At 47.7% G+C, this 288,358-nt stretch overlaps 2 protein-coding genes across 2 annotated transcripts; one reads left to right on the plus strand and one right to left on the minus strand.

Annotated features, from left to right (window-relative positions):
• Nucleotides 1-52,135: 52,135 nt before the first annotated feature.
• RUVBL1 (RuvB like AAA ATPase 1) lies at nucleotides 52,136-68,423 on the minus strand. The gene is made up of 11 exons (XM_069736307.1): nucleotides 68,148-68,423; nucleotides 63,924-64,010; nucleotides 63,249-63,381; nucleotides 56,934-57,085; nucleotides 56,394-56,483; nucleotides 56,055-56,204; nucleotides 54,955-55,018; nucleotides 54,636-54,834; nucleotides 54,454-54,556; nucleotides 53,130-53,221; nucleotides 52,136-52,474 (listed from the first exon to the last, which is right to left on the minus strand). The coding sequence occupies exons 1-11, from the start codon at nucleotides 68,286-68,288 to the stop codon at nucleotides 52,315-52,317; spliced, it is 1,371 nt and encodes a 456-aa protein (XP_069592408.1). The 5' UTR covers nucleotides 68,289-68,423; the 3' UTR covers nucleotides 52,136-52,314.
• Nucleotides 68,424-82,866: 14,443 nt separating this feature from the next.
• Nucleotides 82,867-200,048, plus strand: EEFSEC (eukaryotic elongation factor, selenocysteine-tRNA specific). The gene is made up of 7 exons (XM_069736308.1): nucleotides 82,867-83,187; nucleotides 101,629-101,836; nucleotides 107,395-107,491; nucleotides 111,487-111,651; nucleotides 140,359-140,991; nucleotides 149,086-149,242; nucleotides 198,973-200,048. The coding sequence occupies exons 1-7, from the start codon at nucleotides 82,908-82,910 to the stop codon at nucleotides 199,155-199,157; spliced, it is 1,725 nt and encodes a 574-aa protein (XP_069592409.1). The 5' UTR covers nucleotides 82,867-82,907; the 3' UTR covers nucleotides 199,158-200,048.
• The last annotated feature ends 88,310 nt before the right edge of the window (nucleotides 200,049-288,358 follow it).

Here is a 288,358-nt window from a genome sequence, read left to right on the forward strand (position 1 = left end):
GTTTGCCTTGGCAGCTGCTGCCTGGCACTGGCTGCTCCAGGTAAGTTTATCATTAACTAGGATCCCCAAGTCCTTCTCCCTGTCAGATTTACCCAGTGGTTTCCCATTCAGTGTGTAATGGTGATATTGATTCCCTCTTCCCATGTGTATAACCTTACATTTATCATTGTTAAACCTCATCTGCCACCTTTCAGCCCAAGTTTCCAACTTATCCAGATCCATCTGTAGCAGAATACTATCTTCTCTTGTATTAACTGCTTTACATAGTTTTGTATCATCTGCAAATATCGATATTTTACTGTGTAAACCTTCTACCAGATCATTAATGAATATGTTGAAGAGAACAGGTCCCAATACCGACCCCTGCGGTACCCCACTGGTCACAGCGACCCAGTTAGAGACTATACCATTTATAACCACCCTCTGCTTTCTATCACTAAGCCAGTTACTAACCCATTTACACACATTTTCCCCCAGACCAAGCATTCTCATTTTGTGTACCAACCTCTTGTGCGGCACGGTATCAAACGCTTTGGAAAAATCTGCTCCTATGTACAAGAATATAACTACTACTAGCTATTGATTCTACGCCCGGGTGGTGAGCATTTATATTGGTATACATTCTCCATCCTGGTATGTGCTGTTCCCATCCTGCGCCCCCATTTTGTCATGTGGTGCTCTCATCCTCAGCCCCCATTCTGTCATGTGCTGCTCTCATCCTGTGCCCCCATTCTGTCATGTGCTGCTCCCATCCTGCACCACCATTCTGTCATGCTGCTCTCATCCTGAGCCCCCATTCTGTCATTTGCTACTCTTATCTTGTGCCCCCATTCTGTTGTGTGCTGCTCCCATCCTGCGCCCCCATTCTGTCATGTGCTGCTCTTATCCTGAGCCCCCATTCTGTCATGTACTGCTCTCATCCTGAGCCCCCTCTCTGTCATGTGCTGCTCCCATCCTGAGCCCCCATTCTGTCATGTGCTGCTCCCATCCTGCGCCCCCATTCTGTCATGTGTTGCTCCCATCCTGCGCCCCCATTCTGTCATGTGCTGCTCCCATCCTGCGCCCCCATTCTGTCATGTGCTGCTCCCATCCAGCACCCCGTTTGTCATGTGTTGCTCCCATCCTGCGTCCCTATTCTGTCATGTGCTGCTCCCATCCTGCACCCCTATTCTGTCATATGCTGCTCCCATCCTGCGCCCCCATTCTGTCATGTGCTGCTCTCATCCTGTGTCACCATTCTGTCATGTGCTGCTTTCATCCTGCGCCCCCATTCTGTCATGTGCTGCTCCCATCCTGCGCCCCCATTCTGTCATGTGCTGCTCCCATCCTGCGCCCCCATTCTGTCATGTGCTGCTCCCATCCTGTCATGTGCTGCTCTCATCCTGCGCCCCCATTCTGTCATGTGCTGCTCCCATCCTGCGCCCCCATTCTGTCATGTGCTGCTCCCATCCTGCGCCCCCATTCTCTCATGTGCTGCTCCCATCCTGCGCCCCCATTCTGTCATGTGCTGCTCTCATCCTGAGCCCCCATTCTGTCATTTGCTGCTCTCATCCTGCTCCCCCATTCTGTCATGTGCTGCTCTCATCCTGCGCCCCAATTCTGTCATGTGCTGCTCCCATCCTGCGCCGCCATTCTGTCATGTGCTGCTTTCATCCTGAGCCCCCCTTCTGTCATGTGCTGCTCTCATCTTGCACCTCCATTCGGTCGTGTGCAGCTCCCATCCTGCGCCCCCATTCTGTCATGTGCTACTCTTATCCTGAGCCCCCATTCTCTCATGTGCTGCTCTCATCTTGAGCCTCCTTTCTGTCATGTGCTGCTCCCATCCTGAGCCCCCATTCTGTCATGTGCTGCTCCCATCCTGCGCCCCCATTCTGTTATGTGTTGCTCCCAACCAGCGCCCCAATTCTGTCATGTGCTACTCTCATCCTGCACCCCCATTCTGTCATGTGCTGCTCCCATCCTGCGCCCCTATTCTGTCATGTGCTGCTCCCATCCTGCGCCCCCATTCTGTCATGTGCTGCTCCCATCCTGGCATGTGCTGCTCCCATCCTGCGCCCCCATTCTGTCATGTGCTGCTCTCATCCTGAGCCCCCATTCTGTCATTTGCTGCTCTCATCCTGCGCCCCATTCTGTCATGTGCTGCTCTCATCCTGCGCCCCAATTCTGTCATGTGCTGCTTCCATCCTGCGCCCCCATTCTGTCATGTGCTGCTCTCATCCTGAGCCCCCATTCTGTCATGTGCTGCTCTCATCTTGCGCCCCCATTCGGTCGTGTGCTGCTCCCATCCTGCGCCTCCATTCTGTCATGTGCTACTCTTATCCTGAGCCCCCATTCTCTCATGTGCTGCTCTCATCTTGAGCCTCCTTTCTGTCATGTGCTGCTCCCATCCTGAGCCCCCATTCTGTCATGTGCTGCTCCCATCCTGCGCCCCCATTCTGTCATGTGTTGCTCCCAACCAGCGCCCCCATTCTGTCATGTGCTACTCTCATCCTGCACCCCCATTCTGTCATGTGCTGCTCCTATCCTGCTCCCCCATTCTGTCATGTGCTGCTCTCATCCTGAGCCCCCATTCTGTTATGTGCTGCTCCCATCCCGCGCCCCCATTCTGTCATGTGCTGCTCCCATCCTGCGCCCCCATTCTGTCATGTGCTGCTCTCATCCTGCGCCCCCATTCTGTCATGTGCTGCTCCCATCCTGAGCCCCCATTCTGTCATGTGCTGCTCTCATCCTGAGCCCCCATTCTGTCATGTGCTGCTCTCATGCTGCGCCCCCCCATTCTGTCATGTGCTGCTCTCATCGTGCGCCCCCATTCTGTCATGTGCTGCTCCCATCCTGCGCCCCCATTCTCTCATGTGCTGCTCTCATCCTGAGCCCCCATCTGTCGTGTGCTGCTCTCATCTTGCGCCCACATTCTGTTGTGTGCTGCTCCCATCCTGCACCTCCATTCTGTCATGTGCTGCTCTTATCCTGAGCCCCCATTCTGTCATGTGCTGCTCTCATCCTGAGCCCCCTTTCTGTCATGTGCTGCTCCCATCCTGAGCCCCCATTCTGTCATGTGCTGCTCCCATCCTGCGCCCCCATTCTGTCATGTGTTGCTCCCAACCTGCGCCCCCATTCTGTCATGTGCTGCTCTTATCCTGCGCCCCCATTCTGTCATGTGCTGCTCCTATCCTGCGCCCTTTCTGTCATGTACTGCTCCTATCCTGTGCCCCCATTCTGTCATGTACTGCTCCCATCCAGCACCCCATTCTGTCATGTGTTGCTCCCATCCTGCTCCCCCATTCTGTCATGTGCTGCTCTCATTCTGCACCCCAATTCTGTCATGTGCTGCTCTCATCCTGCGCCCCCATTCTGTCATGTGGTGCTCCCATACTGCACCCCGTCTGTCATGTGTTGCTCCCATCCTGCGTCCCTATTCTGTCATGTGCTGCTCCCATCCTGCGCCCCCCATCCTGTCATGTGCTGCTCCCATCCTGCGCCCCTATTCTGTCATGTGCTGCTCCCATCCTGCGCCCCCATTCTGTCATGTGTTGCTCCCATCCTGCACCCCATTCTGTCATGTGCTGCGCTCATCCTGCGTCCCCATTCTGTCATGTGCTGCTCTCATCCTGCGCCCCCATTGTGTCATGTGCTGCTCCCATCCTGCGCCCCCATTCTGTCATGTGCTGCTCTCATCCTGAGCCCCCATTCTGTCATGTGCTGCTCTCATCCTGCGCCCCCATTGTCATGTGCTGCTCTCATCCTGCGCCCCCATTCTGTCATGTGCTGCTCCCGTCCTGCGCCCCCATTCTGTCATGTGCTGCTCTCATCCTGAGCCCCCATTCTGTCATGTGCTGCTCTCATCCGGCGCCCCCATTCTGTCGTGTGCTGCTCTCATCCTGCGCCCCTATTGTCGTGTGCTGCTCTCATCTTGCGCCCCCATTCTGTCGTGTGCTGCTCTAATTTTGCGCCTCCATTCTGTCGTGTGCTGCTCCCATCCTGCGCCCTTATTCTATCATGTGTTCCTCCCAACCTGTGCCTCCATTCTGTTATGTGCTGCTCTCATCCTGCGCCCCCATTCTGTCGTGTGCTGCTCTAATTTTGCGCCTCCATTCTGTCGTGTGCTGCTCCCATCCTGCGCCCTTATTCTATCATGTGTTCCTCCCAACCTGTGCCTCCATTCTGTCGTGTGCTGCTCTCATCCTGCGCCCCCATTCTATCATGTGCTGCTCCCATCCTGCACACCGTTTTTGTCATGTGCTGCTCCCATCCTGTGCCCCCATTCTGTCATGTGCTGCTCCCATCCAGCACCCCATTCTGTCATGTGTTGCTCCCATCTTGCGCCCCCAATCTTTCATGTGCTACTCTCATCCTGCACCCCCATTCTATCATGTGTTGCTCCCATACTGCACCGCGTCTGTCATGTGTTGCTCCCATCCTGCGTCCCTATTCTGTCATGTGCTGCTCTCATCCTGCACCCCCATTCTGTCATGTTGCTCCCATCCTGCGCCCCATTCTGTCATGTGCTGCTCCCATCCTGCGCCCCCCTTCTGTCATGTGTTGCTCCCATCCTGCGCCCCCATTCTGTCATGTGCTGCTCTCATCCTGCGCCACCATTCTGTCGTGTTGCTCCCATCTTGCGCCCCCATTCTGTCATGTGTTGCTCCCATCCTGCGCCCCCATTCTGTAATGTGCTGCTCCCATCCTGCGCCCCCCTTTCTGTCATGTGTTGCTCCCATCCTGCCATTTGTTGCTCCCATCCTGCGCCCCCATTCTGCCATGTGCTGCTCCCATCCTGCGCCCCCATTCTGTCATGTGCTGCTCTCATCCTGCGCCCCCATTCTGTCATGTGCTGCCCCCATCCTGCACCCCCCCATTCTGTCATGTGCTGCTCCTATCCTGCGCCCCTCCATTTTGTCATGTGCTGCTCCCATCCTGTGTCCCCATTCTGTCTTGTGCTGCTCCCATCCTGCGCCCCCATTCTGTCATGTTGCTCCCATCCTGCGCCCCATTCTGTCGTGTTGCTCCCATCCTGCGCCCCCATTCTGTCATGTGCTGCTCCCATCCTGCGCCCCCCTTCTGTCATGTGTTGCTCCCATCCTGCGCCCCCATTCTGTCATGTGCTGGTCTCATCCTGCGCCACCATTCTGTCGTGTTGCTTCCATCTTGCGCCCCCATTCTGTCACGTGTTGCTCCCATCCTGCGCCCCCATTCTGTCATGTGCTGCTCCCATCCTGCACCCCCCCTTCTGTCATGTGTTGCTCCCATCCTGCCATTTGTTGCTCCCATCCTGCGCCCCCATTCTGCCATGTGCTGCTCCCATCCTGCGCCCCCATTCTGTCATGTGCTGCTCTCATCCTGCGCCCCCATTCTGTCATGTGCTGCCCCCATCCTGCACCCCCCATTCTGTCATGTGCTGCTCCTATCCTGCGCCCCTCCATTTTGTCATGTGCTGCTCCCATCCTGTGTCCCCATTCTGTCTTGTGCTGCTCCCATCCTGCGCTCCCATTCTGTCATGTGCTGCCCCCATCCTGCACCCCCCCATTCTGTCATGTGCTGCTACTATCCTGCGCCCCTCCATTTTGTCATGTGCTGCTCCCATCCTGTGTCCCCATTCTGTCTTGTGCTGCTCCCATCCTGCGCCCCCATTCTGTCATGTGCTGCTCCCATCCTGTGCCCCCATTCTGTCATGTGCTGCCCCCATCCTGCACCCCCCATTCTGTCATGTGCTGCTCTCATCCTGCGCCCCCATTCTGTCATGTGCTGCTCCCATCCTGCGCCCCCATTCTGTCATGTGTTGCTCCCATCCTGCGCCCCAATTCTGTCATGTGCTGCTCCCATCCTGCGCCGCCATTCTGTCATGTGCTGCTTTCATCCTGAGCCCCCCTTCTGTCATGTGCTGCTCTCATCTTGCACCTCCATTCGGTCGTGTGCAGCTCCCATCCTGCGCCCCCATTCTGTCATGTGCTACTCTTATCCTGAGCCCCCATTCTCTCATGTGCTGCTCTCATCTTGAGCCTCCTTTCTGTCATGTGCTGCTCCCATCCTGAGCCCCCATTCTGTCATGTGCTGCTCCCATCCTGCGCCCCCATTCTGTTATGTGTTGCTCCCAACCAGCGCCCCAATTCTGTCATGTGCTACTCTCATCCTGCACCCCCATTCTGTCATGTGCTGCTCCCATCCTGCGCCCCTATTCTGTCATGTGCTGCTCCCATCCTGCGCCCCCATTCTGTCATGTGCTGCTCCCATCCTGGCATGTGCTGCTCCCATCCTGCGCCCCCATTCTGTCATGTGCTGCTCTCATCCTGAGCCCCCATTCTGTCATTTGCTGCTCTCATCCTGCGCCCCATTCTGTCATGTGCTGCTCTCATCCTGCGCCCCAATTCTGTCATGTGCTGCTTCCATCCTGCGCCCCCATTCTGTCATGTGCTGCTCTCATCCTGAGCCCCCATTCTGTCATGTGCTGCTCTCATCTTGCGCCCCCATTCGGTCGTGTGCTGCTCCCATCCTGCGCCTCCATTCTGTCATGTGCTACTCTTATCCTGAGCCCCCATTCTCTCATGTGCTGCTCTCATCTTGAGCCTCCTTTCTGTCATGTGCTGCTCCCATCCTGAGCCCCCATTCTGTCATGTGCTGCTCCCATCCTGCGCCCCCATTCTGTCATGTGTTGCTCCCAACCAGCGCCCCCATTCTGTCATGTGCTACTCTCATCCTGCACCCCCATTCTGTCATGTGCTGCTCCTATCCTGCTCCCCCATTCTGTCATGTGCTGCTCTCATCCTGCGCCCCCATTCTGTCATGTGCTGCTCTCATCTTGCGCCCACATTCTGTTGTGTGCTGCTCCCATCCTGCACCTCCATTCTGTCATGTGCTGCTCTTATCCTGAGCCCCCATTCTGTCATGTGCTGCTCTCATCCTGAGCCCCCTTTCTGTCATGTGCTGCTCCCATCCTGAGCCCCCATTCTGTCATGTGCTGCTCCCATCCTGCGCCCCCATTCTGTCATGTGTTGCTCCCAACCTGCGCCCCCATTCTGTCATGTGCTGCTCTTATCCTGCGCCCCCATTCTGTCATGTGCTGCTCCTATCCTGCGCCCTTTCTGTCATGTGCTGCTCCTATCCTGTGCCCCCATTCTGTCATGTACTGCTCCCATCCAGCACCCCATTCTGTCATGTGTTGCTCCCATCCTGCTCCCCCATTCTGTCATGTGCTGCTCTCATTCTGCACCCCAATTCTGTCATGTGCTGCTCTCATCCTGCGCCCCCATTCTGTCATGTGGTGCTCCCATACTGCACCCCGTCTGTCATGTGTTGCTCCCATCCTGCGTCCCTATTCTGTCATGTGCTGCTCCCATCCTGCGCCCCCCATCCTGTCATGTGCTGCTCCCATCCTGCGCCCCTATTCTGTCATGTGCTGCTCCCATCCTGCGCCCCCATTCTGTCATGTGTTGCTCCCATCCTGCACCCCATTCTGTCATGTGCTGCGCTCATCCTGCGTCCCCATTCTGTCATGTGCTGCTCTCATCCTGCGCCCCCATTGTGTCATGTGCTGCTCCCATCCTGCGCCCCCATTCTGTCATGTGCTGCTCTCATCCTGAGCCCCCATTCTGTCATGTGCTGCTCTCATCCTGCGCCCCCATTGTCATGTGCTGCTCTCATCCTGCGCCCCCATTCTGTCATGTGCTGCTCCCGTCCTGCGCCCCCATTCTGTCATGTGCTGCTCTCATCCTGAGCCCCCATTCTGTCATGTGCTGCTCTCATCCGGCGCCCCCATTCTGTCGTGTGCTGCTCTCATCCTGCGCCCCTATTGTCGTGTGCTGCTCTCATCTTGCGCCCCCATTCTGTCGTGTGCTGCTCTAATTTTGCGCCTCCATTCTGTCGTGTGCTGCTCCCATCCTGCGCCCTTATTCTATCATGTGTTCCTCCCAACCTGTGCCTCCATTCTGTTATGTGCTGCTCTCATCCTGCGCCCCCATTCTATCATGTGCTGCTCCCATCCTGCACACCGTTTTTGTCATGTGCTGCTCCCATCCTGTGCCCCCATTCTGTCATGTGCTGCTCCCATCCAGCACCCCATTCTGTCATGTGTTGCTCCCATCTTGCGCCCCCAATCTTTCATGTGCTACTCTCATCCTGCACCCCCATTCTATCATGTGTTGCTCCCATACTGCACCGCGTCTGTCATGTGTTGCTCCCATCCTGCGTCCCTATTCTGTCATGTGCTGCTCTCATCCTGCACCCCCATTCTGTCATGTTGCTCCCATCCTGCGCCCCATTCTGTCATGTGCTGCTCCCATCCTGCGCCCCCCTTCTGTCATGTGTTGCTCCCATCCTGCGCCCCCATTCTGTCATGTGCTGCTCTCATCCTGCGCCACCATTCTGTCGTGTTGCTCCCATCTTGCGCCCCCATTCTGTCATGTGTTGCTCCCATCCTGCGCCCCCATTCTGTCATGTGCTGCTCCCATCCTGCGCCCCCCTTTCTGTCATGTGTTGCTCCCATCCTGCCATTTGTTGCTCCCATCCTGCGCCCCCATTCTGCCATGTGCTGCTCCCATCCTGCGCCCCCATTCTGTCATGTGCTGCTCTCATCCTGCGCCCCCATTCTGTCATGTGCTGCCCCCATCCTGCACCCCCCCATTCTGTCATGTGCTGCTCCTATCCTGCGCCCCTCCATTTTGTCATGTGCTGCTCCCATCCTGTGTCCCCATTCTGTCTTGTGCTGCTCCCATCCTGCGCCCCCATTCTGTCATGTTGCTCCCATCCTGCGCCCCATTCTGTCGTGTTGCTCCCATCCTGCGCCCCCATTCTGTCATGTGCTGCTCCCATCCTGCGCCCCCCTTCTGTCATGTGTTGCTCCCATCCTGCGCCCCCATTCTGTCATGTGCTGGTCTCATCCTGCGCCACCATTCTGTCGTGTTGCTTCCATCTTGCGCCCCCATTCTGTCATGTGTTGCTCCCATCCTGCGCCCCCATTCTGTCATGTGCTGCTCCCATCCTGCACCCCCCCTTCTGTCATGTGTTGCTCCCATCCTGCCATTTGTTGCTCCCATCCTGCGCCCCCATTCTGCCATGTGCTGCTCCCATCCTGCGCCCCCATTCTGTCATGTGCTGCTCTCATCCTGCGCCCCCATTCTGTCATGTGCTGCCCCCATCCTGCACCCCCCATTCTGTCATGTGCTGCTCCTATCCTGCGCCCCTCCATTTTGTCATGTGCTGCTCCCATCCTGTGTCCCCATTCTGTCTTGTGCTGCTCCCATCCTGCGCTCCCATTCTGTCATGTGCTGCCCCCATCCTGCACCCCCCCATTCTGTCATGTGCTGCTACTATCCTGCGCCCCTCCATTTTGTCATGTGCTGCTCCCATCCTGTGTCCCCATTCTGTCTTGTGCTGCTCCCATCCTGCGCCCCCATTCTGTCATGTGCTGCTCCCATCCTGTGCCCCCATTCTGTCATGTGCTGCCCCCATCCTGCACCCCCCATTCTGTCATGTGCTGCTCTCATCCTGCGCCCCCATTCTGTCATGTGCTGCTCCCATCCTGCGCCCCCATTCTGTCATGTGTTGCTCCCATCCTGCGCCCCCATTCTGTCATGTGCTGCTCCGATCCTGCGCCCCCATTCTGTCATGTGCTGCTCCCATCCAGCACCCCGTCTGTCATGTGTTGCTCCCATCCTGCGTCCCTATTCTGTCATGTGCTGCTCCCATCTTGCACCCCTATTCTGTCATATGCTGCTCCCATCCTGCGCCCCCATTCTGTCATGTGCTGCTCTCATCCTGTGTCACCATTCTGTCATGTGCTGCTCTCATCCTGCGCCCCCATTCTGTCATGTGCTGCTCCCATCCTGCGCCCCCATTCTGTCATGTGCTGCTCCCATCCTGCGCCCCCATTCTGTCATGTGCTGCTCCCATCCTGTCATGTGCTGCTCTCATCCTGCGCCCCCATTCTGTCATGTGCTGCTCCCATCCTGCGCCCCCATTCTGTCATGTGCTGCTCCCATCCTGCGCCCCCATTCTCTCATGTGCTGCTCCCATCCTGCGCCCCCATTCTGTCATGTGCTGCTCTCATCCTGAGCCCCCATTCTGTCATTTGCTGCTCTCATCCTGCGCCCCCATTCTGTCATGTGCTGCTCTCATCCTGCGCCCCAATTCTGTCATGTGCTGCTCTCATCCTGCGCCCCCATTCTGTCATGTGCTGCTCTCATCCTGCGCCCCCATTCTGTCATGTGCTGCTCTCATCTTGCACCTCCATTCGGTTGTGTGCAGCTCCCATCCTGCGCCCCCATTCTGTCATGTGCTACTCTTATCCTGAGCCCCCATTCTCTCATGTGCTGCTCTCATCTTGAGCCTCCTTTCTGTCATGTGCTGCTCCCATCCTGAGCCCCCATTCTGTCATGTTCTGCTCCCATCCTGCGCCCCCATTCTGTCATGTGCTGCTCCCATCCTGCGCCCCCATTCTGTCATGTGCTGCTCCCATCCTGGCATGTGCTGCTCCCATCCTGCGCCCCCATTCTGTCATGTGCTGCTCTCATCCTGAGCCCCCATTCTGTCATTTGCTGCTCTCATCCTGCGCCCCCATTCTGTCATGTGCTGCTCTCATCCTGCGCCCCAATTCTGTCATGTGCTGCTCCCATCCTGCGCCCCCATTCTGTCATGTGCTGCTCTCATCCTGAGCCCCCATTCTGTCATGTTCTGCTCTCATCTTACGCCCCCATTCGGTCGTGTGCTGCTCCCATCCTGCGCCTCCATTCTGTCATGTGCTACTCTTATCCTGAGCCCCCATTCTCTCATGTGCTGCTCTCATCTTGAGCCTCCTTTCTGTCATGTGCTGCTCCCATCCTGAGCCCCCATTCTGTCATGTGCTGCTCCCATCCTGCGCCCCCATTCTGTCATGTGTTGCTCCCAACCAGCGCCCCCATTCTGTCATGTGCTACTCTCATCCTGCACCCCCATTCTGTCATGTGCTGCTCCTATCCTGCGCCCCCATTCTGTCATGTGCTGCTCTCATCCTGAGCCCCCATTCTGTCATGTGCTGCTCCCATCCTGCCATGTGCTGCTCCCATCCTGCGCCCCCATTCTGTCATGTGTTGCTCTCATCCTGCGCCCCCATTCTGTCATGTGCTGCTCCCATCCTGAGCCCCCATTCTGTCATGTGCTGCTCTCATCCTGAGCCCCCATTCTGTCATGTGCTGCTCTCATGCTGCGCCCCCCATTCTGTCATGTGCTGCTCTCATCGTGCGCCCCCATTCTGTCATGTGCTGCTCCCATCCTGCGCCCCCATTCTCTCATGTGCTGCTCTCATCCTGAGCCCCCATCTGTCGTGTGCTGCTCTCATCTTGCGCCCACATTCTGTTGTGTGCTGCTCCCATCCTGCGCCTCCATTCTGTCATGTGCTGCTCTTATCCTGAGCCCCCATTCTGTCATGTGCTGCTCTCATCATGAGCCCCCTTTCTGTCATATGCTGCTCCCATCCTGAGCCCCCATTCTGTCATGTGCTGCTCCCATCCTGCGCCCCCATTCTGTCATGTGCTGCTCCCATCCTGCGCCCCCATTCTGTCATGTGTTGCTCCCAACCTGCGCCCCCATTCTGTCATGTGCTGCTCTTATCCTGCGCCCCCATTCTGTCATGTGCTGCTCCCATCCTGCGCCCTTTCTGTCATGTGCTGCTCCTATCCTGTGCCCCCATTCTGTCATGTACTGCTCCCATCCAGCACCCCATTCTGTCATGTGTTGCTCCCATCCTGCTCCCCCATTCTGTCATGTGCTGCTCTCATTCTGCACCCCAATTCTGTCATGTGCTGCTCTCATCCTGCGCCCCCATTCTGTCATGTGGTGCTCCCATACTGCACCCCGTCTGTCATGTGTTGCTCCCATCCTGCGTCCCTATTCTGTCATGTGCTGCTCCCATCCTGCGCCCCCCCTTCTGTCATGTGTTGCTTCCATCCTGCCATTTGTTGCTCCCATCCTGCGCCCCCATTCTGCCATGTGCTGCTCCCATCCTGCGCCCCCATTCTGTCATGTGCTGCTCTCATCCTGCGCCCCCATTCTGTCATGTGCTGCCCCCATCCTGCACCCCCCCATTCTGTCATGTGCTGCTCCTATCCTGCGCCCCTCCATTTTGTCATGTGCTGCTCCCATCCTGTGTCCCCATTCTGTCTTGTGCTGCTCCCATCCTGCGCTCCCATTCTGTCATGTGCTGCCCCCATCCTGCACCCCCCCATTCTGTCATGTGCTGCTCCTATCCTGCGCCCCTCCATTTTGTCATGTGCTGCTCCCATCCTGTGTCCCCATTCTGTCTTGTGCTGCTCCCATCCTGCGCCCCCATTCTGTCATGTGCTGCTCCCATCCTGCGCCCCCATTCTGTCATGTGCTGCCCCCATCCTGCACCCCCCATTCTGTCATGTGCTGCTCTCATCCTGCGCCCCCATTCTGTCATGTGCTGCTCCCATCCTGCGCCCCCATTCTGTCATGTGTTGCTCCCATCCTGCGCCCCCATTCTGTCATGTGCTGCTCCCATCCTGCGCCCCCATTCTGTCATGTGCTGCTCCCATCCAGCACCCCGTCTGTCATGTGTTGCTCCCATCCTGCGTCCGTATTCTGTCATGTGCTGCTCCCATCCTGCACCCCTATTCTGTCATATGCTGCTCCCATCCTGCGCCCCCATTCTGTCATGTGCTGCTCTCATCCTGTGTCACCATTCTGTCATGTGCTGCTCTCATCCTGCGCCCCCATTCTGTCATGTGCTGCTCCCATCCTGCGCCCCCATTCTGTCATGTGCTGCTCCCATCCTGCGCCCCCATTCTGTCATGTGCTGCTCCCATCCTGCGCCCCCATTCTGTCATGTGCTGCTCCCATCCTGCGCCCCCATTCTCTCATGTGCTGCTCCCATCCTGCGCCCCCATTCTGTCATGTGCTGCTCTCATCCTGAGCCCCCATTCTGTCATTTGCTGCTCTCATCCTGCGCCATTCTGTCATGTGCTGCTCTCATCCTGCGCCCCAATTCTGTCATGTGCTGCTCCCATCCTGCGCCGCCATTCTGTCATGTGCTGCTTTCATCCTGAGCCCCCATTCTGTCATGTGCTGCTCTCATCTTGCACCTCCATTCGGTCGTGTGCAGCTCCCATCCTGCGCCCCCATTCTGTCATGTGCTACTCTTATCCTGAGCCCCCATTCTCTCATGTGCTGCTCTCATCTTGAGCCTCCTTTCTGTCATGTGCTGCTCCCATCCTGAGCCCCCATTCTGTCATGTGCTGCTCCCATCCTGCGCCCCTATTCTGTCATGTTCTGCTCCCATCCTGCGCCCCCATTCTGTCATGTGCTGCTCCCATCCTGGCATGTGCTGCTCCCATCCTGCGCCCCCATTCTGCCATGTGCTGCTCTCATCCTGAGCCCCCATTCTGTCATTTGCTGCTCTCATCCTGCGCCCCCATTCTGTCATGTGCTGCTCTCATCCTGCGCCCCAATTCTGTCATGTGCTGCTCCCATCCTGCGCCCCCATTCTGTCATGTGCTGCTCCCATCCTGCGCCCCCATTCTGTCATGTGCTGCCCCCATCCTGCACCCCCCATTCTGTGATGTGCTGCTCTCATCCTGCGCCCCCATTCTGTCATGTGCTGCTCCCATCCTGCGCCCCCATTCTGTCATGTGTTGCTCCCATCCTGCGCCCCCATTCTGTCATGTGCTGCTCCGATCCTGCGCCCCCATTCTGTCATGTGCTGCTCCCATCCAGCACCCCGTCTGTCATGTGTTGCTCCCATCCTGCGTCCCTATTCTGTCATATGCTGCTCCCATCCTGCACCCCTATTCTGTCATATGCTGCTCCCATCCTGCGCCCCCATTCTGTCATGTGCTGCTCTCATCCTGTGTCACCATTCTGTCATGTGCTGCTCTCATCCTGCGCCCCCATTCTGTCATGTGCTGCTCCCATCCTGCGCCCCCATTCTGTCATGTGCTGCTCCCATCCTGCGCCCCCATTCTGTCATGTGTTGCTCCCATCCTGCGCCCCCATTCTGTCATGTGCTGCTCTCATCCTGAGCCCCCATTCTGTCATTTGCTGCTCTCATCCCGAGCCCCCATTCTGTCATGTGCTGCTCTCATCCTGCGCCCCAATTCTGTCATGTGCTGCTCCCATCCTGCGCTGCCATTCTGTCATGTGCTGCTTTCATCCTGAGCCCCCATTCTGTCATGTGCTGCTCTCATCTTGCACCTCCATTCGGTCGTGTGCAGCTCCCATCCTGCGCCCCCATTCTGTCATGTGCTACTCTTATCCTGAGCCCCCATTCTCTCATGTGCTGCTCTCATCTTGAGCCTCCTTTCTGTCATGTGCTGCTCCCATCCTGAGCCCCCATTCTGTCATGTGCTGCTCCCATCCTGCGCCCCCATTCTGTCATGTGCTGCTCCCATCCTGCGCCCCCATTCTGTCATGTGCTGCTTCCATCCTGGCATGTGCTGCTCCCATCCTGCGCCCCCATTCTGTCATGTGCTGCTCTCATCCTGAGCCCCCATTCTGTCATTTGCTGCTCTCATCCTGCGCCCCCATTCTGTCATGTGCTGCTCTCATCCTGCGCCCCAATTCTGTCATGTGCTGCTCCCATCCTGCGCCCCCATTCTGTCATGTGCTGCTCTCATCCTGAGCCCCCATTCTGTCATGTTCTGCTCTCATCTTGCGCCCCCATTCGGTCGTGTGCTGCTCCCATCCTGCGCCCCCATTCTCTCATGTGCTGCTCCCATCCTGCGCCCCCATTCTGTCATGTGCTGCTCTCATCCTGAGCCCCCATTCTGTCATTTGCTGCTCTCATCCTGCGCCATTCTGTCATGTGCTGCTCTCATCCTGCGCCCCAATTCTGTCATGTGCTGCTCCCATCCTGCGCCGCCATTCTGTCATGTGCTGCTTTCATCCTGAGCCCCCATTCTGTCATGTGCTGCTCTCATCTTGCACCTCCATTCGGTCGTGTGCAGCTCCCATCCTGCGCCCCCATTCTGTCATGTGCTACTCTTATCCTGAGCCCCCATTCTCTCATGTGCTGCTCTCATCTTGAGCCTCCTTTCTGTCATGTGCTGCTCCCATCCTGAGCCCCCATTCTGTCATGTGCTGCTCCCATCCTGCGCCCCTATTCTGTCATGTTCTGCTCCCATCCTGCGCCCCCATTCTGTCATGTGCTGCTCCCATCCTGGCATGTGCTGCTCCCATCCTGCGCCCCCATTCTGCCATGTGCTGCTCTCATCCTGAGCCCCCATTCTGTCATTTGCTGCTCTCATCCTGCGCCCCCATTCTGTCATGTGCTGCTCTCATCCTGCGCCCCAATTCTGTCATGTGCTGCTCCCATCCTGCGCCCCCATTCTGTCATGTGCTGCTCCCATCCTGCGCCCCCATTCTGTCATGTGCTGCCCCCATCCTGCACCCCCCATTCTGTGATGTGCTGCTTTCATCCTGCGCCCCCATTCTGTCATGTGCTGCTCCCATCCTGCGCCCCCATTCTGTCATGTGTTGCTCCCATCCTGCGCCCCCATTCTGTCATGTGCTGCTCCGATCCTGCGCCCCCATTCTGTCATGTGCTGCTCCCATCCAGCACCCCGTCTGTCATGTGTTGCTCCCATCCTGCGTCCCTATTCTGTCATATGCTGGTCCCATCCTGCACCCCTATTCTGTCATATGCTGCTCCCATCCTGCGCCCCCATTCTGTCATGTGCTGCTCTCATCCTGTGTCACCATTCTGTCATGTGCTGCTCTCATCCTGCGCCCCCATTCTGTCATGTGCTGCTCCCATCCTGCGCCCCCATTCTGTCATGTGCTGCTCCCATCCTGCGCCCCCATTCTGTCATGTGTTGCTCCCATCCTGCGCCCCCATTCTGTCATGTGCTGCTCTCATCCTGAGCCCCCATTCTGTCATTTGCTGCTCTCATCCCGAGCCCCCATTCTGTCATGTGCTGCTCTCATCCTGCGCCCCAATTCTGTCATGTGCTGCTCCCATCCTGCGCCGCCATTCTGTCATGTGCTGCTTTCATCCTGAGCCCCCATTCTGTCATGTGCTGCTCTCATCTTGCACCTCCATTCGGTCGTGTGCAGCTCCCATCCTGCGCCCCCATTCTGTCATGTGCTACTCTTATCCTGAGCCCCCATTCTCTCATGTGCTGCTCTCATCTTGAGCCTCCTTTCTGTCATGTGCTGCTCCCATCCTGAGCCCCCATTCTGTCATGTGCTGCTCCCATCCTGCGCCCCCATTCTGTCATGTGCTGCTCTCATCCTGCGCCCCCATTCTGTCATGTGCTGCTTCCATCCTAGCATGTGCTGCTCCCATCCTGCGCCCCCATTCTGTCATGTGCTGCTCTCATCCTGAGCCCCCATTCTGTCATTTGCTGCTCTCATCCTGCGCCCCCATTCTGTCATGTGCTGCTCTCATCCTGCGCCCCAATTCTGTCATGTGCTGCTCCCATCCTGCGCCCCCATTCTGTCATGTGCTGCTCTCATCCTGAGCCCCCATTCTGTCATGTTCTGCTCTCATCTTGCGCCCCCATTCGGTCGTGTGCTGCTCCCATCCTGCGCCTCTATTCTGTCATGTGCTACTCTTATCCTGAGCCCCCATTCTCTCATGTGCTGCTCTCATCGAGCCTCCTTTCTGTCATGTGCTGCTCCCATCCTGAGCCCCCATTCTGTCATGTGCTGCTCCCATCCTGCGCCCCCATTCTGTCATGTGTTGCTCCCAACCAGCGCCCCCATTCTGTCATGTGCTACTCTCATCCTGCACCCCCATTCTGTCATGTGCTGCTCCTATCCTGCGCCCCCATTCTGTCATGTGCTGCTCTCATCCTGAGCCCCCATTCTGTCATGTGCTGCTCCCATCCTGCGCCCCCATTCTGTCATGTGCTGCTCCCATCCTGCGCCCCCATTCTGTCATGTGCTGCTCTCATCCTGCGCCCCCATTCTGTCATGTGCTGCTCCCATCCTGAGCCCCCATTCTGTCATGTGCTGCTCTCATCCTGAGCCCCCATTCTGTCATGTGCTGCTCTCATGCTGCGCCCCCCCATTCTGTCATGTGCTGCTCTCATCGTGCGCCCCCATTCTGTCATGTGATGCTCCCATCCTGCGCCCCCATTCTCTCATGTGCTGCTCTCATCCTGAGCCCCCATCTGTCGTGCGCTGCTCTCATCTTGCGCCCACATTCTGTTGTGTGCTGCTCCCATCCTGCGCCTCCATTCTGTCATGTGCTGCTCTTATCCTGAGCCCCCATTCTGTCATGTGCTGCTCTCATCCTGAGCCCCCTTTCTGTCATGTGCTGCTCCCATCCTGAGCCCCCATTCTGTCATGTGCTGCTCCCATCCTGCGCCCCCATTCTGTCATGTGCTGCTCCCATCCTGCGCCCCCATTCTGTCATGTGTTGCTCCCAACCTGCGCCCCCATTCTGTCATGTGCTGCTCTTATCCTGCGCCCCCATTCTGTCATGTGCTGCTCCCATCCTGCGCCCTTTCTGTCATGTGCTGCTCCTATCCTGTGCCCCCATTCTGTCATGTACTGCTCCCATCCAGCACCCCATTCTGTCATGTGTTGCTCCCATCCTGCTCCCCCATTCTGTCATGTGCTGCTCTCATTCTGCACCCCAATTCTGTCATGTGCTGCTCTCATCCTGCGCCCCCATTCTGTCATGTGGTGCTCCCATACTGCACCCCGTCTGTCATGTGTTGCTCCCATCCTGCGTCCCTATTCTGTCATGTGCTGCTCCCATCCTGCGCCCCCCCTTCTGTCATGTGTTGCTTCCATCCTGCCATTTGTTGCTCCCATCCTGCGCCCCCATTCTGCCATGTACTGCTCCCATCCTGCGCCCCCATTCTGTCATGTGCTGCTCTCATCCTGCGCCCCCATTCTGTCATGTGCTGCCCCCATCCTGCACCCCCCCATTCTGTCATGTTCTGCTCCTATCCTGCGCCCCTCCATTTTGTCATGTGCTGCTCCCATCCTGTGTCCCCATTCTGTCTTGTGCTGCTCCCATCCTGCGCTCCCATTCTGTCATGTGCTGCCCCCATCCTGCACCCCCCCATTCTGTCATGTGCTGCTCCTATCCTGCGCCCCTCCATTTTGTCATGTGCTGCTCCCATCCTGCGCCCCCATTCTGTCATGTGCTACTCTTATCCTGAGCCCCCATTCTCTCATGTGCTGCTCTCATCTTGAGCCTCCTTTCTGTCATGTGCTGCTCCCATCCTGCGCCCCCATTCTGTCATGTGCTGCTCCCATCCTGCGCCCCCATTCTGTCATGTGCTGCCCCCATCCTGCACCCCCCATTCTGTCATGTGCTGCTCTCATCCTGCGCCCCCATTCTGTCATGTGCTGCTCCCATCCTGCGCCCCCATTCTGTCATGTGTTGCTCCCATCCTGCGCCCCCATTCTGTCATGTGCCGCTCCCATCCTGCGCCCCCATTCTGTCATGTGCTGCTCCCATCCTGCACCCCTATTCTGTCATATGCTGCTCCCATCCTGCGCCCCCATTCTGTCATGTGCTGCTCTCATCCTGTGTCACCATTCTGTCATGTGCTGCTCTCATCCTGCGCCCCCATTCTGTCATGTGCTGCTCCCATCCTGCGCCCCCATTCTGTCATGTGCTGCTCCCATCCTGCGCCCCCATTCTGTCATGTGCTGCTCCCATCCTGTCATGTGCTGCTCTCATCCTGCGCCCCCATTCTGTCATGTGCTGCTCCCATCCTGCGCCCCCATTCTGTCATGTGCTGCTCCCATCCTGCGCCCCCATTCTCTCATGTGCTGCTCCCATCCTGCGCCCCCATTCTGTCATGTGCTGCTCTCATCCTGAGCCCCCATTCTGTCATTTGCTGCTCTCATCCTGCGCCATTCTGTCATGTGCTGCTCTCATCCTGCGCCCCAATTCTGTCATGTGCTGCTCCCATCCTGCGCCGCCATTCTGTCATGTGCTGCTTTCATCCTGAGCCCCCATTCTGTCATGTGCTGCTCTCATCTTGCACCTCCATTCGGTCGTGTGCAGCTCCCATCCTGCGCCCCCATTCTGTCATGTGCTACTCTTATCCTGAGCCCCCATTCTCTCATGTGCTGCTCTCATCTTGAGCCTCCTTTCTGTCATGTGCTGCTCCCATCCTGAGCCCCCATTCTGTCATGTGCTGCTCCCATCCTGCGCCCCCATTCTGTCATGTGCTGCTCCCATCCTGCGCCCCCATTCTGTCATGTGCTGCTCCCATCCTGCGCCCCCATTCTCTCATGTGCTGCTCCCATCCTGCGCCCCCATTCTGTCATGTGCTGCTCTCATCCTGAGCCCCCATTCTGTCATTTGCTGCTCTCATCCTGCGCCCCCATTCTGTCATGTGCTGCTCTCATCCTGCGCCCCAATTCTGTCATGTGCTGCTCTCATCCTGCGCCCCCATTCTGTCATGTGCTGCTCTCATCCTGCGCCCCCATTCTGTCATGTGCTGCTCTCATCTTGCACCTCCATTCGGTTGTGTGCAGCTCCCATCCTGCGCCCCCATTCTGTCATGTGCTACTCTTATCCTGAGCCCCCATTCTCTCATGTGCTGCTCTCATCTTGAGCCTCCTTTCTGTCATGTGCTGCTCCCATCCTGAGCCCCCATTCTGTCATGTGCTGCTCCCATCCTGCGCCCCCATTCTGTCATGTGCTGCTCCCATCCTGCGCCCCCATTCTGTCATGTGCTGCTCCCATCCTGGCATGTGCTGCTCCCATCCTGCGCCCCCATTCTGTCATGTGCTGCTCTCATCCTGAGCCCCCATTCTGTCATTTGCTGCTCTCATCCTGCGCCCCCATTCTGTCATGTGCTGCTCTCATCCTGCGCCCCAATTCTGTCATGTGCTGCTCCCATCCTGCGCCCCCATTCTGTCATGTGCTGCTCTCATCCTGAGCCCCCATTCTGTCATGTTCTGCTCTCATCTTACGCCCCCATTCGGTCGTGTGCTGCTCCCATCCTGCGCCTCCATTCTGTCATGTGCTACTCTTATCCTGAGCCCCCATTCTCTCATGTGCTGCTCTCATCTTGAGCCTCCTTTCTGTCATGTGCTGCTCCCATCCTGAGCCCCCATTCTGTCATGTGCTGCTCCCATCCTGCGCCCCCATTCTGTCATGTGTTGCTCCCAACCAGCGCCCCCATTCTGTCATGTGCTACTCTCATCCTGCACCCCCATTCTGTCATGTGCTGCTCCTATCCTGCGCCCCCATTCTGTCATGTGCTGCTCTCATCCTGAGCCCCCATTCTGTCATGTGCTGCTCCCATCCTGCCATGTGCTGCTCCCATCCTGCGCCCCCATTCTGTCATGTGCTGCTCTCATCCTGCGCCCCCATTCTGTCATGTGCTGCTCCCATCCTGAGCCCCCATTCTGTCATGTGCTGCTCTCATCCTGAGCCCCCATTCTGTCATGTGCTGCTCTCATGCTGCGCCCCCCCATTCTGTCATGTGCTGCTCTCATCGTGCGCCCCCATTCTGTCATGTGCTGCTCCCATCCTGCGCCCCCATTCTCTCATGTGCTGCTCTCATCCTGAGCCCCCATCTGTCGTGTGCTGCTCTCATCTTGCGCCCACATTCTGTTGTGTGCTGCTCCCATCCTGCGCCTCCATTCTGTCATGTGCTGCTCTTATCCTGAGCCCCCATTCTGTCATGTGCTGCTCTCATCATGAGCCCCCTTTCTGTCATGTGCTGCTCCCATCCTGAGCCCCCATTCTGTCATGTGCTGCTCCCATCCTGCGCCCCCATTCTGTCATGTGCTGCTCCCATCCTGCGCCCCCATTCTGTCATGTGTTGCTCCCAACCTGCGCCCCCATTCTGTCATGTGCTGCTCTTATCCTGCGCCCCCATTCTGTCATGTGCTGCTCCCATCCTGCGCCCTTTCTGTCATGTGCTGCTCCTATCCTGTGCCCCCATTCTGTCATGTACTGCTCCCATCCAGCACCCCATTCTGTCATGTGTTGCTCCCATCCTGCTCCCCCATTCTGTCATGTGCTGCTCTCATTCTGCACCCCAATTCTGTCATGTGCTGCTCTCATCCTGCGCCCCCATTCTGTCATGTGGTGCTCCCATACTGCACCCCGTCTGTCATGTGTTGCTCCCATCCTGCGTCCCTATTCTGTCATGTGCTGCTCCCATCCTGCGCCCCCCCTTCTGTCATGTGTTGCTTCCATCCTGCCATTTGTTGCTCCCATCCTGCGCCCCCATTCTGCCATGTGCTGCTCCCATCCTGCGCCCCCATTCTGTCATGTGCTGCTCTCATCCTGCGCCCCCATTCTGTCATGTGCTGTCCCCATCCTGCACCCCCCCATTCTGTCATGTGCTGCTCCTATCCTGCGCCCCTCCATTTTGTCATGTGCTGCTCCCATCCTGTGTCCCCATTCTGTCTTGTGCTGCTCCCATCCTGCGCTCCCATTCTGTCATGTGCTGCCCCCATCCTGCACCCCCCCATTCTGTCATGTGCTGCTCCTATCCTGCGCCCCTCCATTTTGTCATGTGCTGCTCCCATCCTGTGTCCCCATTCTGTCTTGTGCTGCTCCCATCCTGCGCCCCCATTCTGTCATGTGCTGCTCCCATCCTGCGCCCCCATTCTGTCATGTGCTGCCCCCATCCTGCACCCCCCATTCTGTCATGTGCTGCTCTCATCCTGCGCCCCCATTCTGTCATGTGCTGCTCCCATCCTGCGCCCCCATTCTGTCATGTGTTGCTCCCATCCTGCGCCCCCATTCTGTCATGTGCTGCTCCCATCCTGCGCCCCCATTCTGTCATGTGCTGCTCCCATCCAGCACCCCGTCTGTCATGTGTTGCTCCCATCCTGCGTCCCTATTCTGTCATGTGCTGCTCCCATCCTGCACCCCTATTCTGTCATATGCTGCTCCCATCCTGCGCCCCCATTCTGTCATGTGCTGCTCTCATCCTGTGTCACCATTCTGTCATGTGCTGCTCTCATCCTGCGCCCCCATTCTGTCATGTGCTGCTCCCATCCTGCGCCCCCATTCTGTCATGTGCTGCTCCCATCCTGCGCCCCCATTCTGTCATGTGCTGCTCCCATCCTGCGCCCCCATTCTGTCATGTGCTGCTCCCATCCTGCGCCCCCATTCTCTCATGTGCTGCTCCCATCCTGCGCCCCCATTCTGTCATGTGCTGCTCTCATCCTGAGCCCCCATTCTGTCATTTGCTGCTCTCATCCTGCGCCATTCTGTCATGTGCTGCTCTCATCCTGCGCCCCAATTCTGTCATGTGCTGCTCCCATCCTGCGCCGCCATTCTGTCATGTGCTGCTTTCATCCTGAGCCCCCATTCTGTCATGTGCTGCTCTCATCTTGCACCTCCATTCGGTCGTGTGCAGCTCCCATCCTGCGCCCCCATTCTGTCATGTGCTACTCTTATCCTGAGCCCCCATTCTCTCATGTGCTGCTCTCATCTTGAGCCTCCTTTCTGTGATGTGCTGCTCCCATCCTGAGCCCCCATTCTGTCATGTGCTGCTCCCATCCTGCGCCCCTATTCTGTCATGTTCTGCTCCCATCCTGCGCCCCCATTCTGTCATGTGCTGCTCCCATCCTGGCATGTGCTGCTCCCATCCTGCGCCCCCATTCTGCCATGTGCTGCTCTCATCCTGAGCCCCCATTCTGTCATTTGCTGCTCTCATCCTGCGCCCCCATTCTGTCATGTGCTGCTCTCATCCTGCGCCCCAATTCTGTCATGTGCTGCTCCCATCCTGCGCCCCCATTCTGTCATGTGCTGCTCCCATCCTGCGCCCCCATTCTGTCATGTGCTGCCCCCATCCTGCACCCCCCATTCTGTGATGTGCTGCTCTCATCCTGCACCCCCATTCTGTCATGTGCTGCTCCCATCCTGCGCCCCCATTCTGTCATGTGTTGCTCCCATCCTGCGCCCCCATTCTGTCATGTGCTGCTCCGATCCTGCGCCCCCATTCTGTCATGTGCTGCTCCCATCCAGCACCCCGTCTGTCATGTGTTGCTCCCATCCTGCGTCCCTATTCTGTCATGTGCTGCTCCCATCCTGCACCCCTATTCTGTCATATGCTGCTCCCATCCTGCGCCCCCATTCTGTCATGTGCTGCTCTCATCCTGTGTCACCATTCTGTCATGTGCTGCTCTCATCCTGCGCCCCCATTCTGTCATGTGCTGCTCCCATCCTGCGCCCCCATTCTGTCATGTGCTGCTCCCATCCTGCGCCCCCATTCTGTCATGTGTTGCTCCCATCCTGCGCCCCCATTCTGTCATGTGCTGCTCTCATCCTGAGCCCCCATTCTGTCATTTGCTGCTCTCATCCCGAGCCCCCATTCTGTCATGTGCTGCTCTCATCCTGCGCCCCAATTCTGTCATGTGCTGCTCCCATCCTGCGCCGCCATTCTGTCATGTGCTGCTTTCATCCTGAGCCCCCATTCTGTCATGTGCTGCTCTCATCTTGCACCTCCATTCGGTCGTGTGCAGCTCCCATCCTGCGCCCCCATTCTGTCATGTGCTACTCTTATCCTGAGCCCCCATTCTCTCATGTGCTGCTATCATCTTGAGCCTCCTTTCTGTCATGTGCTGCTCCCATCCTGAGCCCCCATTCTGTCATGTGCTGCTCCCATCCTGCGCCCCCATTCTGTCATGTGCTGCTCCCATCCTGCGCCCCCATTCTGTCATGTGCTGCTCCCATCCTGGCATGTGCTGCTCCCATCCTGCGCCCCCATTCTGTCATGTGCTGCTCTCATCCTGAGCCCCCATTCTGTCATTTGCTGCTCTCATCCTGCGCCCCCATTCTGTCATGTGCTGCTCTCATCCTGCGCCCCAATTCTGTCATGTGCTGCTCCCATCCTGCGCCCCCATTCTGTCATGTGCTGCTCTCATCCTGAGCCCCCATTCTGTCATGTTCTGCTCTCATCTTGCGCCCCCATTCGGTCGTGTGCTGCTCCCATCCTGCGCCTCCATTCTGTCATGTGCTACTCTTATCCTGAGCCCCCATTCTCTCATGTGCTGCTCTCATCGAGCCTCCTTTCTGTCATGTGCTGCTCCCATCCTGAGCCCCCATTCAGTCATGTGCTGCTCCCATCCTGCGCCCCCATTCTGTCATGTGTTGCTCCCAACCAGCGCCCCCATTCTGTCATGTGCTACTCTCATCCTGCACCCCCATTCTGTCATGTGCTGCTCCTATCCTGCGCCCCCATTCTGTCATGTGCTGCTCTCATCCTGAGCCCCCATTCTGTCATGTGCTGCTCCCATCCTGCGCCCCCATTCTGTCATGTGCTGCTCCCATCCTGCGCCCCCATTCTGTCATGTGCTGCTCTCATCCTGCGCCCCCATTCTGTCATGTGCTGCTCCCATCCTGAGCCCCCATTCTGTCATGTGCTGCTCTCATCCTGAGCCCCCATTCTGTCATGTGCTGCTCTCATGCTGCGCCCCCCCATTCTGTCATGTGCTGCTCTCATCGTGCGCCCCCATTCTGTCATGTGATGCTCCCATCCTGCGCCCCCATTCTCTCATGTGCTGCTCTCATCCTGAGCCCCCATCTGTCGTGTGCTGCTCTCATCTTGCGCCCACATTCTGTTGTGTGCTGCTCCCATCCTGCGCCTCCATTCTGTCATGTGCTGCTCTTATCCTGAGCCCCCATTCTGTCATGTGCTGCTCTCATCCTGAGCCCCCTTTCTGTCATGTGCTGCTCCCATCCTGAGCCCCCATTCTGTCATGTGCTGCTCCCATCCTGCGCCCCCATTCTGTCATGTGCTGCTCCCATCCTGCGCCCCCATTCTGTCATGTGTTGCTCCCAACCTGCGCCCCCATTCTGTCATGTGCTGCTCTTATCCTGCGCCCCCATTCTGTCATGTGCTGCTCCCATCCTGCGCCCTTTCTGTCATGTGCTGCTCCTATCCTGTGCCCCCATTCTGTCATGTACTGCTCCCATCCAGCACCCCATTCTGTCATGTGTTGCTCCCATCCTGCTCCCCCATTCTGTCATGTGCTGCTCTCATTCTGCACCCCAATTCTGTCATGTGCTGCTCTCATCCTGCGCCCCCATTCTGTCATGTGGTGCTCCCATACTGCACCCCGTCTGTCATGTGTTGCTCCCATCCTGCGTCCCTATTCTGTCATGTGCTGCTCCCATCCTGCGCCCCCCCTTCTGTCATGTGTTGCTTCCATCCTGCCATTTGTTGCTCCCATCCTGCGCCCCCATTCTGCCATGTACTGCTCCCATCCTGCGCCCCCATTCTGTCATGTGCTGCTCTCATCCTGCGCCCCCATTCTGTCATGTGCTGCCCCCATCCTGCACCCCCCCATTCTGTCATGTTCTGCTCCTATCCTGCGCCCCTCCATTTTGTCATGTGCTGCTCCCATCCTGTGTCCCCATTCTGTCTTGTGCTGCTCCCATCCTGCGCTCCCATTCTGTCATGTGCTGCCCCCATCCTGCACCCCCCCATTCTGTCATGTGCTGCTCCTATCCTGCGCCCCTCCATTTTGTCATGTGCTGCTCCCATCCTGTGTCCCCATTCTGTCTTGTGCTGCTCCCATCCTGCGCCCCCATTCTGTCATGTGCTGCTCCCATCCTGCGCCCCCATTCTGTCATGTGCTGCCCCCATCCTGCACCCCCCATTCTGTCATGTGCTGCTCTCATCCTGCGCCCCCATTCTGTCATGTGCTGCTCCCATCCTGCGCCCCCATTCTGTCATGTGTTGCTCCCATCCTGCGCCCCCATTCTGTCATGTGCTGCTCCCATCCTGCGCCCCCATTCTGTCATGTGCTGCTCCCATCCAGCACCCCGTCTGTCATGTGTTGCTCCCATCCTGCGTCCCTATTCTGTCATGTGCTGCTCCCATCCTGCACCCCTATTCTGTCATATGCTGCTCCCATCCTGCGCCCCCATTCTGTCATGTGCTGCTCTCATCCTGTGTCACCATTCTGTCATGTGCTGCTCTCATCCTGCGCCCCCATTCTGTCATGTGCTGCTCCCATCCTGCGCCCCCATTCTGTCATGTGCTGCTCCCATCCTGCGCCCCCATTCTGTCATGTGCTGCTCCCATCCTGTCATGTGCTGCTCTCATCCTGCGCCCCCATTCTGTCATGTGCTGCTCCCATCCTGCGCCCCCATTCTGTCATGTGCTGCTCCCATCCTGCGCCCCCATTCTCTCATGTGCTGCTCCCATCCTGCGCCCCCATTCTGTCATGTGCTGCTCTCATCCTGAGCCCCCATTCTGTCATTTGCTGCTCTCATCCTGCGCCATTCTGTCATGTGCTGCTCTCATCCTGCGCCCCAATTCTGTCATGTGCTGCTCCCATCCTGCGCCGCCATTCTGTCATGTGCTGCTTTCATCCTGAGCCCCCATTCTGTCATGTGCTGCTCTCATCTTGCACCTCCATTCGGTCGTGTGCAGCTCCCATCCTGCGCCCCCATTCTGTCATGTGCTACTCTTATCCTGAGCCCCCATTCTCTCATGTGCTGCTCTCATCTTGAGCCTCCTTTCTGTCATGTGCTGCTCCCATCCTGAGCCCCCATTCTGTCATGTGCTGCTCCCATCCTGCGCCCCCATTCTGTCATGTGCTGCTCCCATCCTGCGCCCCCATTCTGTCATGTGCTGCTCCCATCCTGGCATGTGCTGCTCCCATCCTGCGCCCCCATTCTGCCATGTGCTGCTCTCATCCTGAGCCCCCATTCTGTCATTTGCTGCTCTCATCCTGCGCCCCCATTCTGTCATGTGCTGCTCTCATCCTGCGTCCTAATTCTGTCATGTGCTGCTCCCATCCTGCGCCCCCATTCTGTCATGTGCTGCTCTCATCCTGAGCCCCCATTCTGTCATGTGCTGCTCTCATCTTGCGCCCCCATTCGGTCGTGTGCTGCTCCCATCCTGCGCCTCCATTCTGTCATGTGCTACTCTTATCCTGAGCCCCCATTCTCTCATGTGCTGCTCTCATCTTGAGCCTCCTTTCTGTTATGTGCTGCTCCCATCCTGAGCCCCCATTCTGTCATGTGCTGCTCCCATCCTGCGCCCCCATTCTGTCATGTGTTGCTCCCAACCAGCGCCCCCATTCTGTCATGTGCTACTCTCATCCTGCACCCCCATTCTGTCATGTGCTGCTCCTATCCTGCGCCCCCATTCTGTCATGTGCTGCTCTCATCCTGAGCCCCCATTCTGTCATGTGCTGCTCCCATCCTGCGCCCCCATTCTGTCATGTGCTGCTCCCATCCTGCGCCCCCATTCTGTCATGTGCTGCTCTCATCCTGCGCCCCCATTCTGTCATGTGCTGCTCCCATCCTGAGCCCCCATTCTGTCATGTGCTGCTCTCATCCTGAGCCCCCATTCTGTCATGTGCTGCTCTCATGCTGCGCCCCCCCATTCTGTCATGTGCTGCTCCCATCCTGCGCCCCCATTCTCTCATGTGCTGCTCTCATCCTGAGCCCCCATCTGTCGTGTGCTGCTCTCATCTTGCGCCCACATTCTGTTGTGTGCTGCTCCCATCCTGCGCCTCCATTCTGTCATGTGCTGCTCTTATCCTGAGCCCCCATTCTGTCATGTGCTGCTCTCATCCTGAGCCCCCTTTTTGTCATGTGCTGCTCCCATCCTGAGCCCCCATTCTGTCATGTGCTGCTCCCATCCTGCGCCCCCATTCTGTCATGTGCTGCTCCCATCCTGCGCCCCCATTCTGTCATGTGTTGCTCCCAACCTGCGCCCCCATTCTGTCATGTGCTGCTCTTATCCTGCGCCCCCATTCTGTCATGTGCTGCTCCCATCCTGCGCCCTTTCTGTCATGTGCTGCTCCTATCCTGTGCCCCCATTCTGCCATGTACTGCTCCCATCCAGCACCCCATTCTGTCATGTGTTGCTCCCATCCTGCTCCCCCATTCTGTCATGTGCTGCTCTCATTCTGCACCCCAATTCTGTCATGTGCTGCTCTCATCCTGCGCCCCCATTCTGTCATGTGGTGCTCCCATACTGCACCCCGTCTGTCATGTGTTGCTCCCATCCTGCGTCCCTATTCTGTCATGTGCTGCTCCCATCCTGCGCCCCCCATCCTGTCATGTGCTGCTCCCATCCTGCGCCCCTATTCTGTCATGTGCTGCTCCCATCCTGCGCCCCCATTCTGTCATGTGTTGCTCCCATCCTGCGCCCCATTCTGTCATGTGCTGCGCTCATCCTGCGTCCCCATTCTGTCATGTGCTGCTCTCATCCTGAGCCCCCATTCTGTCATGTGCTGCTCTCATCCTGCGCCCCCATTGTCATGTGCTGCTCTCATCCTGCGCCCCATTCTGTCATGTGCTGCTCCCATCCTGCGCCCCCATTCTGTCATGTGCTGCTCTCATCCGGCGCCCCCATTCTGTCATGTGCTGCTCTCATCCGGCGCCCCCATTCTGTCGTGTGCTGCTCACATCCTGCGCCCCTATTGTCGTGTGCTGCTCTCATCTTGCGCCCCCATTCTGTCGTGTGCTGCTCTCATTTTGCGCCTCCATTCTGTCGTGTGCTGCTCCCATCCTGCGCCCCCATTCTGTCATGTGCCGCTCCCATCTTGAGCCCCCATTCTGTCATGTGCTGCTCCCATCCTGCGCCCTTATTCTATCATGTGTTCCTCCCAACCTGTGCCCCCATTCTGTCATGTGCTGCTCCCATCCTGCGCCCCCATTCTGTCATGTGCTGCTCCCATCCTGCGCCCCCATTCTGTCATGTGCTGCTCCCATCCTGCGCCCCCATTCTGTCATGTGCTGCTCTCATCCTGAGCCCCCATTCTGTCATTTGCTGCTCTCATCCTGCGCCCCCATTCTGTCATGTGCTGCTCTCATCCTGCGCCCCAATTCTGTCATGTGCTGCTCCCATCCTGCGCCCCCATTCTGTCATGTGCTGCTCTCATCCTGAGCCCCCATTCTGTCATGTTCTGCTCTCATCTTACGCCCCCATTCGGTCGTGTGCTGCTCCCATCCTGCGCCTCCATTCTGTCATGTGCTACTCTTATCCTGAGCCCCCATTCTCTCATGTGCTGCTCTCATCTTGAGCCTCCTTTCTGTCATGTGCTGCTCCCATCCTGAGCCCCCATTCTGTCATGTGCTGCTCCCATCCTGCGCCCCCATTCTGTCATGTGTTGCTCCCAACCAGCGCCCCCATTCTGTCATGTGCTACTCTCATCCTGCACCCCCATTCTGTCATGTGCTGCTCCTATCCTGCGCCCCCATTCTGTCATGTGCTGCTCTCATCCTGAGCCCCCATTCTGTCATGTGCTGCTCCCATCCTGCCATGTGCTGCTACCATCCTGCGCCCCCATTCTGTCATGTGCTGCTCTCATCCTGCGCCCCCATTCTGTCATGTGCTGCTCCCATCCTGAGCCCCCATTCTGTCATGTGCTGCTCTCATCCTGAGCCCCCATTCTGTCATGTGCTGCTCTCATGCTGCGCCCCCCCATTCTGTCATGTGCTGCTCTCATCGTGCGCCCCCATTCTGTCATGTGCTGCTCCCATCCTGCGCCCCCATTCTCTCATGTGCTGCTCCCATCCTGCGCCCCCATTCTGTCATGTGCTGCTCTCATCCTGCGCCCCCATTCTGTCATGTGCTGCTCCCATCCTGAGCCCCCATTCTGTCATGTGCTGCTCTCATCCTGAGCCCCCATTCTGTCATGTGCTGCTCTCATGCTGCGCCCCCCCATTCTGTCATGTGCTGCTCCCATCCTGCGCCCCCATTCTCTCATGTGCTGCTCTCATCCTGAGCCCCCATCTGTCGTGTGCTGCTCTCATCTTGCGCCCACATTCTGTTGTGTGCTGCTCCCATCCTGCGCCTCCATTCTGTCATGTGCTGCTCTTATCCTGAGCCCCCATTCTGTCATGTGCTGCTCTCATCCTGAGCCCCCTTTTTGTCATGTGCTGCTCCCATCCTGAGCCCCCATTCTGTCATGTGCTGCTCCCATCCTGCGCCCCCATTCTGTCATGTGCTGCTCCCATCCTGCGCCCCCATTCTGTCATGTGTTGCTCCCAACCTGCGCCCCCATTCTGTCATGTGCTGCTCTTATCCTGCGCCCCCATTCTGTCATGTGCTGCTCCCATCCTGCGCCCTTTCTGTCATGTGCTGCTCCTATCCTGTGCCCCCATTCTGCCATGTACTGCTCCCATCCAGCACCCCATTCTGTCATGTGTTGCTCCCATCCTGCTCCCCCATTCTGTCATGTGCTGCTCTCATTCTGCACCCCAATTCTGTCATGTGCTGCTCTCATCCTGCGCCCCCATTCTGTCATGTGGTGCTCCCATACTGCACCCCGTCTGTCATGTGTTGCTCCCATCCTGCGTCCCTATTCTGTCATGTGGTGCTCCCATACTGCACCCCGTCTGTCATGTGCTGCTCCCATCCTGAGCCCCCATTCTGTCATGTGCTGCTCTCATCCTGAGCCCCCATTCTGTCATGTGCTGCTCTCATGCTGCGCCCCCCCATTCTGTCATGTGCTGCTCCCATCCTGTGCCCCCATTCTCTCATGTGCTGCTCTCATCCTGAGCCCCCATCTGTCGTGTGCTGCTCTCATCTTGCGCCCACATTCTGTTGTGTGCTGCTCCCATCCTGCGCCTCCATTCTGTCATGTGCTGCTCTTATCCTGAGCCCCCATTCTGTCATGTGCTGCTCTCATCCTGAGCCCCCTTTTTGTCATGTGCTGCTCCCATCCTGAGCCCCGATTCTGTCATGTGCTGCTCACATCCTGCGCCCCCATTCTGTCATGTGCTGCTCCCATCCTGCGCCCCCATTCTGTCATGTGTTGCTCCCAACCTGCGCCCCCATTCTGTCATGTGCTGCTCTTATCCTGCGCCCCCATTCTGTCATGTGCTGCTCCCATCCTGCGCCCTTTCTGTCATGTGCTGCTCCTATCCTGTGCCCCCATTCTGCCATGTACTGCTCCCATCCAGCACCCCATTCTGTCATGTGTTGCTCCCATCCTGCTCCCCCATTCTGTCATGTGCTGCTCTCATTCTGCACCCCAATTCTGTCATGTGCTGCTCTCATCCTGCGCCCCCATTCTGTCATGTGGTGCTCCCATACTGCACCCCGTCTGTCATGTGTTGCTCCCATCCTGCGTCCCTATTCTGTCATGTGCTGCTCCCATCCTGCGCCCCCCATCCTGTCATGTGCTGCTCCCATCCTGCGCCCCTATTCTGTCATGTGCTGCTCCCATCCTGCGCCCCCATTCTGTCATGTGTTGCTCCCATCCTGCGCCCCATTCTGTCATGTGCTGCGCTCATCCTGCGTCCCCATTCTGTCATGTGCTGCTCTCATCCTGAGCCCCCATTCTGTCATGTGCTGCTCTCATCCTGCGCCCCCATTGTCATGTGCTGCTCTCATCCTGCGCCCCATTCTGTCATGTGCTGCTCCCATCCTGCGCCCCCATTCTGTCATGTGCTGCTCTCATCCGGCGCCCCCATTCTGTCATGTGCTGCTCTCATCCGGCGCCCCCATTCTGTCGTGTGCTGCTCACATCCTGCGCCCCTATTGTCGTGTGCTGCTCTCATCTTGCGCCCCCATTCTGTCGTGTGCTGCTCTCATTTTGCGCCTCCATTCTGTCGTGTGCTGCTCCCATCCTGCGCCCCCATTCTGTCATGTGCCGCTCCCATCTTGAGCCCCCATTCTGTCATGTGCTGCTCCCATCCTGCGCCCTTATTCTATCATGTGTTCCTCCCAACCTGTGCCCCCATTCTGTCATGTGCTGCTCCCATCCTGCGCCCCCATTCTGTCATGTGCTGCTCCCATCCTGCGCCCCCATTCTGTCATGTGCTGCTCCCATCCTGGCATGTGCTGCTCCCATCCTGCGCCCCCATTCTGTCATGTGCTGCTCTCATCCTGAGCCCCCATTCTGTCATTTGCTGCTCTCATCCTGCGCCCCCATTCTGTCATGTGCTGCTCTCATCCTGCGCCCCAATTCTGTCATGTGCTGCTCCCATCCTGCGCCCCCATTCTGTCATGTGCTGCTCTCATCCTGAGCCCCCATTCTGTCATGTTCTGCTCTCATCTTACGCCCCCATTCGGTCGTGTGCTGCTCCCATCCTGCGCCTCCATTCTGTCATGTGCTACTCTTATCCTGAGCCCCCATTCTCTCATGTGCTGCTCTCATCTTGAGCCTCCTTTCTGTCATGTGCTGCTCCCATCCTGAGCCCCCATTCTGTCATGTGCTGCTCCCATCCTGCGCCCCCATTCTGTCATGTGTTGCTCCCAACCAGCGCCCCCATTCTGTCATGTGCTACTCTCATCCTGCACCCCCATTCTGTCATGTGCTGCTCCTATCCTGTGCCCCCATTCTGTCATGTGCTGCTCTCATCCTGAGCCCCCATTCTGTCATGTGCTGCTCCCATCCTGCCATGTGCTGCTCCCATCCTGCGCCCCCATTCTGTCATGTGCTGCTCTCATCCTGCGCCCCCATTCTGTCATGTGCTGCTCCCATCCTGAGCCCCCATTCTGTCATGTGCTGCTCTCATCCTGAGCCCCCATTCTGTCATGTGCTGCTCCCATCCTGCCATGTGCTGCTCACATCCTGCGCCCCCATTCTGTCATGTGCTGCTCTCATCCTGCGCCCCCATTCTGTCATGTGTTGCTCCCATCCTGCTCCCCCATTCTGTCATGTGCTGCTCTCATTCTGCACCCCAATTCTGTCATGTGCTGCTCTCATCCTGCGCCCCCATTCTGTCATGTGGTGCTCCCATACTGCACCCCGTCTGTCATGTGTTGCTCCCATCCTGCGTCCCTATTCTGTCATGTGGTGGTCCCATACTGCACCCCGTCTGTCATGTGCTGCTCCCATCCTGAGCCCCCATTCTGTCATGTGCTGCTCTCATCCTGAGCCCCCATTCTGTCATGTGCTGCTCTCATGCTGCGCCCCCCCATTCTGTCATGTGCTGCTCCCATCCTGCGCCCCCATTCTCTCATGTGCTGCTCTCATCCTGAGCCCCCATCTGTCGTGTGCTGCTCTCATCTTGCGCCCACATTCTGTTGTGTGCTGCTCCCATCCTGCGCCTCCATTCTGTCATGTGCTGCTCTTATCCTGAGCCCCCATTCTGTCATGTGCTGCTCTCATCCTGAGCCCCCTTTTTGTCATGTGCTGCTCCCATCCTGAGCCCCCATTCTGTCATGTGCTGCTCCCATCCTGCGCCCCCATTCTGTCATGTGCTGCTCCCATCCTGCGCCCCCATTCTGTCATGTGTTGCTCCCAACCTGCGCCCCCATTCTGTCATGTGCTGCTCTTATCCTGCGCCCCCATTCTGTCATGTGCTGCTCCCATCCTGCGCCCTTTCTGTCATGTGCTGCTCCTATCCTGTGCCCCCATTCTGCCATGTACTGCTCCCATCCAGCACCCCATTCTGTCATGTGTTGCTCCCATCCTGCTCCCCCATTCTGTCATGTGCTGCTCTCATTCTGCACCCCAATTCTGTCATGTGCTGCTCTCATCCTGCGCCCCCATTCTGTCATGTGGTGCTCCTATACTGCACCCCGTCTGTCATGTGTTGCTCCCATCCTGCGTCCCTATTCTGTCATGTGCTGCTCCCATCCTGCGCCCCTATTCTGTCATGTGCTGCTCCCATCCTGCGCCCCCATTCTGTCATGTGTTGCTCCCATCCTGCGCCCCATTCTGTCATGTGCTGCGCTCATCCTGCGTCCCCATTCTGTCATGTGCTGCTCTCATCCTGAGCCCCCATTCTGTCATGTGCTGCTCTCATCCTGCGCCCCCATTGTCATGTGCTGCTCTCATCCTGCGCCCCATTCTGTCATGTGCTGCTCCCATCCTGCGCCCCCATTCTGTCATGTGCTGCTCTCATCCGGCGCCCCCATTCTGTCATGTGCTGCTCTCATCCGGCGCCCCCATTCTGTCGTGTGCTGCTCACATCCTGCGCCCCTATTGTCGTGTGCTGCTCTCATCTTGCGCCCCCATTCTGTCGTGTGCTGCTCTCATTTTGCGCCTCCATTCTGTCGTGTGCTGCTCCCATCCTGCGCCCCCATTCTGTCATGTGCCGCTCCCATCTTGAGCCCCCATTCTGTCATGTGCTGCTCCCATCCTGCGCCCTTATTCTATCATGTGTTCCTCCCAACCTGTGCCCCCATTCTGTCATGTGCTGCTCCCATCCTGCGCCCCCATTCTGTCATGTGCTGCTCCCATCCTGCGCCCCCATTCTGTCATGTGCTGCTCCCATCCTGGCATGTGCTGCTCCCATCCTGCGCCCCCATTCTGTCATGTGCTGCTCTCATCCTGAGCCCCCATTCTGTCATTTGCTGCTCTCATCCTGCGCCCCCATTCTGTCATGTGCTGCTCTCATCCTGCGCCCCAATTCTGTCATGTGCTGCTCCCATCCTGCGCCCCCATTCTGTCATGTGCTGCTCTCATCCTGAGCCCCCATTCTGTCATGTTCTGCTGTCATCTTACGCCCCCATTCGGTCGTGTGCTGCTCCCATCCTGCGCCTCCATTCTGTCATGTGCTACTCTTATCCTGAGCCCCCATTCTCTCATGTGCTGCTCTCATCTTGAGCCTCCTTTCTGTCATGTGCTGCTCCCATCCTGAGCCCCCATTCTGTCATGTGCTGCTCCCATCCTGCGCCCCCATTCTGTCATGTGTTGCTCCCAACCAGCGCCCCCATTCTGTCATGTGCTACTCTCATCCTGCACCCCCATTCTGTCATGTGCTGCTCCTATCCTGCGCCCCCATTCTGTCATGTGCTGCTCTCATCCTGAGCCCCCATTCTGTCATGTGCTGCTCCCATCCTGCCATGTGCTGCTCCCATCCTGCGCCCCCATTCTGTCATGTGCTGCTCTCATCCTGCGCCCCCATTCTGTCATGTGCTGCTCCCATCCTGAGCCCCCATTCTGTCATGTGCTGCTCTCATCCTGAGCCCCCATTCTGTCATGTGCTGCTCTCATGCTGCGCCCCCCCATTCTGTCATGTGCTGCTCTCATCGTGCGCCCCCATTCTGTCATGTGCTGCTCCCATCCTGCGCCCCCATTCTCTCATGTGCTGCTCTCATCCTGAGCCCCCATCTGTCGTGTGCTGCTCTCATCTTGCGCCCACATTCTGTTGTGTGCTGCTCCCATCCTGCGCCTCCATTCTGTCATGTGCTGCTCTTATCCTGAGCCCCCATTCTGTCATGTGCTGCTCTCATCATGAGCCCCCTTTCTGTCATGTGCTGCTCCCATCCTGAGCCCCCATTCTGTCATGTGCTGCTCCCATCCTGCGCCCCCATTCTGTCATGTGCTGCTCCCATCCTGCGCCCCCATTCTGTCATGTGTTGCTCCCAACCTGCGCCCCCATTCTGTCATGTGCTGCTCTTATCCTGCGCCCCCATTCTGTCATGTGCTGCTCCCATCCTGCGCCCTTTCTGTCATGTGCTGCTCCTATCCTGTGCCCCCATTCTGTCATGTACTGCTCCCATCCAGCACCCCATTCTGTCATGTGTTGCTCCCATCCTGCTCCCCCATTCTGTCATGTGCTGCTCTCATTCTGCACCCCAATTCTGTCATGTGCTGCTCTCATCCTGCGCCCCCATTCTGTCATGTGGTGCTCCCATACTGCACCCTGTCTGTCATGTGTTGCTCCCATCCTGCGTCCCTATTCTGTCATGTGCTGCTCCCATCCTGCGCCCCCCCTTCTGTCATGTGTTGCTTCCATCCTGCCATTTGTTGCTCCCATCCTGCGCCCCGATTCTGCCATGTGCTGCTCCCATCCTGCGCCCCCATTCTGTCATGTGCTGCTCTCATCCTGCGCCCCGATTCTGTCATGTGCTGCCCCCATCCTGCACCCCCCCATTCTGTCATGTGCTGCTCCTATCCTGCGCCCCTCCATTTTGTCATGTGCTGCTCCCATCCTGTGTCCCCATTCTGTCTTGTGCTGCTCCCATCCTGCGCTCCCATTCTGTCATGTGCTGCCCCCATCCTGCACCCCCCCATTCTGTCATGTGCTGCTCCTATCCTGCGCCCCTCCATTTTGTCATGTGCTGCTCCCATCCTGTGTCCCCATTCTGTCTTGTGCTGCTCCCATCCTGCGCCCCCATTCTGTCATGTGCTGCTCCCATCCTGCGCCCCCATTCTGTCATGTGCTGCCCCCATCCTGCACCCCCCATTCTGTCATGTGCTGCTCTCATCCTGCGCCCCCATTCTGTCATGTGCTGCTCCCATCCTGCGCCCCCATTCTGTCATGTGTTGCTCCCATCCTGCGCCCCCATTCTGTCATGTGCTGCTCCCATCCTGCGCCCCCATTCTGTCATGTGCTGCTCCCATCCAGCACCCCGTCTGTCATGTGTTGCTCCCATCCTGCGTCCCTATTCTGTCATGTGCTGCTCCCATCCTGCACCCCTATTCTGTCATATGCTGCTCCCATCCTGCGCCCCCATTCTGTCATGTGCTGCTCTCATCCTGTGTCACCATTCTGTCATGTGCTGCTCTCATCCTGCGCCCCCATTCTGTCATGTGCTGTTCCCATCCTGCGCCCCCATTCTGTCATGTGCTGCTCCCATCCTGCGCCCCCATTCTGTCATGTGCTGCTCCCATCCTGTCATGTGCTGCTCTCATCCTGCGCCCCCATTCTGTCATGTGCTGCTCCCATCCTGCGCCCCCATTCTGTCATGTGCTGCTCCCATCCTGCGCCCCCATTCTCTCATGTGCTGCTCCCATCCTGCGCCCCCATTCTGTCATGTGCTGCTCTCATCCTGAGCCCCCATTCTGTCATTTGCTGCTCTCATCCTGCGCCATTCTGTCATGTGCTGCTCTCATCCTGCGCCCCAATTCTGTCATGTGCTGCTCCCATCCTGCGCCGCCATTCTGTCATGTGCTGCTTTCATCCTGAGCCCCCATTCTGTCATGTGCTGCTCTCATCTTTCACCTCCATTCGGTCGTGTGCAGCTCCCATCCTGCGCCCCCATTCTGTCATGTGCTACTCTTATCCTGAGCCCCCATTCTCTCATGTGCTGCTCTCATCTTGAGCCTCCTTTCTGTCATGTGCTGCTCCCATCCTGAGCCCCCATTCTGTCATGTGCTGCTCCCATCCTGCGCCCCCATTCTGTCATGTTCTGCTCCCATCCTGCGCCCCCATTCTGTCATGTGCTGCTCCCATCCTCGCATGTGCTGCTCCCATCCTGCGCCCCCATTCTGCCATGTGCTGCTCTCATCCTGAGCCCCCATTCTGTCATTTGCTGCTCTCATCCTGCGCCCCCATTCTGTCATGTGCTGCTCTCATCCTGCGCCCCAATTCTGTCATGTGCTGCTCCCATCCTGCGCCCCCATTCTGTCATGTGCTGCTCCCATCCTGCGCCCCCATTCTGTCATGTGCTGCCCCCATCCTGCACCCCCCATTCTGTGATGTGCTGCTCTCATCCTGTGCCCCCATTCTGTCATGTGCTGCTCCCATCCTGCGCCCCCATTCTGTCATGTGTTGCTCCCATCCTGCGCCCCCATTCTGTCATGTGCTGCTCCGATCCTGCGCCCCCATTCTGTCATGTGCTGCTCCCATCCAGCACCCCGTCTGTCATGTGTTGCTCCCATCCTGCGTCCCTATTCTGTCATGTGCTGCTCCCATCCTGCACCCCTATTCTGTCATATGCTGCTCCCATCCTGCGCCCCCATTCTGTCATGTGCTGCTCTCATCCTGTGTCACCATTCTGTCATGTGCTGCTCTCATCCTGCGCCCCCATTCTGTCATGTGCTGCTCCCATCCTGCGCCCCCATTCTGTCATGTGCTGCTCCCATCCTGCGCCCCCATTCTGTCATGTGTTGCTCCCATCCTGCGCCCCCATTCTGTCATGTGCTGCTCTCATCCTGAGCTCCCATTCTGTCATTTGCTGCTCTCATCCCAAGCCCCCATTCTGTCATGTGCTGCTCTCATCCTGCGCCCCAATTCTGTCATGTGCTGCTCCCATCCTGCGCCGCCATTCTGTCATGTGCTGCTTTCATCCTGAGCCCCCATTCTGTCATGTGCTGCTCTCATCTTGCACCTCCATTCGGTCGTGTGCAGCTCCCATCCTGCGCCCCCATTCTGTCATGTGCTACTCTTATCCTGAGCCCCCATTCTCTCATGTGCTGCTCTCATCTTGAGCCTCCTTTCTGTCATGTGCTGCTCCCATCCTGAGCCCCCATTCTGTCATGTGCTGCTCCCATCCTGCGCCCCCATTCTGTCATGTGCTGCTCCCATCCTGCGCCCCCATTCTGTCATGTGCTGCTCCCATCCTGGCATGTGCTGCTCCCATCCTGCGCCCCCATTCTGTCATGTGCTGCTCTCATCCTGAGCCCCCATTCTGTCATTTGCTGCTCTCATCCTGCGCCCCCATTCTGTCATGTGCTGCTCTCATCCTGCGCCCCAATTCTGTCATGTGCTGCTCCCATCCTGCGCCCCCATTCTGTCATGTGCTGCTCTCATCCTGAGCCCCCATTCTGTCATGTTCTGCTCTCATCTTGCGCCCCCATTCGGTCGTGTGCTGCTCCCATCCTGCGCCTCCATTCTGTCATGTGCTACTCTTATCCTGAGCCCCCATTCTCTCATGTGCTGCTCTCATCGAGCCTCCTTTCTGTCATGTGCTGCTCCCATCCTGAGCCCCCATTCTGTCATGTGCTGCTCCCATCCTGCGCCCCCATTCTGTCATGTGTTGCTCCCAACCAGCGCCCCCATTCTGTCATGTGCTACTCTCATCCTGCACCCCCATTCTGTCATGTGCTGCTCCTATCCTGCGCCCCCATTCTGTCATGTGCTGCTCTCATCCTGAGCCCCCATTCTGTCATGTGCTGCTCCCATCCTGCGCCCCCATTCTGTCATGTGCTGCTCCCATCCTGCGCCCCCATTCTGTCATGTGCTGCTCTCATCCTGCGCCCCCATTCTGTCATGTGCTGCTCCCATCCTGAGCCCCCATTCTGTCATGTGCTGCTCTCATCCTGAGCGCCCATTCTGTCATGTGCTGCTCTCATGCTGCGCCCCCCCATTCTGTCATGTGCTGCTCTCATCGTGCGCCCCCATTCTGTCATGTGCTGCTCCCATCCTGCGCCCCCATTCTCTCATGTGCTGCTCTCATCCTGAGCCCCCATCTGTCGTGTGCTGCTCTCATCTTGCGCCCACATTCTGTTGTGTGCTGCTCCCATCCTGCGCCTCCATTCTGTCATGTGCTGCTCTTATCCTGAGCCCCCATTCTGTCATGTGCTGCTCTCATCCTGAGCCCCCTTTCTGTCATGTGCTGCTCCCATCCTGAGCCCCCATTCTGTCATGTGCTGCTCCCATCCTGCGCCCCCATTCTGTCATGTGCTGCTCCCATCCTGCGCCCCCATTCTGTCATGTGTTGCTCCCAACCTGCGCCCCCATTCTGTCATGTGCTGCTCTTATCCTGCGCCCCCATTCTGTCATGTGCTGCTCCCATCCTGCGCCCTTTCTGTCATGTGCTGCTCCTATCCTGTGCCCCCATTCTGTCATGTACTGCTCCCATCCAGCACCCCATTCTGTCATGTGTTGCTCCCATCCTGCTCCCCCATTCTGTCATGTGCTGCTCTCATTCTGCACCCCAATTCTGTCATGTGCTGCTCTCATCCTGCGCCCCCATTCTGTCATGTGGTGCTCCCATACTGCACCCCGTCTGTCATGTGTTGCTCCCATCCTGCGTCCCTATTCTGTCATGTGCTGCTCCCATCCTGCGCCCCCCCTTCTGTCATGTGTTGCTTCCATCCTGCCATTTGTTGCTCCCATCCTGCGCCCCCATTCTGCCATGTACTGCTCCCATCCTGCGCCCCCATTCTGTCATGTGCTGCTCTCATCCTGCGCCCCCATTCTGTCATGTGCTGCCCCCATCCTGCACCCCCCCATTCTGTCATGTGCTGCTCCTATCCTGCGCCCCTCCATTTTGTCATGTGCTGCTCCCATCCTGTGTCCCCATTCTGTCTTGTGCTGCTCCCATCCTGCGCTCCCATTCTGTCATGTGCTGCCCCCATCCTGCACCCCCCCATTCTGTCATGTGCTGCTCCTATCCTGCGCCCCTCCATTTTGTCATGTGCTGCTCCCATCCTGTGTCCCCATTCTGTCTTGTGCTGCTCCCATCCTGCGCCCCCATTGTCATGTGCTGCTCCCATCCTGCGCCCCCATTCTGTCATGTGCTGCCCCCATCCTGCACCCCCCATTCTGTCATGTGCTGCTCTCATCCTGCGCCCCCATTCTGTCATGTGCTGCTCCCATCCTGCGCCCCCATTCTGTCATGTGTTGCTCCCATCCTGCGCCCCCATTCTGTCATGTGCTGCTCCCATCCTGCGCCCCCATTCTGTCATGTGCTGCTCCCATCCAGCACCCCGTCTGTCATGTGTTGCTCCCATCCTGCGTCCCTATTCTGTCATGTGCTGCTCCCATCCTGCACCCCTATTCTGTCATATGCTGCTCCCATCCTGCGCCCCCATTCTGTCATGTGCTGCTCTCATCCTGTGTCACCATTCTGTCATGTGCTGCTCTCATCCTGCGCCCCCATTCTGTCATGTGCTGCTCCCATCCTGCGCCCCCATTCTGTCATGTGCTGCTCCCATCCTGCGCCCCCATTCTGTCATGTGCTGCTCCCATCCTGTCATGTGCTGCTCTCATCCTGCGCCCCCATTCTGTCATGTGCTGCTCCCATCCTGCGCCCCCATTCTGTCATGTGCTGCTCCCATCCTGCGCCCCCATTCTCTCATGTGCTGCTCCCATCCTGCGCCCCCATTCTGTCATGTGCTGCTCTCATCCTGAGCCCCCATTCTGTCATTTGCTGCTCTCATCCTGCGCCATTCTGTCATGTGCTGCTCTCATCCTGCGCCCCAATTCTGTCATGTGCTGCTCCCATCCTGCGCCGCCATTCTGTCATGTGCTGCTTTCATCCTGAGCCCCCATTCTGTCATGTGCTGCTCTCATCTTGCACCTCCATTCGGTCGTGTGCAGCTCCCATCCTGCGCCCCCATTCTGTCATGTGCTACTCTTATCCTGAGCCCCCATTCTCTCATGTGCTGCTCTCATCTTGAGCCTCCTTTCTGTCATGTGCTGCTCCCATCCTGAGCCCCCATTCTGTCATGTGCTGCTCCCATCCTGCGCCCCCATTCTGTCATGTGCTGCTCCCATCCTGCGCCCCCATTCTGTCATGTGCTGCTCCCATCCTGGCATGTGCTGCTCCCATCCTGCGCCCCCATTCTGCCATGTGCTGCTCTCATCCTGAGCCCCCATTCTGTCATTTGCTGCTCTCATCCTGCGCCCCCATTCTGTCATGTGCTGCTCTCATCCTGCGTCCCAATTCTGTCATGTGCTGCTCCCATCCTGCGCCCCCATTCTGTCATGTGCTGCTCTCATCCTGAGCCCCCATTCTGTCATGTGCTGCTCTCATCTTGCGCCCCCATTCGGTCGTGTGCTGCTCCCATCCTGCGCCTCCATTCTGTCATGTGCTACTCTTATCCTGAGCCCCCATTCTCTCATGTCCTGCTCTCATCTTGAGCCTCCTTTCTGTCATGTGCTGCTCCCATCCTGAGCCCCCATTCTGTCATGTGCTGCTCCCATCCTGCGTCCCCATTCTGTCATGTGTTGCTCCCAACCAGCGCCCCCATTCTGTCATGTGCTACTCTCATCCTGCACCCCCATTCTGTCATGTGCTGCTCCTATCCTGCGCCCCCATTGTCATGTGCTGCTCTCATCCTGAGCCCCCATTCTGTCATGTGCTGCTCCCATCCTGCGCCCCCATTCTGTCATGTGCTGCTCCCATCCTGCGCCCCCATTCTGTCATGTGCTGCTCTCATCCTGCGCCCCCATTCTGTCATGTGCTGCTCCCATCCTGAGCCCCCATTCTGTCATGTGCTGCTCTCATCCTGAGCCCCCATTCTGTCATGTGCTGCTCTCATGCTGCGCCCCCCCATTCTGTCATGTGCTGCTCCCATCCTGCGCCCCCATTCTCTCATGTGCTGCTCTCATCCTGAGCCCCCATCTGTCGTGTGCTGCTCTCATCTTGCGCCCACATTCTGTTGTGTGCTGCTCCCATCCTGCGCCTCCATTCTGTCATGTGCTGCTCTTATCCTGAGCCCCCATTCTGTCATGTGCTGCTCTCATCCTGAGCCCCCTTTTTGTCATGTGCTGCTCCCATCCTGAGCCCCCATTCTGTCATGTGCTGCTCCCATCCTGCGCCCCCATTCTGTCATGTGCTGCTCCCATCCTGCGCCCCCATTCTGTCATGTGTTGCTCCCAACCTGCGCCCCCATTCTGTCATGTGCTGCTCTTATCCTGCGCCCCCATTCTGTCATGTGCTGCTCCCATCCTGCGCCCTTTCTGTCATGTGCTGCTCCTATCCTGTGCCCCCATTCTGCCATGTACTGCTCCCATCCAGCACCCCATTCTGTCATGTGTTGCTCCCATCCTGCTCCCCCATTCTGTCATGTGCTGCTCTCATTCTGCACCCCAATTCTGTCATGTGCTGCTCTCATCCTGCGCCCCCATTCTGTCATGTGGTGCTCCCATACTGCACCCCGTCTGTCATGTGTTGCTCCCATCCTGCGTCCCTATTCTGTCATGTGCTGCTCCCATCCTGCGCCCCCCATCCTGTCATGTGCTGCTCCCATCCTGCGCCCCTATTCTGTCATGTGCTGCTCCCATCCTGCGCCCCCATTCTGTCATGTGTTGCTCCCATCCTGCGCCCCATTCTGTCATGTGCTGCGCTCATCCTGCGTCCCCATTCTGTCATGTGCTGCTCTCATCCTGAGCCCCCATTCTGTCATGTGCTGCTCTCATCCTGTGCCCCCATTGTCATGTGCTGCTCTCATCCTGCGCCCCCATTCTGTCATGTGCTGCTCCCATCCTGCGCCCCCATTCTGTCATGTGCTGCTCTCATCCTGAGCCCCCATTCTGTCATGTGCTGCTCTCATCCGGCGCCCCCATTTTGTCGTGTGCTGCTCACATCCTGCGCCCCTATTGTCGTGTGCTGCTCTCATCTTGCGCCCCCATTCTGTCGTGTGCTGCTCTCATTTTGCGCCTCCATTCTGTCGTGTGCTGCTCCCATCCTGCGCCCCCATTCTGTCATGTGCCGCTCCCATCTTGAGCCCCCATTCTGTCATGTGCTGCTCCCATCCTGCGCCCTTATTCTATCATGTGTTCCTCCCAACCTGTGCCCCCATTCTGTTATGTGCTGCTCTCATCCTGCGCCCCCATTCTATCATGTGCTGCTCCCATCCTGCACACCGTTTTTGTCATGTGCTGCTCCCATCCTGTGCCCCCATTCTGTCATGTGCTGCTCCCATCCAGCACCCCATTCTGTCATGTGTTGCTCCCATCCTGCGCCCCCAATCTGTCATGTGCTACTCTCATCCTGCACCCCCATTCTATCATGTGTTGCTCCCATACTGCACCCCGTCTGTCATGTGTTGCTCCCATCCTGCGTCCCTATTCTGTCATGTGCTGCTCTCATCCTGCACCCCCATTCTGTCATGTTGCTCCCATCCTGCGCCCCATTCTGTCATGTGTTGCTCCCATCCTGCGCCCCCATTCTGTCATGTGCTGCTCCCATCCTGCGCCCCCCTTCTGTCATGTGTTGCTCCCATCCTGCGCCCCATTCTGTCATGTGCTGCTCTCATCCTGCGCCACCATTCTGTCGTGTTGCTCCCATCTTGCGCCCCCATTCTGTCATGTGTTGCTCTCATCCTGCGCCCCCATTCTGTCATGTGCTGCTCCCATCCTGCCATTTGTTGCTCCCATCCTGCGCCCCCATTCTGCCATATGCTGCTCCCATCCTGCGCCCCCATTCTGTCATGTGCTGCTCTCATCCTGCGTCCCCATTCTGTCATGTGCTGCCCCTATCCTGCACCCCCCATTCTGTCATGTGCTGCTCCTATCCTGCGCCCCTCCATTTTGTCATGTGCTGCTCCCATTCTGTGTCCCCATTCTGTCTTGTGCTGCTCCCATCCTGCGCCCCCATTCTGTCATGTGCTGCCCCCATCCTGCACCCCCCATTCTGTCATGTGCTGCCCCCATCCTGCACCCCCCCATTCTGTCATGTGCTGCTCCTATCCTGCGCCCCTCCATTTTGTCATGTGCTGCTCCCATCCTGTGTCCCCATTCTGTCTTGTGCTGCTCCCATCCTGCGCCCCCATTCTGTCATGTGCTGCCCCCATCCTGCACCCCCCATTCTGTCATGTGCTGCTCCTATCCTGCGCCCCTCCATTTTGTCATGTGCTGCTCCCATCCTGCGTCCCCATTCTGTCATGTGCTGCCCCAATCCTGCGCCCCTTCATTGTCATGTGCTGCTCCCATCCTGTCATGTGCTGCTCTCATTCTGCGCCCCCATCCTGTCATGTGCAGTGAAAAGTCACTGGCTTGCTGCACCAACATATTTTCTACATAAATTCAGTATAAAAATGGAGCCAGAAAGCGCAGGCTACGCAGGCCCTGGCGCCACAACCCTCCTGGGCCACAATCCTGCACCCCCCCATTCTGTCATGTGCTGCTCCTATCCTGCGCCCCTCCATTTTGTCATGTGCTGCTCCCATTCTGTGTCCCCATTCTGTCTTGTGCTGCTCCCATCCTGCGCCCCCATTCTGTCATGTGCTGCCCCCATCCTGCACCCCCCATTCTGTCATGTGCTGCCCCCATCCTGCACCCCCCCATTCTGTCATGTGCTGCTCCTATCCTGCGCCCCTCCATTTTGTCATGTGCTGCTCCCATCCTGTGTCCCCATTCTGTCTTGTGCTGCTCCCATCCTGCGCCCCCATTCTGCGCCCCCATTCTGTCATGTGCTGCCCCCATCCTGCACTCCCCATTCTGTCATGTGCTGCTCCTATCCTGCGCCCCTCCATTTTGTCATGTGCTGCTCCCATCCTGCGTCCCCATTGTCATGTGCTGCCCCAATCCTGCGCCCCTTCATTGTCATCCATCCTGTCATGTGCTGCTCCCATCCTGCGTCCCCATTCTGTCATGTGCTGCCCCAATCCTGCGCCCCTTCATTGTCATCCATCCTGTCATGTGCTGCTCTCATTCTGCGCCCCCATCCTGTCATGTGCAGTGAAAAGTCACTGGCTTGCTGCACCAACATATTTTCTATATAAATTCAGTATAAAAATGGAGCCAGAAAGCGCAGGCTACGCCGGCCCTGGCGCCACAACCCTCCTGGGCCACAATCCTCAACCCGGATGCGTAACTTCCAAAATGGCGCCTGAAGTGCACTATACGCATGCACCATTTCCGACGGAGGATTCATGTCCTGGCCTCCGGCCTGAAGAGACCCTGCGGAAATACCGGATAGGTACCGTATATACTCGACTATAAGCCGAGACTCCTAGTTTTGCCACAAAAAACTGGGAAAACTTAATGACTCGAGTATAAGCCTAGGGTGGGAAATGCAGCAGCAGCTACTGGTAAATTTCAAAAGTAAAAATAGATACCAATAAAAGTAAAATTATTTGAGACATCAGTAGGTTAAGTGTTTTTGAATATCCATATTTAATCAGGAGCCCCATATAATGCTCCATACAGTTCATGATGGCCCCATAAGATGCTCCATATTAAAATATGTCCCATATAATGCTGCACAAAGGTTAATGATGGCCCCATAAGATGCTCCATAGAATAATATGCCACATATGCTGCTCCATACAGTTCATGATGGGCCCCATAAGATGTTCCATAGCATAATATGCCCCGTATGCTGCTGCGATAAAAAAAAGACATTCACCTCTCGTCGCTGGGAGCGGAGTGCCTGAGCAGGCGGGAACATCGGCGAAGTATAGGGGGCTCAGGCCCCTGGCGTGTCTTCCGGGTCCTCTGGCTGTGACTGTTCAGGCAGGGGGTAAGCACTAACCACATCATTGCACCCACTGACCTGAACATCACAGCCAGCCAGAGGCTGCGGAAGACAGAGCCCGGTGGTGGAAGGGGGACAGGTGAATATCGCATGGCTCATCCTCCCCCGTTATATTCACCCCCTCCTGGCACGTCTCTGCTTCTTCATCGGAGAACGTGGTATGGGCCACAATCCTCATCCCCAGATGTGTCACTCTGTGGGGTCCAGACTGCGCAGGCGCGTCGCGCTTGCGCAGTCTATAAAGGCTCCGGACAGAGTGACGCTACCAGCGTTATATTATACTAGATTGTGGCCCGATTCTAACGCATCGGGAATTCTAGAATATACATGTCCCCGTAGTATATGGACAATGATGATTCCAGAATTCGCGGCAGACTGTGCCCGTCGCTGATTGGTCGAGGCAACCTTTATGACATCATCGTCGCCATGGCAACTATTATGACATCTACGTCGATACTGTGCCCGTCGCAGAATCAGAAACGTGGGATTTCTACGTCCTTTATGACATCATCGTCGCTGTGCCGGTCGCTGATTGGTCGAGGCCTTTCGGCCTCGACCAGAGACGCAGGATTTCCAGGACAGACAGACGGAAAAACCATTAGGCAATTATATATATAGATATAATACTGCCCCTGTGTACAAGAATATAACTACTATAATACTGCCCCTGTGTACAAGAATATAACTACTATAATACTGCTCCTATGTACAAGAATACTAGAATACTGCCCCTATGTACAAGAATATAACTACTATAATACTGCTCCTATGTACAAGACTATAACTACTATAATACTGCTCCTATGTACAAGACTATAACTACTATAATACTGCCCCTATGTACAAGAATATAACTACTATAATACTGCCCCTTTGTACAAGAATATAACTACTATAATACTGCCCCTTTGTACAAAAATATAACTCCTATAATACTTCTCCTATGTACAACAATATAACTACTATAATACTGCCCCTATGTACAATATACCTACTATAATACTGCCCCTATGTACAATATAACTACTATAATACTGCCCCCTATGTACAAGAATATAACTACTAAAATACTTCTATGTACAAGAATAAAACTACTATAATACTGCTCCTTTGTACAGGAATATAACTACTATAATACTACCCCTATGTACAAGAATATAGCTACTATAATACTGCTCCCTATGTACAAGAATATAACTACTATAATACTGCCCCTGTGTACAAGAATATAACTACTATAATACTGCCCCTATGTACAGGACTATAACTACTATAATACTGCCCCTATGTACAATATAACTACTATAATACTGCCCCTATGTACAAGACCATAACTACTATAATACTTCCCCTATGTACAAGAATATAACTACTTTAATACTGCTCCTATGTACAGGAATATAACTACTATAATACTGCTCCTATGTACAAGACTATAACTACTATAATACTGCTCCTATGTACAAGACTATAACTACTATAATACTGCCCCTATGTACAAGAATATAACTACTATAATACTGCCCCTTTGTACAAGAATATAACTACTATAATACTGCCCCTTTGTACAAAAATATAACTCCTATAATACTTCTCCTATGTACAACAATATAACTACTATAATACTGCCCCTATGTACAATATAACTACTATAATACTGCCCCTATGTACAATATAACTACTATAATACTGCCCCCTATGTACAAGAATATAACTACTAAAATATTTCTATGTACAAGAATAAAACTACTATAATGCTGCCTCTACGTATAAGAATATAACTACTATAACACTGCCCCTATGTACAGGAATATAACTAGTATAATACTGCCCCTATGTACAAGAATATTACTATAATACTGCCCCTATGTACAGGAATATAACTAGTATAATACTGCCCCTATGTACAAGAATATAACTAGTATAATACTGCCCCTATGTACAAGAATATAACTACTATAATACTGCCCCTATGTACAAGAATATAACTGCTATAATGCTGCCTCTATGTACAAGAATATAACTACTATAATACTGCCCCATGTACAAGAATATAACTGCTATAATGCTGCCTATATGTACAAGAATATAACTACTATAATACTGCCCCTATGTATAGGAATATAAGTAGTTCACAGTTCAGTATCGAAGCATCTTGGCTTCTTATATCAGTGCCGTTCCTCTCGGAGGACGGTCCGGTCTTACAATAACTGACGGAGTATAGCGGTGGTATGTTGTCCCTTTTGGAGTGTCACCAGCTGATGGTCGGGCATTGCTGGTGTATTGGGAGCTCTCATAAACCGTCTGTGGTGATATACCGCGCCCGTCGCTCCGGCTGCCGGTGACCTCCACGGTTTGCGGTGAAGTTTTCTATTACAGACTATATTTACAGCCGGGGATGAATACTCGGCCGGTGACAGGCGATCTCATCTCGCCGGCCGCTAAATCATCTTTAATGTTATCGTCCAGCGAGAGGTTGTTGTGTTGGACGTTATGGGCCACCCGCGGGTGATGAATGGAGGACACAGAAGACGACTTTTCTAGAATTGCTCACAATTGTTTTTGCTCAGAAAACTGCGGTGAAAAAGCGACGAACGGCGGTTTAAGGGGGACCCTGAAATTAACATAAAAGGGGGTTTCTAGTGTTATGTAACTACAGCGCTATCGCCGTATAATGTAAATATCAATAAATTCCGTATCAATTCCTGATCGGTTTAAAAATCCCTTCTTGACTTGAAATATTGCTTTTTTTTTATAGAATCGTAATGAGTGAGTCTGGAGTAGACGGATACAGAACGGTTTAATGTATTTGACGCCAGTTTCATGGCCGAGAGGCTGAATTCAGCCGTACATCACCAAGCACAGTGCCGAGCGTCGGATGGAGTGGTATAAAGCCGTCACCACTGCAAAATATTCCCAGCAGGTGGAAGCTGCAAAGAAAAGGTCGGTCAAAGGGATATTGATGACGTATCAGGACAAATGGGAAGATTACCACTTTAGGGGCTACCTTGGGGTATAGGGGGTACCTAGGGCCCCTGGTACAGAATAGAGGGACCCAGGATTAATACCTAGGAGCCAGCAGTCACGTAATGGACAGGACGCAGCCAGGGGTATAATACGGGAGAGACAGAGCCGGGGAGGTGACTGACAGATTAATAACTTGCTTCCAATGCATTTCTTCCACCTGACCATGCACCCTTCTCGGCAGCCGACCAGTGCAACAAAAATATTATCAGCCTTGTCCCCTTCAACAATGATTTATTATTAGCATTTAGTTATTACAATGCGGGCGCTCGCCTTCCCCGCTCCCCCTGACAGTGGCTCGATAGCCCCCAGGAGTCATTTATATTTAGTCATGAGGCTAATATGATTCGGGGGCCTCCGCCCTCCCTCCTCTCTGCCCCCCACCAACCTTTCCCTCACGCTTGTATTGTTGGGTGTTTTGTGAAGCCTCGTCCACGCTGACAGCCCTTGTTAAAAAAAAAAAAAAAAAAAAAAAAAGAAGAAAACAGTAGTCGATCTTGCTTTAGCTTTTCACCATTAATCAAACTGCCCAAGGATTGCAGAGTAACAGTGACAGGCCTTTATCTGCCGGGAGAAGAAGCGCTGGCAGATGGATTTTATTAAAGTGGATTTCCATTAGATGTGGTGGCGGAGGGGAAAATAAGGAAAGGGTGGGGGGTGGAGATTTGGATGGATCGACGAGGGTTGCGGGATTTTAAATGGACAAGGTGCGCGCCGGCGGTGAAGGTAGAATGCCAAGGGCCGGCAGACAGGGATGGAGGTGGGGTAGCCGGCGGTAATGGAGAACAGAAGGCTGCGGATAGATAGATCAGTCAGTCAGGCGAGAGGTCCCAAACGCTGAAAGCTATTGTGGGTGACACAAGACCAATCAAAGGAGGACTGAATCAAAAAGGTACATCTTATCAGCCGCGGGCCAGCTGGACGTTTCCTGCTCCGCCAGGACCCTCCGAGGGCAACAGGAATTAATCGTGCTGTCTAGCCGTGAGAAATTGTACCCACTCGGGGCTTCAAGTTCAAGTCAAGGCAGATATGATTAACCCCATCGGGAGCCGAGCACAAAGCCCCGGCCCATCCATCCAGAGAGGACGCGAACGCGCGTCGGTGATCAAGGCGTTAAGAAAAGAAGAAAGAGCGTCTCCAGCCGCCACCTGGAATTATTACCTTTTAGAATCCAGGCCCCTCCGCAGACATTTTTTTTTTCCCTCCTCTCCCCCCACAGTCCATTCTTTGTGCTGATGAAAAGATACATAGGTAATAAGGAAGCAGATGGGAACCGGAGAAAAGTTTTTGAAGACCATTAATCAAAAAGTTGAAACCGGCCAAGTGACAGTACCATCAATACCAGCGATTCCCCCCCCAGTCTCCTCCGGCGCAGCGGCGGCTCCAGAAAGGCGCTTTATTATACTTATTCATGTGTTCATTTTATCGCGGGCCCCCGACTGTGATCGCAGTGGGGGGGTGTCACAAGTAACAGTTTAATTTTGGCGTTTAGTATTCGCGTCGGCGTCAGGTTCAGTGCTAGTGATGAACGGCGGGAAGGTAAATGATGAAGAATTTGGTTCTATTTCATTGGAGTGTAAATGCCGCATTACCAGGTTTTCTGGATGAGCAGGAGGCCTCACAAGAACGGGCAGTGTTTTCATTCCCTTTAATTTTTGTTCCTGTGAATTTCCACATTATATTGCAGGTCTATGCTGGAAACATCAGACATTGTGGATTATTGGATGCCAGATTATCAGAATTTTATTGCCTCATTTTCTCCTATTACTCTGGATATTACGGATGCCGGGCACTGGGGTTCAATTCACACTTAAGTCTAAGATTTTTTTTTTCATTTATTTGCACTCATTTGTGATGAGTTTTCCATGAGCCGACCCGATAATAAGCCCGGCTGTCAGTCACTCGCCTCGCTGTGCATTTACCTGCCAGATCGAAGCGCGACTGCCATCAGTGATCAGGCTGTAAACCAGGAGAGCCGGAGAGACCCATCATTTACATGGACCCCCGATAGTAACTCATCCTGCCATTAGAGCGCACGGACGATGGTCCCAGCACCACTTCTCGGACCACCACCCATTTCCAGGTCTCCAGCGGTCAGACCCATTCGGCGCGGCTCGGAGATCCTACACCAATGCATATAGGCCAGACCAGAATTCAGCCTTAGATGACGAGACGCGCCGTGCCCGTTATGGGCGATACTCCAGGAACCTTAATTCTTACCATGAGATTTTTTTTCTCTCTTTAGGCTGCCACTAAAGGTCCATTATTTACACTGCACAATTATCGTTAACGCGTTTCATGATAATCGTAAAGTAGAAAGAGGCTGACGCTCACTGACAAAAGAGCAAAACATAATTTTGTCCGCAAAAATAATGCTCTTGGCAGCGCATAAATTGTAACCAGAATCTGTGTTGCCGAGAACCATGGTTTCCGGTGCGCCCCATTACAGATCTATGAGGCTATGTGCCCAGGTTGCGGAATCGTGTGCGGATTTTTCAAAATACGCACTGCATTTAACCTGCGGATTCACCGCAGAATTACTGTGGGTTTTGTGTGGATTCCTAATATAGAGCAGGTGTAAACCGCTGCGGAATCTGCACAAAGAATTGACATGCTGTGGAAAATACAACACAGCGTTTCTGCGATGTATTTTCTGCACCATGGGAACAGCGGATTTTGCTTTCAATAGGTTTACATGGTACTGTACACCGCATGGAAAACAGCTGCGAATCCGCCGCAGAGCTGCAGCTCCGCAACGTGTGCACATAGCCTGAGAGTTCAGCACAAGCCTGCAGCACCCTCAGCCAGTGTGAACAGGCTATAGAGCAGCGTGTAGGTTACCGGACGGCATTTAACGCTAAGCATCACGTAGTGTGAATGGACCTCTAGTCTATGGGCTTTTTCCTAGCAGGTGGGTTTAGGATGAAGAGAAGCTGCAGATATTCTCCTCCATTCACCAATGACGCAGCTTCTTCATGTAGAGCCGGCCGTGGCTGCGCCCCCCAGTGGAGAGTAATGTATATATTTATACCCCTATATAAGCTGCGGTGTCACTTACCGTATGCAAAAACTCCACCGGCCGCCGCTGCTCCCTCCCGCTCCTCCGCCACCATCTTAACATTTTTTTTTTTTACTTCTCTGAAATTGAAATTTCAGAATCTATGTGTCTGCTGTAATTGTTGCTAGATTAGGTGTCACCCTGATAAGATGTAACTAATACGGCCTTTTCCGGCTTCCCGCACATAATGAATCGGGAGCTTCTTACCATCCTCGGCCGTTTGGTTGTAAAAACGTCACTGCGGAGATGGATTTGATAATTGCACAGGTGTCGGGGAATAAACTCTGAGAAGTGCTGTGCCGTCTATTAGTCTCCGCATCGAGCAACAAAGCAAGGAGGGAAGGGGTTAAGTTTTTTTTTTTTTTTTCATTTTATGTTTCAATATAAAACATTCATAAATCACAAATTAAATATGTGCATTCTCCAGCCCCCGGCACAGGGGGGCAGCGCCGCCCCCGAGGTTCATCCTCATCGCTGGGAGCTTTTCAGTTCAGTAAGTCACAGATTGAGGGAGAAAATAAAAATGAAGATGACATGGGTTGTGTCTCCAGCGCGCGCTCACTTCATGTACTTCTCCTGCTGCTCGGCCAGGATCTTAGCGGAGGACTTCGCGTCGTAGAACAGCTCGTTGATTTCCTCCACGTGCTCTTTTTCGATGCTGTCTTTGCCGTTGATTTTGGCGAGGAGGTTTGCGGGGGTCAGCAGCTGCACGGAGTACCTGTCCGGGCACAGACATGGAGGGGGATCTGAGCAGGGGATAGTCATGAAGGCCGGTCCTCTAAACTGACAACTGGGCGTTACCATTTTACTGAGTGTCCTTCAATCATGGCTGACGGTGTCAGACACCCCCCAAATGGCAACACAGATGTCACGGAATGGTGATCTTAGGCTTTAAATAAATTCTTATTGGCTTTCTTACAAAACCCAGCGCCACGCCTGTCTACAGGTTGTGTGCGGTACTGCAGCTCGGCTTAACTCACTTCAATTGAGCCGAGCCGCAATACCAGACAGAACCTGTAGATAGGGGTGGCGCTAGAAGCAAGCAGCTCCGTAATCCTAATCCACGATCTCTTAAACTTGGCCTGATTTGGAGAAAACATGTTGGATTTACAAAAGATAACGGAGAAAGAAAAAAACAGCATTTCGGAGAGAACCAAGATGTTGCCTTTCTGTTCCTGAAAGTAAGGAATGACTTGGCGGCCTGAATGCCATCAGATGTGGAGGGTGACGCACCTGGGCTGTAGAGATACCCGACAGCGGACATCGATCTACCTAAGCGGTGAGGTCCGGCGTGGACGTTACTCAGCTGCTCCGTCCTTTCATGCCCTCTCGGAGGTGAGAAGAACGAGCGTCGGAGCCTTCGCATCATTTACCTTAATGTCGTCTTGGTGCCGATCTCTCCCAGGTGATTTAAGGCTTCCTCGCTGATGTTAATCCCTTCAGTCTGAGCGCGGATCTTTATAATCTGAATCAAGTAACAAGAGGTCAAATTAGACACCATGTCGGGGGCTTTTCACACATGTCAATATTTCACAATCATTTACAATGGAGAAAAGACCTTCTGAAGGGTCCACGCTGATATTGATGGACCCCCACTCATTTCCGTCACCACTTAGGTATTTTTTATGGAAAGAAGCTAAACAGAGACCCCAAGTGTGAACAGGGACTTGGAGCGGCTTTTTGGCTGGATTGTCTCAAAGCAGTATGTACTGTGTCATGTACGGCTGATGTGACAAACTGACCCCAATGGAGGATGTAGCAGAGAAGGGCAAAATGGCATTTTTTTTTTATTTTTTTTTTTGCTGCGGACCACCAGTAAAATTGCTGCAAAAATGCACATTTCACTGCTTGGATGACAACCCGCACTGGCTGCGAATAGAACAATCTGGGCACGAGATCCCTCAATCTCAAACGCAGCAGGACAGAGACTCTGCCGCATCCATGATTTAGTTTTGATTTATGCCATGCAGAAACTTTCAGCCAGTGTGTGATGTTTTTACCTACCTCCGCTGCCGCGCTTCATGATGTCACTAGTGTGACATATTAATTAAAAACTTTACGTTTAAGGTGAATGACACATTTTAGTAAAAAAAAACAAAAAAAAAAAAAAAAAAAAAAAGATGTGGGGTGTTGTAGACAGTGCAGAGGCCCTGCACATAAGCGTGGCGCTGGCACCCTGCGCCCAGGAGCCGCTCCTCCCGGCTGAGTGATAAGGGGGAGACTCGGGATAATGGTATTGTGTCTCGTACTGCTGAGATAGCAAATCTCATATAATACAGGTATTTTTCACTTTGGCAGCTCTGTACACAAGATAGCAGGAGGCGCCTGCCGAAATTACAATTGGGAAGGCACAACAAGTAGACGGAGCGCGAGCGCGCTGGAAACCTGGACGAGACCTGACATTTATTCGCCATTTCTGCATTCATTTACTGAAAAGGCTCCAAGTGAAGTTCTTGTGCGGAGCCGCTTTACACTGGAGAATTGCATAAATCCTCCAGGGAAACAAGTGATCCAGGAACCTGCGAGGATGGAGAGGACTTCACTGTCCTCGACGATATCCTACAGGTGCTTCCGGAGAGATAATACAGATGAACAAAGGTGTATGGACTTGATGCAAATTTCTGCAGCTGCCCTATTATAGAAACCCTAAAGGGGATATAACCCATCCTACAAGCAATGTGTGCCCGTCCGTCTCACCTGCTTCATTTCCTGAGGAGTGTAGAGCATGGTGCGGATAATCATCACTCTGTCCAGCAGATCCAGGGGGATGCCATGAGGGGAGACCACGTCTTCCGTGCCCCTGCAATCATAGTGTTAGACATACTAAAGTCTCTACGCTGCAAAGAGGATGATTTCAAGCGCCAGGAGCCCTTCAGTACCTAATGACGCAGTTGCCTCGGTTAGTAGCGAAGATGACGATGGGGGCGAGGGACGATTCCAGCGCCCGGTGGAGATACGTAAAACACTCGATGTCCAGCATGTGAACTTCATCAATGAACAGGACTCCGGGCACCAACTCAGCGATGCCCTGGTCAATGTATTTATTCACCACTTTGTTGATTTCACCTCTCAGTTTATCTGGGAAAACAAAAGTATAAAGAAAAAAAAAAAAAGAAAGGTATACGCTTCTGCTGCCAAACAGATCGATCCAAGAACAAGCACCTCGACAAGTTCATCCCAAATTCTCAGGAGACGTACCTGTGATTTCAGTTTTCTTCGGCTTCATCAGTTGACCCATCATGGACAGAATGTCCTGTCCTCCCTTTAAAGGAATAATAGAGAATATGAGCAGAAAGATCCAGTGACCCGATTACTGATTGATCGGCAGTAGATACAGATCCATACTTTGTATTTAATGACAATTTACTAAGAAAGTGCAATGGAATGGATGCGTTTCCTGTAAAAAACGCCAGAATTACGTTTTTTTGGTCACCGCGACATCGCATTAAAATGCAATAACAGGCGATCAAAAGACCGTATCTACACCAAGATGGTGTCATTAAAAATGTCAGCTCAGCGCGGAAAAAATAAGCCGTCAACCAACCCCAGATCATGAAAAATGGAGACGCTACGGGTATCGGAAAATGGTGCAATTTTTTTTAAACAAAGTTTGGATTTTTTTTTCAACACTTCGATAAAAAAAAAAGAACCTAGACATGTTTGGTGTCTTTGAACTCGTAATGACCTGGAGAATCATAATGGCAGGTCAGTTTTAGCATTTAGTGAACCTAGCAAAAAAGCCAAACAAAAACCAAGTGTGGGATTGCACTTTTTTTTTTTTTTTGCAGTTTCACCGCACTTGGAAATTTTTCCCCATTTTCTAGTACACGACATGGTTAAATCAATGGTGTCGTTTAAAAGTACAACTCGTCCCGCAAAAGCCCTCGGCCATATTGACGGAGAAATAAAAAAAAGTTATAGCTCTGGGAAGAAGGGGAGCAAAAAACAAAAAGGCAAAAACAAAAATACCTCCAGGAGTTAATTGACTATTAGTAAATGCATTGAAGAATACTACAGTTGTAAGTCCGAAGTGGCTGATAACAGTGAACAACAGCTCACACAGCAAGAAAAGATTAAAAAAGAAAAAAAAATCCTTAAACTAAGGGTGTATTTTTTCTGCCTGCACCTCTGGGTCTTTGAGATATTAACAATTATGCAATTTATTCTTCCATGAACCTAAATTTTACTGCAGCCCCGTCCAATCACATTTACAAAATAATCCCCCAAGAAATGTCCAAAGAAAAAATATTTCAATGACTCAACATCTGCAGCGTCCATCTCTCGCATCCTTAACCAACCTGAGGTCTTGCATTGGCGACATCCAGATCGTGCAACGTGACGTCCTGAATCACTTCTTTCTTCTTGTGGACGTCACCTTTTGGCAAAGGCACGTACTCCTCCGCTTCAAGGTCAAACTCCGTGGCGTAGGTGTCGCACCTGCCCTGTCTCTGTACGGTGGGGACAGAATCAGAGGTAGTGAAAGGGAAGCAGGTGTGCGGCGAGGGCGGCTGCCAAATCCCTGCCTGACAGGCCGCTGACAGCAAAGGGGGCTCGCTGCCCAATTCTACTTCTGCTGAAAGCATTAAAAGGAATGTATTGAGATTCATAAATGAGACGTTCCAACCTGCAGGACTCACCTTTACTGCGCCGCTGTTTGCTTCGATATAGATGACGTCCCCGACTTCCACTCGCTCCTTCTGTAAACTCTCGTAGATGCTGGGATCCAGCTGAAGAGGAGACGAGGCGCAGAAATGTAATATAGACATATAAGAAGGGTATCACTCCCAACATGACCATTGCCGGCTGAGACAGAAATACCAGTCTATATGCAGCGGCCATAGGACCGGAGGGAAGAGTGCGGGCGCGCGACAGGGAAGGCCCCGGCGCGCGACAGGGAAGGCCCCGGCGCGCGACAGGGAAGGCCCCGGCGCGCGACAGGGAAGGCCCCGGCGCGCGACAGGGAAGGCCCCGGCGCGCGACAGGGAAGGCCCCGGCGCGCATTATAAAAAGAAAATCAGAATGGAAAAAAAAGGAGACAGTTAAGAGAGGGATATAAGAGCGCGCCATTTACGAATCTTCCACAGTCATGACACAGTGAGTTTGTCCCTTATAGACAGGTGTTTCCATTGCAGCCAGAAATGCACCTTTAACTCCCGGTCAGGAAAAAGATAACGCACCTTTAACTGTTTGGTGCCTTTGGCGGTTTTTAGGCCTATAATAACGTGGCTGATCGTTTTGCCGTAGCCTCCCATTGGATTCTCGGTCTCACACGGAGTTAACTCCGTCACTTCTCCTTCATACACTTCCTTCGTTTCCCGGATTCTAAGACCTGCGTAAAAATAAATAAATAAATTGAAATATTAAATGATTGGCTTTTAAATTACCGAAAAGGAAAAAGAGAAAAAAAATAGAGTGAAGCTGCAATGTAAAGTATTGGGGAAATGATGCAATAGCCTGTGCCGGTGGTCAGCTTCTGACAACCTTAGACTCCATCAGACAATGGCCACTACACCGCCACATATCAGATCCTGTGTCGGATGACCCAAAGCTTACACTCCAGGCATTCATGGAGTTAAATATCCCCATTTTTACGCCTTAATCTGAGCGCTGGTTTATTGGACGAGTTTAGACAAAACCGATAACGAGTCTTCCACAGAACACCATTGAGTTACGACGGCTGTAAAACGTCTGAGGCTGAATAATATCGTGGCCGCCCTCCAGCAGACAGCACGTGAACGCCGGCTAAATCACCGGCAAGAACGGTTTTCTGTTGCCCTTGTAGAAAAGAAAATATCACTCCTATTTCAGGGAAAGTAATAATCCATGCATGAAGCAGAGAAATTCAGATTCGTTCAACATTAGGAAAGACAAACGCCCCACCGCGCCGGCCAAACATCGGAGGGACCGCGGCGTTATTCACCGTTATTATACATCCTGCACGGGGACGGTGCAACGAGGAAACCGCCAGAGAGATCAGATTAGGAAAAATCCCCAATAATCAGCAATAATGGCCGGTCATAAAGGAAAACAGATGGAGAAACCGCGAGGAAAAGGAGACTAGAGAAAAGCGACAGATGCAAGGAAAACAGCAATCTGACACTCGGCCGCTCCAGCTCGCAATCAATCGCTCTCCATACAGATCATGACTAAGCTCTCACTAAAGATCAATGATGGCGTGTGAATGAAAGAGTGAGTGAAAAGTGAAAGGGCGCAAGCCAAAGAGGGCACAAGCCGGGGAAGGGGGCAAGCCAAAGAGGGGGGGTTGTGCCAAAGAGGGAGCAAGCCAGAGAGGAGGGCCGAGCCAAAGAGTGTGCGCCAGAGGGATCCAAAGAGCGCACTAGCCAGAGGGAAGCGTGGCAAGCCAAAGAGTGTGCGAGCCGGATGGATCCAAAGAGCGCACTAGCCAGATGGAAAGAGGGGGGGGGGGGGGTGTGTTTGTTATTTGGCAAAGAGCGCACTAGCCAGATGGAATGGGGGGGGGGGGGGGGAGAAGCCAAGGAGCGCGCAGGCCAGAGGGATCCAAAGAGCGCACTAACCAGATGAAAGGGGGGGGGGGGGGGTCTGAAGCCAAAGAGCGCACTAGCCAGAGGGAAGGGGGGCAAGCCAAAGAGCGCGTGGGCCAGAGGGATCCAAAGAGCGCACTAGCCAGATGGAAGGGGGGGGGGAAGAAGCCAAAGAGCGCGCAGGCCAGAGGGATCCAAAGAGCGCACTAGCCAGAGGGAAGGGGGGCAAGCCAAAGAGCGCGTGGGCCAAAGAGCGCACTAGCCAGAGGGAAGGGGGGAGAAGCCAAAGAGCGCGCAGGCCAGAGGAATCCAAAGAGCGCACTAGCCAGTGGGAAGGGCGGGGAAGTCAAAGAGCGCGAGGGCCAGAGAGATCCAAAGAGCGCGAGGGCCAGAGAGATCCAAAGAGTGCGAGGGCCAGGGGGGTGGGGAATTAGCCAATAAGGGCACGTGCCAGAGGGGAAGGGGGGGCAAGCCAGAGGGAGCCAAAGAGTGCACGAGCCAGATGAAAGGGGAGGGGGGTTGCAAGCCAAAGAGAACGCGGACCAGAGGCGGCAAGCCACAGAGTGTGCGAGCCAGAGAGGGTGGATGAGTATTATAGAAAGAATGAAAAAGATAGTTATGAGAGATGGATATAAGACAGACGGCCTCATGATCACGGCGGCACTGGTCACACTTGTGTCTGTACCTCTCTCTACAGGCTGTATACACCGGATACAGTCTCTAAGAGCCATTCATTTAACGTACAGGACACAATGAGTGTGCGGCGGTGTAACGGAGAGCGCGGCGGTGTAACGGAGCGCACTGTAGTGTTTTGCTACGTCCTGGTGTCATTGTTTGTATCATGTAATCCGCCGTAATCCCGATATTAGTAGTGGAAACCTCTGTACAATTCCGGGGCCACGACAACGCTCTTCTCACCACGTCTACACTGGGCCTTTGCTGGATTTGCGAGGAGTCGAGCAGTAGAAACATCTGCAATTAAATACGTTCCAGGTTGTGAAGGAGCTGCCGAATTACACATTAATTTACCCAGGGAGAAAGAATCCTATTAGGATCTCGCCCCTAATCCCAATCCATGTATGAAATTGAAAATGGCACAATGCGGCCCCCTCCTCGCTCTTTCACTAAATCCAATATTTGTTTAGAAGCTTCCCGTGTGCTGACATTTAAAGAATGTTCCCCGGTAACAAAAGCCGCGGCTGTTAGCCATGATTTACCTCTCAGACGGTTATCTGGGGGAATGACAACGGGGATGACACAGGTTTCATCTGTTGGTTCAAATTTCCAAATCCCTGACAGGCAACTTCATCACATCAAGGAAATATTGCAGACTCTTCTCTTTTCATTTCGGCTCCTCAGCCGGCTCCCGCGTTCCCTCCCTCATTGCCCCTGACTTGACAGGAATTTAAAGACTAGATAATGTTGACTGGCCCTTTTCTTTGCAAAAAAAAAAAAAAAAAATTTATATATATATATATATATATATATATATATATATATATATATATATATATATATATATATATATATATATATATATATATATCAATAAAAGGTCAAGCTTTATTTGGCTCTGGGATTAAAGGCAGGAGATTTGTTTCCTCCGCTGCTCGGTGCCCGATCACCCGCGATCTCATCAGTAGAGGCGGTCAGGGATCTGCTCCAAGTGAAAGCTCCTTTTTCGCACCTCATTACCCTTCTTTGTACAGGAGATAAAGAACAGAGGATCCATCTCAGAATGTGTCCAACCCCCCATAGGCGATCAGATGATTATTCTGGGTCCCAAGACAAAAACTTTGGATAGCTTTAAAAAGTTGCTAACCAAGTTCCTGCCCTGCGGACGATGTAGCGTCACACCCCTGCCATGGAACGTATCCCAGTCAATCTGAAATTGTTTTTTCAGGACTTGTTGTACTTTATGTTAGTGGCAATTTTAGGTCGAAATTTTTTTTTTTTTTGTTTTTTTTTAATATCGCAATCTTGGACAACATTTTTTTTTAAAGGTTTCAATTTTTCAAACCTACATTTTTTCATCCCCTTAAACCAGAGATATGCCACACAAAACAGTTAATAACTAACATTTCCCACATGTCTACTTTACATTTGCATCATTTTTTTTAAACAATCTACAAGTTAGAAAGGTTAAAAGTTAATCAGCATTTTCTCATTTTTCCAGCAAAATTTACAAAACCAACTTTCTTTTTTTTTTTAGACCAACTCCAGTTTGAAGTGACTTTATGGGGCCTATATGTCAGAAAGTAGCCAACGGTGACACCATTCTCAAAACTGCACCCCTCAAAATCACATTCAAAAACTTTATTACCGTATATACTCAAGTATAAGCCGACCCCCCCAATTTTACAATAAAAAAAAATGAGAAAAATTAATGACTCGAGTATAAGCCTAGGGTGGGAAATGCAGCAGCTACCGGTAAATATCAAAAGTAAAAATAGATACCAATAAAAGTAAAATTGAGACATCAGTAGGTTAAGTGTTTTTGAATATCCATATTGAATCAGGAGCCCCATATAATGCTCCATAAAGTTTATGATGGGCCCCATAAGATGCTCCATATTAAAATATGCCCCATATAATCCTGCATAAAGGTTAATAATGGCCCCATAAGATGCTCCATAGAGATATTTGCCCCATATAGTGCTGCACAAACGTTGATTATGGCCCCATACAGACACTTGCCCCATATAGTGCTGCACAAACGTTGATTATGGGCCCCATACAGACACTTGCCCCATATAGTGCTGCACAAACGTTGATTATGGGCCCCATACAGACACTTGCCCCATTTGCTGTTGCTGCGATTAAAAAAAAAATCAAAAAAAAAAAAAAAAAAAAAAATCACATACTCACCTCTCCGTCGCTCAGGCCCCCGACACGTTCAATACTCACCTGCTCCTCGTTCCGGCGCCGCTCCATCTTCAGCGTCTTCTGCAGTGACGTTCAGGCAGAGGGCACGCACTAACCACGTCACCGGGCCCTCTGACCTGAGCGTCACTGCTGAAGACGCTGAAGATGGAGCGGCGCCGGAACGAGGAGAGGTGAATATCGCGCAGCGCTCCCCTCCCCGTTATACTCACCTACTCCTGACGCTATGCAGTCCCTGGTTCTCCGGCGCTGCTGCTTCTTCCTGTACTTAGCGGTCACAGTTACCGCTCATTACAGTAATGAACATGCGGCTCCACTCCTATGGGAGGTGGAGACGCATATTCATTACTGTAATGAGCGGTACCATGTGACCCCGGGGCGCCGGGGAAGCAGGGACCTGCAGGGATCACGCCAGGAGTAGGTGAGTATGATTAGACAGCCCCTGCTCCCCCTCCCCAGCCGAACCCCTGGGTATGACTCGAGTATAAGCCGAGAGGGGGACTGAAAATCTCAGCTTATACTCGAGTATATACGGTAATTCTAACAAGAATTAAAACAATGTTGAAGGAAAAAAAAATATATAAAAATTTTAGTTTTTCCCTGACAAAAATATTACTTTACCCTCAAGTTTTGCATTTTCACAAGGGCAACAGAAGAAAAACGAGCCATATAATTTGCAGCGCAATTTCTCCTGACTACGCCGATACTCCATTTGTGGGGGAAAACTACTGTTTGGGTGAATGGTAGAGCTTGGAACAGATAGAGCGCCAATTTACTGGAATCGATAGTGAACGCCATGTCACATTTGGCGAGTCCCTGATGTGCCTAAACAGTGGAAACCCACCACAAGTGACTAATTTGAAAACTACATACCTCAAGGAACTCATCTAGATGTGTAGTGAACACAGTGAACTCACAGGTGCTTCCGAGAATTTTCTAAAATGAAGCCGTGAAAAATGAAAATTTTTTTTCCTACGAAAGGGTTTCCTTGGCCCCATATTTTTTCATGTTCACAAGGGTAACAGGAGAAAATGGACCACAGATACCCAATACGCGGGGGAAAACTACTGTTTGTGTGCACGGCAGGGCTCGGAAGGGACACCATTTTGGTTGGAATAGGTTTCAGACACCATGTCACATTATTAGAGCCCCTGAAAGGGGGGAGAGAAAACAGCAGACCCCCATATTGAAGTAATGAGTATTTTTTTAACACTCAAGAGATTCAGAGTTGCATAACTTGGGGCTGAATAAATGAAATACTACCATTTTTTTCCGTTCAAATGTTACTTTGGCCCAAAGTCTTTAATTTTCAAAAGGGATAATAGGAGAAATCGAGTAACAAACTGGACCGTTATTTTCTCCTGAGTGCGGAAATACTCCACATATAATCGGGAAACGCTTTTCAGGCACAGTTCAGAAGGGAAGGAGCGCCATATTATAGTGCAGATTTTACGGTTATGGTTTGAGGGTGCCATGACTCACTGAAAGAGCCCCTTAGGTGCCACAACAGTAGAACTCCCCCCATATGTGACCCCATTTTACAAACTACACCTCTTGATGAATCCATCTATGGTTGCAGTGATCATATTGACATATGTGTCACAGACTTCTAAACCATTGAGCAGTGAAGAAAAATAATTATTTTTGCCACATTTTGTTTTAGCCCCAGATTTTAGACTGATAAAAATGGCACCAAAATTTGTCCCACAATTATGTGGCTGTACAGTAATAGGGAGGGATGAAGCACGTCAGGGGGCTGCCGGAGGGGTGAGAAAAGGAGACAACTCCTTCTCGCAAACTTCTAAAATGCCACGATCGCTATTGATTGCAGCATCTAGAAGATAAAGGGTTAACACCCGGACCGGAGTTATCGCTCTGCACCAAAATCCCAATGCTTGCAGGACTATGGGGGTCCCAAGCACTGCAAGACCATCGACCATAGAGAAATGCACAAAGTCCAGCAAGTGCAAACGTCTATTTACCAAGGGGTTAATATCACTTGCCGACGGCAGGGGGCGGGGGTGTTCAGGTGCAGATACCGGCCCCCCCGCAGGGACAGTGGGCACGTCTGATGCTTCTGGGTAGGAATAAGCATTGGACACTTACCAATCGCTCGTCGGAAATTCTCCATCAACACTTCGGTTTTCTTGATCTCAGTGGAATAGACCTCACTCCCGACCATGGGGCAGAAGGGAACTTTGCTGCCCAACTCCTGAGCGATGGCGAGAGCTAAAGCCGTCTGTGAAGACAGTAAAGTGGCCGTCACTTGACATAAAGTGGGCAGGGGATAGCTTACTACAGAGGGTCTGACCCCCAGCCATCCCGAGAACAGGGGGTCTGCAACACCTCGTCTGAATGGAGAAGTGGTGCACATGCTCGATGGTCAATGAATGAGGCAGAGTCTGAGCATGTGCAATGCAAGGCTTGCAGACCCCCCAGTTCGTGATGTGGCTGGGGGTCCTAGTGATTAGAACTACAGCAAACAAGCAATCTACCCTTAACTCATACCAATTGGCCGTGCTATGGGAGTGTGGCCGTAGGAGCCAGTTCTGTACCCTCTAAGCCTGATAAAAGGTCATTTTTGGGCATCCAATTTTATAGAGTATGTATCGTTATATTCCTAAATACTGAATTATTTCACTACGGGTGATAAGAGGAAGGTTCTGGCAGGCGGGGGGACGCGGCGGGGCTCTGCCAGCTGCCGCACGGGTCGGGAACATTCGGATTTTCACGCTTCACATTCTCCACGGCTAAATAGGAAGCAGGTGAAATCCACGTTACCTTGCCAGTCCCAGGAGGTCCGGCCAGCAGCACGGCTCTGCCAGCCATTTTCTTGCTTTTAATCAACTCGACTATAACGCCACATGCCTGCAATTTACAGAGAAAAAAAAAACAAAAACACATGAAATTATATATATTATTATACACACACAGTGACAGACTGGAATACGTTGACTAAAAATGGGAACATTCGGAGCAGTCTGGCAAATCAATGGCACAGAATCTTCCCGCCTACTAAACCCGATGATGCGGCAGCCCCCGACTATTCCCAATACAAACCAGGTCCATTATTACTATAGGATTTTGGAGAATAGGAGCGGAGATGCAGCACCCGAGAATGGCCAATACACCCTGGGGGAGGTTTTCAGCTCTGCTGCGGCCCCTCCATGTTAGTAGGAGCCTTTTTAAAGTTCACAATAGCGATATCCTTGTGCACATTCATCTACCGGCGGTCTTAAACAAAATGGGACTGGAAGCGGAGCATGTGCAGACAGATCTTGGCTCGTCATTGAGCGGTGGTCTGAATCTGCGGATGCGCCAGCACCGATGCCAAGGGCTGAAGAATGCAGAGAGACGAATGCGTCGCCCACAGCAAGACTGGTGCTAGTGCAAACTTTAAGGCTATGTTCACACTTTGCAGATTCCACTGCGGATTTTTCCGCAGATTTCCAAAATTCGCAGTGAAAACCCGTCGCGGTTTTTACTGCGGATTTATCGCGGTTTTTACTGCGGTTTCTTCTGCGGATTTTCATCTGCAGTTTTCTATTGGAGCAGGTGAAAATCCGCAGAAAAGAAGTGACATGCTGCGGAATGTAATCCGCAGCGTTTCCGCGCGGTTTGTTCCGCAGCATGTGCACAGTGTTTTTTGTTTCCCATTGGTGTACATTGTTCTGTAAACTCATGGGAAACTGCTGCAGATCCGCAGCGGTCAAATCTGCTGCGAATCCGCAGCAAAATCCGCAAAGTGTGAATATAGCCTAAAAAAGCGGATCAACCGAAGAAAACTCAAGAAAAACATCAGAGAGCGAGTTGGAAAAAGGAAAATTCTGCAGCAATTGCACAACAAGAATCCATAAAGGGAGAAGAATTCAGAAATATTCTCATTAAATCCTATTTCCAGACTCCAATATTGTAATCGACCTAAAATGTAAATCTTTACTGGAAGTGATAACCTTGGAGCGATGGTGCGCCGTGCCCCCCGCCTGACCGGCCGCAGATTTACGGTATAATTGTGTGCGCCTGGAACGAGCCTGTGCCGCTTTCATCCTGCGTCTATAAATAAAAGCAGCAATCACGGGTTCGCGGCACGTTTTCTGCCGCCATCAGATAACCTCCCCGCTCAGCCGCCACGGACCAGACTCCTCAGAGGACTTTCCAAGTTGCGCGCTGCTTCACTGCCAGTGGTCGCACACATCTGAAAAACGGCACACGAAATGAAAACCAGGCCGCCAGCGAGAAGAGGAAAAATCCACCCGATCCGTGCGGAGCAAAACGTCACAAACAAGTCGAGTCGGTCAATGATTGCAGAGTTTACAATGCACGATCCAGGAGGACGGCAGTGACAGGTGGGAGCCGCTGGGCCGTGTGATCTCCGCTGCAGGTGCGCGGGGAGCTACAGCCAAGGTTTTACTTGGCGGAAGATTTAGGACCTTTTACCCATCTATTAGTCGTAATGCAAAAGAGCAGAGGATTCAAAACAGCCAGAAGCCAGACCGGGGGGTCTACAGAGGAGATGTATGAAAACCTTGGCAGACAGCAGGGCATAGAAAATTAAAGGGTTACTCCGGAGACGCTGCAATGGCGGCACAGAGAAGCTTCCCGGACATCCAGATGACACGCAGTGGGGTCCTGGGGTAGAATCCGGCAGCGGCTTGGAGCCCATATGCTCCCGTGTGCGGTGCGATTCCTCCCTTCCCCCACACACTCCCAAGAAACAAATTAGTAGGTTAATTGGCCCCAGTGTACATGTCTCTGAGATAAGGAAATCAGAGGGACTGACCACTGGCAGTTTGAATGCAGACCACACTAAACTTTGCTCACTGAGCGAGCTCTACTAGATCTATACTGGATCACCGCTCCGTGCACACCGGCCGCCATTGTTCTCAGCATCGCGAGTCCTGATTACACCGGACGATGCTCCGCCGAGAATGAGGATATTTTATGCTGCAGAAAAGATCAGTTCACCCAATGAGGTTTTGCTCGTTCACTGTGTGATCAGCCGCCTGTTTACACGGGAAGATAATCGTGAAATGAGCGTTTTTAACAGCACTCACTCCATTATCTTCAGTGTAAATGCCGCTTTAGGGCCTATTCTCACCAATGATTTCCATGGACTGTCAGTGTGGATTGAACAGCACTTAGACTGAAAACTGACCCATTAAAGGCAATGGGCGGAATGAGGTTTTTCCATTGCTTGTGTAATGTGTGGGATGACTCTGCACAGCGCTACAGAATATGTTGGCACTATATAAACTAGAAATGAATAAATATATGGTAGTTGGGATGTGTTATACCATCAGTAGAGCGGAGCGAATAAAATGGGAGGCTCCGGGTCAGTATTGGGTGGCCGCTACCTACCTTCTGTCATCAGCACATTCTCCTGATTAGCCGAGCGAGTCGCGTCACAACTGTAACATCATAGCTAGCTGGCGGCTCGCAGGAACACTGATGTGGCCGCTGGGCCGGGACCAATCGATTCACTCATGTCCATCACGGGGGGCACAGATCCGACTCCCGGGACCCCTATCCTAAATGTCAGCGCAGGGAACCCACATACATGAATTATTGGCAGTGGCCATTGGGTGCCCGCTGATGCTTAGTGTGAGCACCAAGTATCTGCAGCCAACTACAGATGGGGAAGCTACCCCAGCTCCAGAGATCGGACTGCAAACGCTGGGATCCTGAGAATGAAGGGTTAACAATGCTGGTGGGATTCAGCACTGCAGCCCCTTTATGGTCACACACTGTGCAGGGGAGCCGCAGCAGAGATCTATGGAAGTGAATAAGGTGAGCGGCATTCCCCAGCACCAATGAGCATTGTGGCTCCTTCATCATCAGGATGGGTGAGCGTCCCAGGGGTACCACAACCCCCAGCAGACAGAGGTGACGGTACATACTAGTAACCGGTCACAACCTTATGATAGGAGTATCCCCTTTACCTTGCCTTACTGATCACTGGTAGAACCACCTTCGCTCCTTACACTCACTATACAAAACCCACTCATGAGCAGGATTTCTCCATCTGGTCAGTGAGCGGAAATCGGACTGCACTCAGATGTCATCCGAGCGCAGTCCGACGGTTTCCCCGACACTGATTGACACGTAACACCAAGTGCAGTCCGAATAGCGGCTCAAACACGGACATGCAGCGTTTGTTCTCCTTGGACTCAGAAAACAAAATCAGACACGTGAAAGACCGAGACCAACACTGGCCCAGGTGCGATCCAATGTATTGTCATATAATGGTGGTGAGTGAGAACTAATCATTAGGAATTCCACAGAACTACTAGTCCCAGAGTGCCCTTGCCGGCAGATTGGACATGCTCAGAATTCCCTACCTTACAAGTTTTATGCTTAAAGGGGTTTTCCACTTTCGGGAAAAAAAAAAACAGACTGTGCTTTTCTCCACCTTCCCAGGTCCCGGGCTGAGTCTCCGCTGCTGCTGTTATTGCATGCAGCACTGATGTCACTTCGACAGCGCTGCAGCCAATCCGTGACCTCGGCGGCTCGTGCCGTCAACTCTGGGCGAGAAACGGAGTTAAGTGATTGGCTGCAGACAATAGTACACAATAAGAGCAGCGGCGGAAACTCAGAGGTGGACCTGGGGAGAGTGAGTAACACGCAGCGAGGTCGGGGGGACGGGTGAGGACCCCTTTCATCATAGTGGAGCGACAGCTCATACACGGTCGGCTGCAGGCCTTTTCTACCGTCCAGACCTCCGCTTGCGGTCAGTGAAGACTGATTTCCCTTTTAAACATCCAGAAGCTGAAAACAGCAGCGGTTCCGTTACAACTGCATCCAGTGCGGTCATTTTCCCTGCACTGACACATTGTAGCAAACAGTCAGCAGCCAGACTGCTACAGCTGGAGGAGATTCAGGTCTCCAGTCACTGACAGCAAGCAGAGTGGTGAACAACAAGTGCAGACGATGCGGCATCCCAGATCTCCGGGCATGCTGGCACCTGTAGTCCCACCAGAGCCATACATGCCCCGCACTGCGCCTCACCTCCCGGGCGTTCTCCTGCCCCACCAGCCCGGCCGCCGCCTGCTTGGCCATCCCGCTCTCATCCAAGCCGAGGCCCTTGACATGGCTGTGGGTGGCGATGCGCTGAGTCTTCGTGGTGCTCTTCACCTCCTCGATCTTCATGGTGCCGGTAACGGAGGAGCGGACGGCGGAGCTGGGGTCGGTGCGTGCGGCTCCTCAGCGTGCGCGGGAACGTGTGCCCGTACAGCGGGTTACCATGCGGTTACCAAGGCCGCAGCAAGAAACGCCCACCGAACCGACATGCTGCGTCCTGATTGGTTGCTATGGCTTGGATTCCGCACACTGATTGGAAAATTGAAATGCCAATCTGCAATTACAGTCCGCAACTTCCGCTTCCGTTGCTATAGGCTTCAACGGACCTTAGCAACGAGGCCTGCAGGATACAACGGCCTGAGCCAAAGCACCGAGTGTCAGTACAATGTAAAATCAATGAGAATAAAAAAAATTGTGCACACTTTGCGGAAAATCCGCTGCGGTTTAAAAGAAGTAGCATGTCACTTCTTTTTTGTGAATCTGCAGCGTTTTTGTACCCATTCCATTAGAGAAAACCGCAGGGGTAAAAACCGCAGCAAATCCGCAAGAAAACCGCAGCAAAAACGCACAAAAAACACTGCGGAACCGCACAAAAAAAGTGACAAATCCGCAGGTGCGTTTTCTGCCAGGAGAGGCAGAATCCGCACCAGACATTCCTAATAAGGCTCTGTGCACACGATGCGGATTTTGCTGCGGATCCGCAGCAGTTTCCCATGAGTTTACAGCAGGGCTGCCACTAGAAATTTCGGGGCCCCATACTGGCAAAATTTTCGGGGCCCCCTTGAAACTCCGCCCAGGCTCCACCCCAGCCCCGCCTCCAGGCTCCACCCCACAAACTGTCCACAGTCCCACCGCCATCTCTTGGAAAATCTCCACTTCTCACCTATCACACATTAATAGTTCCCATCACCAGATCACACATATAGCAGGCAGGTTTTGTTTTGGCCAAAAGATTTTTTAAGCCGCCACCAGAACACGGTAGACACTTTTGGCCGGGCCCTACTCTACTGTAACCTACTAAATATTTGTTAAAATATGCAATACAATTTAGGTATATTTTTATTTATTTTTCAATTTTTAAAATGACCTATAATATCACATAGAAGGAACAAATACCACAACACCATGACCAGATGACATATTACCACCACAGTGACCGAATAATATAAAATACAAGGAACAAATACCGCTACACCATGACCAGACCGCATATTACCTCCACATCATGACCAGACCACATATTACCAACAATTACTGAATACTACAATACTGATCAGTAATACAAAAAAACCCACAATACTATCACCAGCAGTGCCATTATGCACAGGAGATCTGTAATTAGTAAGCAGTGTCTGTGTACAGGTAATACAGTGATCACTGGTGACATTACACACAGGAGCTCTGTATATAATGTATAGATAATACAGTGATCACTGGTGACATTGTACACAGGACCTCTGTATATAGTATACAGTGTATAGTGTAAGTGTATAGGTAACACTGACTCACCAGTGACGTCTCTAGGTGAAGTCCTTCATCTTTCATCCAGCACAGACCGCCATCACTTTATCCAGCCAGGACTCGTCTCTGCAGGAAATAAAACAGTTATCTCGAGTTCCGCTTGTAGAACACATTACTTAATTTTCCCAACTTCTACATTACACCACATGAAGAAGGCAACATAGTATCACTCTACACAGTAACAGGACCGCCCCCCCATTTAAAACAGTATACTCAAAAAATAAAATAAATACATCACTGCAATAATAATATCCCTTAATTAGCCCCTATGGTAATATTCGCCATCCTGGCCACCGTGTGTCTCATTTCAGGCTCCAGCCATATGTTCTCTCATCCTGCCCTCATGAGTATCCATTCTACCCCATATGATCTCCCCATCCTGCCCCATCTGTCTCCATCGTATCCATCCTGCCCCATCTGTTTCCAATCCTGCCCCATCTCTGTCCAGCACTCTGCCCCATCTCTGTCCAGCACTCTGCCCCATCTCTGTCCAGCACTCTGCCCCATCTCTGTCCAGCACTCTGCCCCATCTCTGTCCAGCACTCTGCCCCATCTCTGTCCAGCACTCTGCCCAGCACTCTGCCCCATCTCGGTCCAGCACTCTGCCCCATCTCTGTCCAGCACTCTGCCCCATCTCTGTCCAGCACTCTGCCCAGCACTCTGTCCCATCTCTGCCCAGCACTCTGTCCCATCTCTGTCCAGCACTCTGCCCCATCTCTGTCCAGCACTCTGCCCCATCTCTGTCCAGCACTCTGCCCCATCTCTGTCCAGCACTCTGCCCCATCTCTGTCCAGCACTCTGCCCCGTGTCCAGCTTTCTGCCCCCCATGTGTCCAGCTTTCTGCCCCCCATGTGTCCAGCTTTCTGCCCCCCCCCGTGTCCAGCTTTCTGCCCCGCCCCCCCTGTCCAGCTTTCTGCCCCCCCCGTGTCCAGCTTTCTGCCCCCCCGTGTCCAGCTTTCTGCCCCCCCCCGTGTCCAGCTTTACTGCCCCCCCCCCCGTGTCCAGCTTTACTGCCCCCTCTGTGTCCAGCTTTACTGCCCCCTCTGTGTCCAGATTTACTGCCCCCTCTGTGTCCAGATTTACTGCCCCCTCTGTGTCCAGATTTACTGCCCCCTCTGTGTCCAGATTTACTGCCCCCTCTGTGTCCAGATTTACTGCCCCGTGTCCAGCTTTACTGCCCCCTGTATCCAGCCTTCTGCCCCCCGTGTCCAGCTTTACTGCCCCCCTGTGTCCAGCTTTACTGCCCTTCTGTGTCCAGCGGCCTTCTGCCCCCCCCCCCCCCCCGTGTCCAGCTTTACTGCCCCCCTGTGTCCAGCGGCCTTCTGCCCCTTCTGTGTCCAGCTGCCTTCTGCCCCCTCTGTGTCCAGCTGCCTTCTGCCCCCGTGTCCAGCTGCCTTCTGCCCCCTCTGTGTCCAGCTGCCTTCTGCCCCCTCTGTGTCCAGCTGCCTTCTGCCCCCCTGTGTCCAGCTGCCTTCTGCCCCCTCTGTGTCCAGCTGCCTTCTGCCCCCCTGTGTCCAGCTGCCTTCTGCCCCCTCTGTGTCCAGCTGCCTTCTGCCCCCCTGTGTCCAGCTGCCTTCTGCCCCCTCTGTGTCCAGCTTTACTGCCCCCCCCGTGTCCAGCGGCCTTCTGCCCCCGTGTCCAGCTGCCTTGTGCCCCCTCTGTGTCCAGCTGCCTTCTGCCCCCTCTGTGTCCAGCTTTACTGCCCCCCTGTGTCCAGCGGCCTTCTGCCCCCCTGTGTCCAGAGGCCTTCTGCCCCCTCTGTGTCCAGCTGCCTTCTGCCCCCTCTGTGTCCAGCTGCCTTCTGCCCCCCTGTGTCCAGCTGCCTTCTGCCCCCCTGTGTCCAGCTGCCTTCTGCCCCCCTGTGTCCAGCTGCCTTCTGCCCCCTCTGTGTCCAGCTGCCTTCTGCCCCCTCTGTGTCCAGCTGCCTTCTGCCCCCTCTGTGTCCAGCTGCCTTCTGCCCCCCTGTGTCCAGCTGCCTTCTGCCCCCTCTGTGTCCAGCTGCCTTCTGCCCCCCTGTGTCCAGCTTTACTGCCCCCCTGTGTCCAGCTGCCTTCTGCCCCCTCTGTGTCCAGCTGCCTTCTGCCCCTCTGTGTCCAGCTGCCTTCTGCCCCCTCTGTGTCCAGCTGCCTTCTGCCCCCTCTGTGTCCAGCTGCCTTCTGCCCCCGTGTCCAGCTTTACTGCCCCCCTGTGTCCAGCTGCCTTCTGCCCCCTCTGTGTCCAGCTGCCTTCTGCCCCCTCTGTGTCCAGCTGCCTTCTGCCCCCCTGTGTCCAGCTGCCTTCTGCCCCTCTGTGTCCAGCTGCCTTCTGCCCCCTCTGTGTCCAGCTGCCTTCTGCCCCCTCTGTGTCCAGCTGCCTTCTGCCCCCTCTGTGTCCAGCTGCCCCCTCTGTGTCCAGCTGCCTTCTGCCCCCTCTGTGTCCAGCTGCCTTCTGCCCCCTCTGTGTCCAGCTGCCCCCTCTGTGTCCAGCTGCCTTCTGCCCCCTCTGTGTCCAGCCTTCTGCCCAAACCCCCCCCCCCCGATCGCCGCTCTCCGCTCTTAATAGAAAAAAAAAAAGTTCTACTTACCTGCCGCGCTCCTGATCTCTCCACGCAGCTGCACTGTGCACTCGCCGGCGACTGACAATGACGTCAGACGCCGGCGACCTGCACGCTGCGGCTGGCGGCTGTTAACTATTGACGTGCGGGCGCGGGCCCGCATGTCAATAGCGTACAGCTGCAGCGCCGGCCGCCGCTAAGGGCCCGGTTCAGCCTGCGGCTGCCGGTAGGGGCCCGGTGAGCAGGTAAGAGGGGGCCCGATGCGGGCCCCCTCTGCTCACCGGGCCCCTTACGCCAGTCACGGCTGTAATGCCCTGATGGCGGCCCTGGTTTACAGTACAATGTAAACCTATGGGAAACAAAAAACGCTGTGCACATGCTGCAGAAAAAAACGCGCGGAAACGCAGAGGTTTACATTCCGCAGCATGTCACTTTCTGCCGATTCCTCAGCGGTTTTACAGCTGCTCCAATAGAAAACCGCAGTTGTAAAACCGCAGTGAAATCCGCAAAAAAAAACGCAGTTAAATCTGCAGCAAAAACGCAGCGTTTTTGCCCTGCAGATTTATCAAATCCGCTGCGGAAAAATCCGCAGTGGCCAAGAATACGGTGTGCACATACCCTAAATATAAAAAATAACATTTAAAGGGGATGTGTCAGCAGGATTTCTCCACCCAAACGCTTTACATGCACGTGTAGCTTTTTCAGAGACGAGTCCAGCAATCAATTTGCATGGCCGGTCCGATCCTCCTCCACTGAGAAATCAGCGTCTGAACTGAAGCAAATGAGGCTTAAAGGGACACTGTCACCTGAATTTGGAGGGAACAATCTTCAGCCATGGAGGCGGGGTTTTTGATTCACCCTTTCCTTACCCGCTGGCTGCATGCTGGCTGCAATATTGGATTGAAGTTCATTCTCTGTCCTCCATAGTACATGCCTGCGCAAGGCAAGATTGCCTGGTGCAGGCATGTACTACGGAGGACAGAGAATGAACTTCAATCCAATACTGCAGCCAGCGGGTAAGGAAAGGGTGAATCAAAAACTCCAAAACCCTGCCTCCATGGCTGAAGATTGTTCCCTCCAAATTCAGGTGACAGTGTCCCTTTAAGTGCTAGGGTAGATCTGATGCCTCCGTCACTCCAGCTCTATTTCCCACCCAGCGCCGCCCAGGACCCATGTGCAGGAACAATATACCGGCCCTTTGTAGCCCAATCATTTATCAGAAAGCAAAATTCCACCTGCTTTGGCGGTGGTAGTGGCCCCCTTACATCTTGGGCCCCTGATTGCACCAATGGTATGTCCTCCCCTGGTGTGACTTCAAGCAAAGGAGCCGTCAGCCAAGCAGGAGGAGGTGGCGCTGGGCGGGGAATAGATCTGGCGTGACAGAGGCTTCAGATCTACCATAGCTCTCAGCTTCATTTGCATATCACTTTAAAGGGAACCTGTCACCCCCCAAATGGAAGATGAGCTAAGCCCACCAGCATCAGGGGCTTATCTACAACATTCTGTAATGCATTCTGTAATGCTGTAGATAAGCCCCCGATGTATCCTGAAAGATGAGAAAAAGAGGTTAGATTAGGCTGGTTTCACATTTGCGTTTAAATCCGCAGCGTTTAAACCGCATCCGCAAGTGGTGAAAAAAAACGCACAAACGCTGCGTTTTTTAGACACATGCACTGTCGCATGCGGTTAAAAAAATTTTGCGTTTGTACGCGTTTACATGCGTTTTTTCCTGCATTTGCGCTTTTGGTACGCATGATGAGAAATTTCACAAGCTGGTTTTTGTTCATTCTGCTTCACAAAAACCGGAATAAAAAGCGATCAAAAATGTCACGTGCCTGAAAATGTTACCAATAAAAACGTCAACTCGTCCCGCAAAAAACAAGACCTCACATGACTCTGTGGACCAAAATATGGAAAAATTGTAGCTCTCAAAATGTGGTAACGCAAAAAATATTTTTGGGAATAAGAAGCGTCTTTCAGTGTGTGACGGCTGCCAATCATAAAAATCCGCTAGAAAGCCCCTTATAAATAGAAATCAAACCCCCTTCATCACCCCATTAGTTAGGGAAAAATTAAAAAAATGTATTTATTTCCATTTTCCCATTAGGGTTAGGGATAGGGTTAGGGCTAGGGTTAGGGTTAGGGCTAGGGTTAGGGCTAGGGTTAGGGCTAGGGTTTGGATCCCTTTATCACCTTGATGGTGGCTTATGGTTAGGGCTAGGGTTTGGATCCCTTTATCACCTTGATGGTGGGGGGTGGCTTATCAGTCTCTATACTTGTTTTTCTCTATTGAAACGCATGCGTTCAAAAACGCAACCAAACGCATGTGCTTAAAAACGCATGTGTTTACATAGACAGCAATGGTTTTTTTTACGCAAACCGTGCGTAATCGAACGCATGCGTTTCCTGGCGGCAAATAGACGCCTCTAAAATTACTACATGTTGCATTTCCACGCCAAGCCGCAAGCGACAAAAAGACACATGCGTCGTCAAACGCGGCAAAACGCGAACAAAAAAAACGCATGTGTTTTTAATGTTAAATATAGAAAAACACGACGCAAGCGTTTATATGCGGTACAAACGCTGCGGCAAAAAACACAAATGTGAAACCAGCCTTATACTCACCCGGGGGCGGTCCCGATCCGGTCCGATGGGTGTCGCGGTCTGGTCCGGCGCCTCCTATCTTCATCAGATGACGTCCTCTTCTTGTCTTCACGCTCCGGCGCAGGCGTACTTTATCTCCCTGTTGAGGGCAGAGCAAAGTTCTGCAGTGCACAGGTGCTGGGCCTCTCTGACCTTTCCCGGTGCCTGCGCACTGCAGTACTTTGCTCTGCCCTCAACAGGGAAGTCGAAGTACGCCTGCGCCAGAGCCGCGGCAGGAAGACAAGAAGAGGACGTCATCCTATGAAGATGGGAGGCCCCGGACCGGACCGCGACACCCATCGGACCCGAACAGAACCGGACCGCCCCTGGGTGAGTATAATCTAACCTGTTTTTCTCATCTTTCAGGTAACATCGGGGGCTTATCTACAGCATTACAGAATGCATCACAGAATGCTGTAGATAAGCCCCTGATGCTGGTGGGCTTAGCTCATCTTCCATTTTGGGGGGTGACAGGTTTCCTTTAAACACAGATTTTTTGGTAATGGAGGAACGGACCAGCCATGATTGTATGGGGGTATCGTACCGTGTGTGGGGGGCACTGTGCAGGATCCATACTGTGTATGGGGGGCATTGTGCAGGATCCATACTGTGTGTGTGTGGGGGGCACTGTGCAGGATCCATACTGTGTGTGAGGGGCACTGTGCAGGATCCATACCGTGTGTGGGGGGCACTGTGTAGGATCCATACTTACTGTGTGTGTGTGGGGGGCACTGTGCAGGATCCATACTTACTGTGTGTGTGTGTGTGGGGGGGGGGGGGCACTGCGCAGGAACCATACTGTGTGTGGGGGGCACTGTGCAGGATCCATACTGTGTGTGTGGGGCACTGTGCAGGATCCATACTGGGTGTGGGGGGCACTGTGCAGGATCCATACTGTGTGTGGGGGGCACTGTGCAGGATCCATACTGTGTGTGGGGGGCACTGTGCAGGATCCATACTGTGTGTGGGGGGCACTGTGCAGGATCCATACTGTGTGTGGGGGGCACTGTGTAGGATTCATACTGTGTGTGGGGGGCACTGTGCAGGAACCATACTGTGTGTGGGGGGCACTGTGTAGGATCCATACTGTGTGTGGGGGGCACTGTGCAGGAACCATACTGTGTGAGGGGGGCACTGTGCAGGAACCATACTGTGTGTGGGGGGGGGCACTGCGCAGGATCCATACTGTGTGTGGGGGGCACTGCGCAGGATCCATACTGTGTGTGGGGGGCACTGTGCAGGATCCATACTGTGTGTGGGGGGCACTGTGCAGGATCCATACTGTGTGTGGGGGGCACTGTGCAGGAACCATACTGTGTGTGGGGGGCACTGCGCAGGATCCATACTGTGTGTGAGGGGCACTGTGCAGGATCCATACTGTGTGTGGGGGGCACTGTGCAGGAACCATACTGTGTGTGGGGGGCACTGTGCAGGATCCATACTGTGTGTGGGGGGGGCACTGTGCAGGATCCATACTGTGTGTGGGGGGGCACTGTGCAGGATCCATACTGTGTGTGGGGGGCACTGTGCAGGAACCATACTGTGTGTGGGGGGGCACTGTGCAGGATCCATACTGTGTGTGGGGGGGCACTGTGCAGGATCCATACTGTGTGTGGGGGGCACTGTGCAGGATCCATACTGTGTGTGGGGGGCACTGTGCAGGATCCATACTGTGTGTGGGGGGCACTGTGCAGGAACCATACTGTGTGTGGGGGGCACTGTGCAGGATCCATACTGTGTGTGGGGGGCACTGTGCAGGAACCATACTGTGTGTGGGGGGCACTGTGCAGGATCCATACTGTGTGTGGGGGGCACTGTGCAGGATCCATACTGTGTGTGGGGGGGGGGGCACTGTGCAGGATCCATACTGTGTGTGGGGGGCACTGTGCAGGATCCATACTGTGTGTGAGGGGCACTGTGCAGGATCCATACTGTGTGTGGGGGGCACTGTGCAGGAACCATACTGTGTGTGGGGGGCACTGTGCAGGATCCATACTGTGTGTGGGGGGCACTGTGCAGGATCCATACTGTGTGTGGGGGGCACTGTGCAGGATCCATACTGTGTGTGTGGGGGGCACTGTGCAGGATCCATACTGTGTGTGGGGGGCACTGTGCAGGATCCATACTGTGTGTGGGGGGCACTGTGCAGGATCCATACTGTGTGTGGGGGGCACTGTGCAGGATCCATACTGTGTGTGGGGGGCACTGTGCAGGATCCATACTGTGTGTGGGGGGCACTGTGCAGGATCCATACTGTGTGTGGGGGGCACTGTGCAGGATCCATACTGTGTGTGGGGGGGCACTGTGCAGGATCCATACTGTGTGTGGGGGGGGCACTGTGCAGGATCCATACTGTGTGTGGGGGGGGGCACTGTGCAGGATCCATACTGTGTGTGGGGGGGGCACTGTGCAGGATCCATACTGTGTGTGGGGGGCACTGTGCAGGATCCATACTCTGTGTGGGGGGGGGCACTGTGCAGGATCCATACTGTGTGTGGGGGGGGCACTGTGCAGGATCCATACTGTGTGTGGGGGGCACTGTGCAGGATCCATACTGTGTGTGGGGGGCACTGTGCAGGATCCATACTGTGTGTGGGGGGCACTGTGCAGGATCCATACTGTGTGTGGGGGGCACTGTGCAGGATCCATACTGTGTGTGGGGGGGGCACTGTGCAGGATCCATACTGTGTGTGGGGGGCACTGTGCAGGATCCATACTGTGTGTGGGGGGCACTGTGCAGGATCCATACTGTGTGTGGGGGGCACTGTGCAGGATCCATACTGTGTGTGGGGGGCACTGTGCAGGATCCATACTGTGTGTGGGGGGGGCACTGTGCAGGATCCATACTGTGTGTGGGGGGCACTGTGCAGGATCCATACTGTGTGGGAACACTGATGGCCTCACTAGGAGAATATTTCATTGTGGCACATACAATGGACTGGACGAGGTTAGGCAAGAGGTTTGGCGTAAAATGAAAATTGCCGCAGCGTGATGTGTCCCTTTTCCTTCTAAGGACTCATTTACACGTCCATAATTTTACACAGATTAAATGCTGAAATCCTCACCACATCGTCCATGTTCTCTTCTCGTGCATTTCAGTGGTTTCCCCCCGATCCCTTTCACACGCTACAGAAAATTCACACAGAAATAAAAAACCTGCTGCAGAAACTATCAGGATTCTACACAGAAACCCTAAGAATATGTTCACACGTTGCGTTTTTGCAGGATTTTAAGTTGTTTTTTTTTAGCATTTTCTATGCTAATTTTCACAGTACCAGCAAAATCAATGAGATTTCAGAAATTTCGTGCACACAGTTTTCAGTTTGTTTGTTTTTTTTCTATTTTGTCATAAGAGCTTGGTTTTTGCAAAATGCAGCATGTCACTTGTTTCAGCGTTTTTCACAATGGGGAGTGCAAAAACACTGCAAATAAACGCAGGTTTCAGGTTTGCTGCATTTTTGGGGTATTTGCTCACGTCCTGATTTCTTGCAGAAATTTCCTGAACAAAACCAGACATTTTCTACAAGAAATCCGCATGCAGATTTTTCACAGTTTTTTTCGCGTATTTCACGTGGGGGTTTTCTCCGCGATTTTTTCGCGGATTTTTCCAAAGGTTCTGGGATGCAATAATATAGTGGGAAATGCGCAAAAAATCTACAAAATAATGAACATGCTGCACAAAAATTGCGGAATGCATTCTAAATGATAGGATGCATATGTATGCGGATTTTATGCGTTTTTATAGAGAAAAAACGAGAAAAATCCAGAAGAAATCCTGACGTGTGCACATAGCCTAAGTGTCAAAACCTGATGAAGTTGAATCAGATTTTTTATGCACTAAACTTTATCAGCATGCACAAGGGACAAATGTGCCCTGACAAAGCTGCAGTAAAAAAAAAAACGCAGCAAAACCAAAGCAAAAAATACAGAAAAAAATAAGCAAAACCGACTTTTTGCAAATAGCTTAAATTAAATGCAGCTTAAACTTGGCGTAGAAAAAAAAACGCAGCAAAAAACGCAACGTGTGAACGTAGCCTAAAGGCTAGCTCCAGGAGCTTAACTATAGTAGGTGCGAGGTGGTCAATAGGTCCCTTTGGCCCAAATCATAAGTCCAATGTTATTAAAGACCTGAGTTGGGGCCCTGTTGGAGATTTTGCACTGTGGCCCTTGAGTTTCAGGTCACACCACAGATTGGCCCCATAAATCACATTAGGGCTAATCCTCAAACACCTGAAGCAAACCTGCGTCAGGCCTGTCCCACACGTCCAGATAATTCCGGTACCGAAAAAATCGGTACCGGAGTTATCCGTGTCCGTGTGTCCGTGAGCTCACATAAGCCATCCGTGTGGCACACGTGTGCCGCCCGTGTGTCGACTGGGTACCACACGGAGCGTGCAGGAGACAGCGCTAGAGATAAGCGCTGTCCCCTGCATCTGGTGCTGAAGCCGCCAGTCATATCTTTTCTCCAGCAGCGTTTGCTGGAAAGAAGATATGAAAAATCCTTTTTTTTTTGTTTGTTTTTTGTGTTGTAAATAAAGATCCCTGTCCCCAATCCCCTCCCACCCCCTGTGCGCCCGCCCGCTGTTAATAAAATACTCACCCGGCTCCCTCGCAGCGTCCTGTCCTCACGGCAGCTTCTCCTGTATGAGCGGTCACGTGGTGCCGCTCATTACAGTCATGAATATGCGGCTCTACCTCCCATAGGGGTGGAGCCACATATTCATGATTGTAATGGGCGGCTCCACGTGACCGCTCATACAGGAGAAGCTGCGGTGAGGACAGGACGCTGCGAGGGAGCCGGGTGAGTATTTTATTAACAGCGGGCAGGCGCACAGGGGGTGGGGACAGGGATCTTTATTTAAAACACAAAAAAACAAACAAAAAAAAAAGGATTTTTCATATCTTCTGTCCAGCGAACGCTGCTGGAGAGAAGATATGAATGGCGGCTTCAGCACCACGTGGGGGGCACAGCGCTTACTGTAGCGCTGTCTCCTGCACGGCACACGGACTGCACACGGACAGCGTCCGTGTGCGGTACGTGTTTTCCACGGACCCATTGACTTTAATGGGTCCGTGTAATCCGTGCGCTCCCATGAACACTGACATGTCTACGTGTTTTGCACACGGACACACGGTCCGTGAAAACACGCTGACATGTGCAGTGACACATTGCTTTCAATGTTTCTACGTGAGTCAGTGTCTCCGGCACGTGAGGAAACTGTCACCTCACGTACCGGAGCCACTGACGTGTGAAACCGGCCTCATAAATCTTTGTCAGTCATGGCCAACTTCATGAGTCCAAATCGAGGGTGGGGCCCTCCGGAGGATTCTCCTGTTCTCCCGTTGGCCAGTCCAAACCTGTATCCCAGGATAACTCGGGGGGCCGAGATGTTTATAGAATGTTAATAGCCAGATTTGCAGAACGCACTCCACCACTGAAATATCCTCGAAGTTTGATGGATTTAGACCTTCGTGAACATTGTTATCTTTGGAGCTCGTCCCCTTCAGTATAAATACAGAAGAATATGTGTGAGACCTGAACATTTAACCCCGATCTTTCCTGCCAATATCACTTCCCACTCTTATTCTAGGAATGAAAACAACGTCTCCACCATAAAGGAAATCTATTATTCAGGCCGGCGTTGCGTTTCTCTCGGGTAAGTGCTTCATGGGTCGAACATTCACAATTATTTTGTGGTCGTGTATCAAATTCCGACAAAGGAAAAAAGTCCAATAACCTCCAGACACGAATCTTACGCGGCACTCCGGAGTAGTGAGCGGCTTATTTATTTTATCGGAATTTATTTAGTTTGGACGCGACTAATACTTTTTTCGCTTTAGATTAGGTAGACGCAGACATTGGAATCGGAGGAAATGATTCATCTGTTCTCACAGGGTCATATTCCCGAATATGGGAGACCAGTGTGATATTGATTAGCAGCCCGAGGTCTATATGATAATGGAGATGGTTAATTATTGGAAGGGGCTTGTAGACAGGGGTAACGTTACAAATTAGAGTCCTGCTGTAACGCGGCCATGCACTGCCATAACAAGGTGATGTGTAGTCCACGCTATCATATATGCCAAATATGATATCCAGTGTAACAACAAAATACCGTATCTCCCATGTTTGGCATTCTTCACCATGGTAAATTCTGTTCAATATCTTTAGACATGGGAAACATGGCGTCGTCGGTCGGGTGACATGGAAGATCACATCACAACATAACGAGATGCAATTGTCTGGAAAAGCGCAAATCTATCAGAGTCCGGGACGGTTTGCGGATGCAACTTTATCACCATAGACCTCAATATTAGTCTCCAGCAACTTACCTGCAACCTGGCTGTGTTGTTTCTTTCTTTTTTTTTTAAATCTCAATTCTAAAATAGTCACGATAACGACAGATTTCCAGGTTTTTTTTTGTATGAGCAACTTGTGTGAGTCGCCATGTAGCTGCAGCCTTAAAGGGATTGGCGGACCCTCTAAGACTTTATTTCTGCACGTCCCAAAAAACTCTTTCTGTACCAATGGCCACGGGGCAGGAAATATAGTAGACTGGTAGGGGGGACACAAAACCACACAGATCAAAAGTGGCAATATTTGCTCTTATTTTATTCCCACTGCTCCCCTGAGTATTTTTTTTGTTGCTGTTATTTTGTACGGTTCCAGAGATGGGGTCTTTTTATTTAGTGTTAATTTTTATGGCCTTTACTAAGAGGGCGTTGCTCCCAGGATCCTCGGGGGCGTGTCTTTAGGCTGTTCCTTATTATCACCCTATGAAAACTGTCCCTTTAGTAAAGACCATAACAATTAGTCAAAAGGCCCAAATCTCTGGAGGAGCTAAAAAATATAAAAAGGAAAGTACTCACCGAAGCAGCAAGAATAAAGTAAGAGCTAAAAACTTCCAATTGTGACTTGGTGACGGGGCCCCTTTAATATTTTCATATGCACTGATTCAATCATGTAATATGGGTTGGTGCCAGCAGCCGGCGAACCTGGGCAAGTAGTGGAGCCCACTATGTAACATCCACTTTTCATGGCTCCAATTGCAGCAGTTTAACCGCTTAGATGTCGCTGCCAATCACAACATGGCATCTAAGAGGTTGGACATTATGGACAATGGCCCTGAGACACCAGCCGCCCCTCGCTGATGGCATTGTTATGGCAGCAGAGGAGAGACTGCAGGTCCCATAGACTGCAGTGCAATGTGTGTATGGAGTCCAGTGTCCGGCTGTAGGCGAACAATATGCGGCATTATTAGGGTGCAGTCAGACGGCCATATAAATCGGTACAAGATGGGAACGCAGTGCACGGACTGGCCGGCGGCTATCCCCACCTGAGCAGGACGGCCTCATGTATTTCTACGCTTGGGCCGGGAGAGCCGCCGGCCAGTCCGTGCACTGCGCTCCCATCTCGTCCGTCTGACTGCGCCCTTACAGTGATTCCAGGTTACAGATCCAGGGGGGACTGATAAAAATGTAACAATCAAACTAAGCAAAAAATGACAGTTCACATCATCATCCTCTCTTTTTCTGAAATTTAAAATAAAATCTAAAAAAAAAATAAAGAAACGAAAACATTTATTATCCCCGCAAATGAACAGAAAAACGGAAGGAGAAAAAAATAGGTTTTTTTTTTATCCCAAAAAAATGTGATTAAAAGAGATCGGAAAGTTGTATGGACTCCGAAATGTTGACGCTAAAATCCACAGCTCGTATCGCGAAAAAAAAATCCCAAAACGAAGCGCGGCCCATTGGGCATAACTGAGAGTCCAGGCCGACAGGCGGTGGGTGATCTGGCTGCATTTCTGCATTATAACCAGTGACATGTTCTGGATGGAAATGATGTCTTCTGTGTGATGAAGGGAACACACATCATACAAGGTCCCTTTTTGTATGTGGGAACTAAGATCCTCTGACTCTTATTTCCATCCGGACATGTTTAGCGGCGTACAACGCGGAAGTAGAGCGTTTCACGCTGGAACGCATGCATGGCTGCGCTCGGGGAGACGCTGAACTTTAATGTCGGGGTGCTGGGGCACATAGACAGCGGGAAGACGTCCCTGGCCAAGGCGCTCAGCACCACGGCCTCCACCGCAGCCTTTGACAAGAACCCCCAGAGCCGGGAGCGGGGCATCACCCTGGACCTGGGCTTCTCGTCCTTCACCGTGCAGCCCCCGGAGCAGCTGAGCCGCAGCGGATACAGCAGGCTGCAGTTCACACTGGTAGACTGCCCGGGCCATGCCTCCCTCATCAGGACCATCATTGGGGGTGAGTGTCTGCAGGAGGATGAGGAGAGTAGTCCTCGTCAGGGGAGCGGTCCTCGTCTGGGGGGAGGTCCTGGTCTGGGGGGCGGTCCTGGTCTGGGGAGAGGTCCTGGTCTGGGGAGAGGTCCTGGTCTGGGGGGCGGTCCTGGTCTGGGGAGAGGTCCTCGTCAGGGGAGCGGTCCTCGTCTGGGGGGCGGTCCTGGTCTGGGGAGAGGTCCTGGTCTGGGGAGCGGTCCTGGTCTGGGGGGCGGTCCTGGTCTGGGAGAGGTCCTGGTCTGGGGGGCGGTCCTGGTCTGGGGAGCGGTCCTGGTCTGGGGAGAGGTCCTGGTCTGGGGAGCGGTCCTGGTCTGGGGGGCGGTCCTGGTCTGGGGGGCGGTCCTGGTCTGGGAGAGGTCCTGGTCTGGGGAGAGGTCCTGGTCTGGGGGGCGGTCCTGGTCTGGGGAGAGGTCCTGGTCTGGGGGGCGGTCCTGGTCTGGGGAGCGGTCCTGGTCTGGGGAGGGGTCCTGGTCTGGGGAGGGGTCCTGGTCTGGGGAGGGGTCTTCGTCTGGGGAGAGGTCCTCGTCTGGGGAGGGTCCTCGTCTTGGGGCGGGGTCCTCGTCTTGGGGCTATTCTGCAGCTTTCTAAGACCTCTGCTTGCTGACAATGAATGTAAACCTCTGTATTGTCACCTGTGTCACAGCTGCGGGTCTGTCACAGTTGCATCCAGTGCAGCAGAGAGACACTTCATCGTTCTCAGCAGCTGTCTGTCCTGAGGGTTTGTTACAATGTATCAGTGCAGGCTGTCTAGACTGGATGCAATTGTAGCAAAGCCTCAGCTGTGCGTAGTGGGTTCCCACTCTGTTCTGTCACTGCTGGCAGATCTGACGTCAAAAATTTGACTACAACCCCCATGGGGGCGAGTGTTATGCACTGATTAAAGAGACCAGTGTCCCCAAAAAATCAAATTATCCCCTATTGAGTAACTTTACTGATTGCTGAGGGTTCGACCATTGGGACCCTCCCCTCCCCAAGATCAGGGCTCTGGATCCCCACAAATGGGTCCATCATGTATGCAGAAAAAGTGAGCCTGCTCGGCCTCTGCTCCTCCATGAGATGCCGGAAATGGGGTGCGCACCTCCGCTTCATACCTGGCGGACCCCCAGCCATCAGCAAGTTATCCCCTATTCTGTATGATAGGAGGTGCAGGGAAAGTGGGGGATTATCCCCGAATATCATGAAGGAGGTATTCACCGCAACCTCCAGGTTCAGTACGGAGCGGCGGAGTCCGGTGTGATGTATCAGGACATAAAGCGACGGCACAAATAAGGCCGTTTCCGCCCGTCCGGGGTCTGTGTCTTATGGTCGCTGCACAGACACAATATACAGGTCCTTCTCAAAAAATTAGCATATAGTGTTAAATTTCATTATTTACCATAATGTAATGATTACAATTAAACTTTCATATATTATAGATTCATTATCCACCAACTGAAATTTGTCAGGTCTTTTATTGTTTTAATACTGATGATTTTGGCATACAACTCCTGATAACCCAAAAAACCTGTCTCAATAAATTAGCATATTTCACCCATCCAATCAATTAAAAGTGTTTTTTAATAACAAACAAAAAAACCATCAAATAATAATGTTCAGTTATGCACTCAATACTTGGTCGGGAATCCTTTGGCAGAAATGACTGCTTCAATGCGGCGTGGCATGGAGGCAATCAGCCTGTGACACTGCTGAGATGTTATGGAGGCCCAGGATGCTTCAATAGCGGCCTTAAGCTCATCCAGAGTGTTGGCTCTTGCGTCTCTCAACTTTCTCTTCACAATATCCCACAGATTCTCTATGGGGTTCAGGTCAGGAGAGTTGGCAGGCCAATTGAGCACAGTAATACCATGGTCAGTAAACCATTTACCAGTGGTTTTGGCACTGTGAGCAGGTGCCAGGTCGTGCTTAAAAATGAAATCTTCATCACCATAAAGCATTTCAGCCGATGGAAGCATGAAGTGCTCCAAAATCTCCTGATAGCTAGCTGCATTGACCCTGCCCTTGATGAAACACAGTGGACCAACACCAGCAGCTGACATGGCACCCCACACCATCACTGACTGTGGGTACTTGACACTGGACTTCAGGCATTTTGGCATTTCCTTCTCCCCAGTCTTCCTCCAGACTCTGGCACCTTGATTTCCGAATGACATGCAAAATTTGCTTTCATCAGAAAAAAGTACTTGGGACCACTTAGCAACAGTCCAGTGCTGCTTCTCTGTAGCCCAGGTCAGGCGCCTCTGCCGCTGTTTATGGTTCAAAAGTGGCTTTACCTGGGGAATGCGGCACCTGTAGCCCATTTCCTGCACACGCCTGTGCACGGTGGCTCTGGATGTTTCCACACCAGACTCAGTCCACTGCTTCCTCAGGTTCCCCAAGGTCTGGAATCGGTCCTTCTCCACAATCTTCCTCAGGGTCCGGTCTCCTCTTCTCGTTGTACAGCGTTTTCTGCCACATTGTTTCCTTCCAACAGACTTACCATTGAGGTGCCTTGATACAGCACTCTGGGAACAGCCTATTTGTTGAGAAATTTCTTTCTGGGTCTTACCCTCTTGCTTGAGGGTGTCAATGATGGCCTTCTTGACATCTGTCAGGTCGCTAGTCTTAAGGTACCTTCACACATAACGATATTGTTGCTATTTGTGACGTAGCAACGATATCGTTAATGAAATCGTTATGTGTGACAGCGACCAACGATCAGGCCCCTGCTGGGAGATCGTTGGTCGCTGAATAAAGTCCAGAACTTTATTTCGTCGCTGGACTCCTGCTGACATCGCTGGATCGGCGTGTGTGACACCGATCCAGCGATGTCTTCACTGGTAACCAGGGTAAACATCGGGTAACTAAGCGCAGGGCCGCGCTTAGTAACCCGATGTTTACCCTGGTTACCATGCTAAAAGTGAAAAAAAACAAACACTAGATACTTACCTACAGCCGTCTGTCCTCCAGCGCTGCGCTCTGCACTCCTCCTGTACTGGCTGTGAGCCGGAAAGCAGAGCGGTGACGTCACCGCTCTGCTTTCCGGCTCCCAGACAGTACAAGAGGAGAGCAGAGAAGCAGAGCACAGCGCTGGAGGACAGACGGCTGTAGGTAAGTATCTAGTGTTTGTTTTTTTTTACTTTTAGCATGGTAACCAGGGTAAACATCGGGTAACTAAGCGCAGGGCCGCGCTTAGTTACCCGATGTTTACCCTGGTTACCGGCATCGTTGGTCGCTGGAGAGCGGTCTGTGTGACAGCTCTCCAGCGACCAAACAGCGACGCTGCAGCGACCCGGATCGTTGTCGGTATCGCTGCAGCGTCGCTTAATGTGAAGGGGCCTTTACCCATGATGGGGGTTTTGAGTAATGAACCAGGCAGGGAGTTTATAAAAGCCTCAGGTATCTTTTGCATGTGTTTAGAGTTAATTAGTTGATTCAGAAGATTAGGGTAATAGGTCGTTTAGAGAACCTTTTCTTGATATGCTAATTTATTGAGACAGGTTTTTTGGGTTATCAGGAGTTGTATGCCAAAATCATCAGTATTAAAACAATAAAAGACCTGACAAATTTCAGTTGGTGGATAATGAATCTATAATATATGAAAGTTTAATTGTAATCATTACATTATGGTAAATAATGAAATTTAACACTATATGCTAATTTTTTGAGAAGGACCTGTACAGTGAGTGATACAGAAACGTCACATTACAGGGACATAAAACATGTATAAAGCGCACAGTCCGGGTAACTCACCTGTCAGTAATGCCAGCCGGTCTGATGGATGACGTGTATGTTGTGGAATCAGTAATGACGTGGTAGAGGGCATCGCACGATGTACGGGCCCCAAATGCTAAACGGCAGTGAGATAGTAGGACCACAGGACCTCACACCGGGTGGTCAACAGCTCGTAGTGAGCGTTGTCCCCTATGGAATTAACTCTTCTTCAAAACGGCTCTGGTTCTGTCCAACTCCCAAATGTAATGTATTTCATCTGGATCAGGACTTGCAGCGTTGGTTTTACTGCAACCTAAGATTACTAATTTTGAGCTATTAGAAAGGACTTCACCCTGTGGAATGTCCCCGTCTGATGGTTCTACTAGCCATAGGCTGATGTCCTTTCTTGTTCTTCGTACCCCATGTAGGTTTAGTCCACTTCATGTTACCAAAACATTCGTAAATCTGATTAAAAGGGACATAAAAAGCTGACAGCATAGCCTGGTCTTTACTTACCAAAAGCTATTTAGTATCGAACAACAGGCCATTATTTCACTTAATGTTACGCATCTGTCCCAGGTCCAGGCTCCCTCACCCTGGTCCACTAAACTCTCTTGTGTTCCACGCGACCTTTACTTAGCCCAGCATGCCCCCACGTGATCATCTGCCTAGGCCTATATAAGGCCCCCAAGACACACACCTCTTCTTGGTATTAAGACTCTTAATTTTGTCAGTGAACCACTATCCTTGTCTTCCGGGACCTCTGCCGCCCGTTCCCCCGTCTTCCGGGACCTCTGCCGCCCGTTCCCCCGTCTTCCGGGACCTCTGCTGCCCGTTCCCCCGTCTTCCGGGACCTCTGCCGCCCGTTCCCCATCTTCCGGCGGGACCTCTGCCGCCCGTTCCCCATCTTCCGGCGGGACCTCTGCCACCCGTTTCCCCATCTTCCCGCGGGACCTCTGCCACCCGTTCCCCCCGTCTTCCCGCGGGACCTCTGCCACCCGTTCCCCCGTCTTCCCGCGGGACCTCTGCCACCCGTTCCCCCGTCTTCCCGCGGGACCTCTGCCACCCGTTCCCCATCTTCCGGTGGGACCTCTGCCGCCCGTTCCCCATCTTCCGGCGGGACCTCTGCCGCCCGTTTCCCCGTCTTCCCGCGAGACCTCTGCCGCCCGTTCCCCCCCGTCTTCCCGCGGGACCTCTGCCGCCCGTTCCCCCCCGTCTTCCCGCGGGACCTCTGCCACCCGTACCCCCGTCTTCCGGGACTTCTGCCACCCGTTCCCCCGTCTTCCGGGACCTCTGCCACCTGTTTCCAGAATGCTTCAATGACCTTGTCGCACCGACGCAAGTGACCCATGTGCCCACCTGGACCTTGGGCATTGAGGATTCACCTCACCGGTTGAGCCTAACACTTAAAAATAATAAAATGATTATCAAACCTTCCAACAAAGGCAGCGCTATCTTAGTCATGGACCGCAATCAAGTTGGGAAAGAAATATCTCAACAGTTGCCAGACACCAAGACATATAGGAAAATCCCACATGATCCTACTTCCACCATTATAATCAAAATTACACAGACTGTGACCAGCTATCTGAACCACAACATTGATAGAAAAAAAAGCCACATTTCTTATCGATTTTATACCTGGTTACGCCAGTGTTTTACAGTCTACCAAAAATACATAAATCTCCACAAAACCTACCCGGACATTCCATAGTTGCTTCCACGGATTCTATTTTTTCTTCATTATCCACCTTTTTAGAGAAAATATTCACTCCGTTGGTGAAGAAAACATGATCCTCTATACTTGATACGGATCACTACCTTAAGATAATTAGACAGCTATCTACAGTCCCCTCCCAGACAGGATAATGGTAACCCTTCATGCCAACAGTCTGTATATCTCTATTGAATATACTAAGGGCTTGAATGCCATTTGGGACCTACTACATAACTCTCATTTATCCCATGACTCTGGCCAATTCTATACGGATCTCCGTACTATCATACTGAATCATATTTTTTTCTCTTATTTGGAAACTTCTTTTATCTCCTGACATGTGGTACCGCCATGGGGTCAAACGTCCCTCCTGCCTATGCTAACTGTTACATGGATTATTTAGAAAATTTTCACTCACTTCCTCTACATAATTGGACAGCGATCTACATTTACCCTGCACAGTATAATGGTAACTCTTGATGTCTAAAGTCTATATACTTCCATTGGACATACCAAGGGGCTTACTTGCCATTAACTATCTACTTCATAACTCTCATTTTATCTGGTGACTCTGCCTAGCTCTACATGGGTCTCCTAACCATAAAGCTGCCGTCACACTAGCAGTATTTGGTCAGTATTTTACATCAGTATTTGTAAGCCAAAACCAGGAGTGGAACAAATAGAGGAAAAGTATAATAGAAACATATGCACCACTTCTGCATTTATCACCCACTCCTGGTTTTGGCTTACAAATACTGATGTAAAATACTGACCAAATACTGCTAGTGTGACGGGAGCCTAATACTGCATTTTATTTTTTTTCCTTTTTTCGGAAACAACTTCTATCTCCAGACATGTGGTACCACCATGGGGTCAAACGTCGCGCCTTTCTATGCCAATTGCTATATGGATCATTTTGAAAATCATTGCATATATACGAATGATTTGTTCATACAACACTCTTATCTGTTGGCATAGATATAATGACCATATCTTGTTTGCATATGAAACGATCCCTCAGATACCTTTTTTGATTGAATTTCTCTTTTCTCATCTCCATTAGACCTGAATTTTAGTTCACACTCAGTTACAATTTACAAAAAAAAATTATCTAAAAGCAATATATCAATGCACTGACTGCAAGCAGAGGTCTTGACCTAATGTAACTACGATGCAGCTGCCACGGACATTTTTTATTTTATTTTCTTGCCATGAACCTTTCTGTCTTATTTACTATTAACATACACAAATTGTATCTTTTCTTTAACCACCTTTATATCATATCAATATCATGGCCGCTGTCGGTCATTACCTTCTTTGGCATTTTTTTTTTTTATATATATATATATATATATATATTTTTTTTTTCCCACGGAAAGAAAGCGAGGAGACAATGGGCCATTCTGTGAAGCCGCGAGTCTCTCCTGAGTGGGAGCGGGTCACAGTGACAAATCAATGAATCCTTCTTGAAGGCTCGTTCTCTCCTTTGTTTTTCATGAATTTAATCAGCTTCAGCCATCGTGTTTCACTATTATTATTTTTTTTTTCTGGGTTTGTTCTTTCTGCCAACATCAGTATTAAATGGCCGCAGAAGGAGATGTGAAGAGTCGGCGGAGAGAATGCGTGTCCTCGTCCGCCGCCCATTGTTGGGGACGTTATCTCTTAATTTATACTAATTGTAGCTGGAACCTTCTGGTTTTAAAGGGAGTCTTGTGGGGTTTTCTGCAACAATGTGAACAAGAAGATCAAAACATGGAGTGCCCTTAAAGGGGTGTTCCAGTTTCTCCTACGAGCGATGTCACAAAACTACAGGATAAGTTGTAATAAAGTCGGTCCTCAGTCTTCATTTTAGATTCATCCAGACAATATAAAAAAAGTGCTTTAAATGTAGTTGTCTCATACAGATCTCTGCTTTATGTCAGTGAATGCAAACCTACTTTGTTTAGCTGGGAGGCTTTTTTTATTGCACATCATGAAGAGTCACTTTGTAACTCTTGTGCATCTCAAAAATAAAAATGTTGCTGTTCACTGACAGCAAGCAGAAATGTGGAGGAATTTATACAGAAAAAGAAAAGCTCGGCCCTTTTATTACTGCGTTCAATTTAGAGGAGGATCCAGCAAGCGCAGATTCGCGCTTTAGTTTATGACAATTTCTGCCGGTAATTATAGTAAATCTGTTGGATTGGTCATGCCCCGCTTGATACATTTTTCGTCACTTTTGAAGACTGAGAGAAGTACAAAAAACGGGCTGGTAAAAAATTTTTTAACTTTCCCAAACTTTTCTTTCCCCAAACTTTTCTTCCCCCAAACTTTTCTTCCCCCAAACTTTTCTTCCCCCAAACTTTTCTTCCCCCAAACTTTTCTTCCCCCAAACTTTTCTTCCCCCAAACTTTTCTTCCCCCAAACTTTTCTTCCCCCAAACTTTTCTTCCCCCAAACTTTTCTTCCCCCAAACTTTTCTTCCCCCAAACTTTTCTTCCCCCAAACTTTTCTTCCCCCAAACTTTTCTTCCCCCAAACTTTTCTTCCCCCAAACTTTTCTTCCCCCAAACTTTTCTTCCCCCAAACTTTTCTTCCCCCAAACTTTATTAGTCTGATGTATGGAAATCTGAGTTCTCCTTAAAGGCTGGCATTTTTCGGCGGCATTGCGCTCTTTAGTGCTGAGAGCTCATACAATTACCACCCCGGGCCCCTCGCCTCGGGTCTCCGCTGATTTCTGCTCTCGGATGTGTCTCCGCTGCCTGCAACAAATTAAGATTTAACCCCTTAGTGACCGAGCCAAATTTTTGAAATCTGACCAGTGTCACTTTATGTGGTAATAACTCTGCAACGCTTCAACAAATCCCAGTGATTTTGAGATTGTTTTTTCGTGACACATTATACTTTATGATAATGGTAAATTTTGTTCAACATTTTTTTGTGTTTATTTATAAAAAATATCAAAAATTTGAGAAAAATGTTAAAAAATTAGCAATTTTCTAAATTTGAATGATTATCCCTTTAATCCAGATAGTCATACAACAGCAAACCATTAATAAATAACATTTCCCACATGTCTGCTTTACATCAGGACCATTTGTAAAATGTTATTTTATTTTGTTAGCATTTTAGGAGGTTTAAAAATGTAGCAGCAATTTTTCATTTTTTCAAAGAAATTTACAAAATTTATTTTTTTAGGGACTTATCCATGTTTGAAGTGACTTTAGGGGTCCCATATATTGGGAAACCCACAAACGTGATACCATTTTAAAAACAGCAACCCTAAACATATTAAAAACTGCTGTCAGGTAGTTTATTAACCCCTCAGGTGCTTTACAGGAATTAATGCAAAGTGGTATGACAGAAATGAAAATGTGTATTTTTACCACCTAAATGTTGCTAACTTCTAAACAGATTACTACAGCCGTCAGACTCTAAGGCCGCTATTTGGTCATGAATTGCCATCGCAAACATCAGGACAACAAAATCATGATCTGAGGGCACCAATTGTGACAAAGAAGAAGCCCCCACAGTCTGTTAACCATTTATAATGATGTAGTCACTATTGACAGCAGCATCTAAGGGGTTAAACAGATTTAGATGGTGCAAATACTGATCGTGGCTGGTACAGCAAGTTGTCAGCTATAGTGTACAACCGACAGATGCTGGATTGTCATCTGTATGGGGAGGCTATTCTCTTATATCTCAGGTCAGTTAAAAGACGTATTGGCGGTCATTAAGGGGTTAAAGGTAATAAAGGAGGAGGAGGTCGGGATCAATGCTCTCGGTGATCTAATCTATCATATCTCCTCCCGTCTGTCTATTCACCGGCGCGGCTACTTTTTGGCCGCGGATCAGAGAAGTCCCCTGATTGGGGCGAATGTCTTAGGGTAACTTAATTTATAAGGGTTTTTGTTGTGCCTAATTCATGTTTGCCTGTAGGCCGGATGTCTGCGCCTCCGCTCCATCACATCTCTTACATACACTAGATACACTATTGTTCATCATCCGGAGGGGCAGAGACCTGCAGATAGTCCTATTTAAAGGGATTGTCCATTAGATTAGTTTAAAAATCAACTCCAAATCTAAAAAAAAACAAAAAAAAAACATGTACCTACCGGACCCCCACCTTTTCGCCGTAATGATCCCCACCAGTCTCATGGCTACCACTGCTGCTGAGGGTTTCCATTGATTGACTGCAGTGGTCACTTCATGCCTCCCAACCTACCAGAAGAGGAAACCAGGATACTGGAAGGGGGCATGTAGGAGCGGCGGTGGTCTAGTGGGTGATAATGTGATTTTATTTTGGGACCTCCTATGAGCTAGTATTATGGCGGGCATATCCCTGTCTGGATCACCGGGGGTCTCTGCTGTCAGATCAAAAAGTGCTGAGGATTTGGCAGTGGGTAAACTCTGCTGGATGCCCACCCGCCGCCCAGAGGCCTGTAGCCCACCTCCTTCGGCTGCAGTTCCCTGTATGATCGGGGGGCACTGCACTACACAGCCTTTGCACCCCTTTCATTTACGAGACTAGTGGGGGGATCCCCGAGTCTCGGACCCCATTGATCATAAAGTGACGTTATCCTACAGCTTAGTCGTGTGCCCCATTAATGTCCGAGCCTCGTTCTCTTGTTCATTTCTTTTTCCCGCACCTAAAAGGTAAAGACATCTGTAGAGTTCCAGAAGTAACTGGAGGGTCTCGTTTTATTCCTGCCCCCCAAATGTGGCCTGTGCACAGAGTTCAGCCTTCGTATGTTTCCACTTTCCAGCTAAGATCTCCAGAGCTGCGCTCCATTCACTGCTGATAGCGGGCGGCAATGTTCCTTCTTATTTTCTTCCTTGAACTCTTGTAAATGCCCGAGGGAGACAAGATTAAGGGCAGCGGGTGTATCCAATGCATCTGTGCCGCGGTACTGAGCCGGGTGACGCAATGATGGAGGAAGACAGACGGAGCCCCCCGAGATCAAGGGATGGGTAACCTCATTAGTGGAGTTCAGGACCGGGCCAATATCGGAAGGGGATTATTACAGACGTTTCCTAATTCCGTAATGTTGTGGGGTCAGGAAAAAGACAAAGCCGCGGAGATCCTGGATGAGGGCGGCCGAGATATTGAAAAATACATAAGCGGCCACATGTATGGAGACGAGGACGGGCGGCCAATCTCCATCCTGATCGGGTCAGAAGCGGTGATCTGATTAAGTAAAGTGATGGCCCACGGCTAGGATTTACCATCACGTTTTAATATTGGAGTGGCCGACATCTAGGACCCCCTCCACCAATCCTGGCCCCATGGCACAAAAAAGCCCGTGACCCGTTCACCTGAGTAAGTCTCTGCTGCAGTCCCATTAATGGGTCATCTAGAATCGGTGATCTTTGCCCATTCTTCCTTGCATGACTGTCAGAATGCGGGGGCATCTCCTGTGTACAGCGCCCACTCCAGGTCACCACAGATTTTCCCTTGGGTTCAGCTCTGGACTATTCCAGAAGTCCCAGCTGCTGAAAAACAGCCCTAAAGCACAATGCTGCCTCCACCATGCCTCTCTGTGGGTATGTTGTTCTTTTGGTGATACGCAGTGTTCGCTTGGCACCTTTCGGAATTGTGGACAAACAGTTCATCCTCGATCTCTTCAGACCATAACACATTTTCCCACATGCTCATGATAGACTTGATGGGGATTTTTGCTTGGATGTTTTTCCTTGTAAGAAAATGCTTCCATCTTGGTACCTGATCACACAAGCCAGACCTGTACAGAATTTGAGAGATTGTTGTCGCCACCAGGGACCTGCCAGAAATTCCTGCAGTTTCTTTATTATTGCTTTTGACCTTTTGTCAGCCTGCCAAACCAATTTTCTTCTTGCTTGTTCATAAATTTTTGAGGGATGTCCAGTTCTAGGTAATATCACCGTTTTGCGAAACTTAAGCCACTGCTTGATGCTGTCTTCCAAATGTCCATGGTGGATCTAATGCCTTGGAAATTGTTTCGTTCTCTTCTCCCTATATGTCCACAATGAGATCCCCTTGCTGTGTTGTCAACTGTTTACAGTAAAATGCAACCAAGAAAATGTCAGGAACGTCCTCGTAGAGCAGCAACACTCTTTCTAGGGATGATCAGAATCGCTGTAAATTATTTGACTATTATGTAACATGAGGGTAGAGGTGTCTGGCCGATTTAGAACACAACTACACCCCTAATTATAAAAGAGTGCTCACACTTATGCAACCACATTATTTTAGTTCTTCTATTTTTATTTCCCCCTTCAAAATGATTTCAGTTTATTTCTCACTGGATTTGTACAGATTATGGGCGACATTATATGTGAGAAAAGATCTGAAATGATCTTTGTATGTGACGAAAACCTGCCATTTTACCAGGGGTGTGTAGACTTTTTGTATCCACTGTAGAAGCCAAACTGTGCAAAATTTAGGACAAAACCCTATTGGCATAAATATTTTTAGGCTAAAATACATGCATTTAACAAGAAGAAGAAGAAGAAAAAAATAAAAGCCCCCAAAAGTGTCTATATCCTTTCAGGACCAATCATGGAGGGGCCATTGTTGGCCGGTAACTCCAGGGGACGCTGTGCCCACAGCAAATTAATGCCTGCCTGGAATATCGGGGGACCAGGAGGTCAGGGACAATTATTTCACCCCCTTGTCCTTGGTGCATTGTGCGCGGACACCTCGCCCGTCAGAAGCTTGAACTCGACTTCTTGGGATCCGTCCCAACAGCTGCGCGGTGATGACGGCCCTGTCCAATCCGTCACCCCTTGACCAGGCCGTAGATGATCCGCCGTGACCTTATGAGATTGGGGTGGCCCTAGAGATATCCAATATGGCCACCTTTATGGATCCAACAACCCTAGGGGCCCCTAGTATAGACTTTTCCCCTGGGGCCCGCTGCATTTCAGTGCAATATCCTCTCTATAGAAGGCAAATGATTCCACTAATAAGGTGGGAAATAACGAGATGGCGCACGGCCCCGGGGGCCGATGAGCTGTCAGCAGGGACTGGAGCGCTGCCTCGTAGCCAGGTCTGTGTCATCATAGGCAAAATTTTACCCTAAACCTGACTCCCCCCGGCCTCGCACGGGCCGCAGATGAAATATCAGAAGCTGCTGAAATGTCAGCGACAGTAATTGTTTCCTCCCTTCATGTACATCAGGCCGAGCATCAAAGGCCCCGGTGGCAGCGAGGAATTCCCAGGCGGGCGATGCAGGGGTCAGGGTGATTGACAGCCCGGAACCAGCATACCCGATTTCACCATGGACCTCGTCTGTCCCACTGCTGGTGATCTACTGGTTACAAAAGTGGTTTTTTTGGGGGTTTTTTTTTTGCACTATTATCAGATATTCTGGATTATCAAATATTCCGGACTATTGGGCAGACGTATGAGTTTGTTTTATCTCTATGAAGGGGTCAAAAAAGTATTAGGAATGAAATCCGAAAGAATTTTTTCTTCTTTTTGTTCTGTTCAATCCTCTGTTTCTGGTGCTGAATTACCAGACTTTTTGGAGCATTGATTTCCGGATTACTGGAATTTCCATATCCTCCATAATAACAGTGCACCCCTGCTCTGTTTCCAATTCACACCGGCATTTGTCAACTTTTTTTTTAAATTTTTTTTATTTATTTATTTTTTTTTTGTAATTTCCGCAGCACGACTTTCCTCTACAATGGAGGGTGCCACATCTATTCTTCCGGGAGCTGTTTAGATCACCCTCCTTTTTTTTTTTTTTTTTGTTGCTGTGTCGCCCCCCCCACATAAATGTAAACCACCATTTTAGCAAATAATGCAGATAAATAAAGAGGTAAATGAAGCAGGGAGGCATTTATGGGCTGAATAAAAGTTTAAAAAAGTTTAAAAAAAAGTTTTAGAAACTTTTTTTTTTTAAAAAAAGTATTTAACAATAAGAAAGTCACTTATGTGGGACAATAGAAGTTTGAAGAAGTTTTGAAAAAGTTTTTTTTTTTTTTCTTTATATAATGAGGAAGCAGCAATGGTTTTTTCTGATCAATGTGGCAAATATTTATAAACCAGAATTTTTGTGTAAATTTTTGCCAAGAAATTTGCACCATATTTATCTTTTTTTTTTTTTTTTTGACCCTTTTCCTGCCTCGTCATAGGAAAGGAATAATGAGTGTAATCTGACAAGGCAAAGAAAAAAAAAAAAAAAAGCGACAAAATATTAGTGCAGTCTTTGGCACATAAGACTAGGCAATCTAAAGATTAATCAGACGAGCTGGACCACGGTGATGGATCTGGAGCGTGATGAGTCTGAATCGGTCGGTGTTATTAAATTTGTACAAAAAAAATTTCATTATAAGTGACGGTAACCGGAACACAAAACTTTTTCCCAACTTCTGCAAACTTAAGATGTAATATAATAAAATCTGTACTGTGGCAGCGGAAGAGTTAACCCCGCTGTTTTCCCCCCCTCCGTGACACTTTCTGGATCATTTTTCAGAACTTTCTCCGAACATCAGGATTTAGACCCTGGGACAGGAGAGAAAATGGGGGGCGAGGGGAGCGGGCATCCGATCCGCGAGATTAAAGTCACCAGCGGAGACAGGCGACTGTTTTCTTAATAACTGAAAACACAAGCCGGGGGTCTGAATGTGCTCATTGTTAGGTGGGCAGGGGTCTGCAGCGAGACAGGACAGGCTGGCGACATGGCTGCCGCCCCATTCACACCAAACCGGGGGCTACATCACAGTATACTGGAGAGAAAAGATTTCTGTGCCTCCTAGGTGGAGAACAATACACCGGGGTCATCTAGATGTCCACACGTCAGAGGGTGGGGTTTTTTTTTCTATGTTCTTGTTTTGTTGTTTTTATTTTATTTTTATCTATTTTATTTATTTTTATTTATTCTTTTTTACTTTCTCCCAGAACTTTTTTTTTTTTTTTAAAGTGCATGCAAATTAAGTTAGAGGGAATTTCACATGTAAAGCACCATGGAATAAATGGCGCCATAATAATGTCATGAACTAGAAAAACTTAGCTGTTTTCTTCCTGAAACAGCGCCACACCTGTCTGTTGGTTGAGTCTGTTACTGCAGTTCAGCTCCACGGCCATAAATGTGATGTATAATCTGCAGAATGTGGCTTTTTTTTTCCTTCTCTATCTTATATCTTATATTTTTTGCTCTCCGCACGGTGGGATCATCCTGACGTTCTAAGACTATTAGCTATAGTCCTCCTCCATACGGGAGAAATACTGCAGCTGTATCTCTCGCCTCAATAAAATATATATATATATATATATTTTTTTTTAATTTAGATTTTCAGACGGGGAAAGCGTCTACAGGCTCCTGGAAGGTGGTGTCGTCACTACTCACTTCTAGTAGGATGTTACACCGGTACAGTCCAATCATTCCTTGCAGAAATGACTGTGTGTGTGTATATATATATTATAATATAATAAAAAGAATATATATATTTAGTATATATACATTCTCCAGCCTGCCGAGGGTTAAACCCTCCATAATAACCCCAGGTACATCAAGCGCTGCTGTAAATAAACAGGACTCACACACAGAATAACCCAAGGATGTGTCTTTAATTCTTTCCCAAAAGCATAAAATCTAATTACATCGCTGGGGTAGAAAGGTCATCGCCCCTCGTCCCCCTGCGCAGAGATCCGCGCGCTGCGGTTTGGCGTCCTTTCTGCTGAGGCCTAATTGCATCAATGTAGTAATGTATAAAATCAGCCGGACATTTTTGATTAGAGAATTCTCCCGGATAATCAATCGACCTCATCCAGAGCATTAACCCCCGACCTTAAAAAAGCAAAAAAGAAAGGCCGGGACTTGCAGCTTAGATACAGTTCTGCATATACGACGCTGCGTGGTCAGTGAGCGTTCACTCTGAAAGATCAAAAAAAATAGGCACCGGACTTTCTTTTTTTTTTTTTTTTTTGACAAATCTGCGTGTTTTGCTGATTTTCGTCGTGCATTTGCAAAATGTTTTCTCTCCTTGACTAGATCACTTGATCACATTTCTCTATAGACTCTGTGCAGAACGGACTGGACCACATCACTGAAGCCCCCATACACATTGCCAGCGGCTGACGTGTTCTGGGGGTCTCTGACTCTATCTATAGGTGAGTTGGGCAGGTGACATCTTGATGCCCGATCCTTTTGTTTTAACAAAACAACCTCTTGTGCACGGCCAATGTAAAGGGATTTTTCCGTTTAATAAAAAGTCCCCAGGCGCAGACTTGAAAAAAAAACAAAACCTGTGCCTTTCTCACCCTCTCTGGGTCCAGTGCTGAGTTGCTGATGCTGCTCTTGTCGCCTGTTATTGTCATGTTGACAGCACTGCAGCCGATCACTGAGCTCAGTAGCTCTCCCCATGTTGACGACACGAGCTGCTGAGCTCAGTGATTAGCTGCAGCGCTGTCAATGTGATGTCAGCACTGCAAACAATAACAGAGGTTTTGCGCTGGACCTGGGGCTGTCTTTTCTCATCTCTCAGCGCGGCGGCGTCTGCTCATTATGACACAATGCCGGCGTCCAATGAACCATCACTAAGTCCCATAAACCACATTGATTTCTCTCCATGGAGGAGTCGCCACAATAACGCGAAGATCATTAGAAAAATGGAAGAAGAAAAAAGAAAAAGTCCATAAAGTGAAATCCTGAGCTAATGCAGCGGCCGGTGCGCCAGGACGTGGCCAGCGGAGCCCGGTCTGCTCCCAATTCCCTCTCCGATCAGGGGGATTATCTCATGTCAGGGCCGGTGGTCATGGATAGTTGGGAAGCAATATCAGCGCCTCGGCTCGCGCTCTGCTTTCAATCACTGGTGGTTTCTCTGTTGTGGAATTTGTTTTGCTCCTCAAATTAACAGCCGTGTACGGCTAATAAACCGCGCCAACGCCGGTCACACGACACTGCGCGGCCGCCGCAGGGAGCAAGCCGGGTAATCTGCTCTCCGGGTATTGCGCTGACTTGTATCTGCGCACTAAGAAGCCGCTCGGTGTTTGACAGCGTTTCATGGAGTCGATGGAAACCTGATCGGTTCTTCATGAAAGTGAAGCATTAAAAGAAGTGGTCAGTCCCGCCACGTGCTTCAACCAATTCTTTCATTTTGTGCGGCCTACAACAACCTCTGTCATTAAGAGCCTGCCACAACTGCCCCGTTATGGACGGAGACGTCTTGGTGGCTGAAATCCTCCCCCGCGATCAATGACTGAAAATCCTTCCCGGCGATCGGCAGCTGAAACAAACCCCCCTTCCTTTTATCGACAGCTGAAATCCTACCCTTCCCCCGGCGATTGGCGGCTGAAATGCCTCCCCCGGCGATTGGCGGCTGAAATGCCTCCTCTGGCGATTGGCGGCTGAAATGCCTCCTCCGGCGATTGGCGGCTGAAATGCCTCCTCCGGCGATTGGCGGCTGAAATGCCTCCCCCGGCGATTGGCGGCTGAAATGCCTCCCCCCGGCGATTGGCGGCTGAAATGCCTCCCCCCGGCGATTGGCGGCTGAAATGCCTTCCCCGGCGATTGGTGGCTGAAATGCCTCCCCCGGCGATTGGCGGCTGAAATGCCTCCCCCGGCGATTGGCGGCTGAAATGCCTCCCCCGGCGATTGGCGGCTGAAATCCCTCCCCCCAGCGATTGGCGGCTGAAATCCCACCCCGGCGACTGGTGTCTGAAACCCCCCACCACCACCCGCGATCAGCAGCTGCAACTCCAAGGCTAAGGATTGGCTACAGCCGTTATTTGCTATAGATAGAAGCAGTCCTGAAAACAAAAAAATAGAGACATACATGGAAAAGCATCGGTGAGTAACACAGAATTTTCTGCTTTTGCCTAAATTCTGCCTTTTATTGACTCCACCAGCCTCACCAGTCTCACGGGGGATTGTCTATCATTTTTGCTTGTTTGAGGCGGTGTGCTCCTGAATGATTGACAGTTCGCTCTAGCAGCATAGTCACTCCTCTGCGCGTCGTCGTAATGCCTCCGCCTGGTCGGAGGAACCTAGGAGCATTGAATCTGGCGAACTTTAGAGCCAGCGCTTGCAATAACGGACGCCTTGCTTAGGAAACTGTCCGCCTCTTACAGCTTGCAGCGTTGGCCGGAACCTCGGTAGTCACCAAGAAACTCTACAGCATTAAACATCTTTGCGTTCTTCAGACCGAAGAAGATTTTTCCTAAGAAGTGAATTTCAAAGCTGTTAGTTTTTACCATTTTACCCTTTTAGGAAGTTGAGAGAACCCCTGTAAGGAAGGATCACGTGGGGGCTGTGCACAGAAGGTGGGTGGGCTGGAATCGGACGCAGTGGAGAAAACATCCACCATTGCTACAATGTATTGTACATGAGATTCTTTTCCCTTTTTCTTTTGTGCTCCGGTTCATATCACACAAAGCCTCGCTCTCCGCACCTCGTGTCCTTTACTCCTATTTTTTCCTTCTTCTTTATTTTTTTTTTTTTCTTGAGAAGGTTTCATTTCCCTGTAATCCTCGATGTGCTGCTGTCAGCTCGGGGAAGTTGTAAGCGGGTCAGGAGAATGGCCGGGTATTGGCGGTTATCTCTGTGGTCAGCAGTAAATGGCTAACCTTAAGCCGAAGCTGCCGGCGCCTTATCTCCTCATGACTCAGGTCTTCCATCTTTTATTCTCTATGATCTATCTCTAGAATTTTGGCAGAAGATCATTGAATGGGAGAGACCAGAGGCCATTTACTAAATGCTGATTTTTTATTTTTTTTAGTCTTTTACTTTTTTCTTTCGTTACATTAACCCGTTTCTAAGATGCAACATAAACATTAAATCTGCGAGACCCAACAATTCTATTCCATGGTTAATTTCTACATTGGGATCTAACCCTGAAATAATAATAATAATAATAACAAGCGTGGTGACATGTCGCGACCCTCGACCGATCTCCCTAACCCATTTCCTATAGTCCTAGCTGTGATATATATATATATATATATATATATATATATATATATATATATATATATATATATATATATTGCACCGTATTTTCCGGTAAGATTACCACTTTGCCGTATCTCTGGACAGGTGCACAGATCATAGATCTCATGATGTTGGTCATCGACGTAACCAAAGGCATGCAGACCCAGTCTGCCGAGTGTCTGGTTATTGGACAGATCGCTTGCAACAAGATGGTGGTCGTCTTAAACAAAACTGACCTGCTGCCAGAAAACAAGAGGCCGGCTGCCATTGAGAGGATGACCAAGAAGATGCAGAAGACGCTCGAGAACACAAAGTAAGTACCGCCTGGTCATGTCGTTATGTTCTAGGGCGGCCATTACATATTGGAGTGACTTAGTTATTTGCTGTAGATGTGATGGAGGAGCCTCATAGTGGGGAGGACACCGCAGGGACCACAGGGGGAATAAGTGATGGCTCACTAGCTACTTCCAGGACTAAGCGTCCAGATGAAGAGGAGCTCAGGGCAATAGCTTCTGACATAATACCAATGAAGCAACGATCCAACAGGTTCTGGTTTTGTGTCTGGTTTGATCTGATATTTTACTTTTTTTATGCCCTTAAACTGCTGCTTTCTTCCTAAATCAGTGCTGCACTTGTCCACAGGTTGTGTCTGGTGCTTAGCCTGGTCCCATCTACTTCAATAGTGCTGAATCCGAGAGAAGGGAGCCTGCAAGGCGGCCTCTGAGAGAAGGGAGCCTGCGGGGGGCGGCCTCTGAGAGAAGGGAGCCTGCGGGGGGCGGCCTCTGAGAGAAGGGAGCCTGCGGGGGGCGGCCTCTGAGAGAAGGGAGCCTGCGGGGCGGGCTCTGAGAGAAGGGAGCCTGCGGGGCGGGCTCGGAGAGAAGGGAGCCTGCGGGCGGGCTCGGAGAGAAGGGAGCCTGCGGGTGGGCTCGGAGACAAGGGAGCCTACGGGGCGGGCTCGGAGAGAAGGGAGCCTACGGGGCGGGCTCGGAGAGAAGGGAGCCTACGGGGCGGGCTCGGAGAGAAGGGAGCCTACGGGGCGGGCTCGGAGAGAAGGGAGCCTGCGGGGCGGGCTCGGAGAGAAGGGAGCTTACGGGGCGGGCTCGGAGAGAAGGGAGCCTGCGGGGCGCGCTCGGAGAGAAGGGAGCCTGCGGGGCGGGCTCGGAGAGAAGGGAGCCTACGGGGCAGGCTCGGAGAGAAGGGAGCCTACGGGGCGGGCTCGGAGAGAAGGGAGCCTACGGGGCGGGCTCGGAGAGAAGGGAGCCTGCGGGTGGGCTCGGAGAGAAGGGAGCCTACGGGGCGGGCTCGGAGAGAAGGGAGCCTACGGGGCGGGCTCGGAGAGAAGGGAGCCTACGGGGCGGGCTCGGAGAGAAGGGAGCCTACGGGGCGGGCTTGGAGAGAAGGGAGCCTGCGGGGCGGGCTCGGAGAGAAGGGAGCTTACGGGGCGGGCTCGGAGAGAAGGGAGCCTGCGGGGCGCGCTCGGAGAGAAGGGAGCCTGCGGGGCGGGCTCGGAGAGAAGGGAGCCTACGGGGCAGGCTCGGAGAGAAGGGAGCCTACGGGGCGGGCTCGGAGAGAAGGGAGCCTACGGGGCGGGCTCGGAGAGAAGGGAGCCTGCGGGTGGGCTCGGAGAGAAGGGAGTCTGCGGGTGGGCTCGGAGACAAGGGAGCCTACGGGGCGGGCTCGGAGAGAAGGGAGCCTACGGGGTGGGCTCGGAGAGAAGGGAGCCTGCGGGGCGGGCTCGGAGAGAAGGGAGCCTGCGGGGCGGGCTCGGAGAGAAGGGAGCCTGCGGGGCGGGCTCGGAGAGAAGGAAGCCTGCGGGGCGGGCTCGGAGAGAAGGGAGCCTACGGGGCGGGCTCGGAGAGAAGGGAGCCTGCGGGGCGGGCTCGGAGAGAAGGGAGCCTGCGGGTGGGCTCGGAGAGAAGGAAGCCTGCGGGGCGGGCTCGGAGAGAAGGGAGCCTACGGGGCGGGCTCGGAGAGAAGGAAGCCTGCGGGTCGAAATCTGAAAGTGAGCCTGCGGGGCGTAATCCGGGAGAAGGCAGTCTGCGGGGCGAGGTGCTCGGAGAGAGGGCAGCTTTGGGGGGGCGGGCGCCCAATGGAGGGATGTCTATGGGGTAAGGGGGGTGGGCTCCAGCCAGTGGAGGGGAGACTGCAGGGTAGACGCCCAGTAAAGTGGAGTGTCCCATCTTGAAGAACAATAGGCAGAATATGAAGGATCTCGGGATCCCGCGGACCTTCGCGGTAGTCGTGCTTTCCTAAGTCAGTCCTCGGTTTATTATTATTTTGTTAAAATGGATACACCTGTTTCAACATTTGTTCCTGTTCCACGCAATGTTCATTTTTCTGGTGTTTGGATTAAGTGTAATTGAATTTCCCCAAGCTTTGTTGTTAATCTCTTTGACTCTCAGTACGAATGTTCCCAATCAGAGCCGCGGGCAAGCGGATTACAGTCATTGGAAGTCACTGTTGTTGGCTCTCTGTAAAATTCAATATGTATCAGAGAGGCTGAAGCCCGGCGAGATTCTCCAGTAATCCAGCCTTGTTCTACGTCTTCTGGAGCAGTGGAGACCCGACCTCTCACCCGCCGGGCCAGGGAGCAACAGCCTGCGCCCACAACCTCTCCTCCGAAAGCAAAGTTTCAGTACTTGATAATTGTACCTGGAATTGAACACTTATAACATGTGAACAACATCTCTCCCCATACATCGCTCTTCTGTTACAGAATATTTTGGAAACTTTAAAAAGTAACTGGTTACCATCACCTCCATACAACTGCCCTAAACTCTAAATTGTTGTGGTTGGGTAATAAAGACTGCGCTTTAGACAGCGAAGATGTATACTGCCCCTCGATCTTTCTGCAGCTTTCGACACTGTTGACCACCCTCTCCTACCCTCTAGGCTCCAGTCACTTGGCATTAAGGACACTGCTCTCTCCTGGTTCTCCTCCTATCTTTCTGACCGCTCATTCAGTGTTCTGTTCTCTGGCTCCACTTCATCCCCTCTTCCTCTCACTGTCGGGGTACCTCAGGGCTCAGTCCTTGGCCCCCTTCTGTTCTCTCTCTACACGGCCCCAATTGGACAGACCATCAGCAGATTTGGCTTTCAGTACCATCTTTATGCCGACGACACACAACTATATACGTCATCCCCTGACCTTACCCCCGCTGTACTACAGAACGCCACTGACTGTCTGTCCGCAGTCTCCTACATCATGTCCGCTCTCTATCTGAAACTCAACCTCTCCAAAACTGAACTTCTTCTGCCCCCGCCATCTACTAACCTCCCTAGATCTCTCCTTCACCTCCCATATACAATCTCTTGCCCGCTTGTGCCGCTTACACCTAAAGAACATCTCTAGAATCCGCCCTTTTCTCACCATGGAGACAACAAAAACCCTCACTGTCGCCCTGATCCACTCCCGCCTGGACTACTGCAACACTCTATTAATTGGCCTCCCCCTCACTCGACTTTCCCCTCTCCAGTCCATCCTTAATGCAGCAGCCAGGGTCGTCCATCTGGCTAATCGTTACTCGGACTCGTCCGCTCTTCACCAGTCGTTACACTGGCTGCCCATTCATTACAGGATACAATTCAAAGTACTTGTTCTCACCCACAAAGCTCTCCACAGTGCGGCACCCCCTTACATCTCCTCCCTCATTTCTGTCTATCGGCCTAACCGACCACTGCGCTCTGCAAATGACTTTCGATTAACCTCTGCACTAATCCGTACCTCCCACTCCCGACTCCAAGACTTCTCCCGTGCTGCACCAATCCTCTGGAATGCTCTACCCCAAGATATTAGGACCATCCACAACTTGCATAGTTTTAGGCGCTCACTCAAAACTCATTTGTTCAGAGCGGCCTATCACATTCACTAATCAAAGTCATTTTATGTTTGTGTGTGTGTAGCCCATTCACTATCTCCATCTATCCCGCACCCCCTGAAGATGGCCGGACCCTCATTGTAAATACATCATTGTAAATACACACCTGTACTTTGTATCTCCCCCACCTCATTGTAGATTGTAAGCTCTCACGAGCAGGGGCGGCTTATTGTGCTTTAATTATTGTATTGTTAACATTGTTACTTATGACTGTTGTGTTTGAAACTGTTAAACTGTAAAGCGCTGCGGAATATGTTGGCGCTATATAAAGATTATTATTATTATGTACAAGAATATAACTACTATAATACTGCCCCTATGTACAAGAATATAACTACTATAATACTGCCCCTATGTACAAGAATATAACTACTATAATACTGCCCCTATGTACAAGAATATAACTACTATAATACTGCCCCTATGTACAAGAATATAACTACTATAATACTGCCCCTATGTACAAGAATATAACTACTATAATACTGCCCCTATGTACAAGAATATAACTACTATAATACTGCCCCTATGTACAAGAATATAACTACTATAATACTGCCCCTATGTACAAGAATATAACTACTATAATACTGCTCCTATGTACAAGAATATAACTGCTATAACACTGCTCCTATATACAAGAATATAACTGCTATAATACTGCTCTATGTACAATAATATAACTACTATAATACTGCTCCTATGTACAAGAATATAACTACTATAATACTGCCCCTATGTACAAGAATATAACTACTATAATACTGCCCCTATATACAAGAATATAACTACTATAATACTGCCCCTATGTACAGGAATATAACTACTATAATACTGCCCCTATATACAAGAATATAACTACTATAATACTGCCCCTATATACAAGAATATAACTACTATAATACTGCTCCTATGTACAAGAATATAACTACTATAATACTGCACCTATATACAAGAATATAACTACTATAATACTGCTCCTATGTACAAGAATATAACTACTATAATACTGCCCCTATGTACAAGAATATAACTACTATAATACTGCTCCTATATACAAGAATATAACTACTAAAATACTGCTCTTATGTACAAGAATATAACTACTATAATACTGTCCCTATATACAAGAATATAACTACTATAATACTGCTCCCTATGTACAAGAATATAACTACTATAATACTGCCCCATATGTACAAGAATATAACTACTATAATACTGCCCCATATGTACAAGAATATAACTACTATAATACTGCCCCATATGTACAAGAATACAACTAATTGTTATATGGTAAATAAAGACACAGACAGAATAAAGTCCTTCATTTGAAATAAAAACAAAGGCCGAAAAAAGACATTTGTCCATCCAGTTCAGCCTATATTCCATCATAATAAATCCCCAGATCTACGTCCTTCTACAGAACCTAATTGTATGATACAATATTGTTCTGCTCCAGGAAGACATCCAGGCCTCTCTTGAACCCCTCGACTGAGTTCGCCATCACCACCTCCTCAGGCAAGCAATTCCAGATTCTCACTGCCCTAACAGTAAAGAATCCTCTTCTATGTTGGTGGAAAAACCTTCTCTCCTCCAGACGCAAAGAATGCCCCCTTGTGCCCATCACCTTCACACTTTAACTTTTTTATTTAAAAATAACAAACACAGTCATAGTCGCCTAACGTCTGTCCACTGAAGCTATGGTCTCCTGTGAACACCATAAAATAATATTTTTGGGGAGGAAAAATGAGTTGCGTCTTATAATCCGATAATCTGAAGGTATCTTGGGGGTGGGTGCAGTGGAGCGGGGTGACAGGAGGCAGGGTCACTGCTTCAGTATGCCAGCGGCTGCAGGAGTGGGGCTATGCTGGGGCTATGCTGCAGGCCCCGTGCTCTCAGAGGATTTCCCTGCAGTGGGCTCCAGGAAAATGGCCTTCTCATTGTGCTCCTTTGCAGGGCAATTTAATTATTTTATTTTTATGTTTTTAAGATTCCATGGCTGTCCTATTATCTCTGTGGCTGCAAAACCTGGAGGACCTGAAGCCCCGGAATCGGAATCTGCTCAGGGAATCTCGGAACTGATGGAGGTTTGTGTTGGCTCCTGTTAGATCACACGAGTGTTAGATATTCTGACTTCCTGCAGCCACCACTAGGGGGAGCTCAGGCGCTTTCTGCAGACTCTCTTCATTGAACTCAATATTACACATGTATGCAATCAGCTCTTGAGCTCCTCCTAGTGGTGCCTGCAGGTAGTAAAAACTTCATAATGCATTTTTTTATTTTTCTGAGTTTTGTTCCCCATAAAAAGCAGCTATATTATTTTTTGGTGAAATTTTTGATCTATACTATTTAACCCCTTAATCCCATATGACGTACTATCCCGTCAAGGTGACCTGGGACTTAATTCCCAGTGACTGGATAGTACGTCATCTGCGATTGGCCGCGCTCACAGGGGGAGCGCGGCCGGGTGTTAGCTGACTATCGCAGCTGACATCCGGCACTATGTGCCAGGAGCGGTCACGGACCGCTCCCGGCACATTAACCCCCGACACACCACGATCAAACATGATCGCAGTGTTCTGGGGGCATAGGGAAGCATCGCGCAGGGAGGGGGCTCCCTGTGTGCTTCCCTGAGACGATCGGTACAAGGCGATGTGCTCACCTTGTACCGAGCGTCTCCTCCCTGCAGGCCCCGGATCCAAAATGACTGCGGGGCTACTTCCAGGTCCTGCAGGGACTTCTTCTGGGTCAGCAAGCAAGGAGCAGGGCACGCCAGATTGCTGATCTGACACAGTGCTCCGCAAAGTGTCAGATCAGCGATCTGTCACTATACAGTGATGTCCCCCCTGGGACAAAGTAAAAAAGTAAAAAAAAAAAAAAAAAAAAAATTTAATGTGTAAAAAAAAGAAGAAAAAAAAAAAGCCTAAATAAATTAAAAATAATTCCTACATAAAGAAAAAGAAAAAATATTGTTCCCATAAATACATTTCTTTATCTAAATTTAAAAAAAAACAATAAAAGTACACATATTTAGTATCGCCGCATCCGTAACGACCCGACCTATAAAACTGGGTTGGGGCTAGGGTTGGGGTTGGGGCTAGGGTTAGGGTTGGGGCTAGGGTTAGGGTTGGGGTTAGGGCTAGGGTTGGGGCTAGGGTTGGAGCTAGGGTTAGGGTTGGGGCTAGGGTTAGGGCTAGGGTTGGGGTTAGGGTTGGGGCTAGGGTTAGGGCTACAGTTAGGGTTGGGGCTAAAGTTAGGGTTAGGGCTGGGGCTAAAGTTAGGGTTCGGGTTTGGATTACATTTACGGTTGAGATTAGGGTTACGGGTGTGTCAGGGTTAGAGGTGTGGTTAGGGTTATGGTTGGGTTTAGGGTTAGGGGTGTGTTTGGATTAGCGTTTCAGTTATAATTGGGGGTTTCCACTGTTTACGCACATCAGGGCTCTCCAAATGCAACATGGCGTCCGATCTCAATTCCAGCTAATTCTGCGTTGAAAAAGTAAAACAGTGCTCCTTCCCTTCCGAGTTCTCTCGTACGCCCAAACAGGGGTTTACCCCAACATATGGGGTATCAGCGTACTCAGGACAAATTGGACAACAGCTATTGGGGTCCAATTTCTCTTGTTACCCTTGGGAAAATAAAAATTTGGGGGGCAAAAAAAAACATTTTTGTGTGAAAAAAATAATTTTTATTTTCACGGCTCTGCGTTATAAACTGTAGTGAAACACTTGGGGGTCCAAAGTTCTCACAACACATCTAGATAAGTTCCTTGGGGGTCTAGTTTCCAAAATGGTGTCACTTCTGGGGGGTTTCTACTGTTTAGGTGCATCAGGGACTTTGCAAATGCAACGTGACGCCTGCAGACCAATCCATCTAAGTCTGCATTCCAAACGGTGCTCCTTCCCTTCCGAGCTCTGCCATGCTCACAAACGGTTGTTCCCCCCCACATATGGGGTATCAGCGTACTCAGGACAAATTGTATAACAACTTTTGGGGTCGAATTTCTCCTGTTACCCTTGGGAAAATACAAAACTGGGGGCTAAAATATAATTTTTGTGAAAAAAAAATTATTTTCACGGCTCTGCATTATAAACTGTAGTGAAACACTTGGGGGTCCAAAGCTGTCAAAACACAGCTAGATAAGTTCCTTAGGGGTCTACTTTCCAAAATGGTGTCACTTGTGGGGGGGGTTTCAATGTTTAGGCACATCAGGGGCTCTCCAAACGCAACATGGCGTCCCATCTCAATTCCAGTCAATTTTGCATTGAAAAGTCAAATGGCGCTCCTTCCTTTCTGAGCTCTGCCGTGCGCCCAAACAGTGATTTACCCCCACATGTGGAGTATCGGCATACTCAGAACAAATGGCACAACAACTTTTGCATCCAATTTCTTCTCTTAACCTTGGGAAAATAAAAAATTGGGGGCGAAAAAATCATATTTGTGAAAAAAATATGATTTTTTATTTTTACGGCTCTGCATTGTAAACTTCTGTGAAGCACTTGGTGGGTCAAAGTGCTCACCACACCTCTAGATAAGTTCCTTAGGGGGTCTACTTTCCAATATGGTGTCAGTTGTGGGGGGTTTCAATGTTTAGGCACATCAGTGGCTTTCTAAACGCAACATGGTGTCCCATCTCAATTCCAGTCAATTTTGCATTGAAAAGTCAAATGGCGCTCCTTCCCTTCCGAGCTCTGTCATGCGCCCAAACAGTGGTTTACCCCACATGTGGGGTATCGGCGTACTCAGAACAAATGGCACAACAACTGTTGGGGTCCAATTTCTTCTCTTACCCTTAGGAAAATAAACCAAATTGGAGCTAAATTAAATTTTTTGTGAAAAAAAGTTAAATGTTAATATTTTTTTTTTAAACATTCCAAAAATTCCTGTAAAACACCTGAAGGGTTAATAAACTTCTTGAATGTGGTGTTGATCACCTTGAGGGGTGCAGTTTTTAGAATGGTGTCACACTTGGCTATTTTCTATCATATAGACCCCTCAAAATGACTTCAAATGTGATGAGGTCCCTAAAAAATATTGGTGTTGTAAAAATGAGAAATTGCTGGTCAACTTTTAACCCTTATAACTCCCTAACAAAAAAAAAAAAATTTTGTTCCAAAATTGTGCTGATGTAAAGTAGACATGTGGGAAATGTTATTTATTAATTATTTTGCATGACATATCTCTGTGATTTAAGGGCATAAAAATTCAAAGTTGGAAAATTGCAAAATTGTCAAAATTTTCGACAAATTTCCGTTTTTTTCACAAATAAACGCAGGTAATATCAAAGAAATTTTACCACTGTCATGAAGTACAATATGTCACGAGAGAACAATGTCAGAATCACCAGGATCCGTTGAAGCGTTCCAGAGTTATAACCTCATAAAGGGACAGTGGTCAGAATTGTAAAAATGGGCCCGGTCATTAACGTGCAAACCACCCTCGGGGCTTAAGAGGTTAAACCTCCAAGAAATGATGACTTTGCAAGTAGTTTTTTGAGCACAGTCTGTGGAGTGTGATGTTGTGGGAAGCCTGATTCTTCCATCGTCTAGAACATTTACTTCCCTGTTTGGTTTTCCGTTAAGGATTTCTGATCTCCCAAACTGATTGCGTTTCCCCTCCGGCTTCTTTCTAGGAAGTTCCTGGACAAACTCACCAAGTGGTTTAGAAAAATGGCATAAAAAACGTAGTTTCTATAAAAAAAAGGGTCCAATTTGGAAAAGTCACTTCTCGGGATATTTTGGCGACATTACAACGTAAAAAAATAAATAAATAAATTAAAAAAATTGAAAAAATAAAATAAATATATATAATTTTTTAAAAACTTTTTCATTGTAAAAAAATGCTCTAAGCATGACAAGCACATATTTCCTTATTTTTTTCATTACTTTTTTTGTAGTTTTTTTTTTTTAGTGAATTTATGGAAGATTGTAAAAAAAAAAATAATAATAATAAAAAAAATTAAAAAATATTTTTAATTTCTGCTTCTACTTCTAGAGACGATCGTCCACTACATTTTACCATTTCTTGTTTCAATGAACCTTTTATGTGTTTTTTTTTTTTTCCCCCTTTCCTATCTACACGCAGCTCCTGAAGTCTCAGGCTTTCTTGCCTCGTAGAGACCCCTCCGGGCCTTTCCTCATGGCTGTTGACCACTGTTTCTCCATCAAGGGTCAGGGCACGGTGATGACAGGCACCATCCTCTCTGGATCCGTCAGTCTCAATGACAACGTGGAGATCCCGGCCTTAAAGGTAAGAAATCATCCGCCACTAGTGGGCAGCGTTGCACCGGCTGCACATCCATATGCAGATTACACCGTCATATGGCCGCCAGAGATGCCAGGACCTGACCGCTGGGATGTTAAGGACTTTGGTCAAATTGCAATTTGTACTGTTGTTGGTTTTTTTTTTGTTTTTTTTTTTTTAATAAGAATTTTTTTTTGTCAACTTTATCATAATTTTTATTTTTATGAATTTCACTCTAAAAATTTTTTAACTTGATTTTTCATCTATTTTAAACAATTTTATTTTACAAAATTAACATTTGATTTAACATGTAATATAGGGGTAAAACTAGGGAGGAGAGGGCAGAATTTATTTTTTACAATTTTATTTTGACTTGTCTTTTGTATATCATAATAATTTATTATTTTATTACAGTACAATAAAAATAAAATAATAATTTTAGATAAACATGTATTATGTTGAAGTGTTTTTATTGTTTTACTATTGTTATCATTTTTATTATTATTACAATAATATATTTTTTTATTAGTATTTATTTTTGGTCAATAATACAACAGCACTAATAGTATAATGAAATACTCTTTATGTATTTTATTACAATTATTATTTTTTATTAATTATACAATAATACTACTAAAATTATGTGCGATAAAATATTATTTTATTGTTATTTTATATTTCACTTTTATTGTATAATTAAATTATATTTTCATTGTATTAATACTACAATAATAATAATAGTAATACAATAATATTATTATTTATTGCATCTACATTAAAAGCAATCTTTAAAAAAAAAAAGATGGCCATGATATCATCCCAGAAACGTAAAATAAGAACAAATATAAATTATTAGTTTTGAATATCTGATATTAATGTACAGGAAAAAAATTCTTTGAACCACAAAAATGAGTTCTGAGCGATTTGTTACCAAGAAAAAGGTTGTACAGAAAACAGGCGTAATTCAGTAAAATCCATAAAAAGTGCGTGTGCGAAAACCCAATACACCGGTACGACCTAGGAAATAATACACCAGGCCTGATCTCAGAATAAACAGAATTTATATCAATAATGCAATTATATAAATCCATCACATAATAGTTTATTTCTTATTAGATATATACACATAACCAAGAAGCTAGGGAGGGAAAAAAAAAAAATAATAATAATATAAAAAAAATAAAAGTGTGTGTGTGTATATATATATATATATATATATCATTTATTTGTTTGTTTTTTTTCGGGTGTTCAGGCTAAGTAAATCTTGATGTGATTGTGTCAGACTTCCTGATGCTTTAAAAATAATAATAATAATAATAATAATGGGATTTCTCTGTTCGGCATTAGAAACACTTTTCTTTGTAAATTTTCTGCAAAAGTGTGTGTGCCATTTTTGTTGCGCCGTCCGTTGTCTGTTTCTGCCTCTGTAGGATCACTCCCAACATCTCCCGTCACAATGACACTCAGGGTTGTACGTCTTGGGAGGCGTCTCGGCACCGGTGTGAGACTCCATCTGACCCCAGCGTTCACCGCATACCCCGGGCCGTGACTGACAGGCGATGTCCACAGGGGACTCGGACGCCGTGTTTAAAAAAAGAAACCATTTCTGAAAGGAAAACAAACCAGCGACTTCACTGCGGAAAGTGTCTGCGCCGTTCTCAAGATCCACTAATAGATTGTGACACCAGTGACCGAGTGAACCGGTGTACAGCGGGGTCACACCATCGCCCCCCGGCCGACTGCCACCTACCGTGCCATGTATAGGTGTGGGGGCGACCATAATATCTGATGTGTCCGTGCAACCCAATATCATCCGATTACTCCTCCAATATCACCGCTCTGCTGTATATACCGTATATTATCTATCATCTATCTATTATCTATCATCTATCTATTCTATCATTTATCTATCATTTATCTATCTTTACCTATCATCTATCATCGATCTATTATCTATCATCTATTATTTATTATCTATTTATTTATCTATCATCTATCTATTATCTACCTAGTATCTATCATCTATGTATTATCTAATATCTATCTATTATCTGTCTATCATCTATCATCTATCTATCTATCTATTATCTATCTATCTAACTATCGTTCTATCTATCTATGATTTATCTGTCTATCTATCTATTATCTATCATCTATCTATTAACTATTATCTGTCTATCATCTATCATCTATTATCTATCTATTATCTATTATCTATCTATTATCTATCTATTATCTATCATCTGTCGATCATCTATTATCCTATCATCTATCTATCTATTATCTATCTATCATCTATCTATCTATCTATCTATCTATCTATCTATCTATCTATCTATCATCTATCTATCTATTATCTATCTATCTATCATTTATCTATCTATATATCTATCTACTGGTATTTATCTATTATCTATCTATCTATCTATCATCTATCTATCTATCTATCTATCTATCTATCTAACCTCTCCTTCTGGTGGTGGCTACTTATCTCTGGGAGAAGCCCGGACCGGTGCTGGTAACGTGTGCCCCTATAATCGGTGTCAGTCTCAGATTTCGCTGCCTTTTGCAGTATCCACCTGCTTCTTCTCCAGTAAATCGCCGTGCGTCGCACTTATACGTATGTGCCCAGTTACCGAGTGCCCGACCAGTGCTGTTTTCACCCTCCCCAGGCTGGCTGTATATATTTATATACTAGTACTCTGCGGTGGTTTTCGGTGAGATCTGGTGCTGTGATCCCATCGGCGGCTGATGCCGGGTTGTGCGTCCATCGTAGCCGCAGCACATCGCGCTCTGCGCCCAGTATTACCGCGGCCTCTCGATACGTTTTGCGCAGACTATTGCCCCTGGACCGAGGTCTTTATGGTGTAAAGTTCGGCACCCCCTGACCGACTTGGGGGTCTTCCGCCAGAAGAAACAATTTCACCAGTAAAGTTACAAGTTTCCAGAATCTTGGGGGGAAAAAAAAAAACTTTGAAAGACAAGTTAAAAGCCGGGCTGACCTGCTAATTGCAGACATTAGCTGGAATAATGGCCGCCCCTCCACCCCGACTTTGGGGGTGAACTCACGGCGGACGATTATCCCCTCGTAACATTCACAAATAAGTGCAGAAATTAAAATGAAGCCGCTCACAGAATGGGGCATTGTCCGAGCGCTCCGGACATGAAAGGCGGATGGCAGGAGATACCATCACCAATGATGGCCGCCTTCTGAAGGATTGATTGTCCCGTCTATGGGAGAGGATACGGAGGAGGCGGCTCGTTCTCACGCCCGCCATTGTGTCCTGTTCTGGGCTTTATCCGGGGATGTCGTGGCATTGGGGTGAGGCTCGGCTTATGGGGGCCATGATGGACGTTCCTAAATCTCCAGAATACACGGAGCCGATGTCCCGTTAGCCGGGCAGAGAATCCTCTGGAGTCCAGACAGGTTTCACAGAAAATCCGTAGCGTAAAGTGCGAGTCTGATGGTTCAGGCCGCCGTTTAACGCGTCTGATTTTCACTGCAGATTTTTGGAAAATTTTATCCCTTAAATTATTTTTATTTTTGTACTAAAATAATAAAACACCATCAAGAGCGGAAGAGCGAGGGTCGGCCCTGACAGTGAGCCGCCACCAGTGACGAGAAGCGACTGCCGGCCGGTAATGGCCGCTCTTCATCCAGCTCCGTGTTATTTACTCGTCTGTGTCAGGTTTTAGTTGCATTTTAAGATCCATTAACTTCTTAATTATCCCCTCCTGCTCCGAGCACCGAGGCGCTGCGTGGATTACAGGGGAACATGCAGATTTACTGCTTAGGCTTCTTTCACGCTTCCGTCGGTTCAGGGCCGTCACAAAGCGTCGGAGTGACGTGCCGAGGGAAGTGTGTGAAATTTTGAGTGACGTGAGCAGCGTTTCAACACGTCCGCTGCCCATTGTAAAGTCCCAGGGAGGAGGGTGCGGAGTTACGGCCACGCATGCGCATTAAAAAATGCAGGATAGGACGTACGAAAAAACGTTCCCTTGCACATTTTTTCGATACGATGGTCCGCCAAATACCAACGCATCCAGTGCACGACGTATGGAACATGTGGCCATACGTCGCGATGCGTCGGTAATACAAGTCTATGTGAAAAAAATGCATCCTGCAGGCAACTTTGCAGGATGCGTTTTTTTCACGGTTAGCTGAAAACGTAAGTGTGAAAGTAGCATTATGGCATGTTCAGGGATTCAATAAGTACAACCCCCGCTGTACAGGACGACACTGATATTCAGAGTACAGGACAATGACGCTGACACTCGGGGTACAGGATAATGACACTGACACTCGGGGTACAGGATAATGACACTGACACTCGGGGTACAGGATAATGAGACTGACACTTGGGGTACAGGATAAAGAGACTGACACTCGGGTACAGGATAATGACACTGACACTCGGGGTACAGGATAATGACGCTGACACTTGGGGTACAGGATAATGACGCTGACACTCGGGGTACAGGAAAATGACGCTGACACTCGGGGTACAGGATAATGACGCTGAGACTCGGGGTACAGGATAATGACGCTGAGACTCGGGGTACAGGATAATGACGCTGAGACTCGGGGTACAGGATGATGACGCTGACACTCGGGGTACAGGATAATGACACTGACACTCGGGTACAGGATAATGACACTGACACTGGGGGTACAGGATAATGACGCTGACACTCGGGTTACAGGATAATGACGCTGACACTCGGGGTACAGGATAATGACGCTGAGACTCGGAGTACAGGACAAGGATGCGGACGCTCGGTGTGCAGGACAAGGACGCTATTGCTTGGGGTGCAGGGCAACGACACTTGGGGTACAGGATCATGACGCTCGAGGTGCAGTATCTTGACCCTTTGCTGCTTGCCGTCACCGCCATGTCTCTGGCATCTATTCCCGTACACCATTGTGTCCGCTGACTTTGGCTCAGTATCTCGGCGGCTGTGAACTCCCTCAGGGGCCACTTGTAACCTTTTGGGTTGAACCCACCGACGCTCGGTGAATATGCCAAGAATGTGAGTGAAACCTAAACAATTTGTGAAGAGTGGAGGGACGTTATATAAAGGGTAGCGGGGTTATACGGAGGCTGCCCTCACAGCCCCATGTTGCCCCTGAGCAGCCGATGACCCCGAGCGCAGACAATCCGCTGTATATCGGGGTTAGAGGTTCTGCAGCTGCTGAAGACAAAACAACAATCTGCTATTATAGGGAGTGAAGCGGGGACTGTGGACATGGTGTCTCCTCCCCGATGTCGCCCTCCAGCCCGGAGTATAGAACATAATGTACCTGTGGAGCTGAGAAATAACATCGCACATCAAAGGGGTTGTCCACATTTTGGGACATTTTTTTTGTTACTGAAATCCTTATCCTTTCCTTATGATAATTTTCCAATTGGGTTTGATTTAAAAACTAAGCACCGTTCACATTCTGTAGCCTCACAGCGCACTGACACCGAGGATCCATCAGTGAGATTGTTCTGACTGTCAGGAGAGTTTGTAGATCTTTTCTAAGCTCCTCTCATCTGATTTATGACCACAGTCACAGTGATGACACGATGTACACACATCCTGTATCATACCCCAGAGCTGCACTCACTATTCTGCTGGTGCAGTCACTGTGCACATACATTACATTACTGATCCTGAGTTACATCCTGTATCATACCCCAGAGCTGCACTCACTATTCTGCTGGTGCAGTCACTGTGCACATACATTACATTACTGATCCTGAGTTACATCCTGTATTATACCCCAGAGCTGCACTCACTATTCTGCTGGTGCAGTCACTGTGCACATACATTACATTACTGATCCTGAGTTACATCCTGTATTATACCCCAGAGCTGCACTCACTATTCTGCTGGTGCAGTCACTGTGTACATACATTACATTACTGATCCTGAGTTACCTCCTGTATTATACCCCAGAGCTGCACTCACTATTCTGCTGGTGCAGTCACTGCACATATATTACATTACTGATCCTGAGTTACATCCTGTATTATACCCCAGAGCTGCACTCACTATTCTGCTGGTGCAGTCACTGTGTACATACATTACATTACTGATCCTGAGTTACATCCTGTATTATACTCCAGAGCTGCACTCACTATTCTGCTGGTGCAGTCACTGTGTACATACATTACATTACTGATCCTGCGTTACATCCTGTATTATACCCCAGAGCTGCACTCACTATTCTGCTGGTGCAGTCACTGTGTACATACATTACATTACTGATCCTGCGTTACATCCTGTATTATACCCCAGAGCTGCACTCACTATTCTGCTGGTGCAGTCACTGTGTACATACATTACATTACTGATCCTGAGTTACATCCTGTATTATACCCCAGAGCTGCACTCACTATTCTGCTGGTGCAGTCACTGTGTACATACATTACATTACTGATCCTGCGTTACATCCTGTATTATACCCCAGAGCTGCACTCACTATTCTGCTGGTGCAGTCACTGTGTACATACATTACATTACTGATCCTGCGTTACATCCTGTATTATACCCCAGAGCTGCACTCACTATTCTGCTGGTGCAGTCACTGTGTACATACATTACATTACTGATCCTGCGTTACATCCTGTATTATACCCCAGAGCTGCACTCACTATTCTGCTGGTGCAGTCACTGTGTACATACATTACATTACTGATCCTGCGTTACATCCTGTATTATACCCCAGAGCTGCACTCACTATTCTGCTGGTGCAGTCACTGTGTACATACATTACATTACTGATCCTGCGTTACATCCTGTATTATACCCCAGAGCTGCACTCGCTATTCTGCTGGTGCAGTCACTGTGTACATACATTACATTACTGATCCTGAGTTACATCCTGTATTATACTCCAGAGCTGCACTCACTATTCTGCTGGTGCAGTCACTGTGTACATACATTACATTACTGATCCTGAGTTACATCCTGTATTATACCCCAGAGCTGCACTCACTATTCTGCTGGTGCAGTCACTGTGTACATACATTACATTACTGATCCTGCGTTACATCCTGTATTATACCCCAGAGCTGCACTCACTATTCTGCTGGTGCAGTCACTGTGTACATACATTACATTACTGATCCTGCGTTACATCCTGTATTATACCCCAGAGCTGCACTCACTATTCTGCTGGTGCAGTCACTGTGTACATACATTACATTACTGATCCTGAGTTACATCCTGTATTATACCCCAGAGCTGCACTCACTATTCTGCTGGTGCAGTCACTGTGTACATACATTACATTACTGATCCTGAGTTACATCCTGTATTATACCCCAGAGCTGCACTCGCTATTCTGCTGGTGCAGTCACTGTGTACATACATTACATTACTGATCCTGAGTTACATCCTGTATTATACTCCAGAGCTGCACTCACTATTCTGCTGGTGCAGTCACTGTGTACATACATTACATTACTGATCCTGAGTTACATCCTGTATTATACTCCAGAGCTGCACTCACTATTCTGCTGGTGCAGTCACTGTGTACATACATTACATTACTGATCCTGAGTTACATCCTGTATTATACCCCAGAGCTGCACTCACTATTCTGCTGGTGCAGTCACTGTGTATATACATTACATTACTGATCCTGCGTTACATCCTGTATTATACCCCAGAGCTGCACTCACTATTCTGCTGGTGCAGTCACTGCGTACATACATTACATTACTGATCCTGAGTTACATCCTGTATTATACCCCAGAGCTGCACTCACTATTCTGCTGGTGCAGTCACTGTGTACATACATTACATTACTGATCCTGAGTTACATCCTGTATTATACCCCAGAGCTGCACTCACTATTCTGCTGGTGCAGTCACTGTGTACATACATTACATTACTGATCCTGCGTTACATCCTGTATTATACCCCAGAGCTGCACTCACTATTCTGCTGGTGCAGTCACTGTGTACATACATTACATTACTGATCCTGAGTTACATCCTGTATTATACCCCAGAGCTGCACTCACTATTCTGCTGGTGCAGTCACTGTGTACACACATTACTGATCCTGAGTTACCTCCTGTATTATACTCCAGAGCTGCACTCACTATTCTGCTGGTACAGTCACTGTGTACATACATTACTGATCCTGAGTTACCTCCTGTATTATACCCCAGAGCTGCACTCACTATTCTGCTGGTGCAGTCACTGTGTACATACATTACATTACTGATCCTGAGTTATATCCTGTATTATACCCCAGAGCTGCACTCACTATTCTGCTGGTGCAGTTACTGTGTACATACATTACATTACTGATCCTGAGTTACCTCCTGTATTATACTCCAGAGCTGCACTCACTATTCTGCTGGTGCAGTCACTGTGTACATACATTACTGATCCTGAGTTACCTCCTGTATTATACCTCAGAGCTGCACTCACTATTCTGCTGGTGCAGTCACTGTGTACATACATTACATTACTGATCCTGAGATACATCCTGTATTATACTCCAGAGCTGCACTCACTATTCTGCTGGTGCAGTCACTGTGTACATACATTACATTACTGATCCTGAGTTACATCCTGTATTATACTCCAGAGCTGCACTCACTATTTTGCTATTACTGATGATATGGGTGAATATACGCTAATAGTTTTGCACGTGTTTAGTTTCTGGGGTTCTGAGTGTGTCGGCCGTATCTTGGCCCCGTTGGTCTTATCCTCTGCAGCGGTGGCGGCCTCTCCCGGGGTCCAGTGCTGTCGTGACTGTGTGTAAGCATGTTTTTGTATTAGCGCCGGTAGTTAGGTCACGCGCTCTACAAGCTCTGAGACCAGGGAGAGTACGACCAAGAATTTGGGTGGCTGTCGGAGCTCAGGATGAAAGGTAACCAGGAGACCTTCGTTATAGAGAAGGGGGGGGAATAAGGGAAGAGAGCCAGAGGCGAAAAAGTCAGACACTAATGCAAACCATACGCCGGCTCTCTTCATCCCGTGTGGTATTGATGGGATGTGAACTTCCAGGGACTCGGACTTGGTCACTGCTGTTTTAAATAAGCCTAAAAAACGCGGCCCTCAACATTCAAAGCCACAAGTTAGTGCGTGCATTGTTTAATTCTGTCCGTTAATATGCGCGGCGGGGTATAATGGAGCCGCGTAAATGGTTCTCATTCTGAACCTCGGCCCTGCCTGCCTGTGGGTGCCGACGGTCGCACTGGTTACCTGTCACTGTTTGGAGTAGGAGTTGATGCCCCTTTGGCCTATTTGGAGTCACCATAATTGAGACTTCTTCCCTGTAGGGGGCGATCGTGAGCCACCCGTGTATCACATCGGATTGGTTGCCCGTTCCTCTGAATGACGACAATTTGCCCCCAGCAGAATCAGCTTTTTGGTGAGTGTCCCACCCATCGTAATTTTCTCTGTAGCTTCAGAGGACCTTTCACCAGGTCAAGTGTCCAGTTTTTGTTCTTCTTTCCTTCCCCTCTGCTCATCTGAGGTTTCTGGATTTATTTTTCTTAAATCCGTCGTACGGTTTTAGAGATATGAGCCTTTTTATTCAGTGCTATTTCTTTATTTTGCAAGTGGGCGGTGCTCATTGGATCCTCAGGGGTGTGTCTGTATGATGCGCTGCATTACCTTGTGAGCCACACCCACTAAGTATTGACCATAAATATTTACACTGAATAGAATGGCTCTTATCTCTGAAACCGTTGGGTGGATTAATAAAAAAAACGAAAAGTGGAGTACTCGTGAAGAGTGAGAAGAAAATAGGGGGTTCTGCACAGCAGTGTTAGGCAGTGTAGCTGGGAATCCAGCATAAGGGTGAGATAACACTTACTATAAAGCAGCAGTATGGAGGACATTATGCTGCGGTACTGAGTGGAGTAGCTGGGATTCCAGCACTGTGGCAAGATAAAATACTATGAAGCAGTAGCAAGGAGGACATTATACAGCAGTACTGAGCAATGAAGCTGGGAATCCAGCATGAGGGTGAAATAAACCACTTTAATATTAAGTAGCAGTGTGGAGGACATTATACTGAAGTACTGAGCGGTGCAGCTGGGAATCAAGTATTGAGGAAACATAAAATATTATAAAGCAGCATATTGGAGAATATTGCACAGCAATACTGAGTGTGGTAGAGCTGGGAATCCAGCACTGGCTGCATGATAAAACATTTACTGTAAAACTGCATTATGGACAACATTGTACAGCAGTACTGAGCAGTGTAGTTGGGAATCCAGTGCTTTGTTGAGATAAAACCCTATTAAAGCAGCAGTACTGAGCAGTGTAGTTGGGAATCCAGTGCTTTGTTGAGATAAAACCCTATTAAAGCAGCAGTACTGAGCAGTGTAGTTGGGAATCCAGCGCTTTGTTGAGATAAATCCCTATTAAAGCAGCAGTACTGAGCAGTGTAGCTGTAAATTAGTGTGAGATAAACATAGCATCTGCTATTGCTCTCTGGTTGCAGCAGAAGTTTCCTCCATGTGTATTACTGGGGAGTCTCCTGAAATGAATGTATTTCCTTGTTCAAACCTAACCTGGTGAAATCAGAACAAGATGGCATCTGAATGCCCAGATATTACCAGAAAAAACAACATAAAGAAGAGCTCCGGTCAGACACTTTTTTTTTTAAATATTTTGCAATTCCGCAATTTTTTAGGTTTTTCTTGTTAATTTAAAAAAATGGTAATTCACGGTAATAAAAGCGACGTTGGTTGTCGGCGGGTTTATTAGTGCATTTTTCGTCCGCCTCGTCCTGTCCAGATCAGTTTGCTGCAGGACCGTTATGATATCATCCAGCAGATGGCGCCAGACGCCTGACAGTGGATCGGACCTGTCAAGCTCCATGACACACGGCCCAGGAGGGGAAAATCTCTTTGCGGTATTAATCATGTGCTTCACGCTTTATTGCTCCGGTACAATACTGTTTATACTGTTAGAAAAATACTGAGCAAAATAATGAGAAATTAAATTTACCACTTCATATTTTTTTTCTTCTTCTTCTTAGGTGTATGTTAATCAATGACAAGATCCCTGCGCTTGGGCCGTAGTGGATTTTAGCACCGTCGTGAAAGTTTCCTTATTAGCAAGAGTAAAAGTACACCCATAAGACTGGGGGTCCTGAGAAGGGGGCAACACTCTGCGGAGCCCAGGTCAGGATAATGCCCCTCTGGATGGGTGTTGGGTGGGCACCACTTTCCCTAACTTCCTCTTCCGCACACTTGCTGTATTGCAAAAAGATGAAACCGGTGTCAAAATCTGGTGCTGCTCATCTATAGGGGGTGTTGTCGGACCCCATTACTGGCCCTGGCCGACCCTTCCTTGCTCTGTGTGCGTCTTCCCATGTGATCCGCTGGTGGTTGTAGTCGTAACCTGAGAAGCCCCGTTTTTGGCTTTTCGTGACTGCGGTCTTGTACGTTCCAGGGCGAGAGAAAGACGGGGGCTCGACGGTTAATGAAGAAGAGTTGAGAGACGGGCCGGGCTCGGCTTCTCGGCCAAGATATGCCCATACTGCTATGATGTGGTCCGCGGGTGCTGAGGGGGTCCGATACACGGCGCATTGTTTGCTTTTTTCCAGATTTGTGACCATTTTTTGTCACCTTCTCCATGTGATCTCTGATCTTCGGAGGGCCACGACCATGGAGACGACAGAACATGGCATCTTCTGCCAGAGATGTTGGCACCTGCGGGCCTTCCTTTTCGGCTGATCATGGCGCCGAGTGCCTGGTAAATTCTTCTGACCCCTGTGATGTCCAGTTGTGCCTTATACATGAGCACTTGGTGGCTTGGTCAGTGCCGCAGAGCCGCCTTGTTGGTAAAAATCGAGGGGTTAATAGATGGCATGGCTGTAGTAGATGGTGGTGGGGGGAGAGGCGCCAACAAGCCACGTTGCCTTTATTATTATTATGGCAAATCTTCCTTCCGAAGTAAAGACTCTGTTGTCCGGAGAATGAGGACTTTTGGATGCGTTTCATGGAGGCATCGGAGGCTTTACCGGCTCATATGGCACAATGTGAACAGCACCTTACTTCTCAGCTGTAGGTTTCCTGCAATTGAGAGATGCGATGAGCTCCCACAGATCATTTATTCCTATTAGTAAAAACATGGATAGGTGATGACTTGCAGATTGGGACACACACCGATCCCAGGAATGGAGCCGTGTTCACAACTCCACTGATTCTCTATGGTACTGCTGAAAAATTTGGCCTCCGCTCCATTGATTCTCTATGGTACTGTTTGACAAAAAGAAGACCTTTTTTTAGCCAGAGCTTCATTGACATGACCTGTAGGAATGGAGCAGTGTCCACAGCTCCACTGATTCTCTGTTACTGCTGAAAAAAACAAGACCTTTTTTTGGCCACAGCTCCATTGATTCTCTGTGGTACTGCTGGAAAAAATGAGCCTTTTTTTGGCCACAGCTCCAGTGATTCTCTGTGGTACTGCTGGAAAAAACAAAATCTTTTTTTTTGGCCACATCTCCATTGACTCCCTATGGTACTGTTGGAAAAACAAGCTTTTTTTTTGGCCACTGCTCCATTGATTCTCTGTGGTACTGCTGGAAATAATGAGCTTTTTTTGGACACGTCTCCATTCATTCTCAGTGGTAATGCTGGGAAAAAAGAGCTTTTTTATGCCAACAGAGTCAGTCCCGTACAGTATAAGTGTCGCGCATTACATTGCTCTCGGGATCCGTGGCGGTCCCAATGGGCCTGTCCATTGGATCGGTAATGACTCCCTAAAAGTGCTCCTGACTTCCATCTTTTCCCCCTTTACCGTTTCTGTCTGTGGTGTAATACCCCTTCTCCAGAGAGTTACCGTCTCTTCCCTGGCACCGTCTTGGCTCTGCTTGAGTTCGTGACACCATTAGCAAATTCTTCTCCGCCTGCACGGACAACTGCGTCTTTCCTTGTTTGCAAACACAATGAAAGACCCCGGCGTGAAGGAGGCTACAGAGGCTTTTACAAGACAGCTGAAGCCCGGCCAAGACCCCCGCTCCGCAAGAGCTCCCTTTAATCAGGTTAATCCCTGACGCTGTGATCAGCAAGGGACCCCCCAGCCGTAATAAGGTGTTAAGTGCAAGGTCAACGCATGTTAGTCCATAAAATTGCAGCACGGAGAAGACAATAACAAGGTGGAATGACGTGTTTATTGGAACGGTATGGAAGCGATTATCCGCATGCTGCTGCAATGTCGCTGCTGATTTTCTGTTTCCATTAACCTTTATTGTTCCAGGTCTGTGACGTTGGGATAATTCCGTAGGCAGAAATATCATAAAAAAATGGTTTATGGTCCCGACCCCTAGTTTTTCCTTATTTCTGCTGCTTATTTCCATCAATGTTGCATATTCAGAATCCCCGTTCGGTCATGACTTGCTGATTGTCGTTGGACTTTGACACAAGTTACGGTTTAGAATCCACACGCTGGTATCATTGCTGACACTGATTGGCAGCAGCGGTCAACAAAGTCCGAGAGCTCCTTCGGAGCGCCGATGCTGAATCTGCAGGAAAAGGAGGTAAATATTGCTTTTATTTTTTTTTTAACATTTGCAGCTGTTTTAAAGTTGGATGACCCCTTTAAGTTCTCGGACAGTTACCCCACCCCACCCCGCCTGCCCCTCCTTATTTATTTGCTTTAATCTGTGACCGCGTTATTTCATTAAGCGGCGTACAGTAATAATTAGTTCAGCTGCAATGCTCCAGAACAAAAGCCCGGCGCGCTCGCTCGTTTTCAGCTCTTTTTTGATCAATCTCCGCACATCTGGGATCTTTGGGAAAAGCATCAAGAAAAATGCATGGGGAGAAGAAGCGAGCGGCGCTGGGAGCAGAAATCTGATTTATTGTCTCCCGTTCTACAACAATATCTTCAGAAGAGACCGTCGCCTAATGGATGAGAAGAACTACAGAGAACTTATGATGAGACGAGGGGAAAAGTGATGGGCTCGCGCCACGACGGGGAAATATCTCCCCATCCGTATGGCCACGGGGCTGTTTTCCAAGCGTCACACAGGGGCACCCGGTGGAAATTCCAAGTTTCTCGCGTTGGGTCACTTAGAGTGCGAGATCTCTTTAAAGGAGTTCCCCAAAGTTCTCAATCACCAGTCCACCGCTCCTTTTCTCCTGGTTTCTTCCTTTCGATCAATTGATAGTTCCAACCTGCGGCACCACAGCCCCGAAATTCTGCGCTCTCCGAGGCAACTTTCCCTGTTCAGCATTGATGGGAAATAATGTGGCGCAGAGGTTGATCAGATCCCACAATCCGGCCAAATTTACTTTATTGGAAAGCTGTATTGGTCTCCTTCCCTAGGAGACCGGCCACTGCTGATAGACTGCAGAGGTAGCCGGTAATCTTGGTAACGATAAATAAACAATGGAGTGAAACTTCCGTCTGTTTTCGAGACCACAGGGGATTTTAATAAGTGGTGAATGGACAAAGTTTCAATCCTTTTATAATTTTCACCATTTACCGTGCAATTTACACCAAACTTAGAAAAATGTGAAGGTAAACCGGGAGGGAAGGCGCCCTTACTGATTCTCTGCAGAATTTTCTGCACGTTTCTAGTTCTAAATCCTATAGAGAACACAGGATAATTTTCTGCCAATCTGATCCATTTTTTGGCGCGGGCGGAAAATGCATTTTACTAGATGAGAATAAGGGGAGAGGCTCCTGCTGCAGATTTCTTTATACTATAGTAGTATGAAACCAAATAGGACGCAAGGAATTTCTTGGAATTTATTATTTTTTTTAGTGTTGCCTCTTTGGGGGGGGGGGGGGGCCCAATCATTACACATTGTAGCCCCTCATCTTGGACTTTTTAGACTCTCTAGGTGATTCTGTTCTGCCCTTTGGGCCGGTCGTTATGGATGTTGGATCGTCTGGAAATTCTGAACAGAAATCGCCACCGTGAAATAATTGTGTCCTACGTATCGGAAATTACGCTCGATGTCTCAATCCTTCCTCCATCAAGTGTCTGGTAATTTTACAAGGTATTTTGCCCTTCAGGAAGGAGCATTAAACGGCGTGCGCGGTACATTCTTCCGCCATTTCACCCGTCTGTTGGCGCTCTGCTACATACTGATAAATGCTCTGCAGCGAGGAAACTGCGACTGATTTATTAATTAACTGCTCGGGGATCAGCAGCGGCGGGCGCCAGGTGTGGGCAGAATTGGCAGCTTTACCTGGTTTCCTCTGTACGTCCCAGGGGGCTAAATATTCCTCCACATTCGTCGCTGTTCCTGGAAATGTCCAAAATTATTGGTGCAGAAACTCCAGAATTTACTGATCAAACTAATGTTCGGCGTCACTTCTGGAATAAGATATTGATGACTTATCCGTGCATCGTCACCCGGCATATCCACAGATCAGCTGATACCTAGCGCCACGGCCGCCAGCCGCACACAGTGTGCGGAACCAGAGCACCATGTAGTGGCCGCTCTTTGGTACTGCGGCTCAGATCACATTCACTTTAATAGGAGCTGAGCTGCAGTACCGAAAACGGCCACTATGCAATGAAAAAAAGCTCTGCTGCTCCTCCCCTGTACACTGCCGAGGTGGCGAATGTCAGACCCCCTCCGTTCTGACATTGATAACCAAGCCTTAAGGTCCTCAATATCTTAGTCCTGGACAACCCCTTTAAAACAAATGGTTATCGCCTACTAACAAATAACTAAGAGAACCATAAGGACCCGACTACTTGTCTATGGGACTGACGGAGGTAGCTAAGCTGTTTTTGTCTATCACCACCAGTCCCGTACAGATCCCAAGTGCAGTTGCCACTCCATTCTCTCCAATCATACAGTGATATAACCCCGGAATGCCACTTTAAGCAAACATTTCCATCATTCTGTGTCGATCCATTTCTTAACACCTTTTTATAAACTGCTGAGCTTTTCTAACAGAGCTCCAAATCCCCTGCATCCACTATATGGTGCATGATAAAACTGACTGCCTGCAGTCACCACTAGGGGGAGCTCCCTGTATACATAGATACATGATAAGATCCTGTCTGCAGTCACCACTAGGGGGAGCTCTCTGTATACAGAGATACATGATAAGAACCTGTCTGCAGCCACCACTAGGGGGGGCTCCCTGTATACAGAGATACATGATAAGATCCTGTCTGCAGTCACCACTAGGGGGAGCTCCCTGTATGTAGAGATACATGATAAGATCCTGTCTGCAGCCACCACTAGGGGGAGCTCCCTGTATACAGAGATACATGATAAGATCCTGTCTGCAGCCACCACTAGGGGGAGCTCCCTGTATACAGAGATACATGATAAGATCCTGTCTGCAGCCACCACTAGGGGGAGCTCCCTGTATACAGAGATACATGATAAGATCCTGTCTGCAGTCACCACTAGGGGGAGCTCCCTGTATACACAGATACATGATAAGATCCTGTCTGCAGTCACCACTAGGGGGAGCTTCCTGTATACAGAGGTACATGATAAGATCCTGTCTGCAGCCACCACTAGGGGGAGCTCCCTGTATACAGAGATACATGATAAGATTCTGTCTGCAGCCACCACTAGGGGGAGCTCCCTGTATACAGAGATACATGATAAGAACCTGTCTGCAGTCACCACTAGGGGGAGCTCCCTGTATACAGAGATACATGATAAGATCCTGTCTGCAGCCACCACTAGGGGAGCTCACTTTATACAGAGATACATGATAAGATCCTGTCTGTAGTCACCACTAGGGGGAGCTCCCTGTATACAGAGATACATGATAAGATCCTGTCTACAGTCACCACTAGGGGGAGCTCCCTGTATACAGAGATACATGGTAACATACTGTCTGGAGCCACCACTAGGGGGAGCTCCCTGTATACAGAGATACATGATAAGATCCTGTCTGCAGCCACCACTAGGGGAGCTCACTTTATACAGAGATACATGATAAGATCCTGTCTGTAGTCACCACTAGGGGGAGCTCCCTGTATACAGAGATACATGATAAGATCCTGTCTGCAGTCACCACTAGGGGGAGCTCCCTGTATACAGAGATACATGATAAGATCCTGTCTGCAGCCACCACTAGGGAGAGCTCCCTGTATACAGAGATACATGATAAGATCCTGTCTGCAGCCACCACTAGGGGGAGCTCCCTGTATACAGAGATACATGATAAGATCCTGTCTGCAGCCACCACTAGGGGGAGCTCCCTGTATACAGAGATACATGATAAGATCCTGTCTGCAGTCACCACTAGGGGGAGCTCTCTGTATACAGAGATACATGATAAGAACCTGTCTGCAGCCACCACTAGGGGGGGCTCCCTGTATACAGAGATACATGATAAGATCCTGTCTGCAGTCACCACTAGGGGGAGCTCCCTGTATGTAGAGATACATGATAAGATCCTGTCTGCAGCCACCACTAGGGGGAGCTCCCTGTATACAGAGATACATGATAAGATCCTGTCTGCAGCCACCACTAGGGGGAGCTCCCTGTATACAGAGATGCATGATAAGATCCTGTCTGCAGCCACCACTAGGGGGAGCTCCCTGTATACAGAGATACATGATAAGATCCTGTCTGCAGTCACCACTAGGGGGAGCTCCCTGTATACAGAGATACATGATAAGATTCTGTCTGCAGTCACCACTAGGGGGAGCTCCCTGTATACACAGATACATGATAAGATCCTGTCTGCAGTCACCACTAGGGGGAGCTTCCTGTATACAGAGGTACATGATAAGATCCTGTCTGCAGCCACCACTAGGGGGAGCTCCCTGTATACAGAGATACATGATAAGATTCTGTCTGCAGCCACCACTAGGGGGAGCTCCCTGTATACAGAGATACATGATAAGAACCTGTCTGCAGTCACCACTAGGGGGAGCTCCCTGTATACAGAGATACATGATAAGATCCTGTCTGCAGCCACCACTAGGGGAGCTCACTTTATACAGAGATACATGATAAGATCCTGTCTGTAGTCACCACTAGGGGGAGCTCCCTGTATACAGAGATACATGATAAGATCCTGTCTACAGTCACTACTAGGGGGAGCTCCCTGTATACAGAGATACATGATAAGATTCTGTCTGCAGCCACCACTAGGGGGAGCTGCCTGTATACAGAGATACATGATAAGATCCTGTCTGCAGCCACCACTAGGGGGAGCTCTATGTATACAGAGATACATGATAAGATCCTGTCTACAGTCACTACTAGGGGGAGCTCCCTGTATACAGAGATACATGATAAGATCCTGTCTACAGACACTACTAGGGGGAGCTCCCTGTATACAGAGATACATGGTAACATACTGTCTGGAGCCACCACTAGGGGGAGCTCCCTGTATACAGAGATACATGATAAGATCCTGTCTGCAGCCACCACTAGGGGGAGCTCCCTGTATACAGAGATACATGATAAGATCCTGTCTGCAGCCACCACTAGGGGAGCTCCCTGTATACAGAGATACATGATAAGATCCTGTCTGCAGCCACCACTAGGGGAGCTCACTTTATACAGAGATACATGGTAACATACTGTCTGGAGCCACCACTAGGGGGAGCTCAATGCATACAGGTTATTAAAAAAAAAAAATAATAATAATGCAAAACTAAACCTTTATATATTTTTTATTTATAATCAATTATTATGATTATTACATAGTAACATAGTTAGTAAGGCCGAAAAAAGACATTTGTCCATCCAGTTCAGACTATATATCCGGCATAATAAATCCCAAGATCTACGTCCTTCTACAGAACCTAATTGTATGATACAATATTGTTCTGCTCCAGGAAGACATCCAGGCCTCTCTTGAACCCCTCGACTGAGTTCGCCATCACCACCTCCTCAGGCAAGCAATTCCAGATTCTCACTGCCCTAACAGTAAAGAATCCTCTTCTATGTTGGTGGAAAAACCTTCTCTCCTCCAGATGCAAAGAATGCCCCCTTGTGCCCGTCACCTTCCTTGGTATAAACAGATCCTCAGCGAGATATTTGTATTGTCCCCTTATATACTTATACATGGTTATTAGATCGCCCCTCAGTCGTCTTTTTTCTAGACTAAATAATCCTAATTTCGCTAATCTATCTGGGTATTGTAGTTCTCCCATCCCCTTTATTAATTTTGTTGCCCTCCTTTGTACTCTCTCTAGTTCCATTATATCCTTCCTGAGCACCGGTGCCCAAAACTGGACACAGTACTCCATGTGCGGTCTAACTAGGGATTTGTACAGAGGCAGTATAATGCTCTCATCATGTGTAGCCAGACCTCTTTTAATGCACCCCATGATCCTGTTTGCCTTGGCAGCTGCTGCCTGGCACTGGCTGCTCCAGGTAAGTTTATCATTAACTAGGATCCCCAAGTCCTTCTCCCTGTCAGATTTACCCAGTGGTTTCCCGTTCAGTGTGTAATGGTGATATTGATTCCCTCTTCCCATGTGTATAACCTTACATTTATCATTGTTAAACCTCATCTGCCACCTTTCAGCCCAAGTTTCCAACTTATCCAGATCCATCTGTAGCAGAATACTATCTTCTCTTGTATTAACTGCTTTACATAGTTTTGTATCATCTGCAAATATCGATATTTTACTGTGTAAACCTTCTACCAGATCATTAATGAATATATATGAATAAATATTACTATTTATTATTTTTGTTGTTCATTTTTTTGGATAGTGGTGAAGCCGGTGGATAAGAGCAGCACAAAAGAAAAACTACAGATACTTTAGATTATTAATATATTTTGCTGTGACTATAAATGAGCAGGATGTGATTTGCATATATTCATTGTGTGTCCGGTCTGGACTGCATCACTGTGACCTTTCGTTGACTCTCAGCCCCCATTATAAATCCCTTTTTGACCTCCCTCAATAACAGGACAGAAATAGCCCAGCATACGGGGAGCAGATCACTTAATACCTGAGCGAGCGCGCGGCAGCCTCCGGGACGCTGGGCTTTAATCTCTCCATCCACACTGCGCTCATTTTAATTTGCAGAATTGAGCCCAGGTTGAGTGCAGTAAAGCCTGGCCGGAGTAAATATTCATGCACCACTGATCTAACATGTCTCCATTTCATTTCTGCGATTGGCAGAATTACCTTCCCGGCCGGCGCAGACTCTCGGGCTGATTCCCATTTCAGATAGGTGGAGGCTCGCACTCCTTCCGTGGCACTAGGTAAACAGCAATATATTTTTAGAAGCCCTCCGCCGTGCCCAAGGGGGAAGATCCATTGCCGGGAGCCGTGACCGAGGGCGATCCGCGCACAGGCCCGCGGGGAGCGACGTCACCGGCACCATGCGCTCCCATTCTGGCTGTGATGCTAAATAAGAAACAATGGTAGCGGTTCTCAGATACAGTAAAGACGAGTCTGATACAATGTAGCAAATCGGAGACTTCGATCTGCTGCGACCAGTGGGTCGTGGATACCAGCGAGTTCCTATGGGCAAAGCGACCGCACTTTGGTTATAAAATACCCCCATGTGGGTGCTACGGGGTGTGGCAGTCCTGTGGGGGTTAGTGGTCCTGCAGAGGTCTGCGGGGATAAGCGGTCCTGCGGGGGGCTGCAGTGGTCCTGCGGGGGGCTGCAGTGGTCCTGTGGGGGGCTGCAGTGGTCCTGTGGGGGGCTGCAGTGGTCCCGCAGGGGGGGCTGCGGTCCTGCAGGTGGTGGTGGTGGTCCTGCAGGGGGCTGTGGTCTTGTGGGGGGCTTCCGTCCTGCCGGGGGAGGAGGGGGGTGCTGCGGTGCTCCAGAAGTCTGTGGGGCTTTATATTAAACCTGTCACACAGGACTTCTTACTCATTGAAATGATCCCGGCTATCAGCGAGCGCCATCAGCTCCATTTGCAGAGGATATTGAATTGTATCCATTACCTTTCCAGCCATTTTTTTCTGACTCTGGACCATTATTCATGAGGCAGCATCTTACTAATAGATAGGACTGTGAGATGTCACCGGCTCCAAGGAAGATGACAGCACAGGGTATAGCGAAGGGCGAGTCCTCTGTATGTGTGTATATACCGTATTTGTGTATATGTGTGTGTATATATATATATATATATATATATATATATATATATCTACTATATAAAGCTGAATGTGTGTATGTGTGTATGTCCGGGATTGGCATCTGCACCATCGCAGCTACAGCCACAAAATTTTGCACAGTCACACGTCTGGACCCCGAGAGTGTCATAGGCTATATTGAGGCAAAATTTTAACCCCGCGCTTTCCAATTCACCAAACAATTTTGCCCCTATCTACATAATTGGGAAAAAAGTGAAAGGAAAAGTGTTGGAGGCGTCGCAGCTACAGCAACAAAATTTTGCACAGTCACACGTCTGGACCCTGAGAGCGTCATAGGCTATGTTGTGAGGTGAAATTTTAACTCCGCGCTTTCCAATTCACCAAACTAATTTTCCCCTATCTACATAATGGGGAAAAGTGAAAGGAAAAGTGTTGGAGGCAAATTGACAGCTGCCAGATGTGAACAAGGGGGACTTAAAGAATGAGAGCGATGGCGCAAAAGAGTATATACCGTACAGTTGCTAAGGTGGGGCCCCGACATGAGATACTCACCACACATGGGGATATGAACACACACACAAAATGCGCCACACACTACCACGTGCTTGAACACATATACCACCCTCAGCACACATTTCACCACAAATACACCAACCTCGCCACATAAAAGTCGAAACACAAAAGTCGCCGCTCAAAACTCGCCACGCGCAAAACTCGCCACATGCAAAAACTAGGCTCACGCAAAACTCGCCACAAGTGCAAAACTCACCTCATGGAAAACTCGCCACACGCAAAACTTGCACACGCGGAAAAATTGCCACATGCACAAAATTTGCAACACATGCAAAAGTTGCCTCACACAAAACTTGCACATACTCAAAAGGCACCAGACATAAAACTCACCACGCGCAAAACTCGCCATGCGCAAAACTTGCTGCACACAACTTGCTACACTAACCTGTTACATGCAACTCGACACACAAAAAGTTGCTACACGCATGTTGCCACACAAAACTCATCTCACAAAAGTCACTACATGCATGTCGCCACACGCAACTCAACACACACAACTTGACAAACGAAACTCGCCCTAAAACACACACAAGTCTGGTATTATCCTTCAAAAATAAAAATCTGATTAATAAGCAGACAAACTACAAGAGCAACAAATGTACCATATAGGAAATACAGCAGCTGTCAGTCACATAACCTGTCTATTATGTGTATGTGTGAGCTAATATATACTGCCAGGGGGAGGGCTTCCTGTTGGCTGGGGATTTATCAGGCTGCCAATTTATCTTACAAATACTGAGGTAAAAATACTGAGCAAATAACGTGTTAACGAGGTCTAATACAGGAGATCACACAGGTATATACTATATACAGGGGAGATGACACACAGATATATACTATATACAGGAGAGATAGCACACAGGTATATACTATATAGAGGAGGAGATGACATACAGGTACATACTATATACAGGAGGAGATGACATACAGGTATATACTATATACAGGAGGAGATGACATACAGGTTTATACTAAATACAGGAGGAGATGACACACAGGTATATACTATATACAGGAGCAGATTACCTACAGGTATATACTATATACAGGAGGAGATGACATACAGGTATATGCTATATATAGAAGATGACATATAGGTATATACTATATACAGGAGGAGATAACACACAGATATATACTATATACAGGGGAGATGACCCACAGGTATATACTATATACAGGAGGAGATGACATACAGGTATATACTATATATAGAAGGAGATGACATACAGGTATATACTATATACAGGGGAGATGACACACAGCAGGTATATACTGTATACAGGGGAGATGACATATAGGTATATACTATATACAGGAGATGACATACAGGTGTATACTATATATAAGGGAGATGACAAACATGTATATACTGAGGTGAAAATGAGAGGTGTGAGGTGAAAATGAAAAGGTGTGAGTGCAAAATGAGAGGAGTGAGGGAAAATAGTGTAGTGATCGGAAAATGACAGATGTGAGGTCGAAATGACAAGTGTTGGGGGGAATGAGAGGAGTGAGGGAGAAAATGAGAGGTGTAAGGGAGAAAATGAGAGATGTGAGGGGGAAAATGAGAGGCGTGATGGGAAAATAAGAGAAGTGAGGTGCTATAACTAACCACAGATATTTACTATGCCCAGGCAACGCCGGGCTCTTCAGCTAGTATATATATATATATATATATATATATATATATATATATATACATAATGTATGTACAGTATATATATATGTGTGTATATAAACATAATGTGTAGAATACCATTTGTTTGCACGTTAAATTACTTATATATTGGTCCGGAGCTGCATTCTCAATTCTGCCTGTTGTCATTAGAAGCAATCCTAACAATAAGCTTTACAAGAAGTTTACTTATACTAAGCCTGAATGCAAATCGCCAGAGTTCTGCAGAATTATGAATGCAGTCCTGAAGTATAATGAATATAATAATAATAATTTTTATTTATATAGCGCCAACATATTCCGCAGCGCTTTACAAATTATAGAGGGGACTTGTACAGACAATAGACATTACAGCATAACAGAAATACAGTTCAAAACAGATACCAGGAGGAATGAGGGCCCTGCTGCTCGCATGCTTGGCGATAAAAGTAATATATGTACACAGTGACTGCACCAGCAGAAAAGTGAGTGCAGCTCTGGAGTATAATACAGGAGGTAACTCAGGATCAGTAATGTATGTACACAGTGATTGCACCAGCAGAATAGTGAGTGCAGCTCTGGGGTATAATAGAGGATGTAACTCAGGATTAGTAATGTAATGTATGTACACAGTGCCTGCACCAGCGGAATAGTGAGTGCAGCTCTGGAGTATAATACAGGATGTAACTCATGATCAGTAATGTAATGTATGTACACAGTGACTGCACCAGCAGAAAAGTGAGTGCAGCTCTGGAGTATAATACAGGAGGTAACTCAGGATCAGTAATGTAATGAATGAACACAGTGACTGCACCAGCAGAATAGTGAGTGCAGCTCTGGAGTATAATACAGGAGGTAACTCAGGATCAGTAATGTATGTACACAGTGATTGCACCAGCAGAATAGTGAGTGCAGCTCTGGGGTATAATAGAGGATGTAACTCAGGATTAGTAATGTAATGTATGTACACAGTGCCTGCACCAGCGGAATAGTGAGTGCAGCTCTGGAGTATAATACAGGATGTAACTCAGGATCAGTAATGTAATGTATGTACACAGTGACTGCACCAGCAGAAAAGTGAGTGCAGCTCTGGGGTATAATACAGGATGTAACTCAGGATCAGTAATGTAATGTATATACACAGTGACTGCACCAGCAGAAAAGTGAGTGCAGCTCTGGGGTATAATACAGTATGTAACTCAGAATCCGTAATGTAATGTATGTACACAGTGACTGCACCAGCAGAATAGTGAGTGCAGCTCTGGGGTATAATACAGGATGTAACTCAGGATCAGTAATGTATGTACACAGTGACTGCACCAGCAGAATAGTGAGTGCAGCTCTGGGGTATAATACAGGATGTAACTCAGGATCAGTAATGTAATGTATATACACAGTGACTGCACCAGCAGAAAAGTGAGTGCAGCTCTGGGGTATAATACAGGATGTAACTCAGAATCAGTAATGTAATGTATGTACACAGTGACTGCACCAGCAGAATAGTGAGTGCAGCTCTGGAGTATAATACAGGATGTAACTCAGGATCAGTAATGTATGTACACAGTGACTGCACCAGCAGAAAAGTGAGTGCAGCTCTGGGGTATAATACAGGATGTAACTCAGGATCAGTAATGTATGTACACAGTGACTGCACCAGCAGAATAGTGAGTGCAGCTCTGGGGTATAATACAGGATGTAACTCAGGATCAGTAATGTAATGTATGTACACAGTGACTGCACCAGCAGAATAGTGAGTGCAGCTCTGGGGTATAATACAGGGTGTAACTTAGGATCAGTAATGTAATGTATGTACACAGTGACTGCACCAGCAGAATAGTGAGTGCAGCTCTGGAGCATAATACAGGATGTAACTCAGGATCAGTAATGTAATGTATGTACACAGTGACTGCACCAGCAGAATAGTGAGTGCAGCTCTGGGGTATAATAAAGGATGTAACTCAGGATCAGTAATGTAATGTATGTACACAGTGACTGCACCAGCAGAATAGTGAGTGCAGCTCTGGAGTATAATACAGGATGTAACTCAGGATCAGTAATGTAATGTATGTACACAGTGACTGCAGCAGCAGAATAGTGAGTGCAGCTCTGGAGTATAATACATAATGTAACTCAGGATCAGTAATGTAATGTATGTACATAGTGACTGCACCAGCAGAATAGTGAGTGCAGCTCTGGGGTATAATACAGGAGGTAACTCAGGATCAGTAATGTAATGTATGTACACAGTGACTGCACCAGCAGAATAGTGAGTGCAGCTCTGGGGTATAATACAGGATGTAACTCAGGATCAGTAATGTATGTACACAGTGACTGCACCAGCAGAAAAGTGAGTGCAGCTCTGGGGTATAATACAGGATGTAACTCAGGATCAGTAATGTATGTACACAGTGACTGCACCAGCAGAATAGTGAGTGCAGCTCTGGGGTATAATACAGGATGTAACTCAGGATCAGTAATGTAATGTATGTACACAGTGACTGCACCAGCAGAATAGTGAGTGCAGCTCTGGAGTATAATACAGGATGTAACTCAGGATCAGTAATGTAATGTATGTACACAGTGACTGCACCAGCAGAATAGTGAGTGCAGCTCTGGAGTATAATACATAATGTAACTCAGGATCAGTAATGTAATGTATGTACATAGTGACTGCACCAGCAGAATAGTGAGTGCAGCTCTGGAGTATAATACATAATGTAACTCAGGATCAGTAATGTAATGTATGTACACAGTGACTGCACCAGCAGAATAGTGAGTGCAGCTCTGGGGTATAATACAGGAGGTAACTCAGGATCAGTAATGTAATGTATGTACACAGTGACTGCACCAGCAGAATAGTGAGTGCAGCTCTGGGGTATAATACAGGAGGTAACTCAGGATCAGTAATGTAATGTATGTACACAGTGACTGCACCAGCAGAATAGTGAGTGCAGCTCTGGGGTATAATACAGGAGGTAACTGAGGATCAGTAATGTAATTTGTGGAGTTACTGATGTCGTTGTCCATCTCTTTGGTCATTCTCTTTCAGAGGCCTCTGGCATGTTAGAGGTTAATGGCGGCCTCAGATGAGACGTGTGTATCCGGTTAATATTCCGTCCCCCTTTTTTCTGTCCCACTATTCTGCATTTGTGGAATTTCCTCAGGAATGTCCCAGCTTGTGTTCGGGCTTCCTTTCTTTCTTTTTGCTGACTTTTTCATTTTTCCGTGACCTTGAAAGGTGATCCGCGGAATTAATGTTGTTTCCCCCTTGTGAAATAATTGCAGAGAATAAGAGATTCGGTTGCGGGCGGCCGTCCTGTTAGTCTGCTACATTAACGCCGAAGAGGCATTTGCAATTAACATTATTAATTGTGGTTTGGATGGAGAAGCGGCGGCGATCCGTCATACAATCCGTCCTAATAAATGGCAGCTTGGCGCGGACGGGAAGGAAGGCCGAGCGTTTATTTGTGTATGAAACTTGCAATTTATGAAAACAATTCTGAAATGCCGAATGTAACTTCACACCCTGACGCGACCCCCAACGCTGCGGCTGCACGGCGCCTCCCAGCGCTCCTGTAAATCGATTGCAAGCTGCGCTGCTCCCATTAACTTCTATGGAAATGTAAAGTAATGACCTAACGGTAATGAGCTGGCTCTGCATGCCTGCAGATACAGATCTACTCCTGGGCAGGCTGCGATATGTAGTGAAATAAATCTGCGCTCCTGTAATATCGCCACCTGGTGGTCAATATTAGTATTGCAGTTTTTTTTTTTTTTTGCTTTGTGCACAGGTGAGTGTTTTTTTTTTTTGTTTTTTTTTGCTGCATCCCTATTATCGTGATCGTGTAAAGGCTCCACATGGGGCAGTTTGGCTACTTTGTAATCTCATTTTATGGGGGTACAACATTTGCACTATATGGTACTATTATGCATGCAAGTAGTAATAAAGAAAAAGCGTGTTGGACCACATCGGTTCTGCTACATTTTATTGGCTAATCCTGGTGGAAAAAATCCAATATGCAAAGTCGGTGTTTTTTTTTCGTATAAGCCTCTAATGGTCAATATATATATTTTTAATTTCTGTGTTATAATCTATTTTTTTTAAATGTTAAATATAGAGTGATTGTGCTTAAAAATAAATAAATAAAATGATCCGCTTTCTTTGCCCCATTTCGTAAATCCATTGGGCGCACCCGCCACGTTCAGACTACACAAAATGTAAACTGGTGCAGAAAGCACAGATGGAAAAAAAAACAAGAAAAAGTCACAAATGAATAATAAATGTTAAACGTGTGAAAAAAAAAGTGCAAATTACACCCATAGATGTCAGTAGCTCAATTGCTCCCGGTTTTGTCTCGCGCCCCTACATGATATTTGGGGTATTGTAAATGGATCGCTTCTGTAATGTCTCAGACGAGCGCGGCTCCTGCGGCGGAGAACACTTAACACGGTCTGGTATTGATTGTGGCTCCTCCGGACCCCTTCCCCCGGGGGGCACGGCGTATATTTACCAGCCACAGATTGATCTGGGCTCCGTCTCGATGGTCGGAGCGTTTTGCGGCCCTTCCGTGGGTTTCCAGACATTCCAGCCCTTTGGTCCTGGTTGATCTCCTGTCCTGTGATTATAGCCGCACCCCGGACAGTCGTCCTGCCTTTTCTGTATACCCCACCCCCACCAGCTGATAAATGGCTTACTAAATCATTCATAGCGTTGTCTTCGTAGTGACGGAGGCTCCCAGACACACTGGCTGCCACATTTCATAGTCGGGTGACATTGCCAAGTTGTTGGAGGACTACACCGAGAACCTGCAGCTTGTGTACTGTCACCGCATCGCAGCCAACCGGGGGTTTTATAGGCTAGAACTCCTACAAACCAGACTCTTTCCCTTTATGATAATTATTAATTTAATAAAATAAATGTTAATAATTAAAAATAAAATGTCCATAATTGCACCAATTATAATTGGTGCAATTATGGACATTTTATTTTTAGCTTAATCTGATAATATATCATAGAGCTGCATTGCTGACATGTTGGCTCACCACTAGAGGGAGCTCTGTGAAGACTGTTATGGTCAGTGTGCTCCCTCTAGTGGTGGCTGCAGATAACCACAGTTTTACAATTTGACGCTTTGGGAGTGGTGGCAGGAAATTTTATATATTATGAAATAATTAATTGATTTCATGGCCGGTAACGATGGATGGTGAGACCCCCGACTAAGCTGAAGAATGAGGCAGTGACCTTTCTATGTTTTATGGGGGTGGATGTCCACTCTCTGTGCCACAAGTGGAGCCTATTCATAAAGAGCAGCAGTTTGCCCACTTCAATGTTGGGGCAGTCCCGTAAACCAAAGCAGGTGGGATTTAACTATAACAAAAAAGTGGGCATTTATTAGGATTGTGGGGCCTTAAATGTTTTAATTTTGTCAACTAAGTATTGGAATTGGCCGGACATTTAGGACTGTCATCCGTTTTGACTCTTTTTCTTCAACTTTCTTCTAGGTGTCCAAGAAGGTAAAGAGCATGCAGATGTTTCACCGGCCCGTCCCCACCGCCATGCAGGGCGATCGGTTGGGAATCTGTGTGACCCAGTTTGACCCCAAACTATTAGAACGAGGACTGGTCTGCACCCCGGACTCGCTGCAGACGATCCACGCGGCCGTAATATCCGTCAAGAAGATCCCTTACTTTAAAGGGTCTCTTCACACCAAAGCCAAGTTCCATATAACGTTGGGTCATGAAACCGTAATGGGGAAGGTCATGTTCTTCAGCGTTCCTCCTCCTCACCTCGACCAAGAAGGGCCTACAGACCATTTCGATTTTGGGAAGGAGTATCTATATCAGGACAGCTATGTCACTAAGGACTCGGAAGTGGACAAAGCAGATGGTCCCCGGGGTGACGAGCTCCTGCCCAAGCAGCAGTGGGCCTTGCTGGAGTTTGAGAAGCCGGTCACGTGCCCCAGGTTGTGCCTGGTCATTGGATCCAAGCTGGACACTGACATCCACTCCAACACCTGCAGATTAGCATTTCACGGAGTCCTGCTCGAAGTGGCCGAAGAGAAGAACTACTCTGAGACGTTCCTTCCGAAGCTGAAGGTCTTCAAGATGAAACGCAAGGAAGGACAAGTGGAGAGGGTAAGATGATGGCAAAATGTCTTCATTGGGATCCGTGAGGATGATTTTACTAATAAAACTATCAGTACGGCTGTACAGCTCCTAGTACAACAATAAAAACGATACCTGACTTGTAGTAATCGGATGAACCAGTGCTGAGAAATCGAGCTTTAAAGCCACACACAAATCCGCCTGTGCAGTGGGGGCGTGTCAGTAGTCACAGTGCATTGCCACGCCCCCAGTGCACTTCCAGGTTTATTTGTAAGTGGCTTTAAAGCTTGGTTTCTCAGTGCTGGAACATCAGATTGTCATAAGACCGGGTATCATTTTAAATTTGACACCTAGATAAGTGCCATCTTTTTGTCCGTTCATCCAAATTTAGTATCCCTTTAAGTGGTTGCAGATGGCAGTAGCATGATTTTTTACTAATACGTTTAACTTTGCCTTGAGAGATGTTTGCTTTCTGTACCGTGCACAGAATATTTTATTTGATGCAGGATATTCTGCGCCAATGAAATCTCTCAGTGCCCGGGTGAAAGGTGATATTTTATTGGCAGTCGCCATAAGAGCAAAAAGACTCCGCAAAGTCCCAACAGAGAATAGCACCGAGTCCCGATGGCGGAAACCGTGTTACTGAGTAGTGATCTAGTGTTCATTATATGGCATATATATGGAGGACAGGGCCTGTGTATATTCAGGGGTGTGGATCAGGCATATCTACCGAGGTGGGTGCCACCAATAGCCTGGCAGTCAAGGTCGCAATGAGTCTTAGCCAGGACGTTTGCGGGATTCTGGCCCGGTGTCCTGACAATCTTTTATTCTCAACTCTACATGACCGTATTATAGAGCACAAGTATTACATTACTACAAAAAACACACAAAAAACAGAGGAAAAAAAAGCAAATTGGACATAATTTCACACAAAAAAATTGTGGGTAAAAACTTTGTTCCAAACATGTGATGCTCGTTCACACTCACCCGTGGCAGGTAACAGGTGCGGGCAATAGGAAAATCACATCTGAAACCAGATAAAAAGGGGAGAAGTTGACTGGCATAATGTGTGCCACACTAAGCATGGAGAACCGAGAGAGGAGAAGAGAACTGTCTGAGGACTTGAGAACCAAAATTGTTGAACAATATCCACCACAATCTGAAGGTGACAAGTCCATCTCCAGAGATCTTGATGTTCCTTTGTCCACGGTGCGCAACATAATCAAGAAGTTTACAATCTATGGCACTGTAGCTAATCTCCCTGGACGAGGGCAGCAGAGAAAAATTGATTAAAGTTTTCACCGCAGGATAGTCCGGGTGGTGGATAAGACCAAATCAAGGTCCAAAGAAATTCAAGCTGCCCTGCAGGCTTTTTTTTCTTCTTTTTTTCTTCAGTGTCAGCGCAAACTATCTGTTCACATTTGAATTAAATTAAACGTTATGGCAGGAGACCCAGGAGGACCCCACTGCTAACACAGAGACATAAAAAAGCCAGACTGCAGTTTACCAAAATGTACGCGATAAAGCCAAAACCCTTCTGGGAAATCATTTTGTGGTCAGATGAGACCAAGATAGAGCTTTTTGGTGAAGCACATCATTCTACTGTTTACCGAAAGCGGAATGAGGCCTACAAAGAAAAGAACACAGTACCTACAGTCAAATATGGTGGAGGTTCAAATATGTTTTGGGGATGCTGTGCTTCTAGATTACCAATTTGAGTGGCAATGTAGTGCCCAGTGTCAGAAAGCTGAGTTTGGGTCCTAGATCATGGGTCTTCCAGCAGGACAATGACTCCAAACATACTACAAGAAGCCCCCAGAAATGGATGGAAACAAAGCGCTGGAGAGTTCTGAAGTGGCAGCAATGAGTCCGGATCTAAATCCCATTGATCACCTGTGGAGAGATCTCTCATATTTCGTCTTCTCTCCTCCAACAGCGATTGTAAGATCTGAGGAAGAGTCATCCAAGATCCCAGCTGAGAGGTGTAAGAAGCTTGTGATGGTTATAGGAAGTGATTGATTGCAGTTATTTATTCCATAGGGGGTGACCAAATATTAAGTTGAGGGTGCCAACAATTTTGTCTGTCCCATTTTTGGGGTTTTGTGTGAAATTATGTCCAATTTTTCTCTTTTTTTTCTGTTTTTTTTTTTTTTGTGTGTGTTGTTACAATACACACAAGGGTAATAAATCTGTGAATAACAGAATATTCTGGGAGAAAAACTTCATTTTCTGGACCAATTTCCAGGGTGCCCACACGTTTGGCCCTGCCTGTGTATATATGAGTACGTGTGTGTGGGGTTTGGCGGTACAGCCGAGTTACGAGAATCTGTGCCCATTAACGGTGTCCACAGCCGGCAGACAGGAGAGGACACACAGAGGTTTACAAGCTTCTACGCTCATAAAACTTGTCTTTCTCTTTCTGACGGACTTTTTTTTTTTTTTCTTTATTTGTTTCTCGTCTTTTAGTTTATTTTGGCCAGAAAATAAGAAAATAGAATCCAGTAAAAAAATAAATAAATAATCGGGGAGAAAATATGCAATAAATGTGCGGACGTTTGTGAGGAAGGAGGGGACGGTGTGCCGTACAGTCAGGACGGGAGGAGCGGTCTGTGACCCGGGGCCTGACGGCGCTACATTGTCCACATCAAGTAGTTCGGGCAAAATGGACTGTGTGACGACCACAGGTCTGAGCCATAAACCGACCAAAGTTGTCGTCACCCCTTTTTGCTTCATATCACACTGAATATTAAAGAGGTTGTGCAGAAATAGAAATCTCTCGCTTGTTCCCTCCTTAAACAGCGCCCCCAATGCCTACAGGTCATGTACGGTATTGCAGCTTAACCCCCTGCGCTTCCGTGAAAGCTGCAGTGCAAACCAGACACAACCTGTAAATACAGTCGCTGCTTTTGCAAAGAAAAACAATTGCTTTTTTCTATTATTGGACAACCCCTTTAAAGAGAAAAAAGGCTTCTCATAGGGTTTGTATCAAGATTAGAATTAATTCGTAGGATAAGCAGCAAGAGTAATGCATCATTGCAGGATCAGACTACACAGCTAGTAGCTATAGTCTGTTACCATGGAGACACACAGTTCTGCACAGGAGCTGTGTTCCATATTAGCACACCCGCTTCTTTTTTTTCATTTTGGAAGCATTTTAGCGTCAGTTTTTAATCGGACGTGTTACATAATAATGAGAGATCACATTACTGTTCAGCACTCTCACCTCTGTGATCTCAAAATGCTGAGGTTGATTTAACCAGATCCATCAACAGCAGGTAACATAATTGACATTTACTTGGATCCACCTGGCTTAATTGACAGATGTAACTTGGACATGTCAACAGGAGCTAGGCAGATTGACAGATTTAGCTGGATCCATCAGCGGCAGCTAGACTCGGTGATTACTGTAGCTTTAACTGTATCCATCAACAGCTAGTGTGCGTGCAAGATTTAACTGGATCCATTAAGAGCGGGTAGCCTTAGTTGCCTGGATCACTAAACGGCAGCTAACCTAATTTACAGCTTTATCCAGATCCATCAACAGCAGCTAGCTTCATTTACAGCTTTAGCTACAGCAGCTAGCCTAATTAAGAGATGTAGCTGAATTCATCAACAGCAGCTAGCTGAATATACAGCTTAAGCCAAATCATCTACAGCAGCTAGCCTAATTACAAATTTAGCTGGATCCATCAAGGGCAGCTAGCCTAATTTACAGCTTAACCGGATTCATTAACAGCAGCTAGCCTAATTTACAGCTTTAACCGGCTACATCAATAGCAACTAGCCTAATTATAAATTTAACTGAACTCATCAACAGCAGCTAGCTTAATTTACAGCTTTAACCGGATCCATCAACAGCAGCTAGCCTAATTTACAGCTTTAACCGGATCCATCAACAGCAGCTAGCCTAATTTACAGCTTTAATGGAATCCATCAACAGCAGCTAGCCTAATTACAGCTTTAACTGGATCCATCAACAGCAGCTAGCCTAATTTACAGCTTTAACCGGATCCATCAACGGCAGCTAGCCTAATTTACAGCTTTAACCGGATCCATCAACAGCAGCTAGCCTAATTTACAGCTTTAATGGAATCCATCAACAGCAGCTAGCCTAATTTACAGCTTTAACCGGATCCATCAACAGCAGCTAGCCTAATTTACAGCTTTAACCGGATCCATCAACAGCAGCTAGCCTAATTTACAGCTTTAATGGAATCCATCAACAGCAGCTAGCCTAATTACAGCTTTAACCGGATCCATCAACAGCATCTAGCCTAATTTACAGCTTTAACCGGATCCATCAACAGCAGCTAGCCTAATTTACAGCTTTAACCGGATCCATCAACAGCAGCTAGCCTAATTTTACAGCTTTAACCGGATCCATCAACAGCAGCTAGCCTAATTTACAGCTTTAACCGGATCCATCAACAGCAGCTAGACTAATTTATACAGCTTTAACCGAATCCATCAACAGCAGCTATCCTAATTTACAGCTTTAACCGGATCCATCAACAGCAGCTAGCCTAATTTACAGCAGCTAGCCACTTGTGTAGTTTCCATGTTGTTTTTTTATTTCTCTCGCCGACTGCACGACATCTGCAGGGAGATCAGAGCCCGGCAGCAACCACTTTCCGCACAATCCGCCGCCTGTAGGTTCCGTCCGCGGCCCCTCTGGCGTTTGCAGCCGTTGCGGATCGTCCCTTCGGGTGCAGCGGTCGCCGCCCGCTCTGTGCTGCGCTCTATGGCGGTGTGAGACGCTCCTGACATTGTTTGGGCTGCGGCAGTCATCGGCGGAGCCGGAATGTGCCACAATTATCTTATTATTTGGGTTTCTCACCTTCACCACTTTCTGCAAGAACAAACAGTAACTGATACCAGGAGACGCCAGGAGGCTGCAGACACTAAAACAACAGAGCGAAGGGACAGATCCGGGAGGACCGAGCCGGGACCTGGGAGGAGGAGGGGGCCGGCAGTGGCTAATAAGTGGGGAGACAAGCGGCTACAATTGGCCGCTGCTCGCAGCTGCTGCACTGTGACACTTAAAGGAATTCTATGGATTCTAATCTATAAAGCAAAAATAAACTCGATACACATAAAGAGGCTCAGTGACACATAAAGAGGCTCAGTGACAAAAGGCTTATCTCCAAGTGTTACCCTGCGCAGGAGAGACGGCTCCGCGTGTGTGCACAGCGGCCTCACCCCATGGCCGATCAGGCTGTCAGAGTAACGTATGGCAGCAGAGCAATGTATGGACTCAAGGATCGGCCTGTTCAGTGTTTCTCCAGTAGCCATAGTCCCCAAGAGCAATGCTCAGAGACCAAGATTTAAAGAGGAACGCCATCTTTAATCTCTTCTGTTAAAATTATACTAAATGTGCATGGGGCCGGATTATTGGATGCCGGATAAACACTAAAGGTGCCCGTACATAACCGTCCGCTAAAGCGATCTCCCCCAATCTTACCATACACAAGCACACTCTGCATGTGTTTTCAATGGGATAGAGGAATAAGCAAAGAGAAGGCGTGGAAATTCAACAGTCCCGATCCTACCTTCCCCAGAGATCATCCGTCAGGCATACTCGGGAGGTCCTCAAAGTTAGGAGGTTCAGGATGACTTTTTTTTTCTCTTTGTGCGCCTTTAAAAGAGTTTCCCCATAACCGATATACATCGGCTAGCCAAAGAGAGCGGATAAATATAAGATTGTGGTCTAACTGCCGGGACATCTACCGATCCCAACAATGGGGGAGGCCCAAAGCCTCTCATGTGAATGGAGCTGTAGTGAGCATGTGCGACCATATAACAGTGGTGGTCGCACATGCTCACTACTGCTTTATTCACTGAGCTGTGAGACCACCAGCAATCATAGGTGTGAAATATTGCTAATGGGACAACCCCTTTAAGGATTGCAGGGCACAGACTGAGATTTTGTTGTCTATGCCTTGTTAGGCCTGGATCCTCTTAGTAGCAACTCTGGCTTGCAAAGCGGGGGTTCCAATGTGAATACCCCTTCTTAAAAATGTATAGGTGCTTTATTATATGTACAAAACCTTGTGCAACCAATCAGAAAACTGCTCTCCCTGACCCCCAAAAATTCATCTGAAAACTGATTGGTGTAATCTCTAATGCCTTATGGTATAGCAGAGCCCCAGACTCAGCAGAGTGCCAGATTCAGCAGAACTAATAATGCAGCAAAGCTGTCGTTGCAGCAGAGCTGTCGTTGCAGCAGAGCAGACTTTGCTGCAGAAATATGGCTGCAGCAGAGCTTTTGTTGCAGCAGAACTTTTGTTGCAGCAGAGATTTTGTTGCAGCAGAACTCTTGTTGCAGCAGAGCTGTCGTTGCAGCAGAGCTGTCGTTGCAGCAGAGCTGTCGTTGCAGCAGAGCGATCGTTGCGGCAGAGCTATCGTTGCGGCAGAGCTATCGTTGCGGCAGAGCTATCGTTGCAGCAGATCTACCTATACAGCAGAATTGAGTTTGTCACTCAACGCTCACTGTTTGCAGATGCAGTAATTTTACCTGCAGTCCCATGCAAATTTACAACCTCCACTCTGCTACTCCTGGATGTTTGATAGAAGCTGTGCAGCTCGTGTTTCCCTTGGGGTAATGGCTGACGTATTTCACGTCCCACGTCTTAGCTTCAGTATACAGCGCCCTGTGCCCGCCACAAGCGGCGCCTACCCCCACAGACGCCAGGATAAATAGTTCCCGGCTTTGATGTCTGCCCTGGTCTGTTTGCTCCTGGCTGAGCGCTGCAGGCACTAAGTGCTGTCCTGACAGCGCGAGTCGGGGAAGTCGCCGCGTTGTGCTCGCGTCGCTAATAAAGGCCTCGCTGGCTGGAAATAAAAGCCGGCGCGATGTTGACCGAGTATTTATGAGCTCGCAGTACATTTGTGTATACGTCGCTTTTTTATGTTTTTTTTCTATTGCACAATCGCTTGTTAATATCCTTTAAACTTTCAACCTTTGTTTTGGCACGGCGTGTGCGTCTGACCGGTTCACAGCGGCGGCGGCGCGGCTGCAGAACGTCTATTAGATGCCTGGTGAGCCGAGCGCGGAGGATGTTTATATTTAAAGGGACAGAACACGCTGTTTAGAAGCTGGAAAATGATATAGCAGCAGGACAGGAGTGTGTTGATCTTGTAGGGGAAAGTGACCTGAGCATTATAAATGAGTTTGTGGATGGACAAAAGCCTCTAAACAGCACTGAATATTTCAATTCAGTCTTTTTTTTTTTTTACCTCCCCCGATCCTCTTTTGACTGCCCATGTCGTAGCGGCGGTCTACCTGAGCAGTCGACCATCTGATCTGTATTTACCGCATGTTGAAGGGAACTTGGAAACCGCGACCTAAGGAGCATCGGAATAGGAGCAGCGGGGTGGGTAATATTGCGGCTTCCATTTATAAAGATCTGTCTGTATCCAAACTCATCAGTGGAATAGTCACAGCAGCAGGAGAGGAGTGTGTTCATCTTGTAGGGGAAAGTGACCTGTGGAATATAATGGAGATTGATTGGGAGTTTACAAACTTAAAGGTAGATTGTGGAAGCAAAGGGGTCTTTCAACAGCACAGAGTATTTAAGGAGATAAATAAGTATGGAGTTTTAAAGGGGTTGTCTGATAGACCAGCTCCGGTCTCTGCTTCCCAGTGCCTGGAGCCAATCACATTCGCTGACCTGTTGCAGCCTTTCCTGCAGAACACAACCAGGAAGCCACTCAGCTGGACTTCCCCTTTAAGGTAAGAAAAAGCGATGTGGCGCGGCTCGTTAGTGCCGTAGGCTTAGAGCCTGAATTACGGAAGCACTGATGACTCTCGTGTTCCGAGCACCAGAGCCGGTCAGTGCCGCCATAAAGGGATTGTACGGGATTAGAAAAGAACGTCTGCTTTTTTTTTCTAAAATGGCGCCACCCCTGCGCACAGGCCGTGTGTGGTATTGCTGATCAGGGGAGCTCAGCTCCAGTCTCGTACATCCCCATCGAACGTAAAGGACTGAGCTGATGAATTTCTGAGCTGACAGTTTCTGCATACAGGGGGGCTCCGGGGAAAGCGGCTTCGTACATGTGACCCCCTTACTGCTCTGCCGACACTTTGCACCCAACGCTTATCTGCCTCCTCTCTGCCCCCCGCAGGTCAACGACGACTACAGCGTGATCGGACGCTCCCTGTTTAAGAAGGAGACGAATATTCAGCTGTTCGTGGGGCTGAAGGTGACGCTGTCGACGGGCGAGGAAGGCGCCATTGAAGGAAGCTTCGGTCAAAGCGGCAAGTTCAAAGTCCGAATCCCCAGTGAGTCCATGTAATGAGTTAATTGATGTGATGACTGTGTGACGGCCCCCCGAGCAAATGTGATGCCCCCCGAGCAAGCGTGACGCCCCCCGAGCACTCAGGAGCAGCATTAATGTCTTCCATCGGGAAACTGCTCCTCTGTACAAAAGCTGCACACACCCAATATTTGCCGTATCGGTGCCACGTTTCTCCTTAAAGGGGTAGTCCGGCCTTAGTGTACAAGTCTGCAGTCACTTTATGTGCACTGCACGTTGTGAGGACTCTCTGGTGCCGGGAGCTGGCGGTCGTGTAACCGCTACTTTGTCATTTGTAATCTTCCGGCCACATTCCGACTAGTCGTGTCTGGACTCGCTCCATTCACTTATATGGAGCAGGGCCGGGCACGTCTAGTCGGCATGTGACTGCATTTATGAAAATTCTACTGGAAAATAGCGAGCAGTGTACCTCAAGGCTGGACAACCCCTTTAAGGTTGGGTATTCCCACCAAATATGTCATAGATGTGGGTTGTGTAGGGAACTTGACCCCCCTAGAACAAGCTGTACTCAGAATATCCCTTTAAAAAAAACAGAAAACAATAAAGACATAATAAAGAAAGTCACGTGATGTAGAACAGCACCAAGGATCCGAAAACCTTTTTGTAGGTTAATTTGCCCCCCTTTAAACATGTGTGCTATGACCTCCTTAAAGGGGTTGTATAAATTGGACAATCCCTTTACATTACCAGTGTATAATGGAGCTGACTGAGGATAGGATGTGGGGTCTTTTGGGGGTCGCCTATTAGGAAGCTTTCTGGGACTATGACTGGCATTGCGGAGTGTTCAGCAGTCGGCGTGCGCTCTGGGTAGGGGAGGAGGGGTATGGAGCCGCACATATGAGCTGCAGTTCACATTCCTGCACAGGTCAGCGCTGGGGATAATGGTCCTGTGCATCCTGTTTGTGGTTTTGTTTTTTTTTATTGAGTTTTCAGCGATTGATCCGATTCCTCCTCCCGCGGTCTGCCCGGGCCCCGCAGATTACTTCCATATAGGAGCGGTAGGAGCCTGCTCCTGACACGGCCTTTGATGGCCCCGTAGACCATAGAAGGCTTCATGTGGTCGTCCCCGAGCGTCAGGACATTTCCTCTTCGCTTCCGCTCCTCTCCGTGACCTTGTGGATGAGGATTGCGACAATGCGCAGCGTCGTCCTACTGTTCCGTGCTCCGGGGAGAAATCGCACGTTCAGTCCCCCGATTTCTTCAGATCTGTTCGTCTGCAGCCGACATGTTCCGCTTAAAGGGGTTTGTGGACACCGCGTGTGAATAGAGCCCGAATGCTCCGTCCTGTCCTGATCGTGAGCTACAATGTATCAGTCGGCCATTTACAAGGCACTGATGGGAGACAATTGTAGCAAACTCCTCTGATACCTGAGCAGGACTGGGCCAGGTTTGGGTTTGGCCCCTACAACCCCGTTCACATGCATCTGAAAGTTTTTGCACAAAAAAGCAAAATCCATTGTAGAAACGCCAGCGATGATGACAGCGGGGGGATAATCCTTGCACAAACTTGCTGCCCACCCAATGAAGAAATCAGTGTACAGCCCTGGAAATAATGTCAGAAATTAAAGGGGTTCTCCAGAATTTAGATATTAGGTCGGGGGGTCCGATATTCGGCATTCGGTGCCCCCATGATGCGCTATGGAAGGGTGCACAGATCCGTACACGGCGCAGCGGCTACTCTCCAGCGCTGCAGCTCAGCTCTCATTGTAGTGAATGGGTTGTCGGGTGTCAGACCCTTATTGTTCTGATATTGATGAATTCTTGGACAATCCCTTTAACCCAACGTATCAACAAGCCCTTACAATTTCCTGAGACCCGAAATCTCCCCCCATGGGTCCAGCAGGACGACCGAGATACACGTGAAGAAGATGGAAGGATGCCGCCGTGTGCCGGAGAGGCGTCGCTGACTTTCGGGAGGATTCTATGAAGACGTGGAGGAGATACAATGTTTGGGGCTGAAGGTGCGCCGCTCCGTAATGATGTCGGCCATTAATTCTTTTCGAAATAATCTATTGGCGTGAAGTGACTTGATGAAATTACCGTGTCACCGTGTCGGCCGCTCTTTTATCTGGGAGCGTCTGATGCTCGTCAGGCTAATCAGGCAATTCTCCGTACAATGGTCGGATCCCGGAGAACGGCCGGCTCTTATAATCCACGTGTAAAAATACAGGAAGGAAGGAGGCGAATGATTAAATTGCAAATGTGCACGGAATAGAATGCTGCCGCCATCATAATGATCCGCATTGTAGCAGGATGGCGGATTTGGGCGATCGCCGGGAGGGTCCTCCTGGTGGAGCGGACGGATAAGTAAGACGGATATGTTGCAGGAGAAGGATCAGACTCTTCTCGGCGGGGACCGTCCACTTGTACAAATTGTCTGCGCAGCGGAGTTCAGATAGTCTGACATGGAAGGAGATAAGTTCATTAGAGGCTTGTTGGAGCAGCTCATGAACATCATCCTTCAGCGCTCGAGAAGCCACTCTGTGCCGGCAGTCATTTAGCCGTATTGATTGCCCGACCGAACAGATATTCCCCACGCAGCCGCCGTAAAAGGGGAACATCAGCGCAGCTGTCAGGCGGCCTAATGCGGACACATCGGATTACCCGGGTCGGAGAACTGTTTGCATTAAGTGCATAACTCTGAAATCAACTCCCTCTGTCGACCTCCGCCGGTTACCGCGCGCCATGAGAGGGTTAATAATCTGTCGTGTCTGTGTAACTGCAAAAAAAAGTACAGCATGAAAAGAAGCGGAAATATCCAGGGAAATTCATGTAATGCACCATCCAATACTCCGGCACAGGCGAAGGTCTCACACTTAGATTTCTGCCGCTGATCTGCAGGAAGAATTAGCAGCAGATTTGGTGCAGAATCGCCCCGAGGTCTGCGGCTCTCGTGACATTTCCACCTCCTACATTTAGGACCTGTCCCGTGGTTGTGCGGGTACCACCACGGGGTACGGTTCTACCTCATCCCCCTCCATTCCTCGACGGTGTGCGACACCACCCCATTGTGGAGAAAGATGATACAAAACGACAACGACCAGACTAAAGGCTGTCGGGGGCATGCTGGGAGTTGTAGTTTTTCTACAGTTGGAAAGTCACAATGTAGAGATTACCAGTTTATAGCAAGTAGTAAAAGTTATAAGGGTATGTGCACACGTAGAATGGTCCACTGCGGACTTTTCAGCAGCAGATTTGATAAATCCGCAGGGCAGAACACTGCATTTTTCCTGCGGATTTATAGCGAATTTACTGCGGATTTACCGCGGTTTTTGTGCGGATTCCACTGCGGTTTTACACCTGCAGTTTTCTATTATGAAGCAGGTGTAAAACTGCTGCGGATTCCGCACAAAGAAGTGACATGCTGCGGAATGCAAACTGCTGCGTTTCCGCGCGTTTTTTTTCCGCAGCATGTGCACAGCGTTTTCGGTTTCCCATAGGTTTACATTGTAATGTGAACTCATGGGAAACTGCTGCGGACCCGCAGCAAAATCCGCATCGTGTGCACATAGCCTTAAAGTTCCTGGAAGTTTTGCACAAGTTTACAATTCGTCTCGGCGGCGGATCGTCCCTTACAATGCGTTCGCGGATCAGACAGGATAATTGTCCGGGGGGCTTCTGAGCCATCACATGTATTTTTTTTCTTTACGAAAACACTCACTATCTCATCCGTCTCGCTGTCACTGTTGACAAATGGTCGTATTACCAGGTAAATCGGGCGCCCCCTGGGAATCGCCATGTGTGATGGTGGGTCAGGACCCCCCGGCTACACGGCAGCTCCCGCCAGGTGTAATCCCTCCTGGCCATGCCACATTGGAACAGTTTAGTCTTCCTGCACCTGCGACGTTCAGACTGTCGCCCCCTCGCCCCCCGTCCCAGCGCTCTCGCCCTCATTTCCTGCTGACTCACCCGACGGTCATCTGAAAACATCCATTCTGGACTTCGCCTTAATGGCAGCAATTGAGATAATTTTAGGAAATGGCTCCTCTGAATCTCTCGGCGGAGAGCGCGCCAAATGCTTCCCAGCTCCCACCGCGCAGACGGCAAAGTTTACTTAGGAAAGAAAAGTTTTAAGGTGTTTTCCCACCATAGAAAGTTATTCCTTATCCAAAGTACAGGGGAAATCTCACTGATCGCTGGGGGTCCGACCCGAGATCTCTAGGGCGTTACCATTCCACTAGTCAAATGGGTGTGTCCCTACACAGCCATCACTGATTGGACAGTTGGGTTATCGAAGGTCACACCTACTTGTCGAATTATTCATATTTTCTAAAAGGACAAATGGTACAACATATTTTTTTATTCCTTCTTCTTTGATATTACGCACACAGAAAATTCATAGCTGCAAAAAAGGTGTTTTTTTTCTTATAAGTGGTTTACAATTTATTTTTACTTTATTTTTTTTTACTTAAACTTATGTATTTGGTGCTAAAACTCTTTTTTTTTTTTTTTTTTACAAAAAAAAAATTGCACTGTTTTCTTTCCATAGTCTCCATATCGCCGGCTGCCAAATGAGTTAACTGAGAAACGGTCAGTGAGCTGATTCTGCCCGGAGATTGTAACTCCCTTATCTGTCTTTTTCTCAGCTCCTCTCAGTTGATTTGTGATCACATTAAAGTTGAATGTTCAAAGAAACAAAAGTCTAAAAAGGCCGAACATTAGTCCAAATACACGCATTTAGGGTAAAGGAAAGGTCACCAAAAGCGGACAACTCTTTAATATCCATCCACTAAGTAGTGCAATAAACGTGGCACAAACGTGGGCATTATTATTATTATTATTATTATTATTATTTATGAAACTGTTCACCAAAAAGTTGCAAAAGGAAAAAAATTGTGCAAAGTTTTCTGCTTTTGAACTCAACTCGCCAAAAGTGGGAAAAGGTTTGTGGTTTCCTGAGCGGAGGACGGACGATGACTGTTAGGTCTACGGAGCCAGAAATTGGTGCAAAAATGGGCCAAATATTGCACACAAAATATTGTTTGTTTGTTTTTTTTAATAATTTTTTTTTTTTTTTAGAGATGATAAATCTTTGTCGATTTCTTTGCTTGTCCCCGCAGACTTTGTCCCTTCGGACGGGCCGGGACAATGGCACCTCTGTGCGATATCCGGGCTTTCCGCATGGCCGTCTCATTGTATTTGGGTAGTATCAATGTGCAGGGCCCCAAAAAAAAAAAAATGGGGGAGACGCAACCGGTTACAATAACTCGTAAACTGCCGCGATCTGATGGTGAGGGGCCCGGAGATAAGCGTCTCCTGCGGCAGCCGGGATAACATGACCTGTATATTGATACTTTAGTCTAGCGAGTCCCTCTAATTAAAGCTGTCTGACTTTCCCCCCCCAATGCCGCGGTCACAGAGACTTTCTCCTCCAAGACGAGGCCCATCAGAACTTTCTCTGACCCCTGGCCGGTTGTAAATATGCAGGGGAGAGGTCTCAGTCAAAGCCATCCCGGATAGCGGGGTCTTGCTTTAATAAGTGTGGGATTGATGTCTTTCGCAGTTCAGGGGTTAGGTAAACACGGGGGCTTTGGTTCAAGGCTCTCCATGGTCTACTGTTTATTTATATGGATCTAAAAAGTTAGCAGAACCTTTGTGACATCTCTGGGGAGGCTCCCTGACCAGGTGCTAACCTTCCCGAAGACCAGTCATATGGTGCCATGCTCCCCTATAGCATCCGGGACACGCCGCCATCATCGACGTCACATTTCCCCCCAAAATCCATCCTTCTGCGAGTGATCCCATGTTATTCCAGCTGAGCCGGCCACTGTAAGCACGAGGCTTTAAGACCAACAACAGTGTAGAGACGATGATCCGCAAATTACCGGTGTGCCGCGGGTCACATCATAGCGGCACTATTCTGCACGCCGGCCGGCACTCCTCGAGGACTCGTATGGTCTTACAATGCGCTCCGCTGCCTTTTCCTTTATTTTTCTGCTATGGCCAAATATTACATGTAGGGACCCCATAAAGCTGAATTAGACCGTAAGGGCTCGGACTTCTCAAGTCCTTAAGAGGGCTGTAATCCCGATTTATAAACTGATGGTATATCACCATTGCTTTTATTGGGGTCTGATCTCTGGGACTCCCACCGATCCCGACAGTGAAAGGGATCCAGCACTGTTTTCTCCCTGCACGGTACCGAGAACGGCTGTGCGGCCCCACGGGACTGGCTGCAGCTCGCTGCGCGGCCCCACAGGACTGGCTGCAGCTCGCTGCGTGGCCCCACGGGACTGGCTGCAGCTCGCTGCGTGGCCCCACGGGACTGGCTGCAGCTCCCGATGCGGCCCCGCGGAACTGGCTGCAGCTCCTGACGTGGCCCCATGGCTCCTGAGACCACTGTGTCACATCTCCTTAATTTTCAGGATTGATGGGGGGTCTAGAAGTTGCATCCCCATGTATATCCTAACTATCTACTATCCCTTCAACTTCTCACATCAGATCACACAACTTAGAATTACTACTGTGGACAAAGATTATGCACAGTCCTTAAAGTAAATGCCCATCCTTGTTTTGTTGTGTTTTTGTTTTTTTTTATTAAAGCTACTTTGATCCAAAAGTTCTGCACAGATTCAGTTTACAACTCTTCTTTTTATAGGTGGGGGCACAGTTTTTTGGACTCAGAACTAGTGAGCTCTTCTCTTTTTACTGAGATCATCAGTAAATCACCGATGGATGCATCATCTCGGCAATCGGGAAGAGCTCACTAACACAGATTAGGAGAAGAGCTCACTAACACAGATTAGGAGAAGAGCTCACTAACACAGATTAGGAGAAGAGCTCACTAACACAGATTAGGAGAAGAGCTCACTAACACAGATTAGGAGAAGAGCTCACTAACACAGATTAGGAGAAGAGCGCACTAAAGGTACCTTCACACTAAGCGACGCTGCAGCGATACCGTCAACGATGTCGATCGCTGCAGCGTCGCTGTTTGGTCGCTGGAGAGCTGTCACACAGACAGCTCTCCAGTGACCAACGATGCCGGTAACCAGTGTAAACATCGGGTTACTAAGCGCAGGGCCGCACTTAGTAACCCGATGTTTACCCTGGTTACCAGCGTAAAAGTTAAAAAAAACAGACACTACATATTTACCTTCGCTGTCTGTTCCCGGCGCTGTGCTTTCCTGCACTGACTGTGAGCACAGCGGCCGGAAAGCAGAGCGGTGACGTCACCGCTGTGCATTCCGGCCAGCCGGCGCTCACAGCCAGTGCAGAGAAGCAGAGTGCCGGGGACAGACAGCGAAGGTAAATATGTAGTGTCTGTTTTTTTTAACTTTTACGCTGGTAACCAGGGTAAACATCGGGTTACTAAGCGCGGCCCTGCACTTAGTAACCCGATGTTTACCCTGGTTACCAGCGAAGACATCGCTGAATCGGCGTCACACACGCCGATTCAGCGATGTCTGCAGGGAGTCCAGCGACGAAATAAAGTGCTGGACTTTCTGCAGCGACCAACGATGTCACAGCAGGATCCTGATCGCTGCTGCGTGTCAAACTGAACGATATCGCTAGCCAGGATGCTGCAACGTCACAGATCGCTAGCGATATCGTTCAGTGTGAAGGTACCTTTACACAGATTAGGAGAAGAGCGCACTAACACAGATTAGGAGAAGCGCTCACTAACGCAGATTAGGAGAAGAGCTCACTAACAGATTAGGAGAAGAGCTCACTAACACAGATTAGGAGAAGAGCTCACTATCACAGATTAGGAGAAGAGCTCACTAACGCAGATTAGGAGAAGAGCTCACTAACACAGATTAGGAGGAGAAGAGCTCACTAACACAGATTAGGAGAAGAGCTCACTAACGCAGATTAGGAGAAGCGCTCACTAACGCAGATTAGGAGAAGAGCTCACTAACGCAGATTAGGAGAAGAGCTCACTAACGCAGATTAGGAGAAGAGCTCACTAACGCAGATTAGGAGAAGAGCTCACGAACGCAGATTAGGAGAAGAGCTCACTATCACAGATTAGGAGGAGAAGAGCTCACTAACACAGATTAGGAGAAGAGCTCACTAACGCAGATTAGGAGAAGAGCTCACTAACACAGATTAGGAGAAGAGCTCACGAACGCAGATTAGGAGAAGAGCGCACTAACACAGATTAGGAGAAGAGCTCACTAACACAGATTAGGAGAAGAGCTCACTAACACAGATTAGGAGAAGCGTTCACTAACGCAGATTAGGAGAAGCGCTCACTAACGCAGATTAGGAGAAGAGCTCACTAACAGATTAGGAGAAGAGCTCACTAACACAGATTAGGAGAAGAGCTCACTAACGCAGATTAGGAGAAGAGCTCACTAACACAGATTAGGAGAAGAGCTCACTATCACAGATTAGGAGGAGAAGAGCTCACTAACACAGATTAGGAGAAGAGCTCACTATCGCAGATTAGGAGAAGAGCTCACTAACACAGATTAGGAGAAGAGCTCACTAACACAGATTAGGAGAAGAGCTCACTAACGCAGATTAGGAGAAGAGCTCACTAACGCAGATTAGGAGAAGAGCGCACTAACACAGATTAGGAGAAGAGCGCACTAACACAGATTAGGAGAAGCGCTCACTAACACAGATTAGGAGAAGAGCTCACTATCACAGATTAGGAGAAGAACTCACTAACAGATTAGGAGAAGAGCTCAGTAACACAGACTAGGAGAAGAGCTCACTAACGCAGATTAGGAGAAGAGCGCACTAACACAGATTAGGAGAAGAGCGCACTAACACAGATTAGGAGAAGCGCTCACTAACACAGATTAGGAGAAGAGCTCACTATCACAGATTAGGAGAAGAACTCACTAACAGATTAGGAGAAGAGCTCAGTAACACAGACTAGGAGAAGAGCTCACTAACACAGATTAGGAGAAGAGCTCACTAACACAGATTAGGAGAAGAGCTCACTATCACAGATTAGGAGGAGAAGAACTCACTAACACAGATTAGGAGGAGAAGAGCTCACTATCACAAATTAGGAGAAGAAGAGCTCACTAACACAGATTAGGAGAAGAGCTCACTAACACAGATTAGGAGAAGAGCTCACTATCACAGATTAGGAGAAGAACTCACTAACACAGATTAGGAGGAGAAGAGCTCACTAACACAGATTAGGAGGAGAAGAGCTCACTAACACAGATTAGGAGGAGAAGAGCTCACTAACACAGATTAGGAGGAGAAGCGCTCACTAACACAGATTTACACAAATTTATTTGAGAGTAAAAAGCCCTTTGTGTCCATAGTAAAAGTCTTAGATGTTTAAGTTCAGCTCATGAAAAACGCGACCAAAAACAAGTGTATTTATTTTTATAGCATTGTTCAGTGTATACACACACACACACACACTGTATATATACCGTACATCTATCTGGTCACATCATCCTTCTCTTCTCAAAACATAAACCATCTCTAAATAAATTAAAATCAATAAAATAATACATTTGGAGTCACCGCGCCTGTAACTGTCCAAATAAAAAAATATATATAGTTGTCCCATATGGTGAATTCCGAAATAGGGAATCTAAAAATGTCAGAATCGCTTTTTTTTTGTCTTTGTCTCCACTTCCTCCCCCCAAAAAAAAGGCTTAAAAAAATCACAAAGTCTGACAGACCCCAAAATGCTGATGAAAACTACAGCTAGTACTGCAAAAAAAAAACAATCTGCAATACAAAGCTATGAATGAGCAAAAAAAAATTTTAAAAAAGTTAATGCTCTTTGAAGACGATAAGGAAAAGATTGAAAACCAATAGGAGCTCGCTGACCGACCCTGGATACATTGTAGCAAAAATCCAGAACTTCCTGTTTTATCCAAAATCCTCAAATGCTGACCCGTTAGTTTACAGATCTACGTTTTCTATATCCGCGTGTATATATTTAATCTTCACACATTCTTCTAAAGTGTTTAATGGAGAAACATCCGACAGAAATAAAAGAAGTAAAAGTAAAAAAAAAAAAAAGATAAAATAATTAAAAAAAAAAATAACTAAAAAGTCCCCCCCTCCGACCTTTCAAAGCCGCTTTGCACTTAATAGAAACTTATATTTGTAAGCTAATGCAATCACTTACCCGTAAAGATAACGCCGCCTGTTCCCTTCTCTCTCCTTGTTCCCACTATCGCGCGAAGACTGATAAAACCAAAACAAAAGGAGCAGGTTGTTCTCAGTAGAGCGAACATATTATATTTCCTAAATATTTCCTATCTTGAAGTGGGGGGGGGGGTTTCTCAAGGTGTTTGCGGTTTCCTATGAATGCGGTATCTGAGCGTATCATCTCGTGAAACAAAACGGAATATTAAACCGCACTTCTGAAAAGAGCGGCGAAAAAAAAAAATGGTAGAAAACCAAGTTCTCGGGGTAATTGCTGATAGCAATAAAGTTTTCCTTCTCTTCCGCCGCCGCCGGGTTGTACTTATTCATCTATAAAGTGGCTGAAAAGTTGTTTTTTTTTGTCTTTTTATTTTTTTTTTTTTGTAGAAACTTTTATTTTATTGTGGAGCTGGAAAAAAAAGAAAGAAAATGGAAATTTAATCCTTTTGTTAGCGGGAGAGAGAAAAGCGTTGAGAATTCGGTTCTGAGTAACTTAAAGTTCTCACTTAAAGGGGATCGGTGGAATTAGAGACTATTGTCTAATGAGAAGTTCTGATAAACTTTTGTTTTGGGGTTCTAACCCATTTTCAACATTTCTGCTTGTTGTCATCAACAAATTGGCTGCTTTGCATCTAGAGGCCGAGCGTCCTTCTCTCATCGGAGGGTCTGTTACAGTTGCTTCTGTCTCGGTATGTCAGCACGTTCGGTGGGTCCTCAATTGGTCTTGGTATCGATCGCGGTACGTAAAGATCGGGCCTTCATATAGCAGATCTACATTGGCAGCTAAAAGCATCGCTCCTCGTGGGCGGGGCCAGGTGGGCGGAGCATGTCCGTCTGGCCAACTTTGCCCTCCTCCTGGGTAGGGGTGCTGAGATTCTGCACATCACCGCAGGACAGGCCATCTCCCAATTCTGTCCCTACCCTAAAACTTTAGGCCTATACTGTCAATCAAGAAAGCCGGGGACAGGGCTAACCAGGGTGCACCGAACGCCCAACTTGAAATTTAAAGGAGGATTTCTTGAAATCTACTACACGGATTCCCCTGATATTTGCACAGATGGGGTTTCTTTGTCCTAAAGAATAAGCTGGTCACTGGATGTGCTGATCTTCGAGCCCTAAAATCAGATGGAATCTGTGCGACAACCAAGAATGCAAGTGTTTAATTTCCCTGCAGCTCCCCCGCAGGAGAAATGAAGTATTACACAGGTCCTGTTACAAACCGTGAGATGTATAGTGCACCGTTCTGATTGGTCCATAGCTGCCTCTTCTGCCAACTACACGGGGACCCCTCCTCTAACCAATATTTTACCACCCTTATCCCCCCGTCCTCTCCCTGGGGCTGACTCAGGCAGTGTCCCCCTTTCTCTCTGTAGGACGACTCAATATTAGACATGACAAGATGCGTTTTTGCCTCCATTCCCCCCTCCACCGCGCTCGGCTGACGCTCTACATTGCCGCACTCTCTCCGTTTTGAAGATAACTCGATGTAATATTCCCTCATAATGAAGGCGGAGAGAATAAAATATGATTTACACATTCCCCGCGGACTCTGCTATTCTTGGAGGTTTTTCTTGGAAGTAAAACTAAAACCCATTTCTCAGATGATTTGTGAACTTGCGTAGCCTTTATCCTGGTGGAGGAGCCTGGAGCTGGCGGTCACGTGACTGCCGGGGCCTCGCTGCTCACCGTGACCCCACCACTGCCACGTACAGGATGTAACTCAGGAGCAGGAATGTATGTACACCGTGACTGCACCAGCAGAATAGTGAGCGCAGCTCTGGAGTATAATACAGGAGGTAACTCAGGATCAGTAATGTAATGTATGTACACAGTGACTGCACCAGCAGAATAGTGAGTGCAGCTCTGGGGTATAATACAGGATGTAACTCAGGATCAGTAATGTATGTACACAGTGACTGCACCAGCAGAATAGTGAGTGCAGCTCTGGAGTATAATACAGGATGTAACTCAGGATCAGTAATGTAATGTATGTACACAGTGACTGCACCAGCAGAATAGTGAGTGCACCTCTGGGGTATAATACAGGATGTAACTCAGGATCAGTAATGTATGTACACAGTGACTGCACCAGCAGAATAGTGAGTGCAGCTCTGGAGTATAATACAGGATGTAACTCAGGATCAGTAATGTAATGTATGTACACAGTGACTGCACCAGCAGAATAGTGAGTGCAGCTCTGGGGTATAATACAGGAGGTAACTCAGGATCAGTAATGTATGTACACAGTGACTGCACCAGCAGAATAGTGAGTGCAGCTCTGGGGGATAATACAGGATGTAACTCAGGATCAGTAATGTAATGTGTGTACACAGTGACTGCACCAGCAGAATAGTGAGTGCAGCTCTGGGGTATAATACAGGATGTAACTCAGGATCAGTAATGTATGTACACAGTGACTGCACCAGCAGAATAGTGAGTGCCGCTCTGGAGTATAATACAGGATGTAACTCAGGATCAGTAATGTAATGTATGTACACAGTGACTGCACCAGCAGAATAGTGAGTGCACCTCTGGGGTATAATACAGGATGTAACTCAGGATCAGTAATGTATGTACACAGTGACTGCACCAGCAGAATAGTGAGTGCAGCTCTGGAGTATAATACAGGATGTAACTCAGGATCAGTAATGTAATGTATGTACACAGTGACTGCACCAGCAGAATAGTGAGTGCAGCTCTGGGGTATAATACAGGAGGTAACTCAGGATCAGTAATGTATGTACACAGTGACTGCACCAGCAGAATAGTGAGTGCAGCTCTGGGGGATAATACAGGATGTAACTCAGGATCAGTAATGTAATGTGTGTACACAGTGACTGCACCAGCAGAATAGTGAGTGCAGCTCTGGGGTATAATACAGGAGGTAGCTCAGGATCAGTAATGTAATGTATGTACACAGTGACTGCACCAGCAGAATAGTGAGTGCAGCACTGGGGTATAATACAGGAGGTAACTCAGGATCAGTAATGTAATGTATGTACACAGTGACTGCACCAGCAGAATAGTGAGTGCAGCTCTGGTGTATAATACAGGATGTAACTCAGGACCAGTAATGTAATGTATGTACACCGTGACTGCACCAGCAGAATAGTGAGTGTAGCTCTGGAGTATAATACAGGATGTAACTCAGGATCAGTAATGTAATGTATGTACACAGTGACTGCACCAGCAGAATAGTGAGTGCAGCTCTGGGGTATAATACAGGAGGTAACTCAGGATCAGTAATGTATGTACACAGTGACTGCACCAGCAGAATAGTGAGTGCAGCTCTGTGGTATAATACAGGATGTAACTCAGGATCAGTAATGTAATGTATGTACACAGTGACTGCACCAGCAGAATAGTGAGTGCAGCTCTGGGGTATAATACAGGAGGTAACTCAGGATCAGTAATGTATGTACACAGTGACTGCACCAGCAGAATAGTGAGTGCAGCTCTGGGGTATAATACAGGATGTAACTTAGGATCAGTAATGTAATGTATGTACACAGTGACTGCACCAGCAGAATAGTGAGTGCAGCTCTGGGGGATAATACAGGATGTAACTCAGGATCAGTAATGTAATGTGTGTACACAGTGACTGCACCAGCAGAATAGTGAGTGCAGCACTGGGGTATAATACAGGAGGTAACTCAGGATCAGTAATGTAATGTATGTACACAGTGACTGCACCAGCAGAATAGTGAGTGCAGCACTGGGGTATAATACAGGAGGTAACTCAGGATCAGTAATGTAATGTATGTACACAGTGACTGCACCAGCAGAATAGTGAGTGCAGCACTGGGGTATAATACAGGAGGTAACTCAGGATCAGTAATGTAATGTATGTACACAGTGACTGCACCAGCAGAATAGTGAGTGCAGCTCTGGTGTATAATACAGGAGGTAACTCAGGATCAGTAATGTAATGTATGTACACAGTGACTGCACCAGCAGAATAGTGAGTGCAGCTCTGGGGTATAATACAGGAGGTAACTCAGGATCAGTAATGTAATGTATGTACACAGTGACTGCACCAGCAGAATAGTGAGTGCAGCTCTGGTGTGTAATACAGGATGTAACTCAGGACCAGTAATGTAATGTATGTACACCGTGACTGCACCAGCAGAATAGTGAGTGTAGCTCTGGAGTATAATACAGGATGTAACTCAGGATCAGTAATGTAATGTATGTACACAGTGACTGCACCAGCAGAATAGTGAGTGCAGCTCTGGAGTATAATACAGGAGGTAACTCAGGATCAGTAATGTAATGTATGTACACAGTGACTGCACCAGCAGAATAGTGAGTGCAGCTCTGGAGTATAACACAGGATGTAACTCAGGATCAGTAATGTAATGTATGTACACAGTGACTGCACCAGCAGAATAGTGAGTGCAGCTCTGGAGTATAATACAGGATGTAACTCAGGATCAGTAATGTATGTACACCGTGACTGCACCAGCAGAATAGTGAGTGCAGCACTGGGGTATAATACAGGAGGTAGCTCAGGATCAGTAATGTAATGTATGTACACAGTGACTGCACCAGCAGAATAGTGAGTGCAGCACTGGGGTATAATACAGGAGGTAACTCAGGATCAGTAATGTAATGTATGTACACAGTGACTGCACCAGCAGAATAGTGAGTGCAGCTCTGGTGTATAATACAGGATGTAACTCAGGACCAGTAATGTAATGTATGTACACCGTGACTGCACCAGCAGAATAGTGAGTGTAGCTCTGGAGTATAATACAGGATGTAACTCAGGATCAGTAATGTAATGTATGTACACAGTGACTGCACCAGCAGAATAGTGAGTGCAGCTCTGGGGTATAATACAGGAGGTAACTCAGGATCAGTAATGTATGTACACAGTGACTGCACCAGCAGAATAGTGAGTGCAGCTCTGGGGTATAATACAGGATGTAACTTAGGATCAGTAATGTAATGTATGTACACAGTGACTGCACCAGCAGAATAGTGAGTGCAGCTGTGGGGGAAAATACAGGATGTAACTCAGGATCAGTAATGTAATGTGTGTACACAGTGACTGCACCAGCAGAATAGTGAGTGCAGCACTGGGGTATAATACAGGAGGTAACTCAGGATCAGTAATGTATGTACACAGTGACTGCACCAGCAGAATAGTGAGTGCAGCTCTGGGGTATAATACAGGATGTAACTTAGGATCAGTAATGTAATGTATGTACACAGTGACTGCACCAGCAGAATAGTGAGTGCAGCTCTGGGGGATAATACAGGATGTAACTCAGGATCAGTAATGTAATGTGTGTACACAGTGACTGCACCAGCAGAATAGTGAGTGCAGCACTGGGGTATAATACAGGAGGTAACTCAGGATCAGTAATGTAATGTATGTACACAGTGACTGCACCAGCAGAATAGTGAGTGCAGCTCTGGGGTATAATACAGGAGGTAACTCAGGATCAGTAATGTAATGTATGTACACAGTGACTGCACCAGCAGAATAGTGAGTGCAGCTCTGGTGTGTAATACAGGATGTAACTCAGGACCAGTAATGTAATGTATGTACACCGTGACTGCACCAGCAGAATAGTGAGTGTAGCTCTGGAGTATAATACAGGATGTAACTCAGGATCAGTAATGTAATGTATGTACACAGTGACTGCACCAGCAGAATAGTGAGTGCAGCTCTGGAGTATAATACAGGAGGTAACTCAGGATCAGTAATGTAATGTATGTACACAGTGACTGCACCAGCAGAATAGTGAGTGCAGCTCTGGAGTATAACACAGGATGTAACTCAGGATCAGTAATGTAATGTATGTACACAGTGACTGCACCAGCAGAATAGTGAGTGCAGCTCTGGAGTATAATACAGGATGTAACTCAGGATCAGTAATGTATGTACACCGTGACTGCACCAGCAGAATAGTGAGTGCAGCTCTGGGGTATAATACAGGAGGTAACTCAGGATCAGTAATGTAATGTATGTACACAGTGACTGCACCAGCAGAATAGTGAGTGCAGCACTGGGGTATAATACAGGAGGTAGCTCAGGATCAGTAATGTAATGTATGTACACAGTGACTGCACCACCAGAATAGTGAGTGCAGCACTGGGGTATAATACAGGAGGTAACTCAGGATCAGTAATGTAATGTATGTACACAGTGACTGCACCAGCAGAATAGTGAGTGCAGCTCTGGGGTATAATACAGGAGGTAACTCAGGATCAGTAATGTAATGTATGTACACAGTGACTGCACCAGCAGAATAGTGAGTGCAGCTCTGGTGTATAATACAGGATGTAACTCAGGACCAGTAATGTAATGTATGTACACCGTGACTGCACCAGCAGAATAGTGAGTGTAGCTCTGGAGTATAATACAGGATGTAACTCAGGATCAGTAATGTAATGTATGTACACAGTGACTGCACCAGCAGAATAGTGAGTGCAGCTCTGGAGTATAATACAGGAGGTAACTCAGGATCAGTAATGTAATGTATGTACACAGTGACTGCACAAGCAGAATAGTGAGTGCAGCTCTGGTGTATAATACAGGATGTAACTCAGGACCTGTAATGTAATGTATGTACACAGTGACTGCACCAGCAGAATAGTGAGTGCAGCTCTGGAGTATAATACAGGAGGTAACTCAGGATCAGTAATGTAATGTATGTACACAGTGATTGCACCAGCAGAATAGTGAGTGCAGCTCTGGAGTATAATACAGGATGTAACTCAGGATCAGTAATGTAATGTATGTACACAGTGACTGCACCAGCAGAATAGTGAGTGCAGCTCTGGAGTATAATACAGCATGTAACTCAGGATCAGTAATGTAATGTATGTACACAGTGACTGCACCAGCAGAATGGTGAGTGCAGCTCTGGGGTATAATACAGGATGTAACTCAGGATCAGTAATGTATGTACACAGTGACTGCACCAGCAGGATAGTGAGTGCAGCTCTGGGGTATAATACAGGATGTAACTCAGGATCAGTAATGTAATGTATGTACACAGTGACTGCACCAGCAGAATAGTGAGTGCAGCTCTGGGGTATAATACAGGATGTAACTCAGGATCAGTAATGTAATGTATGTACACAGTGACTGCACCAGCAGAATAGTGATGGCAGCTCTGGAGTATAATACAGGATGTAACTCAGGATCAGTAATGTAATGTATGTACACAGTGACTGCACCAGGAGAATAGTGAGTGCAGGTCTGGGGTATAATACAGGCGGTAACTCAGGATCAGTAATGTAATGTATGTACACCGTGACTGCACCAGCAGAATAGTGAGTGCAGCTCTGGGGTATAATACAGGATGTAACTCAGGATCAGTAATGTAATGTATGTACACAGTGACTGCACCAGCAGAATAGTGAGTGCAGCTCTGGGGTATAATACAGGATGTAACTCAGGATCAGTAATGTAATGTATGTACACAGTGACTGCACCAGCAGAATAGTGAGTGCAGCTCTGTGGGATAATACAGGATGTAACTCAGGATCAGTAATGTATGTACACAGTGACTGCACCAGCAGAATAGTGAGTGCAGCTCTGGGGTATAATACAGGATGTAACTCAGGACCAGTAATGTAATGTAATGTATGTACACACAGTGACTGCACCAGCAGAATAGTGAGTGCAGCTCTGGGGTATAATACAGGATGTAACTCAGGACCAGTAATGTAATGTATGTACACACACTGACTGCACCAGCAGAATAGTGAGTGCAGCTCTGGGGTATAATACGGGATGTAACTCAGGATCAGTAATGTATGTACACAGTGACTGCACCAGCAGAATAGTGAGTGCAGCTCTGGAGTATAATACAGGATGTAACTCAGGATCAGTAATGTATTGTATGTACACAGTGACTGCACCAGCAGAATAGTGAGTGCAGCTCTGGAGTATAAAATACAGGATGTAACTCAGGATCAGTAATGTAATGTATGTACACAGTGACTGCACCAGCAGAATAGTGAGTGCAGCTCTGGGGTATAATACAGGATGTAACTCAGAATCAGTAATGTAATGTATGTACACAGTGACTGCACCAGCAGAATAGTGAGTGCAGCTCTGGAGTATAATACAGGATGTAACTCAGGATCAGTAATGTAATGTATGTACACAGTGACTGCACCAGCAGAATAGTGAGTGCAGCTCTGGAGTATAATACAGGATGTAACTCAGGATCAGTAATGTATCTACACAGTGACTGCACCAGCAGAATAGTGAGTGCAGCTCTGGGGTATAATGCAGGATGAAGCTCAGGATCAGTAATGTATGTACACAGTGACTGCACCAGCAGAATAGTGAGTGCAGCTCTGGGGTATAATACAGGATGAAGCTCAGGATCAGTAATGTGATTTCTGATCTTTCTGTGACTGTTATCGAAGAATTCTTTTCGAGGGATCATTTCTATTTCAGACTTTCTGATTTGTTGGAGTCTTCCGCACTTTATCTCTCTCTCTGCTCTTCTATCATTCAGCAATTTGTTAATCACACTGGTTCAGATTGATTTTCATTTTTTGCAGACGAATCGTTCCCCTTCGGTCTCTGCAGTGAATTAAACGTTCGCTGCCAGAAGCGCTGATTTACAGGAGTTTATTTTTCTTTTGTGCAGTAAACTAACTTGTCTTCCTGTTACTAAATGTTTCATTCATAATATGAGCTACTTCCGAAAGTCGAGCGCATGTCAGAGGATTTATCTATCTATCTTCTATCTATCTTCTATCTATTATCTATTTATCTATCTATTTATTTATTATCTATCTACCTATTATCTACATATGTATCTATTATCTATCTTCTATCTATTATCTATCTTTTATCTATCTATCCAATATCTATTACATTTGCTGCTGTATCTGTTATTTCTCCTCTGTTTTCTCTCGTAGCCCCGTGACCACACTAATATTGGGAGGCTCAGATTTTCGGCAGACCTTCGTGTTTACTTTTGTGGGGGCAGCAAAAGGACAATCCTGACTATTATCGTTTGCTGAGAGCAAACAATCAGATCTCAAACTTCCATATTTCCATCCGTTTTACAGTGTTTTGTGTTTGCACATATTTGCTTTTTCTGGACGCCATAATAAGCAGTAGGACGCGGTGTGGGAACGTCACTCCTAATATTGTAGGTAGTGGGAAAAACCCTGGAAGTCCTAGACATTAATTATCGAGCGTTTGACATTTGACCTCTCTTTATCCCGAGTCTGTCTTAAGTGACAGCTCGTCTTGAGCGTCGGGCCCACGTCTGACTGTAGAGGCTTTGGTGGAACTGGTCGCTGGGAATGAAGCTTTGCAGCCAGGTTCGTGCCCTAGACTCTGAGTCGGAAGTGTAGAGAAGGGGACTTGTGGCCGGAGGCGAAAGAACGGACTTCTTCATAGACAGATGGAGTCTGTAGAGCGGGACCGGAGTAACGTGTGGTCTCTGAGGTCCTCAGCGTCCCACCATCACCTCCATCACTAGATGTGCACTAGATGGCGAGATAAGGACGAATGTCCTCTCCATGAGTCTGGTTTGTGGGATGTGACCGCGACGCTGAATGTCGCAGACCAGGACTGTGTGACCTCAGGTTCTGGTTATTTCAGGGCAGATTTTGACACAAGTAGTGGATTAAATTTTTTCTGGCCTCCATTATAGTCAGTGGGGTCCACTGGGCATCGTTGGGGGTCTATCATGTCAGGGATCTGGTACTGTCATCGTTATGTTCATACGGCAAAACATGGGCAATAACAAACGCAGACGTGAACAAGTTGCTTTTGCAAAAATGGAACTTTTTTTGCCATTTCTGCGAGTCAGCAGGTCGGATAGATGGGACGATCCACCAAAATTGGATTTAAATTGAGATCTAAAATATCGTGCACCCTGATTTATAGAAATCTCATAGAAGTGATTGGAGAAAGCTGCACATGTGCGTCCTCTTCTTTATTCCCGAGCAGGTGTGGGTCCCACCGCTGACAATCGGGCGTATCCGGAGATAGGAATGCCCCTCTAAATGTAAGGTGCCATTTCTTCTAGGTTCCCGTATCCGGAGATGGCTGTTACACGTTCCAGTTTTGCAGTTTGCATTTATTAACCCTTTGCTCCGTCTGTGAGCTCAGCTCCCCGGACCGGCAGCGATTGTGCTTATCGCCGTCCATCTCGAGAGTAGGACGAGCTCCTGCAATGTGCCAGCTCGACATCTCGTTCCCACAAGATCTCATGCAGCCTATGTGGGTGCAGAATATGCCCTTTGTGATCAATAAGCCGGGCTTTTCATCTGCACAGAAGCTGTATTTTCACCCCGGCCAAGTCATCTGTCAGTAGACGGACGCTGTGTGCGCTCTTTGTAGTCGTCTGTCCCCCGAGGCACAAGGATCTCTTCACATTTACAAATGTATAAGCTCCCTGTTAAGTAACATTTCCCCTTTTCCACCGCATTGCATCTGACTTTCTCCGCGCAGTCGCTCCACTCCGCGATATTTTTAGCTGCAAAAGCTGAGTTCTTCATTGTGTTTCCATACTTCGGGCTTTGCAGAGATTTCTTTTTTTCCTTGCAAGGTTTATGAAACGGCTATGAAATGTACTTTGCATAAATCAATAGTGCAAGAGAATATAAGAAATTTAGCAATATATATATTATCAGAGAAATGATTCATTTTTCTCCACTTATGAGCCACTTCTCCTCTAAACGCATTATTCACTGTGAAAAACTGCTAAGACCCATCTTGGTCAAAACTCACTGAGGCATCAAATTACAGCTGCTTGTTGAAGTCTATGGAAAGGTGAGGAGGAACTGATTGAGAGATGCAGAGTGACAGTGCTGGATTTACAGCTACACTGTTCAGTACTAATGTACAATGTATTCCTTACTGCAGCTTTCTAGTAGGTTTCTTATTCCATAACTGGAGTCACAGCTGCACTGCACAGTAATGCTGTATAATGTCCTCCTTGCTGCTGCCTTCTTGTAGGTGGTTATCTCATCCTGTAACTGGATTCACATCTAAACTGCTCAGTAATGCTGTGTAATGTAGTCCTTGTTGCTTTCTAGTGTGTCTTTATCTCATCCCTTGGCTGGATTCACAGCACTGGTGCTTAGTACTGCTGTGTATTGTACAATTTACTGCTACAGGAAGCTTTCATTTATACCATTGGCCCCTCTCTTTCTTACCTATATTATTGGAACCCATAAGATGCAGGATTATGAACTATCCAGCAGTTATTGCTCTCTAGAAAGTGTTTATCCCACAGCCACCCCATCTCATCGCAGGATTCACAGCTACATAGCTCAGTATTTCTGTGTAATATCCTCGATGTTGCTTTGTCGTCGCTGGCCGGTGATCTCCACGTCCGTTGTATATCACGAAGACGATCTTTCCTGATGAATCTTTTAGAGTTTTCCGGAACTTTACGTACTACAATGTCATAATCTTGGAGTAACGCCGCTGACCCCATAGCATCGGCTTCTTACTAAGAACCCAAAATCTGACATATTCCCCAAGTTTTGGAATAGAAGTACCGCTGCTGAAATCCAGAACCGGTGGCATCTCCCTCTCGGGCTGCTAATAAATGCCATCTCCCTCCATATAAGAGCAGAGACCTTCAGGCGCTGCAGGTCAGGACACGGTGGTAAACTTTTGAACTCGACCTCGTCCCAAATTAAGCCCATGTGTACGGACCACCGTCGCTCCGATCCTGCAGTTGGTAAACTCACAAGTGTTGGAATTTGTAATCAAGGGACAAGGTTTTTTTTTTTTTTTCTTTTCTTTCTTCTGCAAACTTTCTTGGTTACGTGATAATATATTCCATATGATGGATGTTTAAATTGCGCATATACAGAGGGTCCGGGCTGCTTAGTGGGGGCTTTATCTGCAAGATTGCAGCGGGCCAGGGAAATCTGCAAGATACGGCTAAGACATAGATGACACAATGGGTCTTATTCTGAATGACCTCCAGTCGGCGGCGGATCTGCCGAATATTATTCCGCACACATAGCGGCAACATGTTCTGCTGCGCTGCACGGACCGTAACGACTCATGTTAGTTTCGGTACCAGTTCCTTAGGGACGCGGGGGATGTACTAATTTATTAGTGCAGTGTCTAGAGGTTACATAGGTTGAGAAAAGACCTCGATTCATCAAGTCCAACCTTACTCCGCCAATTATACATTTTATAGCTAAATAATCTATAACTACAATGTGTTCTGTGTACTGAGGAAATCATCTGGCCGTTGTATAAGAGCTGTTAGTGTCGGCCATTATTACCTCTTGTGGTCGGCATTCCACAGTCTGACTGCTCGAACTGTAAAGAACCCTTTCCTACTAGCTGCCGGAATCGCCTTTCTTCCACCCGTAATGAGGCCTCCATCCCGTGTAATAGAGCAGAGGTCTCCATGCCGTGTAATAGAGGAGAGGTCTCCATCCCGTGTAATAGAGGAGAGGTCTCCATCCCGTGTAATAGAGGAGAGGTCTCCATCCCGTGTAATAGAGGACAGGTCTCCATCCCATGTAATAGAGGACAGGTCTCCATCCCGTGTAATAGAGGAGAGGTCTCCATGCCGTGTAATAGAGGAGAGGTCTCCATCCCGTAAAATAGAGGAGAGGTCTCAATCCCGTGTAATAGAGGAGACGTCTCCATCCCGTGTAATAGAGGAGAGACCTCCATCCCATGTAATAGAGGTCTCCATCCCTGTGCAATATAGGAGAGGTCTCCATCCCGTGTAATAATCTAGTTGCTGCCTTTGAACTGATTCTAATTTCTGAATATCCTTTTTAAAATGTGGATCACAAAACTGGATCCCGAATTGTAGATGTGGCCTCACCAGTAATTTATAAATAAGGAACAATACGTTGGGATCGCGGGAATTTCTGTTTTTATACACCCTTACTTGCTTTTGCAGCTGCTGCTTGACATTGAGTGCTGCTGCTCAGCTTACTTGTAACCAGAATCCCCCATCCTTTTTCAGTTCTGTAGTCCCAATTATGGTCCCATTTAATGATTACTCCACATTTATCTACATTACATCTCATCTGACAAGTGTTTGTCCATCAGACGTCTTTTCCAGATCGTTCTGTAATATTGTAATGTCAGGGTCAGATTTTAGTATACTGCATAGTTTGGTGTCGGCAGCAAAGAATAAGAATAAGACTGACACTTTAGTCTCAATCCCATCCACAAGTTCATTAATAAAGCGATAAAAATAATTTGTCCTATCACAGATCTCTGCGGCCCCCACTGCTCCTAGCACAAATCCCTCGGCCCCTACTGCTCCCAGCACAGATCCGTGCTGCCCCTACTGCTCCCAGTACAGATCCCTGCAGTCCCTACTGCTCCCAGTATAGATCCATGCGATCCCCACTGCTGGGGAATTTGTCAGTTTTTAATTTGCTCAGACGTAGGCGTACTTCTTGTCTTAAACTATATATATCAGTTGGTGAACTTTTATTTTTGAATTGATGAAAGATCACAGGAACACACAGGTGGTTGGTGAACACGGATGAAAATGGCCTGTTTAATATCTCAGCCTTTTCTTTGTCCTCTGTAATTATCTTGTTATTATCTTTTAAGGGGTCTGTACCATTTGGTTTTTTTTTCTTTTTGGCATTGATATACGGTAGCTATAAAAATTTGGGGGATTTATTGTAATGTAGATGGCGATTTGTTTCACTGTAGATAACTTTGCCGCTTGATTTCTTTTTTATATTCTTTATACTCCTGAAATGCAACTTCTGTATTCTTGGTCCTTTGTTTTTGTCTTATAACACTTTGTACTGCCTTATTTCTCCTTAATGGTTTCTTTTTATTCCTGGACATTTTATTACCAGTGGGTGTAAGTTTTATACAGGATTCTAGTAGTATTTCCTTAAACATGCCCCATTTATGTTCGATATCCCCAGTTACCATGACGTTGTCCCAGTCTACACGATTAAGCTCTTCCCTTAATTTGTTGAAATCCGCTTTCCTAAAGTTCCAGGTTTTGGCATTTCCCCTTTTGAATTTTTGATTGAAAATGACTTTGAAACTTCCCATATTATGGTCACTGCATCCCAAATGCTCCCTGACCTGTAGATCTGAAATTATATCTGGTTTATTTGGCAGAACCAGATCCATCAGATTACCTTCCCTGGTTGGTTAATCTACCGGCTGAAAGAAGTGTCCTGAAGTGCGGATAAGAGCTTGCAGCTTTTAGCACAACCAGAAGATTCTACGCCCAATTGAATGTCTGGATAGTTAGAATCCCCCATAATGACCCTATTATTATTTGCTGCCTTTTTAATTTGTTGCAACATTTCCTCCTCTACTTGTTCCTCTACATTAGGAGAATGTAGCAAACTCCAATTAGCAGCTTTCCATTATGCTGTCCCCATGTGGTAATGCCCACCACATCGTATGAGGTGTAGCCCGTCCCCACGTTAGAGCATGTAGCTGACAGAGAAGTCGGCCCAGTTATCCATGAACCCAAACCCTTCCTTCCCGCACCAATTTCTGCACCATTTATTTATCTCCCTACACTCCCGCCGTCTTTCTAGTGACCCTCGTGGCATCGGCAGTATTTTTGGACACCACCTTGTAGGTCCCGGCTTTCAGCATCTCTCCTAGTTCCATGTAATAATTTTTAAGAACCTTCCACCTCCCTCTAACTTTGTCATTGGTACAGATGTGTACCATGACCGCTGGGTTTTTCTCAACCCCATCCAGCAATCTGTCTCGGCGATAGATGACTGCCAGTCCACTTAATTATAGAGTCCCCTACGACCAACATCTTACTGGCTTTTGCTGCACTCCTTCCTATAGCAGCCATTGTTCTAGGCCCGCCATAGTGATCCCGGCCCTGGGCCCGCCGTAGTGATCCCAGCCCTGGGCCTGCCGAGGTGATCCCAGCCCTGGGCCTGCCGAGGTGATCCCAGCCCTGGGCCTGCCGTAGTGATCCCAGCCCTGGGCCTGCCGTAGTGATCCCAGCCCTTGGCTTATATCCCTAATATCAGCCAAACAGGCATATTTACTAGGCTGTGTCAGATCAGGACTGGGCTCCCTGGCACTTTTCCCCCTACCCCTTCTTGTAACTGTCACCTATCTGCGTACTTCTCTGTCCTGATCTTCCCCACATCCACCCTCCTCCATATCGCTGTCCCCAGCCAGCATTGCTCAGTGAGCTCTAAACTCCTCTCCAGGTTTGCAATGCTCCTCCTTGTTGCAAACTGCCCTTTTGGATCCATTATCTGGGCTTCCAAACATGTGACTCACCAACATCGAGCCCCATATATTAACCCTAAAGCGGCTGTTAAAGGCATGCAGACAACTCATAAGACTCACCTGGCAGCATTGTCCATGGAGCACCTACTAATGGGGATAAACCGTACAGATAAAAGCAGAAAAAACACGAACTATGCTCTTGTGTCAAGCCATGATAGTGTTTAACTATGCACTTATCTGCTCTGCTTCCTTTGCTTAGAGCCTCTGGAACTTGTAGTTCTACAACAAGCACGAAACAGGTGTGTTCTTGGAACATTTTTTATTCCTAATGTAACAAAGTATTGCTCTCTTCTTACATGGAAAAGCGGGTCTGCGGACCCTCCCTGCGCCGCTGCGAATGCAGACTGATGTAGAGTCACAAACGACAGCTCAATAAATCACCTGACAACCACTCTTCAGACAATAGCAATGTGCTCCTCCCAGTTGTCACTTCCCTTCCCCCACCCACCTCTCTTGCAAATTTAACTTAGTTTTTTTTGTCCCGATTTATTGGCTTGTTTTTGCCCTTTTTTTTATTTGCACCTTATTCTTCATTTCATTTACTCCTTTTTTATGTCAATGTTGTATGCGTTCGCCTGTTTGTTTTCTTTTATGGACGAGGTTTGGGGTTTCCAGATGATTTCGGCTGTCACAACATTTTGCGCAAATTTCCTACGCTCCCACCTTTGTGCACAAATATTGCCACATTTTAGCGGAAGGGGGCACTTTTTGCTCTAAAAAGTTGCTAAAAAAAAAGTTTCAAGACAAAAATAAAATGCATTTTTTTATCCTTACACAAAATTCATAATTTTTTTTTTAGAATTTGGCGCAAAATGCATCAACAAATTCCAAGGCCAAAAAAAAAGGAAACCTTACAAAACCTTCAAGTAATGAGTCCTATACTTTTTTGACAGTCCAATATTAATTGTCTATTTGAGATTTTTTATATACATATTACTACTTTGCCATGGATTTTATTTTATAGGCTGAAATCCATGGTAAATAAACGCATCTCTGATCAATCTCTGATTTTTTTTTTTATTTTTTTTTTATTTATTTTTTCCCCCGCAGTGGATGATATTTTTTTTGATGATGCAGTAATTTTCCCCCTCCAAATTTATGCAAAAAAATCGACATCGCATCCGCCAGGTGTGAACGCACCCTTATAGAGGTAATAAGTTATCCCTTAACTTGCGGAGAACGGCTAAATGGGGGGGATCCGACGGTCCAACCGCTAGGACCCCGACTGACCTCAAAAAGTGTTTTTTGTGGGATTAAGCACAAATACCGCTTATAATACCCAGTAAATAGAAGGCTCATCCTGTGGAATTCAGTTTTGCATCATCTAAACTTCCATTTTTGTGTCATTTTTCCCATTAAGTCGGAGGCCGCTCAGGTGCGGGGTCACTCGTATTTTCCGAGCCGGCCTCGCTCAGTAATCAGGACGCAGGCGGCGCACACTGTTAAATTGTCGCCTCATATTCTTTTGTTCAACCTTCATTATTTCTTCAGATTTTTTTTTTTTCTTTGCGAGACATAAAGATGACATTTTTAATATGCAGAAATAAAATAGTAACAAGGAGAAGAATATTCTGGGTCAATAAGCTTCTTCTTGTAGTCACTTATCTGAGTTTTCTGCTCGGGGTATTTTAATTGAAGATTAAATACTGTTAACGAGTTTGTACAAATTTAGGTGGTGTATGTTTTATGTATTTAAAATGGAAGTGAATAAAAGGGCCGGATTGTCGAAGTTGTACTTTAATTTTGTCCTTTTGTTGGTATAACCGGGCGTTTAACTAGAAGTAACCTCTTCATTAAGGCTCAGCGGAGCCGGAATCTTCTGATGCGAGCGTTTATATTAATGACGATTTCTGCAGACGGCATTATGTAAAATAAATGCTTTCTTACGAGGCCGAGCTAAATTACACTCGCGGGTTCTCCCCTCGTTTTCCTCTAGTCCTATTAATTTAGCTCATTTTTTACAAATATTGAGAGATTTATCACGGCGGCAAGGTTGTTCTGCATAACTGCTACTTAATCTTCGCCAAGTAATGATATTTATTCCAAGATGGACGAGTTCAACAGGACTATAGATTTCTCTTTTTTGTGTTTTATTTAGTCATTTTTAACGTCTTTTTTTTTTTTTTTAACACATCTACCTCATAAATAAATACCAAAATACATATTAGGAAAGAAAAAAGTCTAGAAATATATAAGATTAATTCTCGGACTTAAATATAATATATCTTTTGAGATAAATAAGAAAAAAAAATATATATATATATTTTTTATTACACACTGTATGTGTGTGTGCATATATTGTATGTATATATATATACAGTGGGGCAAAAAAGTATTTAGTCAGTCAGCAATAGTGCAAGTTCCACCACTTAAAAAGATGAGAGGCGTCTGTAATTTACATCATAGGTAGACCTCAACTATGGGAGACAAACTGAGAAAAAAAAATCCAGAAAATCACATTGTCTGTTTTTTTATCATTTTATTTGCATATTATGGTGGAAAATAAGTATTTGGTCAGAAACAAACAATCAAGATTTCTGGCTCTCACAGACCTGTAACTTCTTCTTTAAGAGTCTCCTCTTTCCTCCACTCATTACCTGTAGTAATGGCACCTGTTTAAACTTGTTATCAGTATAAAAAGACACCTGTGCACACCCTCAAACAGTCTGACTCCAAACTCCACTATGGTGAAGACCAAAGAGCTGTCAAAGGACACCAGAAACAAAATTGTAGCCCTGCACCAGGCTGGGAAGACTGAATCTGCAATAGCCAACCAGCTTGGAGTGAAGAAATCAACAGTGGGAGCAATAATTAGAAAATGGAAGACATACAAGATCACTGATAATCTCCCTCGATCTGGGGCTCCACGCAAAATCCCACCCCGTGGGGTCAGAATGATCACAAGAACGGTGAGCAAAAATCCCAGAACCACGCGGGGGGACCTAGTGAATGAACTGCAGAGAGCTGGGACCAATGTAACAAGGCCTACCATAAGTAACACACTACGCCACCATGGACTCAGATCCTGCAGTGCCAGACTTGTCCCACTGCTTAAGCCAGTACATGTCCGGGCCCATCTGAAGTTTGCTAGAGAGCATTTGGATGATCCAGAGGAGTTTTGGGAGAATGTCCTATGGTCTGATGAAACCAAACTGGAACTGTTTGGTAGAAACACAACTTGTCGTGTTTGGAGAAAAAAGAATACTGAGTTGCATCCATCAAACACCATACCTACTGTAAAGCATGGTGGTGGAAACATCATGCTTTGGGGCTGTTTCTCTGCAAAGGGGCCAGGACGACTGATCCGGGTACATGAAAGAATGAATGGGGCCATGTATCGTGAGATTTTGAGTGCAAACCTCCTTCCATCAGCAAGGGCATTGAAGATGAAACGTGGCTGGGTCTTTCAACATAACAATGATCCAAAGCACACCGCCAGGGCAACGAAGGAGTGGCTTCGTAAGAAGCATTTCAAGGTCCTGGAGTGGCCTAGCCAGTCTCCAGATCTCAACCCTATAGAAAACCTTTGGAGGGAGTTGAAAGTCCGTGTTGCCAAGCGAAAAGCCAAAAACATCACTGCTCTAGAGGAGATCTGCATGGAAGAATGGGCCAACATACCAACAACAGTGTGTGGCAACCTTGTGAAGACTTACAGAAAACGTTTGACCTCTGTCATTGCCAACAAAGGATATATTACAAAGTATTGAGATGAAATTTTGTTTCTGACCAAATACTTATTTTCCACCATAATATGCAAATAAAATGTTAAAAAAACAGACAATGTGATTTTCTGGATTTTTTTTCTCAGTTTGTCTCCCATAGTTGAGGTCTACCTATGATGTAAATTACAGACGCCTCTCATCTTTTTAAGTGGTGAAACTTGCACTATTGCTGACTGACTAAATACTTTTTTGCCCCACTGTATATCTACATATATATATATATATATACACACACAATATATGCACACACATATACATTTAAATAAGTATTTGCTACATTAGAAAAACATTAATATTTGGTCCAGAAACCTTTGTTTGCAGTTACAGAGGTCAGACATTTCCTGTAGTTCTTGCCCAGGTTTGCACACACTGCAGCAGGGATATTGGCCCCCTCCTCCATACAGATCTCCTCCAGATCTTTCAGGTTTCGGGGTTGTCGCTGGGCAACATTGAGTTTCAGCTCCCTCCAAGTGGTTCAGGTCTGGATTCAGGCTAGGCCACTCCAGGATCTTGAAATGCTTCTTACGGAGCCGCTGCTTAGTTCTGTTCCTTGTGCTGGGTGATCGGAGGACCTTGTGTGCCCTGCAGGATTGTAATCTATGGCGGTGTAGTGTGTTACTAGCGGTAATGTTTGAGACTGTAGTCCCAGCTCTCTTCAGGTCATTGTCCAGCTCCTCCCGTGTAGCTCTGGGCTAATGTTTCTCAGAATCATCCTTACCCCCCATGAGGCGAGATCTTGCATGGAGCCCCAGACCGAGGACGATTGACAGTCATCTTGTGTTTCTTCCATTTCCTAATAATTGCGCCAACAGTTGTTGCCTTTTCTCACCAAGCTGCTGCCTATTGTCCTGTAGCCTATCCCAGCCTTGTGCAGGTCTACAGTTTTATCCCTGGTTTCCTTAGATAGCTCTTTGGTCTTGGCCATGGTGGAGAGGTTGGAGTGTGATTGAGAGTGTGGACAGGTGTCTTTCATACAGGTAACGAGGTCAAACAGGTGCAATTAATACAGGTAATGAGTGCAGAGTAGGAGGCTTCTTACAGAAAAACTAACAGGTCTCTGAGAGCAGAATTCTTGCTGGTTGGTCGGTGATCAAATACTTAATTCATGCAATAAAATACAAATTAATTATGTAACAATCCTACAATGTGATTTTCTGGATTTTCTTTTTAGATTCTGTCTCTCACAGGTGAAGTGTATCTAAGATAAAAATTACAGACTTCTCCATTCTTTGTAGGTGGGAAAACTTGCAAAATCGGCAGAATATCAAATACTTATTTTCCTCACTGTATCGTATCCTATCTATTAACTATCTATTATCTATCTATCATCTATCTATCATCTATTATCTATCTATAATCTATCTATCTATAATCTATCTATCTATATTCTATATATCTATTCTATCTATATCTATCTATTCTATCTGTCTATTCTATATCTATTCTATCTATCTATCATCTATCTATCATCTATCTATCTGTCTATTCTATATCTATTCTATCTATCTATCACATGGCAAAATAAAGGTCACAATTTTTTTTTAATTTTCTATCCTATTTTAGTTTTAGAAGCAAAGTGAAAATAAATGTATGTGTGATATATATCCATAAGCTTTTTTAAATTTAATCTATGATTGACTTTTTATTTGTGAACATCTAAAAAAAATGTATATTTCATTTTTCGCTACTATGAAATATCCATATGCATTCATTTCACTTTTTCTTTTTTTGTTATGCCAACATGCAATATTCGTATGTATTTGTTTTATTTACCTTTTTAATCAGTGGTGATTTAGGATAGGGAATGTGACCCATAGTTCTCTGTGGGGAAAAAAAAAAGAAAAGACAATTGCTTTATTTCGTCTTCGGCCCGTACGTCCGCCTTGTGGTTTTGCTAAAGAGGCCAATTTATTTTTTAACTTGTTTATATGTTTTTTTGGCTGGTTACATTATACCGGCCTAATTTAATTTCCTGACTTCCTAAGAAGCTCGGCCCCCGTTCCTTCCACCCCGCTGCAGCTATATGGTTTATATTTTTCCGCAAACACGCCGAACCGATTATGTGCAACTCAATCACACTGCGGCTCTGTAGGGGATTCATCAGATCTCATGGCGGAGGGACATCATACAACCCCATTATACTTGGGGGGGGGAATCTGCAGCCTGCAAAATTCTTAGAATTATTGATCAATTGTGCAGATTTATTACCAAGTTTTGCAATACCGCTTACATTTACGCTGAGATCTCCTGGATCCTTTGTGAACTATTTTGGCCTTTTTTTCCCCTTTACCTTGGCCAGTATTGAGTAAACCTGCCTCTGTAGATTACTGTGGGGTTTTTCCATTGATTCAGCCTTTTTTTTGTGACTTTTACTGATTTAATTTTTTTGTTTTAATGGGATTCTCTTTCGAATATAAAATGTTGTGTTTTATATGGGTATAAAAAAGAAAAATAAATCAATACTTGCCCTGATTCTGATGTTTACCCAGTCCCCATTGGTCTGTGCTTGGAAGTGGCAGGATTTCTTGCTCAGCCAATCACTGGCAGGTGCAGCTGCTGATTGGCTGAATGTCCATTTCCTGATACTCCCACTGTGTGGTCACCAGCAGGGATCAGGTAAACCTCAGGACAACAGCTGCGTTACATCTTTGAAGGTTTATATCCATTTTCTTATTTTATACCTTTTTTAATACAAAAACTTAGTCTCGCTTCAAAATAAATAAAGCGCCATGTTGGTAGAAACTCATCACCTAGAACTACTCCACTCATCGTGGTAATACCTCCTGGCATATCACTTGACGGCTACAAGTCTTTTCCATCATTCTGTGCTTTGAGTAACCCGGAGTGAGTTTTCTGAGCTGACCATTAATCATCACCCCCTCTTCTACATATTTTCCAGCCATGTAAAATATTCAGTAACTTCTTACCTTTCAAATGAAAAACACGCCGTGCCAAAATCTACAATGTTAACACCTTTTCTCCACTGTGATTTGCTTGACAGCTCGGTGATGGATATTGTTCCTGCACATAACATTTATACTTGTTGTGAACTTTCAGAAACAGAGCTGAGCGCGAAACCAAAATACAGTTGAAGGATGCAGATTTTACAAAAGTTTACTTTGTTTAGTTTTTTTTTTTTTTTGCAACTTTTTTTTAAATTTCTTTCTGATCTTTGACCTCTGAAGAGTGACGTTATGGTATTTTTCTTCCATACTGGCAATGTTGGGTTGAGAAGAAGACTATCTAACTCCTGAAATATGGAGCTCTCTTTTGCAATTGTTCATTAAACCATACCTGAACTTTCACAGAAAACCCGTAGAAAATACATTGGCTGCTGATGTTGTCCCTCACAAGTTAAAACTGCTTTTGGAGCACATACTTGACTAATATGTTTGGGAAGTGTCAATTCCACACATTCTGCCATCATTATAGGTGCTAAACTTTCTCCCCCCCCCCCCCCCCCTACTTACCAGCATTCAATGTCCAATGACTTGTGGGCCCTGAACTGACAGCACAGCTCTCTGGAAAGCTGGTATGCAATGTGACAGAGAGGAGACCAGAAACGGAGAGAAAAATGCCCACCTCCACTTCCCCTAGAGGGGCATAGATTCACCCCACTTCCTTTAGAGAGACATGGGTCCGCTCCCACTTCCTTTAGAGGAACATGGATCTACCCTATCGTCGCATAGACGTAGATCTGCCCCCACTTCTCATAGATGGACATAGATCTGCCCCTGCTCTCCGTAGAGGGACATGGACCTGCCCCTGCTTCCTGTAGAGGGACATGGACCCGCCCCTGCTTCCTGTAGAGGGACATGGACCCGTCCCTGCTTCCTGGAGAGGGACATGGACCCGCCCCTGCTTTCTGGGGAGGGATATGGACCCACCCCTGCTTCCTGGAGAGGGACATGGACCCGCCCCTGCTTCCTGTAGCGGGGCATGGACCCGCACCTGCTTCCTGTAGCGGGACATGGACCCGCCCCTGCTTCCTTTAGAGGGACATGGACCCGCCCCTGCTTCCTGGAGAGGGACATGGACCCGCCCCTGCTTCCTGTAGAGGGACATGGACCCGTCCCTGCTTCCTGGAGAGGGACATGGACCCGCCCCTGCTTTCTGGGGAGGGATATGGACCCACCCCTGCTTCCTGGAGAGGGACATGGACCCGCCCCTGCTTCCTGTAGCGGGGCATGGACCCGCACCTGCTTCCTGTAGCGGGACATGGACCCGCCCCTGCTTCCTTTAGAGGGACATGGACCCGCCCCTGCTTCCTGTAGAGGGACATGGACCCGTCCCTGCTTCCTGGAGAGGGACATGGACCCGCCCCTGCTTTCTGGGGAGGGACATGGACCCACCCCTGCTTCCTGGAGAGGGACATGGACCCGCCCCTGCTTTCTGGGGAGGGACATGGACCCACCCCTGCTTCCTGGAGAGGGACATGGACCCACCCCTGCTTCCTGTAGCGGGGCATGGACCCGCACCTACTTCCTGTAGCGGGACATGGACCCGCCCCTGCTTCCTGGAGAAGGACATGGACCCGCCCCTGCTTCCTGGAGAGGGACATGGACCCACCCCTGCTTCCTGGAGAGGGACAAGAACCCGCCCCTGCTTCCTTTAGAGGGACATGGACCCGCCCCTGCTTCCTGGAAAGGGACATGGACCCGCCCCTGCTTCCTTTAGAGGGACATGTCCCCGCCCCTGCTTCCTGCAATGACTGGCACAAGGTAGAGGCATCGATGTAAGGATTGATGAGGAATATGATCCTGGCTGAAGCATTCAAGGCAGATTGGAGAGGGTAGGTTAGTGGAGAGAGGAAACACAAGGAGTTCAGATTTTGAAAGATTCAGTTTCTGATAGAGGGAGGACATGATGTTGGAGACAGCGGTTAGACAATCACTGATGTCTTATAATAATGCAGTTTTATCACATAATCAAACAAGATCAAGTTGCCTGAAAGTACAGTGACAGCCTGCAGCAATGGCATTGTGTGTATTTACACGAACGCTGCAGGCAATCACCAGTGGCCTCGTGTAATAAGCAGGCTTCACCTTCAGGGCCAGTGATTGCTGCAGAAAAGTAAAAAAATGACTGGCGTGCACCAGGAAAGCGGCAGTGCTTGAGCATCATGGGGCTTTTAACAGGTAAATGTTTGGTATTTTTGCTGTTGGGATAGTTTGTTTTTTTTCAATTGCAGAGAATCCTGATGATGAATTATGTCGAGAATTTTTTTTTTACCATTTGGTTGGTTGACTAGGTAAGCGATTGCTTCTGGGGGGGGGGGGGGCACTGACCAACGCTGTGGTGTTCACTTTTTGAAGGTGGGTTCTCCATACGGCCGCACTTTTCTATACCTACTATATATGAATCTTCCAGAAGAACTCGCCACGGAGGACCCTTATAAAAGCCAGATGGGGAGGTCTACTAGCGAAGAGCGGATCTGATAGTTTTCTTTACTACTGCTAGATATGGTGACATATTATAGGGTCTGCATCCCCTTTAGAACTCACGGTGGTCCTGAACTCCGTTCCCAAAAATCGTAAGCGACATCAGTCCCTTTGGACTCCAAAAATTTGGAAGATCGGATCCTGTAATAAATAATAGAGGGGCAAAATTCTCACCCCAACTGGAGCGTCTTAACTCAAAGACTAAAACCAACATTTCATGACTTTGCCAAAACCAAACTTCTCTACGTGGCTGCAGCCTTATTTCCAGAGGGCGCATCCATCGTGTGCAGCCTTTACGAGCCCGACCAATGTATTTATTTTTTTTTATTTCCATGTACATCGATCATTTTTTGGCTCGAGAATTAAATGTAAAGTCTTATTTCTGTGAGCCATAAGTAACATTTTTCTGAATGTCCCCAAGCCGGGCTGAGAATGTGTCATGTTACTCTCTTTGCAAATTCACACCGCGAGAGGACTCGATCCGGTGCGTCTGCGGGGCTTCCGTTTAAAATTACAAAAATATTCAAGAAGGAAAGTAGCAGATGCATAGCAAGGACCTCTGTGCTCCATGGCGGTGTCCGGTGTCTGTGATCATAAGCGGCCTCGAGAGGAGGCCATTCATTGCTTTACTTTAAGCCTCCATCGGAAGCCAAGAGATGCGGAATGAGCGGGGACGGCGGGGAGCCAACGGGCAAAATGAAAGCTGGGAAAACAGCATTTAACTACATGTCCCGCTTCCTCCGGCTGCCAACATTTCCAGAAACGGACGGTATAAATGACGCCTCCTCGCCCTCCCTCTTTTTTTTTTTTTTTTTCTTTGTGTTTTTGGATGTAAACTGGTAGTTTTTTTAGGCACGGCAGTGTAGGAAGTAACATGGAGCGTCGGGAGACAAAGAGAGGTCCATGGCTTGTGTTTACATTGGTTTCCACGCACCGGGGGCTGTTCAGGGAATGAAAACATCAGACTGAGACTTGGGCTCCGCAGGTCGTCTGGATCCCAACCAGCGTTGGCTGCCAACCGTGCAGTGGTTAACCCCTGCAGTGCTTCTTCCAGCAGTGAACGGGTTAACGGCAGCGGTTCCAAGGCAGTGGAATGCTGACAAGTCTGCTTTCATGACAACGTTTGCTGATATGTGATGGGAAGTATTGGAGGAAATGCCGGTTGTAGGATCTAGAAGGCAGGTTGGCCGCCACCGACCCACTATCGGGATTGGATGCATTCTCTGATGACTTTAGCCCTTGTCCCTTGTATTATTTTGGCTGAAGATAAATTTTTCTACCGGAAGCAGGAGGAGTCGTTGACATTTCATTTTTGGTTTAGGTAGACCTTTAGGATTTCACAAAGCGGCACAGAGTACATTGCATTTATAGCCTGAACTATAGGAATTTATCCATCTTCGGTTATCCGTTATGGAGCCTTCATTGTTTTACTGACCTCTAGGAAGAATATATGTACTTGTATGCGTCCGTATACCTCAGAGAGATTACATTACAGCTGATGTTTTGAAGTCTATAGAGATACACACAGAGATATGCTGCTAAGTGTTTTAGCTTTCCACAAAGCTGGATGCACAGTCACACTACTCAGTACAATGCCATCCATACTGCTGCTTCTGGACATGGGATACTTAGAGGCATAAGAGCAGGAATCCTTATGTCTGTGTGCTGTGTATGGGAGATATGATAGCAGTTAGTTTTCACCCACTAGCTCAGAGACAACTGAAAGAAGGAAAATGGCTAGAAATGGAGTTGTGTGTACAACTGGTACAATGTGAGAAGTATGGGTTTTAAGGACTATAGTGGTAAGAAATTTGAGAATTAATGGGTAACTGTTAGCTTGGTGGAGGGTTTACAACTGAAACCCCCAGTTCCAACCTTTGAGACCCCTGCTGATCACCATTGGGGTCTGGTATCCCCATGTATGCTTCTGCTCTATGTGAGTGATGGAGATGGCCGAGTGCTGCACTCCTCTATCTTCATCTGCCCATTGATTTTGAATGGAACAATGTTTGTGACCAGCGCGTAACTCAAGGAGGGGACACAACCCTCCATTCTGCCAGTTGCTGGGGGTCTCAGCGACTTAGACTACCATCAATCTAGCACTTATCCCAAATAGACCCCTCTTCATTTTCCAGCTATGACGGAGACCCCTGCCGCTTACCAGAATGGGGGTGGTCTCACATTGGTGCTGATTCGGCCTCTTTTGGACTGACAGATACCTGAACAGCTTGTGGATGGAATGACTGTGCACTTGCAACCAGTCAGGGGGCACATGACACCTTCTGACACTGGGACCCCCAACAATCCTGCTGTTGTAACCTGTTACCAGGGTCCCTTGTAGGAGCCAATCCAAACACGTAGGGGTCCAATAAGCTCCATGCATCCTAGGTGACCACTGCACCCATGTTTCACCCTGTTCTGACTCCCGTCGTGCGCCCCGTGTGCGATAACATCTCAGGCGATTAAACCTTTCTATAAGTACGACATAAAGTTGAGCGCACGTATCTGTGCATTTTCTTTTGCGCAAATCCTCACTCCTCTCGCAGCCCATTTGTTTTCCACCAATTCGTCTCCCACCGTTTAAGGAGCTTAGCGAAGGTTAAACAAGGTATTAAGCAACATTAAGACATCAGAACGCGCCGCATTCTCCTCTCTTTGTGCCGCAGTAGAAGCGAGCATGTTGCATCAAAGACAATCAAAGGCTCGTTTGAGAATATTAAGTATCTGTGCAGCTGTGCTGTGAAGAACCTGGGTCCTCGTAAGGAGATGCCTGTTTTTCTTCGTCCTAATTCGCTTTGTTGTGATGACAACGGAGAACAAACCTGATTTCAAGAAATGAAAAATGTAATCTCCTTATCATTGGAAAGCAAGCCGCACATTTGTTTACGCACAATGCATGCCGCATGAAAGTTTCCATAAAGCGGCCCTCCATCTCCCCCGCTCCGCATTATTAGCACTTGTCTTCCATTCTCCTGTTGATTGGGATGCGCTTCCAGGCCAGCGTGACACGGGAGCAAACAATGCAGGAATGGGGGTCAGCCTCAAGTAGCGGGGGAAATGAAGAGCCGCTGGAACCCTCCATGCAGCCACTTCAGACAGAGAGCGCCGCCGTGCACCAGATAACAGCCAGACATTGCAGGACCGTCCTGCGGCATGATCCCCTCTCCGCATCATGCATGATCCCCTCTCCGCATCATGCATGATCCCCTCTCCGCATCATGCATGATCCCCTCTCCGCATCATGCATGATCCCCTCTCCGCATCATGCATGATCCCCTCTCCGCATCATGCATGATCCCCTCTCCGCATCATGCATGATCCCCTCTCCGCATCATGCATGATCCCCTCTCCGCATCATGTATGATCCCCTCTCCGCATCATGCATGATCCCCTCTCCGCTTCGGCATGTCATCCTGCCCATCTGGCAAGACAATGGTTGACTGCATGGCTTACCTGCCCTATGCACGTCCCATCAATATGAGCGTGCATGGCTCAGGGCAACTGGTTATATAAAGCTGCACAAGTGGGAACCAGCCAGGGATGTTTGGCTCGTTCCATCTCTGCATTACATAAGGGTGGGAAATCCTGCACAAGGGTCTTCTTTGCTGTGTCCTAATTAAAGGGCCATCCCCATCCCAGCGATACGTTTCAGTAGGATATCCCATCAGTTATTGATTGCTGACGTCCAAGCACTACTAATCCCAGAACGCAGCTTCATCACTGCACAGGACGCCGCTGCAGGTGGCCAGGACCAGGTTGTTACGGTGGGCAAAGAACCCTCCGTCTGATTGTTTGCACGCTCTGATTGCACCAGTGGGACATCAAATACTCCGCTCATTTATTGTATTTTATTTATTTTTTTACTAAAATGTCAGATTACAGTGAAGTCTTAGAAATGATAGAAAAAATGCAATTCTACGTCTCACAAAAGCGCCGGCTGTTCAGCATCAGAGTCACACACCGCAGTCTGACACCGGCAGACTCTGTCCATGAGGGCTGGGTCAGTGCCGCTCTCTGATCCGGGTCGTTCTCTTCAGTTTTCAGGGTCTCATTTAATTTTGGGTTATTGGGAAAAAGAAGTAGAAAAGCGACAAAGTTATTGTGAAATCCGATAGAAACCTTTCATTCTCTTGCTTTCTCACTTCCTCTCTTTTACATTCTTTCTCTTTATCACTTTCTTTCTTTCTCTTTCTATCTTTCTTTCTCTTTCTTTCTCTTTTTCTTTCTTTCTCTTCTTTCTTGCTTTCTTTCTCTCTCGCTTTTTCTTTCTCTTTTGCTCTTTCTTTCTTTTTTTCTTTCTTTTTTTCTTTCTCTTTCTTTCTTTTTGCTTCTCTTTTACTTTCTCTCTTTTTCTCTTTCTCCTTTTTTCTCTTTTTTTCTCTTTCTTTCTCTCTCGCTTTCTCTCTCGCTTTCTCTTTTTCTTTCTCTTTTTCTTTCTTGCTTTCTCGCTTTCTTTCTTTTTCTTTCTTTCTCTCTTTTTCTTTCTTTCTTTCTTTCTCTCTTTCGCTCTTTCTTTTTCTTTTTTTCTCTTTCTTTCTTTTTATCTTTCTTTCTCTTTCTTTCTCCTTTCTTTCTTTCTTTCTCTATTTCTCTTTTTCTTTCTTTCTTTCTTTCTTTCTTTCTTTCTTTCTTTCTTTCTCGTCTGTTTTCTCACTTGTTCTTTCTCCTTGTCTTCTCGGATTGGGACATTACTCAGGAGCCTTTTTCCTGCGCAGACGCCACTTTGTATTGGAACGACTTAATGGCGCGGGTCAAGTGAAATGCTTTCCACCTGTTCCCCATCCCGCTCACATTGTTGGGGCCGCAGGATCGTTATGTCGGGGGCCGAGCAGATTTCGTTATGTCGGGGGCCGAGCAGATTTAAGACAGGAAAAACACTTAAAAAATTATGAGTCTTCCCAGTTACAGTAATGGTGATTCCGGGGGTCTTGTGCCCACATATAATAGCAAGGTGAAAGGTGCGAGAGGAGGAAGAGCCGGGTATTTAGCCGCTGTCTGTGTGATCGGGGACAGTAATCATAACTTCATGTGCGAGTCAACTGGAGACCATCAGCGAGCTCTGTATCACCAAGTGCAGGAATTTAATGGATTTCTAGTAGAGTCTCTGCAGTAATATGGTGTGTACAATCGTCTACATGTACTGTTCTCTCTACCTGTATCACATGTACCGGACTGCTCCCCACCTGTGCTCCATGTACCGGACTACTCCCCACCTGTGCTCCATGTACCGGACTACTCCCCACCTGTGCTCCATGTACCGGACTGCTCCCTCCCTGTGCTCCATGTACCGGACTGCTCCCCACCTGTGCTCCATGTACCGGACTGCTCCCTCCCGGTGCTCCATGTAGCGGACTGCTCCCCACCTGTGCTCCATGTACCGGACTGCTCCCCACCTGTGCTCCATATACCGGACTGCTCCCTCCTGGTGCTTCATGTAGCGGACTGCTCCCCACCTGTGCTCCATGTACCGGACTGCTCCCTCCCTGTGCTCCATATACCGGACTGCTCCCTCCCTGTGCTCCATGTACCGGACTGCTCCCCGCCTGTGCTCCATATACCGGACTGCTCCCTCCCTGTGCTCCATGTACCGGACAGCTCCCTCCCTGTGCTCCATGTACCGGACTGCTCCCTACCTGTGCTCCATGTACCGGACTGCTCCCCACCTGTGCTCCATGTACCGGACTGCTCCCCACCTGTGCTCCATGTACGGACTGCTCCCCACCTGTGCTCCATGTACCGGACAGCTCCCTCCCTGTGCTCCATGTACCGGACTGCTCCCTCCCTGTGCTCCATGTACCGGACAGCTCCCTCCCTGTGCTCCATGTACCGGACTGCTCCCCACCTGTGCTCCATGTACCGGACTGCTCCCCACCTGTGCTCCATGTACCGGACTGCTCCCCACCTGTGCTCCATGTACGGACTGCTCCCTACCTGTGCTCCATGTACCGGACTGCTCCCCACCTGTGCTCCATGTACCGGACTGCTCCCTCCCTGTGCTCCATGTACCGAACTGCTCCCCACCTGTGCTCCATATACCGGACTGCTCCCTCCCTGTGCTCCATGTACGGACTGCTCCCCACCTGTGCTCCATGTACGGACTGCTCCCTCCCTGTGCTCCATGTACCAAACTGCTCCCCACCTGTGCTCCATGTACCAAACTGCTCCCCACCTGTGCTCCATGTACCGGACTGCTCCCCACCTGTGCTCCATGTACCGGACTGCTCCCTCCCTTTGCTCCATGTTCCGGACTGCTCCCCACCTGTGCTCCATGTAGTGGACTGCTCCCCACCTGTGCTCCATGTACCGGACTGCTCCCTCCCTGTGCTCCATGTACCGGACTGCTCCCCACCTGTGCTCCATGTACCGGACTGCTCCCCACCTGTGCTCCATGTACCGGACTGATCCCACCCTGTGCTCCATGTACCGGACTGCTCCCTCCCTGTGCTCCATGTACCCGACTGCTCCCCACCTGTGCTCCATGTAGCGGACTGCTCCCCACCTGTGCTCCATGTACCGGACTGCTCCCCACCTGTGCTCCATGTACCGGACTGCTCCCCACCTGTGCTCCATGTACCGGACTGCTCCCCACCTGTGCTCCATGTACCGGACTGCTCCCCACCTGTGCTCCATGTACCGGACTGCTCCCCACCTGTGCTCCATGTACCGGACTGCTCCCCACCTGTGCTCCATGTACCGGACTGCTCCCCACCTGTGCTCCATGTACCGGACTGCTCCCCACCTGTGCTCCATGTACCGGACTGCTCCCCACCTGTGCTCCATGTACCGGACTGCTCCCTCCCGCTGCTCCATATATCGGACTGCTCCCTCCCGCTGCTCCATGTACCGGACTGCTCCCCACCTGTGCTCCATGTACCGGACTGCTCCCCACCTGTGCTCCATGTACCGGACTGATCCCTCCCTGTGCTCCATGTACCGGACTGCTCCCTCCCGGTGCTCCATGTAGCGGACTGCTCCCCACCTGTGCTCCATGTAGCGGACTGCTCCCCACCTGTGCTCCATGTACCCGACTGCTCCCCACCTGTGCTCCATGTACCGGACTGCTCCCCACCTGTGCTCCATGTACCGGACTGCTCCCCACCTGTGCTCCATGTACCCGACTGCTCCCCACCTGTGCTCCATGTACCGGACTGCTCCCCACCTGTGCTCCATGTACCGGACTGCTCCCCACCTGTGCTCCATGTACCGGACTGCTCCCCACCTGTGCTCCATGTACCGGACTGCTCCCCACCTGTGCTCCATGTACCGGACTGCTCCCTCCCGGTGCTCCATGTACCGGACTGCTCCCTCCCGGTGCTCCATGTACCGGACTGCTCCCCACCTGTGCTCCATGTACCGGACTGCTCCCCACCTGTGCTCCATGTACCGGACTGCTCCCCACCTGTGCTCCATGTACCGGACTGCTCCCCACCTGTGCTCCATGTACCGGACTGCTCCCCACCTGTGCTCCATGTACCGGACTGCTCCCCACCTGTGCTCCATGTACCGGACTGCTCCCCACCTGTGCTCCATGTACCCGACTGCTCCCCACCTGTGCTCCATGTACCCGACTGCTCCCCACCTGTGCTCCATGTACCGGACTGCTCCCCACCTGTGCTCCATGTACCGGACTGATCCCTCCCTGTGCTCCATGTACCGGACTGCTCCCTCCCGGTGCTCCATGTACCGGACTGATCCCTCCCTGTCCTTTCTGCTGGAGAACAGGTGTATGTTCTGTTCAGGACTCTGCTGTCATATAGTCAGTAATTCCGATGTCTCCAGCGTTCTGTTCTTTGTTATATGAGGATTTGTTTTATGTGTTAGTTATTTTCTCCTATTTTGCCTTTACTGACGACCATTTGGCCTATGGAGTTTACTTGGCCTTTTGGTCGGGAGAGAAAACTATGGGAACACAGGAAAGGAAAGTCTATTGAATTTTACTATGATCTTCTCACTACTAAATATGTCCTGAAACAAGGAAAAACAACATGACTTTAAATGGTGTGTAATGTATGCCCAGCGGGACCCCATTACTGCGCAAATTATCCGAAACCCCTTTAGAAAGCGCTGGGTTCCCAGTGCAGGACAGAGGTTGCCCCCGCGCTGGTGAACAGGCCGGTGTTTTCTAGTCTGGCATCTGACATGAAAGTGACGCCGGCAATTGGAAGCAATTTGCAGAACCGTTTGATGATTCTATTAATTATGGCACCAACAAACAGCGCTTGGGAAACAGTTTTGTTTTCTCACATTCTTCTGTGATTGCTAGCAGCAAGAGCCAAATCTGAAGACTCGTCTCTCTGGGACGCTCAGCGCAGACCATTGTGCTGTGTGTGAATGGCCCTCATCCTTCTCCAGCTTCAGCCAAGAGAACGGAAGACTTCTCCGCTCAGCACCAACCAAAGCACCTGCGTGCACCGCGGCACCGGCGTCCAGGCAAGGGTTAACTCTGACTGATGTTTGCAGCTGCGCTGCTCCCCAAAAGTCATTATAGATTATACAGCCTTGGGTAACGGTGGCGCCGGTGCTGGAAGAAATCCTGGACAAAAATCAGCCAGAAAACTCGGCCATTAAACTTGAGTGGGTGAGTCGCGTCCGATTTATGGCATGCTGTGGTTTTTTTTTCACATGCAGATTTGGTTTGTGAAAAAAAAACTGGCTCATCTCCACGACCCCATTGAATAACATTGATCCGAGTGCTATCCTGTTTGTTCACAGACCGCACTTGGACCAAACATACAATTGTGTGAATTTGGCCTTAAGGGTTCTTTCCCCAAAACTCTCGTCCTGCCGATCATCCGCCTTCCCGACCTGTCTGCCGCCCGTCACCTTGGTACCAAGTAATGGTATCCATCTAATACCCTTATTACAATTAATCTAGTAAGGATTTGTTTGGTGGTAGCGATCTTGTGTTTGCCCCCTTGCAGAGGCAGCGATCTGGTGTTTGCCCCCCTGCAGACACAGCGATCTGGCGTTTGCCCCCTTGCTGAGGCAGCGATCTGGCATTTGCCCCCTTGCAGAGGCAGCGATCTGGTGTTTGCCCCCTTGCAGAGGCAGCGATCTGGCATTTGCCCCCTTGCAGAGGCAGCGATCTGGTGTTTGCCCCCTTGCAGAGGCAGCGATCTGGCGTTTGCCCCCTTGCAGAGGCAGCGATCTGGAATTTACCCCCTTGCAGAGGCAGTGATCTGGCGTTTGCCCCCTTGCAGGGGCAGTGATCTAGTGTTTGCCCCCTTGCAGAGGCCACGATCTGGTGTTTGCCCCCTTGCAGAGGCAGCGATCTGGCGTTTGCTCCCTTGCAGAAGCAGCGACCTGGCGTTTGCCCCCTTGCAGAGGCAGCGATCTGGCGTTTGCCCCCTTGCAGAGGCAGCGATCTGGCGTTTACCCCCTTGCAGAGGCAGCGATCTGGCGTTTGCCCCCTTGCAGAGGCCACGATGTGGTGTTTGCCCTCTTGCAGGGGCAGCGATCTGGTGTTTGCCCCCTTGCAGAGGCAGTGATCAAGTGTTTGCCCCCTTGCAGAGGCAGTGATCAAGTGTTTGCCCCCTTGCAGAGGCAGCGATCTGGCATTTGCCCCCTTGCAGAGGCAGTGATCTGGCATTTGCCCCCTTGCAGAGGCAGCGATCTGGCGTTTACCCCCTTGCAGAGGCAGCGATCTGGCGTTTGCCCCCTTGCAGAGGCCACGATGTGGTGTTTGCCCTCTTGCAGGGGCAGCGATCTGGTGTTTGCCCCCTTGCAGAGGCAGTGATCTAGTGTTTGCCCTCCTGCAGGGGCAGCGATCTGGCGTTTGCCGCCTTGCAGAGGCAGCGACCTGGCGTTTGCCCCCTTGCAGAGGCAGCGACCTTGCGTTTGCCCCCTTGCAGAGGCAGCGATCTGGCGTTTGCCCCCTTGCAGAGGCAGCGTTCTGGCGTTTGTCCCCTTGCAGAGGCAGCGGTCTGGCGTTTGCCCCCTTGCAGAGGCAGCGTTCTGGCGTTTGTCCCATTGCAGAGGCAGCGGTCTGGCGTTTGCCTCCTTGCAGAGGCAGTGATCTGGCGTCTGCCCCCTTGCAGAGGCAGCGATCTGGCGTTTGCCCCCTTGCAGGGGCAGCGATCTGGCGTTTGCCCCCTTGCAGGGGCAGCGATCTGGCGTTTGCCCCCTTGCAGAGGCAGCGTTCTGGCATTTGCCCCCTTGCAGAGGCAGCGATCTGGCATTTGCCCCCTTGCAGAGGCCACGATCTAGTGTTTGCCCTCTTGCAGGGGCAGCGATCTGGCGTTTGCCCCCTTGCAGAGGCAGCGACCTGGCGTTTGCCCCCTTGCAGAGGCAGCGATCTGGCGTTTGCCCCCTTGCAGAGGCAGCGATCTGGCGTTTGCCCCCTTGCAGAGGCAGCGATATGGCGTTTGCCCCCTTGCAGAGGCCACGATCTAGTGTTTGCCCTCTTGCAGGGGCAGCGATCTGGCGTTTGCCCCCTTGCAGAGGCAGCGATCTGGCGTTTGTCCCCTTGCAGAGGCCACGATCTAGTGTTTGCCCTCCTGCAGGGGCAGCGATCTGGCGTTTGCCCCCTTGCAGAGGCAGCGACCTGGCGTTTGCCCCCTTGCAGAGGCAGTGACCTAGCGTTTGCCCCCTTGCAGAGGCAGCGATCTGGCGTTTGCCCCCTTGCAGAGGCAGCGTTCTGGCGTTTGTCCCCTTGCAGAGGCAGCGTTCTGGCGTTTGTCCCCTTGCAGAGGCAGCGGTCTGGCGTTTGCCTCCTTGCAGAGGCAGCGATCTGGCGTCTGCCCCCTTGCAGAGGCAGCGATCTGGCGTTTGCCCCCTTGCAGGGGCAGCGATCTGGCGTTTGCCCCCTTGCAGGGGCAGCGATCTGGCGTTTGCCCCCTTGCAGGGGCAGCGATCTGGCGTTTGCCCCCTTGCAGAGGCAGCGTTCTGGCGTTTGCCCCCTTGCAGAGGCAGCGATCTGGCGTTTGGCCCCTTGCAGAGGCAGCGATCTGGCGTTTGCCCCCTTGCAGAGGCAGCGATATGGCGTTTGCCCCCTTGCAGAGGCCACGATCTAGTGTTTGCCCTCTTGCAGGGGCAGCGATCTGGCGTTTGCCCCCTTGCAGAGGCAGCGATCTGGCGTTTGTCCCCTTGCAGAGGCCACGATCTAGTGTTTGCCCTCCTGCAGGGGCAGCGATCTGGCGTTTGCCCCCTTGCAGAGGCAGCGACCTGGCGTTTGCCCCCTTGCAGAGGCAGCGACCTGGCGTTTGCCCCCTTGCAGAGGCAGCGATCTGGCGTTTGCCCCCTTGCAGAGGCAGCGTTCTGGCGTTTGTCCCCTTGCAGAGGCAGCGGTCTGGCGTTTGCCCCCTTGCAGAGGCAGCGTTCTGGCGTTTGTCCCCTTGCAGAGGCAGCGGTCTGGCGTTTGCCTCCTTGCAGAGGCAGCGATCTGGCGTCTGCCCCCTTGCAGAGGCAGCGATCTGGCGTTTGCCCCCTTGCAGGGGCAGCGATCTGGCGTTTGCCCCCTTGCAGGGGCAGCGATCTGGCGTTTGCCCCCTTGCAGAGGCAGCGTTCTGGCATTTGCCCCCTTGCAGAGGCAGCGATCTGGCGTTTGGCCCCTTGCAGAGGCAGCGATCTGGCGTTTGCCCCCTTTGCCGTCCACCGCATCCATTGGGCTCAGTTGTCCGTGGTTATACATGGGGGCCACTCAGCTCTTTGCTTCTCGTCCGTGTTGTGCAGTCCGGTTCCAGATCATTGGGAGGAATGTTTGCTCAATGTTCCTATCAATATTAGAGTGTGTGATGAGCATGTGAGTACTTCCTGCGTCGGGGCTGGGGGGCCGCTCTTCTCCTCGGTGTTTGTACATAGAGATAGGTGGGATATTGCATTTCTTTCTTTGTGACACAAACCCCCTCTCTGCATTTAATCCGCTAACAAAATAAAGTAATTGTTCAACGGAAACAAACAAAAAAAATCTATTAATTTTTTTTTTCTGCCTGTGCGGCACAGCCAGGACTTAATTAACGGCAGAGATATTTCACTGTGTATTCAGCGCCCGTGCATTCATTGTTCAGCGGAGATTAAACCGTAATGTAAGTTAAACAAGACTTCCATCTAAAAATCCCCGTCAGCTCCAGCTATTAAGTAGCCAATGTCGTCTTCAGTGACAGATCTATTTCCCTTCATTTCCTTGCTCTCAAGGAACGTCAGGCGCGTATCGTGTAACGCAAGAATTCCACGGAGAGAGATGGAAGTCAGATTGGGGAGCGTCTGGCTCTTGGGCACTGGCTTTTAGGAGCCCACAGACCTCCTGGCACCATGGAGAAAAGAGCATTCAGGGCCGTTTTGTCAGGCTGCGATGCCGTTCACCTGGGGAAGAGCCGGAGCTGTGCGATAATGTGCATTGATTGAATGGAACCACTTTGGAAATAACACGGGTCACTTTGTATCTGTGTGTCCACAAATAGAAGTTTATACCAGCCGAGTGCTGCAATAAAATGCTAGAGCTTTATGTCGTCCTGCAGCTTGTCAGGTAACTACAACCCCAGCCAGGAGTGGATGCCATATAGATGGTGTCCGTATCACAAGTGCATGTTGCATTCTTTGGGAGGATCATCAGCTTTTGTGAACGATCCCAATTACTTGCACCAGCTCTATGTGCCTGTTAATGTGTCGGTCGTTGTGTTAGGCTCTGTGCCAGTCAATGCATTAGGCTCTATGTGCCAGTCAGTGTCTTAGGCTCTATGTGCCTGTCAGTGTGTCGGTCAGTGCATTGGCTCTATGTGCCGGTCAATGTGTCGGTTGGTGTGTTAGGCTCTGTGCCAGTCAATGCATTAGGCTCTATGTGCCGGTCAATGTGCCAGTCGGTGTGTTGGCTCTATGTGCCGGTCAATGTGCCAGTCGGTGTGTTGGCTCTATGTGCCGGTCAATGTGCCGGTCAATGTGTTGGCTCTATGTGCCTGTCAATGTGCCAGTCGGTGTGTTGGCTCTATGTGCCGGTCAATGTGTCGGTTGGTGTGTTAGGCTCTGTGCCAGTCAATGCATTAGGCTCTATGTGCCGGTCAATGTGCCAGTCGGTGTGTTGGCTCTATGTGCCGGTCAATGTGTTGGCTCTATGTGCCTGTCAATGTGCCAGTCGGTGTGTTGGCTCTATGTGCCGGTGAATGTGCCAGTCGGTGTGTTGGCTCTATGTGCCGGTCGGTGTGTTGGCTCTATGTGCCAGCTAATGTGCCAGTCGGTGTGTTGGCTCTATGTGCCGGTCGGTGCGTTACGCTCTATGTGCCGGTCACTGCATCGGCTCTATGTGCCAGTTGGTGCGTTAGGCTCTATGTGCCAGTCAATGTTCCGGTTGGTGCGTTAGGCTCTATGTGCCAGTCGGTGTTTTGGCTCTGTGCCGGTTGGTGCGTTGGCTCTATATGCCGACCAGTGCGTTACGCTCTATGTGCCAGTCAGTGTGTTGGCTCTGTGTGAGTCAGTGCATCGGCTCTATGTGCCAGTCAATGTTCTGGTCGATGTGTTGCCTCTATGTGCCAGTCGGTGCTTTGGCTCTATATGCCGACTGGTGCATTACGCTCTATGTGACGGTCGGTGTGTTGGCTCTGTGCCAGTCAATGTGTCAGTCGTGCGTCTGCTCTATGTGCCAGTCAATGTGTTGGCTCTATGTGCTGGTCGATGTGTTTGCTCTGTGCCGGTCAATGTGTTGGCTCTATGTGCTGGTCGATGTGTTTGCTCTGTGCCGGTCAATGTCGGTTGGTGCATTGGCTCTGTGCCAGTCAATATGTCGGTCGGTGCATTGGCTCTATGTGCCAGTCAATGTGCCAGTTGGTGTTAGGCTCTATGTGCCAGTCAATATGTCGGTCGGTGCATTGGCTCTATGTGCCAGTCAATGTGCCAGTTGGTGTTAGGCTCTATGTGCCAGTAAATGTGCTGGTCGGTGCCCCCATTAGCATGTGGCCGAGCTGAGTGTGCATGTGTACAGGGAAGTAAAGGGGTGCGGAGAATCGGCTGTACGAAGTGTCCGCTCAGCTTTAGCGATGTGACCACTGGGTTCTGCGCTCGTCGGTGTATGATAAGGGCCATGATGCATATTGGCTAAAAAATCGAAAAACAAGTGTAACAACAAAAAATTAGAAAAATAAACCTGAACATGGAGGAGGTCATAAGATGGATATAACACAAAATATAATTTATACAATCTGATCCTTTTTTTTTTTTTTTTTTAGTTTGAAGATTTAATAAAGAAATGTGAAGTATGGTGCGGTCGTTACTATTTAGGCGGCATATAATGACCCTCTTCAAAACAGAAGAAACTGAGAAATGGTTGGATTTTTATCAGCCCGGAGTCTATTCTCTCCGCATACCTTCTGAAATCGAAGTCTTCCCTTTTTATCTTTTCGAAGCCACAACATCCTTTTAGAGACGAGTGGAAAACCTGCCACCTGCTTTAGGCAGCGAAGGGTTACTTGCGGTTTTGTTTCGGTACCGGCGAGGGCAGAGGACGGCTCTACCCTTACACGCCGTCACCAATACCCCCTTCACGTTTTCTGTAATTGAGCAAATCACCTGGGTTCGCAGACCTCCTGTCTCCAGCAAATCGCGAGCATCGGAATCCTTTGTCATGTTCTGGAATAGGAATGCCGATCAGGGTTTCACCATGGGGGCAGCGCGGCTGATTAAGTGGACGAGATAAGGTTATGTGACACCGGAGGGTTTCAGCTGACTGCCGCACCAGCTACACTTCTGCCTGGGTTCTGTCTTCTTCTAACGGAAAGAGAAGACCTAGAGTCCAAGACCGGGTTTTTTTTTTGGTTTTTTTTTTATTTCTTGCTCCTTGACCCAACGGCCCTGCAATTCTAGACAGTTGCCGCGTCTTCTCATCTGTCTGTCGATAACACAAGCGAGGGCAAGAAAGCAGCAACGAAGAAGCGAGATGAACGATATGGCGAGGAATATGAGAACGCAGCCCAAGGGACCCTTAACCTCGATGTATGTCTGTACCAAAGTATCCGAAATAAATAGTGACTGTAACCACTTATAGTTTGTTATATACAGATTATTATACTGTTCTTGATACTTTGTTACAAAATGACATTGCTTATATTGTACCAATCCGTAAATACAGCTCGTTACCGTCAGAGCTGCATTCACAATTCTGTAGCCATCAGTATGTTCTGCTTGATCTTTTTTATTTTCTTTTTGTATTATATAATCTGCTGGTTATACACTGGTACTTGAAAGGACTTGACACTTCTGTACAGATCATTTATTCTCTTTTTTTTCCCATTTCCAGATGGTTTACAACCAGAAACGAAGCAAATTCTTGGAGGCGCCTCAAGAAAGAAGAGCAAAGCAAGCAAAGGAGACGCAGGATCGGCCAAGGAAGAAGAAAGTCGAGCAGACGGTCAACCTGTACTCATTGTGTTGGCTTTTAAAAGATACGTGTTTGACCCTCAGAAGAAGATGATTCAGTCTTGAATCCTGGATCCGGTGCATGTTCTAGTAATCAGCCGAGTTCTGTTGCTGCTTCTGAATGGACTGGACATGGACTTCCATTATTATTTTTTTATTTAATTGGCATCCGTATCGTAAAATCCCTTTTAATTTAACAGGTCAGGACCAAATATTTTGCAGAATCAAAGAATTTTGATGATTTCCTGATCATGAGTGCAAAAAAGGGGGAAAAAAAAGGAATTAGAATAAGAATTGTGTAGGAAAAAAGTGACTCCTCTGTCTATGCAAATTTAACCTCCGCAACGTGGTAAAAAGTGGCCAAAAATGTTTCCATAAAGGAAGAATGTCCGATATTCAAGGCTTTATTTAGACTCCCCGCCCAATCTGTGTAAAGCCTGACCTGTGCCTGCAGCGCCGGTCCGAGCCAAAAGGACGGGAAACACCTGGACTAACGCGTTGCCACAATAAACCGAGCGGCACAAAACCGTAACATGTCCAGGTCTCACTGCCGAGGAATTAGGAAATCCCAACTATGACCCAGATTGTGCCCGCAATTTACCACAATCTCCGGCTGGTTACATCTTCCTAGCAATTATGAATGAGTTGAAATTGTAAAAGGGTTGTGCGTGATGTTTGGAGGAAATCATGAAAAGTGACCGGGTCCTGCAGCGGAGACTTCGTGTCCCTCCTTCATTTGGTCACCGAGTGCGAACAAGGAGCGCGATGTCGTCGTTGCACTTTTTTTTTTTATATTCCCGACAACCCCTTTATAAATATCTGTATCATTTATTATTTTATACTTTTTTTTTTTTAATTTGCAGCCACACCCAGAATGAATCCATTTTATTCCGAATGATGTGTGAAACACGACACGATTATCACTTGTTGCCTAAATAAACAAATTTGTTTATTGCACTTATGTTTTTAGGTTTGGGGTTTTTTTTTGCAAATAATGAAATCTAACTTCTTTTATGTCATCTGATGAAGTTTTACAAAGTTTGTTAGTTTCTGTATAACATTTCTGTGACATGGGAAATGCACAGTGATATTGTGCAGCCACAACGGTTGGGTATTGATGGCGGATTAATCCCCTCGCTTACCTAATTTTCTAGCTTCCTAATAATTTATTGTATCTTTATATCATTGATGCAATATTCCAGTTGTTCTGTTTTCCGCCGCGGTAACTTGATCCATAGAGGTTTCGTGGTGTTCGGCGTTTATTTGGGACCTTTTGAAGCCTTGAAACCTCTTTCCTAGAACTGAAGTCACTACGGTGTATGGAATCCACCCAGTAGCGGGTTGAGAAGCCTAAACAACCGGGGTCATAACTTCATCCGTGTACAAAACAAACACCTGTAGACTAAACACAAGACACATCGCAACACGAGGAGCCGTCTAGCCTGCACGCGACCTCTCTGAAGAGCCCGCATATGTTGTGCTGGGGATACGTGACATGTCGTTGCCCTCCGTAGTGATGAGACCAGGGATCTGTCACCAACCTCATCATGTTCCCAGCTGGAAAACCAGTGCACCATTAACCCAAAGGGTGAGCTCAGCTCCTGTCAGCTACGAAACCGGGTATTGAATTCTTTTTTTGAGTTTGCAAATATTGACAAAATTTATGAATTTGTGTACCATGTTGCACACTTAACCTAATTTTCTTGACTTAATATCACTTTGTTTCGTGTCTACAACTTCTGCACAGCTCTATGTATCACATGACTACAAACCATGCATGAGTGTATTCACTTTCCGCGTTGGGTCACATCATTCACCTCCTTTTTATCTTATGTATTTGGAACCCATAAGATACTGTATTATTAAATAACCAGCAATTAGTACTGCTGTTCTTTAGAACAGGTTTACTTCACCTTCAGTTCTGGATTCACAGCTACATAGCTCAGTATTGTTATATAGTGGCATCCATGCTGTTGCTTTCTAGTAAGTGTTAGATCAGTGTTCCCCAACTCCGGTCCTCAAGAGCCACCAACAGGTCATGTTTTCTGGATTTCCTTAGTATTGCACAGGTGATGGAATTGTTGCCTGTGCAGGTGATGCAATTATCACCTGAGCAATACTAAGGAAATCCTGAAAACATGACCTGTTGGTGGCTCTTGAGGACCGGAGTTGGGGAACACTGTGTTAGATATTGCCTCAGAACTGGATTCATAGCTATCCTGCTCAGTCCTGCTGTATGTACAACATGCTGCTTTTTTGTGAGTGTTATCCTTCCCCAGAGCTGGATTCACAGCTGCACAGCTCTGTTCTGCTGTATAATGGTCTCCATGCTGCTGCTTTCTGGTAAGTGTTTTGATTCACAGCCACCTTGCTCAGTACTTCTCTATAATGTCCTATGCTGCTTTCTGGTAAGTGTTTTGTCTCTCCCAAAAAATGAATTCACAGCTACCTTGCTCAGTACTGTTGTAGAAAGTCTTCCATGTTGCTGTTTTTGGTTAAAAAAAAATCTCACCCCCAGAGCTGGATTCACAGATACATTGCTCAGAACTGCTGTATAATAATCCTCTGTGCTGCTGCTGTCTTGTAAATGTTTTCTTGTCCCAGAGCTGGATTCACAGCTAAACTGTTCAGTACTCCTGTATAATGTCCTATATGCTGCTTCTTCTTCCAAACATGTACTACATCGATTCAGGTGAGCAAAATCCCTGATGATTGAGTTATGGAGGCTAGACATCATAGCAGCTATTCTCTCCACCCACTAGCTCAGAGATAACTGAAAAGATAAAGATAGAGCCTGCAGCGGGGAAAAATTTCAAAAGTTACATGGTGGCCATTCTTAATTTACACATACAACCGCATATTCTGAAATGTCACCTACAGAGGACAGGTACAATTAAAAAAAATCTGTAATGTGATGTCCAGGGAATCTTATGTGCCTGTGCTGTGATGCAAGTTCAGTTGGATTTTTTTGGATTAATTTATGGAGAAAAAATGTTGCAAGTACCATTTGGCCTCACAAGAAGCTTATGTGTACTGCACAAGTGTGTCCGTGAGCCCTTATATTACAGTTAGGTCATGGACACAGGTGCAAAATCATCAGCCGTTCTGGATTATCGAACGTCGAATTCAAGGGATTTTTCCTAGAAATAATAAGTTCTATAGAATTTGACTATTGAGTCTTTTTTTGTTCTGTGATAGTATTGAACCAGAATGCGGTTGGTGTGACCTGGGCGTTATCAGGTAGGTATTGTCAGCGTTGCCACATGTCAGCAGCTATTACATTTTCTTCCTGTTTTTTTTACTAGTTACACAAGAAAAATCTGATCTGCTGAAAAAAAAATCCTGAAATATCTTTAGTTGCAGATTGTTCCTGAGCGCTTTACATGCCTATCGGTAAATGTTATTCGTAGCTGGTTCTTATTAAGCCCCTTGTATTTTATGTTTAGTTTTCTTTCAAACTTATTTTTGGACGGCGTTCCCTTACAAAAAAAAAAAAAAAAAATTGCATATTTGAACAAAGTTTGGAATCCGTACAATGAAGCTTTACTTCCTCCAGACTGAAAATTGGTTAAAGGCTGTTTTACTATATCTTGTAAAATGCGAACAGGTTAAAAAAAAAGTTAAATCCACTAAATCCATGGAGCAGCGTGCATGAGGCAGCGGGGTTAAGAGAGCCGTGCGTGCTCTGCATTATCTGGTGTGAATTATCATAGCCTTTTAGAAATAATACTCAGTATCACACAAAAAAAACAACACACGTAGCTAAAGTGTACAGAACCCTTTACCACATGCAACAGTAATTGCTTTTGCAGTGTAGTATTTTGGAAAATGTTGTCAATGTCAACTCATAGGGACATATGGCGACTTACCACCCAGCTGAGGGCTTAGTCATAAGGCCTGCATACATATTACCACCCCAATTGTGCCTGGGTTGTGTCCACCATTGTGTAGCATGTCTTTTTTCAGTAGTCTGTAAACGTCCGAGAAGTGAGATAATTGCTGGAGTTTTGGAAGAAGAAAGTTGGCGTTGATGCCCCAGACCATCATAGATGCAAAAATGTGCGCAAATAAGCTGGATGATCCCTCTACTTCATAACAAGCTTGATGGTCCCTCTACTTGATAACAAGCTGGATGGTCCCTCTACTTGATAACTAGCTGGATGGTCCCTCTACTTGATAACTAGCTGGATGGTCCCTCTACTTGATAACTAGCTGGATGGTCCCTCTACTTCAGTGTTCCCCAACTCCGGTCTTCAAGAGCCACCAACAGGTCATGTTTTCAGGATTTCATTAGTGTTGCACAGGTGATAATTGCATGACCTGCACAGGCAATAATTCCATCACTTGTGCAATACTAAGGAAATCCTGAAAACATGACCTGTTGGTGGCTCTTGAGGACCGGAGTTGGTAAACACTGCTCTACTTGATACTGTAACAAGCTGGATGGTCCCTCTACTTGATAACAAACTGGATGGTCCTTCTCCTCTCGAGTCCGCCGTTTTCCTTAAAGAGTTTCACATTTTGATTCATCCGACCACAGAACAGTTTTCTATTTTGCCTCCATCCGTTATCAATGACCTTTGGCCCACAGAAGATGGCAACGTTTCTGGATTGTGTTCATGAATGGCTTCTTTGCATAGTGGAGCCGTCACTTACATTTGTGGATAGTATTGCAAACTGTGTTCCTGAGCCCATATAGTGATCTGGCATGACTGAATCATGTTTTTTTTTTTTACTGGAGTGACACCTGAGGACACGTAGATCATTAGCATCCAATATTGACATTCAACCTTGTCCCTTGTGCACATGGATTTGTTCTGAATCTTTTGATATTAAAACTGCAGATGGAAGATAGTCAAAGTCTTCGGAATTTTAAATTGAACATTTTTCTGTAATTGTTCCACAATTTTTGGATGCAGTTGTCCACAGATTGGTGAACCTCTAACCATCTTTGCTTCTGAGAGACTCTGCCTTTCTAACATGCTCTTTTTCATCATAGTCATGCTACTTAGTTGAAAATTGACCCTTCAGCTGTATTATATGAGTACTACTTACTTTTTAATTTTTTTGTTAACCCTGGCCCAACTTTGTCGCTGCCATCAATTTATAAAAGTTACTTTTTCAAATGAAATATAAAAATGTCCAATGTCCTTCTGATATGTTATATGTTTTATGTTCTGCTGTAAATAAAATAAGAGATTTCCAAATCATTGCATTCTGGCTTTTTATGCATCTACACGGAGTAGAGTTCAAACTATTTTGGAGTTGGGGTTGTAGATGAAAGTTGTCCGAATCTGCTGATTTTGGCCACAGTGGCTGACCAGCTGGTTCTTCCGATGTGTGTAGGACTGTCTGCCAACAGATGACTTCTGAAGGGAAGGCTCTGGCAGTTGAGGTTTTCAGAGGAGATAAGATGCTACCTGAGGGGTCTGCCTGCTTCTCACGCCCTGTTGAAAGCACATGAACACGTGTATGGGGCAGTCGGGAAAACTGTCACCTGCCATGCATTTAGATGACCGTTATCTCTTAAATATGGTCAGCTTTATTCTGGTGACTGGTTTACTAACTAGCTGCAATCTACAGTGTGGAAAATAAGTCTTTGATATTCTAACGATTTTGCAAGTTTTCCCACCTACAAAGAATGGAGAGGTCTGAAATTATCGTAGGTGCACTTCACCTGTAAGAGATGGAATCTAACAATAAAAAAAAAAAAACAGAAAATCACATTGTATGATTTATACATAATTAATTTGCATTTTATTGCATTAAATATTATTTGGTCCAGAAACTTTTGTTTGCAATTACAGAGGTCAGACTTTTCCTGTAGTTCTTGACCAGGTTTGCACACACTGCAGCAGGGATATTGGCCCCCTCCTCCATACAGATCTTCTCCAGAACTTCTCTCCGGTTTCGGGGCTGTCGCTGGACAACATTGAGTTTCAGCTCCTTCCAAATATTTTCTATTGGGTTCAGGTATGGATTCAGGCTAGGCCACTCCAGGACCTTGAGATGCTTCTTACGGAGCCACTGCTTAGTTGCCCTGGCTGTATGTTTCGGGTCATTGTCATGCTGGAAGACAAAGCCACGACCCATCTTCAATGCTTTTAATGAGGGAATGCGATACATGACCTTATCCATCGTCCCTTCACTACGGAGCAGTAGTAATGTTCCATTCGAAGAAAAGAACCCCAAAGTATCATGTTTCCCCCACCATGCTTCACGGTTGGGAGGGTGTTGGGGTTGTACACATCCTTCTTCCTCCAAACACAGCAAGTGGAGTTGATACCAAAAAGTTCTATTTTGGTCTCATCTGACCACATGACTTTCCATGCGTCCTCTGGATCATCCAGTTGGTCCTTGGCAAACTTCAAACAGGGCCTGGGCATGTGCTGGGTGAGCAGGGGGACCTTGTGTGCCCTGCAGGATTTTAATCCATGATGGCGTAGTGTGCTTCTAACAGTAACGTTTGAGACTGTGGTCCCAGCTCTCTTCAGGTCATTGTCCAGGTCCTCCCATGTAGTTCTGGGCTAATTCCTGACCTTTCTTAGAATTATTCTTATCCCACGAGACGAGATCTTTCATGGAGCCCCAGACTGATGAAGGTTGACAGTAATCTTGTGTTTCTTCCATTTTCTAATAATTGTGCCAACAGTGGTCTTCTCACTAAGCTGCTTGCCTGTTGTCCTGTAGCCCATCCCAGCCTTGTGCAGGCCTACAATTTTGTCCCTGGTGTCCATAGACAGATGTTTGGTCTTGGCCATGTTGGAATGTGATTGAATGTGTAGACAGTTGTCTTTTATACAGGTAATGAGATCAATCAGGTGCAATTAATCCAGTTAATGAGTGCAGTGTAGGAGGCTTCTTACAGAAAAACTAAAGTCTGTGAGAGCCAGAATTCTTGCTGGTTGGTTGGTTGATCAAATACATTCTTTGTAGGTGGGAAAACTTGCCAGATCTGCAGTGTATCAAATACTTATTCTCCCAACTGTAGGTTCCTCTTGAGCCAATCAATAGCAGATCAATGGGGGGCCCACATTCAACAGGCCCCAGAGATTAGCAGTTTTCAGCTCCATACATACACTGAGTAGGGAAATTTGTGGAGAACGGCAACTCTGCTCCTAATCAATTACGGTAAATACCAGTACGTTGTTTCTCCACACTCATCTGCTGGATGAAGCCCTGGTGCCCGTTTCTTGCAGGTGTTGGTAAGTGTACAGCTCTGTGCACCATTCGGAAGGGTCATTCCGGTGGTGGAAGTTGGTGACGGCCATGAACAGCAGATGTCTAGTACTTGGCAGTGAGTAATGCACTTTGGGTATGTGCTACACATTTTGCCATTTGCATTCACCCCCGTGGGGAGAGTTTGGCCCCTGTATGTAATATTTGTATAATTCACCCTCGGGTGCACATTACATTCTAGTCTTTGTGACTATTGTGCCGGACTCCTGAGTGATGGCGCCGATATTTGTAGGTTTCCTGCATCTAATGAACATAATAGAGAAATGCCTGAACCTGTCGTGAAGGCAGACAGATGTTCTATAATCCTTCTACACATTAACACAAGTGGATCATTTCCGAGGCAGCGAGAATTAGCTCCGCAGCCAAATTACGCTACATTTTCTGCAATTTTGCTTCTTAAATTGTTTTAAGTACATTTTCGTGAATCCACCCCCCCTGCCTGGATGAGGTCTGTTTCCTCCCAGTGCAGCCAGCGGTGAAGATGAAATATAGCCAGAGTTTACATAATTGGAAACTAAATCCAGAAATCTAGCGCCCCGTAGTATCGGTGACACAGCGCCTCGTCGCCGGCTGAGGCTTTCCTGTACATCACACTTTATAATGTTCTTTCCATATGAAATCCTGAAAAGGGACCCGGCGGTGCAGGTGCGGGCACTATAAACAATCCACCCGCTGTGATCCCAAGGAGGACTGGCGGAACGGCGAGGAAAAGGAAGGGGCAGCAAATCCGCGATTTCATGATTTCATTCCATGCTGCATTTATAGCCCCAATGGGCAACAATGGCGCTGGTCGTTCTTCTAGTTGGCCTTTATCTCATTGGAGCTTACAATCTAATACACGTAGATGCAAAACTGTTCAACTGGTTGTTGTGGTCTCAACCGGGTGAAAAAAAAAATGCACAAAAGAATCTGTGACCAAGGTGCACAGCTGCAGTGCTGAAATCAAGATCTCACGCACACGACACTTTTTTTTTTTCACCTCTGCAAAATACTTTTTTGGTCAGTGTTTTTCTTGCATTTTTATGATCGGTGTCATTCATTTTCTGCATTTGCAAAAAAAAAAAAATATAGAGGTTTCGCCAGCTTCTTCTTATGCACCTGAAGGAAGCTGGATGTAACACGTAGTATTTTGTAATAAGTATTTTTTTTTATATGATATTTTTTGTTTTATCCGCACTTATTAAATCCATTTGCTTTCTTTGTCTTAACTGGAGCGCCCTTTATCTGGTTTGTTTCGCCGCAGGAAAGCTTCTAGTCATCCGTTTTTTTCAGAGATCTGATCGGTGCCCCAGGACTCGTTGCAGGTTGTGCCTCAGTCAGGTACCGGCCGCAGGGGCATTGATGGCCTACGACGACGTATTAGTTATTGATTTACGGTGGCTTACGGCCACTAATCAGGCTACAAGGGGTTAAGCTGTATTGTCCTCCTCCACCTATCAGTCCTGGGATCTGGTGAGGAATTTTCAGCTGGATGAAGCGGAGATTTTTCTGCTCTGTGCTTTGCCTCACATCTCCCCACTACTGACCTCCTCCAACTCCTACTCTCCGTTTCTTTTAAAGATCCAGGATTTATAACCGCTGGCACGACTCTCAGCGCCATGTTTATAAGATATTTTTTTTTCTCTTACTTAGTCTCTTTAAAGACAGTATATTATTCTTGGCTTCTAATATTCTAGCCAAGCGTCCGTCCGGCTGTGGAGGATTCTACCGTGTGCTCTAGTCATGATTTTAGGACTTCCATTTGTCGCATTTCTACATTGCGGTTTCTCTCTGCACGTTGCAACCGTTGCCGATTACCAGAGATTGAATGCCAGAATTTTTTTTTTTTTTACACCAATCTTAATATTTCAGTTTGGTAAAATGAACTGGAGAACAAGACATGCCCCAAATATTGATGTAATACTCATGGCACCTTATAGCCGGCATCTACGACTGTTCACACTGGCATCGGTGGCTCTGTATCGTGGGCAGATTGGACCAGAAGAAAGAATGACGAAAACCAACAGACGCTATTATAAATCATTGGGATCCCTTTTATAAAATGAGGCCACGATGGCAGTGTGAACATATCCGTACTTGTTGGGCCAAATTCATTAGTGTTCACCATTTGCTAATTTTTGCTTAATTTGCGCTATTTCATTAACTAATGCCATCGACGTTACTGATAAATCTCACCTATTTTTTTTTGTGGTTTTGCCTATGTTAGGAAAATGTAATTCCCTCCTTTAGCAGCAGTAGTTCTGTATTAGCCCAGGTGTTGCCAATAATGAGGCCTGTACTGTACACTTCCTGGGTGGGAGTGCTCTTCCTGGGTGGGAGTGCTCTTCCTGGGTGGGTCTGTGTGCTTCAACCAATCAGATGTCACGCTCTGCTTGCTCCTCCTCATAGTCTTCTACTTTTGCAAAGCTGAATCAAGAACTGCAGCTGCATCTCCCTCATCCCCCCCAACATCCCAGTCCAATAATTACTTTATCACTGTTCCTGCTGCCTAAGGAGATCTTTAAAAATGTTGTAGAGAATAGAAGGTGTTGCTTACTCCTAATAACAAAATATTAAAAAGGTCAATCATGGGGAAAAGAAAGGTTTGCTGGAAAGGAATTTTTGTTTACACATCAATATTGTGTTGTACTTTTCTTCTGTTGGCTCAAAACTAGTAGAAAAGTGTTTTTGGGTTTTTTTTGGTTGTCCTAACTTTGCCTGTTAGCACCTATGCACAGGACTCCTTGCTAATCGCTAGGTCCTCACTGACTGTGAGAACAGGGCTCCAGAAATGTGTGAAACACTTCACCACTTCTGCATTTTATCACCCACTCTTCGTTTTGTCTTACAAATATTGATGTAAAATACCAAATACTGAACGTAGCTTTTATCTCTCAATCACAGCCACAACAGAGGCATGTCAGCTGCCTTAAGTCGTTCAAACCCTGAAAGTGTCGATATTGGAACATCCAGTCCCACCTCGCTCTTCTGGCCGTTCTTAAAACCCAGACTCAAAATTTGGGCCCATTCAAAAACAAAACAAAAAATAACCCTTTCAGAACTAACTGTACTTGGGCCTGGTATTCCGGACTTCCCGTCACCGAGGCTAACCACCACAGTGACACATACCTCCTGTCTAGGACCTGTCCAGCTGCCACTATATATATATATATATATATATATATATATATATATATATATATATATATATATAAATGTAAAAATGAAAATATGTAAATAAGCACATCTTGTTTTCTAATCCAGGGCTGCATTCACAATTCTGCTTATTGCTACAGGAAACAGTCAGCAAGCTTGTGCATACCTAAATCTCCCTAGTACAGAAGGGCAGTTAAATGTTCTTCTAGTTGGCTCTGTAGTGTATCCGCTACCAAAGGTGGGTCTGCACCAGGAGTGGCCGGTGCTGAGCTCAGATCGCTGCTGTTAACCATTTACATGGAATTTCCTGATGGTGTCCACACAGATTCCCATTGGTCCCCCCATGACATGATTGTGGGGTACTGATTACCTTTTGGCTGACATCATTGCGGACTGTGATATACATTACCGTATATACTGCAATACACAAGCCAGAAAAAAAAATCTCCCTAAGGAGGCTAAAAAGTGGTAAAAAAAAAAAATAAATACTTGAATTCCCCATTAAAAATAGAAAATACATGCTTGGTATTATCACAACCATAAAAGTCTGGTTTATCAAAATATACAATTAATTAACCCATATAGCAAACGTTGCAAAGAGAAGAGAAATGTAAACACCGGGAATTCTTTTTTCTTTCTTAAAGGTATATTTCAGTGTCATCTAGCTGTACGGCTATGTGCCCACGTTGCGCTTTTTAAGCATTTTTGCGGCGTTCTTCCACTGCGGAAACACTTAAACGCTTACATAAAGCATCCCATTATTTTTAATGGCATTCCGCAATTGTTGTGCCCATGCTGCGTTTTTTTCCGCAGTGGAAAAAGAAAGTAGCATGTTCATTAATTTTGCGGAAAATCTGCGATTTTGCCGCTATAGAATTGCATTTGGACGCATGAAAAAAAAACGCATGAAAACCGAGAACCGCAAAAAAAAAAAGAGAAAAAAAATGCTTGAAAAACGCAAGCGGATTTCCTGGCAAGGGAGTCCGGTTTTGATGAGGAAAACGTGGGCACATTATGTTATTCGTGCAGACCCGTCTTAGAATTCTCCTTTGCATGTTGTTCCCGGTTAATAATCTTTATAGAGACCGACAATTCTTATATATTTTTTTTTTACAATCGCGGATTTAATCCTCAGGACCCGCTGTCCCCTCCGCACAGAACACGTTCCCGCCAGCTGCTACTACAACTAGTTTCCATGCTAAGCGGAAACCCAGGTCCAACGTTCCTTTACCACCATCTAACTTCTGCGGCTCGCAGCGAAGGCGGTGATTGACAGCTCGGCGAGATTTCGGTTGCTAATGAAGCAGAAATAAGATAAGGCTTATCAGGGAATGTTCTCGGAGTGGAGACTTTGATGAGAACATGGTCTGGTGTTAATGTACTTTTCAGAGATAGCGCAAAATATTATCAAGTATTGAAATGTTTGCAGCAAACTGGAAAAAAAAAAACCCCGGGTAGCATCCTGTGTGCGACTTGTACGGTGTCCTATGGAGAGAAGACGCTCACTGTGTTCGATTCGTACGCTCCAAAAATAATTAACACATTAATGAACTCCAAGTTGTGAAGGCCGACATAAAAGGCCATCCTGTGACATCTCCATACGTAGTGGTCCGATGACCGTATGTAGACCCCTTATCTGTTCCTCTGCAAGCCATCGTCATCATCTGTTATCACCCATTTAGGCTTCCGAAGATTAAATGGTAATTTTATAGAGGTCATGGATGGGAAGCCTCGAGGGGGTGATGCCCCCTACATGAACACTTATTTATATCTGTGATGGTGATAAGCTACAGACGGCAGTTTTACTATATAGTGGTGGAACACACGGACAGATTAGATGGAGGATGATTCAGCCGGCTGCAATCTCTACCCCGACTGCCCCATAACGCGAAACATTCACCCAACCGAGCGCTCCTCTGTTCTTTACGAGAGCCACTGATGGTGGCTCATCTCTCGGAGAACAATAGGAGCATCAATCCAAAAGTAGGCATGCCAGATCCTTCTTTTCCAAATCATCATCATTTGGGGAAAGTCTCCCATACATGTTAGACTGCAGGCTGACCCTGCACCATCCATCCTGCACACCTCTTACTTGGCCCAACATCTCCATGCCTTCATGTGAGGCCTAGTAGTGACCAGTCCTTATTGCAATGTCATGATGTCTTGCAGAAGAGAAGATTGTCCTAGTCTGGCTGCTATGAAGGATCAGACAGGACGTCCAACCGTTGCAGCCAGAATCCTTTTGCTCAACTCTAGAATAAGGTCTGTCGATGGATGTCGACTTGGCCATACTTTTCCGGGAATGCAGTATTGCAATGTGTTGGCACAATCTGTCTTTATGTGGGTCCGATAGGTTCCTACATTTGATGGAGTCAAACCTTGTACTTTGCAGCTCGGAGAAACGTCTCGTTGCAACCTACAGTGTCTAGAGAGGAAAGGTTACTTGTCCTGTTGGCTTTTTCCTTCTGGAGGTGACTTTCGACACACTATATCCTAGTATCAACTTTCTGGTGCCACTTGAGAGCCAGAAAGGAGGATTTCAGGTTTTTATTATAAAACAAAATCCAAACAGTACTGAAGGCTTTTGACATGAGCTAAGCCCCCGACTGACTCTCCTCCCGGTACAAGACTTGCACTTTTCATGGTCACATTTAGCTTTCCATTGTTTTGAACTCTTTGCCCGTCACAATGGCTCCTGGAGAAAGTGTATTTTTATGCATAACGTCAGAATTATTTAGCAGGGGAGTATTCCGGCTATTTTTGCACATATTCTCACCATTTATATTAGGAAGCAAAAAAACATTTTGCAGGAAAGTGAGCACAAAACACGATTCTTCTCGCCGAGGCGTCTGGAGTCAGTGAAGGATCTGATAAGGCGCCGATCGTACGGACCCAGTTGTTTGTGCGTCCTGGTAAATTTTCACATCTCTTACAGATCTTCAAATATGAAGATGAGTTTTTGACGGGAAGAGCCGGGTCGTGGCTTCCATTTTGCTGTTTCTTTGCATGCGAAGGTCCGTCACCCAAATTTATTTTGAAGCAAAATCTTATTAATACTTTAACCTGAAATGAATGACAAGACACGTCTGCTGCCGGGCTGCGTTTCTACGTCTTGTCTCAACTCAGACGCACGGTCTAACAAGAACGTGTTTTGTCCTGGGCTGTCAGCGGCAATCAAGATGTCGGGTTGGCAAATTTTACTCAGTTGAATCTTTTAAATCACCGCTCCCTTTCCTGCCCAATGCTAAAGATTGGGCAGATCGCAGGTAAACGACCGCCCCTCAACCTCCGCCCATGCCTTCCATGTTTCCATATGTGGCTCTTACGGCTTAGTGGTGGTCTGCAGTTGTGGAGGGGTCTCCATAACCATTACTTCTGCTGTAATAATCTATAGACTTATTAGTCACTAACGAGAAGTTAATAGTCGTATCTCTTAGGGTACCGTCACACAGTGGCATTTTGATCGCTACTACGGCACGATTTGTGACGTTCCAGCGATATATCCGTGACGTTCCAGCGATCTCGCTGTGTCTGACACGCTCCTGCGATCAGGGACCCCGCTGAGAATCGTACGTCGTAGCAGATCGTTTGAAACTTTCTTTCGTCGTCTAATGTCCCGCTGTGGCGGCATGATCGCATGGTGTAACAAACGTGTGCACGATATAGTATACGATGTGCGCACAGTAACCAACGTCTTCTACATCGCACATACGTCATGAAATTATCGCTCCAGCGTCGTACATTGCAAAGTGTGACAGCAGTCTACGACGCTGGAGCGATATTGTTACGACGCTGGAGCGTCACGGATCGTGCCGTCGTAGCGATCAAAATGCCACTGTGTGACGGTACCCTAAGATGGGTTCCACAAAACGGAATGAGCAAGAAAACCCACAGTGGATTGTGTCCGCAAGACATTAGATCGATGGCAGAAACTAGAGCGCCATTCACACAGCAAAAACAAGTGCATGAAGCCTGCACAACAGGATCTAATCCATATTCCTAAGCTGTAGGCACTCTGTATACCGCCATATGGTGCATCTGCACAGGATCACATTCTACCCTAGCAGTAAAGCTTATAAAGGAGATCACTTCCATAAAAGCGTTTTTAGTATGAATCATTAAGAAATTCCCTCGATTTAATGGGGGACGATGTACAGAGGGGTCAAAATGGGCTAATAGGTTATTAAGTCGGTATATAATATGGCCATGCGCTTAAACCTTAAGTGCATGTTCACGTGCTTTGTTTTTGCAGAGTGGTGGCAGAAATAATTCTGCGTACGATACATGAGTTTTTACTTGTGTTTTTCACCCATTCATTGTAATGAATGAAAGGCGCTGCAAAAACCGTGGAGTCTTGGTAAAAAAAAAAAAAAAAAAAACAGCAAGTGTGAACATGCCCCAATACTTGTAACAAAGGGATTAATTGGGTCCGGATACATGAAAACAAGCAGATGAGATTGTCCGCTCATCCGCTGCAGGGATTGCAGAAGTTTTGTCACTGTGCCCATAAACCAGAACTTGCAGCTCATCGTCTCCTACATTTCCCTATTAATCGCCAGGTAAGAATTAGTTAACTCCGCTCTCTCCCTCAGTGATTCGGTACTAATTAAAATCATCATTCTTTTAATACAACATGATGTTTGGACGGTCAAATGCAGTTTTTTTTTTATTCCTCTTTTAAGTTGGCGTAATGACAAAGCGGGAAGCAAATTCTTGTTAGCGCATAATTACAACGATGAAAGAGAGAATTTTAATTAAGACAATTCCCTTACACATCCCGCATTGAAATCTGCTATCAGACATCCCCACCTCATCCCTCTCCTCCTCCTCCCCACCTCGTCCCTCTTCTCCACCTCATCCCTCTCCTCTTCCCCACCTCGTCCTTCTCCTCCACCTCATCCCTCTCCTCCTCTTCTCCACCTCGTCCCTCTCCTCCCCACCTCGTCCCTCTCCTCCACCTCGTCCCTCTCCTCCTCTTCTCCACCTCATCCCTCTCCTCCCCACCTCGGCCCTCTTCTCCACCTCATCCCTCTCCTCTTCCCCACCTCGTCCTTCTCCTCCACCTCATCCCTCTCCTCCTCTTCTCCACCTCGTCCCTCTCCTCCCCACCTCGGCCCTCTCCTCCTTCTCCCCACCTCGTCCCTCTCCTCCACCTCGTCCCTCTCCTCCTCTTCTCCACCTCATCCCTCTCCTCCCCACCTCGGCCCTCTCCTCCTTCTCCCCACCTCGTCCCTCTCCTCCTCTCCACCTCATCCCTCTCCTCCTCTTCCCCACATCCCTCTTCTCCTCTTCCCCACCTCGTCCCTCTCCTCCACCTCATCCCTCTCCTCCCCACCTCGGCCCTCTCCTCCTTCTCCCCACCTCGTCCCTCTCCTCCTCCTCCCCACCTCGTCCCTCTCCTCCACCCCGTCCCTCTCCTCCTCTCCACCCAGTCCCTCTCCTCCTCCTCTCCACCCCGTCCATCTCCTCCTCCTCCCCACCTCGTCCCTCTCCTCCTCCTCCCCACCTCGTCCCTCTCCTCCTCCTCCTCCCCACCTCGTCCCTCTCCTCCTCCTCCCCACCTCGTCCCTCTCCTCCTCCTCCCCACCTCGGCCCTCTCCTCCCCACCTCGGCCCTCTCCTCCTTCTCCCCACCTCATCCCTCTCCTCCTCCCCGTCCCTCTCCTCCTCCTCTCCACCTCATCCCTCTCCTCCTCTTCCCCACATCCCTCTTCTCCTCTTCCCCACCTTGTCCCTCTCCTCCACCTCATCCCTCTCCTCCCCACCTCGGCCCTCTCCTCCTTCTCCCCACCTCGTCCCTCTCCTCCTCTTCTCCACCTCGTCCCTCTCCTCCTCCTCCCCACCTCGTCCCTCTCCTCCACCCCGTCCCTCTCCTCCTCTCCACCCAGTCCCTCTCCTCCTCTCCACCCAGTCCCTCTCCTCCTCCTCCCCACCTCGTCCCTCTCCTCCTCCTCCCCACCTCGTCCCTCTCCTCCTCCTCCCCACCTCGTCCCTCTCCTCCTCCTCCCCACCTCGTCCCTCTCCTCCTCCTCCCCACCTCGTCCCTCTCCTCCTCCTCCCCACCTCGTCCTCCCCACCTCGTCCCTCTCCTCCTCCTCCCCACCTCGTCCCTCTCCTCCTCCCCACCTCGTCCCTCTCCTCCTCCTCCCCACCTCGTCCCTCTCCTCCTCCTCCCCACCTCGTCCCTCTCCTCCTCCTCCCCACCTCGTCCCTCTCCTCCTCCTCCCCACCTCGTCCCTCTCCTCCTCCTCCCCACCTCGTCCTCCCCACCTCATCCCTCTCCTCCTCTTCTCCACCTCGTCCCTCTCCACCTCCTCCCCACCGCAGTCTGGAGGATATTACAATATTTAGATTGTGAGCTCTTCTGACGTGTCTGTGTCGTCCAATGTCAGGAGATCCGTCTTTTTATGGATTTAGCAGAAGAATTGGAGGTTTATCAATATTAGACCCCCGCCATGACTGGAGGAACGATGAAGACATCGAGGCTGGATTCACATGCAGCATTTTTATCTTTTTTTTGCGGCCGGACGTTACACCGGCCACGATTAAGGTTTATATTACGACAAAGAGAAATGTGAATTTTTGCAATGTTCACATTAGTCTCCAATAATTTCTGCGCACTTTACATTTGTCACCTGACGCTCCGTCGTCCATCAATGTTTACATCTGTATCTACATCAAGGATGTCAATATAGCTGAAAGTGCGATATCGGTCAGGGGGATCCGCCCGGCATTGTGGGACAAATGTACTCGGGGGACCCGCCCAGTGTTGCAGGACAAATGTACTTAGGGGACCAGCCTGGCGTCGTTGGCCAAAATACTCGGGGGACCCGTCCAGCGTTCCAGGACAAGTGTACTCGGGGGACCAGCCTGGCGTCGTTGGCCAAAATACTCGGGGGACCAGTCCAGCGTTTCAGGACAAATTTACGCGGGGGACGAGCCTGACGTCATAGGCCAAAATACTTGGGGGACCCATCCAGCGTTCTGGGACAAGTGTACTCGGGGGACCAGCCTGGCGTCGTTGGCCAAACATATTCGCGGGACCCTCCCGGTGTTGCGGTCTAAATATACTCGGGGGAGCCACCTATCATCATGGGCCAAATATACTCAGGGGACCAGCCTGGCGTCATGGGCCAAATATACTCAGGGGACCAGCCTGGCGTCATGGGCCAAATACACTTGCGTGACCCACCTGGCGTCATGGGCCAAATACTCACCTTGTGGGCCTGACTTGACCCGCGGAACAGCGTTTTGACTTATGTTTTTAGATTAAGTAAAAATAAATGTATGGTTCTTTAAAACCAGTTTAGGTGAGGTCTCCATAGTGACTTGGAGCCGGCTGTAGTTCATGGTAAAAATCTCAGCATCATCATGAGTTGTGTGCGACTGCCATATTTCACTTTTCGAGGAACGGTCGGTTTGGATGTAACACGAGAACAGATTTGGTAAAGTCCTTAAGATCACAGTCTCGTTGATGCGTTAGCTTTGTGTACATATATATTAAAAAAAACTGTTTCCTCTGTGAGCGAGCTCCGGCGATGTTTTCTCAGCGCAGGTCAGGGCACTTTCTTGGACTGAACAGTTCACTGCAATTCTCTACAGGATATCCTCCTCTCTCTGTAATGGGGAGGAAATTAATGAAACACACGGGGCCCGGGGCGCTGAATCCTATACACTAATATCACTCGTTTCGCTATGAGCTTGGTTTTCACCGTCTGAAGTGAATGTTGCCAAATCATCTGCATGTAGGGGGCGAGCGCTCCTGGTGAACTACGGTATCAATGTCACCTGCTGTGCGGTAATATATCTGCAAGGGGTCCGACCCAAATGGGCTACAGCAGAACGCAAAGTGGCACTGTCATTATCTCATTCAGCAGTAAAAAAAACAAAAACAAAGTCGTCCTTATAGTACAGGCATCATTAGAGAATTCACAGGTGGAAATGCTCCTGATCCAACAATCACAACAATTATCATTGGAGGGTTATAAATATTATATCAGCTGGAATCACAGGAAGATACAGAAGGATCCGCACAAGCCTCATACACAGAAGATCTGGGGTCAGGTCTCCAAGATGTTTGGCCAAACCTCCTGCCGAGATCCTCCAATAACTGTGTACAAGTGAAGAGAAGAAGTGATGGAAGCGATGGATGGTCACCAGATACAGATGATGGAGGAGACTGGCCGTCACCAGATACTGATGGGTACAAGTGATGAGAAGAAGTGATGGAGGCGACGGGCCGTCACCAGATACCGATGATGGAGGTGATTGGCCTTCCCCAGATACCGATGATGGAGGAGATGGGCCGTCACCAGATAGCGATGATGGAGGCGACAGGCGGTCACCAGATACCGACGATGGAGGCAACAGGCAGTCACCAGATACCAATGATGGAGGCGACGGGCCGTCACCAGATACCGATGATGGAGGCGATGGGCGATCACCAGATACCGATGATGGAGGAGATTGGACGTCACCAGATACCAATGATGGAGGAGATGGGCCGTCACCAGATACTGATGATGGAGATAGGCCGTCACCAGATGCTGATGATGGAGATAGGCCGTCACCAGATGCTGATGACGGAGGTGATTGGCCATCACCAGATTATGATACCGATGAGGGAGGAGATAGGCCGTCACCAGATACCGATGATGGAGGAGACGGGCCGTCACCAGATACCGATGATGGAGGAGATAGGCCGTCACCAGATACCGATGATGGAGGCGACGGGCAGTCACCAGATACTGATGGAGGAGATAGGCCGTCACCAGATACTGATGATGGAGGAGATTGGCCATCACCAGATACAGTAGAGATTGTAAAATGACAAAACTGTATAATTTTTTATGATTAGATGTTATTCGCTTTATTTGCCAAGACTGTAACATACTGAAGTTGGACATACCGGGGGTTACACTTTCCTACTGACAACATTTAGAGGATCTTAATAAATGATAATCGGAAGTTTTCCAACCTGACATTTACTTTACAGGAATCATTCTTCAGAAATGACCCCAAGCTACGGAGTATTTACACAGCGGTCCTGGTCGGTGGTCAGATGTGAATACTTCCAGAGAAGAGGATAATGTCAGCATCTGCCGACTCTGTTTATTTAATGACCTCGAATGTTTCTCTAATTACAGTTTTCATTTTTCGGGCCGTTCCAGATACTTTTGAGCTCTTTCCCGTGTCTTTTTCAGAAGCGTTCTAGACTGTGGGGGAACGTCTGGTCACCTCTGGTTAAACCCTTTGATGACGCACTGCAATGTAGCCAGGGGGGTCTTGTATTTTCTTTCCAGCTCCTCGTGAATCTAAAAATACCATTACTGTGTAAAAGGCTACAAATGGAAGATTTCAGTTGTTTATTAAGTTCCAGGACATTTTTTACAGAAAAAGAAAGAAACTTCAAAGTTGGAGAAGCTCCAAATCTGTTCAGCATTGTGCACCCAACTTCTTATTTCTCCCAAGTTTTGGAACAAACAGATTTGAAGACCTGATCCTGTGCCGTTATCCCTGAAGCTATGGAGGCTCAGATTTAATTGGTTCTAACATTTTAAAAAGTGATATTTTACTAGAATATGCCAGAACGTATTATTATACTTTGCTTATGTAGCACCATCACATTCCTTAGCACTTTACAGACCTCATCGCTGTCCTCGATGGAACTCGCAATCTAAATTCCCAATCAGTATGTCTTTGGAGTGTGGTAGGAAAATGGAGAACCTGGAGGAGGCCCACACAAACACGGGGAGACCATAAAAACTCCTTGGAGATATTGTCCTTGGTGGGATTTTAGCCCAGGACCACAGCGCTGCAGAGCAACAGTGCTAACCAATGAGCCATCGTGCTGCCCTAGAATGTTAGGACTGATGAGGATCTGACCGTTATGAAGGACCACTGATTGGGAAGAAAACTGCAGAGTGGCTCTATAAATAAGGTTTCCTTCACAGCCGGTAGCCGAGACGGACACTGCACAGGGAAAAGCTAGATATGGAGCACAAAATCTGCACTGCGATCCTATGTTGGATGGAGAAAACTGATCATAAAGTGATGGCACTGAGGCAAGGACTTCACCGCGACACGGGCTGTGCAACCACGTTAGCAAGGTGTCACTGCACAATATGAGTGAATGGGGAACCATATCAAGTCAATCAAGTGTCACGCACAGTGTAGGAAAGACTGAGGCTATATTCACACTTTGCGGATTTTGCTGCGGATCCGCAGCGGATTTGACCGCTGCGGATCCGCAGCAGTTTCCCATGAGTTTACATTTCAATGTAAACCTATGGGAAACAAAAAACGCTGTGCACATGCTGCAGAAAAATCCGCGCGGAAACGCTGCGGATTACATTCCGCAGCATGTCACTTCTTTTCTGCGGATTTTCACCTGCTCCAATAGAAAACTGCAGATGAAAATCCGCAGAAGAAAACGGAGTAAAAACCGCGATAAATCCGCAGTAAAAACCGCGATGGGTTTTCACTGCGGATTTTGCAATTCTGCTGCGGAAAAATCCGCAGTGGAATCTGCAGAGTGTGAACATAGCCTAAGTGTAACATGAAGGGATAAGGGGCAGGGAACCCAACACTAGGGAAGGGGGAAGGAGACCCCCAGTCAGATCTAAAGTCACCCTGTCTGCCCTAAGCGTCCCTATATGGGTTCCACACCTATCGCCGAACAGGATAACTGAACCTTGCCTGACCCTGGCGATAAGCCCTCCACAGGGCAGGATAAGCACTAGTCAATCCCCACTATCACTAAAGACGGATGGGATACACAAACAAGGGGAACACTTAGCTTGAGTAGACTCAGAGAGAAAAACTGACGTCCTCCAAACACCAGTGAGGAAGATAGCTGACTGCTATAGCTCTAAGCTTCAACGGGAAATGGAAATATCACCGGCAACTCCCAGCAACGAGCCAGGAGTTATAAACACCCCGGTCCAGGTGTGTCAATTAGAGCCGGCGGAAGGTTGCCACTGGGTCCTAGAGTCAGAAGGACCAGGAAGAAGTCTGCAAGGAAAACTGCTGAGACCTTCAGCAGTCAGATGCAGTGCAATGGTCTGCAGCCTCTGACACACCCGTGACAGCAAGCTGCAAGAGTTTTGCAAATTTCTTGTATGTTTAGGGTCACAATCCTATTCACCTATATGTAGCAGTGATCCCTATTCATAGAATATATCAATAACCTAATATGTACAAATGCAGCCGGGAAAACGGGCGACAATGTCTGACAACTGCTTATCTTCTTATAATGGAGGCATGCAAACAGGGGAATGATCAGTCGTCCCACATCTTATGGCTGTGGTCGTTTTGCAATAATTTACTATGGGGAGGTCTTTTCCTTTGAATTCTAGGGTAGCTTCTAGAGGCAACTTTACTCATTTTGGAAAAGGGATCATTTACATATCATCCCCCCTACTCCCCCAAAGAGAATTGCTCGGCGCTGTAAGTCTCGCTCTCCACAATGAGAAACTTTACCCCCTAGACTTATATTAACCTGAAATCCCAGTAAAATGCTATATCACTCTATATTTATAAAATAATGGATTAAATGTGATCCACGCAGTTCAAGTGGGTGCACGATCCTGGAGATGAATGAAGAATAGGTGGTCCAATTACTCTCTAAAGCGTTTTCGTGCCAGTAATATTTTTTTTCTACACCGTTTCCATTTTCTGCCTCCACCCAAGACTAAACAGATAATCCTCGCTTCCGTACGGCCCCAGTCTTGATTTGTCATTAGGATGCAGTGATTGATCCTTCCCCCAAACTCCTCCGGGGTTTTCTTTTCTCATTGCGCAGATTTATTTGAAGTATTGTCACATTGTACAGATTCTTCCTTAGGTTTCCTGGATTTTCTTTTCCGATCGTGGAGCTGCCAATTTGATTCTAAACGTTTTTGAACTGAACGTTTTTTCTGATGGAAAGACCACAGAATGAATATTACCATATTTCGGAGAGAGAGAGAGAGGCCTGGCCTCGGGACACTGCTCCAATATATTAGTGGAAATATCTTTAATTAATTTGTGCATGAGTTCGTGTTTTCTTTAATTTTTCTCCCCGGGCTCTTGACCCAAGTATAGAAATCTGAGAGCTTTATTGGAAATGACTTTCTCAGCAGTTCTGCGCTTTTTAAGTTGAGTGTATCGCATAATGACCATAAAATGTTAGACTTTATTAGGAACATATTTTAACTCTCGGTCTTCAGTTTAGAGCTTAATGTGGGGGAATGTTACCGTGGGGGAATATTACCGTGGGTGATCGGACGCTGCCGGACGCTCACGGACCAACCCGTCTTTGTGCAAAAAAAAAAAAAATTGCCAAAATTAATGCAAAAGTTTTGTCTTGTTCCAATTTACACAGAGGGGAAAACTCCTTTGGGGAATCTTGTTTTCAGGACCGAACAACATCTCGAACTTTACAACTGTTGAGCGACGTCCAAACAGAAATATAGGCAAATTTATAGCCGTGTTTACTTTTCTTGATTTTTTCTCTAAATGTTTAGTGAAACATCATGGCGTGTGATTTTATTTCTGCCTGGGGCTCGCTCGTCTGAATATTTGCAGACTGTATCAATGGCAGCAGATACTCCGCTTGGGGAACGTGTACAGCGGTAGTTTAGTCAAGCACAATAGCGCCCCTTTATGCTGGGAGGTCCAACGCACGCGAGATCGTAGCTATCCGTTATGAATGAGACATAAGTCAAGAGAAAAATCGCTTATTCTGCACAAGAATCATCTGAAAGTGCGAGAGGACAATGTCCCACGTGGGTGAATCGAGAGACAATATCAAAGGGAATATACAGGGCGAACTCAGTCGAGGGGTTCAAGAGAGGCCTGGATGTCTTCCTGGAGCAGAACAATATTGTATCATACAATTATTAGGTTCTGTAGAAGGACGTAGATCTGGGTATTTATTATGATGGAATATAGGCTGAACTGGATGGACAAATGTCTTTTTTCGGCCTTACTAACTATGTTACTATGTTACTATGTTACATGATATTAAAAAAATATATAATTTTTTTTTAAATCAGGTTCATTTTTATTAAACTTTTTGTCATTTACAACAGTACACAAATATAACAGGTGAATAAAAGGAAATAAAAAACAACAACACAAAATGTCTGTCCGCTTTTACACATGTCAGCATATCTTATTAATAAGGGGTTACACCATATTATGACATGAACGCCATTTACTAGTGCATTTTATGTCCCAGGTTAGCTCCACTAATTATTAACAATTTTGTAAGAAATTATCAATCTGACTGTGGACATCGGAGGGACAAGGATAGGGAGACCCTCTCTGCGAAATAAGAGAACCCAGAATAAGATAAAGTTATACTGTGAGGAGTAAGAGAACCGGTAATAAAATATTACTTAAACCATGCTTTAATTAAATAAAATAAATTACAAATATTTGGGCCAAGATTGATACATTTTTTTCCCTAAAAAGTTACAGTTTGCACCCCCCCCAGCCTCACACAAACTGATAATTTTTTGTTTTCTTCCAGCTAACTTTTTTGAATTTGCTGTGTAGCCTGAAACAGTCATCTCATTTTATTTGGATTTACTGTATAGTCTGGAACAAAGTCATCTCATTTTATTTGGATTTGTGGTGTAGCCTGGGACAGAATCATCTAGTTTTATTTGGATTTGCAGAATAACCTAAGACAGAGTGATCTCGTTTCATTTGGATTTGCAGTGTAGCCTGGGACAGAGTTGTGTCATTTTATTTGGATTTGCTCTGTAGCTTGGGACAGAGTAGTCTCATTTTATTTGGACTTGCAGTGTAGCCTGGGACAGATTTGTCTCATTTTATTTAGATTTGCTCTGTAGCTTGGGACAGAGTTGTCTCGTGTTATTTAGATTTGCTCTGTAGCTTGGGACAGAGTTGTCTCGTTTTATTTGGATTTGCTGTGTAGCTTGGGGCAGAGTCGTCTCATTTTATTTGGACTTGCAGTGTAGCCTGGGACAGAGTCGTCTAATTTTATTTGGACTTGCAGTGTAGGCTGGGACAGATTTGTCTTGTTTTATTTGGACTTGCTGTGTAGCCTGGGACAGTCATCTCGTTTTATTTGGATTTGCTGTGTAGCCCAGGGCAGAGTAATCTTGTTTTATTGAAAGAGACTTTTGATGACAGATGACAGTTCTTTTGTATTGTTGGATGTATAAATAAGACAATATTATAAACACATTTTAGGCTCTGTATGCAACTTCCATACTGCACCCTAGTCTCAGGGAGGAGCAATCACTTCCTGCAGGCTACACTTGCCTATAGAGACTGTGTCAATATTGAAGACCCATCGTTAGGACATGTCATCAATATCCGATCAGTGGGGGTCAGACACCTGGCACTCCCACCTATCAGCTATTTCCAGGATGTGCAGCATTTAACAGCGCGACTCCGTGCACCATGTAGTGGCCAATCTCAGGTATTGCAGCTCCGCTCCTATTGAAGTTAATATGATCTGAGCTGCAATAACTGCAAACGGCCATTACATAGGGATCTACACAAAATACATCTGCAGTCCACAAAAAAAGTTGCTAAAAACTGATCTGCGGGGGTGCCAGATCCCCAAAATTAATATAGAAGTCCTGGACATCCCTTTTAACGCACATTTACTGCAGCTAAGATACAGCACACATACAATGCTGTAAGGCAAGAAATGTGTGGCTCCAATATGGCCGATCAGGAAAAATAAAATGATATATAACTTTTAGGGCACAAATGTAATTTTTACATTTCCATAAAAGGCACGGCACATTCTCACATGCCCTGTAAGTCCAGTTAATTTTGCAATAATTAAAGGGATACCAGATAGAATGCTGTCCTCAGTGAATTGATACTTTGCATGGTCAGATTCGTTAGATTACACATGACTGGATGTGGTTTGCAGGTGGTGGCTAACACCCCGGTTATCTCTTACATCCAGAAAGCAAGATGTAAAATTAGAAAAAAGAGAATTTACTTTTATCTTAGGACATCAGCGGTATCTACAAAGCCACAATCTCGTGATATGAAAACTGTCCGCAGCGTCTGTGTACAACAAAACAATCCCTTATCTCAGCCCAGGTCTGCGGCCCCTATTTAGCCGAGTGACCAGGGGGGCGACATTAAAAACATGAAAATGATTGAGCCGCTTCTCGCTTCCCCTCCTTCCTTTATTGAGTCTATTAATGCCGAAATGATACAAATGAATAATAACAACAATAATAGAAAATGGCCATTTGTTACCGTGTAATTAGCGCGTCCTGTTATTTTATGTCGAGCTCAAGGGGAGACGGAAACTGTAAACTGGACGGAACAAGAGATGAAAAATTATTATATGGCCGAAAGGTCAACGACTAACTCCCCTCAACTGGAAAATATTCACTGGGAAAAAAAACAAAGTGACCAGCGTTTTCCCTACAGGACGATGCATCCTTAAAAAGGTCTTCGTAATCAGCCATCAAGATGTTTGGTGCTTATTCCAGCCATAAATATTTGTCACCGATTCTTACCATACATCAGAAATGTTTTATTGGTGCAAAGCCGCAATGATCCAGTGATCCCTACAGAATGTGATTTGTGACCAAGCATAGAAATACGGAAAACAGAACACTTATTATTCTCCTGTGCTGTATTCAACATTCTGCAGGTTTCAATGCTAAAATCGCCCAGCAGTGCTCTCAACACCTGCACAGAACTACACTGGTATAGATGAAGGGTAGAATTTCCATCAGGTTCTGTACATCAGGGGTATCAAACTGCAATCCTAAAGGGCTGCAAACAGGTCATGTTTTCAGGATTTCCTTGTACTGCACAGGTGATAATTTAATCACCTACACACATAATGATTGCAGCACCTTGTGCAATGCTAAGGAAATCTTGAAAACACGCATGGTTTGCGGCCCTCGAGGAATGCAGTTTGACACCTCTGCTGTACATGGACACAGTCACATGAAATTACTGACACTTCATTTTAGGAATTAAACAGCCATTCTGATTGAATGACACTGAGCAGAATAGTAAGTGCAGCTCTGGGGTAACTCAGCATCAGTAATGTAATGTATGTACACAGTGACTGCACCAGCAGAATAGTGAGTGCAGCTCTGGAGTATAATACAGGATGTAACTCAGGATCAGTAATGTAATGTATGTACACAGTGACTGCACCAGCAGAATAGTGAGTGCAGCTCTGGGGTATAATACAGGATGTAACTCAGGATCAGTAATGTATGTACACAGTGACTGCACCAGCAGAATAGTGAGTGCAGCTCTAGACGATAATACAGGATGTAACTCAGAATCAGTAATGTAATGTATGTACACAGTGACTGCACCAGCAGAATAGTGAGTGCAGCTCTAGAGTATAATACATGATGTAACTCAGGATCAGTAATGTAATGTATGTACACAGTGACTGCACCAGCAGAATAGGGAGTGCAGCTCTAGAGGATAATACAAGATGTAACTCAGGATCAGTAATGTAATGTATGTACACAGTGACTGCACCAGCAGAATAGTGAGTGCAGCTCTGGAGAATAATACAGGATGTAACTCAGGATCAGTAATGTAATGTATGTACACAGTGACTGCACCAGCAGAATAGTGAGTGCAGCTCTGGAGTATAATACAGGATGTAACTCAGGATCAGTAATGTAATGTATGTACACAGTGACTGCACCAGCAGAATAGTGAGTGCAGCTCTAGAGGATAATACAAGATGTAACTCAGGATCAGTAATGTAATGTATGTACACAGTGACTGCACCAGCAGAATAGTGAGTGCAGCTCTGGGGTATAATACAGGATGTAACTCAGGATCAGTAATGTAATGTATGTACACAGTGACTGCACCAGCAGAATAGTGAGTGCAGCTCTGGGGTATAATACAGGATGTAACTCAGGATCAGTAATGTAATGTATGTACACAGTGACTGCACCAGCAGAATAGTGAGTGCAGCTCTGGAGTATAATACAGGATGTAACTAAGGATCAGTAATGTAATGTATGTACACATTGACTGCACCAGCAGAATAGTGAGTGCAGCTCTGGGGTATAATTCAGGATGTATCTCAGGATCAGTAATGTACGTACACAGTGACTGCACCAGCAGAATAGTGAGTGCAGCTCTGGGGTATAATACAGGAGGTAACTCAGGATCAGTAATGTAATGTATGTACACAGTGACTGCACCAGCAGAATAATGAGTGCAGCTCTGGTGTATAATACAGGGTGTAACTCAGGATCAGTAATGTATGTACACAGTGACTGCACCAGCAGAATAGTGAGTGCAGCTCTGGGGTATAATACAGGATGTAACTCAGGATTAGTAATGTAACGTATGTACACAGTGACTGTACCAGCAGAATAGTGAGTGCAGCTCTGGGGTATAATACAGGGTGTAACTCAGGATCAGTAATGTAATGTATGTACACAGTGACTGCACCAGCAGAATAGTGAGTGCAGCTCTGGGGTATAATACAGGATGTAACTCAGGATTAGTAATGTAATGTATGTACACAGTGACTGCACCAGCAGAATAGTGAGTGCAGCTCTGGAGTATAATACAGGATGTAACTCAGGATCAGTAATGTAATGTATGTACACAGTGACTGCACCAGCAGAATAATGAGTGCAGCTCTGGGGTATAATACAGGGTGTAACTCAGGATCAGTAATGTATGTACACAGTGACTGCACCAGCAGAATAGTGAGTGCAGCTCTAGAGGATAATGCAAGATGTAACTCAGGATCAGTAATGTAATGTATGTACACAGTGACTGCACCAGCAGAATAGTGAGTGCAGCTCTGGGGTATAATACAGGATGTAACTCAGGATCAGTAATGTAATGTATGTACACAGTGACTGCACCAGCAGAATAGTGAGTGCAGCTCTGGGGTATAATACAGGATGTAACTCAGGATCAGTAATGTAATGTATGTACACAGTGACTGCACCAGCAGAATAGTGAGTGCAGCTCTGGAGTATAATACAGGATGTAACTAAGGATCAGTAATGTAATGTATGTACACATTGACTGCACCAGCAGAATAGTGAGTGCAGCTCTGGGGTATAATACAGGAGGTAACTCAGGATCAGTAATGTAATGTATGTACACAGTGACTGCACCAGCAGAATAATGAGTGCAGCTCTGGGGTATAATACAGGGTGTAACTCAGGATCAGTAATGTATGTACACAGTGACTGCACCAGCAGAATAGTGAGTGCAGCTCTGGGGTATAATACAGGATGTAACTCAGGATCAGTAATGTAATGTATGTACACAGTGACTGCACCAGCAGAATAGTGAGTGCAGCTCTGGAGTATAATACAGGATGTAACTAAGGATCAGTAATGTAATGTATGTACACATTGACTGCACCAGCAGAATAGTGAGTGCAGCTCTGGGGTATAATACAGGAGGTAACTCAGGATCAGTAATGTAATGTATGTACACAGTGACTGCACCAGCAGAATAATGAGTGCAGCTCTGGGGTATAATACAGGGTGTAACTCAGGATCAGTAATGTATGTACACAGTGACTGCACCAGCAGAATGGTGGCGCAGTGGTTAGCACTACAGCCTTGCAGCGCTGGGGTCCTGGGTTCTAATCCCACCCAGGACAACATCTGCAAAGAGTTTGTATGTTCTCTCCGTGTTTGCGTGGGTTTCCTCCGGGCACTCCGGTTTCCTCCCACATTCCAAAGACATACTGATAGGAATTCTAGATTGTGAGCCCAATCGGGGACAGTGATGATAATGTGTGCAAAACTGTAAAGCGCTGCGGAATATGTTAGCGCTATATAAAAATAAAGATTATTATTATTATTATAATAGTGAGTGCAGCTCTGGGGTATAATACAGGATGTAACTCAGGATTAGTAATGTAACGTATGTACACAGTGACTGCACCAGCAGAATAGTGAGTGCAGCTCTGGGGTATAATACAGGATGTAACTCAGGATCAGTAATGTAATGTATGTACACAGTGACTGCACCAGCAGAATAGTGAGTGCAGCTCTGGGGTATAATACAGGATGTAACTCAGGATTAGTAATGTAATGTATGTACACAGTGACTGCACCAGCAGAATAGTGAGTGCAGCTCTGGAATATTATACTGGATACTATGATACTATGAATATGAATAGTTCTTCAGCTTAGTATGTAGATTAATAGTAAATAACTGGTAAGTATGTGAAGGTGAATATTCGCTATATTTATACATTTATGCCTCATGGATCGGTCCGTCACAATGTCGGTCCGTGGTTTCACATCAGCCTAATTACAGACAATCATCGTAGAGAATGAAATGGAATTGTCACACTCCAAGTTCTGCACGTCGCTTGTGCTGCAAACAAGGAGAACCAGTGGAAGTTGCGGTGGGGAGCGGAGACAGCGATATCTTCAGCTGCCTCCATGATTCATTTGCTGGCTGCACACAAGTGATGCCCTGTGATGTGTGATGAGATACCTTATGTGGCATTTATATCACGGCATCAATAACAAATTACTCAGAATGTATCGATCAGCTCAGAGTTCCATTGTGGCGAGAGCACAATAGCGAGGGTCAGGGGTCGGAACACAGAGTTACTGTTTCTGATCACAGAGTGTGGAGTAAATAATGTTTATCACAGGCGCTCAGCGCTTCTGATGGCAGAGATGGAGAGATGGAGACCGCCAAGAGGGCAACAACAGGCAAAAAAAAAAATATAATAAAAAACTGTCAGTTTTCTTATCATTTCTGGACTGCTGCTTCGAGAGATAAAACAGAGAGGGTGAGAGAATGCGCATGGGATTCCTATCACAAGATAGATTTGCTGGCTGATTGAAAGACAATATAGATTTATACGGCGTGTTATGATCTGAGACTAAATCAATGAAGATCTGGTGTATAATGAATGACGGTAACACAGACACGATACCTTTAAAGTGCACCGAGCACGTAAGATATAGCTGAGGCCACCAAGTATTGGCTGAACGAATAGGATTTGGAAATTTGACAACTACTTGCTTTTATCTTGGGCTATAAAGGTAGACTGGGATCTGTATGGCACAGGCATAGTGAGGATCGAGCGTGCTCTGATAAGGTGTTATCCCAGCACGATGGAGTCCTAATCGAGCATGTTCGGCGTGCTCGGAAAAATGCTCGAGTCACTGCGACAGCATGCCTCGCGGCTGTTCGACAGCCGTACACATGCAGGGATGTCCTATTTTGTTAGTCAATCAATGCATGTGTTTCGTGGCTGTCGAACAGCCACCAGGCATGCTGCCGCAGTGACTCGAACATTTTTCCGAGCACGCCGAACATGCTCGATTAAGACTCCAGCGTGCTTGAATAACACCGTAGCCAAGCACCCTCGCTCATCATCACACACGCATCGAATTATGGTGGTGACCAATTACAAGGCCCCATGCACGGCCTACCGTACATACTTTCCAGTGACGTACCACGAAGAGTAGCAGACCACACGGCCACTATGGGGCCGGAGAGTTGGGGGCTAGTTGCCAGTGCAGAGTCCTCATCCCACCTGGCATTGCACTTGGATGCAGATATAGTTGAAAGCAAGATGGAACAGGCAACAGGTAACCATCCACTCCGTCCTCCATCATTCTCCCTGCTAGTCTGAGCTCTGACGTCTCAGTGCAACTGGTGTGATGACATCGCTATGCAGCGCCCCAGAGACCTGGTCGTTGCAGTATGGCCCCAGGGCGAGTAGTGGTACGTCCGATGGCACTAAAGAGTTCTCCTAACCAGGTATCACCAGAACACATTACACTTCACACTCCGGCCACACTGGGGGCTGGGGAGGAAGTTAGTCAGAAGCTGACTGGGTTGGAACCAGGCAACATCCCGTGGCAGGGGGTGTTGCGGGGAGAAGACAGGGGGGTCCCTGTCAGGCGTGGGAACCTGGCAGGTGCCTAGCGACAGAACAGAATGTTACGGAACCGCGCCTGCACACCTTGCGGCGGTATCCTAAGGAAGAGACAAGAGGGGAAGAATACTGTGGAACAGTGTAAACAAGATCAGCACAAAGGAGAGCCAGTAGGAGTTGTGCCGAGAGAGGAAGGCAACATCTTACTGAAGCGCGTAGTCGGTGGCCGGATCACCGTAGGAGTAACTGACTTCACGCATTACTTCAAATTCTGCTGGACAGTCAATTATAGGTTGGCTGTCTACCTTCTACACCTACGAAGACATAGGGGGCAACATTGGGAGAGGGGCGTCTCTAGGGTCCCGGAAGACCTCCAAGCCTTCCCGTCAAACGGGTGGCGTCCTAGCCATAACATATCTGGGGACGTTAGAAACTAGTAACATCTGGAACCAAAGAACGAGAGAGAGAAAGAAAGCTGTAGAGAACGAACGAAGGAGAACAGCAGTTGTGAGGACTATTCTGAATGCTCAGCAGGGTAGGACTACAACACACAGGCGCTATTGGTAGGCAACGATTTCCATCTGCGAGGGAAACTCTGGATGTGCCCATCGGACCGGCCGGTCTCTGATAGCCTGGTTGAACGTGCTCTGGACTGAGTGTACTGAAGCCTTCAGTAAAAGGTAAAGAGACTGCAACCCTGTGTCATTGTTATTGCCTGCACCTCACACCATCACCATCCACCTTACTGGGAAGCCCTGGGGACACACTTCACCTGTGGGAAGGTATACCATCCAGCTGCAATTCCATCACCCCAGTGGACCCTACAGCAGCATCGGTCACCCTGACCGAACACCACAGGTGGCGTCACGAACCCCTGACAGACTGTACTACCACCTTCATTGGACGCCCCTTAGCAGGGTCGCGGACCAGGCCTAGCCACCGTGACAGCCTCAGAACCGAACGAGAGAGGCCCGGTACCAAAACATCGTGGCCCTGTGTCTGGGGGCGCTCCAGCTACATCACACCCGCAGTGCGGAGATTCAGAACAAATGCTACAGACATTGAAGCAGGGGGGAATGAGGACAGGTTAGGACTTGTATTTATTTCAAATCGTTACTGTGTGGGGGTTATTATACTGTTTGGAGGGCTTTATGGGGGCCATTATACTATGTGGCACATTGTGTGGGGCCATTATACTGTACAGAGGGCTATCTTATTGTTTGGGTGGTCTCTGTTGGGGCCATCCTACTGTATGTGAGGGCCATCAAACTATCTAATTCATAGTTGGGCCATCATATTGTGTTGGAGTCATCGTGACAGCATGATACTATGTTGCGGTCACTGTGGGGACATCATACTTTTTACTGTTGCGCTAGCTTCTGGTATTTGGGGCACTTTTGTTGGCATCATATTTTATGCAGACCATGAAATAGGTATCTTAGTGTGTGGGAAAACTAAGGGGCTTCAGTAGGAGAAAAATTACTTTGTAGGGGTTGCAAACTTGTGAGATATGCTCTCCTGTGACTCTTTTGAATATTTTTTCTCTTTTTTTGTGGATGTTGGGTTGAGCCCAATTAGGACTTCTGCAGTGTGGCCCCCATTACGCCCCTGGCAGTTTGTAAGGGTTTGTAATACAGTCACGTGGGGACTATATATGCAGCACAAGCTCCTTTTCTACAGCACCTCAGCGTGCATGGACCTTCGGGTTAGGTTAGTTGCAGATACAGCATTTCTGAATGGGTTTGGTAGAAATCCACACTCTCGCCATGAATACAATTCTATACAGACTAATGAAAGTCATGTGAATCTGACCAGAAAATGAAGAGTTTTAGTCAATCTTGGGGAAAACAAAGGAGGAGAAGCGTAGAAACTTCCGAGCTGCTGTTAGAAGAACCCCTAATGCGATGTTTTGCCTTCCTCTTGCTCAGAGGTCCCCAGTCTTTACTAGCTGATGAATGACATGATAGGTAGTATTGAGCCACAGTGGAAGAGATGGAAAACTAAATACAGGGAGCCAAAGAGACACGTGTGTATAGGGTTATGCCCACAAGGCAAGTTACTCCCTCTCATTGGGATAGGGCATAATTTGTTCGTCGCTGGGACCTCCATGGATCCGGAGACCTGGGCCCATCTTGAATACAGCCAAGGTACATGGGAGTGTTGGAGAAGCCAAGTACAGCACTCAGCTGTTTCCGTCAGTCCTATAGACAGACAAGGGAGCAGAGGTTGGGTCTTGAACTCGATGGGAAAGCACGAAAAATGGGCAAGCATAAAGACTTGGGTGACTGGGACAGTGCCCAAGAATGACGTGTAGACACCTGAATCAGAGAATCTCCGAAATGGCAGATCTTGTCAGAAGACAACAGAATGCATAGGTTAGTACTTTCCAAAATTGGTCCAACTGGTGAACCAGGAACACGGTCTTGGGCGCTCAAGGTTAAATGACGACCATCTAATCCATGTTGGAGGCACCCATCAAGGACAGGACTAGAACGATCCACTCTTACGTCTTGGTGCCAGACACAAGAGGACATGGTCAGAGGTCTTGTGGAATCCATGCCTCGACAGCTCAGAGACGTGTTGGTGGCCGGAATGGAGGCTTCATAATACTAGGCAGGTGGTTTTAATTTTACGCCCGATCATCAGTATATGTCATGGATTACTCTGTATGATGGACTCTCCTCTATAACTTAGCACTGAACATTGACTTTTTGCATTTTCAATACTGAAAATATTTACCGCACTTTCAATAATGTCAAGTTCCATTAACAATCGCATCAATCACTTCTGTCCTCTCTCGTCCAATCTAGATTTTTTTTTCACCTGTATTTGGCAAATTCTCAAAAGAAAACTTGTTTTCTCAGGAGAATTATTTTAGAAGTCCGTTCAAGTCAATGTTTTCTTGCAGCAGTGTGTTGGCTGAAAAAAAAAAAAGAAACCAAAATGTGAACTTTGTCCGGAAACGGCCTTAGATTCCTCTTGCATGAATCTACCTTCACTGTGCCTCATTTCAGAGGCCACGTTCAGGTCATCTATTAATTCATTAGGACATTGAGCTCACATGGAGCTCTACCGATATTTTATCTTTTACATTCCGGGGTCTGAAGGTAGAAGTCCCACTTCACATTTGGGTTTGGTATTGTCACATCGATTATGGATTCCACAACCTGTGCAGGTGAACGGGGCTTCACCCACCATCTTTACATGCATCGCGAATGGTCCAAAAATATGAAGCTGGTGGGTTCTGCATGGAAAATGGAGCAATAATGGGGTATAACATCTATGGGACTCATACATGGAGTGGGGGGGCTGTGCAAAGTGCAAATCCAGGTTTCAGGAAATCACAGATTAACTACGGTTGTGGACCCAGGTGCGGTTTTTATAGGTGAAACATGAAAAATAAATATGCTTTACCTGTAAAAACAGCAGCAAATTGCAGTAAATCCACATGCTGTTATCCATGTGCTCGTCTAAATCCCTTATTTAGCCAACAGCTATAAGCCTCGGCTCCGCATTTCTATTTGCTCAATGCCAGGGTCGATAGGTGGCTGTTAAACCCTTCTGACACATTAATAATCCAACCTGTCCGAACCTTGTTTTCCCAACAGGGGACCCCATTAAAATGAGCAAGAAGTAAATCCCTCCATATTAACCATGCATTTACATGTTTGCTGGTACTTGATACCAATGACATATGGAAGGTGGGAGGTGGGGGGGTCCTAATACAAATTCTGGCTGATGGACTAAAATGAGAAGCCGCATAAGGGCACGTGCACAGGACGTCTTTTCCATCACTCGTACTTTGTCAGCGGCGATTTTTTTTACTTTACGAAGTGAGCTGTTATAAGAAGCTCGAATAGACTGAGCATGTGCACAGTAAGATTATGTTGACACGTTGCATTTTTGCAAATTTTAAGCTGCGTTTTTCCATACCAGTAAAATTTCAGAAATCTCATGCACGCACATTGGTTTTTTTCCTGACAGAATTGGAAAACTGCTGCAATTTTGCAAACTGCAGCATGTCGTTTCTTTCAGTGTTTTTCCCCCACAGAAAGCAATGAGTTAAGTGCAAAACTGCAGCAAAAAAATTCAGGTATCAGGTTTTGATGCATTTTTGGTGCAAAAACCTAAGTTAGGCTACTTTCACACTAGCGTCGTACGACGCACGTCGTAATGCGTCGTTTTGGAGAAAAAACGCATCTTGCAAAATTGCTTGCAGGATGTGTTTTTTCTCCATTGACTAACATTAGCGACGCATTGCGACGCTTTGCCACACGTCGCAACAGTCGTGCGACGGTTGCGTCGTGGTGTGGCAGACCGTCGGCACCAAAACACGTTGCATGTAACGTTTTTTGGTGCGTTGTGTCCGCCATTTCTGACCGCGCATGCGCGGACGGAATTCCGCCCCCTCCTCCCCGCAGCTCAGAATGGGGCAGCGAATGTGTTGGAAAAATGCATCCGCTGCCCCCGTTGTGCGGCGCTTCCACAGTATGCGTCGGTACGTCGGCCCGACACACTGCAACGGGCCGAGTACGACGCTAGTGTGAAAGTAGGCTAAGTTGCATCATTTTTTTTTGGTGGGGGGGGGGGGGGGGGGGGGCACCGAACTTTCTCAGATGCACAAGAGACAATAAAAGTGCAGCAAAAAAAAAAAAAAGGCAGCAAAACCTGCATGCGGGAACAAAAGCAACAAAAATGCAATCTGTGAACATAGCCTAAGGCCGGGTGTCCACGATCCAGAACTAGTAGCACTTTGGACGCAACGCATGTTTCCTGCATCCATAGCGCTGCGATCTATTGAACGCAGGTAAATCCGCATGTGATTACTGAACCATGCGGATTTACCACATCCAATACATTCTATTGATGTAATTTGACAAGCTGCGGTCTGGAGAGATGTGCCGCATGTCCATCTCCACGGGTGAATCGCTGGCGTCTGTGGACGCATAGCCCACTAGAAATCCCATCCACTATGCTGGCGGCTGCGGGTTTGACACTGCATAAATAGTCTGTTTTCCAATTCAGTTAGATAGTCTTCGAATAATCTTCTAATCGAGTTTTCAGAAGGGAATATTCCAGCCCACCGTGGAGATGAACTCATCTTTTGTTTTCATTATACCCCTTTCCAAAAACTGAAAAGTAAAGATATTAAACGTTTGTCAGAAGCTGCTCCTCCCTTAGTATTGCTGCCATTTCCTCCTCTCACTCCCTGAAAAGAGAGAGGTAAAAGCCTTAAGATACTAATCTGAATAATAAAAAGTGTGATATATTTTTTTCCTTTCCTATCTCCCACCAGCATCATAAAAGATGAAAACCCGGCTGAGCCTTTGATCATCGCCAAGTGAAGACAATCCTTCATTCTGGAATGTCTTCCTTCCTCCTCCTCTATTTGTGGCTCTTCTCCGTCCTCTGTATTTCATTCCATTTTTTGGGGGGACTTTGATCTTTTCATATTAGAGTTTTTTTTTTCTTTCCCTTTTTGATGATGTGAGGTTTGTAATTTGAGACTTTACTTCATAAACAATAGACGGAGCTTTGATTGGATTTTTGATGATAGGTGTAATTACCTCTTGCGATACCGGAGATAGAGACTCATGAATATCATCGGTCGGGAACGTCCATTTTCTGTATATAGGATTCTACGGTGAATCCTGATCATCTGCTGTATGAGGCTCAGGTGTCTTCGGTGGTCATGCACATTTGATGAATACTTGTGGATTTCTGCAGAGCTGGCCGATCATCTCGAGGTGTCCAGACTTTCCCTCTATGGTGGACGTTGGGGGAAATAAGGATTCAGCATACCGTTCTCTGTTTATTGAGAGGATAGGCTCAGCTGACAGTGCGTGTACGGGGGCATGTGAAAGGGGGGAATAATGGTCAGCTGAATAAGCGCTTGGTCACTAGCACACTATCATAACACTAATTTGAGGAGAAACTTATGAACCTGACGCTAAAGGTGGCCATACACCTTTAAAACGTTATATACTGTACCTGTCTCAGGTATCCCAGGCTCTGCTTCCTTCCCCTGGATCCACTGCCCTCTGCTGTGCTCCATGTCGGGTTTTGCAAGTTGTGTCTTGGGATTGAGACTCTAGAGTCTCTAGAGTCTAGACCATTGTTTCCCAAACTCCAGTCCTCACGGACCCCACAGATGCCTTCCTGCATCAACACCCCGTCCTGAGACTTAGAGGATTCACTTTACCTGGTGAGCCTAAGGCTACTTTCACACTTGCGTTGGTACGAGGTCAAGCGTCGGCGTGACGTACCGATGGACGTTGTGCAAATTTGGCACAACGTGGGCAGTAGATGCAGTTTTTCAACACAGCCGCTGCCCATTATAAAATCCCAGGGAGGAGGGGGCAGAGTTCCAACCACGCATGCACGGTAGGAAATGGCGGACCCGTCGTACGAAAAAACATTCCCTTGAACGTTTTTTCGTGACAACGGTCCGCCAAAACACGACGCATCCAGTGCACGACGGCCATACGTCGCGATCCGTCGGCAATACAAGTCAATAGGAAAAAAACACATCCTGCGGGCACATTTGCAGGATGCGTTTTTTTCCCAAAACGACGCTAGTGTGAAAGTAGCCTAACACAAAAGCTGTCAGCCGTTCCTCCCGATTGCCCTATACGTATGCATGCTCGGTTTGGATGAGCATGCATGTGCTCTCAATGAAAAAAGGAGAACACAACCCTACTGAAATTGGTTGGTTTGGCCAAAATAAATCGAATGCACATGGTCACCTTTATGAAGGGTCCTTCAGAATGTTATGAAAATGGGATATATCAGCTGTCAGGGTTCTGTAGGCCCTTACACCATGTGAACGGAGCCTGATACACGAATTTAGAAATTCTGTGTCCATTTTATTATTTTCAGTGCAATTATCAGACGACAAACATACAATGAGCAGCATAAAAACTCTGCGAAGACTTGACTCCTGCAATCTATTGCCGTAATTTCTGTTTGCAGGAAGGAGACGGTTCATCACATTTCCTCTCTCCTTATAACGTAAGATTTTATAGGAGTGCGGATTATGTCATGTGCTTAAGACAAAAAGCGAGCGAGTGGTGTAATTGAATGAAGTGCAATGACCGGCTACATGTGGTATTAAAAGCAGTTTTGCCCTGGAGCGAACTGTCTAGTGTCCTGAGAGTCTGAATGGATGTTCTGCCAGCTGCGAGAAGTCACATAAATCTCATTGTCTCATAAGAGGGACATGACAATCCCAGCCAAACTCGCTCTGTTCTAGCTGGGACTCACCGCATGCAAATCTGCTATAATCCGGGAGCCATGTTTACGCTCCGATATATAGAAGCACCCAGATTCCACCTCCTTTACATACTGACTTATCCTACTTTTGGTTTTGGGATATAAATCATTTAATCTTGTACGAAAAATCTTTCCCTCTATGGTTTTCTCACAGGAAAGTCTAAAACAAATATCCATTTACAGATGTCTCAGTTCATTTACATCCCAAATTATAACAAACCCCAACAATAAAATACCGGGAAAAGGCAACACTAGAAAATAGTGTATATTAATAAGAAGGAAGATTCAGGCTAATTTGTGTCCTGCATGAAATTTCTCATCTTCTCAATCTCTTGCATGACAGTTAATTTGTGTTATGAACGTGGCAAAAATATTTGACCACATTTTTTATAGGGACGATCAGGACTGAGTAGACGAATTACATCAAACCGAAGGCACCAACCTATAGACACTATATGGGCATTCCACATACAGGAGCTTTTCCGGCCTCCCATTCTACATCCATGAATAGTTTTTCCTCATAATCTCCCTTCTAGGTCATCTAGTTGGATGTGGTTTGGGGTCCCGGCTCTGCGCGGCCAGTCATGTTCTTCCATCAAAGTCCCCCTCCATGTCTGTATAGACTTTGTGCACCGGGTACCGTCATGGGGGCAGAGAAGGGTCTTCCCCAAACTGTTCCCACAAATCTGAAGCTACAATTGTCCACAATGTCTTGTACTGAAACATTAAGATTTCCCATTACTGGAACTAAGGTGTTGAGGTCGACCCCTCATAACAGCACATAGCATTATTCTCCTCCTCCACCATCTGTACAGGGGGCACAATGCAGTCAGGGAGTAACGTCCTCCTGGAATCACCAAACCCAGACTCCTCCATCAGACGCAGATAGAGAAGTGCGATCCGTCACTGCACAGAACACGTCTCCTCCAGAGTCCAGTAGTGGCGGCTTTACACCACTCCATCCGATGCTCGGCATTGTGCTTGGTGATGTACGGCTGCCTGCAGCTGCTCAGCCATGAAGCTCCTGGCGGGGGCACAGTGTTTGTGCTCATTTAATACCAGAGGAGGTCTGGACTGTGCAGTTATGGGGTCAGCAGAGCGGTGGTGGCTTTTCTGCCCTCTGCTCCTCAGAACTCAGCCACTTCATCGCCAAGTTGCTGCGGTTCCTTCCACTTCTCAATAATATCACTCACAGGTGATGGAGAAGATTCAGGAGGAAGAAATGTCATGAACGGACTTGGTACCCCGAGGCTCGTACTACAGGACCACGCTGGTATCGCTGAGCTCTGCACCACAGTAAAGGCAGATGGGATGGCGGGGGGCCAGATGTTCTACACCAGGGGCAAAAGAGCCCGATGTTCTACACCAGGGCAGGGGCAAAGGAGCCCGATGTTCTACACCAGGGGGCAAAGGAGCCCGATGTTCTACACCAGGGGGCAAAGGAGCCTGATGTTCTACACCAGGGGCAAAGGAGCCCGATGTTCTACACCAGGGCATGGGCAAAGGAGCCCGATGTTCTACACCAGGGGCAAAAGAGCCCGATGTTCTACACCAGGGGCAAAAGAGCCCGATGTTCTACACCAGGGCAGGGGCAATGGAGCCCGATGTTCTACACCAGGAGGCAAAAGAGCCCGAAGTTCTACACCAGGGGGCAAAGGAGCCCGAAGTTCAACACCAGGGGGCAAAGGAGCCCGAAGTTCTACACCAGGGGGCAAAGGAGCCTGATGTTCTACACCAGGGGGCAAAGGAGCCCGAAGTTCTACACCAGGGGGCAAAGGAGCCCGAAGTTCCACACCAGAGGGAAAGGAGCCCGATGTTCTACACCAGGAGCAAAGGAGCTCGATGTTCTACACCAGGTCAGGGGCAAAGGAGCCCGATGTTCTACACCAGGGGCAAAGGAGCTCGATGTTCTACACCAGGGGCAAAGGATCCTGATGTTCTACACCAGGGGGCAAAGGAGCCCGATGTTCTACACCAGGGGGCAAAGGAGCCCGATGTTCTACACCAGGGGCAAAGGAGCCCGATGTTCTACACCAGGGCATGGGCAAAGGAGCCCGATGTTCTACACCAGGGGCAAAAGAGCCCGATGTTCTACACCAGGGGCAAAAGAGCCCGATGTTCTACACCAGGGCAGGGGCAAAGGAGCCCGATGTTCTACACCAGGGGGCAAAGGAGCCCGAAGTTCTACACCAGGGGACAAAGGAGCCCGATGTTCTACACCAGGAGCAAAGGAGCTCGATGTTCTACACCAGGTCAGGGGCAAAGGAGCCCGATGTTCTACACCAGGGGCAAAGGAGCCTGATGTTCTACACCAGGGGCAAAGGATCCTGATGTTCTACACCAGGAGGCAAAGGAGCCCGATGTTCTACACCAGGGGGCAAAGGAGCCCGATGTTCTACACCAGGGGGCAAAGGAGCCCGATGTTCTACACCAGGGGCAAAGGAGCCCGATGTTCTACACCAGGGCATGGGCAAAAGAGCCCGATGTTCTACACCAGGTGCAAAATAGCCCGATGTTCTACACCAGGGCAGGGGCAAAGGAGCCCGATGTTCTACACCAGGGGGCAAAGGAGCCCGAAGTTCTACACCAGGGGGCAAAGGAGCCCGAAGTTCTACACCAGGGGGCAAAGGAGCCCGAAGTTCTACACCAGGCGGCAAAGGAGCCCGATGTTCTACACCAGGGGGCAAAGGAGCCCGAAGTTCTACACCAGGGGGCAAAGGTGCCCAAAGTTCTACACCAGAGGGAAAGGAGCCCGATGTTCTACACCAGGAGCAAAGGAGCTCGATGTTCTACACCAGGAGGCAAAGGAGCCCGATGTTCTACACCAGGAGCAAAGGAGCTCGATGTTCTACACCAGGGCAGGGGCAAAGGAGCCCGATGTTCTACACCAGGGGCAAAGGAGCCCGATGTTCTACACCAGGGGGCAAAGGAGCCCGAAGTTCTACACCAGGGGGCAAAGGAGCTCGATGTTCTACACCAGGAGGCAAAGGAGCCCGATGTTCTACACCAGGAGCAAAGGAGCTCGATGTTCTACACCAGGGCAGGGGCAAAGGAGCCCGATGTTCTACACCAGGGGCAAAGGATCCTGATGTTCTACACCAGGGGGCAAAAGGAGCCCGATGTTCTACACCAGGGGGCAAAGGAGCCCGATGTTCTACACCAGGGGGCAAAGGAGCCCGATGTTCTACACCAGGGGGCAAAGGAGCCCGATGTTCTACACCAGGGGGCAAAGGAGCCCGATGTTCTACACCAGGGGGCAAAGGAGCCCGATGTTCTACACCAGGGGCAAAGGAGCCCAATGTTCTACACCAGGGGCAAAGGAGCCCAATATTCTACACCAGGGGCAAAGGAGCGGTGTTCTATGTTATACACCCGGGTGCAATGGAACCGGATGTTATACACAGGGTCTGGGGGCTGCATTAAATACATGGAAGCGAGGGGGGCGGATGTTTTACATCTGGGACTCAATGAGAAACTTGAACTCAGTGAGTAAGACGTGTGTCGAATACTTTTGTTCGTATAATGTACCAGCCCCAAATCCCTGCTAGTGAGGACCTTATAATATCCACTCTTATAAAATAGCTCTTGATAGATTAATTCCATTGTTGTCAAAACCAAATATTTGTGTTCCGTGCTCTAGGAGATTCCCATGCATACAAATGTATACCCGGCCTCGATTTACCATTCTAGCAGAGTCTCCTTACACAGAACAGCCTCCCAGCAGAAATCACAAGGCTAAGTAGTAAGATAATGTAGAAGAAACTTTGGAAATGTCCCTCTGGCATCAATAAGCCTACAAAATGTGTCAGCTTCAGTGACAGGTGTAATTGTAGAGAGCCGCTGACAAACTGTGTAATATAAAATTTCAGAGTGACTGATAAGCTCATGGCGAGGGGTGTTTTAAATCCTGGTGACCCCGGGGTGTCTCTGCGTACGAGCCGACGTTCACATTTCAGATTAAACATGATCAGCTGCTGAAAATGGAACAAAAACAGGCAATTTGGGCCGTGTTCATTCCGCCTTTTATTGTTTGCGAATGTCTATTTGAAATGCTTTTAAAACTGGAAGGAGCTCTTTAAACATTTCATTTATGGGCCGTGGATGCCTTAGTCTATGTCACATCCCTTTGAAGTTTTCGGCAGGTTTTTTTTTTTCCTCTTTTTTTTTTTGCATGCAAAATGGGAATTTTTTGTGCATGTTAATAAGTAAACGCCCGCAGCTACAGAATTGTAAATGGAGTGATGAGCTTTACAACATAAAAAGTGCTCTCCCCCTAGAATCCACACAAGGAAGCCAGGCGCGTTAGTTACCCTCTTGCCCACTGCAAATAAGTAGCTAAAACTTTTAATGTGAAAACTTGAAAGGTCCATTGCACTTCGAAACAGAACATTTCAGACATAAGATGTCGGCCTACAGCTATTTCAACATGTGTGATAGGCGGCTGCCTGACAACAGTTGCGCCGCTTATCGGGAAAACGATAAAACTAAGTGGCTAGTTAGCAAATCCCATAGACATAGATAAGACTGATAAACAGTAGATGGTCAATGGGCAGCTGTCCTCTACTATGTCGCAGATGACTCCCCCGGAAGAAGACACGTAAGCCGAAACGGCCGTAGGGGCAGTGGCACCGCTCGTCTAAAAGGTAAATACACCGCTTTATACAGCTTCATCTCCCTCCCTGCTCTTTATATGCTTACCACTGGATACTTTTGACCAGTTTACTTGTGTGCACATTGTTTGGTCGGCATTTGATATATTCAGGTACACTAGTACTTATTTTGGTAGGGTGCTAATATAACCGTTATGTCAGATTGCCTTTGACTTGTGGTTCCACCTAGTAGTTGTCTCTCCATCATTGAATCCCGTTGTTTGTACTAAGTATTTTACAATATATTTCTAATAAAATTAATGGTTTTATTATTCGGATCCCTTTGGTGCGTTTTTTGGAGGCTGTAAGCCGCAGATGAAGCCTAGAGCCACTTTAGGAAATACTCCAACAGACCCCCGCATCACACAAAGCGCGGTGTGATGCCATGTGTGTGCCCTCCCCAGTGGGATGACTGGTGACTTCGGGTGGGTGATTTGCTGCATGACCCATGTTCTCCTGAGATTCAGCTCCTGGACAGATGTCCTGACATTTTCATTTAGAGTTTGCTGGAATAATTCAGAATTCATTGTTTCATCAGTGATGGTGGCCGCCCTGGCCCAGAGGCAGCAAAAAATGGGCCAAATTGTGATACCACCACCTCGTGTCACATATTGTAGGAGGTTTTTATGCTGTTATGCAGTGATTTTCTTTCGCCAAACAGAACTTTTGGGTTTCAATGAAAAACATTCCAGTTTGATCTCATCTGTCCACAAAACATTGTTCCAGTAGCATTCTGGCTTGTCCAGATGATCTTTAGCACTGTCACAGTGTGACCTGACCCAACCGGTGGTCGATCAACGGAGGGCACAACTCAAACAACGGGATGGAAAAGGTGAGAGGAAGGCTCTACACCTATGGGAATGGGGAATGGTCACCACCTGAGTTCAAATCTGAGCCTGTCCCTGCACTCCCCTAATGCCCTATGTGGGTTCTTCCCCCCGCCGCCGTCAGGATACCTCGTCCCTAGTAGTCACTTATTACTGCCCTGGCTAGTGCACTGGCCAGCAAGGAGCAATAGCCTCACCTCTGCAGATAATGCACACAGGGGGAAGTGACAAACACCAAAGGGACAAGGTAACAAAAACACCACTCATAGCTTATGAACATCATTGCCAAGCTCCACACCGCAGATAACAACAGCAACTGGACTCCAATAACCAGACATGGCTGACACCAGAGAGGCTGCTTCTGCTAGGCTGGTATCCAGAAAGGAACTGTATCACCAACAGTCAGCTGATGCATCGGGTGACCTTTTAAAGGATGGTGAGAGTGGTCACCACCTGCATCAGATGACTTGCAGCGCTTCAGTACCACCAGATTGCCAGCGGGGTGTTGGGGGGGTGAGAACTGACATTAACCCCCGATGGTCCAAAAGGAAAAAAGTTTTAATCTGAGTGGAACCAGAGCTGCCACAAATCCAAAAATGGATCGTGACAAGCACATTGCAGATGGACAGTATTGCCATGATTATATTTTACTTTTTATTGTTCTTGTTAAAGTGAGAGAAGCCTTTAGTTGTTTAGAAGTTCTCTTAGGTTCCTTTGTGCCCTCTCAGACTATTATACACCTTGCTCTTGAAGTGATCTTTGTTGATCAACCACCCCTGGGGAGGGTAATAATGGTATTGAATTTCCTCCATTTGTACACAATCTGACTGGATTTGTGGACACCAAACTGTTTAGAGATGGTTTTGAAACATTTTCCAGCCTGAGGAACATCAGTAACTTTTCTTCTGAAGTCCTCAGAAACCTCCTGTGTTAGTACCACGATACACTTCTACAAACATGTGTTGTGCGGCTCAGACTGTTATAGATCTCAGTGTTCTTTAAATAAAAACAGGTCACCCACTCACACCTGATGGTCATCCCACTGATTGAAAACACCAGACTAAGGGGCGGACATACCATTGTATGGCCCATATACTGTACCTGCACAGGGGGCCTTCTTCGGTCTGTGTTTGCTCCTGACAAGACTGGTTTCACCTTCAAATTTTCTGCTAATCCTAAAGGTTCACATACTTTTTTACTACTGTAGTTCACTATATAACTTCAGTGCAGACAGAGTTAAATTATTTTTTATTTCAGGGCAAAGAAGTCGAGTCAAGACTTGCGGTATATGGAGGCTGAGTTCCAGCCAGCTGCAAGGCATGGAGGCTGCTGTCCCAGGCAGACTGTCTGTATCCGCACAGGCCAGAAAGCCCATTAAGCTTAATTCTCTTAATTAAGTACATGCATTGCATACAAGGTGCACCTTTGCTCCCAGTTCATTGGATGTAAATACATTCTAAACTAATTACAGAACAACATAGCGTACACAGCCCTGAGCGAGCGAAGTCCTGTCTTCTCCCAGCCATAAATAACATGTCTCCCTCCCAGGTGTTGTTAAAACCATTTTCTGAATGAAAAATGAGTGTAAGCAGCAGACGGCTGGTGACAGGAGCTCGATGTAAGGAGGATTCGGGATCCCACATGATGAATTCATCTTAGATCATCTGCTCTGGTAGTCCCAGGTATAGATGAACCACAGCTTTACCTGCCCTGCAGCCGATTCCATACATTCCCTCGTGGTCCCCAAATCTCCAGAACCAGCGTCGGAGGCGGAAACAATCGGCACCGGACAACCTACACGATGTTGGCTTAGGCACGTCTTGCCAAGGCTGATGGTTATTGAAACCTCTGATCACGGGTTGATCCTCGAAGGACCCTTACCACATTGCAAAATCTTCATCATCTCTAATTATTAATATTTTATTTATTCTTGTGGGGCTGAGAATCCAGTGTCCGTCTTTGAGGTGTTACACTTGGGGAGATGCCTTATGATCTCCGTACATGTTAGTTACAGTCATCCAACCCACAGATTTCGATGGGACCAGCCTGCTATGTGATGGATATGATGGCCCCCCCATGACAGCTGATGTTGAGGGAGATAAAGATAGCTCAATCTCAGCCAGATAAACCACTTCCAGCGGATTATGGCAGCAATTTATGGCTCATTTGAACAGGCTGAACCAGGCCATTAAATGAATGCTGATCGGCCACTCACCAGCTGATCAGTGGTTGCTTACTGGCACATTTAGAGCATGATGACGAACGATGATGGGTACAGAATGTTCACCAATATAACTGTTCTTGCCCCCCTACAGCATCATGCTCTGCTCACATATGGCATCATGTTCCGCCCCCTATGACTTCATGTTCTGCCAACATACGGCATCATGTTTTGCCCCCCTACAGCATCATGTTCTGCCCACACACGGCATCATGTTCTGCCCACACATGGCATCATGTTCTGCCCACACACGGCATCATGTTTTGCCCCCCTATGGCATCATGTTCTGACCCCCTATGGCATCATGTTCTGCCCACATACAGCATCATGTTCTGCCAACATATGGCATCATGTTCTGCCCCCTATGGCATCATGATCCGCCCCCCTATGGCATCATGTTCTGCCAACATACAGCATCATGTTTTGCCCCCCTACGGGATCATGTTCTGCCAACATACAGCATCATGTCCTGTCCCCCTATGGCATCATGTTCTGCCCCCCTACAGCATCATGTTCTGCCCCCCTACAGCATCATGTTCTGCCCACACACGGCATCATGTTCTGCCCCCCTATGGCATCATGTTTTGCCCCCCTACGGCATCATGTTCTGCTCCCCTATGGCATCACGTTCTGTCCCCCTATGGCATCACGTTCTGCCCACATACGGCATCATGTTCTGCCAACATACGGCATCATGTTCTGCCCCCCTACGGCATCATGTTCTGCCAATATACAGCATCATGTTTTGCCCCCCTACGGCATCATGTTCCGCCCACACATGGCATCATGTTCCGCCCACACACAGCATCATGTTTTGCCCCCCTATGGCATCATGTTCTGCCCCCCTATGGCATCATATTCTGCCCACATACAGCATCATGTTCTGCCAACATACGGCATCATGTTCTGCCCCCTATGGCATCATGATCCGCCCCCCTACAGCATCATGTTCTGCCAACATACGGCATCATGTTTTGCCCCCCTACGGCATCATGTTCTGCCCACACATGGCATCATGTTCCGCCCCCCTACAGCATCATGTTCTGCCAACATACGGCATCATGTTCTGCCCACACACGGCATCATGTTCTGCCCACACACGGCATCATGTTCTGCCCACACACGGCATCATGTTCTGCTCACACACGGCATCATGTTCTGCCCCCCTACGGCATCATGTTCTGCCCACACATGGCATCATGTTCCGCCCCCCTACAGCATCATGTTCTGCCAACATACGGCATCACGTTCTGCCCACACACGGCATCATGTTCTGCCCCCCTACAGCATCATGTTCTGCCCCTATGGCATCATGTTCTGCCCACACACGGCATCATGTTCTGCCCACACACGGCATAATGTTCTGCCCCCTATGGCATCATGATCCGCCCCTCTATGGCATCATGTTCTGCCAACATACGGCATCATGTTTTGCCCCCCTACGGCATCATGTTCTGCCAACATACAGCATCATGTTTTGCCCCCCTACGGCATCATGTTCTGCCCACACATGGCATCATGTTCCGCCCCCCTACAGCATCATGTTCTGCCAACATACGGCATAATGTTCTGCCTACACACGGCATCATGTTCTGCCCCCCTACGGCATCATGTTCTGCCCACACACGGCATCATGTTCTGCCCACACACGGCATCACGTTCTGCCCACACACGGCATCACGTTCTGCCCACACACGGCATCACGTTCTGCCAACATACGGCATAATGTTCTGCCCACACACGGCATCATGTTCTGCCCCCCTACGGCATCATGTTCTGCCCACACACGGCATCATGTTCTGCCCACACATGGCATCATGTTCTGCCCACACACGGCATCACGTTCTGCCCCCCTGCGGCATCATGTTCTGCCCACACATGGCATCATGTTCTGCCCACACACGGCATCATGTTCTGCCCCCCTACGGCATCATGTTCTGCCCACACATGGCATCATGTTCCGCCCCCCTACAGCATCATGTTCTGCCAACATACAGCATCACGTTCTGCCCACACACAGCATCATGTCCTGGCCCCTATGGCATCATGTTCTGCCCCCCTACAGCATCATGTTCTGCCCCTATGGCATCATGTTCTGCCCACACACGGCATCATGTTCTGCCCACACACGGCATCATGTTCTGCCTCCCTACAACATCATGTTCTGCCAAAATACGGCATCATGTTCTGCCCACACACGGCATCATGTTTTGCCCCCTACGGCATCATGCTCTGCCAACACACGGCATCATGTTCTGCCCCCCTATGGCATCACGTTCTGCCCCCCTATGGCATCACGTTCTGCTCCCCTATGGCATCACGTCCTGCCCACATACAGCATCATGTTCTGCCAACATACAGCATCATGTTCTGCCCCCCTATGGCATCACGTTCCGCCCCCCTATGGCATCACGTTCTGCCCCCCCTACAGCATCATGTTCTGCCCACACATGGCATCATGGTCTGCCCCCCTACGGCATCATGTTCTGCCCAGACATGGCATCATGTTTTGCCCCCCTACGGCATCATGTTCTGGACACCTATGGCATCATGTTCTGTCCCCCTATGGCATCACGTTCTGCCAACATACAGCATCATGTTTTGCCCCCCTACGGCATCATGTTCTGCCCACACACGGCATCATGTTCTGCCCCCCTACAGGATCATGTTCTGCCAAAATACGGCATCATGTTCTGCCCACACACGGCATCATGTTTTGCCCCCTACGGCATCATGTTCTGCCCCCCTATGGCATCACATTCTGCCCCCCTATGGCATCACGGTCTGCCCCCCTATGGCATCACATTCTGCCCACATACGGCATCATGTTTTGCCCCCCTATGGCATCATGTTCTGCCCACACATGGCATCATGTTCCGCCCCTCTATGGCATCATGTTCCGCCCCCTATGGCATCATGTTCCGCCCCTCTATGGCATCATGTTCCGCCCCCTATGGCATCATGTTCTGCCCCCCCATGGCTTCGTGTTCTGCCCCCTATGGCATCATGTTCTGCCACCCTACGGCATCATGTTCTGCCCCCCTATGGCATCATGTTCCACCCCCCCTATGGAATCATGTTCTGCCCCCTATGGCATCATGTTCTGCCCCCCTACAACATCATGTTCTGCCCACATACGGCATCACGTTCTGCCCACATACGGCATCATGTTCTGCCCACACAGCATCACGTTAGCAGCAGCACATGCCCGGTTTACATGGGACGATGTGCTTCCTATGAACATACATAATATACTTGTATAAATATCATCACACCTGAGGAACAAGTGTCAATTATTGGCTCATGTAAGAGGCCATTACTCCTCTCTCCCTATAGAGTAATAGGTTTATATCTCCCTGGGGACGTCAGGAGAGTCCTGTCTACAGTCGGGTGCGGTAGTGGCCGCTGTTCACCACACCAGGCATTGCCATAATGCAAATATGAGCAGAGTTTATGGACAGTTGATGCCTGCTTTTACATGGGGGTAGAACAAACAATTGTTACCCCAATACCTATCTCTCCTGTTTACAAGGGGAGATGTTTATTGTTTTGCCTGCGTAAAGCATCCAATCAGTTGACATTTGTTGGCTGATAGAAGTTTTGACAAGCCAATGATCGAGAATGATCATTTGGTCAATTATCGGGCCGTGTAAAGGGACCTTGCTACCCTTTGTCGTCCACAAGACCCCTATACACTTTAGATAGCTGCCATTCAAATGACATCTATCGCTCCCACGACTCTTCCATACACGGGAGTGCAGCGCCCCAGAGATCTGGTCGTTGCAGTATGTCGCTCTGCCACTAAGGGGAGTGATGGTACGTCTGATGGCACTGAAGGAATTCTACTGACCAGGTATCACCAGCACACATTACACTTCACACTCCGACCACTAGGGGGAGCAAAGGGCTTTATTTATTGGGCCACTCCTCACACTGGTAAAACTAGGGGTTGGATAGGAAGTTAGTCAGAAGCTGACTGGGTTGGATTCAGGCAACATCCCGTGGCAGGGGGTGTTGCAGGGAGAAGACACAGATAGGGCCCTGTCAGGCGTGGGAACCTGGCAGGCACCTAGCGACCAGAATAGAACGTTACGGAACCGCGCCTGCACACCCCGCGGCGGTATCCTAAGAAAGAGACATGAAGAGAAGGATATTGTGGAACAGTGAGAAACGAGATCAAGCACAAAGGAGAGCCAGTAGGAGTCGTGCCGTGAGACCGAGGCAACATCCTACTGAGGCACGTAGCAGCTGGCCGGAACACCGAGGGAGTAACTGACTCTAGGCCTTACTTCAAACTCCGCAGGACAGTTAATTATAGGTTGGCTGTCTCACCTAAACACCTACGAAGACATAGGGGGCAACTGTGGGAGAGGGGCGTCTCAAGGGTCCCGGAAGAACTCCAGGCCTTCCCGTCATACGGGTGCGTCCTAGCCATAACATACCTGGGGGACGTTGAACTAGAAACATCTGGAACGAATTAGAAAGAACGAACGAACGAACGAGAACAGAAGTTGTGAGGACTATTCCGAATGCTCAGCAGGGTAGCACTACAACACACAGGCGCTATTGGTAGGCAACGATTTCCACCTGCAAAGGGAATTCTGGATGTGCCCATCGGACCGGCCAGTCTCAGATAGCCCGGTTAACTGTGCTCTGGATTGAGGATCCTGAAGTCTTCAGTAAAGAGGTAAAGAGACTGCAACCTTGTGTCCTCGTTATAGACTGCACCTCACACCATCACCATCTACATTATCGGGAAGCCCTGGGGACATACTTCACCTGTGGGAAGATATACCATCCAGCTGCCATTCCATCACCCCAGCGGACCCCACAGCAGCGTCGGTCACCCTGACCGAACACCACAGGTGGTGTCACGAAACCTTGACAGTCTCCTATCCCCTTTTATTAGACGCCCCTTAGCAGGGTCGCGGACCGGGTCTAGCCACCGTGACAGCCTCAGAACCGAACCAGAGAGGCCCGGTACCGAGAACGCGTGGCCCTGTGTCTGGGGGCGCTCCAGGAGCACTCCCTCTTTGGAGTGGCCCCTGTGTCCTCTATGGGAGTCGCTAGTAGACTGACATACAAAGTGGCGGATTATCTCTTCGAGAATACAACAATTGACAGTCCAAAATCAGACACTCCAGATCCTTCTCTTCCCCGAAATCATTTGTCAGGGGCCCTCATATATATTAGATTGTTGGCAGAATCTGGTGATATTGATGGGATCAGCCGACGTTACCCTAATGTGTATGGAGGTCTTTCGTTCTAGAGTCAATTCATGTCTAAGCAATTGCAGAACAGATCTTCCTAACGTGGCAGCTAATTCATGCGGCTCTTTGCTGAAGAACCTCCCTTATGTTTTGTGCTCAGATTCATAGAAGTTGTCTCATAAAGACCACCAATGTCTATGGAATATAAGGACATCGTGACGAGGTTAAACATGGGTCGTCTCGATAAGACAACCCCCTTGAAGTCCATGGACATAACACAATCTGCAATTACTGACAATACTGGTGCGGAGAGGGGAAAGGAATTTATAGAAGTGAGTGGGACATTCCCTGGAATTCATCATATCCTGGGTGGTAAATGTTCACAGACTTCATTTTCCTACTAAAGACAAGTTTATTGCAATAAATATTATTATGAATACATTTGGAGTTCATACCCCTCACATATCTCACGCTGGAGCAGCTCGAAGTGGTTGTTATAAACAGTAAAAAAAAAAATGGGCAGAAGATAAATTGTTTTAATTAATATTATGGGAAGTAAAATAAAATACAGCGTGCCAACAGTAATACCAAAAGATATGAGAATTTAGCAAACTTTTCTTTTTTGCTCCATTGCATTTAACGGGTAACGAATACGATACTTTCAAGTAACTTTTCAGAATATACTGATCTGTGTGTACATGAAGATTATCACTGTTTCTGGCCATTATGTGACTTCTATGTTGTATTTTTTACTAGTTTTCCCCTCTGCAGTCTCTCTCTCTCTAAGTTGCAATTGACTCTGAACTGGGATGTGGAGACCAGCTACTACGAGGTCTTCCATACACAGCACAGCCCACACAGATGGACTCCTGCTCGTAATTCCTATTTTAGCACAGAGAGACCAGCAACTGCAGCGTGGAGGACACTGTACAAAAATACTAAGTAGTGTAGATCTGAATCCAGCACTGGAGTAAAGTAAAAGACTTGTTGTAAAATTCAGCACAATCTTTCTGTGTCTCCTTCTGTTTGTTTCCGCACTTTATTCTATTTCAGGGATTTGTTATTTTCTGCTCACTGCGTTCTCTTCTTTACAATGCACGCTGACAGTGCGCTTTATTGCCAGCTCGTCCCTTCTTATTAGATCCGGGATTGGAGCGCACTGTGACTGTGCATTGAAAAGTATTATTGCCAGGGCCGCCATCAGGGCATTACAGCCGTGACTGGCGTATGGGGCCCGGTGAGCAGAGGGGGCCCGCATCGGGCCCCCTCTTACCTGCTCACCGGGCCCCTACCGGCAGCCGCAGGCTGAACTGGGCCCTTAGCGGCGGCCGGCGCTACAGCTGTTTAACGCTATTGACGTGCGGGCCCGCGCCCGCACGTCAATAGTTAACAGCCGCCAGCTGCAGCGTGCAGGTTGCCGGCGTCTGACGTCATTGTCAGTCGCCGGCGAGTGCAAGCTGCAGCTGCGTGGAGAGAGCAGGAGCGCGGCAGGTAAGCAGAACTTTTTTTTTTTTTTTATTGAGAGCGGCGATCCGGGGGGCAGGGCAGTAAAGCTGTACACAGGGGGAGCAGAAAGCTGGAAACAAAGGGGGCAGTAAAGCTGGACATGGGGGGCAGAAAGCTGGACACATAGGGGGCTGTAAAGCTGGACACGGGGGGCAGAAAGCTGGACACAGAGGGGGCAGTGAAGCTGGACACGGGGGGGCAGAAAGCTGGACACAGGGGGGGCAGTAAAGCTGGACACAGGGGGGGCAGTAAAGCTGGACACAGGGGGGGCAGTAAAGCTGGACACAGGGGGGGGCAGAAAGCTGGACACAGAGGGGGCAGAAAGCTGGACACAGGGGGCAGAAAGCTGGACACAGAGGGGGCAGAGTGCTGGACAGAGATGGGGCAGAGTGCTGGACAGAGATGGGGCAGAGTGCTGGACAGAGATGGGGCAGAGTGCTGGACAGAGATGGGGCAGAGTGCTGGACAGAGATGGGGCAGAGTGCTGGACAGAGATGGGGCAGAGTGCTGGACAGAGATGGGGCAGAGTGCTGGACAGAGATGGGGCAGAGTGCTGAACAGAGATGGGGCAGAGTGCTGGACAGAGATGGGGCAGAGTGCTGGACAGAGATGGGGCAGAGTGCTGGACAGAGATGGGGCAGAGTGCTGGACAGAGATGGGGCAGAGTGCTGGACAGAGATGGGGCAGGATTGGACACAGATGGGGCAGAGTGCTGGACACAGATGGGGCAGAGTGCTGGACAGAGATGGGGCAGGATTGGAAACAGATGGGGCAGAATGGAGACAGATGGGGCAAGATTGGAGACAGATGGGGCAAGATTGGAGACAGATGGGGCAGGATGGGGAGATCATATGGGGCAGAATGGATACTCATGAGGGCAGGATGGGAGAACATATGGCTGGAACCTGGAATGAGACACGGGGGCTAGGATGGCGAATATTGCCATAGGGGCTAATTAAGGGATATTATTATTGCAGGGATATATTTATTTTATTTTTTGAGTATACTGTTTTAAATGGGGGGGCGGTCCTGTTACTGTGTAGAGTGATACTATGTTGCCTTCTTCATGTGGTGTAATGTAGAAGTTGGGAAAATTAAGTAATGTGTTCTACAAGCGGAACTCGAGATAACTGTTTTATTTCCTGCAGAGACGAGTCCTGGCTGGATGAAGTGATGGCGGTCTGTGCTGGATGAAAGATGAAGGACTTCACCTAGAGACGTCACTGGTGAGTCAGTGTTACCTATACACTGACACTATACACTGTATACTATATACAGAGGTCCTGTGTACAATGTCACCAGTGATCACTGTATTACCTATACATTATATACAGAGCTCCTGTGTATAATGTCACCGGTGATCACTGTATTACCTGTACACAGACACTGCTTACTAATTACAGATCTCCTGTGCATAATGGCACTGATGGTGATAGTATTGTGTTTTTTTTTTTTTTTTTTATTACTGATCAGTATTGTAGTATTCAGTCATTGGTGGTAATATGCGGTCTGGTCATGGTGTAGCGGTATTTGTTCCTTGTATTTTATATTATTCGATCACTGTGGTGGTAATATGTCATCTGGTCATAGTGCCGTGGTATTTGTTCCTTGTATGTAGTATTATAGGTCATTTTAAAAATTGAAAAATAAATAAAAATATACCTAAATTGTATTGCATATTTTAACAAATATTTAGTAGGTTACAGTAGAGTAGGGCCCGGCCAAAAGTGTCTACCGTGTTCTGGTGGCGGCTTAAAAAATCTTTTGGCCAAAACAAAAGCTGCCGGCTATATGTGTGATCTGGTGATGGGAACTGTTAATGTGTGATAGGTGAGAAGTAGAGATTTTCCAAGAGAGAGCGGTGGTACTGTGGACAGTTCGTGGGGTGGAGCCTGGAGGCGGGGCTGGGGTGGAGCCTGGGCGGAGTTTCAAGGGGGCCCCGAAAATTTTGCCAGTATGGGGCCCCGAAATTTCTAGTGGCAGCCCTGATTATTGCACAGTGAGATAATACTAAGCATAGATCAGAAATGACAACCGATGCATGGTCAGTAAAGCAGGGACAGTAAAGCCCAGCGCTTGAAACGGACATTACTGATGATGCTTTGTTTCAGAGTGGGGAAAGCAACTGCAACACTGACCACAGCATCTGCCACTTTGAAGTAACCCAGAATGCACTGTGGATTCTCAATCAAAACCAACATCATCAAACGAGAAGCTTAAAAAATAAATAAAGCAGTTCGATAGGACAGAGAGGAAACGGAAGATCATTTTTTAATTAAAGTATATTAGAAAAACAATTAGATTATTAAATAAAATTAAATAGACTGATATTTAGGATTTATATCAACATTAGTTTCACAGCACACCTTTAAACCCGTTTTTGATTTGCCTAAATTCTTCTTTTTACTTGCCCCCTTTTTACGTCTATTTTATATGTTTTCCTGTTGTTTTTTTTATGTTCTCCATTACAGATGTGGTTTCTGTTTCTTAGACGATGGTCGGCAGATTCAAGAACTAAGTTTTTTTTTTTTTTAAATCAAAATGTTCGCTCAACTGTACTTTGGTCTCCCTCCCTGAGTGATTTTTTTTCTATGTCAGAAATTTTTTTTTTAACAATTTTGTGACATTTTAGAGGAACATGCTCTAAAAAAAAGTGCAAAAAAAAAAAAAAGGTAAAAACATGGGGGGAAAAAAAGCATTTTTAATTAATGAACCACATGCGCCATTATGAAGAATTTGGCACAAAAAATGTCAACGAATGCCACGAGATAATAAAAGAAAACTAAAAACGTAAACAAAACAAAAATGGTGAATCGAGACCAAAATGTTTTTTTTTTTGTCTGTGGAAGTAAATAGGAAACCATGCAAACACTGTAAATAAAAAGCATCAGTTTCCACCATAGCATTACATGCATTAAAGCTTGTCTAAGAATAAGATATGATAACGACTGGAATAATAATAGGACACGAAGTCCGCAATAATCTTTTCTTTCTCTTAAACCCATTCTTAGAAGACCCAAAGCATTTTTTCCCCACATTACTGCGGATTCCAGGTCCTCTCCGCATCCCTTGATGTCTTTCTGCTCTCTAGTTCCTTCTCGCCAACAGAATAATACAAATGCAAAATTCAACAAATACTAAAAAAAAAAAAAATATATAAAACAACAAAACTACTAAGATCCACACAAAAAAACACCCATTTAATTGTCATCTTTCCGGAGGTTTATTAAGTCTTTTGTTCCCCATTTTATTTGTTCCCTGGAAAGTGTTTTGATATATAATGTATTTACTTTTAGTAATTAATTTACACGCCATTCATATGAAAATGCTGACAGATAAAACAACAAGCGTGCAACTTTTAATTACACATTGAGTGACAGCATTATATAAACCCAAAATATTGTCTGAAGGATTTCCTATTTAGCTGTCCGACGTTGGCTCATTCGGCGGATTAAAGCTCACTACGTACGGCGGACTGATTTTTTTTTTTTTTGTGGTTAATGAGAAATTAAAAGATTACAAACAATAACCAGTGAATCATTGCATACACCAACTAAAGATGAATGGTAATTAGGCTGAGAATGATTAGGGGTAGATAATGCTAAAGCAATTAAATTATTTGTTTGGGAAGGTACTTGTGGAGTTGCGGGTGGCATTTTTATTCTAATCAGATCCCTCGCAAATGATGATTGAAATCCTCCTACTTTTGATGCGTGTAAACAGATGGGAGATTATCATTTTTGGCGCTGCCAACAACAGATTTTGCAGATTTTCTTTCGCTCTTCGGCATCGGTTCTGAAGCAGTAATGGGTGACCCATCATTTCCTGGCTATTGTGGGGAGCTAGTGCTACCAAGCAAAATGTGTCGTCACTTCCATTCTGCCATTTTCTGTCATCTCGAAACAGGTTTGGAAAAACTTTCTTTGGAGGTGTAAAGTGAGGTCACTGCAGACCAGTAAGAAAGAGTCCTAAACTCCAACCCGCTCGTTTCGCTTCACTTTCCCTCTTCACTCCGTTACCTTTTTGGTAGATAACTCCGTACCATCAGGCCAGGCTTCTAACTCCAGATACTTCTTCCTTCATATTCTCCGACACAGGCAACTACCTGCCTCTTCTACCGGAACGGCATCAAAGCCTGGTGTAGTCAACCAATGGGATGACAATCAGATGAGAGTGGTCAACCTGTTTTATTTAAAGAGCTGGGACCTACAGCTAGGGCAAAAATTAAGAGACCACCACATCAAAACCCTGTCATGGCCAGCCCAATCTCCAGACCTGAACCCCATTGAAAACCATCAAGAGGATGATGGATAGTCACAAGCCATCAAACAAAGAAGAACTGCTTACATTTTTGCGCCAGGAGTAGTGTGAAAAACTGGTGGAAAGCATGCCAAGAAGCATGAAAGCTGTGATTAAAAAATCATAGTTATTCCACCAAATATTGATTTCTGAGATAAAACATTAGTATTGTTGTCTCTAAATGATTATGAACTCGTTTTATTTGCATTATTTGAGGTCTGAAAGCACTGTTTGTTTTTAAATTTTGACCATTTTTCTTTGTCAGAAAAAAAAATACAAAATTTATTGCTTGGAAATTTGGAGACATGTTGTCCGTAGTTTATAGAATAAAAGAACAATTTACATTTTACTAAAAAATATACTTATAAAGAGAAAAATCAGAAAAACTGAACATTTTGCAGTGGTCTTTTAATTTTTGCCAGAGCTGTATTAAAAGGTGTGACCTTCACAAAAGGTTTGCAAAAAAAAGGGATCAAAAAGGAAAAAGGTTACAAAACCGTCTCTAAAGAATTTGGACAATAATCTGCAGTCAGCCAGATTGTGTACAAATAGAAGACCAAATTCTGAAAGGTTCACGAAATTTCAAGCACCACGGTAGGACAAGCGATCAAAGGATCTCAGGTTTCCAAAGGTGTCTCAAAAAAAGTAAAAAATACAAATATTCTTACATCCCCACCTTTTCCCCCCAATAAAACATAAGAAATAAAAACAATACCCAGATATTAGTAAAAGTCCAGTCTATAAAAATATAAAATGAATTATCCTATACAGTTGTATGTACCCCAAACTAATGAAAACATCAGCTCAACACGCGAAAAACAAGATCTTATATAGCGACGGATAAGGTAAAAAAGTTATGACGAGGGAAAAAAAAAATGTCTGTAAAGCAATGGGTTCAAATGTGGTTTAGTAACCTATAAATTGGGAGACTGGTAATGACACCGGTGTCACATGACCGATTTCTCCACGTCCTCCGTACCCGACTGTATGTTCGTGAAGGGCAGCACCCCACTCAAGTGACTTCCGAACATGTTCTTAAACAGGTCTCGCATTTCTGTTCCACCAAAGCTTTTATAAAATACGTTTTTACAGCTGGAGCTCATTTTCGAGCAGAAGCCTTTTCACTTTGGGTTGTCAAGAATTAGGAGGTTTTTCATTAGCATAAACAAAACTAAAAACTCTGGAATTTCTATCAATAGGCTTGGAATAAAATTGACGGGAATTTGGCAGTTACTTACTGGGGAGAAACAAGAGACCGCAAAGTACGGAAAACGTGAAAGAAAAGGAAAATTATTCCATTGTTATAAATCCCGTTTGTTACGTTGATTTCAGCGCCCACACGGACGATGACAAGCTAAGAAGAAAGGCTCATGGAAGCAACTTATTAAAGCCTTCCTTGTTCTGTTGTCGTCTTTGTTACCTTACATTAGACTGGATTATCACATAGTGCAGAAACTATTTTCAGGACGGCTGAAAAAGAAGAAGGAATCAAAATTGCTGGACGAATCATCAACAATCTTTAATACGCAGATGATACAACATTGATAGCAACAAGCGTAGATGGAATGAAGGACTTACTACAGCGTGTCAAGATGGAAAGCTCGAGATGTCTGCTCAATACAAGGAAGACAAAGATATTGACTACTGCCAGGTACGACCGGGACACAACTGAGATGAACAGAGACAAAGTGGAAGTTGTGAAGGACCTCAACCTACCTGGATCAATGATGACTCAAGATGAAGCGAAGACACCGGAAGTCAATAGGAAAATAGTGATGCGCAAATCAGTAACGATTTTTATCGTAGGTACACCTCACCTGTGAGAGACAGAATCTAACAATAAAATCCAGAAAATCACATTGCTTCATCTTTAATTAATCAAATAGCATTTTATTGCATGAAAAGTATTTGATCACCGACCAACCAGCAAGAATTCTGTCTCTCACAGACTCATTAGTTTTTCTGTAAGGAGCCTCCTACTCTGCACTCATTACCTGTATTAATTGTACCCGTTTCAACTCATTACCTGTATAAAAGACACCTGTCCACACACACACAATCACATTCCAACCTCTCCACCATGGGCAACACCAAAGAGCTGTCTAAGGACACCAGGGACAAAATTGTAGGCCTGCACAAGGCTGAGATGGGCTACAGGACAATAGGCAAGCAGCATGGTGAGAAGGCAACAACTGTTGGCACAATTATTAGAAAATGGAAGAAACACAAGATGACTGTCAATCTTCCTTGGTCTCAAGCTTCATGCAACATCTCGCCGTGTGATTCTGAGATTGGTCAGGAATCAGCCCAGAACTACACGGAGGACCTGGTCAATGACCTGAAGAGAGCTGGGACCACAGTCTCAAACACTACTGTTAGTAGCACACTACACAGTCATGGATTAAAGTCCTGCAGGGCACACAAGGTCCTCAGCTCATGTCAGCACATGAAGCCATCAGCAGACTTTGGAGTCTGACGAGAGCGCATTATGCCATGTGCCTCCAATCACGGGGATGCAGATATCAGCTGCTGACCTATGATTGGCTGGCAGCATGTATTGCGGCGCAAGAACTCGATGGGTCTCTGGAGTGCCCGCCAGGACCCGGGGTACTTGCGCCTGGTCCGTCGGTTCCTAAAGGGGATTTCACAGCAGCAGTGACCCGATCAGTAGCCCTGGGCGTCCAATAAAAGTTAATGAAGGGGAGAATAAAGTTTATATGGGAATAGGTTTGTGATGCCACCCGTGGTATTTAGCAATGAGATGGTGGCCAATGCTGCAGTTCAGGTCCTCTGGGGCAGATGGTGATGCAGCAGAGTTGGTACAGCTCTCCACGGGTAGAGCTAGGCCTCAGCGCAGTTATGGTGTAAAATGAGATGATGGGTGTTGTAGTGCAGGGCAGGCGACGCAGAAATAATTCTGAGATGCAGAACTAATTCTGAGGACACAGCAAGGTGCAGTTTCCACAGCTTTACTCACAGTTCTTAGATGCAGTCCCCAGCCGGTGTGCTGTGTCCTCCGAGTCTGTGATCCTGCCAGCTCTCAAGTAATTTGGGTGCACTTTTTCAGGACCCCTTTCTTATGTTCCTTTCCCGGCCGTCTCACTGCTCTGGCTCTCTCCTCTCCTGCGCCTTCACATACAGTGTCCCAAGCCAGCAGCCTGGTATTTTGTCAGGCAACGGCTTTCTGGTCCCTTTGGTGGCTGCCTTTTCAGCGAATATGTGTGGATGCGGCTGTGGCACATACTTCTCACTACCCGTGCCCCTAGGACCCCTGCTTTCTCTAGCTCCCTCTATCTGGAAGCTCCTTTCTGCACATCTCACTCCATCTACTTCCTCTCACAGACTCTCACTTTCCCTCCAATGGTCACTACTCTTCTTGCCTGAGTGAGATCCCGCCCCTTTCTCTAGGGTCTGCCCATCTTGCCAGGCTAAAGTGATGTGGGATGCAAGTGTGTGGGTCCTGAATAGTGTCCCCTCCTTACCTGAGAGCAGAATACAACACCTCTGGCTGAGGTGCAGTACCTCTGTGGCGACTGAACCCTCAGGGGTGCCACATCTGTATGCTTCAATACACTTAGGGGCTGGTGTCAGCGAGCCCCTCACCCACCAGGCCCGGTCGCAGCAATGACCATGGTTGTTATACCCCTGCCTGTAAGATAAAGAAAGAAGGCAGAATAAGAATGCACGCCTTTGAAATGTGGTGCTGGAGAAGGCTGTTATCAATACCATAGATGGCAAGAACATCAAACAAGTCAAAACTGAAACAAATCAAGCCAGACATATCACCCTAAGCAAGGATCATCAAGCTAAGACTTGCCTACTGTGGACATATCATACAAAAGCGAGCAATCACTGGAGAAGGACATCATGGTCGGAAGAATAGAAGGAACAAGGTGAAGAGGAAGATCAGCAACCTGATGGCTTGATACTATGAAGATAACTGTGGAGAAGACCCCGGTGGACCTATCCAGGCTTGCATAATTTCGATTTTCCTACAGAGTGTTCATCCATCAAGTCGCCATGGTTCAATACCAAGCCAAAGGCCGTTAAATAATAATAAATATCGCAAATAGAATAGTATTTACACATATAATGGATGACAAAAAAAAATAGCCAGGTAAAATTTTCTACCATCACTTGTGGCACTTAAAGAGTTTTCCAGGACTTAGGAATTGATGACCAAAAATATTGGGAATATTAGGAGATACTCAAGCAAATCACATGATCAGTCAGTCCTGCAGAAATTAGGAGCAGGTTTGTATGACTTCAATCTAATGTATATGAGGGAGGTCTAAGCAGGAGATAGCCGTCTGCCCGGTATGACTCCCAATACCCCCATATACACTCGGTTGTCCATTTAGGTTTTTGACACAAAGAGAGAGGAGAAAGCTGCAGCCTGATACAGCAGGTCCTTCTTTCGAGGGAGACCCCCACAAACATCAGAAGGTCGTTCAGTCCAGGCAAAATTGAAAAAGTTAGGCCAACTTTGATCTAAAATGTGTATGGGGGTCTTAACACCATCTATTCAGTTTTTATAATTGAAAGGTAACACTTAGATGGAAATTTTTTTTGCAAGTTTCCAGGAGTTATAACAGAAGAATGGCAAACACAGTTTCTACAAAAAGATACGCCAGAATTGTATTTTTATGGGAGTATTTGGAAATAACCGAAAGGGTCATCTTTAAAGACACTGATAAGAAATCAATAAAATAAAAAGTTAAAAATTCCACACCGCTTTCTGATGATCTCAAATTTATACAGCTGTTCAGACTAATGGTCGCATGGGATTATTTGTACCCTAGTATGTAAATCAATAACCATTCCACGACTAAGGACCGCATGGCCACAAAATGCTAAAGCACAAAAGATGATATATATGTGTTCACGCACACATACAGCGCTACTCTGCCTCCAGAATGCCCCAATAATTAAATAAACCATTAACGGACGACTATAAACCGCAATGGACAAGTGATGTTGATGCATTAGACCTGCATTTTGCTTTTCTAATGAGCAGCACCTGCCTCGCCAAGGGCAGCCTCAATGAAATATCTTAATGGACAGGATATCCAGTGCATTAATGCTCCGTGCAGCAGGGGTCCAAACTCAATCAGCTCCGGTATCCATCACAGAAGACGTCCAGCGACATGAAAAGTTATTATTTTAAAGCAAATAGTTATAAAAAACTGTGACAACTAATTAGTAAAGATCTGTGCCTCTTGACACCAGTCATTCCTCTACTGAAGAGATAACCTGCTATCAAAAGTATCCCATGTAACTGTGAGCAGGAGTCATCGAGAATTATGATCATCACTCCAGAGGCTGTCCCCATGCTTCAATATTCAAGAAAAATTAATGTATCCAGTGTTGATCTTTTCTCTTTTTTTAACAATATTAATTTTACCTTCATGTTTATGTTTCAGGTAGATAAAAGGTCCATCGCGATCTTTACAAGTAATTGCTCTGTAGTAAGTTCACAACCCTATAATAAAATGTAAGAAATTAGGAACCACATGGCGGTGTACCTGCAGGACAATGGAAAACTGTGGTCAATTTATCCTTATATTTTTTAGTCTGTAGAATTTGTAGCTTTTGTAGTTCAGGTGGCTGATGGACAAGCTGTGATCTCACCGGAAGTGACGGCAATCGGACCACCAGCGTCCTAACTGGTCCGTATGGATGGAACATCGCCATATCTGGTATCGACAGAGACCACTGAAGCCGAGGCACTGGGGCAGTAGGAGGTCAGAGCGTTAAGCAACACGTCTTTTATTTTACGGTAATTCTTTCCCTCCAGCAATTTATTTTTTTTAAAGTGTTGGAATAATCCGATATCCATTTTTCCATTGGATACCACCTATTGTTAGAAGTTCATCTATAAGTCAGTGTTCAACCTTGCAACACAAGTAGATACAGTAGACAAGAAAAAAAAATACCAATATGTAGACAGCCGTTTCGCGGTACTTGCTACTTAGTAGCACAGAAGACACAAAAAGAGCACAGTGAGGTCAAACATACTCTGTTGTAAAAAAAAAAAAAAAAATCACAGTAATAAGCAAGTGCTAGTCAAAAGATGGAAAAAAAACAGGGTATTTAGTTGATACGTTTTTTTGCAAAAAAATGTATACTTAGCTGCTCCACCAATCATCAAGGTATACCCATGTAGAGCAGTCCTACCTAATGTATATAATTCCTATATCATGAAAATTCCCTCTCTGAACCCTGCTTATAGAGGTACTATACAGATGATCAGGTTTTTAAATACATCAGATAGGGATTATATACATTAGGTAGGACTGCTCTATATGGGTATACCTTGATGATTGGTGGAGCAGCTTAGTATACATTTTTTTGCAAAAAAACAAACGTATCAACTAAATACCCTGTTTTTTCCATCTTTTGACTAGCACTTGCTTATTACTGTGATTTTTTTTTACAACAGAGTATTTTTGACCTCACTGTGCTCTAGTTTCTTGGTGGTATGTGAACAGGTTCCTACAGACTTGTTCATTGTGCAAGTAGCCCATGCTTTTCTGGTTTAGTAGCACAGAGCAGGGGTTGACTTGATGAATGAGACTCCCTTGTTGCAGATTTTGGTTACTGGCTCCTGAACTAACGCTGAAGATTTGGCACTTAGGTTTCCTAATATACCTGGTCATCTTGCACATCCCGTTAAGGGATTACTTACCTGGTAACCTTCACGATGTAAAGCCGATTTAGACAAGCTATTAAACATAGACGAGAGTTCCTAGGAACGCTCATTCCCAATTCTCCGCCCGTCTAAATAAGCCGGCAAACACCTGATGAACGAGGAAAATGCTGGTTCTTCGGGTACAAATGATTTTCAGGCATCGTTATTGGCAGCACATCGCTGCTGACGGCATGTTGTATGTGCACAGAACGATCAGGTGTAAACAGACCATTAAATGACCGATGATCGGCTTCCATGTAGTCGATTGCTGACCGCAGTTGGGTCATATAAAGGGGCCCTAACCTATACCTGCAAGATAATACCTTCCCACAGGGAAAGATGCATGCTTTTTTTTTTTTTTTTTTTCGCCATGGGCATTGCCAATAAGACTATGCTAAGAACCCAAACCTCCCTAAAGCCAGACGACATCATATAGTTCCCAAACAATAGATCCATACAAAAACCCCAAAGAGCATAGCCACAGGATGGACAAATAGTAATGCCTAAACTGCCCCATCCATTATCCAATCCAGTGCAAAAAAGATAATCATGCACTGCCAAAGTGATTGTATCAAAATAGGTCTATATTAAAATAAAGCTAAACATTTGCAAAATAATAGTTTCCATACTAACGGTGCAGTTACAGTGGACGATTACCGGGAACCAGTGTTCTTAGGAATGCTCCTTTCTCAATAAATTATCAGGCTGCCAATCATCAAAACACTTGTTATAAGTTTACTTAAAAATCAACGTTCTCAGTAAATAGGACATGTGCTGCCGAGAACAATGGTGAGGATCATTCTGTTCGCATTGTCGGCCCCTCTAAACAGGTCAATAAATGGCCGCCGGTCGGCTGTTGCAAGTAGACAATAGGTAGTTGCCGAAATGTCGGTAAATGGAGCCTAAAAGGCAGATAAACACGGGCTGCGTAAAAGGAGCACCAAACATTAGTCGGCTGATAGGCGCCTTGTGTACATGGGACGATTGAGACCTAGGGACAAGGCTGAGGGTCTCCATCCCGGAGAGCTGGAGATGGCATTGGGAGACCCTATGGCCGGGGGGCTGCATCATACCTGAGAGGGTTGCATTATATTTTGTGGGGTGCTGCATTATATTCTATGAGAGGGGACCGCATTATATTTTATGAGGGGGCTACATTATATTCTGTGAGGGGGCTACCCCAACCCTTGCTACATTATTAAGACGTGAACTACCTTATATTATAACCTGATATTAGCGCTTTTTACCGCACAATTGGTGGTCTTGTATCTATTTCTATGTAGCTACATAGTGGGCCCCAAGAATGATTTTCTTTGGTGGGTCCAAGGTGCTCCAGTCCGGCGCTGCCTGTGGGTGGTGCGAGTGACTACTTTCAGTGTATATGATGGCGGTGAACGAATATATCCCCAATATTGTCCTCAGCGCAGCTTATCTAATATCAGCAGAGGAAGTGCCCCTCGGTCTGTAATCTGCCCCCTGCCTTGTCTTCTCTATCTGGAGCCAGGAGACCAGGGATAATTAGCAGGGAAGCCATCCCTGTCCGCCTCGCCCTATCTCATCAGGATCTGAGCTTTTTATCAGCAGAAAAAGCTTCTTCTGCAGGCTCGGATCTGATGGAGCAGAACTTACCATATTAGTAGTAATTTTTTTTATCTCTGCTCTCCGTCTCTATCTGAACGCACTACTAGCTCTTTTTTTTTTTTTTTTGTCAGATGCGGAATCAAGCCAGAGATTATCTAACTAAGAAAAGGGGGTATCTGCTTATCTAATAGAGCAGCTTTGATATTCTCCAGGCCACGCTGCCTAGTAAGTGCAGGGAAGAACTGTAGGCGGCCATAGTCCTGTGCTAATCAGCGCTTCAGGCTATGGGGAGTTTTTGTATGGGGTCTTTTTTTTTAATGCATGAGGGGGAAGGGGGGACATGCCCGGAAAAGAAAAAAAATACTTTAATCGCAGAACAAAACATTATTATTTGGAAAGTCTTCTTAGGAGTCATAAAGTGAGGGGTTTTGTGCCTTATCAGTGACTACAGGCAGATAGCACAGAGATGGTACATGAATGCCGCACGTGGCAGCAGCTTACAGTGGGAGGAAATAAGTATTTGATCCCTCGCTGATTTTGTACGTTTGCCTACTGACAAAGACATGAACAGTCTGTAGTTTTAAGGGTAGGGTAATTTTAACATTGAGAGATAGAATATCAAAAATAAAATCCCCAAGATCGGGAGAGCCGCAGAATATCCAAAATAAAATCCCCAAAATCGGGAGAGCCGCAGAATATCAAAAATAAAATCCCCAAAATCGGGAGAGCCACAGAATATCAAAAATAAAATCCCAAAAATCGGGAGAGCCGCAGAATATCAAAAATAAAATCCCCAAAATCGGGAGAGCCACAGAATATCAAAAATAAAATCCCAAAAATCGGGAGAGCCGCAGAATATCCAAAATAAAATCCCGAAAATCGGGAGAGCCGCAGAATATCAAAAATAAAATCCCAAAAATCGGGAGAGCCGCAGAATATCAAAAATAAGATCCCCCAAAAATCGGGAGAGCCGCAGAATATCAAAAATAAAATCCCCAAAATCGGGAGAGCCACAGAATATCAAAAATAAAATCCCAAAAATCGGGAGAGCCGCAGAATATCAAAAATAAAATCCCAAACATGGGAGAGCCACCGGTCACTCCGCACATTACGATCCGATAGTGCTCAGATTTATACGGCTGTACGCCCTTAACCTTGACAAAAGTGGTGTAAAGGACGGCGGGATTGAACCACAGTCCCTAACTAGAGTAACATTTCTTGCACTGGCGCCAAATTCTTTAGGAGGGGCGCACCTCTTATTGCATCCGGAGCATCTTACTCCGGCGCAAAGTTCATCAAGAGGGACGTGCAAAACGCCGATCCGGATGGACTCCAACTGTAGCCAGCAAAATAATAAAACCACAGGGAAATGTCAATTTACAAATAACAAATACTAGTAATTTGCCTTTTTTATATAAAAATTATTATGCAAAAAAAAAAAAGGGGAGGGGGCAGCATGCGAGTGGTTTTACCGGTTTCTGGTGATTAAAGTATGAAATGCTAATTTATGTATTCCTGCTTTATCAAACACACATGTTGAACATTTCTTGGCTGACATTATGTTATTGCTGGATGGGCCGGGACATGGATGGTGAAAGATCTCAGGTGACTGGCAGGGAACGGATTACCATTCAAGCTTCTTTGGCCTTATATAATGAGAATTAAGACTGTAGAATAAAAATAGAGCCAGACGTGGTGTCCTCCGACGCTGAGGCATGGCGTGCGCTGGCATTTTTTAAAATGGCAAAAGAGAAGACCGTGGAAATCACTTAAGACAAGGTGGTGGAAAACCAAATGATTGTGGTCACCCTCCTCTACGTAGACCATGACCACGTAGTGTGCCGCGTGCACAGAAATTGGGCTAATTTGCAGACGTACCGGCTGCTGCTCAATTAGTAGAGAGCCCAAATGTACGACGCTCCGCTATAGAATCGCGGCCCGATTCTTCTCAGACTGCATTTCACACAAACCTCAGCTGGATGAGGAGAACGTAAAGCCAAAAAGGCGAATGTGCGGCTCACCAGTAGAATTACAAGACTTGGCCAATGACTGGCATCGAATAGGGTGCGAAAGATCCGGTGGGGTAACCCGAAATATCTGCGGCGGGATGACATCTTTGGCGCATCACACAAGACAAGAACTCGGCTGTTGCAGCTTTTCAACATCAGATATGGTCCTTGCATTTAGACTGGGGTAAACAAAGCAAAAAAAAAAATTGTTTTTAAAAATCCTAAATTAATTAACCTGGAAGGAAAAAACCCTAAAAAAAAAACCAAAAAAACAATTGTTTTGGTCGCCACACTTCCCAATCAAAACATCCGAAAATATCCGAAAATGGGACCAATAAATAAAAGTAGTCTTGGCATGTAAAAAAATCAAGATCTAATAGAGATCCAATGGACAACACAACCCAACATTTTTTTTTATTGGCTAAAGCAAATAAATAGCTATATAAAAAAAAAAATCTGGTCTCACCGTCATCTCCGTGTCCTGCAGAATAAATGTCACTAATTTTTACAACGTAATGAATGCAATCACGCTTTATTTAATCACATATGGATTTTTCTTACAACTTGTCCCTTCAAAAAACAAAAAACAAAACCCTGACGTGGTAGTATCGACGGAAAAATAAAAAAGTAAGGAGGAAAAAAAGACAAACGCAAAAAAAGAAAAATTCTGAAAAGGTGAAAGAGGCGATGGACTCTATAGCTGTCGCTCTTTCAGGCCGGATAATGGACAGTCAAAACGAAGCTTACGGATTTTGTAAAGAAGTCGTAGAAAACGGGAACCCGATCTGATGATCGGTGGAGTATGGTAGGTCTTGACCCGCTCAAATGGAGCCCAAGTGGCCTGGATGTAACACACAGTGGTGCCGAATTCATCCCAACGGGAGCCGCTCTGACCGCAGCTCATCTTCCCTGAGAATTAAAAGATTGGACATATTTAAATTCAACATGCCTGACCCTGTATAAAATCCTAATAACTGATGAATTAAAAGACTTTGGCACCAGCCCCAGTTGCCTTGTGCTACATACGTATCGGGCATTTCTTCCCACAGCCATATTAGACCGTTGTCTGCGGACTGCGGGGAGCGTGGCTTCATCCATTACCTCCTCAACAGTTCACCTAATCCTACCTGGCAACAATAACGCACAGACCACGGTGTGACTGCGGAGAAGCCACTAAGTTATATTAGTCTGAGGCCGTCGCTGGCAGATGCTGGTACCTGGCGCGGAGGCTCACCTGCTCCGCTGGATTAGTGTCTTATCCCAACTTTAGACATAGTGAGATTATTCTCCATGACACCGACACTGGACGGCTACACTGCGCCATGTTACTCTATCTCCCCGAATCGAAGCATAAGCCTGCGGGCACATGCAATTAATAGGATAAATTCTGACCTGCACATCGCATCATTTACCTCTATCTTTTATTTTGCAACAATGAAAATATTTAGTATTGAGCATTTAACGTAGAGTAAAAGTCCACTTGGCAACAACGGGGGGCCAATTCCAACCAGATCGGAAAGGTTCATCGCATTTCTCAACATATTGATGACCTAAGGATAGGTATGTGGGATCAATAGGATAGTGACTAGCTGTTATTTGTTCTGGCCGGATGGAAACACTGAATGTAGCCATGATTTGTGTAGTTGTTGCTGCCGGATACAGCAGAACAGTTCTTATTGTTTCCAGTAGTTCCCAGCAGCGATGACTACAAAGCGAATGTAGCGGAGCAAGTCCGCTCCGGTCAATGTGGCCGCAATAAGTACTAGCTGACCAGCAGATCGGACCCGCCACTCTGATATTGACGACCAGTCCTACAGATACGTTGTGTCTGGACAACCCCTTTAAAGCAAATGAATACAGGTTGAAGGTTGTGTGCCAAATCATTTCTTATTTTTCCAACCACACGCTCAACCTACGCTCCATTGAAGACCAGAGCCAGGTTCTTAGGATCACCGGCTGTAAGATATCCTCTATTATAAGGAGTTGTCCGTAATAGAAAATAATTGACGGGGCCAAAAAAAAAAAAAAATCGGCACTAATTTTAGATCCCTTCTTGCCATCTGCAAATTCATCCAGACCTGTCGGACTTGTTTTATTCTCGACAGCCCCTCACTACGAGTCAATAATAGGGGTGCTCAGACTTCAGATTATAGCCAGGCAGCTAAATAATATTAATTATTATTATCCTTTCAGTCGACAACCTGATATGTATGGGGGCCTCCTAACTCTCCTCTACAGATGATGTTGGGTAAGAAAGGCTATGGCACACTTGAGGCCCAATTCTTATTGTTCGCTGTAGGATAAGCCACCGCCAGATGGGTCCGACATCGCCTCTTTCATGAAGAACCCAGGAACACTCAGCCGATCCGAGCGTCCCTATGGCTGGGGGATAATTTGTCAGATAAATTACTAATTTGTATTGGGGAGTGGAAGGGAAGACATTACAATCAGCCCCCTTCATCACATGCTAACACACAGCTCTGGAGAAGTGGAAATATCAAGGCAGCTAAAAGGGAGTTAAAAAAATTCTGGATTTTATCTTTAAAACACATTAATGAGTTAGAGTTATTATTTGTGGGCAGGAAACAGAGCTGGAGTGACAGAGGTCTCAGAGATAGCCTTATTTGTCTCAATTCAAACGCTGATTTCTCAGTAATCGAGGAACGGACCGGCCATGTAAAGGTATCACTGGACTTGTCTTTCAAAGAGCTCCATGTGCATGTAAAAAAATTGGGGCTGAAATTCTATTGACAAATTCCCTTTAAAGCTTGTGGGCCCCAAAACAAAATCTTCATTAAAGCCCCCAACAATCACTGGTCTTTCACAGTATGGGTCTTCTCATTTGCAGTCAACATTTTCTCAGATGACTGTTACTCCTGCACCTACTATAGTTGCGCCCCTGCAAGCAAGGAAATGTTATATTCTAGTTGCACCCCAGCAAACAAGGAAATGTTATATTCTAGTTGCACCCTTGCAAGCAAGGAAATGTTATATTCTAGTTGCACCCCAGCAAACAAGGAAATGTTATATTCTAGTTGCACCCCAGCAAACAAGGAAATGTTATATTCTAGTTGCACCCTTGCAAGCAAGGAAATGTTATATTCTAGTTGCACCCCTGCAAGCAAGGAAATGTTATATTCTAGTTGTGCCCCTGCAAGCAAGGAAATGTTATATTCTAGTTGTGCCCCTGCAAGCAAGGAAATGTTATATTCTAGTTGTGCCCCTGCAAGCAAGGAAATGTTATATTCTAGTTGCACCCCAGCAAACAAGGAAATGTTATATTCTAGTTGCACCCTTGCAAGCAAGGAAATGTTATATTCTAGTTGCACCCCTGCAAGCAAGGAAATGTTATATTCTAGTTGCGCCCCTGCAAGCAAGAAAATGTTATATTCTACTTGCACCCCTGCAAGCAAGGAAATGTTATATTCTAGTTGCACCCCTGCAAGCAAGGAAATGTTATATTCTAGTTGCGCCCCTGCAAGCAAGGAAATGTTATATTCTAGTTGCAGCCCTGCAAGCAAGGAAATGTTATATTCTAGTTGCGCCCCTGCAAGCAAGGAAATGTTATATTCTAGTTGCAGCCCTGCAAGCAAGGAAATGTTATATTCTAGTTGCGCCCCTGCAAGCAAGGAAATGTTATATTCTAGTTGCAGCCCTGCAAGCAAAGAAATGTTATATTCTAGTTGCAGCCCTGCAAGCAAGGAAATGTTATATTCTTTTCTATATGACGGTCCAATATTCCAGAATTTCAGATACATCTTATAGGTAAAATATAGAATTTTTCTGTATTTTATCATATTAAATATTCACCAAAATGTTCATGGTGCAGGACGCAGAATGACGCACTCCTTGGTAGGAAACGTTTTGACTCATCAAAGTCATTTTGACCTAAGCAGCTTCTCGGTTTATCTCCCGGCTTTTTTTTTTTACTCGCAGCACGATCATAAAATATATTTGTTGTACAAGGCGATGGAGACAAAAGAAAATTAATTTATTTTGCATTGGGTACATTCTCTGCCTTCCATAAAACTATTTTGACCTGTATTTTCGATGCTCTTCGCCATTCTTAAATGTTCACCAAGCAAGGAAATTAAAAATTAATCTTTATTTCCATCTTGGGGTGAAGAAAAACGTTAATTCTCCACGCTGAAATTATACGGGTAATGGCTGGCAATAAATTCTAGGTTTCACACGCAGCTAATCACAGCCAGTTCCGCAGAGACACCTTTCATTTTTTCTCACGTCACCGGGCTCCTGTAAGAAGGTAATTTATATGGCAATCTTTTTGCGTTATGATAATGTAAAATCTGTCTTATGAGAATGTAAAGTCAGCAGCTGGGAAGGAGGGAAAAATATATATATTTTAACCCCTTTTTTTTTACAACCATCGACGGCAGAACGGCGAACGCTGCAGCTAGGCGATCGTAATCTTGCAAATGCATTTTGCCGTAGATTTGCATTAACATAGATACTGTCACCGTGGAAGGACTCGGAACGCTTTTTTCCCGAAAGGAATAGATAGAATTTGTCCTTTATAAGCTCCTAACAAGTCTGATGCTTCTTCTTCACACATTACCGTATGTTCGCTTACCAAAGTAACGCTATTGGGGGTCACCTTAGAATATTAGGGCACTGCATTAGGAACAAGTACAAAATACACTAAATGTTCGGGATCTACGTTATAAACTGTGTGGTTATAATATAAAAAAAAAATAATCAGAAAAATTATGCCAATTAGGACATATGAAGATTTTAGAGAGCGGAGTCCTCTATGAGCTTTAGCTTGGAGCAGCGGCTTTTATTCTAGCAGAGCAGGTCCATTTATTATAATAGCCTCATGTAATAATACATTTATCCTGTAGGTGGCACTGCAGGCGAAATGAGCCGGACACCGATTTACCCTGGCAAAAACACTCATCACTGACAGCTGAAAGTTTGCACACCCCAAGGGTTCATTTACTTTCGCCTATAAATCAGACTAGTGCAAAGCACAAAAAAAAAAAAAAAAAAAAATTTTTAAATTGCATGGCACGCTGACCAATGTGAGTGAATGAGTCAGTGCTGATCTACAAGTTTTATCTCAGCTGGAATCAGACTGAAGAAAAAGATCTCAGCATGCAATGCAAGAAAAAAAAAACAGATGGCACACGGACCATGCATATGCCGTCCGATTTTTACGCACCCATCTCAAAAGGAAACCCAAAATTTCATAAGCCAAACACTGTAAATTCACAGCCATAGATATCCTGCAGATATATAATTTCACAACCCCCCCTACATATTATAAACTTGCACCCCTAAGTGCCTTTCATGTGAAGTTTATTCTACAGCTTTTTAGCCTTGTTCAACCTAATAAATAAAATTTAAAAAAAATTATGTGAGGTCCCCATATTTTATGAAACCAGCAAAGATAAAGCAGACAGCTGTGGGTTGATATCATCAGGGGTGGAAGTTCCATGATTATTGGGACCTTCCCAACCTAAAAATACAAACCCACAGCTGCCCCAGAAGTGACGAATCACATGAGATGTTCCAATTCTGGTGCTTCACTGTCTCTCTTCTCGATTGCCCTGGTGCTTTGGCAATTGGGGAAATGAGGTTTGGGGTTGATGTCAGTTGTGAATTGTCCAAAAACACAGCCGACATCAAGCCCTGGTGTTGGTAAAAATTCAGGCAGGTTTGATGTAGTCCAGGAAATCCAACGTAGTCCACAAATGGAAACCTGAAAAACATAAGAAAAAGAGAGAAATAAAATTAAAACACTGTTGCGCCAATTTATTAGGAAATAAGGGTCCCACGACGTACACAGAATCAGTCGTTAAAAGTCTATGGAGACTGGTTCTGAGTTTCCATAGGGTTTTAGCAGCAGCCATTCCCAGCTCCGCGAAACCCGGCAGCTGTGATGAGCGTTATCGTTACCGACATCACAGCTGTTCAGAGCTGCCGGGTCTCACGGCATGAGCCGGGAATGGCTGCTGCTAAAACCCTATGGAAACACAGAACCAGTCTCCATAGACTTAACGACAGCTTCGATGAACGTCGTGAGAAGTGCTGGACTATGTCTGACCCTTATTTTATAATAAATTGGTGAACGAGGGACAGTGTCTTGTTTTTATTCAGCTCTTTATGTTTTTCAGGTTTCCAATTGTGGACTACGTCGGCCCTGTTTTTGTTTTTTTAATAAAGGGAAAGTGTTGGGGAGCGTTTTTCTAAATAAAGTATTTTTGCGTTTGTTTTTTACTGGGTTAGTAATGCGGGTGTCTGATAGACACCTCTCCATAACTAACACCAGGGCTTAATGTCAGCTGTGTTTTCGGGCAATTCATAACCGACATTAACCCCAAGTCCCCTTAACCCTGATTGCTAATGAGCTGAAAACGAACACCACCTCGGGGGAGGCTGCAGGCTGGAATTTTTAGGCTGGGGAAGGGCCTAATAACCAGGGACTTCAATGCTTGACAATATAAGCCCGCAGCTGTCTGCTTTACCTTTGCTGGTTATCAAAAAATAGGGGGAACCCACATTGCTTTATTTTTTCCCATTTATTTGGTTAATTCAGCCTAAAAAACTGTAGAATAAACTCCACATGAATAGCACTAAAGGGTGTAAGTATATTATAAGTAGGGGACTTGTGAATTATATATCTACAGGATAGCTAAGTATCTATATAATATATACTATTTATTACTCATTGTAAATTGATTCATCTATCTATATCTTAATATAAGATTGCTTGGTTAGTTTTATAAACTAGCATTGAGTTACATAGAGCGTTATAGTATCTAAAAGATGAAGTTAAAAAATGCATGTAATACGAATGCTAGGCGAGAAAAAAAAAATCCCACACTCGCATGACAATCATCCAACTTTTCAGGATGAACATCAGAGCAAATTTAATATGCAGATGTGAGTGAACCCCGACACATAGTTTTCCATTTTGTCCTGCTGGAGATTCGGAAGGGCCGCTTACTAGGAGAGTCCGGAAGACTTCTGCAGCACCCAGACGTTTTAATAACTCTTCAGAAAGTCTGCTTTTTCCAGTAGTCTCCTGCATGTTAATACATTTATGTTACACTTTCATTAGCTTTCCGTCACTTTTGGATTAAAAATAGTTTGTCTCATCAGTCATCACCTTAAATAGATAAAATGAGCAACTGCTTCAAAAAAAAGAAACAATCAACTTTGCAATGGAGGAAATTCTTTTTTAGCTTTGCAGCTCATTGCCTTGGTTACCAGCCACCTATGCAATCAAATCAGGAGTGTCCGGATCCCTGGGCAAGAAGCATGCAGCGCTTACAAGCTCTTTATTGTAAAGCTTCGAGAATGAAGCTGGCCAGATTGCTGGATCCGGCCATTGTCAGTGTCGCTGCGCTCCTCCAAAACTGCATATGCAAAACTGTCTCTGCTTGCAGGATCCAAGAGCCGTATAGTTCGGCGCTGGTCCAAATTCTCATTCAGAAACACACTGTGCCCCCCACCCAAACCTGGCAAGCAGGAAATCCGCAAGATGGGGACTCTGCGCTCTCCTGTTCAACAACATGAGACAACCCCTTTAACGGAGATGGCAATCACTTTGATCAACCCAAATAAAGTGCAGATTTAAAAAAAAAAAAAAAAAAAAAAAAGCTAAACTAAGAAATGAGTTTGTGGCTGCACAACGGTTGGAGCGACCCTTTCACCATCTCAGGTTGCAAAATAAAACAGATCCTACATCAAGTTTTATTCCTCCTCTTATTTGGATAAAACATAGTTTTGGTTTAATACGCACGGGCAATGCTCCACCTCTGCACCAGACGAATGTGGTCAGAAAGTCTTTGTGCCCTTCAGAATTTTATTAATTTGATTTTCTAGGGTTTTTGTTTTTTTTATTTATACTTGTCCCCAATGGATCACTATTCGGTCCATCTCTAAGTCTCTGTGGTGATGTATCCAACAACCTCGTACACAAATCATTCCTTTACTACATGCATTCTCATTTACCATAATACATATTATATCCTGAGTCAGAGCCGGGCAAAGTGCGGCCCTCGGGCAATATCTGGCCAATATCTGGCCCTCTGGTTGTTCCAGTCCAGCTCACGGACTGAGACGGCTGAAGGATGCAGACAGTGGTGAATACATTGATGCAGGACGTGGCCGCCGGCTGCTCCTTCCAACAATCAGCATGTGAGACAGCAGATACGATGACGTTATTACATGGAGTCTTCTTTACAGAGAGTCAGTGCAGCGGACATGGGAGCAGACCGCCGGGCGAATGGGAGAGAGGAGAGTGTTATTTTTTTTCTTTCATATATGTATGGGATGATTGCATATATATAGGAGGCTATGTGGAGGCTCATACTGTATATAGGAGGTTATATGGGGATCACACTGTATATAGTGGGCTACGTGGTGGCTCACACTGTATATAGGAGGTTATGTGGGTATCACACTGTATAAAGGAAGCTATGTGGGGGCTCACACTGTATATAGAAGGCTATGTGGAGGCTCATACTGTATATAGGCAGCTTTGTGGGGGATCACACGGTATATAGGAGGCTATGTGGGGATCACACTGTATATAGGAGGTTATGTGGGGATCACACTGTATATAGTGGGCTATGTGGGGGCTCACACGGTATATAGGAGGCTATGTGGGGGCTCACTGTACATAGCAGGCTATATGGCGGCCTCGACCAATCAGAGACGCGGGATTTCCAGGACAGACAGACAGACGGAAAAACCCTTAGACAATTATATATATAGATATTAATATTGAGCAGAATTAATTTCAGACTATTGGTTCGGCCTTCACAACAGTCACGGTCTCTCATATGGCCCCTTGGAAAAATTAATTGCCCGCCTCTGCCCTAAATTATTAACTATTCACTTTCGAACTTCAAAATTTACACAGTCATTAAGGGTTAAACAATATGCAAACTCATACCATGTGGAGAAAAGGAGAAGAAAAAATACCAATATGGAAATGGGGAGAAACCGCAGCGGATGTGGCCAATACAAGTGTCACCTGCTGAATTGCTCCAGAATTGAGGAAGGACAACTAGCAATTAATTGCTCGATAGTTTTGTTTTCTAAAATTAACTCATCCCTGTGGCTAACCAGCTGCGAATCAACAGAAGCAATGTAAAGTACCCAGTCCTCAACGTGAAGCTAAGGAGAACTCAATGTAAGAATACGCCGTAGAGGGAATGCAGTAGTGTTACCGGGACATCGCAAAATGACATTTCGGGCAAGATGCTAGAAGGTGCAGAAAAATGGAAAAAGATCATCAAGATTTAAGAGGAAGTAGTAAGACGTCAACAGATGAAATAAGACAAAGATGTGGCGAGATTATAGGTGTTGCAATTAAATAGAGGAAGATGTAAAGCGATGGAAGAAGATGCAGCAAGATGGGACAAGATGCAACATGATGGGAGAAGATGCAGCAAGATCCGAGAAGATGCAGCATGATGGAAGAAGATGCAACAAGATGGGAGAAGATGCAGCAAGATGGAAGAAGATGCAACAAGATGGGAGAAGATGCAGCAAGATGGGAGAAGATGCAACAAGATGGAAGAAGATGCACCAAGATGGAAGAAGATGCAACAAGATGGGAGAAGATGCATCAAGATGGAAAAAGATGCATCAAGATGGAAGAAGATGCAACAAGATGGGAGAAGATGCAACAAGATGGGAGAAGATGCAACAAGATGGAAGAAGATGCAACAAGATGGGAGAAGATGCAACACGATGGGAGAAGATGCAACAAGATGGATGAAGATGCACCAAGATGGAAGAAGATGCACCAAGATGGGAGAAGATGCAACAAGAAGGGAGAAGATGCATCAAGATGGAAGAAGATGCAACAAGATGGGAGAAGATGCACCAAGATGGAAGAAGATGCAACAAGATGGGAGAAGATGCACCAAGATGGAAGAAGATGCAACAAGATGGGAGAAGATGCAACAAGATGGGAGAAGATGCAACACGATGGGAGAAGATGCAACAAGATGGATGAAGATGCACCAAGATGGAAGAAGATGCACCAAGATGGGAGAAGATGAAACAAGAAGGGAGAAGATGCATCAAGATGGAAGAAGATGCAACAAGATGGGAGAAGATGCACCAAGATGGAAGAAGATGCAACAAGATGGGAGAAGATGCACCAAGATGGAAGAAGATGCAACAAGATGGGAGAAGATGCAACAAGATGGAAGAAGATGCAACAAGATGGAAGAAGATGCAGCAAGATGGGAGAAGATGCAACAAGATGGAAGAAGATGCAACGCAACAAGATGGAAGAAGATGCAGCAAGATGGGAGAAGATGCAACAAGATGGAAGAAGATGCACCAAGATGGAAGAAGATGGAACAAGATGGAAGAAGATGCATCAAGATGGAAGAAGATGCCACAAGATGGGAGAAGATACAGCATGATGGGAGAAGATGCAGCAAGATGGGAGAAGATGCAACAAGATGGGAGAAGATGCAACAAGATGGGAGAAGATGCAACAAGATGGGAGAAGATGCAAAAAGATGGGAGAAGATGCAGCAAGATGGAAGAAGATGCAGCAAGATGGGAGAAGATGCAACAAGATGGGACAAGATGCAGCAAGATGGATAAAGATGCAACAAGATGGGAGAAGATGCATCAAGATGGAAGAAGATGCAACAAGATGGGAGAAGATGCAACAAGATGGGAGAAGATGCAACAAGATGGGAGAAGATGCAGCAAGATGGAAGAAGATGCAACAAGATGGGAGAAGATGCATCAAGATGGAAGAAGATGCAACAAGATGGGAGAAGATGCAACAAGATGGGAGAAGATGCAAAAAGATGGGAGAAGATGCAGCAAGATGGAAGAAGATGCAACAAGATGGGAGAAGATGCATCAAGATGGAAGAAGATGCAACAAGATGGGAGAAGATGCAGCAAGATGGAAGAAGATGCAGCAAGATGGGAGAAGATGCATCAAGATGAAAGAAGATGCAGTAAGATGAAAGAAGATGCAGTAAGATGGGAGAAGATGCAGCAAAATGGAAGAAGTTTGTTGGAGTGGAGTCTGGTTATAATAAAACACGTTTGATGTCATAATATGAATACAAATAAATGTAACTTCTTACATTACATGATATTACAGTTATGCAATGTTTTTCAAGTGCGTCAAGTCCAAAACTTCAAAACTCAAGAGTCAATATAGTTGTATAGGAAACCATTATCTGTGCATCACGGTGTGTGACATTGTAGCTCGGCTTCAGTGAAGTGGATGGGGTTGAGCTGCTGATCCCACACAAGCCCTGGAGAAGTGAAGGCATTGGGGTTTTGTTCTGCACATCCTCTGTAGAGTATTTGTCATCATTCACTACATTGCACAAATACAGTTTTTTACTATTCAACTACTATCAGGTTTTATAATGCAACAATCCAAGAAGCCGGCAGCGACTGGTCAGACTATATACCAGCTCGACATATCGACATGGATATATTTTTTCTCTTTACATTTGGCAAAAGTATGGAAACCTGGAATAAGTCAGGAATGACAAGTAACCCTCAGCCGCTTGGTATTAATGTCCCTCCTTCACACCCGGACCTCTCTGTCGTGCTTCCAATTGTAAAATGTGCCCAAGGTAAGAATTTTCGGATCAAAAGGTCTGTAATTAGCTGCGGGTAGCAGGCAGCCTCCTTCTGAAAGCTGACACTCTTCACCTACTTCCCAAGCCGGCACTTTACACCCAAATGCCATCATAAAAAGGATGTAATTATTTTCATTTTTGAAGCTCGCTTCTAATGAGAAGATTTTTCCTGCGGCATGTCTGTTTCATGTAATGCTACCATTTCAATGATGCTGGAGTGTGGCATCGGTGATAAGGCACTGACATTCTTACATTATGGCGGCCGGGCTGTGCAGCGACGGCGGCTCGGCTGTGTCCGGCTCACAAGAGCTTACACTCTACTGGGACAAGCAGCCTGACAAGGGATGAGTGCAGCAGTCGGAGGTCATCCTGGAATAGGGTCCATATACTTCTGAGTAACCTCTCCTTGACTTCCGGCCTGGGGATAGCACGTTGTTATTTGCTGCTCTCCGAGCCGGTGAGTCCCATCTTATGGCCTACAGAGTACAGTCCTGTGAATATGCAAAGTAAACACTGAGGTTTGCTTATGAGACCCACAGTAAAGAGGAGCTTTCACCAAATTGTTCACGTCAAACTGGACACACAATGTAATTGCCACTGCAATGGAATAAAACCTTTTGTCTTTTTTAAAGTTCTGTCTCTCCATTGTAGAGATATTATCAAATCAAGTATTTGACACCTAATGAGTTAACTTTCGTTAATTAACTCCAGTTAATATTTCCACACTTCCGTGCGGTTTATTGCATCTTCATTGCTTATTTAGGCTGCACACTCCGGCTGGCAGGACCTGTGGACTCAGGTCATGTGACCCTGATGACCTCATGACTGGTCCTTCTGTAAAGAGATGGACATACTGCTCACGTTCCCCCTTGTAGAACACGAGTATTGTTGTATTGTACAATGTGAACTGTGATGTGCATTAGTATTGATGGTGTTGTGGTCTGCCTGACAGTAGGAAGAGTTAGAGTTAATGATTGGGACTAGCCCAGAGTGGGAGGGGCTAAGGCGAAGGGACAGAAACGGTTTCCTGTCAGGATGTCAGATAGGGCCCAGTGTGCATCAAGAACAGACCTAAGGTCTAGACCATAAGCAGTGCAGCATGACGTGGGTGTCCCAAAGTGAGAGGAGACCAAGACTGTGGTTAACATGAACCGGAGTAAAGACAAAAGGACAACTGATAAAAGGGACAGAATTGGAAATGGGTCCTGGGGAGGATGATTAGCAGTACGACCCAGAGTTTAAAACTCAGAGAGGTAACAGACCAAGACGGGACAGAGAATGTGAGATGAAGAGAGTTCCCTGTGCGGGACTTCCAAGAGGTCAGTAGCAGAGACGCTAAGGAACGGCCATACTGGCAATATAGCTCCACTGAGGGGGGAGGAGGATGTGAAACCGCCGGTTCAGAATATGATTCTTGCTAACTGGACTGTAGTACTGATCTGGGCTGCGGTGAGGAAAGTGATACAGTGAAGATAGAGACCAGGCAATTAACAAGAAAGGAATCGAGACTGTGTGTGAAGATACTACGTACTGTGAAGGAAATGTTTATAAAGTTGCTAGCTACTCTACATAATTGCCACAAATATCGTTCAGTAACAAGTTTACTTTTGACTGGTGGTCTCCCTCATTGAAGTCCTCAACATCTGGTACTGGCCAACCAAAGTCATCAGTAACATGCGGCCTGCAAGGATCTAGCACCCCCATAGTACAAGTCCACACACCCAGCCAGTGCCTCCACCTTCATGTAATGTGCCAGGGTGTATGAGAGGAGTACCTCGCCCACAGCTATTGCCCGCGCCACCATACACTTCTGCACGTCTATGCTGCTGCCTGTGTATGATTGGTCAGTGTAATACTGGAGGCAGAAGGACACGCCTCCCGGTGAAGAATATTTAATAACACCCACTTGGAATTAACGTTAACTATTTAGGTGCCAAATACGTGGCTACTAATATCTCTGGAGGGCAAAATTTAAAAAAACAAAAACACAAACGTTTTATTCCACTCTGCAGCGATTATTGCATCGTTTGTCCATTTCAGCATGAAACATTTGGCAAAAGCTCTTTGTCATCATTTTTTTGGAGACTGAAGAATGACGCGTTTGGATACAGCAAAAATATTTAATTTTCAGACATGGAGGCTCTTAATATAAAGATGGAGACATACTGACCAAGCAGGAGCCCGGAGGATTCAGCTAAGGCTGGTTATACACTTGCCGTGTTTTTTCGGCCTGTTTTTGCAGCCACAATACATTTCTATGGGGCCGCAAAAATTCGCAGGAGCGCCGTACGCCGTAAGGCCGTGAAAAAATATCAAGTTTGCTTGATATTTTTCACGGCTTACGGACACAGCCCCCATTGTAAATCAAAGGGGCCACAAAAACAACGGAAGGTTGTTGTTGCGGTGCTCCATGACTTCTGGTTTTGCGGACCTCCGTTTTTTTTCCCCAATACTTTTGCTATTCTATTGGGAACCTGAAAAACGGTGATCCGCAAGTTTTTTGTGGTCTGATATTACGGCAGACCTTGACAATTGCGGCGATACGGCCCGCAAAAAAAAGGCCCGCAATGATGGGCCGCAAAAAACCCGGTAAGTGTAAAAGAAGCCTAAGGGTGGCTCCAGAGGTCTGCATCATCTTCAGAAGCTTAAAAAAAAAAAATCTGCTGCAAATACTAATGTGTGGGTAGGAAAAACGCTGTGTAAAATACTCTTGGTTTTCATTTATTATTTCTCGTCATTAGATGGGTGAAAACACTGCAAGAATTGATTTCTGCAAGTCTGAAACTGTTTCAAATCTGCAAGGAAAAATTAAGCGGCGTGTGCACGAAACCTCAGAAATCTGATTCACTTTGCTGATGCTGTAAAACGCTTATTTATTTCTTCCAAGAAAAACAACGTGTGCACCTACCCTTACATCGCTGGCTTCCAGTGTACATGTGAGATTGACTCTGTGCTATACTATAAGTGACAAACGTATCACTACATAACACAATAGTTCCGTGATCGGTGGGGTTCAGACTTCTGTGACCCCCCTCAATCCTGAGAGTGATGTGGCTTCCCCGGCCCACACACTATTTTCCGACTTTAAGGGTATGTGCACACGTTGCGGATTCTCTGCGGATCCGCAGCGTTTTTTTGCGGTGCAGAAACGCTGCAGATCCGCAATTGATTTACAGTACACTGTAAATCAATGAGAAAAAAAATGCTGTGCACACTTTGCGGAAAATCCGCTGCGAAAACGTTGCGGTTTAAAAGAAGTAGCATGTCACTTCTTTTTTTGCGAATCTGCAGCGTTTTTGTACCCGTTCCATTAGAGAAAACCGCAGGGGTAAAAAAACGCAGCAAATCCGCCCCCCCCTCCCCCCCCCAAAAAAAAAAAACAAACAAACAAAAAAAAAACAGAAGAAATGCACAAAAAACACTGCGAAACCACACAAAAAAAGCGACAAATCCGCAGGTGCGTTTTCTGCCAGGAGAGGCAGAATCTGCACCAGAAATTCCTAAGCCTAATCCGCAACGTGTGCACATAGCCCAATGGGATCTGCTGCAGAAATCAGAAGAGGATTGCTGTACTACATGGGCTCTGTGACCCCTTTATTCTCAGGATGGAGGGTCTCGGAGGTTGGATCCTCACTGATAATCCTAGCAATATGTAATTTACTTCATAAAAAAGGTGGAAATATTAGGTTTTGAGTAAATGTTACATTTTTTTAAAAAAAAAGGACATAAAAGTATCTAAAATTCTAGAATCAACAAGATCTCTTGACAAGGCTGACACTTTGTATACATCTCATATATTAGGAATACTAGACCACTCCAAGAACGAACGCCCTCTCACCACATTGACCTACAACTAGTAGCAGGACAAGGTCCTGGAATAAGGAAAGTACAAAAGCTTTTTCAGGGTTTGAATGACATCGCCACAGAGCTGCAAACAGCAAATGGGTCACAGGGCGGGTTTCCTACCCGGGGACGGAATGACAAGGTGCGAGAGACATGCAGGCTAAATGTGGGATACGGTTTCAGTCAAACTCCAGGCTACTGAATAAAGTAGACAATTTCACATTAACCCTTTGGAGGCAGCAGATACATACACATGCCTCAAGAAGAGAGGGATTTGCCGGTGCCAAATGGCTACGTTCAAGGTGCAAATTTAAAGTGTTATTTTGATCATCATGAATCCGCGGTCCGTTATCTCCATCATCTCACAGAGTCTTCATTTCTCAAGTCTTCTCAGGCTCAGTTCACATGTCCAGCTATTTGGATTTCTGCATCCATTTTGAGACGACGATCGTAAAGGACTCACTGTCCCAAAATATCTTTCGCTGCAATCTGTATTTCAGTTGGATCCAAAAAGTAAGTCAAGAATGAAGTCTATGATGTCAGTGCAATATTCCTCGTTCCCCACTAGATGTTCACAATTAAACGCAACCAGAGAAATAGAATAAACCAGCAAAAGAGATCATTATATTGCTATAACACATGCAGTACAATTTGCATTGCGTGAAGACATTTTGGTTGCAAACACCGACATCGGAACTTGGAAGTGGGAACGTCGTTATTATTTTTATTTTAGAAATCAATAGTAGACATTAAAAGAAAGCAACTTTGTAATATATCTTATCAGAGAAATCTGCTTATTTCTCCTCCTGGAGTGAACTTTCATTTTCTAAATTTTTAAATTTCCCAGAGGAGCATGCGAGGCCTTTAAGTCTCCTCATACTTGGCATGCCAGTCCAAGCTTGTCACTCTACACAAGGAGAAACCATGCCCATTAGATAAAGTCTTAGCCTATCATCCAGCCAAATCAGATCTCATACTTTGGGCTTTCGATGGGCAATACCCCGAAACACCGTTTCTGCAAATTGAGATCCTGATTTGGCTTTTTTTCTTGAGTCATATTGCAAGGTTCGTTAAAAGAGTCGATAATGACTAGTAGGATTGCTACTTCCAATAGGTGGCGCTAGAGTGCAAGTCCTCTCTCTCTCTGAAGACATAATTTGCATTCTTAAATTTCCCAGAGGAGCATGCGAGGCCTTTAAGTCTCCTCACACTGGCATGCCAGACCTGGCTTGTCACTCTTCACCCCATCAATCTCATTTCACAGGTGAAACCTGTGTTCAGTTTACATTACTGAGATACAAAATGACTATCTATATGGGAGGGGGAGGAGAAGGGAGGAGCTAGAGGTAGAGCTCCTCCCTCCTCCTTTACATAGAGTCTTATCAGCACCAATTGCTGTATCTCCCATCTCCGTAATGTAATAATCTGTCTTCACTGAATACATATTTTACCTGTGTGAATTGAGAATATTGAAAACGAAAATTCAGTCCAGGAGAAAGAAATAGATTTATCTGATCAGATATAATACAAAATTGCTTATTTTCACTTGTACTATTGATTTATTAAATAAAAATTAAAACGATAGTTACACTGTAAGAGGTTCCCAGAAGTCTAATCATACACGTTCATTGTGTTTCTAATCTAGAAGGACCCCCCGATCGTAGCTTGACGTTACGGCGTGCACCTGTCACTCATAGATGGGAGATGACATTGTGTTGGGACAACAGTCGGGACTCAAAGATTAGGATTTGAAGGATGAAATCTTCATTTTACCGTCAGCTTCAAAGCAACGGCAACTTTATCGTCATCATCACCGTCACAAGACATCTGAAAGTGATCAGTGCGGCTTGTTTCACTAGTAGTGAGAGGGTTACAGAAAAAAGCTGCTATTTGCGGTTTTGTCACCCAGGGCATTTCATTACTTGAGATCGACCCACTGGCTGTCATGTCTCATTGCTCCTATGTTTCATGCGCTCATAAACTGTGCCTGCAGCGCGCTCGGCGTGTGGTCTCCGCTTTCTGACAGGTCTTCCGTGGCTCTGTATGTTGAGAGCTACTATTATGTTGCTGGAAAATAAACTTGTGTTTTGTACATTCCATTAGTCTGAGCAGCCTCCATCCCTCCTGGACTGAGGTTATAGCCGTCACAGACACGAACAGGGCTCCAAATGGAGGCGGCCATGGGTGCGCGGCGTGTGGAGGTGCCAGCGCTCAGGTTCTCTACAGACGACAGGCCGTCTCCTCCTGTTCTCTACGGAGGGTGAATGTGGCTCTCAAAAAAGTTCTTTAAACTTTTCAGCAAAGTTTAGTGTCAGTTGAATCGGCAATGTGACATACGATGGGCGCTTGTTAGCTTTGGCCGGGTTCACATTGCGTTAGTGGGTGTCCGCTGACGGAATCCGTTACATAGCGCCACTAACGCTATGTAACGGATCCGTTAGCGCACCCATTGACCACAATGTATGTAACGCATCGTTAACGCATGCCATTTTTGGAATATTCCGTTATTTTCTGACTGACCTCGAACGCTGCTTGCAGCATTTTTGGGTCAGTTCTCGCTAGCGCAGATCGGGCATCTGCGCTAGCGCGATCGCTAAACGCGATCACTTTCTGGACATTGCGTTAACGCAGTCCGTTAGCGTATGCACTAAACGGACTGCACTAACGCAATGTGAACCTGGGGGTGCAGAGGTAGCAAATGGGGGTCCCTCTACCAGGTAAGAAAGCACCACAAGAAGCGAAATGCGCGTCGAGGTCTCTTTGTTTGGGTCCAGCCCGGTGTCCTGTTGCCCTCCATATTGGTAAGCGCTGCTGTTCTACCTTATATACCATTTGGCGATATATATTATCAGCGGCTCACTGCCTTTACGTATACGAAGTTACTGGGCAAGGCACACCGGGGGAGGTCCGTCTCTTTCAACCATTCTTATGCACCTTAAACTTTCTTGTATGTATTTATGCATGATCTATTGACTTTTTGTATACGAAATAAAAATGACTAGTTTTTACCCATATACTCCTGTGTTCTCCTTGTACAGATAAGAAGACACCAGTATTGTAAGTGGCACATAGCAAGGAAATGGCGCTTTTTACAGATTTTCAAGTCCAAAAAGTCAAAAGGTGATGCACTCAATCAAAATATTTGTGGTGCTTGAAGGAACGTAATGAATATATTGAAAGATAACAGATTTTTCAATCAGGAGCCTAGAAACTTCAAGAAGAGTGAGGTCTGCCTACTGAAGAGCGATTATCAAAGTTGGAATCGCACTAAGCAAATGTCACAAAAAAAAAATAGAGAAAAGCGAATAAATTCTCAGGACGCTGGTGAAGTGACCGGGTCAGTATTCCACGGCCGCTCTGAAAGTCACATCTTACCTGCCGGCATCCACGGCTCCTCTTGTGACTAGCCAGGCAATGTCGCCATCGTCACGTGACACTCACATAATGGTTCTCCAGAAAGAGGAGCTGGGAATGCTGGCAGGTAGCAGAAGGTTTGCCGGGGCTCCCGTCCGGCAACCATGGATTCCCGACATGGCCACTGGATCAAAGTCCTGTGATACGATTCGCTCACCTTGTGATAAATTTAATCCCCTTTAAATTTTGCCCAATTCCCGTTATGTTGATTTTCAGAAATTCAAGAGGTTTTACATTTTAAGAAACTCCTTGTCTCCCACCCGGCATCTTGATCTCAAGGATATGAACATAATAATAATCTTTATTTTTATATAGCGCTAACATATTCCGCAGCGCTTTACAGTTTGCACACATTATCGTCGCTGTCCCCAATGGGGCTCACAATCTAAATTCCCTATCAGTATGTCTTTGGAATGTGGGAGGAAACCGGAGAACCCGGAGGAAATCCACGCAAACACGGGGAGAACATACAAACTCTTTGCAGATGTTGTCCTTAGTGGGGTTTGAACCCAGGACCCCAGCGCTGCAAGGCTGCTGTGCTAACCACTGAGCCACCGTGCTGCCCAGAATGCAGATGCAGTTGAATACAATGGTGGAGCAGGGAGCCATCAGCTCTCTCCTCCACTACTCAGCCTGTACATTCAGTTCTCAGTGCAGCAGGAAAGACGACATCACTAACTCGTCTCGTGCTGCGCAGAGGTAGACCGGAGCAGTGCATCAGGGGAACAGGGATAGCTGAGTACTTTATCTCCCCAGTCAATAATTTTGTTATACATAATGTGGGGGTCACTATGGGGGCATCATATGGTGTGCGCCGTGGGGTCATCATACAAAGATGTGGGTCATTATTGGGGAATTATACTGCGTAGGGGTACTATTGGGTCATCATACTGGACTGTGGGTCACTATTGGGGCACCATACTGTATTGGGAGTATTGTGGTGGCAACACACGTTGTTGGGGGTACAGAGAGGACATCATACTGGGGTGGGAGATCACTAGTGGGAAATCATACGGTGTTGGGGGTACCGTGAGTGCATCTTACTGGGGTGGGAGTCACTATTGGGGCACCATGCTGTGTTGATGATACCGTGGAGGCATCAAACTGGGGTGGAGGGAGCACCGTACTGTGTTGGGGTACAGTGGTGGCAACACACTGGGGGACGCATACTGTGTAGTGGGGGAACAGTGGGGTGTGGGGGCATCATACTGTTTGAAGGGGTTAGTGTGAAGACATATTTTGTGGGGGAATTAACTTTGGGGTTACCATACTGTGATGTGGGGCATTTTGGAGATTAACTTATATTTAGGCCATGAATGGGGTATCGTAGTGGGTGAGAACACTAAGGGGCTTCAATACGGACACTATTTCTATGCCAATGCTGCAATCATGTCCATCTCCCTGTTAAGAGTTGGGACTCGGGAGGTTTGTCCTTCTGTTATAGAGTGTATGCACGTGACCCTGTCTAATTTGCTGATTTTTTTTGGGGTGGGTTAGGGACCCATATGATTTCTACAAGCCGTGCGACGCCCGTCTATCACCACTAATACAGAACTTTGTATCACTTACCACATTTGCCTTTGGCGACCGTTTAGATAAACAAATGATCACTATGGTCCTGTGTAATTTGCAGTTCTTCTGCCCAAAGCAACAAAAAAAAAAAAAAAGTTGACGTGTAACATGAGCCATGCAAAAAAGCAGAACGGTGTAACATCAAATTATCTGCTGTCTGCAGAGTTTGGAAACCAACGCTATGGCGGATGTGCCGGCCCCGGGGTGAACGGGTCGCCCCGCTAATACATTTTGTAAAATAAACTCTTTTTGAGAAGCTCCATTTATTGCCGCTTCTATTTTATATCTTCCTAATGGTTCACCACTTGTTTTTCTTGGCTTTCAGTGTTTGGGAAAGCAAAGCAAGATGTTATTGGACGGACGGTCGTTCAGCTGCACTGACTTTTTACTAATTTAGCTCAAATTATTTGCTGGGTGATTTAACCCTTTCACGGGTAAATGCTTATTGGAAGGAACATATAAGGGTCCTACACTTCGGACCGCTCTCCATGACCCACAACAGACAGCTACGTACAATAGTGACTCCCATTCTGGCAGACTCGAGCCGTCTTTGTATTACCAGACTAGCCGACATGAGTTTAATTTCCCAATTAATAATATATTAATAAACTTGCAGACCCTGGTACAGGGGGCACCATAACTCCTGGTGGCAAGAGAAGGCAGCCAACAGCCAGTGCATATAAGTAAAGCCATGTCTCTGGACCAGTGGAAGCCAACGATAAGGTATAATCTAGTGGGAAATCCCTGTAATTGGCCGACTTTGGAGCCACCTTGAGAGATCACAGGACCCAGTAACTACTATAGAACAGTTACTCCATTGCAGGAGTATTTTTCTCTTATTATTAAAGACTTATGAAACGTTAGGATTGTCTTGATGTTGGCTAAAAAAAAAAAAAAAAAAAAAACACCACATTAGTTCAAATATTGTATTGTAAAAATGCCGATATTCCAATGTGGCCAGATTATTGGAAGTTTTAGATTATTAAAAGTTACTTACAAAACATCAGCAATTCAGAAGAAAAATATACCTTGCTCAAAAATTAAAAAAAAAAAAACAACGCAAAAAAAAATGTAAAGGCCAAATTTATCATTTGTGGTTTTTTTAAGTCACTTCTCTTTTTTTTTGTTTTGTTTTGTGATATTATTTGAAGGTCGCACGCGGTTCAAGAAATTCAAATAAAATAAAAAAAAAAATGCTTTTTATTTTTGTCATTAACCTTTTTAGCGTAAAAAGTTGTATTTTCTTCCAAAATGTTGGAAAATTTGCATTCAAACGTCCTTGTGTACATAAAATCATTCCAGGAGGGGAGGACTAGAAGACAT

Source organism: Ranitomeya imitator, chromosome 8, assembly GCF_032444005.1.
Source record: "Ranitomeya imitator isolate aRanImi1 chromosome 8, aRanImi1.pri, whole genome shotgun sequence".
Lineage (NCBI taxonomy): Eukaryota > Metazoa > Chordata > Amphibia > Anura > Dendrobatidae > Ranitomeya > Ranitomeya imitator.

What these genes read in the sequence shown, in the direction of transcription:
- RUVBL1 (XM_069736307.1), bottom strand. Translation starts at nt 68,288, where the DNA reads ATGAAGATCGAGGAGGTGAAGAGCACCACGAAGACTCAGCGCATCGCC. An exon ending in GACCTCCTGGGACTGGCAAG is followed by an intron (nt 63,382 to 63,923) that starts GTAACGTGGATT and finishes CTGTCTTCACAG; the next exon opens with ACGGCTTTAGCTCTCGCCAT. An exon ending in GGCACCAAGACGACATTAAG is followed by an intron (nt 52,475 to 53,129) that starts GTAAATGATGCG and finishes GTGCCCGGACAG; the next exon opens with GTACTCCGTGCAGCTGCTGA.
- EEFSEC (XM_069736308.1), top strand. Translation starts at nt 82,908, where the DNA reads ATGGCTGCGCTCGGGGAGACGCTGAACTTTAATGTCGGGGTGCTGGGG. An exon ending in GAATCTCGGAACTGATGGAG is followed by an intron (nt 107,492 to 111,486) that starts GTTTGTGTTGGC and finishes ATCTACACGCAG; the next exon opens with CTCCTGAAGTCTCAGGCTTT. An exon ending in GTTCAAAGTCCGAATCCCCA is followed by an intron (nt 149,243 to 198,972) that starts GTGAGTCCATGT and finishes TCCCATTTCCAG; the next exon opens with ATGGTTTACAACCAGAAACG.